Here is a 262,822-nt window from a genome sequence, read left to right on the forward strand (position 1 = left end):
AAATAGCCAGAGGAGCCCTATAAAACCACAGAACCTAGGTGGCAGAGCTTAAACAAATATAGATACAGAAGGGCAGACTCTGAGAAGCCAGTATAGAAAGCAGCTCCCTATCAAAGGTACTCATCCCTGTGACTACCAGCTCAGAAAGCCCAAGCCCTCTAACCAGATGCCTAAAGGAAAGAATAAGAGGTCTAATAACAAAAATCAAGACATTATGGCTCCACCAGAAAGCCCAGAAACCAACAAATACCGTATTATAGCAGAGTCACAGGAAAATGATCTCAAAACCATGCTTATACAGCTATTTGAGAACTATAAAGAGGAAATGAATAGATCCTTCCAAGAATTCCAGGATAATACAAACAAATGAATAGAAGCCATCCAGGAGAAACAAGAAACCAGAAGCAAACAGGTGAAAGAATTAAATAAAAACAGTTCAAGACACGAACACAGAATTAGACAATATTAAAAAATCACAAACTGAGAAAAACCGTAAAATGGAACAATTAAAAAAGGAAGCAGGAATCCAACAGACAAGTATAACTAACAGAACTCAACACATGGAAGAGAGAATCTCAGGTGCTGAAGATACAATAGAAGAAATTGATATATCTCTCGTAGAAAATCTTAAGACAGAAAAATTGGTGACATAAAGCATCCAAGAAATCAGGGACGCCATGAGAAGGCTTATAGGAGTAGATGAAAAGGAAGATGCAAAGGACCAAGGACCAGAAAATGTCTTCAAGAAAATCATAGAAGAAAACTTCCCCAGTCTACAGCAAGAGATACCCTTGAACATACAAGAGGCCTACAGAACAACAAATACGCTAGACCATAATAATCAAAACACTAAATCTGCAGAATAAAGAAAGGATATTAAAGGCTGTAAGAGAGAAAGGCAAAATAACATATAATGGCAGACCCATCAGAATTACACCTGACCTTTCAACAGAGACTATGAAAGCCAGAAGAGCCTGGACTGAGGTTATGCATACTCTTAAGAGACCACAGATGCAAACCCAGGCTACTATATCCAGCAAAACTTTCAATCAACATAGATGGAGAAAACAAGATATTCCATGACAAAACCACATTTAAACAGTATCTAAACACCACCCTAGCTCTACAGAAAATAGTAGAAGGAAAACGTCATCACAACGAGGTCAGCCACACCCAAGAAAATGTAGCATACAGATAATCACATATCAGCAAAACCAAACAGACACTGCCACACAGAATCACCACTCACTCCACAATAAAAGGATCCAATAACCATTGGTCAATAGTATCTCTCAACATCAATGGCCTCAATTCCCCAATAAAAAGGCACAGGCTAACAAAATGGATGCAAAAACAAGATCCATCAATATGTTGCTTTCAAGAAACACCTCATTAACAAAGATAGACATTACGTGAGAGTAAAGGGCTGGAAAAAAATCTTTTCAAGCAAATGGTGTGTGGGAGTAGCCATTTTAATATCTGATAAAATAGAGTTTCAATTAAAATTGATCAAGAAAGATCGAGAAGGACACTTTGTCCTAATCAAAGGAAAAATACACCAAGAGGACATCACCATCCTAAATATCTATGCCCCAAATATTAGGGCACCTGCATTTGTAAAAGAAACACTTTTAAAGTTTAAATCACTCCGTGATCCCAACACAATAATAATGGGAGATCTCAACACCCCACTATCACCAATGGACAGATCCTCAAGGAAGAAATTAAATAGAGAAATAATCAAGTTAACAGAGGTCATGAATCAAATGGGCCTAATAGACATTCTCAGACCTTTTTACCCAAATAGAAAAGAATATACTTTCTTCTCTGCGCCACATGGAACCTTCTCCAAAATAGACCATATAATTGGTCACAAAACAAGCCTCAATAGATAGAAAGAAATTCAAGTAATCTCCTGCATCCTATCAGACCACCATGCCCTAAAGTTGAGCATCAACAACAATAGAATTGATAAAAAGCCTACAAACACATAGAAACTGAACAGTCTTCTACTCAGTGACAACTGGGTCAGGGATGAAATAAAGAAATCAAAGACTTCCTAGAGTTCAATGAAAATGAAGGCATGACATATCAAAACCTTTGGGACACAATGAAAGCAGTGCTGAGAGGAAAATTCATAGCACTAGGTGCCTTCATAAAGAAACTAGAGACAACGCATATAAGTAACGTAATGGAACACCTGAAAACTCTAGGGAAAAAAAAGAAGCAGACACACCCAACAGGAGTAGACGGCTGGAAATGATCGAACTTAGGGCTAAAATCAATAAGTTGAAACAAAACAATTCAAAGAATCAACAAAACCAAGAGCTGGTTCTTTGAGAAAATCAACAAGATAGACAAACCCTTAGCCAAACTGACTAAAAGGCAAAGGGAGAGTACCCAAATTAACAAAATCAGAAATGAAAAGGGAGAAATAACAATGGATACCGAGGAAATCCAAAGAATCATTAGGTCTTACTTCAAAAGCCTATATGCCACAAAATTTGAAAATCTAAAGGATATGGACAATTTCCTTGATAAATTCCACTTTCCAAAGTTGAATCAAGATCAGGCAAACAAATCAAACAGTCCTATATCCCCTAAGGAAACCTGTCAACTTGACAGAATCTAGAATGTTTAGGAGAAATAACTCAGGGCACATCTGATGTGGAGTTTTCAGACTGATAATTGAGGTAGGAAGAGCCACTCTAAAAGTGAGGACCACCATGTCATGGCTTAGTGCTGGAGACTTTGTATAAAGGGGAAGTGAGATGAGCACCAGCATTCATCTGGGTTTCTTGACTGAAGATTCAGTGTGAACAGCTATTTCACGGTTTAGCTGTCATTACTTTCCTACCATGATGAATTGAAGCCTGGAATTGTGTGTCAAAATAAATTTGTTCACACTTGCAAAAAAAAAAAGAAAAGAAAAAAGAAAGAAAGAAAGAAAACAGTGAACCCCAGAAAAGCAAATCCCAAAAAAGCACAGTGGGATTTCACTGAGATTAAGAGGCCCAATGTAGGTAAAGCAGACACTAGAAGTACAGTCACAGGTAGAAGGAGTACAGTCACAGGTAGAAGGAGTACAGTCACAGGTAGAACGAGTGCAGTCACAGGTAGAAGGAGTACAGTCATAGGAGCCAAAAACTATGGAGAAAAACCTGGACTCTCATGCCTCACCCATGTGACAAGGCTGTGTTTAACAACACTGATTACGGGAAACTATTTTCTTCTCAGTTCTACACAAAAGAAAAACTAGCTTAGAATTATTGTTGCTAATCTTCTTTTTCTTTTCTTTTGCAGCAAGATGAGAAGATGAAGTAGATCCAGATCCTGGCTTTTCTGCTCTGAAAGCATGAGTCAGAGCAGAAACAGGACAAGGTGAAGACAACACAAGGAAGGTCCTGTTGTTGTGGACATGTTCTCTACCTGAAGAAGGTTCTGTTGTTGTGGACATGTTCTCTACCTGAAGAAGGTTCTGTTACTTGTTTCTTTTTCTTTTTGCCCTTTCATGGATTATTGCTTTGTCTTAAGTATTGGTCATCACATAACTTGTTAATTTAAATTTCTACCAAATATCAGTTAACCAAGCAACTATTTTTATTTTAACAAAATAAAAGTATTAATAGTTTTGCATTGTTTATCTTGTATACCAGAATATCTTGGTTTTTTGTTTTTTGTTTTGTTTTTTTGTTTTGTTTGCTTTTGAGCCCTTCAGTTATCAAAGAGGATTTGAAAAGTCATCTCTGGTCCTAGCCTGATTTCGTTTCCTCCCGCCATCCTGCCTATTGTAGAAACATTGGTTAAGCGACAGCCTCCTCATCAGTTCCATGGGATGTGATGACTGAGGCAGCCATAACTGTCATGGTTAATATCATCATCATCTCTGCAGAACCTAGGACCACCTAGGAGACAAGCTCCAGGCATGCTGTGAGTGGCCTTGTCTATGTGAATGAAAGCCACGGGGCAGAGGAGTGCTGCCTGTGTGGGTAAGAGGGAGCCACTGAAGCTTGAGTTACAGGCCATTGTCACCTGTGTGTTGGGAGTGGTGGGAACCAAACTCAGGTCCTCTGGAAGAGCACTAAATGCTCCTAACCATTGAGCTGTCCTGTCAGTCCCAGATCGGTAAGGGCGGCTGGGCTTACTGAATGGCCTGCTTTCTCTCTTAAATTTAGATTTGTTTTAAATTATGTGGCTCTATGCAGGAGTCTGAGGAGTCCAGAAAGGCGCACAGGATCCTCTAGAGCTAATTGTAAGAGGCTGTGAGCCATCTGACATAGGTGCTAGGAACTGAACTTAGGTCCTCTGTAAGCATGAACTGAGCTGTCTCTTCAGCCGATTTTCATTTTCTTTTTTATTATTTAAGGAATAGTCCTACTTGTGTCTGAGACCACTACACAGTTTAGCACAGTCACACAATGAGGCAAGCTTTATCTCTGACAATCTCTGGCTAATGAAAGGGTGGACCTACTGATCTGCTCATGAGCACTTGAAGTAGGCCTTGAGATGTCCTAGGACGGCAGGTTTGAGACACTACTCATTTGCAGAAGATCAAGGCACAGCATCCTTCTAACATTGAGATGCCATGTCTGCTGCTAACACGAGAGCATGGTCCAGGCTGTGCAGTGGAGGTTGGAGGCCTTCCTTGTTAAGTAGTATTTTACTCTGGGGAGGTCGCATCCCTGGCAATCTGCTCATTCTCCAGGAATGCTGTTCAAGATTTCTGACCTGGAATTCCTCCAGCAGTATGATTTTGTTTCTTTTTCCTTTCCTTCCCTTTATGAGATTTTCCTTTATTTTTCTCCCATGCAAATTACTTTGTATTTTCTAGCCAGTTTTGTTTGTTTTTCTTTTACTGTTGGTAGAATTTGGTCACACGAAAAACAAAAACAAAAAGCGAGAAAACAGTGTTTCCAAGTTATAAAGGTACCTACTTATCGTTTCAATTTTTCGTACATTTAATTTCTTAAAAATTATTACATTTGTGTGTGTGTGTGTGTGTGTGTGTACACATGTTATGGAATATGTGGAAGGTCAATTTTCTCTTTCCATCGTGTGGATCCCAGGGAACTCAGGTCATCAGCTTCGGTTTTTGTTCACTGAGCCATCTTTGTGGCCCCTACATTTAAATTTCAGACTGATACACAGTTTATTGTATGGTGTGAAGTATACCTGTAATATTTTGCTGTTTTCCAAATGATTTGTTGCTTTAAGAGCCCATATCTATTTACTGATTGGAAGTGCTACTTTTTAGTGTTCTGTTTCCATGTGAGTCATTTGTTGATTTTCTTGTCTTCACTTACATATATGTTATGGCTGAATCTCTTTAGAATTTTAATGCTTTCCTTACAGATTTTATATATCCTTTACGATTAGGCATCTTGTCCTTTTTGGAGGTTGACACAATCAAGGCTTTCTCCATACATGTTTGCATATATGGAGACTACTGGTTTTTGTATGTTGACTAATAAGCCCTGTTATGGCTTATAACAATATTTGCCAGGCATGTTTCTTGAACTAAGCTATCTGACCCTATTTTTGTGATTCTGTGACTAATGTAAGCTCATTGCTCAAAAGCCACTAGTTAGTGGGAAAGACATCAGGTTGCTCAAGGTCAGAAACTTTGGGAAGGCAGTAGAACAATAGTGTTCATCTTCCAAAACAAAGGCTGCTTTTGGGGATGCAGCTTTATGAGGGGAGGGCAAGAGGGCAGGACAGGAAGGGAGCAGAAGGGCCCTATGTTCTGGGGAGACTTCTTCATCCTTTGCTAGAAAATCTCAATAAAGCAACTAAATTTCATTTCTTAGGCCAGTCCCTGTATATGCTTTAAATGATGTATTCGTTTATTTTCCTCCATGAGTACCCAATTACCCGCTAAAGCACCTTAAAAGTAGAAAGAAGGTTCATCTGTGGTTGCTTGTGCCCCTCAGGCAGCTGGATGTAACAGTGGGGAAATGTGGCAGGAAGCAGGCATCTCAAACAGGAAGCAGGCAGATGAGGGTCCTGTGACCCACTTTCTCCAACTTGACCCCCCTCCCAAAATTGGGCCACTAGCTGTGGGAAGCAAATACTGACAAGAGACGCCTATGGGAGAGCGCTCAAATTCAAATTATCACAGGTAAACACTTGGACTGTGAGTTCATCGTTCCTCCTCCTGTAATTAACAAGACTGGCAAACACTTGGCCCTCAGATGTATCTGAAAATCAGATAACGTGGACTCTAAATTTAGAGAAAAGTTACTGATTAGTGGGCCTGAGATCCTTTTCCTAGTAGTTAACCTTGCAGTTAATCATTAACAAAGGCATCTTGCTGGAGAATGGGGAAATAACAAAAACATAGTTTTTAAACATCAGGCAGCTTCATCTACTGCTAAGCCCTATGACAAAATGCATGATTTTTAAAGTCAAACCAACTGAAACTGAAAGGGTTTTCCTTTTTCTTGATTGTAATTCTCCAACCGTTCTTAGCTTTTCTTATCTAATCACTTGCTCCTAATTACTTACACTTTTTGCTAGTTTCACCCTAGTAATGGCATTTTGCCCAGCGGTACCAGTCAGTTCCAGTTGCCAGCTGGATTCAGCACTCACAGAGTCAGCGCTCGCACAAGACTCCCATCTAGTGTTCCTCTTTAGAAATCTCAGGGCTCGCCCCTGAGAGCCCCTCTTCTGAGGTGTTGGCAAAGACTGAGCAGTGCCCTCCCTGAGAAGTTTCCAGATATCTAGGTTTTATTCCCCCAACCCCGCCCCTTTGTTGCCACAGGTGTTTCTTGCATGCAAAAAGAAGCTCATAAAGAAGATTCTAACACTCTCCAGCCATTTCACATATGCATCTGCTGTTTGTGTCTGTGCTTACTTCTGCCTCCGAGTGCTGGCATTAAAGCCACCACGCCAGTTTTATTGGTACTGTAATATTGGTGTTTTTGTTTTTAAATAGGTCTGTGGGCAAAATAAAGCAAATAGCTTGGTTTTTTTTTTAAAAAAAAATATTTATATGTATGAGTGTTTTGCCTGCATGTGTCTGTGTTCCTGTGTGTATGCACATATGTATGGGCATCTGTGTGCATGTATGTATATGCATTTGTGTGTGCATGTGTGTATTTGTGTGTCTGTGCCCCTGAGGCCCTGGACCATCAGAAGAAGGAAATCAGATTCCTTGGAACTGTAGTGATAGAAGACTGTGAGTGTTGGGAATTGAACCCTGGCCCTCTCTTAGAAACAAGTACTCAACCACTGAGCCATCTCTCCAGTTTTTAGTTACCTCTAAAGCTCTTGGAGCTGTGGAGCTGTGGGTTATTCTGTTCTGTGTACAAACTTGGTAACTTTCCACAATGGAAATGTTGTGTAGCAGGGGGTGGTGGCACACAGCTTTAGACCCAGCATTCAGGAGGCAGGAGGCAGGCAGAGATCTGTGAATTCAAGGCCAGCCTACAAAGAGTTCCAAGATAGCCAAGGCTGTTACACAGAGAAATCTTGGGAGGGTGGGGGGGAGAAGAAGAAAAAGTATTTGCGTGAATAAAATAATCTAGGGAGGTATACTAAGTGAAACGAGGTCTGAAAAACAATTGAGTATCATTTAAGACTTACCAAGTTTTATAATGGAGATTCTAAAATGTAAAGAGAGCCAAAAACAAAACAAAAAAAAAAAAAAAAAAAAAAAATCAGGGTTCTGGGGATAGATTTCAAGTATAGAGATAAGCATTTCCCAAGTAAACAAACGCTGTTGCTGTTTAAGGGTGCAGGACTCTCGGGACATGACTCAGCAGTAAAGCCAGCCTGCCCTCTCCCTAAACAAGCAATCAATTAAAATGAACTGGAAGCCACTTCCAATACGCAAGCATTGGCACCGGAGAACAAAGCAATGACTCAGGAACTCCTGCGTCTGCAGAGCTGTCCCATCGACGCCAAAAACAAATATCAGTTTGCCTCCCGCGCTGGCACTGGCTATAGTGTCAGGACTGTTTTCCTGTTAGGAACTTCGCAGCATTTGTTCTTCCAGAACTTTCTGGGAGGGTGGAGGCCTTGAGGCTCAGGCAAGCCCCGCCCCTCAGCCTCAGCCAATTTATTCTCTGCAAGGGCTGGTGCTGCATGGGACCTGCTAAAGAGCTCCTGAGACATGGAAGCCCCGCAGCTACTCTTCTTTGTGAACGGCAGGAAGGTGAGCGCCTGCAAGCTGTCTGGGTAGGGTGGGCAGACCCTTGCAAAAGTCACTGGCCTTTAGCGAGCCTGTGCCCAACTTTCCCTGAGACCTTGGCATGGCAGGCCTTTGCATCACTACTATGCACTAGAGACTAAGAGTTTCAGAATTGCCTGAAGCCAGGGGACTCAGCCTTCCCGACAGGCAGTGTCCAGACCCACCCTCCATCAGAACCCCAGCTCATAACATCTCCCGGCACATTCGGAATAAAGAGCCTCCATTCTCAACCTGACTAGGGGAGCAATACCCAGTCTTGACAGGACCACAAAGATGCTCTGATTCAAGCTATTCTGTGATTTCTCAGATGACGTTGTGACTTCCTGAAGTCAAAGCAAGTTCCTGGCATGGCAGAGCTTGCCAGAACCAGGCTCTAGAGCCCCCTGCTGAGTGTGGCACTTTGTTTTATTTGTGTGTAAGCTTTGGTCTTACAGTTGCTCCAGGCAAGGCCTGTTGCAAAGCCCCCAGCATCATTTAAAGCAACAGTCTGAGCCATAGCCCCGCTTATTTGGAGTGTTCTCAGTATAAGCTGATAGCACTTTGAGGGACTATCGGAGACTTGCTGTACTCAGTGTCGGGGGTGCTCAGTCTGTGTCCACCTGTGGTCCCTGAGTCTGGCTAGGGACAGCCAGAGGCCCTTGCCTGGCTGGCACTGGCTGACCCACAGGAAGCCAAGGAAGGTTTAGCACCAGGCTACTTCATCTACGAGGCCTGTTCTGCGGCCTTGACTTGATTCACACCATGTTTTTGTTAACGTGTTTTCCTGAAGAACAGGCTCTCCCCAATTATAGGATCCATTAAGGTCCCACAGGCACCCCATGAAGGTGAGCTAGGATGATGGGGTGAAATGGTTACCCCGCTCCTTTGTGCTTCCTCTTGCATTAACTGACAGTCTTCTGTCCTTACTAAACAAACAGGGAATCATGGGGATCTGCGCTCGCTCTCTGAGAAAACCTCTTGGAGGCTGGCTCCTTTACTAACAGGGGCGATGCTACCTACTGCACAAGGAGTGATCATGAATATTCAATGTGTATTTTCATTAACAGCCTAACATATGCTAAACTGTGTTTGGGCACACGGGAGACCACAGAAATGGTGAGGCCCCTGCTGGCATGGAGTTGGCTGGGGGAAACAGCCAACATGCATATAAATAAGTGGGGAGAGCATGGTGCCAGGCAGTGGCAGGTGCTGGCACGAAGACAAAGTGAGAAGAGCAGGATCTGACGGGGTGGGCAGGCGAAAGAGGACATTTTGGCCTTTCAGAGCAGGGGACACTGGAGCAGTGTCTGAAATGAAGTAGGACCCAGCCAAACATGCATATGGGGAAAAGGCGTTTCAGGCAGAGAAATCCAGATGCAAAGGCCCTGGGGTGGGCCTGCGTGCTCAGAGAATAGATTATAGGGCTGGAGGTGTGGCCAGGAGCCAGAGCACAGCTTTATAGGGGATGCTACGAGTTAAGAGTGAGGTAGCTGCCACGTTGAGTCTGAGGTCTCCCACTCTCTCCCTCCCATTCTCCCTTCCCCTCTGCTTCCAAAAAGGAGGCTGTTTACCAACTAGGGCAACTTCATGCTCTACCGATTTTTAAGAATAAATGAGCCCTTTCTCGTTTCGAAAGCTTATGTTATCTCTCCTAGTCCCGCCGCCGCTGGCACTGCTGGACCTCCAGGTGCCTTGGACCAGGTCCTGGGCTCCAGGTGCTGTGTGAGCATTTGTAAAGTATACTCTAGAAATACTGGTTTCATTTTCAAAAATATCTACCCACCCACCCCCACCCCACCCCACCACCGCCGCCGCCAAACAATAGCAACAAATCATGCGGGCTCCCCCAACCCTCACCCCCGCCTTTTTGCCCCTCCCGAGTTTTAGTTAAGCATGTCTTTCGACATGGGTAAGTACGCCTCTCTGCTACACGGGTAGAAGCAGACAGTGAGGGGCTGCTCGGAGAAGCTGCTGGAGAGAGAGGCCCCGTGAAAAGCCACACTTATGTGACTCCCAGCTGCCTTTGCCTGGACTCCTGGAAGACGTTCAGGCGATCTGGTGACCTGCAGACCAGGCCCTGGCTTTTGCTTTTTCCCTCTGCATGAGAGGAACCCTAACATAAGCAAACGTAATGACAGTTAAAAGTCCCTGCACTGTCTAAGTGACATAAGGCAGCTCACAGAGAACAAACTGGCAGGACATAAAAGGACATTTACCAATAAAGACATGCTGCCAAAGAGTTTTACGCTCTTAAACACTGGGACTCCGGAATTAATTCACCAAAGGCCCACTCTTTTTGGTTCCTCTCCGAGAAATCCTAATTCCAGGATGGAAGAAGAGGGTCATTTTAACAATTGCCTGGCTAGTTCAGAAATTCCCCCAGATGGCACGGCAGGTGCACACGATGGTCAGAGCCGTCACTCCTGCAGGCCAGGCTTGCAGATGGCAGAGTGGAGGCAGGAGGACCTGTGGGACAGCTGTTGTAATTGCGAAGGCCCCGGATAAAGGCTCCTGTTGGTGGCGACGATGCGGGGAGGGGCATTCAGCAAGTCATTTTCAGACACTCAAGGAGTAGACCTTGGTGACAGTGACTGCAGTGAGTGGAGAGAAAAGGTTAGAAACAGCCCATGAGGCGTGAGACCAGAGTAAGCTTGGTGACTTAGCATGAAGTTTGTCTGAGGGCTAAATTTGTCCTATGGAAGGTATGCGTGTGTGTGTGTGCGCGCGCGCGCACATGCGTGCATGCACACACAGTGCGTGTATGGCATGTATTGCATGTTCCTCTAGGGTTTGCTTTATCCCACAGTGCCTAAGGAGGGCTGGAGGGGAGTGTCAGCACTGGAGTGTATGTCTTCTCCTCCATTCCCACAGGGGCAAAGTACTACAGCATGGAGAAAGATACTAGGGCTTACGTGCATATATGAAGCAAGCCGTGTTTCTGTCTGTTCCGGGAATGCCAAAGGAATCTCAGTGCACGGGGCATGAAAGCAGAAGAGCAGAGGCACCAGCTGGGGACCCACAGTAGGGCAAGGGTTGAACAGAAACAAAAAATGGCCACAATCCATTACCCTATGTGCTAACGTAGAACATTACATTTAAATTTTATTATGTGTGTATGAGCGCTTTTCTTGCGTGTATGTCTGCGCAGCACAACGTGTGCTTAAAACATTAATTTAAAAAGAAAAAATTTTTAATCAAAATAGAGAAAACAGGATTCCAATGCCAGCCACCGGCTTTCAGTTCCTGCACCTGGCTGCACAGCCGTGCGTGGCTCAGCCCATGCATGCATTTGCTGCTGTAGTTTGGCTGTTTGGGGACTTGCTTGGCTGCCTGTCCTCTCCACTTACTTGGCAAACAAGCCTTTTAAGTTAGCTGCATCCATCTCTCAGATTCTGCACTCTGCCAGCGGGACTTCTCTCTGTTCCTGCTTTTCTCCCTCCCCGCCCCCCTGCCACACCCCCACTGTTCTGTTCCCTTCCAGTGTCTTCCTAGGAGAAGCTGGACAGAGTCACCAGTGTGCCTGAGTGGAAACAGCCACCACTTTAAGGAGCAGTGATGACTCAGGATGAGGGACAGTCCGGGTTGGAGGTTTCTACTTTCACTTGAATGTTGATGTTTGCGTGTCACAGGTGCATCTCCCTCTGATCAGCAGGGCCCTACAGGTGTGAACAGAACATCCCACCAGCTCGCATTTCTGTGTGCATAACTATGGTTCTCTTGCACAGGTGATAGAAAAAAATGTCGATCCTGAAATGATGCTGTTACCGTACCTGAGAAAGAATCGTATCCTTTGCTGTGTGTTGTGAGTGTGTGGGTTTGTGTGTGTTAAGTCTGTGAGCCTGTGGGAGGCTGTGACCGCATTTGTGTATGTGTTTGTATGTGAACATGTGCTATATCTGGAAGCCTGTAGCATGTCTGAGTATGTATTTGTGTGTTCTTATGTGTGAGCTTGGAAGAAATATGAGTGTGCGGATGCCTGTGAGTCTTTCTGTGTGAGCTTCTGGGAGGGTTTGTGTGTGTGTGTGTGTGTGTGTGTGTGTGTGTGTGTGTGTGTGTGTGTGTGTGTTTGAGATACAAGAAGTTTCCGTGTGTGTGTCTGTGCAGGTTGTGTGTGTGAGTGGGTCTGTAAGTGTTTGTGTGTTGCTGTGGAAGAATGTGTGTGTGTTTGAGTGAGAGTGTGTAATGTGTACATGCATGTAAATGTGAAATAAATGACGCCATAATGTGTTAGGTATGTGTCTGAGCCTCTCTCTCTGTGTGCTTGAGTATGCATTAGTGAGCCTCTGAGTGTGTGTGCAACAGTGTCTGCAAATGTGTTTGTGTGTGAGAGGTTGTGGGAGTGGTAATGTGTAAGAGTTTTTGAGTGTGTGAATGTGGGCCTGTAAGTGTGTGTGCAGCTGATTTGTGTGTGAGAGAGCATTTTAGTGAGAGTGTTAGTGAGTGCATGCATATGATTGTGCATTGTGTGTGAGACTACATGAGTCTGTCGTGTGAGAATGACTGTCCTTATGTGTGTGTGTGTGTGTGTGTGTGTGTGATGGGAGAGTGTTGGAGTGTGTATGTCTGTGTATGTCTGAGTGTATGAGGGATGTGTTTGAGCATGTGAGTGAATTTGTTTGAACGAGTGTGCTTTAACACTAATTGGATGGCATAAAATAGGGAAATGAGCAAGGGGAATTAAAGAGAAGGATGTTTAAAAGTATTAAATAAGCATCCTCTAGAATTAACAGACAATATTTATGCTTCATCTTCAATGACTGATGTTTATGCCATTGGAGAAAGAAAACAATGAAGTCATCTGAAAGCAAATGGAAAATCACACTTGAAAAAATGGCCCTAAGCACGTTTCCGAGTCCATTATTCATGAACCCCAGCAGCTTCCAGAGGCCGGCCTTCCCACTGCATTATATGCAAAGTGTGACCGTTGTAATTAGGTTATTTGTCCATTGGAGATGGAGAAATTCCAAGAAAGAGCCCAGAAGAAACATCAGTGGCACATGTTTGATCCAGACTTCCTGAATGCCCACAGTGCCTCTGTGTGGTAGTCCTTAAGAGTTTGGTTCAGTGTGAGTGCCAGAAAACCCGGTGTCCAAACAGGATAGAAGGAGGAATTTTTTCTCTCTCACTGTGTTGGTTCAGGAAGCAAACACCAGAAAAAACAGTGGCCTGTCAGAGTATTTTGTTAGGAGAGATGTCTGTGTGCAAGGAGGGTAAGGAGAGCCAAAGAAGGCTGGCTGGACCATTAGCGCACAGGGCAAGTGCAGCCTGGGAAAGGAATTCGATAAAAGGGTGAGGGGGACGATGCTAGCTAGACTTCTAGTCAGGCCAAAGCATGTACAACAAGGCTACTGGTGATGGCTAGCAAGGATGCCACTTCTTATATGTTACCTGAGTCACCAGCATGTGGCAGCCATGAAGACCCCACCCTTGTGAACACTCAGGTGAAGGAAGTCAAAGCCCAGCAGATAGGTCCCTTGGTTATTTGCATTTATTTCAGTCCACAGTTCAAGGGTGTAGTCCATGGTTATAAGGAAGTCACTCACGATGGAAGGAGCTTACATGCCCAGTAAAGAAGCAAAGAGCAACGGATGAAAGTGTGCGTGCTGCTGCCCAGTTCACTTCTTACACAGCCCAGAACCCCTCGCCCAGGCAATGACAGCCCCCTCCCTCGCAATCAAGACAGGCCTGCCTAGAAGTTAACATACTCAAGATAACCCTCCTCCGGAGGCATGCCCAGAGGCCCATCGCTCAGCTGGTTCTAGCGGTCCTTAGTGCGGCAACACCTATCTGCTGTAAATCCTGGCACCTTTGTGCCTTCTCCACCCTGCTCAGCATAGAGGCAAGGGAGGGAGGTCCACCCACTATATTGAATTTTGGCGAATAGAAGGAAATAAAGGAAAGACAAAGGGATCCTCTTTCCCCTAGAAGTCATAAATAGTATTTATATCAGCCTCCTACTGCCCAGCAGCATCCGTGACCCCATGAAGTGACAAAGGAAGCAGGAAGCTTTCATCTTCTACTCCGGTCAGGTCTGCGTGTGACCAAAACCAGAGGTTTATGCTACTGTAGAGTGACGAGGGGACAGAGGAAGCAGACAGATAAACGGCTCCCTGTGTTTCAGTGTGACACAGATACTTCGTAAACCATTTATAACATCGTTTTTGTACTGTGCGTCTCATCAGACACCTGCATAGTGATGAAGGCGAGTATACAGTGCACTCCCACCTGCAAATCCTTAAGTTCCTTCCTCTTCTGTCTGGCCCTCTTTTTGGCAGCCTGTGTGTCCCAGCTTCGTACAAAGGGTGGGTGCAAGCTGTAACATACCAAAGGAAGCAGGAGCTGAGGAGACTTAAATGGCAGCCACTGGTGACTCAGGACGAACTTTCCAGTACAAGTCTGTGATAGGGATGCTTCTTAATGCCAGAGCTATTCTAGAAAGAAAAAGCCAACATCATTAAACAAACAAAACAAAACAAAATTTTCTTTGACTCAGCCTTTTCCAGTCCGTCTCACAGGAACTAAGTATGGCTGTGGAGGTGGGGGCTGCGGTGCGTGCACAGTGATGGTCTCACGATACAACCCCAGCACCAAGACAGTCAGGTACGTTGCAGCGGAGTCCAGCTAAGAGTGACCTTCTCAGTCCTTACCTTGGTTTGATGCCCTCGTTTGGTGAATGTATAGGGACAGTCTACTATGTGGAAAGAACTGTGATAAGCCCTGACGATTCCCACGATAAGCAAGAATATGAATAGATTGGAAAGATTACCCGAAGCAGGGAGTTGAAAGACTGCCTGACTCTGTGCCTTCTGGGAAGGAAGGCTGTTTTGAAGTGGCAATGGAGGATAAAGGCAGGCTCGCACTCCTGTAGCTAGGACCTACTAACATCTCCTCGCTCCCATGTGTGCATTCTCTGTCTGAAAGCAGGAGAGCTCTGCTTCAAGGAAGAATTAGATGGTATCACTCTCCTACTCAAAACCACCCATGGGAAATAATAATAATAAAAATAAAATTAAAAACCACCTGTGGTTTCCTATTTAGTTTACAATCTGTATTTCTTTTCTCTTCAGCGCTTCATTGTTTCACATATTTATCTGCATATCTCTCTCTCTTTCTCTCTCTCTCTCTCTCCCCTCTTCTTTTGGTCTCCTTTCATACCTTCTGAGCTTCAAGAGATCTTTGGCAGCCATGTTGCTTTATTCTTAGCCCCTAAAATGATGACATTATACTCAATGAAAGCCAGGGTTGTTTCTGCTCATCCTGACCTTTGTTAAGGAGCCTGAGCACCCCAGGGGGTTTCTTTCAACTTCTAGGCCATCTTCTATCCCTAACCCCCCACTATCCATAAGCCCACTATCCCTAACCCCCACTATTCCTAACCCCCACTATCCCTAACCCCCACTATCCCTAAGCCCCACTATTCCTAACCCCCACTATCCCTAAGCCCCACTATTCCTAACCCCCACTATCCCTAACCCCCATTATCCCTAACCCCCCACTATTCCTAACCCCCACTATCCATAACCCCGCTATCCCTAACCCCCACTATCCCTAAGCCCCACTATCCCTAACCTCCCACTATTCCTAACCCCCACTATCCCTAAGCCCCACTATTCCTAACCCCCACTATCCCTAACCCCCACTATCCCTAACCCCCCACTATCCCTAACCCCCACTATCCATAACCCCGCTATCCCTAACCCCCACTATCCCTAACCCCCACTATCCCTAAGCCCCACTATTCCTAACCCCCACTATCCCTAACCCCCACTATCCCTAACCCCCCACTATCCCTAACCCCCACTATCCATAACCCCGCTATCCCTAACCCCCGCTATCCCTAACCCCCACTATCCCTAAGCCCCACTATTCCTAACCCCCACTATCCCTAAGCCCCACTATCCCTAACCTCCCACTATTCCTAACTCCCACTATCCCTAAGCCCACTATCCCTAAGCCCCGCTATCCCTAACCCCCAAGTGCCCAGTGCACATTGGTGGGGAGGGGTCCAGCTTTGTGTTCTGACCCAGTACATCCAACGTCACGTGACCATTCATGTCTGGCTTCTCCTTGCTCCTCTAGAAGGCAGACTCTTTATTGTCCTTACATTTCAGAAACATAGCAACTATACCTTAGGACTGAGAACAGTTGCTCATATATTTCTTCTCTCTTGTTAGGATTTGACACGTAACAGAGTATAGTATTTCTAAGCTTCTCCATGTAGTCAGTATGGGAGGAGTCTGTTCGTTTGTCTATATATAATGTTTTGGATGAACTCTTCCAGACTTTCATACATACATACATACATACATACATACATACATACATACATAATTTGTTTTCATCATGTTCACCCCCTCTTCTCCCTTAATTCCTGGATCTACCCCACTCCCAATCTATGTATTTTTTTTAAATAACGCACTGAATCCAGCATGTGCTGTCCATGCACTCATGAGTGTGAGGCCGTCCGCTGGAGCATGGATGGCCCTACGTGTACCACTTCCTAAAGCAGACTGGCTCACCTCACCCCAGCAGCCGTCAACTGTCGATAGCTCCTGAGGAGATGACTTTTTAAAAATGTGATTTTGCAGCTTTTCTGGTTTATTTTGGTTTTAAAGCAAGACGGTCTTAACATTTGCATTTAAGCCAATAAATGTTGGGTGCATTTAAGCCAATGTTCAAACTCACCGTCACTAGGAAGCCTTGTCACTTGCTACCTGGGATCTGCCTGGGTCTAGCCTTGGGAAGTAGCATGTTCCCACATTCTCTGAGCTTTACCTCTACTGACTTCCCTTCTGGCTCCTTCTCTTGGCCGACATGTGAGCTTCTTCCTGCTTCAGGGCCCACACATGCGCTAACTGTCTGCCATTCATGCTGAACTCCTTCAAATCATCCAGAGTTTAGTAGAAGCATAAATTCTCACCCCTCCCTGATGACCCACACAAGTCAATCCCCCTCCCCCTCCCTTCTCCCCCATCCCCCCCACTTATTTATCTGCAGCACTCCCGGCTGTCCCCCTTCTCTCTGCTGGGGTTGCTCTGTCTCCGTTCACTAAGGAGTACCAATAGCTGCCGCTCTGCCTGGCACAAGGCAGTCAGTCACCCAGTACATGTGCTTACACATCAATGAGTGGTATCCTTTCCATCTTTCTTTTGCTTGTATCCTATGGAAGCAACCTTTGCAGACTACATAAACATGCAAGTTTTCCCTTAAATCTTCACAAATACCTTTCAAATACATTTTAATGGCTTTGTGTGCTGTTATCATTTTAAACCATCAAAACCAACCCCCCACATAGGGAATTATTTCTAGCGTTCATCAGTGAACCTTCTTATAGGTAATGTTTACGTCCATGACCATTGAGCTATGATATATCTACAGAGGTGTAACTGCAGAGTTAAAGAGCATGTGAATATTAAAGCTATTTTCATGTCTTCCAAATGAACTGTCTCCCAGAAGAACTCCAAGAGGGTATATTTTCACTCTTACGAGTGGTAGGCGTCCCATTTCCCCAAGTCTTTATTAATAATGGACATTAGGATTTTTGAAAATGTTAATGATTTTATTTGATAAAACGGTGTTTCTCGTGGTTTGGTTCAACTCTTTGCTGATTATTATGGGCTTAGAACATTTTCCTCTGGGATCCATCACTCGTCTGCAGTTGTATTTAGTAAATGAGAAGCTTTGAAGTGTTGTTTTGAACTGGGTATTCTTAGCTCTTTACTTGACATCATTTCTTCATTTGAAGGAGAAACTCGCTTTATTGCCCAACCAGCCTTGGCCAGCTCCACCCACAGGATGGGAGCAGCTTTAGGTTCAAGGCTAGTTCCATGCAATTCGAGAGTGTCAGGCCCGGTGTAAAAGGAAAATAATTAAGTTGGTTGAAGCTGTTCAGGAATTGGAGTTATGAGGTCTACTTCTAATTCTATCACCGGCACTCCAGCTGTGACCCTGAATAAATCATGCTGATCCCCAGATTCTGTTTCTATAAAATGAAAACGTGCTGAGGATGAAGCATAGGGCCTAGGGCATCACCCCTAACCTTCCACCTGGGAGTACCCAGCCGGTGCTCGGTTCTCCTTTCCACTGACGTCATGCGATTTGTAATCCATGCTTCTCTTTTGCATTGGGAAGGCATCACCCAGTCAATGCCTGCCTGACCCCCATCTGCTCTCTGTATGGTACAGCCGTCACCACAGTGGAAGGCATCGGCAGTACCAGGACCAGACTTCATCCTATTCAGGTGAGGGTGCTCTGCTCCCCTAGGGCCCCTTTGGGTCTACTTTACAAAGAGTAGGATGCCTGGGCCACGTTGCTTGGTCACTGGTAACAGTTAAAGCCCAAGAAAGAGTAAAGCTGAGGTGCTGGGGTGTAGGAGTAACTGGCTTAGTGGGAGCAAACTATGGAAGACTGGAAGACCCCCTCCTTAAGGAAATGCTGACCCGACCAGCTGTGTCTCCTCTGTGTTTTAATTAAAGAGAATTATCCATCTTGTATCTGTATCTCCAAACCCAGAAACAAACACCAGCCATGTGCACTGGCGTATACAGTTTTTGGTTTGTCATTGTTGGATAGTGGAAAACAGCTCAGTTTGAAAAGCTGAATTGAAAACATCAGCCCCATCCCCCCACCCCACCCCCAAAAGATGTGCCAAGCTTGGACTTGTGGGAGGCCAGGCTCTGGCCATGGATGGAGTCTGCAGCTGTTTCTTAGAGCAGCGCCTTCTGAGGGCTGTTGCTCAGACCTAGCCCTCTTACATCAATGGATGTGCTCCTCCCGACCGGCCATCTTCTTGATCTAGTTGTTGAGGGCTGTCTATAGAGGAGTGGGCAGCAGAGGGACAAGACAGGAGCCACGTAGGACACAGGCAAACTTCACGATCTGTAGGTGTGATAAAAATCTTGGATTTAATGTTTGCTACTCTTGGGTTTAACATGAGAGCAGAGTTTAATGATTTGAAACCCATAAGCTAAAGAGGATACAACCTGGACATGCTGTGAGACTGGACCTCACACAGGCACAGGGGCCAGTTTCATTTTCAACTGATGCTAAGCTCTCATTTGTGCAATGATGCTGGGAGACGGCAGCCAGAATGTACTTCTCTTAACCTCAGACTCCAGAGAGAAAATGGTGGGGGTGGGAAAAAAAAAAAAAGTTTCTATCTTGATTGGATTCCGCTTCTGGTGTTTTGTAAACTCCTGTATGCTAGAGGAATGGAATAGCACAGGTATGGGAAGATCAAATCATTCATGAAATACTGAGTGTGCTTGGCTGGCTCGGTGAGTTCATTGGTCATTCAAAGACCCAGAACCACTGTCTTAAGTAAAGGCAAGCAGCTTATGGGGCTCAACAGTCATACTGACCAGAGGAAGCCACCACCAGAGATGACGGCTTTCGGGGTGGCGGGGGGAGTGGGTCCTCCCCTCCAAATTAAGTGAGCAAAAGAACGCCCCTGGGAAGTTGCTTTGAGTTTTTGGGCCTGGAAGAGAGTGCAAAGTCTGGATTTCTTACCTTGCTGCGCTCCCAGGAGAGGCTCGCCAAGTGTCACGGCACGCAGTGTGGATTCTGCAGTCCCGGGATGGTGATGTCCATGTACACGCTGCTCAGGAACCAGCCGGAGCCCACTCTAGAGCAGCTAACTGATGCCCTTGGTGGTAAGCATGTTTTTATTTTTAAGTGATGATGACAGTAATAACTGGACACCTACCATATGTCACATGCTAAGTTAAATGCCTTTTGGAAATTGGTTTCAGTAACTTTATAAGATAGTTGTAATTAGCATCTTCATTTCATAGGTGGACAAGCTGAGATCTAGAGAGAGTGATTTATTATAACTTATCCCACCTGTACAGAAGAGTTGATTTCTTGAAGTCAGCATGCAAACCAGATCTACACATTGTGTTTGACTGATGGATTGCCCAAGGCTCTTCCTCTCTCTCTCTCTCCCTGTATTGTTCACTTGTGTTCTGCAGTCATCAGGAGCTGGGTTGTCCATCCACCCTGGGAAAAACATGTTGCACCATTACTGCTGTTTCTTATTGGCCGTGTTAGTGGAGTCCTAGGCGAGAGGCCTGACTCTGGGGAACCCGCAGCAAACCAGGTCCCCGCCCTCACCCTGGAGATCCAGTGGAAAAGGTGATGATGAAGGCAGGAAAGGAATGACATTTTCTGTGGGATTATACCAGGGGAAGAAGGGAGATCGAATGTCCCATGACCCTGTCATCCGGAACACTGGCTTTAGAGGGCGCAGTGCAAAAGCCAGAGCAAAGGGGACTGCACAGCTGGACCTCAGTGTTGCCCCCCCCACCCCCCTGTGTGCTGCCAAGGATGCTGCTGTTGCTCGGGTGTGATCTCCGTTGATGTCACAGGAGGTTTATCTGTCAAGCCTGTGGTCCTCAGGAGATGGCTGCTTCTTTATGGAGCGCAATCAGCCTGGGCAATCTGTCTGCAGAGCTCCAATGTTCTTGGGAGTTACAGGGCAGTAACGGAAGACTCCTAGGTACCACTTCAAGAGTCTGGGCAGGACATTTGGAGCTGTCCCTGTATCTCTTAAAAGCACCTCAGTTATCTTGGTGTGCTCAGCCTTGAAGGGAGAGGATTAGGGAGCGTCTTTGGATAAACACACTGTAAAGGATGGTGTGCTGCCATCAGAGTGGACCAGGAATGTCACTTAAATATAAAGCAAAGGAGACAGGACAGAATGAAGGCAGAGGTGGCATGTGTCATCCTGGTTTTAGTTACCATCGACTCCCATAAGTCCGAGTGAAGAATCAGTGATCTTTAGCAAAAGCAGCTTCTGAGCCATGTTTCAGATGCCCTCACTACCTCGTGGCAAGGATCGGAGGGGTGTGGGTGAGTGGCAGAGTGCTGCTGGAAGTCGGACTGAAATCTGTGAGTGGGACTTATTTTAATGACCCCTTTGCATTCTGAGCTGTTCCTCCAAATTTCCACCCCCCCTTCCGTGTGTGTGTGTGTGTGTGTGCGCGCGCGCGCACGTTTGTGTGTGTGTGTGTAAGTAATCATCAACAAGGGTCTGAACAAGTTTGAAGCATTGACTCTGAGAATCCCCGTCCGCCTGCTGAAACACTCCCTGCATCTCTTTGCCTTTGTCTCTTCTTTTTTTTTTTTTTCTCTGCTCACAAAGTAGGAGCCTAAAGAGCATGCTTACTTCCTCTTTAAGGTGCTTCAGGGACTCTCAAAGCAAGTTCCGATACAAAGGAGTAACGTAGCACCTAACCGAGTCCTGCCTGGTTTCCTGGAGATCACATTGTTGCTTTATGGACGTTAGAGATGTAAACACTGACAAAGGGTTCTCAACTCGTAGGATGCTTAAGACGTGCCTGGGAAATGCATCAATAATGAAGATTTGAGGGAACCGACCGAGAGCATGGTCTTGTGCTGTTTCTAAAAGTAGACCTCAGGATCTAGGGAAATGGCTGCCAGTGCAGTGTCCTGAGGACCTGAGTTTTGATCCCTGCCACCCATGTTAAAGTCTGGGAGTGATGGCGTGTAACCTCTGTGCTGGTGACAGGAGGATGTACCAGACACAGGAGGATCCCCAAACTCATTGGCCAGCCTACCTAGGAGAATTGACGAATCCCAAGGTCTCAAAACAAGGTGGAGGGCAATTGAGCAAGATACCCAGAGTCCACCTGTGGCCTCAACATGTACTCATACGTGCTTGCACACACACACACCAACAGGAACACATACATAGACCACACACACAAGTAAAATATGGCCTCATATTGGGGGTGGAGTAAGAACACAGAGCCACTGTGAAACACTGACCAGACCATTTATTGTAAATCAATTGTCTTCTTAGTTGCCTCCCAAGTTCACAATCTTTTCTTTACTGTTACAGAGTAACTCAGAGCTATCAACGAACACGCCTCACTCTGTCTTTCTTTCTCCATCTTTCCTTTGCTCTGCCTCTGTCACAAATTGATAGCTGCCACAGTAAGTATTAATAATGAGAGAAACTTTTCTTTAAAGAAAAGTAACCACAGGCATGCGCCATAGCACAATTCGCTAAGCGAAACAAGCCACACCGAGGAGTGCAAACATTGTGCCATGCTACTCATACAAGGAACCTGAAATAGTCCCATATGTAGAAGCAAGGAATAGGATTGAGATCAAAAAGTGATTACCTGAGATGGGAGAAGGAGAAAATGAGGAATTATTGATCAAAGGTCACAAAGTTCATTACACAAAATAAATAAGTCCAATAAATTCAACTCGGTTCCCACAGCTACCAATACTATGTTATATGCGTAAACAGTTGCTGGGAGCAGTAGAGCTTTTGTTAAATGCCTTCTCTCTGGAGAATGATTAAATAAATAAATGGCACGAGGAAACTTAGAGCAGTGGGTATGCTCAGAGTATTGACTGTGAGGATAGACTCCCCAGATGCACACTTATCTCCAGATATATCATCACTGATCAGTTGATTAGACAAATACGGATTTTTTATGGCAGCAACATCTCAATAAAGTGTCTGTGGTTTTAAGTTTATCTCTTGATTGTAACTACTGACCAAGTTTCTGTCTTAAAATTATTGTGTCCTTTGACCATCTGTCACAAGAAGAAGGTATGAAATGTGTTTACAGAGAGTAAGTACAGATGGCTGAGATGTTAAAATATACTTCAGGACTCTTGACTGAATGTCCCAAGACGCTGATATAAGAAATGAAATAACAGACACAAGATTTCCAAAGTAGGGCATCAAACAAAGCTTTCTTCTAGGATGGGGTCCATCGTGCTGTTATTCGCTTGGCATTCCATGCTTCTGTTGGGGCATTTGAGTAACCAAGATGGCTCTGTCTTCTTCAGGAAACCTGTGCCGCTGTACTGGATACAGGCCCATAATTGATGCATGCAAGACCTTCTGTAAAGTAAGTAGAAAGGGACACACGGTTGAACGTATTTTCCCTAAAATAAAACCAAGGACTGTAGGAGTTGCCTGGTATGATTATGGCAGCAGTAATTTCTACTAACACAGGGTCACTTCCTCTCTCAAGGTCTACAATGCCTGTGTGTCACTCTCAGGCAGGAGGCTTAACCTTACTGCCTGAATAGTCAACTTGTGAGCATCCCAGCAGTTTGACATTGGCCATAAGTCATTCCTTACAGGAAGTTGCTCCTGATCTATTTGCCTAAAGTTAGGGACCCTGCCTGGGTGCCTATGTAGCCCTCTGTGAGCATGCTTATGTGTATGTGAGTGACACAATGTGACACTGGTCATAGCATGGCACAGATGTCCATGAGCCATTTCATGTTTTTTACTGGACTGGCTGCTTGACAGTAGAGGCTGTCAATCTCCAGGGCACAGTCACCACATAGTAATTAGTAGCTATTTAAGCATTAATATTAATAGAACTAATAAGATCTTATGAAAGACATTGCTTTCTTTGTCTTTGTTTTTAAATTATCATACAAAGTAACAGGCTTCCTTTGTGGCATTTTAAATTTTGCTTAGTTGGGGCTCAGAGGTTAAGAGCACTGGTGGATTTTCCAAAGGTCCATCTATAATGAGATCTGGTGCCCTCTTCTGGTGGGCAGGCCCCCATGCAGGCAAAACACTGTATACATAATAAATAAATAAATAAATCTTTTAAAAATTTTTGCTTAGTCATGTTTAATCCTCCCCTACCACCAGAAGATCATTTCTTCAAGCTGAACTGTGGCATCAATACCTCATCGATAGGATCAAAGCAATATGCCAATTTTTGTTATTATTATTAATGGTATTTATTGTTAATGTTAATAATTAACATGGTTACTATTTATTGCTATAAGGCAGGATTATCTATTAAGGCCTTTTTAAACTTTATTTAATAATTACCAGTATTCATAATTTCTTGTAAACTTAGTTTTTCAGTAGAGTTATCTTGGATATGTTAAAAACACAAATGGTTTTCTTCTACAACACCTTAGACTATCCGTTCTACAGCTTTGACTGTAGGCACCCGGTTAACAACAGAATTCTGACTGACTTGGGCTTTTTGTGTGGGTTCCCCCCCCCCAACTAGGTTTCTGGCTGCTGTCAAAGTACAGAAAATGGGGTGTGCTGTTTGGATAAAGGAATAAATGGACTGGCCGAATTTCAGGAAGCCGATGAGGTCAGTGAGTGGCAGGGTTGATCTATGGTCGTTAGCGACATGAGCAGCAGCGCCTAACGTAATCTTCAGGAGAATCGATGCTGCCCAGGCTGACTGATTTGGCTGTGCCAGCGTGTTCCCTCTCCCATTCTCACTGTCTCTTTATAGTCTAACAATCCAGCCTGGGAGGAAATTGGGGATGGAGAAAGCAGAGCAGTTGGATGGGGGAGTGGCTTCCAATCCTTCTGTAGCACAGTGGGGTGACTGGGCTTACAACTAGATGACTATTTCACAATAACTGCTAGAACACTGACCATTCTCAACACGAAGAAACGATTCACGTCTGCAATGCTGGATGCTAAACAATGAATCCTGCCCGTGCACTGCAGTATCACTCAGCCCCACACAAGTAGATGTAATTTTTTTTTTACCAGTTGAAAGCAAAAGAATCTATTTTACGTATCGGTCATCTTTAAACACTACTATCTGTAGGAGAGAGAAACCCTGATCTCTGGTGTTCTTAAACAACATTTAGTTTAGGAAAAGTTGATTTTAGTCAGTCGATCTTATTCACGGAGTTCCTCTAGGGGTTACTCTGTACAACCCCCTATCTTTAAACTACATTTTCAGAGAGCTCTAAGCGTATTCTAAAAGGGAGACCTTCAATCTTAACCTATTCTCCTGGCCAGTCAGGGTTTATCAGTTGTCTCTGTTTACCCTGCAGCATTGCACTGTTTGAGTTTGCTCAGGGACAGATACCCCAGGAAGATTCCTGGAGTGATGGCTCATCCAGCTATGTGTTTATCTGTGTTCATAATCTCTGGGGCATAAGGAAGACTTCCAAATAGTGGCCATATAAAGTTAATCTTAAGATTTTCCTAAAAAGACTCAGACATTATTTTTTCCCCCCTCAGGAAAAGATACAAATTGAATCATAGTGCAGAAAGTCCCCACTCAGAGACCAAAACTCAGAAGATGGACAGATGGACAGAGATTGTAGCAATGTGCTCAGCTCTGTTGGAACTGTGTAGAGAAGCTGTGCTGGCTTCATGACTCTCGCTGTTCCCAGTGGATATGGCTGTGCCACACACAGGTCACAGCAGAGCTCTCCCCTGAGAATAAGGGCCAATACGGTAACGTGTGTCGTTTTCTCTTTTTAAAGACAAATCCAGAACTGTTCTCAGAAGAGGAATTTCTGCCACTGGACCCAACCCAAGAGCTGATATTTCCTCCAGAGCTAATGGTAAGGCAGGCAATTGCTCACCTAGAAGAACTCACAGTGAAATGTCAAAAGAGGCCCTTTAAAGACTGATGGTGCCGCTCTCAGAGGTTAATGCTGGAATTCCAGCTTATCAAAGTGCAGAGAATAAGTACACATGGGGTGCTCGGCATGAAGGCGACCTCTGTATCACACCCCGACTCCCCTCCCAAGACTCAGGCACCATAGAGAAAGGGGGTGGAAGGGGCATTTTCTGAACGTGCCCATATCACTGCACTCAGGAACTCATTGCCTGCACAAGATCAAGCCAGCCAACACCCAGCATGGAGAGCCGAGAGGCCCATGAGCCCCCACCCTTAGCTGACACACTGTTGACAGTTAAAGGCTGCTGGAGGGTGGAAGGGTCAGTGTTCTTCAAGGGTATAACCTTGGTTGACCTTGACCCAGTAGATGGCCCCATGTGTTGTTTTTAATGAGTTCTCAATCATTCAATTTTACTAATAAAGATGGTGGAGCCAGACACTGGAGTGAGAGCCTGCTAGCTCAGAGAGGCAGAGAAAGCACCCAGTTTAATTTCCTCCTCAGCTGACATCCCAAAAGGAACATCCCCCTCCTCCAACCGCTCAAAGTGAATGTTCCTCCCTTCCACTTCCTGTGTGTCTCTCTATCTGTTCTCCTGACTTCCTCTTACTCTATGTTTTTTTCCCTATGTTCACTCCCTGTCACCTGGTTGCTTGCTCTGCCTCTTGACCTATGGTTGACTTTATTTAATCCTGTTCATGCAGAAAGCTCTTGGATTAAAGGTGTGTGCTAGGGCTGAGCCACACCACAACTAGAAAAGTTTTCTTTCCAGTAAACAACACAGCCTCGGGGTTCATAGTGTGGTCAAATATTCTGCAACACCCATGAAAGCATGGACAGCACACATTGTACTCAGTAGGTTTAAAAAAAGGGGGGGTGACATGAAGTTGGGGGAAGGGTGAAAGGGGAGAAGGTGACTCTTGGAGGAATTAGGGAAGAGTGGGAGTGAATATCATAACAGTATATTATATCCATCTGTAAAATTCTCAACAAATTAACAAAATATTTCAAAGAAAACAAAATTTATGGGCAAATAGGTAATGCTCATCTGTCATCCTCTCCTCAGAGTCTAGAAAGTGTTGGCCAAGGAAGAGGTGGAGGTTAGAGCTACCATGAAGGGTTGGAAGACGTAAAACACAATTGGTGATAACTGTTAAAAGTCACGAAGACGCAGTCAATGTGTTTCCATTTCGACTGGTTTGCTCCTTCCACTTAGGCTGAAGTCTGTTTTTCTATAGGGTGTTGCCGTCAGTGAACGTCAACATGAGCTACTGAGTGATATCAGAGAGCCAATGGGAGCTTCAGTCCCCAGGGATGAACTACATCAGACCTTAATCTTTAACTCTGACTCCTGGGAAAGCTCTACCTTTAGGTCACAAAATTTAGTTTTTAGAAGATCTAGAAAACAGATGGGAATTTTGGCCACATGCCCTCTCACATCCCTGTTGATTTTTCAACAGATAATGGCTGAGAAGCAGGCACCAAAGACTAGAGTGTTTTGTGGTGACAGAATGACATGGATTTCCCCAATGACCCTGAAGGAACTCCTGGAAGCTAAATTCAAGTATCCCCAGGCCCCTATTGTGATGGGGAACACCTCTGTGGGTATGTGAACACCCCCTGCGGCATCTTATGAGGGAACAAGCTTCATGTATTGATGTCAGGAAAATAGTCAGAAAACCCAGGGTTGTTCAAGAGAAGCTCCGGCAGAAGGTAGCTGCCTGCCCTGTGCCTCACTGGAGCGAAGGCTGGCTTGCTGGCCCCGTGGTAAGCCAGCAGCGGGGTTGCCAGTATCCTGGCTCCCATGGCTCTGTCTTTCCTCTCTGGGTGATGTCTCCATGGCTATAATATGTTTTTCTCAAACAGCAGTTTCAGCGCCTCCTCCTAGTGTGGCTGCCTGTCTCTTTGCAGATCTGCCAGGATCTTCTCCAAGTGAAATCTGACTGTGCCATATTGCATAAGTTTTAGGGCTAACAATTCCAAAAAGTCCTTAAGCTTTGTCAGCCACAGTCTCTGCTTGTGGTTTGCAATAAACAGCCCAATAAAAGGAAACAACTTTCGTGCGTCCAAAGACATTGGTTTAATCGTAACTCAAAATTAAGAGAGTCATTAGCGCCCTTTTGTTCTAATCTTGTGTCTCTCACACAATCCCTTAGGGCCTGAAGTAAAGTTTAAAGGTGTCTTCCACTCCATCGTAATTTCTCCTGACAGAATCGAAGAGCTGGGTGTCGTAAGCCAGGCCTGTGATGGTGAGTTCTTAAGGTCGTTGTTTCCTTGGAAACGCACTCATCAAGTCAGCTGCCTAGTGTGGCAGACAGACAGGTGAGAGACACAATTCACAGGTTCTCTTCAGACAGACCAGTGAGGATCAGGAGAGAGAGAGAGAGAGAGAGAGAGAGAGAGAGAGAGGGGCCAGGAAGAAGTCTCTGAAGTTGCACTAGATGCTGTCCGAGAAACTTTCCTATCTTCAATATCAGGGAGACTGACAGCCGTTCAAGAGGGAGTCTGTGCTGTGCATGCACAGCAAAAGATGGGGATGCTTCGTCAGGGTTGCCGCCCTGCAGAGCACAGCGGAGGGAAAGGCTTGTGCGCTGAGCAGCCACAGTCCAGCTCCTTCCTTCCTATGAAGGAAACTGGTTTAGTGGCCAGTGTGGGTTTGGAATAGAGCTCCTGAAATCCAATTCTTGGCTATGGCCTACAGTATCTCTCCGATCTTGGGGGAGTGACTGAACTGAATATATTCTGTCATCCATGGACTGAACCTATTACTGTCTCATGGTTGTCTTTTAATTTGTGAAGATTTTTTTTTTTTAAAGCTATCAGCAAGGGCTGGGGATTTAGCTCAGTGGTAGAGTGCTTGCCTAGTAAGCACAAGGAACTGGGTTCGGTCCTCAGCTCTGAAAAAAAAAAAAAAAAAAAAGCTGTCAGCAAAATGTGTGATAGAGTCAGTATTCAAGGAATTTAGCCTTCATGATCTGCGCCACAAACTCCACCATTAACCCTACCACACGTCACTGCCATCCCCACAACCACCTCCTTCACCTTCAGCATCTCCACCATGGTCATTTATCACCACAGGCAGCACCGTTTCACCACAGTCGGCACCACCGTTATTGATAGGCACAAGAGCATGGATCTGGTATAAAAATTCCGTGCCGTTGGTAGTCACACGGCATTCCTTACACGAGGCTTTACTTCAGGGCTGACCCTCGGTGCTGGCCTCAGCCTGGACCAGGTAAAGGACATCCTGGCGGATGTGGTCCAGAAGCTTCCAGAAGAGAAGACACAGACATACCGTGCTCTCCTGAAGCACCTGAGAACTCTGGCTGGCTCCCAGATCAGGAACATGGCTGTACGTATATAAGTGACCTCTGGCATTCATGTGTTGGGTGACTGTCACTGATGACTCCTGTGCGCGCGCTCTCTCTCTCTCTCTCTCTCTCTCTCTCTCTCTCTCTCTCTCTCTCTCTCTCTCTCTCTCTCTCTCTCTCCCTCTCCCTCTCCCTCTCCCTCTCCTCTCTCTCTCTCTCTCTCTCTCTCTCTCTCTCTCTCTCTCTCTCTCTCTCTCTCCCTCCCCCCCTCTCTCGGTTTTCGAGACAGGGTTTCTTTGTGTAGCCTTGGTTGTCCTCTAGTCACTTTGTAGACCAGGCTGGCCTTGAACTCACAGCCATCCACCTGCCTCTGCTTCCTGAGTGCTGGGATTAAAGGTGTGCACCACCACCACCTGGCTGACTCCTGTTCTTTAAAACAAACAAAGAGAACGGCTCTTTTTGGTTTTGGTTTTTGGTTTTGGTTCTTCAAGACAGGGTTTCTCTGTGTAGCCTTGGCTGTCCTGGATTCGCTTTGAAGACCAGGCTGGCATCGAACTCACATTGATCTGCCTGCCTCTGCCTCCCAAGAAGAGAACTGCTCTTTAAAGCACCACTTCATTCCTTAATTTTAGTGTTTGTGCTTAATTATGTAACAGAAGTAAAAGTAACTACTTTTAAAAGTCTTTAGGAGGCCACATCGTGAGCAGACATCTGGACTCAGATCTGAATCCTCTACTGGCTGTGGGCAACTGTACCCTCAACTTACTATCCAAAGGTAAACAGTTTCTGCTTGGGAAGTTGTTAACTTTGATTTGTTCCTCTCACCTCTGGGGAGGCAGCAAGCCCAGTTTGAAAAACGACTATTCTCTGTAACATTAGTACTTTCCTTTGCCTTTTTGAGGCTGATGACTCCTGCGCTCTCTCTCTGTCTCTCTCTGTCTCTCTGTCTCTGTCTCTGTCTCTGTCTCTGTGTCTCTGTGTCTCTGTCTCTGTCTCTGTCTCTCTCTCTCTCTCTCTCTCTCTCTCTCTCTGTTTCGAGACAGGGTTTCAAAAAGCTCTGTCCATTTTAAACCTATCTACCAGTCTCCCCACCTGTTGCTTCTTGAGACCTTGCGCTATCAGGGGACTAAACTATTTGACCTTGAGACCTGATGCTGTCCTTACAGATGTGTTCGACTGCATGTATACCCATCCTGGGAGTCATGTAGCCTATTGGCTGCAGGTTAGACAAGTCTGCTAGGTGTTTTCTTACCCTACATTGGACATGTTTGTGCTGGTTGGTGTCTAGATATGAGCTGATTATTGTCAAAAACAATAAGTTCTGAGAGCCACTGAGCTCCTTTCTTTGTTAGAGCCCCCTCCCCCGCCCCCGGGCATCAGGGCGTTTGACCCCCATGCCATGCTTTGGGCTTCTATGCAGCTTATCTTCACCCACAGATACTTTCCAGCCCAGTAATTACTTGAGCTTGTGCTTTATTTATGTACTTGACTATTATTTTTTAAATTCGGTGCAGGAATTTTTTTCTCTTATTCTATTAAGAAATTATTTTTAAGACTTATATATTTATTTATTTGTATATGAGAGCTCTATCTGAATGTGCACCTGCATTCTAGAAGAGGGCACAAGATCTCATTATAAGTGGTTGTGAGCCAGTATGTATCTGCTGGGAATTGAACTTAGGACCTCTGGAAGAGCAGACAGTGCTCTTAACCACTGAGCCATCTCTCCAGCCCCCTAGGAAATTCTTATAAGTAACCTTCTACAAATATATGAAGGTTTCATTTCAAAAAATATGTGCTAGCTTTCTGTTACATATGTTGTGAAACATCCACTCCTCATAGCATCTAAACTGCTAAATAATCTTGAGGAGAAAGAAGATTTAAATTCGGGATTCGTAAAAACTCTTGCCGTGAGAAGTAAGGTTGGATGAGAGAATACAAGCACAGAAAGCTTTTTAGATTTTTACCCCCTAGTTGTATTTTGCTATGGCTTTAAACTGTCTCTACCCCGAGTCCATTGATTAAAGGACTGAGATTCTTTACGTTCTGGGGGTTGGTGGGGACAACCATATAAAATAGCATTCAGTGGCACAGATTCACTGAAGGGATTTTTCTATTCACCTCTATAGATAATTGGGCTCCCGATTTGATCAAATAGCAAGAGGGTTATTAATATCCACTCTCTTGTAGCGAAGCTTTAAGCCAACTGTGCCACTGGGAAGAGGAAGGCTAAGGTCTCCTTGTTTTTTATCTGCAAGCAAGTAGATAAGACAAAAGGAGGGAGGACGCTAGGCTGGAAGATACATTGCAAGACACTGCCAGAGAACACACACACAAGCACTCACACATACAAGCTCACAGACACACACGCAGGCACACGAGCACTCAGGGGGTTTGTTCAAGAGATTGAAGATTCCAGGGGAGGTGTCATTTTCCCCCCACAGATGGAGCACGGCAGATCCCGTTAAGCGAGCAGTTTCTCTGCAAGTGTCCTGATGCAGATCTTCAGCCCCAGGAAATCTTGGTCTCAGTGAACATCCCCTGTTCCAGGAAGGTGAGGATGGCCCTTCCTCTCCGCTTCCCAGGTCCCCAGCAGTCTGTGGCTTGAGTGGGCTCAAGAGAGAAGTGTGTTTGCAGAGATGAAAACTCACACAGGAAGTGATGGAGGTCATAGCTCCAGGGGGACATGTGCAGCATTGTCACCCTGCTGCGAAGTCCACTGCCATTCCTAGAGCTAGGGGATCTTCTTCTCTCTTCCTGTGCCCCAGACGCTGAAGCTACTTTTGAACAGATTTTTAATATGCCCTCTGTCCTGCAGACTTACTCCTAAGTAGGACAAGTCTACCTAGATCCTGGGGCCTGAAAGAAAGAAAGAAAGAAAGTAGGAAGGAAGGAAGATAGGTAGGAAGGTAGGAAGGAAGGTAGGTAGGAAAGAAGGAAGGAAGGAAGGTAGGTAGGAAGGAAGGTAGAAAAGAAGGAAGGAAGGTAGGAAAGAAGGAAGTGGGTAGGAAGGAAGAAGGTAGGAAGGAAGGAAGGTAGGAAGGAAGGAAGTGGGTAGGAAGGAAGGAAGGTAAGAAGGAAGGAAGGTAGGAAGGAAAGAAGGTAGGAAGGAAGGTAGGAAGGAAGGAAGTGGGTGGGAAGGAAGGAAGGTAGGAAGGAAGGAAGGTAGGAAGGAAGGTAGGTAGGAAAGAAGGAAAGAAGGAAGGTAGGTAGGAAGGAAGGTATAAAAGAAGGAAGGAAGGGAGGAAGGAAGGGAGGGAGGGAGAGAGGGAGGAAGGGAGGGAGGAAGGAAGGGAGGGAGGAATTTGCAGTGTAACTTAGAGGGGAAAGCCTGGGTTTGGGAGTCAGATAGACTGAGGTTAGGGTCTTGGTTTCAAGACCCAAGCTAATTACTGAATCACCTCAAATCCAAGGCTCCTCATTTGTACAGTGGGAGAGTCAAGCCTTCCTCAGATATGGTGCTTTAGGGGGTCTGTAGACCTGAAGAGCCACACACCCAGTAGTAGCTCAGATGATGGAGATTTACTTCTGGGAAGTCTGACACTAGAACTCTCATATTGAGGTGACAGCAGGGTTGGTGGCTTCCTTTGAGGCCTTGGACCTTGGCCATAGATGCCCGTCTTCTGCCTATTCGTGGTCTTTTTCATGTCCATGTCCAGGACTTCTTTTCTTAAAGCGACACCAGGCAATTTGGACTAGGGCTGTGCCTAATAATCTCCCTTTCACTCCAGCACTTTGAACACCTTGTTCCCCAGTGCTGACATCTTGGGGTTTACAACTCCAGCATCTGAACTTGGGGGACATACAACAGAGCCCCTAACAGAAGATCTACTGAAGTCAAATCACCCTTCTGGCACGGCCTTGTCTCTCAGAGGAGCTCTTTCTGTGCCTCTTTTCTTCAGTGGGAGTTTGTGTCAGCCTTTCGACAGGCCCAGCGCCAACAGAACGCACTAGCGATTGTCAACTCAGGAATGAGAGTCCTTTTTAGAGAAGGGGGTGGCATCATAAAAGAGTTATCCATCTTGTATGGCGGTGTTGGCCCAACCACCATCAGCGCTAAGAACGCCTGCCAAAGACTGATCGGAAGGTAAGACATTGGCTTCCAGGGACAGAGCAATCTGGCCTGTGAGAAGCACTAATGAAAAGAAGGGGAAAAAAAAACGCTAAGGAGCTCACAGTTTGATGGACGGGAATCCCAACAAGATTTCATAATCATTTAATCATTTCCACATGTTGCTTTTAGCAAACTCAGAAGCGAGCAATACGGAACCTGTGTATACACTGTGTGTAAGCACACAAGTATATGTGTGTGTATGCACATGTATGTTTGTATATGAGAAAAAGAGAGACGGAGGGGGATGAGATGCCCATTCTATGTAGTATACATTTGCCTTCTTTTGTGTGTCTGTAGTGTGGGGGCAATAATTCACTCTGATGAAAAATAGACCACGTGCTAGCTGGGTGCTGCTGTCTCTTTTGCTTCCCCGCGTTGTTTCGTCTGTGGGCTATACTAATAGCTATTCTTTCTTGGGAACTTAATAGATAAATTAATAGCATTGATTCAGTATATGTGCTTTAATGAAGTGGTTTTCAACCATCCTAATGCTGTGACCCTTTGATACAGTTCCTTATGTTGCGGTGACCCCCAACCACAAAATTATTTTCATTGCTACTTTATAACTGTAATTTTGCTACTGTTATGAATCATAATGTAAACATCTGAGTTTTCTCATGGTCTTAGGTGACCCCTGTGAAAGGTCATTTGACTCCTGTCCCCTCCCCCCCCCCAACCCCCCGAGGGTCACAGCCCATAGGTTGAGAACCACTGTTCAGGCTGCCTGATGTGCACCTTAGTTCAGTCTTTTAACTCCATGAACTCGCTGGGCATGGTGGCGCACGCCTTTAATCCCAGCACTCCAGAGGCAGAGGCAGGCAGATCGCTGTGAGTTCGAGGCCAGCCTGGTCTACAAAGGGAGTCCAGGATAGCCAAGGCTACACAGAGAAACCCTGTCTCGAAAAACCAAACCAAACCAAACCAAAACGAAAAACCTCCATGAACTCAGGCAGTCTGTTTAACCGCATGCAGCCTCAGTTTCCTCATCTGTCAAAGGAGAGACTCCCACCTGCCCTACAGAGTGGTTGAGAGGGTTATATAAGTGAGTAAAGCATGCAGTGCCAAAGTGGGACCTGCCAAATAGAAATGCCCGAGGAGCAGATGAGGGATTGGGGTCTGAGCTAAGAACCGATGGGTGAGGGTGTGGTGAGACCCAGTCCAGACACTTGGAGACTAGCTGACCAACCTGAACTTGGCTTGCCTGGCTGTAGAGCCTGCCCTCCTGATTCCTGTAGAGACTGCAGCCATTTGCCTTATCTGTCAGTTGAACCCGTGAGGTGAGTCCCACCAAGCTGAGTCACCTCCTCTACCTCTCACAGGCCCTGGGATGAGGAGATGCTGGATACAGCATGCAGGCTGGTTTTGGATGAAGTCACTCTTCTAGGCTCAGCTCCCGGTGGCAAGGTGGAGTTCAAGAGGGCCCTCATCATCAGCTTCCTCTTCAAGTTCTATCTGGAGGTGTCCCAGAGTTTGAAGAGGCTGGTAAGTGGAACTGGCCATGTGAACTGTGATGCCCAAAGCGAAAGTGCCAGCCCCTGATGAGGAGCTATAGAATCTGAAAGAGGAAAAAGCTAGAATTTCATCACAATGGGGTCCCACTGGCCTATCTTGTGGATGTTTGGCTTTGAGCTTGAGGGAGAATTGCAAGGAGGGTACAAGGTTTGGAGTTAACAGCATTCCATTTTACGACTTCCTGTCTGTCTGGATAATCATGAGAAAACATGTTAATGAGTTCAATGCATTTCTTCCACTTACTGAAGCTTACTTTCTTATGCTTGGTTTTCTTGTCTGGGTTTCCCTCATTCCTAAGCTGGTGGCAGCCATTGTAGTGCAGTAAAGCGAGTCATCATAGAGAAAAGGCTTAGCATAGTTCCCAGTGCTTCAGAGGAATGCTGAGTAGAAATGGTATCACTTATTAATGCTAGTGATGCACTCCTCGTCAAAGGGCCACATGATTGTTGTCTAGAGAAAACAGTGGGAAAAACATTCTCTGGAAAGCGTTTTCTAGCTCGAAGGAATGTATTGTCCTCACGAGCCTCACGCCACCAACACCCCAGCTAGACTAGAAGTCATGACCCCCTTGCCTTATGTAGAAATGAACACAGTAACTTTCAATAGGAAGAGTTGGGAGAGGGGGTAAATTTGATCAAGACAAATTATACAGAGCTACCAAAGGATTTCAAGAAGCTAATATGCAAACAAATAAACAGAAGACAGAAAGTCCTCTCTTATGGAGATCTTTAGAGGTATCTTCTCAGTATAGATGAGACTAAGTAGGAACCAATGGGTTGTGTCAAATTGTTGACATGAGGAGCTTGAAGTTATATGTAAGCATGTGACATATTTCTACCAAATAATCAAAAGTAAAAGAAAAGAAAAAGAAAAAGAAGAAAAAGAAAAAAGCTAATTGTAGACAGTCCTAATGAATAGCAAATAGTACAATTTCTTGGTGAATCAGCTGATAACGCTTAAAATTCCTGCCCTCCATTTGGCTTCCTCTTTTTGAAGACAATAGCTATTGTTCACTTTTTTCTATAAACATTAAGTTATAAAAACAATCATAAACCATATTGTTTAATGTCTTGTCTAAAGTAGCCTGTGGAGCATTTCCTCTGTTTTCAGGCACTCCCCTGTGGGTGACAGTGGCTCTGCCACCTCTGCATGCCTCTCTGAGCCTGGCCAGATGCAGTGTTAGGAAGCTTTGCAACAACAGGCATTGCCTCTGAGGCTTCCTGCCTTAAGTTTTGTTTTCTCTGTTTCGTTTGACTTCTGTTTTGTTGGTTTATATGTCCCCCAAGCTGCTCGGTAAAGCAAGACTGTCTATCTAGACAAGGCTGAGAAAATAGTGATTGGAAAATTGGAAAATTGCTAGCGATTGGAAAATAATCTTATAAAACAGAGATGGTGACAGTCAGTGACATTCTAATTTTGTGTGGTTTATCCTGTCATGTAGGAAGATAAGTACCTTTCAGGATTCATATCCTGGGGTCAGGAAGTCCTTTAGATTTCCAGGATAATGGAAGGGTGAGTGCATAATCAACACCAGACTTCAGAGTTGCAGTATCTTTTGAGAATTTGTACCAGCATCCTCTTCCAGAACATTGTGGTAGATTTTACATTATTTACTCTTATTGTCCTTTGCAGGACCCAGGTCACTATCCTAGCCTGGCAGACCGGTATGAGAGTGCTTTAGAAGATCTTCATTCAAAACATCACTGGAGAACTTTAACCCACCAGGTTAGTGTGTGTGTGTGTGTGTGTGTGTGTGTGTGTGTGTGTGTGTGTGTGTGTGTGTCTATTTGTGTGTGTGTGTGCGCTAGTGCAGGTTAGCGCATGAGTATGCATGCATGTGTGTCTGTGTGTGTCTGTGCAGGTTAGTATGTGTGCACGCATGTATTTAAATTCAAAGACAGGGCTTTAGTGCCCTTGCCTGCTGGTGACACGTTGCTTTCTTCAGGGTTCATTAAATCTTCAAAACCAGGTTGAGACTGCAGTTCAGCGGCAGAACACGAGCAAGGCCCCGAGTTTAATCCCCCTTACCTCAAAAAGAAAAAAAGAAATCAAAACCAATTAGGAATCATGGCTAAAAAGAAACCTGGAAAATGTTAAAGAAATATGCCTGTTTTCATCTTAAAGGCCTTTTTTCTTTCTTTCTTTCTTTCTTTTTTTTTTTTTTTTTTTTACTATGGCTTTAGGCCAAGGATATAAACAAGCTAGCTGTTGCTACATTTTCTACCCTAGCTTTGTGTCTATTGAAGTTCTGAGTTGGGCCAAGCGCTGTTTTGGTGCATTTCAAAGGACCAAGGACACATCCCTGCCCCGTGGGAGCCATGGAACTGCTGCAGTGCAGAAATCGCACCAGCTGCTGGTTTATTTTGTTCCAGTATTGGGATGCTTTCCAAGTTCTTTTTGTCCATGTGGTTTTTTTCAAATTGCATTTTATTGTGAAATCAAACATGAACACTAAGAGCTATTTTCTAGATTTTCTGATGAGGGCTGGCTGTCAGAGCATAGAGCCAGCTCCCCATAGCTTAAAAATGGCGGTCTCTGTCATACTGTCATAAAGGTATAACATGGAGCCGTCCTGTTGGCAAACTGGGTAAGATTCAAGGTGTGTTTTCATGAAATAATTGCCAAGAAACTGGACTGAGAGTTTTGTTGTGTTGGGAACGGGAAAATATCTTAAAACAGGAGTGCGTCAGTCCTGCTGATGGATTTACTTATAAAAACTTTCATCGTGTCACCGTGAGCACTACATTTGCTGTAGGTCCCTTGAGGGTTTGAGTTCAATATGTTCGAAAACTTTAAATATGCCAACCTACTTTGGAAGCGAACATTTTGAAAGTTAAAAACACCTGCCTTATTCCCTGGTGTTCTGTAAAATACCACATTCGTGGTCTGTGACTTACGCAGCCACTAACATCACCTTGGCAATGGATTGTGTTTCTGGGAGGAACTGAAACCGAGTCATGAACATTCAATTCGTTTAAGGAAAACTGAAAATCTCTGTGCTTCATCTTGAAATGGATTTGTCATATTGATTTCCAAGACAATGCTTGGGGTGCAAGGTGTCTTCCACATAGATACATTTTGTTTTGTATTTCCCCTGTGGTTCCTTACACACACACACACACATACACACTCATGCACGCACGCGCACACACACACACTTGCATGCACATGCATGCACACACACACAAATGCACACACACGTACACATACACACACAAGCACGCATACACACACATACATACACACACACGCACACACACTTGCATGCACATGCATGCACACACACACACATGCACACACACACATGCACACACACATACACGCACGTACATATACACACACAAGCACGCATACACATACACACACACACACACACACACACACACACACACACACGCACGCACACAGAAGCATTCAAACTTCCAGAGCAACTTCAACTTTCACAGCCAACACTTTCCCCAAATCACTTCCTTGTTGGGAAGTTCACTTTTGTCATCCTCAGAAACACTGAGGTCATCAACTGACCTGGCTGTTTGACCTTGCCTTTAAGCTCCTTCGGTGAGGGATAGATAGATGGCAGGGTCAGGAAAGCATGGTTGAGCAAACTGTGAAACCTCACACCAGGAAATAAGAAAGAGACAGGCACTACACTCCCCCAATGACTTAACACCTCTCCTTCCACACCCTCCCAGTAGCTGAGAACCACGCCTTTGGGAGACATTCCGATTCCTGACTGTCCCGTGTGGCTTCAGGAGGTCACCTGACTGAGGGGTATCCGCTTTCATCCACTGTGTCTTTAGCCATGTAACAAACAGGAGGAGGTAGCCAAGTGTGCGCAATTGCCCATAGGCCATTGCAGCTGGCGGGCCAATACTTTGATAAATCAGTTTTGCATTCGCCTATCCCAGCCTTGAGAATGTCTCCAGTCTTTTGGCAGACCTAACAGAGTAAAGTTTTAAAAGATTTTCTTTGCAGATGTGAAATGTCCCATTATTTACAGTAAAAGCAGTTAGCATTAGTAACAGAAAACATCAGGGGCCTTATAGATCCCTGCTAACACGTTTGCTCAGTGTCCAAGCCTAAAAGTTACCTAGGATTTTGCTTTTTCAGGATGGAAACAGAAAATCTCTGAGAGTATTTTATAAAAACAAGAAAGAAATGTGGATCATTTTTCACTCAAATACTGTGCAAGCTGAGAGGCTAGTGTGATATTTCTCAGTATGTTGGAGCAGGGGGAGGGGGGATGATTTTTTTTTTCAGAGAAATAATTTCTACCTTCAGCGACACTTGAGAAAACATACCAGATAGATGGATAGCATTTGCCTTTCTTTTCTTCGCCATCTCAGCTCTCTAAAGAGGGAGAGGAGGGAGAGCTGTGGAGCCATTTGTTAGGGGAGCAGAGCAGCGACTTACATTCATTGATCTTGAGATGATGGGGAGGCTTCAGATCCCTGTTCACACCTGAGTCTTCGTGTGTAAACAAGACGAGAGGCCGGAATCCATGTGCATAGACAAATGGAGTTTCCATTAGAGATACTTGGCATCTATAGTCCAAAAACTAAGAAAAATTACAATGCATAATATTTATACATTCCAATCTGACTGCCAAATTGTTCTAATAAGCTGTTTGGAACAGTGGAAAATGGTGACTTTTTTCCACACTGAAAAGTATTCTGGCTTAAGCATAGATTTACATAGCCACACTCTCATGGGAGACACTCATTCTGTGATTATTCCTACTGTCTCTGTAAACATATGAGTTATATGTTGGTTCTTTACTCAACAGAATGTGGACCCAGTGCAGCTTCCTCAAGACCCAATTGGACGCCCCGTCATGCACCTTTCTGGCATTAAGCATGCCACTGGTGAGGCCATCTACTGTGACGACATGCCTGCCGTAGACCGGGAGCTTTTCCTGACGTTTGTAACAAGTTCAAGAGCACACGCCAAGATTGTGTAAGTGTCCTCACCCCATGGGTAGGAAGAGTCTCCTTGCTGTCTAACTCTGTCCCGTTAGTGAAAAGCATGGTAAACGGAGGCTTGCTGGCACCCAGACTAGAGGTGAAATGGGGCTGAAACATAGGATCCCCCCACAAATTTCCTGCACAGAGTAACTTTACGGAGCCCCAGCTTCTCCCACCGCCCGGCAGAGAGCTGTCAAAGCAATGAATTCTTTTGACAATCCTTGCTTTCCCACGGCCACATTCTCCATGTCTTTGGGCCGCGTGGCTGCTCTGAGAAGCCATCTGATGTGTTTCCATAGGTCCATCGATCTCTCAGAAGCTCTCAGCCTGCCGGGGGTGGTGGACATCATTACTGCGGATCACCTTCAGGAAGCAAACACCTTTGCCACGGAGACATTTCTGGCCACAGATGAGGTACTGCCTTTTTGTTGTCCGTTTGAACAACTTTCCTAGCTAATGGCACCTCTTATTTCTATAGAGACAGTGTCTACTTTTTCATACCATGAGGAGTGCGGCATTCTTTGAACAGTAATTATGAACCACAAATATTCCAATAGATAGGAACTCAAGTTTACTAATTTCCCATTTGAGTAAAGCTGCTTGGTTATGTACGCTGCTTTCGGGGCTAGGATTGTAAGTCTGTGGTTGGAGTGCTTGCTTAGTGTGCAAGAAGCTCCCCTCCCCCACAAACCACATAAATTGGACATGGTTGTGTGTACCTGTAAATCCAGTGTTCGGGAGGTGGAGGCAGAAGGATCAGAACTTTAGGGGCATCCTCAGATACATAATGAGTCTGAGGCTAGCCTGGGATACACAAAAGCTTGTCTTTAAAAATAGATACTTTGATATATTATTAATATATATTGTAACATTATGCTGCCAAGAACTGTGAAAAAATGAGCAGAGAATTACAAATTTGATTTGTAATGCGCCCCCCCCCACATCTCTAGCTATTAACCCAGTCCCAGTGTGTCCAGAGTTCAAGTCTCTTGATCTGAAAGTTCTCCCTCCTTCCCTAAGTCAAATTCATTCGTTTGCACTGTCATATAGCTCATGACATTTTAAAATTAGCTCAGTGAAGGTGTGTGGATCCTGTCCTTACAACAGCTTCCACTCCAGAGAAGGCCTAACGGGCCCCTTCTTAGTATGCTAAATTCATTTACATGTTGTAGATGCTCCCCTACCTACTGTAATTCCTGAAGTGAAGGCTCACCTTAATTTATGTACATATTTCATGCACTTCTTCCCATATGGGCAGTGAAGCCAAGAGGAGCTCTACCAACATAGGCCAGCTCAAAGTTTCAAGTGATTAACTTTGGCTACTGGAGCTCAGGCTACTGCGATACAACAAAGAAGTATTCTTCAGATTCTCCATGTGTCTCAATCCGCTGTCTACCCCTATCTCTAGCTCTCCTTGGCAGAAAACTTGGCCCTCCCAAATCTGAAGTCAAAGTTGAAGCTCCTTGTGGCGAGGCTGTGGATGCTTTCATGTGAACTGTGACCTTTAAATGTTAACTAGACAAGCTAGGGTTCCAGGCTGCACATGGTACCTGTCCTCTGAAGTCTACCTCACACAAGCAGGGTTATGTCGCTCTTGGAATGGGAAGGAGGACCACAGTAAAGGGCAGGAGTGATTTGTTGTGCGCACCCTTCTCTGTGACGCAGGTGCACTGTGTGGGCCACCTTGTCTGTGCTGTGATCGCAGAGTCTGAGACGCAGGCCAGACAAGCAGCGAAGCGAGTCAGGGTTGTCTATCAAGACTTGGAGCCGCTGATCCTAACTATTGAGGTATGAGCTTCCAGGGCACCCGGTAATCAATTGCCTCAAAATCTGAGCCTTAGCAGTTTCTCCAGGAACCTGGTTTCTCCATGCTCTCACAGAGTCTCGCCTTCTCTGTTCATGTTTGTGTTAAGTGGTACACTATTGTCCCAGTGCTCCAAACACAGGGCCTGAAATCCAGGCTCCTTTGGCCCCTCCCAGTCCCATGTCTCTCTCGGGATTAGTGACTGACCAAGTGAACCAAAGAGCCATTGTCACATGGAGGTGGGGGTGCGCAGATTTCTCTGAAGTACTTGGGCTATCTAGGGTATAAAGACCTCGACACAGACATTAGCTTGGTTTGGAAGGGGAAAGGTGAGAATGCTGCTTTGGCAGGTCCACAGTGGGTATTTCCATGAAGCAAATACCACAGACAGATACTACTTTAATATTTTTTAATGCAAATCTTTATCTATTTATTTATTTATCTATTTTGGTTTTTTTGAGACAGGATCTCTCTGTGTAGCCTTGGCTGTCCTGGACTCACTTTGTAGACCAGGCTGGCCTTGAATTCACAGCAATCTTCCTGCCTCTGCCTCCTGAATGCTGGGATTAAAGGCATGCGCCACCATGCCCAGCTTTTTTGTTCGTTTTTTTTGTTTTTTGCAAATACTAAATATCCATGAGACGTGAATCATATGATGCCTACAGAATTTTGGCAACTAAAAGACAAAAAACAAAACAAAACGAAACTGGAGCTTTACATTTCTATCCTAATTTTCATACAGGAGTTGAGAAGCTATAGAGGTTCTAAGGCTCACCCCATGAAACGATAGTTCACCAGTATACATTCCCTTGGTTCTTGAATAAACAAATGCCTTTGCATGAATGTTAACTAAACAAGTATGACTTCTAGGCTGGACAGGGTAGCCATGCTCTGACGTGTGCCCCTCTCAAAACGGAAGAGAGAGCCACAGTACATGAGCAGATCTGTTGGGTGCCGTCCTTGACAGCAGAGGCCTTTCTTTGCATGGGTACAGTGTGTGGTCATCCTATCTAAGATGAGAGAACTATTAGCCAAGATTGGTGACTCCAGGAGAACTTGGCCTTGAGTATGTTTCCTGTTGTGCTTTATTCCTAGGAACATGGCCCTTGGGTTCTGGGAATTTCCCTTAGTATTTTCAAATTAAAATAAAATCATGTCAAGAGGACAAAAATAAAGGTTTTTTTTGTTTTTGTTTTTGTTTGTTTGTTTGTTTGTTTGTTTTTTGTTTGTTTGTTTTCTAGCCAGTTTCAAATCCAAACCTCCTTTTTCTTTTCTGGGTTCTCTGATTTGTTTTGTGCTGTTCTTGATTACTTTGTATTTTCTCTCCCCGAAAATTCCGCAATTGAGTTGTAATTACTTTTTAAAAGAAATTATTTGAGTAATGCATCATCAAAATGGTGTCTGTACTCTTCACCAGTAGCTTTTTGCTTCACAGGCAAATAAAAGTTGCACATCGGCACTTCCTCCTTCCTATCTCAACCTCAACCAACAGACCCCAATTGTTTGTCAGAAAACATCAAACATTGGCGTTATGTAAGAGAGTCCCCTTTCATTTTGTTCAGAGATCAAGCTATGCAAGGTCACTCACCTGACAATTCATGGCAGGGCACTCTGCCCAATTCTTAGCATATCGCAGTCCTGTTACCACTTTCCTGCTAAGGAATATTCAGGAAATTGGCTCAAAGTTACCCAGAGAACAATCAGCAAGTGATATTGAAGAAGAAGGAGAAGGGGGAGGAGGAGGAGAAAGAAGAAGAAGAAGAAGAAGAAGAAGAAGAAGAAGAAGAAGAAGAAGAAGAAGAAGAAGAAGAAGAAGAAGAAGAAGAAGAAGAAGGGAGGAGGAGAAGAAGAAAGAAAGAAAGAAGATTAAAAAGATAGAGTAGATAAGTCACTGTGAAAACAAAATAAACAACAACAAAACAAAACAAAACCTGTCATATCTGAATTTTGGGTTAATTAAAAGAAAGTATATGAGTTGCTTTCAGTATGAAGAATGTTCCCAGCAAAAGGGGCTGAAAACAAATAATGTGAGTCAGTAACTCAAGGCTTCACCAGCTTATGCTTTTTAGAACTCTGAATGGAGAAAGTCGACCACAGCCCTGGAAACAGGTATAAAAAGGCGAATGTGCACTTCTCAGATGTGCTCCATAACCACCATCAGCAATTGATCTGTGATCAGTGGCCAATATGGGACAGTGAGCTACATGCGTGGTTGGCTTGGTGCTAAGTTGGGTTCATCCTATTAGGGTCCTGAATATGCTGAAGAAAAGACTTTGGCAAGCAGCAAAAAGTGTTTATTCTTCAGAAATCCAGCTTGCTGGGGTCACCACTTAGACAAAATGGCGACTCCAAGGTGAGCTCACAGGCTCTTTTTTAAGAGACCCTGGGAATTCCACAGGGTTTTAGGCAATCTTTAACACAATTGGAGCATTCAAACTGAAAAGGTTCAGGCAAACTTAGGTTATGAGTTAATCATAATGTAAGAGATTTCCAGACCGGAGATAAAACAACCTTACTCAATCTTATCTTCCTCTGGCCAGGTGGCTAGACTGTCTCTGATTGGCTGCCCATTTTTTGCAGTATTTCCAGTGACTGCTGAGATCATCACTGAGGAATGGAGGGTCAGGCCTATTCTGAACTAACAAGAAACTGAAGTCTGTCATGGAATCAGCTAGGCTTATTTAACCAGGCCTCCTCAATACCTCCGCAATAAGTGCTTACAGTAACCTTATGAGTTCAAACAACTATTATCCCCACCAGAAACTAATGGGTTCCCCACAGGCAATGGGCAAACATTCCACCGAAGATCATAACCCTCAAGTTCTGAAAACAAAGCAACCTGCATTTCCAGTAAGAGAAATGACACACTCACAGCAGAGCATCTGTGAGATGCCTGGAGAGGAAGGATCGGTACGGTTTCTGGTGGCCAAAGGATCCAGAAATGGGAGAATCCTCAACTGCCAGCAGCCTCGCATTTCACAGATGGGCAATAACCTGTGGCAGACAATGCTGGGAGGAGATGGCATGTCAGTCACTCTGATTGTCATAGTATAGATTCCCAGAGCTACGTAAAGGACCCAACATTTGTGATTGTAGCTGCAGCCCTGACTGTGTCTACTGAAGTGCTTCTCAGCTGAGCACCAGGGAAGCCAGTGTATAAATGGACTTGTGGTACCCAGGCAAGCCATGCACGAACCATCAAGCCAGGGTGGGTGGCTCCTGACACTCCACTGCCCTGTGCAAATGAAACACTCAAGCCCTGAAGGAGGAGCATGAGTCCGCCACGCAGAGTCTGCTAAACCCCCAGACATCAGTGGTTCTAGCAAGTGTTTCCATGGCATTTATGCCATGGAGCCCTCTACTGTCTCATTTCACAGTAAGCTGTGTACGTGCCTACCCCATGATGCTCTGAGAAGCCTACAGTCAAACACCAGGAAGTGGGGGAAGCGACCATGGATAGATAATTCTGTCTGGGTCTGAGTCAGCTAAGTGACCTTGGCTACGTAAATTGGATTGTTAATCCCAGAGACGCATCAGCCTGGACAGCAAATGGTTCCAATCCACATGCCCTAGGTATTAGGTAGCTTCTGAGCAGGCTTGGACTCACTGGGACCATTTGATTTGGCTCCTCGGAGAATCTCTGAAGCTCAGCTTTCAGCTTAGCGTCTCAGCACCAGGGGGAGAGTGCTTGGATCCCAGGAGAGGAATGCTGCTGCCCAGGACCTGGGACTCCCGAGGGAGGCCTTCTGACTGAGGCTGCCTCACTTTTCCATTCTCTTTCCAGGAAGCTATCCAACACAAGTCCTTCTTCGAGTCCAATAGGAAGCTGGAGTGTGGGAATGTTGAGGAAGCGTTCAAAACGGTTGATCAAATTCTTGAAGGTAAAAGTTTCATAAAAAACTGAGCCGCAGGGATGCTTTCTGGGCATGCCTAGTTTACGACTTCCCTTGCCTTCTAGAAACCATCAGTGGATGCTGCTCACAGAGAGCAGGTACCTTATCCTCAGTGTCTCTCCCTGTGTCTCTGGCAGACTTACAAGTGGTGTCAGGAGCCCAGAAACTGTTCTTCTTTTCATCCATTCCCAGCCTGTCCTGCTGTTGAGATTTCCTTCTCAGTGCGGAAGGGTATTTTCGCCAAATACAGAATTCTGAGTTGACTACACTGGAAATGTTTTGTGCCACAGCCTCTGGTCACCATGGTTACTGGGAGTGTGCTCTTAGAAGTGCTTTTTCCCTGCAAAGCAGGCGCCGACCTCTCCTCTAGATGCTTTCAGAATGGGATTTAGTTCTGTCTTCAGTGTTCTGAAATTCAACTGTGCTGTGTGATGCCAAGGAGTTCTTTGGATTCATCCAGTGTGGGTTCTTAGATTTTTGGTTGTGAGCCTAGCCTTTACTTTCTGAGCCATCTCTCCAGCCCTGGTTTGGGTTCTTTGTTTTATTTTTGTTTTTTCGAGACAAGATTTCTCTGTCTGCCTTGGCTGTCCTGGACTTGCTTTGTAGACCAGCCTGGCCTCGAACTCACAGCAATCCACCTGCCTCTGCCTCCCAAGTGCTGGGATTAAAGGCGTGCACCACCACACCTGGCCCTGATTTGGGTTCTTAAATCTGGTTCTATATCTTCTGCCAAGTTTGAGAACTATTCAGTCATTACTTCTCAAACACTTGATTTCAGTAACACAAACGTCATGTAGCTCAGGAGAATTTCTTCATATTTTTCTATTTTATTCTTTATATTCTTCAGGTTCTTCATCATCATCATCATCATTGGGTTTTTTTGTTTGTTTGTTTGTTTGTTTGTTTTTGAGATAAGGTTTCTCTGTGTGCCTCTGGCTGTCCTGGAACTCACTATGTAGATGAGGCTGGCCTAGAATTCAGAGACCTGCCTGCCTCTGTCTTCTGAGTGCTGGGATTAACGTGGTGTACCATCACACCTGGATGTTTTTTAGGGTTCTTTTGCTGTTGTTGTTCTTACTCTTGTTCATTAATCATTTCTGCCCTTGATTCTAGCATTATTGAGCCCATCCATTGAGCTTTTAAAAGTTTTGCTCGTCGTATTTCTCTGAGGCAGAATTTCCTTTTGATATCTGAACATCTTTCTCTGGTTAAGATTCCTCATTTTGATTATTTTTCAGTTGACCATTTTTAAAATAGTTGCTTTCACATATCAGGTGATGCAAAAATGTGTGTCATTTTGGTGTTGGTCTTTTTTCATTGAAGCTGAGGTTTTCTATGTGCTCGAGCTTCGAAGGGTCCTTCTATAGACTCTGGGCTACTTGAACACTATCTGCTAATCGTGTGGCTCTTAGTAACATCTTCTACACTGGGATTGACCGGGTGCAGGTGAGCAAGAAGGAGAAAGGATGATGCCTTGTTACAGACACATGAGGGAAAAGGTACAGATTTCTCACTGGGATCACTGACACGGCCCCACAAGGAGTTTGGGAGTGTTTGTGTGGCAGCCTGACTTCGCTGGGAATCTGAGGTTCCCTATTCAATCCCTGTGGGTAGCAGTTGGGCTACGGGCCCTTCTGTGGTATCTGTTGGTGTCAACTGCTTCTTGTCTAAAAGGATTCTGTCTTCCTATGCTTCTGTCCTTCTGGTCCTGTGCCTTTGTCTTTCCATAGCTTTCCAATCAATTGTGCAGCCAGCAGGCATCTTTTGTTGTCCGCTGGCTGTTGAGAAACAAAGGGGAAATGAGGAAGGCCTGTCCTCTCAGGGCGATAGACCCTCATTTACAAGAAGCAGTTAGGAAATAGTATTGCAAAGACACAGCAAGGCACGAGATCAGCTAATTCAAAAATAATATAAGTGGAGGAATTAAGAAAAAGGAGAGTATGTGAGGGGCAGAATCACCCAGGAGATCCTATCCCTTACTTTGCCTTTGTAGTGAGAGTGATGTTTACTTACTCTGCTTGTGGGTATTTTGAGATTTCTGGCTTCAATAAAACCAAGACTGGCACACATGAGGTGCATGGTAGCAGAAACTCTGAAAGGCAACCACTATTGGGGTTCCCTTATTTGTATCTTGAAGTCCCTATTCACCCTGCTTTTTTTCTCTGCCTTTCAGGGACTTCTGTGAGGTTTTGTGCAATTTGTTTGTTTGTTTGTTTGTTTGTTTGTTTTTTAAGACAGAGTTTCTCTGTGTAGCCTTGGCTGTCCTAGGCTCACTTTGTAGACCAGGCTGGCCTCGAACTCATAGCGATCCGCCTGCCTCTGCCTCCTGAGTGCTGGGATTACGGGCATGTGCCACCACACTTGGCTCTTCTGTGAGTTTTTAATATGAATACTGAAGGGACTTATTTGGGAATAATACACAATAAATAGAGATGCGTATGGGAGATTCATATACAGAAGAACTACCCTATTATCTAGAGAATAAAGTAAAGGGGTAGCAGGGTTTACTGGGGAAGAAAAGTTTATCCAAGTTCTGTTTTAAGAAAGTCCAGTGTTGTTGATCGCATCGCTGGCAGAACACAGGCACTTACTGACTGGCATGTGTCAACATTAGTAGGTAACACTTATAAATCTGAGAGTTACACTTAGGCCCCCCTCACTTTGGACTGGGCTTGGGAGACAGCTTTGGAACAGGTGTACACAGTCAGTGCTTTGCCCCATGTCCTTTTGACGCCATTTTTGTTGGATATGGCATGAATGACTCCATCTTCCACAGTTAACACTCTCGTACTTCTGGGTCTGTTTATATTGAAGGTCCAGGTGATTAGATGTACTTCATGGCGGATTGGGGAGGCACATGGTGTCCCATCTCATCTGGGAACTAGCAGTCTCCTTATCACAGAATTTTGACTCTAGAAACTCAGATATCTTTCCTTAGGGGTGCAGATGCACACATTGACAGGGTCAAGATTCCTTTCTACAACTCTCTTTCCACCTAAAAGGTGAACATGGGTGTTTGCCACCCTTCACTGTGTGGCTTAGGGCGCAGACCGTGAGTTTCTGTGTCATGAGATCATGGGAGGGACTACTGTTCTTTCTGTCAGCTTTTGACTTTTAAGGATTTTTCTGTTACAGGTGAAATACACCTAGGAGGCCAAGAACACTTTTATATGGAAACTCAAAGCATGCTTGTCGTACCCAAAGGAGAGGATGAAGAAATTGACATCTATGTGTCCACACAGTTTCCCAAATATATACAGGTATCATGGGGTCATGGGCGGGGAGTGGCTAAATGGTTTCTGACAGAAAAATGTACCAAGAACAATTACAGGCAAAACAACATTTTAAGTACTAATATCCATATTCAATTGGATATTAACAACCCTGTAGTTTCCTAACTTAGAAGTTTGTGTTTTTGTTTTTTGTTTGAATAATAGAGAAACATCCATAGCTTTCCAATCAACTGTGCAGCCAGCAGGCATCTTCTGTTGTCCTCTTGGCTGTTGAGAAACAAAGGGAAACTGCGAAAGGCCTGTCCTCTCAAGTTGATAGAACCTCATTTACAAGAAGCACTTAGGAAATAGTATTAAAAAAGACATGGTGGCGGGGGGTGAGGTGGTATATGTGTGGGGAGCAGGAGAGCAGTTAAGAGAACTTCACTGATTTTCCAGAGGTCCTCAGTTCAATTCCCAGCGACTACACAGTATGGTGGCTCACAGCCATCAGAATCGGGATCTGATTCCTTCTTCTGGTGTGCATGAAAACCATGTACATAAAATATACATATAAAGAAAAAGACATGGCAAGGCACTAAATCAGTTAAGTCAAAAACAACATGAATGGAAGAAACAGAAGCAGCAGCAGCCACCGCCGCCGCCGCCTTAATTTGCCTCTGTACTGGGAGTGAGGTTTGCCAGACAGCGGAAGAGAGGCTCTCCCTGGCAGCTCCAAAGCACAAACACCCCTCATTCATTCACCCACCTGTCTCTCCTGAATATACCTGTTGCCTATGTCCCATGTCCCAGGCAACGGAGACGATGCCTGCCGTAACTGGGTCTAACCACCGAGAGAAAAGGTCAGGGAGGCAAGCGAAGGGAGCTGGATGCAGTGGGTACCAAAGAGCCAGCCAGAAGAGGAGTGTGAGGCTGTGGCCATCGGCACTGGGGAAGATGGAGCACCAAGAGGGACCAGATAACTGCTGCCCCACAGCTGTTCTGCTCCATTCCCAGTGTGACAATGGGCCGTTTAGCTTGGGCTCCCTCTCAATAAAAACCAGTTGTTAAGACAGGAACCCACACCCTGGGAAGACCAATGCGTCAGTACTCGCAGTAACCCAGTAAGGGTGTGAAAAGTGGGGACAGGCCAATAGAGAAGCTTCCAGCCATGGCATCTTAACACGGCAGGAAACATTCCCCGAGGGGTTAGTGTGGAAAAATGACTCTGGCTGTCACTCTAAAGGCATAGAATTGTCTCACAGCGGTTTTGGCAATGTCATTCTAGTCAAATATCCATCAGAATGGTTGTGGGTAATGTTAAGGATACTGTACATTTTTCTTTTCTGTCAATTATCATAAGCACATGAGGCGCATGGCTTGTGTTTCACGTACAACATGATGGAAACAAAATGTGTCATGATTATGACACTCGGGACAGGCTTCCTGTTAAGGTTGTGGGTATGACAGTGATGGCTTTAAGTCTTGCTGGAGTTTGGCCACAGCGATGAAAACTGTTCTTGTCAACAGGATGTAGTTGCCTCGACCTTGAAGCTCTCAGCCAATAAGGTCATGTGTCATGTAAGGCGCGTTGGTGGGGCGTTCGGAGGGAAGGTGGGCAAGACCAGCATCATGGCAGCCATCACTGCCTTCGCCGCGAGCAGGTAAGTGGAAGGCATCTGTTAAACTCAAAGTAAGATGAAATCTCAACAGGACACATGTAATTAGGAAGAATCTATACTATGGTTATTTAAAGCCATACATTACAAACCAACACTCAACTGAGCCGTCGGCTTATTAAACTCCTTTGTCTTTTGTTGTCAGGTTATGTAAGAAACAAAATCAGTACCAATTACTGAAAAATAGGATGAAAACTGTTGTAAAGATATTAGAATAAGTGGGCTGGACGGTGGTGGCACAAGCCATTAAACTCGGTGCTTGGGAGGCAGAGGCAGGAGGATCTCTGTGAGTTTGACAGGCCAGCCTGGTCTACAGAGTAAGTTCTGGGACAGCCAAGGCTACATAGAGAAATCCTGTCTCAAATAACCTAGATAGATAGATAGATTGATACATACATACATACATACATACATACATATACATACATACATACATACACACATACATGCATATAGATACATAGATAGATAGACTGATACATACATACATACGTATATAGATATACATACATACACACATACATACACACATACATACATACATACACATACATACATACATACACACATACATACATACATACACACATACATACACACATACATACACACATACATACATACATACACATACATGCATACATACACACATGCGTACATACATACATATACATACATACATACATACATACATACTATAGATAGACAGACAGACAGACAGAAGCAAGCAAATAAATAAACTATGGCAATAGTTGGAAAGTCAACAGAAACAGGTCCTGCATGGGTGTGGTCCTTAGCATCGAAATGCTTATTGGTCATATATGTAACCCACTTAATCTCCCCAAATCAGCCAGCCTTCCTCTCTCTCCCTCTGCCTCCCTGACCATGTGTGTTCGTCGCTTTCTTTCCTCTCTCTTGAATTAAATAGATGCTTTGGGGGGTTACACTTAACACTCATTTATCTTACTGTTTTTCAGTGAGGACCCCAAAGCCACACCGTAGGAAAGTGCCTTTGGAGCCCACACACCTAGAAGGCATTTTTTTTTTTTTTAACATCACTGCGGAATAGCAGCTAGCTCGTTTGTTTGTTCGTTTGTCTGTTTCATTCCTTTTTCTTTTCTGTTTCAGACATGGCCGCGCAGTCCGCTGCATTCTGGAAAGAGGAGAAGACATGTTAATAACTGGAGGCCGCCATCCTTACCTCGGAAAGTATAAAGTGAGCAGAAGAACAAGCCTGGGGAGGGGCTCTGTTGCAAATAGAACATTCTGTAAATGCAAATGGAAGCATTTGGCTGCTCTGATGGGGGGGGGTGGGCGGCAGTGGGGGGGTGGGCGGCGGGGGGGGGGCGGCAGTGGGGGGGTGGGCGGCAGTGGGGGGGTGGCAGTGGGGAGGGTGGGCGGCAGTGGGGGGGTGTTTTGGATAGGGGAGGCGGGCGCAGACAACAAGCACATCAACAAACTTGTCTCGGTCAGTCTTTCTAGTGCTGTGATGACATACCATAACAAAAGCAACTTCCGGTGGGAAGGGTCTGCTTCACCAACATTCGCATATTGGATAGTTCTTCACTGAAAGCAGTCAGGGCAGGCCTCAGGAGGCAGGAGCTGATGCAGAGGTCTTGGAGGAATGGTTCGCTCCCTTGGCTTGCTCTACCTGCCTTTTTATAGCATCCAAGGCCACCAGCCCAGGATGGCACCACTCACATTGGGCTGGGCCATCCCATGTCACTCACTAATTAAGACAATGCCCTACAAGCTAGACCCTAGGGCCAATCTTATAGTGGCATTTTCTCAGTTGACGGTCCCTTCTCTCAGATGACTGACTCTAGCCTGTGTCAAATCGGCATTAGAACTAGCCAGAACGAATGGTAGTCTGTTTTTCTACTTCTTGTGCTCCTGTTTAGTTGCTGCCTGATTCAATGAGATCTCCTGCTTTGCTTGGAGATGCCAATCTGAGAGAAAGTACTAGCTTGAATGGTGCATTACAGAGTGAATAATTGGAAAACCTGTGACTGTGTATGTCCACGGAGGTAGATCTGATAACCATTCTTTTCACACATAAAAGGTAAAAGTAGAATAATTCCTATAACAATAGTGCTATATGAAATTGCAATTATTTGCAAATGGTCCCTCATTTTTTTAAAAAAAAAATAATATATCAAGCGTATCTTGAAAACCTGTGACCCAGAAATTTCTAGAAAAGTTTCTATAACTAGAAAATAATTACTTTTTTCCTTTTAGGAGACTATTTTACATTTTAAAGTTGGCTGACGGCTTTAACAAACAGCCAAAATCTCTCAGGATCTTAAACATTTATTATGTTGTTTTTTCATTCAGGTAACAGCCTTGTAGTTTGCATGGGTTTAGGGAGGGGAGGACGTGCTCCAATCATTCGGGGACCTGTTCTTCTAATAGCACCCATACCCTCTTACAGCACTAACATTGTGACCACAATTATTTAAATTTACATTTAAATTAACAAAGTAAAATTAGACTAAGATTATGCTCTACAGTTGCAGTAACAGTAGTTCAAGTACACAGTGGCCACCTGTAGCTGTTGACTATTTCATCACATGTGTAGACACAGAATGTTGCTATCATCCACAAAAGTTCTAGTAGAGCTCTGTGCAGGGACTCAAGTCCTCAGCAGAGCCTTCCACAGCAGGCAAAGGACAAAGGAACCCTGATGCAGATGACCTATCAGGCGTCGAACCTGTAAATGGTAGACCTTGCTTCTGCCCAGACATCTTTGGGACTGATTACGCCACCTCGCTGTGGGGATGGCTAAGAAATGTAGTCTTGTGTGCCCAGATGCCAGCCTGAGGGAGGCCTAGAGCCCCAGAATGAGGAGTTTAAACTTGACCTCATATGCAAGAGTGAGACTGAGTAGACTGTTGGCAAGCTACATGGCTTGAGCACTTACAGGAGGATGATGTGACTGCTGTGGGCAGGATGACCTGAGAAGTGTGAGGATGGAGCAGGTGGTCCTCAGGAGGCAGGATGGCCTGAGCAGTGTGAGGATGGAGTAGGTGGTCTCCAGGAGACAGGATGCCTGAGCAGTGTGAGGATGGAGCAGGTGGTCCCCAGGAGACAGGATGCCTGAGCAGTGTGAGGATGGAGCAGGTGGTCCCCAGGAGACAGGATGCCTGAGCAGTGTGAGGATGGAGCAGGTGGTGCCCAGGAGACAGGATGCCTGAGCAGTGTGAGGATGGAGCAGGTGGTCCCCAGGAGACAGGATGCCTGAGCAGTGTGAGGATGGAGCAGGTGGTCTCCAGGAGACAGGATGCCTGAGCAGTGTGAGGATGGAGCAGGTGGTCCCCAGGAGACAGGATGCCTGAGCAGTGTGAGGATGGAGCAGGTGGTCCCCAGGAGACAGGATGCCTGAGCAGTGTGAGGATGGAGCAGGTGGTGCCCAGGAGACAGGATGCCTGAGCAGTAGTATGATGGAGCAGGTGGTCCCCAGGAGACAGGATGCCTGAGCAGTGTGAGGATGGAGCAGGTGGTCCCCAGGAGACAGGATGCCTGAGCAGTGTGAGGATGGAGCAGGTGGTCCCCAGGAGACAGGATGCCTGAGCAGTGTGAGGATGGAGCAGGTGGTCCCAGGAGAACAGGATGCTGAGCAGTGTGAGGATGGAGCAGGTGGTCCCAGGAGACAGGATGCCGAGCAGTGTGAGGATGGAGCAGGTGGTCCCAGAGCGGTGCCTGAGAAGTGCTGAGGAGGAGGCAGGTGGTCCTCAGGAGGCAGGATGCTGAGCAGTGTGGAGGATGGAGCAGGTGGTCCCCAGGAGACAGGATGCCTGAGCAGGTGTGAGGATGGAGCAGGTGTCCCCAGGAGACAGATGCCTGAGCAGTGTGAGGATGGAGCAAGGTGGTCCCCAGGAGACAGGATGCTGAGCAGTGTGAGGATGGAGCAGGTGGTCCCCAGGAGACCGGATGCCTGAGCAGTGTGAGGATGGAGCAGGTGGTCCCCAGGAGACAGGATGCCTGAGCAGTGTGAGGATGGAGCAGGTGGTCCCCAGGAGACAGGATGCCTGAGCAGTGTGAGGGATGGAGCAGGTGGTCCCCAGGAGACAGGATGCCTGAGCAGTGTGAGGATGAGCAGGTGGTCCTCAGGAGACAGGATGCCTGAGCAGTGTGAGAATGGAGCAGGTGGTCCCCAGGAGGCAGGATGCCTGAGCAGTGTGAGGATGGAGCAGGTGGTCCCCAGGAGGCAGGATGAATGCACACAGGAAGCAGCTGAGGCTGAGATGTGGTTGTGAGGTATGGAACAGACAAGCTCCAGAGCTTATGTTGTATAAAATAGTTACTGTTGGAAAACTTAGCACCCCATGATGACTCCAGCCACAGAACACAGCCTGGAGATTTCTAAAACTAAGAATCTGGAAGCAGTGAGGATTCTGGAAGGAAAATGATGCTTTTATTTGTGTAAGTGTTGCGGGAGAGATGAGAACGACATTAAAACAGAGATGCCCTTCACCTGAGTGAGCCTCATTCAAAAGAATGGCCTGTAGTTACAGAGGGCATCACCATGGCAACGATGATCAGCGATGGGGAGTGCTGTGAGGGCAAGAAATGAGATTAATATTTATATAGTACTACTGATCATTTCTCTAAAGCACACGTGCTGTGAAAGCTGTGCTCCGCCACTGCTCTCCTTTGATGCAGTCTAGGCCCTAAGCCAAGGGACTGGTGCCACCCACTGTTAACGGTTGCTCTTCCCATGTCAGCTCACCCCATCAAGATAATCCCTCCCAGGGATGTCCAGAAACTTGTCTCCTAGGCAATTTTAGATCTGTCAAGCTTCTAATTAACACTGACTTGTCTCACACAGAGTTTTCCCAATATCCCAGAGCCAGCTCTGTATCCAAGAAACAGCTGTCAAACTTCGCCCCATGTGGCTCTCCCAAAGCACGAGGAAGCAAACTTTATATAGACTTGACCCTGTGAACCAGGCTCAGCAGTCAGTTCTCTCCCCACAGGCTGGATTCATGAAGGACGGCAGGATCTTGGCCCTGGATGTGGAGCACTATTGCAATGCAGGGAGCACCCTGGATGAGTCGCTATGGGTAAGTTGTCATCCTTCCAAGAGTATTATATAGAAGGACACAGCTCAGGAAATAGTCACTCTTTACATAACATTTGACAAAGGACTCACCGCAGAATAATAGCAAAGAGTTAGTCACCAAAAACCACAAGGGGAGAGAGCTCAGAGACCTTGACCATGGCTGTGCCTTGGTGTGTCCTCCCTTGGCTTCCTGTGCCCAGATGCTAGCACTAGACCGAGCATTGAAATTTAAAGATAATAATTGAGGATAATTCAAATCCTTTAAAATGATCTTATGGCAAAATATATTAACTGGGCTGTGAGGTCTTTTAGTGGTTTTTGCTGAGCCATGAAGAAGGGCATGGTTTCCAGGCTGGCATGATTCTGAGGTGTCTGCATGTGACGTCAGGAAATGCACAGAAGGCCAAAGTTTTCTCACATCAATTCTGGGTTTCTTTCAGGTGATAGAAATGGGACTTCTGAAGATGGACAACGCTTACAAGTTTCCCAACCTACGCTGCCGGGGCTGGGCCTGCAGAACCAACCTGCCCTCCAACACTGCTTTGCGTGGGTTTGGCTTTCCTCAGGCAGGGCTGGTCACCGAGGCCTGTATCACAGAAGTGGCAGTCAAATGTGGCCTGTCCCCTGAGCAGGTAACCCTTCTCTAGGCTCGTGTATAAAAGACACCGAGTAGCTGACGTGGGACGGCTTTGGGGACCTTTTAGGTTGAAGAATCAGAGAGGAGATCCAGAAAGTAAATTATTTGCTTGAATTTATTCAGCCAACTAGTTAATAGAGTTTAACGGTCTTTGTCTTACCCATATTCCATCTGAAAATAAATCTGGGAAACACGATTTTGAAGAGCATGAATTGCAAGGGCTGGAGAGATGGCTTAGCGGTTAAGGACACTTGCTGCTCTTCCAAAGGACGTGGGTTCAATTCCCAGCACCCACATGGTGGCTTACAACTGTCTGTATCCATTTCCGGGGAATCTGACACCCTCACACAGGTAAACATGCAGGCAAAGCGCCAGTGCACGTAAAGTAAAAGTAAATTGAAAAGTCATGAATTGGATTTTCACCTGTTTAGGGAGAAGCTTTCATTAGTGAGGGTTGTGTTACCATTGTGTATTGCTATAACAATAAGTTTATATATAGTATACATATTTTTAAGAGGTCTGTTTCATGCAGAGTTCAGCTGGCATTGTAAGATCTTACACAAGAGGGGTCACATGACAAGACAAGAATTTGGAGAAAGATTTGGCAACCAAGCTCACTTTTTTTTTTTTTTTTTTTTTTTTTTTTTTTTTTTTTTACCGTGCATTTTGACTTCATGTGTGTCAGTGTGAAGGTGTCAGGTCCCCTGGAACTGGATTTACAGACAGTTGAGAGCCACCCTGTAGGCATTGGGATTTGAACCCTGGTCCTCTGGAAGAGCAGTCAATGATCTTAAGCACTGAGCCTTCTTTCCAGCTCCCAAGCTTTGCCAGTAACTCAGTCTCGTGGGAAGTAACCAGAGTCTCATGCGAAGACGCCGCTTCCCAGCTGGCCTTGCCTCTAAAAATGCTCACCATCCTAACACCGCTATACTGAGCCTCTTACGTCAGATGTCCCGGTCCTTGGGAGAGAAACCATATCCAAACCACAGCTGCAGCAGCGTAGCTACCACTGAAGCTCACCAAACCCCTTTCCTTACTTCCCGAACATCGTAGGTGGCTGTCACAAGGTTTGTCATTTCAGATATTAAGTCGTCGTCATCACCTGTCAGTTCTTTAAGTCTCAGCATCAACTTCATTCATTAGCAAAGATACTTTCCCTCCCTGGTGCCTCTTCCACTCCAGATTCTAGTGTGGACGTTAGGTCTCTCCTTCTCCTCCTCCACACTGGGCCTGAGAGGACAAAGGACGAAAAGCAGTACCCGAGAAAACGCAGGCTCATGCACACGCACGCGTGCACTCACGCATGCGCACCCCTGACCGACTATTTCCAACCAGCTTACAGTCCTCTCTCTAGCATCTTACACAGACACACTTCATGCAGCACTCCCTCTGGCAGGCACACCTGTTTGCCTCCTGCACCAGGAGGCCTTGGAGAGCCCAGGCCCCTAGTTCATCTCCATTTTCCCCCTTAACATGACACCCTAGGACCAGAAGTAGGGGCCATCTAGGTAGGAGCCATCTTCTTTATGTCTCTTAAATCTGGAGGGGACCTTGTCTCTCCCTTCCTGGCTACCTGACCACAGCCTCTGTCCTTGTGTTTGGCAGCAGAAGGGAGAGGGGAATTAGGCAAGGACATTCATTCCGGTTCCAGAATAGTCTCTTGAATGGCACGTTGCATTAAATTCCACTTTTCCTCTTACAAGGATTTGAGCGATTACAAGAGGCATGGGTGTTTAAGATGGCCTCTATCTGCTTGTGGAGGGAGCTGGCCATAACTGTGAGAGGTTTCTCAACTAAGAATACAAGGCACTTGGTATCTTTTGCTCTCAGCTGTCGCCAGCTGAGAGCCTACTCAGGATGTCAGACATTTGGGGATAAAATCTTCTCATTTGTAGTTACCTGCGTAAGCCCTCCCCAAGACTGAGCCAGTCACCACGGCATCCTGGATAGAGGAAGGAGCCCATGAGGTGCCACCCTGCCTTGAGGGATTAATGTTAGTGCTTGCTGGCAGCAGAGCAGGTCACTTTCATCAGTGGTATAACCACTAGTCAGTCACCAATGCTTCAGAAAATAACCTCCCACCCACATCTGTGCAGAGGATGCTAATTAGATATAATTGGTTATATACACATCTTGTCAGGAATAAGAGGGTTTTAGTGTGATAGGGAGGGGGGTAGACAGAGGGGAATAGATAAAGAAAACAACTAATATTATCTACATGCATGAAACTCTCGAAGAATTTTTTAAAAAGTAATCTAATTTCTCCTAGCCACTGATTATATTTAAACAAATACTCCTGTCAGTTTGCTTTGGGAGTGAGTAGTCCCATCTTGCCATAGCATCTGCATCGCCCTGGTTTCCTAGCCCTGGCACCTTCCGACCGATGCTCACAAATACAAGAGCGGGGAGTCAGGAATGTAACTGGACCATCCTGAGATACATGGAAATAGAGGTTAAGGCTTCCATGCTATCAGCTGGCACAGGAGCAGCGTAGGAACAAGTGAGTCTAGCAGAGTGGAGGATGAAAAGGATGCCGTGCTTTCAAGGGCTCTATCAGTGGTCGGCCGAAGTGGAGGAAGAGGGCAGTGGTGGACAAGGCTGTGTCTTCTGAGCTTCTCCTCATTAAAAAAAAAAAAAAAAATCTTCTCTTCTATAGGTTCGAGCTGTAAATATGTACAAGCAAATTGATAGATCCCACTACAAGCAAGAGCTCAGCGCCAAGCCCCTCATTGAGTGCTGGACAGAATGCATAGCCAGGAGTTCCTACTCCACAAGGAAGGCAGCTGTGGGAAAATTCAACGCAGAGAATTTCTGGAAGAAGAGGGGGCTGGCCGTGATTCCCCTGAAGTATCCTGTGGGCCTTGGCTCAGTAGCCCTGGGACAGGTCAGTTCTTGAAACACACATGGGGATGTCACCTAGCACAGGTCCCGGGGGAAACAAAGGTGCTCGGAGGAAGCATCCCCATGTGTTGAATTAGCCATGTGACAGCACTGCCCAACTGTTAATCCCCAACCCCATGGCCAGGTTGTGCTTAGCAAAGCCTATATACTCTGGGGCACACGAGCTCCTCTGCTCCACAGCGGGGAGGGGAAAAGTGTTCTTGGTGGAAAATGGGGAGGAGGTGTGATTTATCCCTGGGCCTGGTACTAAGTGGCTGTGATAACTACTCTGAGTCCCGGATGTTCATGTGAGAGACTGGGACGGAAGGCCTCGGAGACTCCTCTTCCAGTCACAGTGACTCAGTATTTCTAGACATGACACAGAATTGGGAAGTTGTGAGGTGTCGGGTGCCTGACTTCCTTCCTAGGTGGTGGAGTAGACTTAACCTGGAAAAGCAAGTTAGTTAACTTCTTGGACACAATTTTTGGAGTTTGTTCTCCTCGTGGCTGTTAAGAGGGAAGACAGGGAACTGTTGCTATGGTTTCTTTCGCTGACCAAATAAGTCAATGTGTAGCTACTAAATCCTACTCGCTGTTTCTGCCTCTGGTGTTAAGTGAAACTCGGGTGTAATCCCTGGTGAAGGGCTGCTTACTGTGTTCTAGCTTCCAGTTGAGCAGCCATGTGGACTCCCTATGTAATTTATTACGTACACGTGCGCACATTGTACATCTACAGAGAGGGACAGCAGAGCCCTCACATTGGTTGTTCCCCCTCTTTTGGATGAGTCTCATAGAGGAATAACCAGGACGGGGTGGAGCTGGGCGATGGGCGTCATGGGTGCCTGTGCGGTGTGTAGGGAGGTCCTCCCTCCCTCCCGGCTTTATCCTTTCACCTAACCGACCCAGCTGACCTTGGCGCCATCCTTAGAGCCTGCAGCTTTAAGTAGGCACCAGGAATCGCAGGGTGGTGGTGGCGCACGCCTTTAGGCCCAGCACTTGGGAGGCAGAGTCAAGTGGACCGCTGTGAGTTCGAGGCCAGCCTGGTCTACAAAGCAAGGCGAGGACAACCAAGACTACACAGAGAAACCCTGTCTCCAAAACAAAACAAAACAAAACAAGTAGGCACCCGGAGGCCTGTCTTGTTGAAGCCTCTCACTCCTTGCCTGTTTGCACTCATGAAATTGAACCGAGGACACAGAGCCACTTAGCCACCTGAGATTTACTCAGATGAGGGAGATAGTTGAGAATGCTTGGCTAGAGAAGAAAGGCACAGTTATTGAAAAGGGAGGGAGGGAGGAAAAAGCTCCCACTGGGAAAATGGTTTGTGTGCAGTGACTCCTTGGGGGTTAATATATTGCTTCCTAGCTGGCAGCTATCAGAGAGATCAGCCAGGCCATCTGTCCTTGAGCAGCCACGAGCAGTGAGTTGAAGGTCATGGGTAACTTGTCAGGCTGCCTGTAAGGTAATGGTGGCATTGTGTAGTATCTCCTCCACCACAAAGCAGGGCAACCTCACTCCCTCACTAGAACACTCTCAAAAGGTAGTTGGAAGACTAATTTTCAGTTACCCACTGGGCTAAAAGTCTGTCTAGATTTCCAGTCAAGGCTAAGAGCTGACTGAGCAGTGAGGACCACTTGCTGCCCTTACAGAGGACGGGGTTTGAGTCCCAGAACCTAGGCTGCTCAGTGCCCAGCTGCCTGTAACTTGGTTCCAGGGGACCCAGCAACCTCTTCTGTCCTCTGAGTGTGAGTGTGTGTGGGTGTGTGTGTGTGTGTGTGTGTGTATGTGTGTGTGTCACACAAATAAAAATAAAACAAACTTTACATTTTTTTTAAATCTCACTATACTCGCAGGAAGACCTACAAAATCTGGGTTTTCATTTTCATGCTGAGAGCACTGAAGTTCAGGGTCTTTCAAAGCCCTGTGCACAGCTCCATGGCTGGGAGAATCTAGGCCAAGGCTGACCCTTGTGTCCAGGTAGCTCTGGAGATTGTCTCCTCAAAGCACGCTCTGACTGAAGTGAGGTGAGGAGTCAGCTGACCTGAGGAGAGAGGAGACGAGGGCCACCACTGCAGCTTCATTGTCAGAGCTGTCTAAGAAGCCTCCATGTGGAGCCTCTGTGCTTAAAGCTTTGCTTAGGGCTGAGTGGAGGCAGTGGGATCTGTCACACACAGAAGGCTTGCTGGAAGGCTCATTCTGAAGGGCTGTGCTCTGCAGCAAAGCAAATAGAGGAAGGAACCAGAGACCCGAGGCCCTTCTCCATGGAAGGCCTGGACGGTTGGGTTTGTCTGCCTGCTCGTTGTGATTCCAACTCCCTTCTGGAAGAAGACACAGGAGGCCATAGCAATCTGTCTCTTAAGTGTTGTTCGCTAAGTAAGGGCATTTACGGGCATGGATATCTCCAGGGATCTCTCTCTCCCCGTCCCCGGGGGAGAGCAACATTTCAGGTTTATGTGCAAAGACCCTTTGTTTAAAATGCAAATGCATGCATAAGTGTGTTGAAAGGGAGGGGAACAGCTGTCTCTGCAGACATTCCCATAGTTACTGGTCACCCGGCTAGTGAGCCTCGCAGAACACAGGTTTGCCCTCAGCATGCCTGACCCCAGATCCGTGTCTTCATTGTCTCTGGGTGCCTTTCTGAGTGGACACCGTTCTCACCCCGCTGCTCAAGGGTTCAAATGCACCCTCACCCACAGGTTCTTTCGTCGTGGGACTGTGAACCCTGAAGGATGTAGGTGGATGACATTTAGTTAACTTCTGCATGCCCAGGGCTTATCACAGTATGTAGAGGAGAGCCCCAGACACTGCATGGCTGAGGAGGCATTTGGGGACTCTTGAGATTACAGCTAACTTATCAGCAATCCAACAAAGTCTTCCCTTTATATTTGAAGACCATTTGGCTTATTGGGCCAGTTGTGCCAGTTTTTCAGCTAGACCTTTGTGAAACTATCTTTTGTGATGCTAAGCGCAGAGCCTGCGGTGGTGCCCACTTAACGGGAACCAAATTTGACGTTTTCAATGGCTGGAGAAGTTTGCAACACCACATGGAACAAATTACTCAGCAACCTCTGATACAAATGCTGCCCTCAACCCACAGGCAGAGTGTTGTCACCAGCAGGGTCGTACAATGGAGAACACATGAAATCCAGGGTAATCATAGCTTAGTCACACATAGCAAGCCCACCTGTGTATTCCCCTCACATCCACCAGAGCCAAGGAGCCAAGATGCAGAACCTATAAACTTACGAAACAAGTTGAGTCTCTGTGCTCTTGCAAGTTCATGCCAAGAACCTAGTACATCTCAGAGATTATGTCCAATTCGAAGGGATGGCTTAGGATATATCCCTTCTGAATACTGTGAAATGTAATAGACCAAAGCCCAGAAGTGACTGCCACATCTGGCACCATAGTGCAGGGCAGCCAGCTCTGGGCTCTCTGAAGAGGACACCACTTCTTATCTTGCATTTGGGAAGAAGTGCCAGGAACACAGAACAGTTTCTCCTAGAGTCACGTAAATACAGTCTGCCATATCTCTACAGGGCCCTTAAGTATACTTGATATTCTAAGACTGTCTGCTTGGGCACTGAGCCTTTGCCTTCCGATACAGGCTATCTTTATTTTGTCAAGACATCGATAGTCTATATCTGTTGGCCAGGAAAACGGAGATTGCGTTCACTGTCCAAAGTGTCTTCCTTGGAATGGTGGCGACTTCAGCTTATTCACTGGGGTAAGGCACACCTTAGGATGCAGATAAAGAGGCAGTTTCCAGGGGTGGTCCACGGGCCACAGGTTAATATGAAAGTCCTTCTGGTGGGCAAAGAGTTAATCTAGGAAAACAGTCCTTACCTGACAACTTACCTGACAAACAGGCTTACCTGACAACTGCATGCAGTTCCCGAACTTTGCTTACAAATCTGAGTAATAACATCTTGGTAGACTCTTAGGTTTATGGAGTGGAAATTACCTTGTTACCAGAATGTTCTATAGATCTTACTTGCCTTTCTAAATCCCAGATTAAGACAGACACTGTGAAGGGAAGGAAGGGTGGGCAGAAACTTGAGGCAGCCGGTCACTCAGCATCCTCATTCAGGAAGCAGGCACCAATGAAGGGTAGCACTCGGCTTACGGCACGCCTTTTATGTAGTCTAGACCGCAGCCTTTGGAATGGCACCACCCACGTTAGGCTGAATTTTCTCACATCACGCAACCCGAACTCCTGAGTCTTTGGTTGGAATGTTCAGATGTTCCTCTCCTAAGTGAGTCTAGGTCCCTGCAAGGTGGCAATCAGTACAGACACTCATAGGTGACGCGGTGAGTTAGACTGTCTAGCCCAGGGAGACTTGGGAGAAGCCACGTGCTAGTCAGCGGCAAGCCTTCCACTCAGTGAGCAGCTCCTTGCTCCTGCGCCCTTATGAGGAACTACACAGTCAAACAGTTGCTCCAGAAGTCCACGGTTCTGTGCCAAGATGGTTTGCAGTGGTTCTCAGCCTGGGGGTCATGACCCCTCTGGGTCTGGCGTCACATGATGCCTTCACATGGATCAAATATCAGATATCCTGCATCTCAGATATTTACATTGCTATCCATAACTGTAGCAAAAATTATAATTATGAAGTAGCAAATAATTTTATGGTTGCAGGCAACCACAACATGCAGAACCATATTAAAGGGTCACAGCATTAGGAAGGTTGAGAGCCACTGTTCTAGGGTAATCTGAGGTCACTTTGCAGCCAAATAGTGATTATGTCTCAGTGCACTTTGTTTGGAGTTGCATTTTGGGGTCTCTATAATATACATTCAGCTATGGAAATATGTGTGTGCCCAGCTGTCCCCCTCCCCCGCTGCCCAGTCCCCTCAACCTATGTATGCATACATTTGCATTTTAAAATGGAGAGAGCCCTCCCCTAAGTAAAGAAACCTAAAATGTTGTTCCTCCCTTGTTGTGGGGGGACAATCCTTGTAGATACCTGTATTCTTACAAACCCTAATTAGGGAGCAGCCCCTTAGGGTCACAGTCCTACAAAAGACACAAAACCACCAAAGATGGTGGGGTGATTGCTATGCAGCACTTGCCCTGCCATTGCCCTATGACTGGGATGTGTGTGTCTGTTTGTGTGTGTGTGTGTGTGTGTGTGTGTGTGTGTGTGTGTGTGTGTGTGTGTGTGTGTATGTGTGTGCGCGTGCGCGTAATATATGATATATCATATATACATATATATATATGATACACAAACATACACACACACACACACACACACACACACACACTAGCAGAGCCTGGACAGAAAGTGTTTCAGTTGCAGCAACATGTTCCAACACGAGTCAGAGCACCTCTTGTGAGTCATCTCTTTTCATCCCCTCCCCAGGCAGCTGCTCTGGTTCACGTTTATCTTGATGGCTCTGTGCTGGTCACTCACGGTGGGATTGAGATGGGCCAGGGTGTCCACACTAAAATGATTCAGGTAAGAGTACAAGCCCTGGCTCCCGTTGTGTGTGTCCTCACAGATGTGTTTGTGACAGAAGTCCATGAGTACATTTCTCTGTCCCAAAATAAATGGGTAGGAGGCTGTCAGTTTGACAGCTTAGGCATTAAGCTATTAGCAGAAACTGGGTAAACAAGTCGGCTTTATTACTGAACACCAGAAAAGCATGTGCCAAAAGAGCTGAAGAAGATCTGTGTTTGTTTTCGGCTCCCATTTGGATAGACTGACAACAGGATTGTTCTTTTCTGAGTCTTTACTGGGCGGTGAAAAGATGCGTAAATTCTGATGGGTGACAATGTTTCTTGCCCTTTTTATATTAAGGGCTGTGGACAATCAATAACATAAATCAGACTTGATATCTCTTGCCAGTGTTTATTAGCGATTCTACTACTGAGGCAGGAGGATCAAGCTCAGGTCAAACTTGGTCACATAGTGACATCCTGTCTCAAAGATAAAGCAGACAGGCAAAAAGGACATTCTTAACAATCATGTTTAATGGCTGTATGGGGAAGGGACGTGTATTTGTAATTAACTCTACCCCAGCTATTGAATTAGTCAATGAATATTTCTCAAAATAAACCCATGACCCTCCCAGTGATTGTTACTGAATGGAATTCCTGGATCATGAGAATGAGTATTTGGAATTACTTGACACATTACTAAATTATTTTCCATAAGTATCTGTAGCATTTCACCCTTAACTAACACTAAATTTGATGAATAGTTGAAAAAATTAGACAATTTTTCAGCTGAATGAAAGCAACTCAAGTGATGTCATTTAGTTTGTTTGTTTGTTTATTTTAATTATAGAGACTTGGGGTGTATAGGATTTGTTTGGGTTTTGGGTTTCATTCTGCTAGTAGTTGAGAACTGTCTAGTTCTACTTTTCAGTGAGAGTTCAGTGTTTTCTTTCTTGGGCCAAAGACCGTATGTTGAGAATCTGTGCACTATCTAGATGCTTCTCTGGGAGCCATCCATAGCGGAAGAGTCCAGGATGCCTGTGCCCTTGGGCAGGATGTGCACAAACTCTATCAAGCGTGCTACTAGCCAGAGAGAGAGAGATGAATTTCAAATCGACTAAAATGATTTTCCCTGACACGAAAAATATAGACTCAAGAAACCTTTGAGTCCTATATTGGTCCTCCACCCAAGCACCACTCTCTCCTCCAGTGAGGCACCTGTTCGTGAGGGCAATGCCCTTCTCAAGAGGCGCTCTGTTCCTGCAGCACGTCCAGAACTGTGCAGAGAAGGCAGGCAGCTCCTGGTAAAGTGATGTCCACTTTGCTAGAATTTTGCAAAGTGCGGTGAGGAGAATAGCATTGATTTCTTTTTTTTTTTTTTTTTTTTTTTTGGCTTTTCAATACAGGGTTTCTCTGTGTACCCTTGGCTGTCCTGGAACTCTCTTTGTAGACCAGGCTGGCCTCAAACTCACAGAGATCCACCTGCCTCTGCCTCCCGAGTGCTGGCATTAAAGGCATGCGCCACCACGCCTGGCTCAACATTGATCTCTTTAATGCAGAGACTTGATGAAGCTTTTCCCCTGCTCTAGCTTGGAGCCTTGCCGCCTTTTCCTGATGTTTCACATGAGAAAAACTCAAAGAAAAAGAAAATGTGTTTAAAACTTGGAGTCCAGACTAGCAACCAGGATTTTAGAAAAGAGGGGTTTTTGTACCCAAAGAAATTCATGGCTCTGTTCCGTCATCCCTGGCGTGCATATAAGGGTTGCACACACACACACACACACACACACACACACACACACACACACACACACACACACAGACACTGTGCCATCCAGGCATGCACTGCAACTGACCAAAGTGTTTGAAAATAAACTACCTTTAAAACTCTAGGTGGTCAGCCGTGAATTAAGGATGCCGATGTCTAGTGTCCACCTGCGTGGGACAAGCACAGAAACTGTCCCCAACACAAATGCCTCTGGAGGATCTGTGGTGGCTGATCTCAATGGGTTGGCAGTTAAGGTAAAACCTGCTGCAGTGTTGTCATTCATTAACTCTTGAGGGTCAAATCCACAGCTAGCGATCAGAAGAGAAAAGTTGTTTGTCTCTTACCATCTCCTCTATCCAGGGTAGGGCAGGCACACAGACCCAACATGTGACATAACAATCAGCGGTTGTGCCTCCTGCTCCACTGGTCAGCAAGTTCTTTCCATTCCATCCCCAAACCCCAATATCTTCCCCCTTCTGTGTTCAGTCAGCTCCTACCTCTTGCCATCACCTTTGGGTGATGTCCTCTCTCCATCGCCTTTCACTCTGGCTTCTTAAAACCTGAACAGAGGTGCCCAGAAAACTAATGTTTTGCAACCGGTGGTTAGTGGTTTGCAATGGTCCTTCTGCTAAGTCTTAACCTAGGGTAGTGTGTAAGGCTTTCATACTAGCACCTGTCGGACAGGCACACACGTCGCTGCATGAAGCCTTTCATTTCATCCTCTACTGTATCGACACCCTGTGTCTCCTTGCACCCATGTACTTCCCGAGATGACTCTGTGGGATGATGTCCCATGCTGTTCTGACATTGATGGTCTATTGGAATTATTAAAAACTTTAATTTAAAATCGCTTACAGGATGCTTGCCAGACTCTTCTAAAACGCCTTGAACCCATCATTAGCAACAACCCGCATGGAACTTGGAAGGATTGGGTAAGACTCGTTGGTTCTCTGTGTTTTATCATGGAAACTAACAAGGTATAGAAGGAGGGAGAGAAACGTGTGCAAATTATGCTTATGGAAAGGGCAAATCAGAGACACCATTGTTGCATGTGGCAAAGTCCCCACGTGCATGGCACGTGGCAATCCATGTACAGTGGGAGAAGTGCCCAGGAAGGTTTGCACTGCAAAGAAGGAAGGTGTCCACACTACTGCTCCTGCCGTAACCTATGCCTAATAACGCTTCTTCCTGTGAAACCTAGGTGCTTTTTCAATAACAGTTGTGTGTTCTTTTCTTTTGGACTTACTGTTCCTAAAGTAGAAAAACAGTGCTGGGGCCATTTTGTGACATTCACGTAGACACTCCTTTAGAGCCGAGGAATCAGAGGGTGGCGAGATGGCTGAGAGCTGGAGAAGACTTGTTGCTCTTTCAAAGGGTCCAGGTTCAATTCTCAGCACCTACACAGCTGCTCACAACTGTCTCTAACTCCAGTCCCTAGCCCTTTCTCCATCCTCTGCAGGCACTGCACACGCCATAGTGCACGGACGTATCCACAGGCAAAACAGCATACACATGGAAATAAAATGAAATAATTTATAAAACTCAAATAAGAAACCAAGCCATGGGGTAGGATCTATATAGATCACAAACAGCCAGTAGACTGGAGATATCCACCTGCTCCCGGATACACTTGCCATAAGGTTGGAGGAGAAGGCACACATTCTATTGTCAGCTAACTTTCCAAAGTGGCAGATTATTAGGTGTTAGATGCTATGGGCCATACATTCTTACAACCCTGGCAAAGCTGCCATGCCGACTGCTCTAGATTTTTAGTTGTGCAACCTCAGAGCGGGCGCTTGACAATGATTCTGCTTGGGAAGATTCCAGGGCTGAGCTTGCTCAGTGTGAGCATGCATGATTAGAATGCTGCTGGCTTGTTCCGCCACTCGCATCTCACCCAAAAGCTCCAGCTATTTCATAAAGGCTCATTATGTAATTAATAATTATGTAATATGAAACTTTACAGTCTGTTCTTGGCATCCTTGTTTTTTCCCTGCCTAGTGTTTCCTGAGCCCAGAAAGATTGAAAATGGCTGTCTGGAGAAAGTGGTACCCTGTGATATGTAATTCAGACACACGTCCTTTGCCATCCATTACAAAGCACTACCATGAAACCCACGTCTTCTGTATGCTGCACCTCTCACCATTTCTCTTAGAGCTAAGAATGTGGAGCTGACCTTTGTTTTTCTGTTTTGTAAGCACCCATACGTACTTGCAGAACCAGGAGAGCGTTTGATGTAATTGGTACGACTTTAGCAAAATCACTCCCCTCAATTGAAACTGTAATGGGTGCATAATATAAAGCTAAACGTCAAGCCATTGTTTCCAGAAATTGGCCATGTTAATAGTCCGAGTCGTTCCGGATGACTGAGTGGGTCTTTTCATAAGCAGGACGTGGGTGGCCATTAAAGTTCAGCTTATGAGCCTAACATATCATGGCAGACATTTATTACAGCCGTATGCATTGAGCAAATGCCGCCCCTCCACACAGCAAGCCGCAAATGCTTGTGGAGACAGAGACTGGATGATGAGAACGGGTCATCTCGGGCCTTCCTCGTTATTGCTTTACTTAGCACATGGTACAGATAATGCTAAACCGCTGAGCGGTTCCCTTGGGAGCCCTTGTTATGTCTTGTTCTGCTCACCTCTTCCAGGCCCAAGCTGCTTTTGACCAGAGCATCAGCCTCTCAGCTGTTGGATATTTCAGGTAAAAATGTCCCTTCAATCATAGTCCTGGAAAAGGACAGTGTGAGCTTGAGGAAGAATTTCAGTTCCAGATGCAACTCTGTCCCCCTAAAATGACTCTTTAGCTTTCGTTAGCCTGGTTTTAGAGGGAGTATTTGTCTGCTAGTTAATCCGGGTACCTAGAAAGACCTTTTCTGGAGAAATGGTTCACATGGGTGAGCTTGAATTGAGAGCTGATTCAGATCACACGGCGGCTTATGATATGTCCTTCTGGGAAGTAGCACTTGGAATCCACAGTGGTGGCTTTTTGATAAATGAAAATGTCATTTATCCCTCAAGTTAAGAAACAAGAGTCATGGGTGAAAAAATAAGCCAAAAATAAGATAGACACCTCCCAGAGGGAGGGAAGGGGGAGGGAGGGAGAGAGGGACAGGGAGGGAGAGAGGGAGGGAGGGAGGAAGGGGCAGGGAGGGGGGAGGGAGGGAAAGACGGAGGGAGGGAGAGAGGGAGGAGAGGGAGGGAAGGAGGAAGGGGGGTATCTTACTGTAACTGTGGAGCCCCACCACCCCAATTCTAAGAAACCATTTGGAGACAGGTCCAAGCTCATATTCTCACTTTGCCTGGGACCCCGCTGCCTTATCAGGAAAAGACACTGGAAGTGTTTCCATAGCCACCTCCAGGCTGAGGAGCCAGGAGAGACATGGGAGGGGACCTAGCAAGCTGCTGGTCTGGGTTTCTTTTATCATTGACATTCACCTGGTGTCCTTATAGGGCCATGAGGGGTGGAGCCAGCATAGAACCTGGTGGTGAGCCTGAGCCCTTACATAGCGCTGGAGAGATGGGGGGAGGGGAGACACACACCCCCTTGGAAACAGTGTTTGGCTTAAGATGCAGGTTGAATCCCCCAATCTGAATGACAGAACCCAATGTCCTCTAAGGAGATAATCCTTAAGTCAGAAGCTGACCTCAGGAGTAACCTTCTTCGCCAGTCAGGGTTAAGTGCATGTTTTAACCAGGCAGTTAAAAGTGAACAAGCCGCATGTATTGAGCACATTTTTGAGCATGTGTTATGTAGTGGCGTATCCCTGTACACATGCGTGCTTCTGACTGGCACAGCTCCCTTTAGGCTGGTGTGAACATCACTGTCTGGGACTTGGTCAGTTCACAGTGCTCCTCAACACTTCTGTTTCTTTTAGGGGTTATGAGTCAGACATGAACTGGGAGAAGGGGGAAGGCCATCCCTTCGAATATTTTGTCTTTGGAGCCGCCTGCTCAGAGGTTGAAATAGACTGCCTGACTGGGGACCATAAGGTTAGTCCCACCTGGGAGAGTCTTCTGACTGTACTTGCTGAGGAGCTTAAACCCCACACGTGCTGCCTCCCGGAGGGAGGTCGGGTGTGTGGCGGTAGCTCTCTGTATTTACCCAAAGGATGATTTCTCTGTATTACTGGAGAAAAAACAAACTCATCGATTGCCTTAGTGGTATAATACCTTCCACAGGAAACAATTGTCCTCCTCCTTACGTGTTTCATTTTTCACATTTAACTGGAACTAGGAAAGAAACCACTTCAAAACAGCCTGGCAGAGGCATGCATGTAGGCTGTTGTCCCAGCTGGCAATCCTGGCCTCTTATGAGGAGTGTCTCATGTGATATTCTTAAAGGACACCATAAGCATGCATAGCCTGCTAGCAAACACCAAAGGCCACCTCAGGCCAGGCAGTGGCCAGCCAGGCCCTCTCCTTCCATAGATGAAGGGTCATCTTATACTTTTAAGGGGGGCTGTAGATTCACACCCGTGAACGCACATGCGTACCAGCATCGGGGACTCAGCTTCCTTGCTCTACTTGGCCTCTAGTGGTAAAGAAAACACTCATTGGTCATTATATGAATATATATATATGTACACATACACATATATTCATATATGTATATATACATATATATTCATATATATGACCACAGATACATCAAATGGGATTGCAATAGCCTTCACAAATGTCATGTGACTAAGCAACTAGTTTAGTTTAGTGATAATGTGCCCTAAAATCTGCCTGGAAGCAAGCTCCAGCTTTTGATATTTCCAAATACCCTTTGTGCCTATCTTCTTAGATGGTTTTACTATGTATAATTTTTCACTTAATATGTTCTTAGCATATTTTTAATCTTTTAATTTTCATGAGTTTGAAATTATATATACCTTTCTTGGACCTCTCATTGGAGTATTTAGTTTGTCGGGATTCTAAGTCCGACTGATTCTCGTTGGGGGAACTCGGGACTGGGTCAAGGGACTGGTTACTGCAAGCGTGCCTGGCACTGGAGTAGCTGTCCCACTCTGTGCTGAGTGCTGTCCCACTCTGGTGCTGAGTTCTCTCATGCTGACTACTTTCTGAATACCTTTTCCCTCAGACAAAAAGTTATTGGAAACATTAGATTTTCTTTCTTATGCTTTGGCCTTGTTAAGAACAGTAAAAGTTAACCTGGTATCGGTTCGGGCTTGTGTTGTGTTATTTGTTTGTTTACTTGTTTTGGTATGACTGAATCTGTCTTGGTCCACTAACACTTTTGATGCAAGGGACCTAGGTTGCTAGACACCCATAGTCACTATAGACAGGCCTGGGACAGTGGTTCTGAGTTTGTTGTGTCACACTAGTGGAAATTAAAGGCGTGGACTCTCGTGGGAATATGCAAAGTAGAAGCTCTACAAAGCGAATACAGAACAGTGGGAATTAAGGGAAAGTGAGAGGCTCTTCAGAGAAGAGGCAGTTCCCAAAGGGAAAAAGCCACTGGACTTCTTAGGCTAGTGGTCACTACAAGGCCGTGGTGGAGACTAAAGGCCGTCTGAGTAACTGCCATGAGATTGGTTAGTTCTCTGGGAGTATCATAAGCGGAGCCAATGGAATCTCCCCACGTGATATGAATGTCCCTCTAGCCCAACCGGGGGGGAGGGGGTGGGGGGAGATGTTCATGTGCTACCCACCCAGTTAGGATGGTGGAAGGCCCCATCCACCTCTGTCCATCCCTGACCTCTGCTCTTTAGCTTCTGCCCTTGTATCCTTGACTGGCATCGCCATGGTCAACTTTGCAGGTGTCTTGCTGGGGGGTTAAATAGACTGTGTTTCCTGCTTCCAGCTTTACCACAACAGAGAACTAACTCTCTTCCTGCCACCAAGAGGTAGCTGCAGTCTTTCTTGGTGACCTCATGTTTAGCTCCCAGTCTATGGAGTGGCCTGGGATGTTCTCCGAGGTAGAGGTCTCTTGTGAGGAGCCGCCCTTGATTACAGTGTGGTGTGTTACGACGGGCTGCATTAGGCATAAGGATATAGGAAAGGACAGGGATGCTTTATCCCTATGTCCCCCATGGGCGAAAGGCTCTGGAGTAGCCAGTGTCCTGTCCCTCCTCTGTCTACTTAGCTTAGTTGTCTCATCCGCAAATATAAGCCCTCTTACTCAGCATCCTCAGAGCGCTAGACATTGATGTTTTTATTCCTTCATCTTCCTTTTAGCCTCTCTTCTCACAGCACCAACATGGCTCCCTGTCCTTCTCCCCACAGATATAGGTCTTGTATCAGTATGCACTTTCAATATATGTCTTGTAGTGTATTCAAACCATCTTAAGAGGTGTGCAATACTGGTTTTCAGGGTAGGCACCACCCACAGACAAAAGGCGAGTATATGACAGACTACCCAAAGGCCTCCCTGTTTCTCAGCCATTGTCATGTTGGGAAAACTGCCTTCCGGAAACACTTACCCGAGTTTGAACCTACACCTATACATTAGATGTATCTAGGTAGCTATTTACTGCTATATAATAAATTGCCACTGAAGGAGGCCCCCAAACAATGGGGTGTCCTCCCAGACCCCAGATTAGGCACAAACCACACGCAAACACCTGTCTTCACAGAGACATCCTTTATTAAGCAGGGAAGAAAAGTTAGTGTCTACTTTCTGACTCAGGCAGAAGACAGCAGCCAATGACCTTGCAGGTGTTGTTTTTAGAAGAAAAAAAGAGGAGGGCTGCGTTAGGGTGTGCTAGGATGTGGTGGTATATTAATCGTGTGAGCCAAAGGGGGCTTTTGATTGTTGGACTATAATATTTTGACAGCTGGACCTTGATAGTCAACCTCAGGAGGAGAAAATGGCCCAATAATTGGCTAGATCTTGGTGGCTAGCTTTAGGAATTTAATCTAACTGTTTTTAGCAAGGCAGAGGGGAATGGGAGAGAAGCACAGGGTTTGCCAGAACAATGCTCACCATGCTCAAGTTGGCCAGAGTCCCACAGCCCGCAAAATTAGCCACTTAAAATAAGGTTTCTTGGCTCTCACAACCTCTGAGGACTACGCATCTGGATCCCATGGTCTGTCTAGGTAACCCTAGTTCCGGGTTTCTCCTGAGGCTATGGTCAGGCATTTGGTGGGGGGCTACAGTCATCTCAAGGTGAGGGCCAGAGAATCCTCCTGTAAGCTGTATCACATTGTTAGCGGGAGGCTGTGGTTTGTGCATGGCTGTTAGCCAATATCCTTTCCTTGAACGACCTGTTTGTCCACTTAGTATCCTGAGCATGTAGCAGCTGGCTTCGTCAAGAGGTACCGGTCACAGAGAAAGTTGAAAACACAAACATGTGAGAGCACACCTAAGATAGGAGCCATAGTCTTTTCTAACCTCATTTCATAATGATATGCCACTGTCTGTGCTGTGTCCCAGTGTCACAATAACCAGATTTGACAGAGATTGGTGGGAGGGGCACGCACAGGCTGTGAACACCAAATGGAAGAGTTTGTTAAGTGTCCCTGTGGAGACAGACCACCACACAGCCCAGACCTACAGAATACAGTGACAGGGAGCCATATACCCCAGCCTTTGAAAGCAGAACCCTCACTAACATTACACTTCAGAGACCATCGTCACTCACACCAAAGAATCTACTGGCTTGTTGGAGGACAGGAGTGTTACTAGCAACCCCAGGGAAGGCCTTCTCATCTCTGCCATTTTAGGGTATCAGAAAGCAAGTCAGGAAGGCAGATTGATTCTTTCCCCACCCCCACATGAACAACAGTTTAAATGCTTTTTTTTGCTGATGCTTCGTAACTCCGCGTTTTGGGAAATAACTCAGAGTGGGGTGGACTCTGTATCGGCTTGGATAGCAGCTGTAGAGTTTTTGCAACAGAGCCTTTGAAGGCCAAAGATATTGGCTTTTGCTGTTTCACTGTTTGTTGTGGGAGATTAAATTTAGTCTCTTGCATCACCCAGCTTGAAGCCAAACAAAGGCAAATGAATACTTTATTCTTTTCTTTCCAAAGAAAACATGGTGCTTAATCTGGTTAGGAGTATTTGTGTGAGGGCTGGAGAGATGGCTCAGTGGTTAAGAGCGCTTGCTGTTCTTGCAGAGGACCTGGGTTTGGTTCCTAGTGACCTCGGGTGGCCTACAACCATCTATAACTCCAGTTTCAAGTGATATGACCTCTTCTAGCCTCCCCAAACACACACGGAGTGCTTGTACAGACATATAGGCAAACACTAATCCACATAAGAAAAAAAATAAAGAAAACTTAAAAAAAAAAAAAAAGAAAGAAATTCAGAATAGGGTGTGGGGATGGAGCTCAGTGATTGGGTGTTTGCCTGTGATGCCTGAGGCCCTGGGTTCAGTTCTCAACACTATATAAGCCAGCAGGGTGGGACGTACCTCTAATCAGTGGGGAGGTGGAGGCAGGAGAAGCAGACACTAAAGGTCATTCTTAGCTACATATCACACAAAGCCAAAAAATGTTTTTAGATAATAAACTGTGTCACATAATAAAATCTTTTTGCTTCTTTTTAAAAATTATATATATATAATTATATATATATATATATATATATATATATATATATATATATATATATATTATATAGTATGTATGTGTGTGTGTGTGTGTGTGTGTTATTCTTCCCAGGTATACACCTGCAGGCCAGAAGAGGGCACCAGATCTCATTATAGATGGTTGTGAGCCACCACGTGGTTACTGGGAATTGAACTCAGGACCTTTGGAAGAACAGCCAGTGCTCTTACCCTCTCAGCCATCTCTCTGGCCTTCTCTGCTGCTTCTTTATCACGAAATAATGTGATCCAAAGAAAGGCTTTATCCCATACCTACCAGGATGTGTTTCTCAGCTTCTCTGTGACTTATCTGCATTAAAATATGTATTTTTTTTTTTACTAGAATATCAGAACAGACATCGTGATGGATGTTGGTCACAGCATAAACCCAGCCATTGACATGGGCCAGGTAAATGTAACCGCTCTGCCTTGTTTCCTGTTTGTGGGGCAGAAACCGCTGTGAGGTCTGAGGAGGAAGTGCACACTCGCTGGTAACCTGATTCTTCTGCCCCTTTAGTCAAAGCCTTTCTATTTAGACTCCGCTGCAGAACCTGGATTTCCTAACATCTACAAAAAGGGAAGAAACGGTACTTTGCATAGTTTTTAAAAGACACGTGAAGTCTGACTGGAGGGCTTGAGACAAGCAAGGGGAAACCTAGAAGTGGGTGCCAAGCCTGGGGGATGCAGAGGAGACAACACCAAGTACTGAGCCTGGGCGCACAGTGGGCTCTGACAGACATGGGAGCCACACGGGCTCTTCACACGCTTGTTTACTCACACGTGTAGGTGAATCGGCCCACTACCTCTAAGTTACAGCGTCCTGTGGCATCTCTCCACTTGTGCCAAGTCACTGGGAAATGGGGGAGGAATGTGTGGAGTGGAGACATGACAGGCCCACTTCAGGGTTAGGAAGATGACCTTGTGGATAAAGTGCTTACCTGAGCGTGAGAACCTGAGCTTGGATCCCCAGTGCTCTGTAAAAGCCAGGTACCGCAGCACACATCTGTGATCTCAGCACCAGGCTAGGACGGAGACAGACTTATTCCTGGAACTCATCTTGGGGCATCAGGGAGCTACGAGTTCAGTGAGAGACCCTGTCTCAAACAAACAAACAAATTGGAGGGCAATACTTGAAGGTACCAGACATTTAATCTCTGGCCTCCATGTGAATGTACACAAGCATGGACATACATACCCCATATGTATGCACACTTGCATGTACACACACACACACACACACACACACACACACACACACACACACACACAGGATTTGGGGTATTTAGTATGGACCAGGTAGGTAGGCTAGAATGAGCAAAGATATTCAAGTGAAAGAAGAGTAGAGGAAATCGCCCTAAATACATAGAGAATACTGTGGTTTTGGCTGGTATGATACTTGGCCAAGACCCCTGGTACCTTTATCAGAGGACCCAGCCATAGGGCTTGGGGAAGAGAAGAGGCTGTGGTTGATAGGGGCTTGACAAAAAGCAAGCACTTAGCTCAGTGGTTGGAGGTGACATGGTCTGGGAGATCATTTGGCACTTGAGCGTGATTTATTGAACTTGATGATCCATCCCCGGTGCTTTCGGTCACTTGACTGTGTGTAGGAAGCTGGGCATTTCAAAGCTGTAGAGAAGACTTGGAGAACACACGGGTCACACCCTTCCCGTTACAGGGGACTAAATGGGCCTAGACAGGAAGCCCAGGCAGCCTATGAACTTGTGTATGGTGAGAGGGTGGACTTCCCCAGCGCTGAGGACCTTTCCCTGGTCAGCTGGGTCTGTTCAAAGTCAGTCAGTGAAGATTTCCATTGGTTGTCTCGTTGTTTGAAAAAAATGAAGGTAGGTGGACAGGCCCCATGAGAACTCATCTTGATTGTCATCTCAGTGGCTAAGCCAAGACTTGGAATTCAGCACTGGGTGGGATACATAGACAGATTTTCAGATATACTTCCTGTGACATTCTCCAAGATGCCTTGGAAGACCCCTTGAACTGTAGCTCTAAAGGTCAGAGAAGCAGCGTGCAGTTGAGATGCTCTGGGCTATAGTGCCTCACAGGCAGTAACTCCTCCTTTCCTGTCAGATCGAAGGTGCATTTATTCAAGGAATGGGACTTTACACCATAGAGGAGCTGAGTTACTCTCCTCAGGGCGTTCTGTACAGTCGCGGTCCAAACCAGTACAAAATCCCTGCCATCTGTGACATCCCCACGGAGATGCACATCTCTTTCCTGCCGCCACGTGAGCACTCAAATACCCTGTATTCATCTAAGGTAAGTGACGCGCTATGAGCAAGCCAGTGTTTACTTGGTATCTGTAGGGTGGTCAGACATTGGTCAGCTTGGTTGTTTGACATTTTTCCTGCGATTACAGAAGCATCCTTATTGAGTATTCTAACTATAAAATGCCCTAGCAACATGGTAGAATGCCTCAAATATTCCCAGTCTCAGAGCCTACTATGAGCTATCAGATTCCATTCGATTTTTTTACATTACATAATTACCTTCATGCTTGCTCCATTTGGAATCATTTTTTCAGCTAGAATTCTAAGTAGGAGAATATTAAGATCCACGGTTAAGTTACTGTTTCAACAACAATGTACTTATGGTGGCCTATAGGCTATGTATGTACATAATTAATATGCACTGTGTGTATACATATGCACATCTGTTCAGAGACGGGGGGAGGTGTCCAGTTTGTGTCATAATCTACATGGCTCATTTCTCTCAAGGGTCTGGGAGAGTCTGGCGTGTTCCTGGGATGTTCAGTGTTTTTTGCCATCCACGATGCCGTGAGTGCGGCGCGGCAGGAGAGAGGCATCTCTGGTCCACTGAGGCTTGATAGTCCACTGACTCCAGAGAGGATCAGAATGGCCTGTGAAGATAAGTTCACAAAAATGGTATGTCCCACCCAAGTGGGAAAAAAAACCTCATAAAATTCTTCATTTCTGTCCCTTGGCCTCATGGCCAAGTTTTTTTTTGTTTTTTTTTTTGTTGTTGTTGTTTTTTTTTTTTTTTTTTTTTTTAACCCACTACTGTGGTTTTTTCCATGGGGAAAAAAGAAAGCAGGAGCTCCTCAGGCCGTGTGAGCGGGGCAGAATGGCTCTTGAACTTGCCGTGTCGTTCCGACAGCCTGGCCACGCTTGGTCTCCCATGTGCTCAGTTCCGTATCGCCTGAAGGGAACAGAAGGTTCATTCTCTCAGCTTGATGTTTCCCCTTGTTTCACTCCTTTTCAAGGATATCTGAGTCAGGCCTGGGAGTTCCGGGGCTGTGGCCTGATCCTGGGACACCGCCCCCCCCCCCCCACCCCGCCAAGAATGAAGGCCACGCTGCTGTATCCCATTCCCACTGTCGCCCAAACAGGCACTGGCAATGTGTGATGGAGAGCACCTTCCCCTGGGTGACGTCCCTGCTGAGCGCACACCCCAGCATGATATCTGATCTTTGATTGTAAAGGAAGCCGGGCCACTCCGTTGCCCCTCTGGCTACAAGCTCAGTCTCCCTCTCTTACGAAGTGTCCTTTCTACCCTCCTTCCATGCAGGCTCTGCCTGGTCTGCACTAACTCACACTGGAGAAACAGACACTGGCTCCCTCAGCACATGGAGTTGAAATCTCTCCATGTCCCCACAAGATCCCCTCCAGGATGCCTCTATACATCGCATGACAGTACCCTCTGAGCTCCCATTGGCCTCGTTGACTGTGGTCGTTTTCACCTTCTTTATTTTCTGGTGTTATTTTTAACCCACGTCACAAACATTTTTCTAAGTTATAAGCATCCAAATTTGTTCTTTCCTTTCAGATTCCAAGAGATGAACCTGGATCCTATGTTCCTTGGAATGTGCCTGTGTGAGTCAAATGCAAACTTCTGGAGGAACTGGCCCAATGCCTCTGCAGAATGCGCACGTGTGCCCCCCTGTCTCTCTGCTCTAAGATGCTGAATTGAAAGCTGATTGCACAGCCCAGAATCATCCGCTACACTGCTTTACATGAAGCTGATTTGAAAGTTTCTCCTCAGGATAGTCCAGACATTACCTGAGCAATTATAAATAAAATTCCAAATTGCACAAATATTACATTGTTTGCCCTGGGGTGGCTTCATTCATTATTCTCTCTCTGCATCCATCCAGCTAACTAGACTATATGACAGCTTGTCTAAGGTTCACTTTTAGTTTGTAGGCACCATCAAAAGTTATAACTATCTAACAAATGATGATTTTTTTATAAATAATGTCTTTCCTGTTGTGAATTTTTAATTTAGTTTCTTCATTTGTCCCTGAGAGCCATTACCCCACTTTTCTTTATCGTAACAGATACAGGACCCATATCTAAACAGTCTCTGGGGCCAAAGGAATCAGGAGGAGATGGATAAATGACAAAGGCGGCAGCAACATTTACCTACTCAGGAGGGTGAGGCAGGAGGGTCTAGAATCCAAGGCCAAGCTGGGCTACATAGCAAGACCCTGTCCCAACAAAATAAGGGCTAAAGATACAGTTGGCAGTAGAGTGCTTGTCTCGTGTGGACAAGGCCCTTGGTTCATTTGCAGCACAGGAACAACGAAAACAAGGAGAAACCCATAAAAGAGAAGAAGATATTTGCAAATATATGACAACAGTCTCATGTTAATAAAGGTGTTTATGTGGCCAATCAGCACACAAGAAAATGCTCAGCCTTGTTTGCCCTTGAGAAATGTAGGCCAAAGCCACAGTGAGGCGCGGTTCACATGCACTGTGATGGCTGTAACTAAAACGATGGACAATGGATGTGGAAGGATGTGGAGAAACTAGTGTCCCTATCCACTGCTGGAAGGATGAGCACGGTCCAGCCACGGGGGAACAGCTGGACAGGTAAGAAGTTAAGCAGACTTTCCACATGACTGTTGAAACGTCTTCACAGAAAAAAATCTACACTCAAACACTCAGAGCATTTTTCACAATGCCTAAAAGATGGGAAAATGTTCTGCCAACCAATAACAGTTGATAAATAATATGCGGCACATTCATAAAACTGAATTCACTTGGTCCTTCATGGACTAAACACCGGGATTTCAAGTGCTTCAAGAACACGCACTGATAGGCACTACAGCACATGTGAACGTTGAAAACATTATGCGACTGAGTGAAAACACACAGAAAGAACATACATATTCTATCTCCACAAAAGGTCTCAAGTTGACCATCTCAAAGATGAAGTGGATAAGTGGTTGCCAGGGGCTGAGGGGACAGAGGGACTGGGGAGTGCCTGCTCATCGCATGGAGTCTCCATTGATGGTGGTTTATACATGAAAAGCGGCTGGACCATGTGCTTCCTCTCTCTATTTCTTTGGCTGCTGTTACTGCAAGCCACCTTCATTTGCACACACACACACACACCCACTATTGCTATAATATCTTCTTGGCTTTCTTGCATTCATTTTTGCTTCCCTTCCACATCATTCTCCACATTGAAGCCAAAGATTTGTATGAACTTATGGATACACATCTTCCTGTATACTGCACACATACATAGGCATGCATGCGCACGCAATGCCCTCGCCTAACAACCTTCAAAGGAGTCCCACTCACCTCATCAGAGTCTTAGCCTGAATCCTTAAGGGGCATGTGTACATCGTTTGAGTTAGCCCCTGTCTAACTGTCCAACCTTGTCTCAGGGTCCCTCTTCTGTCACGGGTCACCCCCAGCCCACCCCTTACTCACCCTTTACTTGGGGCGGGCGCTGACTCTATCTTAGAAAATACTCTCATTTCCAGCTCTTCCTGTGTCTGACCGACTGCCACTCTGCAGTGTTTCTTGCCAGGATGCAAGTCATAAGACGTGGAAGCCCCACGAGGCAGCCAGGCAGGGCAGAAGTAGAGCACCCAGAGTGAAGGACAGGTGGGAGGGAAAGGAGGAGGCAAACACAGAAACAAGCACCCAGACCCCAGCTTCACCTCAAACCTGCCTTCCACATCGGCACCTCTCCCTCAGCTCACCCCTAGAGCTGTGGAGTGGAGTGGGACCTCTCTGGTGACAGGCTGAGCTTGGTTCACAGGCTGGTTGGCAGCAGATGTGGGTACAGATGGGAGAGCATGCATGTGCCACAGTCTCTAGCAGTTGGAAGGGACACATTTCCCCAGTGGACACAGTTTTAGACACTGCATCTGCTTATCCCCTTCTTCTGGAAAAGGCAAGTGTCCCGAGACTAGAATAATCATGGAGTAACAGATGTTTTGGCCAGATGTTCAGAGCATAAGAAGAGACAGATAGGGGAGGGCAGACAAGAGGTGTGTAAGCGGGTGAGAGTGAGCCTGATGTGTGAAGACTTTTATATCACTGGTGCCTTAGTTGTGTTTCTATTGCCGTGATAAAAAACATCATGATCAAGGCAACTTAGAAAAGAAAGCTTTTAATTTGGAGCTCATGGCTTCCGAGGACAGCAGAGCCCATGGCCATCATGGCAGATTGCATGGCAACAGCCAGAGAGACACAGCCTTGGAGCAGTAACTGAGAGTATACATGTTGAGACAACAGCCGAGAGGCAGAGAGAGAGCTAACTGGGAATGGTGTGGTCTTCTTAATCCTCAACACCCACTCCCAGTGATGGCCCACCTCCTCCAACGAGGCCACACCTCCTCCAACGAGGCCACGCCTCCTCCAACAAGGCCACACCTCCTCCAACAAGGCCACACCTCCTCCAACAAGGCCACACCTCCTAATCCTTCCCAAACAGTTCTGCCAACTGAAAACAAGCATTAAAATATATGAGTCTAGGGAGGCCATTTTCATTCAAACCACCACAACAGGTTGACACCCAGACGAAAGCTTCCATGATGGAAAAGTTACCAAGGAAAAAATAAAAGAAACGACATGGCCTCTCTCCTCCTCCGTTATGCCCCTGCTGGCACAGGGTGACACAGGTTGTGACACCTGTCACTATTCCAAGCACTCACATTTACATACTTCATCCTATGGTCCCATGAAACGCCGTGTCGGACAGAATCTACCTCAGAGTGTGAGTGTGGAGCTCACACAAATCACTCCTGCTCTGTGCTGGAATGCCTGGCCGAAGTGCCGGGTAGGAAGTCCCACCTCCCGGGATGCAGATGTGTGATATGAAAGACTCTATGCAGCTTTCTGCTTCGCTGACAGTAGGCTAGCTGAAAAGAGTTAGGTATTTACGGATTAACAACCAGCCGTCGTGGGTTGTAAATTTCTCCAGATAAGATGATAGAAATCAAAGGTCACAAAAACAAATAGGAAATATTCACTACCTATATCGCAAGTGGATAACCTCACGTTAGAAGAGAAAAGCCAGCTGACTATGAACTGCCCTCAGATGCGGGAGAAAGGGACATTTGGTGACAGTGTGGTGGAGATGGGAAAGGCACACCCTGTCAGATGTTGGGGATCTGGTTTATGAAGGAATTAGTTGCCTCCAGAAAATACGTACTTCCAGCTGTGAGAGTCTGCTCAACAGAAACTCTTACCCAATACCTTTCCCACTGTCACGTGACCTATTCTAGTACCAACCCCAAACCCCCTTCCTTAAAACTTTGTTTTCTCCTGTTGTTCCTTTTCTGGCCTCTACTCTCTCTCTCTCTCTCTCTTTCTCTCTCTCCCCTTCTCTCTCTCTCTCTCTCTCTCTCTCTCTCTCTCTCTCTCTCTCTCTCTCCCCTTTCTCTCTCTCTCTCTCTCTCTCTCTCTCTCTCTCTCTCTCACACACACACACACACACACACACGTGTATGAAGATTAGATGCAAGCCAACATGAGAGAAAACACCTGTTAGACAAATGAGGGATTGGTCAGCCAAAGCAAGATATGCAGGAAATGCCATAGGGAAACCTTTTACTCTGTATCCTAATTTTAAAATAAAAATTGACAAGAATTAAAAACCAGAAACAAACAAAAAACCAAAAGCAGAATTAAACAACAAAAACCTTGCTCAAAATAAAAGGAAGGTGAAAAGAGAGAGAGAGAGAGAGAGAGAGAGAGGAAACGGGGAGGTGGGGAGGTAGAAGGCTGGCTCTAAATATGCAAAAATAAAGCTCAAAAAAAATCAAAATAGATAAATAAATAAATAAATAAAGCTCAATTTCCACTGCAGCAGATTTTATTTTTGAGCTGGAGTTGCAGGAGTTGTATGTTGCCTGTGAAAGCAGCTAGTGTTCTAGACTGCTGAGCTCTCTCCCTCCTGCCCTGTAGGATAGCTGTAATTGGAAAGCTGAAAACAATTCACAATGTAAATAGACAGATAGCTGCCAAATGTGGTTGACAGTAACATTAACTGGGTGCTCACCAGCTGAAGCTGCTGTTTTAAGCACTTACCCCGCACTGGCTCCTTTAATCCTAACAAGGAACACCTTGAGGAACACAGCATAATTTTGCCCAACTGAGGCACAGAAAGCCAAAGTAAGTTGGGAAGGAAAAAAAAAGCAACTTTTTGAAGTCACGTTAACAGTCCATTTTTACCTTTTAGAAACTAACAGAAATATTAAGAAAGTAACAAAAATCATGCCTGTAGGCATTTCTATGTGTTCATAAGTCCCTTCTAAAATTTCCGCAGCACACAAGAGTCTGGTTGGTAACCATCAGCCCAGAGGCATTTTACTTTGTTGCTTCTCACATTTGTATCATTTCTCAAAGCGTTCTTTTCATAGCTTAAAAGCAGCATCGGCTAACAAATACACTTAGTGCCAAGACACGGAGCTGAGAGCAGCGATAGCAGCTTTGGCATCGGCTCCATTTCAACTACTGCTTGTTCTTGTTGGAAAAAAAATAAAATTCTTTGCAGGGGCTTTCACCTGGGGCAAGGAGGAGTGTGCCCTGAGTATGTGCTGGGCCAGGAAGGAACTTTCCAGAGTGGTTTAAGGAAAGAGGAAAAAGGAAATAGCAGAGGACAGTAGTGAAGAAAGCTTGGGGGCGTTGATGGGGCCGGGCTGGGTGGGAGGAGTCCCCTGACAAAACCCCGGAGCAGACCCAGTCCTATGGGGCTCTTCATTCTCCTGCTGAGCACAACGGTTCTCCTGAGAGGTGGACTTGGGGACAGGAGCTTTAGGCACAACTGCCCAGAGTCGCATAGGCGACTGTCGTCAAGTAATGTCTCATTCCAAGGAGTCAGATGAACTTATTTTCTTTGTGAATGGAAAAAAAGTAAGTGCTCTATGCTGTAATTAATAAATGTACAAAAGAAACGCTGGTAGAGGCAATCTGTTATTAGCTTTGCCAAAAAGAAGGGCTGGGGGTGGGGGAACCATGCTTCTTAGGGGACAAAGAAGGGAGGAAGAGAGGGGCTAATGATGTGTTGGGGCTCATGGGGAAAGTGCAGTTTTGTGTGTCCAGATCAAGCCTCATCAGTTTGCATTAGGCACCCAGCTTCCCTGCAAGGAACCCTGTAACTCTTTCTTCCTCCTCACTTCCTCTTCCAGCTCAGACTCAAACTTCTGTGCCACCCAAGCACTGCTTTTACAAGTATGCACACACACACACACACACACACACACACACACACACACACACACACACGTGCGCGCGCACATCCAGAGTCCAAGGTCTTTAGGCCATTTGCAAATGATTGTAAAACCTTTGGACGAGACAGCCAGAAGTGAACTGCTAAGTTAACACTTTACTCCTTTAAGAGTCTTGAGATTGGATTCACGCCTGTAATCCCAGAACTGGAGGAGGTTGGAGGCCCACTTAGTCTGCAGAGTGAGTTTTGGGACATAAAGGGCTATATAATGAGGCTCCTGTCTCAAAGGTAAATAAGTAAATAAGCAAGCAAATAGGCAAATGAGGGAGGGGTCTTGACTCACTTAAGAGAACGAGCTGAGACCATCTTCTCATCTCTCTGTCTTGGGCTCTGGAGACAAGACCTAAAATGGCTGCAGCACACTCTTTGCATGTATACCTAATGTCTCTGACAGTTGTGTGTGGTGCAAAATCCAGCACCCTATGTTTTCAGCACTGTTGGCACAAAGGGAAAGGGCAGTCAAAGTTCAAGCTGGGCTTATGGTATTGTGTGCTCTGTGTTGTGTGCACTGTGGAGGCTCAGGGTGATTACACAATGTACCCAAGATCATCGCTTGGCTAAGGAATACTGCGGAGACCTTGGCTTTCACCTCTGGGCTCCTTTCACGGCTCTGTGACTGCTTCCTGTGGGGGGAGGAGGTAGCCGTTCTTCTAGAACACCAGTGCTAAAGGGAGTGGTTGGGGTTTTGCCCGAATGTTTTCCTGGGTCTGCTGAAGGAATGCTGTTTGTCGCTGCTGCCAACGTTCCTTGTTTACGTAACTTTTCAAAGTCAGGTGGAGAACTCAGATCAAAGGGGGAAAACCGTAGGTGGTAATAAGAATTAGAACTCTGTTTATTATAATTTAGGAATGTAAGGCTTTTTTAAACTATGGCTCTTCCATTTTTAATGATTTTTTTTTAATTATTTTCTTGGACCCATATTGTATTAGGATTCAAATATATCCTTGCTGTTGCTCTGAAACAGAGTTAAACATGTTCCTGCCAAATGTGACCAACTACAGTAGAGGATTATATAATTTCAAAATTGCAAAGAGTTCTATTTAATTGAGTCAGGCGAAGCAAGATCAACAAATATGTTCTAAATCATTCTTACTACTTAGAAGGCAAAACGGAAACTGCCTCAACTTGTGTCATTCTTTCCTCTGTACAGGTCATTGAGAGGAATGCAGACCCTGAGGTTAACTTACTGTTCTACTTGAGAAAAGTCAGTATCCTTTTGCTTGCTTGTGAAAAATGAAACAAAATGCCCAGCTCTGGGGACCTTGATGTCTCCCCTGCATTCACCAGGGTGTCTCCCCTGTATTCCCAGAGCTTTTTCTACCACGTTTCGTTGAGAATGTTTTCCTTGTGTGTAGCAACGGAGCTACTTTAGGTCGCCTGCCTTGTACATGGCACTGGACATGCCAGTCGTTCTGAAGCTGTGCCAGCTCCAGGAGCCCCTGGGGGTTACTGATTACAATGTGAAGTTCAGAAGCAGGAAAGAGGGCTCAGTGGGGACAGTGCTGGTGCAAGAGTGAGAACCAGAAATCGCAAGAAGCCTGGCATGGCAGTGCATATCCGTTAACACAATGCTCTTCCAGCAAGGTGGGCAGGGGAGGGGAGTTAAAGGAGTAGAGTCTCTGAAAGTTCACAGGCTAGCTGGGTTTAGTAGTCCTGCAGTGAACAAGAGACCGGTTCAAGATAAGGTGAATGCTCACAGCTTACGTGTCCCTCTGACCTTCCTACATATATACCAAGGCACTTGCGTTCTCCTGCACACATACATATTACACAGAGAGAAATTTGTTGTTTTGTTTTGTTTTGGAGACAGGGTTTCTCTGTGTAGCCCTGGCTGTCCTGGAACTCACTCTGTAAACCAGGCTGGCCTCGAACTCACAGAGATCCACCTGCCTCTGCCTGCCAACTGCTGGGATTAAAGATGTGCACCACCACCACCTAGCCAGAGAGAAAAATGTAAGAGTATGGATTTCTCTAGCCCTGCTTCCAAGAACCCAGAACTATTCTGAGGGAGGGGGGGGTCCTCTCTTATTTGGCTAGTCTGTCCTTTGGAGGTGAATTTGACTGGGTCCCAGACTTCGATCTCTAGGTAACTACAAGTATTCATCTCCTTGTCTTGGGCAAGTTTAGAAACTTTCTCATCTCTACCTGTCCCCAAGGAGTATGGGAACATCCAAGTAGAAACTGACATACTTTGATGAAATTTGCTGTGAGATTGTATGCTTTAATTGCCAAGAAATTTTGAAAAATGTTCTTAGAAACCAAATGAAAGGGGCTATGCATGTGCACCCTAACTAGCAGGGCACTCTTACGAATGACAGTGGCGAATGCCCAAAGAGATCAGTGCCGAGGACAGCACTCTCAAGAGTGATGGTGGACACTGTGACAACCCAAGTGTTTAAGTTATGTTCTATTCCTTATGTCTCTGGAGCACACAGTTTTCTGAGGAGCATTTCCCAGTCCAGGTGATTGACAGGCCCATTTGGATTAACCATTGAGGGAGATATGCCTTTGTTCCTTATCAGAAAGCTACAGAAGATTCTTATAGTCTTCCTGTTAGTTCACAAAAATCACATTTTTCCCAAATGGGCCAGAGCTACAACACAAATTGATTTATTATTGATTTATTGATTTATTTGCCAGAAATCATACAACAGAGCAGGTTAAAATTGCCTGGCTTATACTAGGGATGCAGGTCAATAGGTATAATTCAGACAGAGTGGAGTCAAAGCCTTGGGTTCAGTTGCTAGTACCACATATAAACGAACATGCCGGTAACACCTGCACTCACGACGTGGAGGCAGGAGAATCAGAAGTTGAACATTACCTGAGACCCTTTCTAAAAACAAGAAAGAAAAAGCCTGCACTTTGCCAGGAGGAAGTAGCCTTCCGTGGATGGACCTCAACAAAGCCTGCTCTCTCCTCCCACCTGGCCTTCATCTGCTCTCTCCTCCCACCTGGCCTTCATCTGCTCTGTCCTCCCACCTGGCCTTCGTCTGCTCTGTCCTCCCACCTGGTCTTCATCTGCTCTGTCCTCCCACCTGGTCTTCATCTGCTCTGTCCTTCCACCTGGCCTTCGTCTGCTCTGTCCTCCCACTTGGCTTTCGTCTACTCTGTCCTCCCACCTGGTCTTCATCTGCTCTGTCCTCCCATCTGGCCTTCATCTGCTCTGTCCTCCCACCTGGCCTTCATCTGCTCTGTCCTCCCACCTGGCCTTCATCTGCTCTCTCCTCCCACCTGGTCTACATCTGTTCTCTCCTCCCACCTGGTCTTCATCTGCTCTGTCCTCCCACCTGGCCTTCATCTGCTCTGTCCTCCCACCTGGCCTTCGTCTGCTCTCTCCTCCCACCTGGTCTTCATCTGCTCTGTCCTCCCATCTGGCTTCATCTGCTCTGTCCTCCCACCTGGCCTTCATCTGCTCTGTCCTCCCACCTGGTCTTCATCTGCTCTGTCCTCCCACCTGGCCTTCATCTGCTCTGTCCTCCCACCTGGCCTTCGTCTGCTCTGTCCTCCCACCTGGCCTTCATCTGCTCTGTCCTCCCACCTGGCCTTCGTCTGCTCTGTCCTCCCACCTGGCCTTCATCTGCTCTGTCCTCCCACCTGGCCTTCATCTGCTCTGTCCTCCCACCTGGTCTTCATCTGCTCTGTCCTCCCATCTGACCTTTATCTGCTCTGTCCTCCCACCTGGCCTTCATCTGCTCTGTCCTCCCACCTGGTCTTCATCTGCTCTGTCCTCCCATCTGGCCTTTATCTGCTCTGTCCTCCCACCTGGCCTTCGTCTGCTCTGTCCTCCCACCTGGTCTTCATCTGCTCTGTCCTCCCATCTGGCCTTCATCTGCTCTGTCCTCCCACCTGGCCTTCATCTGCTCTGTCCTCCCCCTGGCCTTCATCTGCTCTCTCCTCCCACCTGGTCTACATCTGTTCTCTCCTCTCACCTGGTCTTCATCTGCTCTGTCCTCCCACCTGGCCTTCATCTGCCCTCTCCTCCCACCTGGCTTTCATCTGCTCTGTCCTCCCACCTGGTCTACATCTGTTCTCTCCTCCCACCTGGTCTTCATCTGCTCTGTCCTCCCACCTGGCCTTCATCTGCTCTCTCCTCCCACCTGGCCTTCATCTGCTCTCTCCTCCCACCTGGTCTACATCTGTTCTCTCCTCCCACCTGGTCTTCATCTGCTCTGTCCTCCCACCTGGCCTTCATCTGCTCTCTCCTCCCACCTGGCCTTCATCTGCTCTGTCCTCCCACCTGGTCTTCATCTGCTCTGTCCTCCCACCTGGTCTTCATCTGCTCTGTCCTCCCATCTGGCCTTCATCTGCTCTGTCCTCCCACCTGGCCTTCATCTGCTCTCTCCTCCCACCTGGCCTTCATCTGCTCTCTCCTCCCACCTGGCCTTCATCTGCTCTCTCCTCCCACCTGGCCTTCATCTGCTCTCTTCTTCTCCAGTTCCCCTTTCCTGTGCTATTTTACATCTTAAAGAAGAGTTGTAAGGCTTTCCTCGTTTTTTACACAGAATGCATCAAACCTAAGGTGGGGCAATCGAGACACTTCCCCTTCCTGAAAAATTGCTGTGCTAGCAGGGCTGTAGTAAATGAGTCCAAACTTGCTCATGAGAGGTGAATCTTTCCTTGACGACCTTGAAGCATGCTTATTTTTGTTGGCATATATTCATTATATGTAAAAATGGGTTTATGATATCTTCACACATATATAACATATTTGAGTCACCCATTACCCTCTCTTCTGCTCCTCCCATTCTTTTTTTTTTTTTTTTAAGGATTTTATTTATTTATTATGTATACAATGCTCTGCCTGCATGTACACCTGCAGGCCAGAAGAGGGCACCAGATCTCATTTATAGATGGCTGTGAGCCACCATGTGGTTGCTGGGAATTGAACTCAGGACCTCTGGAAGAGCAGGCAGTGCTCTTAACCTCTGAGCCATCTCTCCAGCCCCACTCCTCCCACTTGTATGACCCTGGGAGTTTTAATAAGGTTGCTTACAGAACCATGGGTGTGAGTATTCTACCCAAACTTGGACACTATACTAGTTGTTTCGCTCTTGAAGAAAATACCACTTCCTCTCTTATCAACCATTAACTATCTATAAATACTCAGAAGTATGGTGCCTCATGAGGCATCCCTCCCCCAATTATAGAATATTGATGCAATCGTCCCACTCTAGTACAGGTCTTAGCAGGCAGACACAGCTGCTCTGACTTCAAGAGTTCAATGACCACATTATGCCCAGAAGACAGGCTCTTCCATAATATTCCCTGAGTCTAGGGGGCAGGAGGTGATATAGATGTCCAACTTGTGGCTGAGTATTCAACAGTCAGTTATTTTCATTACTTTGACCAAGCATAAGTCTCTACAGTTACTGCTGCCCACTGGAGGGGGAAAAAAAAAGAAGCAGCAGCATTTTGGACCAAATCAGACAACAATATTAATCTAGGAGCAGGAGCAAAGTTATTTAGAAGGCAATTTGACAAGTACATCAAATCCATTTGGCAAAACAACAGTAACTTCCGTACTGTAGCCTGTGGCCTTCACTGTCACAAACTTTTGACAGTGGGCCTCGTAAGCAGTTCGTTACTCCTAGAACAGCCTTGCCACTTTTGGACAAGTGGACACATCTTGCCTGATAAGTTCATAGTGTTGTAGGAAAAAAAAAAAGTTCACAGCTGAATCAAAATATAAATGACGGTTCTCCCCACGTACCCTGCCCAGCAGCAACCAGGACTATGAAAGGCTTGGTGGTTTCTAACTCATTGCTGTGACAGCAATGAGACTCCACTCTCTGCCCTCCCCAGGGTCAACTCGAGTGAGATGAAAGCTTTAAGTACCCTGTGTCAGATAACTCCAAATGTATGTGCCCTCCCCGGTTGCGCTGGAGATGCTCCTCCATTCTCAAGGACTGGGATGCTTTTTTAGTTGTTTGCCCCTCCTGACTTGGTGCAATTAAAGGGATAGCACTGACGTAACACCGAAGATGGAGTATTTCAAAGTGGGACTGATCAGGACATCAAAGTGCTGGAGTGGGGGCAGAGGACTCGGCCTTGCTGATCTGGAGGCCCATGAATGTGACTCCTTGCCCCGCAGCAGTGACTGCTGTCTCGTGAGATGTTGCGTTCTGATTTACACTGAGCACTAGTCATTTCTTGGGTGAGCGAGGTACTTCAAGACCTAGATATACTGTAGTGACTGATTCTCCAGAAGCACTTAAGAGATCTCTGGTGTGGGTATGTCTGTGGGTGTGGGTGTGGGTGGGACCCTTCTCTGGTGTCCAGGCCCGCCGGACAATCAACCGAGACCCACGGACCCCTAGGGAGAGAATGGGGGACAAGAGACGCAAGGAACGGACAGCAAGTCAAAAAGATCTGATCAAGCTGAAAAAATTTTATTTTTCTTAAGCTTCTTATAAGCACAAGGCAGGATATTGGGTGGGGGCAGAGGGGGAACTAGGGTGAAAGCAAGGTCAGCCCCCTGCTGCTGCATACCGCACAATGTTCCCTTCATGGTCAGGTGGCCCTGCGCTGGCAGTTTCCTAGAAGCGTGGGACAGCGAGACTGGGCGCTAACTTAGGTGAAACAGATCTATGTCTGGTTATTGAGGAAGCTAAAGACAGGAGGTCTCCTGGAGAGTTCTCCAAGAGGTCACCGAAAGGGAGGGAGCAGGAGAGGTTTTGTCAAGCAGAACACAGGAGGTCCAAATGGCCATATTTGCTGAAAGCACCCTCATCACTCTGGAAGTGGGGATCCTTGTCTGTATGAAATAGGGAAAGCCAATGCAAGCACGCCTGCATTCAGTTCTCTGCTTCCCAACTGTGACTATCACATGAGTGTCTTCCTCAAGTTCCTGATGTCCTGACTTCCCCACCGTAGCGGTTGTACCTTAAACTATGGGGCAAAATAAACCTTTCTTGCCCTTAAGTTGTTTTTGTCCGAGTATTTTTTTTTTTTAATCCCTGCAACGGGAAGAGAAAGCATATATATCCATCCTGACGTCATTCTTGCCATTTGTGAAAATTTTATGATAAGAACTGAACGTTCAAGTTCGTCTTTCTTCCTTAAGCATAACACTTCCAGTCCGACTCACAGGGACAAAGTATAGCTGTGGAGGAGGTGACTGCGGTGCCTGTACCGTGATGATCTCAAGATACCACCCCGTCTCCGAAAAGATCAGGTACCTTTCCTCTACTAGTAGGCCTGTGGCTGACTCCCACGCTGACTCCCCATGGGATTTGTTGCTACCGTTGCATTTCACTCCACAAAGGAATCTGGGGTATCCTCAGTTATATGAGCTGGAGCTCAAGCAAACAACCTATAGGTTACCGTTTGGAGAATGTGGCACCGAGTCGGTCCGGTCCCAGCAACACTGGCGCTGCACTTTACAAGTGATGGAAACTGAGGGTCTCAGGGACTTTGTACTTTCACCATAGCCATTGAACTAATGGGCATTAGATCATGAGCCCCGAGTCTACTGGTCTGTAAAGCCAAGGTTCTTCAGATAAGTGCCACCTAGGAGTGCTGTGAAAGCCTGCTTTCTTCTACCTATTAAGTTACTTTTCCCCTAAGCACAGAGGAGCAGGTAAGGCTAATTGCATGCACAGGACTTCCACTGTGGTGGAAATACTACATGTCTCACCTTACAGGTCACCTCACTTAACTTCCTTCCAAGCCTTTCAGGCTTTTTCTAGAACTACACACAACCCATATTGTTCAAAGGAGAAACAGGCCCTTATAAAATTGCTTTCACAACTGACAGAATGAAATGAGTACATCAACCAAGACTATTTCAACCCCTGCTCTTAATAAGATAATTTGGGGGGGGGAGATAATAACTTTATCAGTTACAACATTTATTTTTAGGCAGATACATAAATCTGAAATTACTTATTTTGATGATTTAATTTTAACATGTACTCAATTACCTGCATGTCAAAGTAATTATAATCCTGTGAATGCAATTTTTCCCTCAGTACTTACTGTTGTTTCTATGAATTCTTTCTGACCTCACTACATAAACTTTGAAGTCATTTCTCTGTCGCTGCCTGCCTGGTCCCCATCTGCTCTCTCCATGGGGCTGCTGTCACTACAGTTGAAGGCATTGGAAGCACCAAAACCCGGATTCACCCTGTCCAGGTAAGGGCGTGTCCGAGTTATTATTATCTTTAACCATAACTTGACACAAACTAGAACTATCTGGCTAGAGAATCTCAGCTGAGGAGTTGTCCAGATCAGGTTAGTCTGAGTGTGCCTGAAGGGGATAGCCTTTATAAATGATGTAGGAAGGCTTAGCCCTCAGTGGGCAGCACCATTCCTTAAGCAGCGGCTTCTGAACTGGGTAAGGAAGCTAGCTAAGGCTTGAGCCTGCGGGACAGGCAGCAAGCAGGACCCTCCACAGGTCTTACCACACTTCTTTGGTTGCAATTCTTTGAATTGAGTTCCCTGGTCAGAAGTGATAAATCCTACATAGAAGAGCAAATAGGCCTCCTTCAGTGATAAGCTGTGACCTAGAATTGTAATAACTCCCTTTCCTCTCAAAAGCTGCTTTTTGTCAGGTATTTGACATAGGGACAGAAATGAAGCTGGGACGCAGGATTACGTGGCTTCTCTGGTTGTTCAGACCTTGGCTCGTGGCTTTAGAGAACAGAAGTGGTAACGGGAAGGCTCTGTCCCCTTTACTGAGAGAAACACTACTTTTTTTCTTCTGAATTTCTTTTTCCTTCCAAGGCTTTCTTTATTGCCACTTGAAGTTTATTTTGTTTCCATAAACATGTGGAGGGGAGCCTGAAGTAAGTGATTGGTAGACTGAGTGGCTTTCTCCATCTCACAGCCTGAGAGACCCTACCCCCAGCCCCACCCCCTTGTTTTCTGGGAATATTTGGGTTCTACCTCAAAGACTACAAAGAAAAAGACTCTTAAATTTTTCTTGTTTTGGATGAGAAAAAATGAGATAAGCTGGAATGTATATTCTGTGTTTGGTTGTGTGGGTAGCCAGCCATGTCGCTAATTCTAGCCAGAAAAAAAAATTTTGTGTGTGTGTGTCCAACACGTTTGCATTTAGCATGTGTGACATAGTAGTCTTCTGTCAAGATTGTGTAGCCCCAAAATTAAGTTATAAAATCTTCGAGGACAAAGATTTTGTCTTTAGCCTTTAAAAAGTACCTTCCTGCACCACAAGAAATTGTAAGCGATAAAGGCTATCTATGAGCAGGGTTGAGGAAATGGTTCAACCAATAAAGTGCTTGCCTCCCAGGCTTGAGGACCTGGGTTCTAGCCCCAGCACTCCTGTAAAAAAGCTAGATACATTGGTATTCACGTGTAATCCCAGAACTAGGGAGGTGGAGACAGGAAGATCCCTGGAGCTGCCTGGACTGCTACTCTAGCTAACTTCATGAGATCTGGCTTCAGTGAGAAAGCCTAAGTCAAATAATAACATGGTGGACAATTGAGGATGACATGTTCATCTCTGTCCTCCACACACACATATGCATCTGCACACATGCACGCTCACACACACACACTTCTTTTTCAAGAGATGGTAAGTAGGTAAGATGGTAAGGTGAAATGGGAATTAGGCCAAGTCACAGCCTAATTGTCCCTCTGCCTCAAAAAAAACCTTCCCATGCACAGATGGACATGTCAGTCTCAGGGCCAAGTTTTTATAGGGTCTTTTAAGTCATGTACCAAACCTTTCTTAGTAAAAATATCCGAATGTGAACAAAACTTCAGGTAATTACCAAAGCTATACCAAAAGGAAAAAAGTAGAAAAGATAGATTTCCTTTCACCAAGATAGTCCTTGACAGTAAATTTCCAGTTTAAATTACTTTGTGTGGTTGAGGGTAGACAGGTTGCCTGTGTGGTAGCAGAATGAGGAGATAATAAAATAAACCAGCCCGATGCCTGTGGTCTTGCTGCCTCTGAACTGTGCCTTGATGTGAGGCACTGAGTTCACACACAGAACTCCCTTTCCCAGTTCCATCCCCCCAACCCCTCCCCCAGCATTGTAAATATGAACAATCTCAGCATTGTTGGTTGCTGTGTGACAGCCGCAAACCTGCCTGTGGTTGGACCAAAGAAAAGACTTTACTTCACTTCTGAGGACTTCGCACCCTGGAGTCCTTGTGCGCTTCATTTTTAGGAACGGATCGCCAAAGGCCATGGTACCCAGTGCGGGTTCTGCACCCCGGGCATGGTGATGAGCATCTACACGCTCCTGAGGAGCCACCCAGAACCCTCCATGGAACAGATCATGGAAACCTTGAGCGGTAAGTCTCTAGTTGGCTTCTTAAAACATAGGATAACAAGGCATCCGGCAGCAGGGATGCTGGAGCCTTCCCGGGCCCAGAATGCCAAAGCACTTGGCATAGGTGTGTGTGTGCTGATCCTTATGAGCTCTGCTTCTTAATCAGTGTAGGTAGAACCAAACCGTTCATCCCCATTGAGCAGGAGAGCAGACTGAGGCCACTAGGAGAAGAAAGTCAGGTACATCCTCCATGGTACCATTGCATGCCCAGTGACATATCATCTTGTGACTTTAATGTGCTCCATATCAGCATGCCATGTGCTCGCTGACATAGTCACTGTGTGGGAGTCACTGATGTAACTTCAAAGCTATTGAGAGACGGTGTTTGGAAATGTAAAGGCGCTGAGGTCTTTTAACTATGCAGTTGGAGCTAATCAAGAAGTGGCGACCTTGTGGCTTGATTTTGCTTTTTTGCTGAGGCGGTCTTGCTGTCGCACTTGTTATTCGAGTATAACTGGTGCTCTTGAAATCACGGACTCTCAGGAACCGAGGAGGAAAATGCAGTGACTCAGAAACGCGCTTGCCATTGAAGTGTCTTGAGACTTCAAAGTGTAATTTCTCCTTCTTTGTCCTCTTGGGAAATTTGATTCTTCTCAAGTCTTATATGCTCATCCCATCCTGTCAAGACAGTTTAATTTCTCTACTTTTGCAAACCTGGTGCACACTGCCTTCTGTCCTTATGCAAGTCATGGGCTAAGCTATTGAATAGAATAAGCCAAGCAGGGCTTTATGGTGAGATTAATCAACATCATTAACACTGAACTGTTGTTTAATTGTGTCTTGTGCATTTACATTTTCTGTCCTTGCTACAGAGCAGCCCAAACTTGTCAAATGCCCTGTGAAAATTCTATGCGCTGTGTTTGTGGCATTAAGCAGATCAACCCTAGAATCCCTGCGCCCCCCCCCCCCTCCACACACACACACAGAGAGAAGACAGGGTTTCTCTGTGTAGCCTTGGCAGTCCTGGACTCAATTTGTAGACCAGGCTGGCCTCAAACTCACAGCAATCCTCCTGCCTCTGCCACCCAAGTGCTGGGATTACAGGTGTGGGCCACTGAGCCCAGCCCCACCCTAGAATTCTTATTTCAAAAGAGAAGGCTGCCTTTCTTAAGTCCCTGGTCTGCTTTTAGAGACCGCTGCTCCTAGGCTCTGTTATCACACATACCCCTTTCAGAACAGATCTAGAGAACTGACCTAGAGTCCACCTCATCTCAGACCCATCTAAAAACAAACAAACAAACACAGGTCAAGGTCAAGAACCTGTGTGCAGTGTTCTAGAACCACTTTAGTTTATTGTTACATCTCACGGAGATGACTGCTTATTCTGTCACAAGCTCACCTCGCCATGAGACACACTTCACTGATCCACCTGACATCTTGAACAAATGTAAATGGGACCACAAGCCCTCTTACATCTCGTGTGTTTCGGGCTTCAAGGCTTTTCGAACAACATTCAATTGATGCTTAGGTACCAGGTATTTCTGTTGGGAGAAATTTGTGAGTGATTCTGAGAGCGGGTCTCCTGTGGCTTCTCTCTGACATCTCTTAGCATTACTCTGTCTTCACAGTGCAACGTGTGGTGGTCTCTTTGATAGGTGGTTGTTGGCGATACTATTTCCTCCAAAATCTATCTCAGCCTCATGTCTCGTCAACAAGACACTGCTTGGTACCACATTTTTTTCGTTTTCTTCTTTGCCTTACGACTTTTGGCTTCTCTTATCTCATTTCTGGTTTTGCTGAGGAGAAGGAGAATCTGATCACAGCCCTCCTTCCTCGCTTCTTGTCACATCCAATTACACCCTCTAAACCCCACAGCAGAACTCTTCCTCTGCTTTTATCCCACGCTTCCATCTGTGGTTTTTTGACCAGTGAGGAGGCTCTGGCATTGTGCTATACTTTTTTTTTATTTAATTAATTTATTCAGATTACAACTCAATTGCCGTCCCATCACTTGTATCTTCCCATTTCTTCCTCCCTCCTGCTTTCACCCTATTCCCCTCCCCTAGGTCTATGACCACGGGGGACCTCCTCCCCCACTGGTCATATGTGCTGTACTTTTTAAAATAACCTTTCCACAACTACTGCCCTGAAGAACAGCAAGCACCCTTCACCTTCAGAGACCCTGTCCCCAATACCTGCTGTTGTCATGTCATAGTCTTTATGGTTAGCTTGACAGCCTTGCCTGGTACTGGTTCCACTGACTCTTAGGACCCTCAAGGTGTCTTTCTCCCTGTGCCCCCATTTAGCAGAGGTAGGCCCTCCCAAACTTAGGTCTCTAAAGGATGCTTTCTCAGCGGTGGCTTCCCCTGTTCCAATTTCTCCGAAGAGTGTTCTGTCCATACCTTGCATTGGGCCCATGTGGTCCACCCACTCCAGTAGTCAGATGCTGGCCCAACTGGAAGGAAGATTTTGATGGTATGAAGGGTTTCCACATGAGAGCTCCAGGGGATGCTGAAAGAAAATGTTCAGGCAGAGCCCCGAGTTAAAGGGGAAGGGGGGTTCATCAAGAAAGAAGTCTTGGCTTTTTGCTAATACTGATGGATTATAAGCAGAGTTTAAAAGTCTCGGACAGCTAAGAATCAGAGAGTTAAAACAGCAAGTTAGGAAAGGGGCCAGTCAGTCAGGACAGTTCTCTTCAGGAGGCAACATGGGGCGTGTGGGGTACAAAACCAAGAGGCCATCTCTCGCTAAGTTCTCACTCTAATGCTCTGGATCCCCTTGCATTCTGTGACTTCTTAGATGTCCACTCAAATATGTAGTTGGCGGTCCTAGGGCCCCTGCTTCCTTGGCTAGTTTTTATTTTGTAATGTTGCCACATATTTTACTGAGTGCCATCTCTCAAGGTGTTGGAGGTTCCTGCTAGAGCTCCAAAGTTCTTTGTGTCAAAACTGAAAGTCGTCTTCTGTAGGCCTACTGTCCATGCTCCGACATCTAGAGCCCACCACAACAGCTAACTTCTTGAATATTTTCTGTGCACTATACACTATTCCACAATAAGTACTACGTTGCCAATTATGGGGGCAGGAGAGGGGAAGGAACCTGAAGTACAAAGATCTTAAACCTAGTGAGGGGAGGAGGACAGAGTTGGACCTTGTGACTGCTGAACTGCTGATGAAGCCATGCCTTTACCACTTTGTCTGAATTTGCTTACAAGTCTTTTTATTATTATTATTATTATTATTATTATTATTATTATTATTATTATTATTATTATTATTATTATTATTATTATTTTCTCCTTCAAAAATTACAAAGACTCTCTTTACCATCATTCTCCCCGCTGGCATTATCAGTACCCTCATTGGCTTCACTTGCTTGAGGGAAGTTTATGTGTGTTTCGAGTCATCTTTCTTCTTCTGATTTCATCGCCTGCCCTTCTGTAAGCCTTAACAACCACCTGCTGTGTGATGTGCAGTGCATCTGTGGGCCTCAGCCTTGGGGGGTGGGGGTGGGGGGGATCAGTGCATGAGTGCTTCCAGCGGAGAGATTCGTTCTAATGAAGGAGTCAGTGTGAAAAACAGAACAGAGCAGAAAGGCCATCATAGTCTGCACCTATGAGTTCATCTGATAACATCAAGAGCCAATGTTCTAAAGAGACTCGGGAATACTGACGGTGCAGGGACATCCTGCTAAGATGCGGGCGCCATGCCTTTAGACATGCCTTTCCCATCTCTGTGCGAGATGATCCCTCTGCATCTGGCCCAGTCCCTCTGATAGTATGAGATAGGTTAACGCCATCTACTGGTCCTCGAGAACTTGCAAAGCTCCGTGATCTCACCTGCTCAACCATCTGACAAGTTATTCCGCCACTGTTGTGGAACGCTGGTGGGACATGGGCTGTTTGGCTGGGCCAAGGACTCACAGAACAAGTAAGCCTGGAGCAGCAGCATCCACAGCAGGTCTCTGGCTTCCTGATCCCACAAGACAATTTGGAGAGAGGCAATGACGCCTGTGTGTGGGATAGGTTATGTTCAAGGAAGAACTCAAGTCTTATCTAATGGGTGCTAAGCACCCTAGAAAGTGGTGTTTCTTTGTTTTACTAGAAGCTCTCTTTTCTATAATGAGCCCATTTTTCCTTTCTTTATATAAATATCCTAGAAAACACTGTGGGCCCGCGAGTGCAAGTTCACAAGCTGTGCATATGTCTCTGTCACATTTCTCGTAGTGGTTTTCTCTGACTGTGTCCTTTCTTGTCACTGAGTTTCTGCTCTGTGCCTCTCTTCAAAGTGTGGACCCCACAAATAGATCCAGAATAATGTCCAAGAATATGTGTGAAATCTAGAAAGACTCCCAGGAGTTTCAAACAATTGGCGGGAGAGGTGTCATGGGTGCAGAGAGGCTCGGTATAAATGAGAGAGATACAGCCAGCCCAGAGAAACGGCCTTGGAGTTGAAACTGTATTTCATTCACCCAGGTAACTTATGCCGCTGCACTGGATACAGAGCCATTGTGGAGAGTGTGAAAAGTTTCGGCCCTGTGAGTGTGAAATGATAGACGGCTGCTGAGCCATCACTATCCCCCCCTGCACCCGCCCCTTCCTAGCCACCCCCCTCACACGCACACCAGATGGGCTCCCAGGAAAGTAAAATACTGTGTTTTAAAGAAAAATGATTTTCTGGTTTTGCCCATCTCAGTAAGCATAACTGGATTTTTTTTTTTTTTTTTTCAGAAATACAGACAGGTAGGACCATAACGGCTCTTTTCTGAAGCCGAACTTTGGAAATGGCATATTCTTAGTGAAAATGGATTAGGCCATTCTAACATCCTGCTTCATGCTGAAGAAAAACTGATAAAAGTCTGTTGCTCAGGCTGTCGCTTCCACAGCACTTTTGGCTGAGACATGGCCAGAGTGAAACATTTCCATCAAGTGAATGTCCCTCTTTCCTCTGAATGTGAGTCCATCTGGGATTAATACTGATGGGAGATGGGAAAGAGAGGAGGAGCAGGTCCCATCCTTCACATTAGGTGCCATCAATTGGAAGTAGGACCTGCAACATTCACAGAGCATCAGCTCCAGATACCCTCTGTAGCAGCCGCTGCTCCACGGACCAATCCCGATGCAGAGAGGCAGGGCCTTCCACACCAAGCAACCGTCCAACCCTCCAGACAGCTGCTGGATGCTCTGTGCTTTAACCCAGTTAGTTCTGACACTAACTATTCAGAGTTACTGTCACAATCTACATGACTGACTTCTCACTAAGTGCTGGTCTGGGCCTTTGGCATTTCTGACCCACTGACTAAAAGTCAGTAGTTCCTATGACCTCACCTCCTCAGCTGCAATAATTTGCCAGGATAGTCAGCATAACTTAGGAAACACTGCTTATGCTTATTATAAAGGCTGTTATAAAGGGAACAGGTGACGGCTGGATGAATTGGCACGTTGGGGAGCATTCAGAAAGAGCTCCCTGTCTGTGGACTTGAGGTCTATCATTCTCTTAGCACAGGGGTGCTCCACCAGGCCAAAGGCTCAGAAATTCTCAGGTTCAAAGAGTTCTTGTATACTTTCAACTTATATAGTGTGTGAGTACATGTGTATGGCACGTGTGTGGAGGTCAGAGAACAGCTTGTGACGTTGGGCCTCTCTTTCCTCCTCTACCCAAGTTCCAGGGATTGAATTCAGGTTGCCTGGGTTGCCCAGAAAGAACTTTACCCGCTGCCTCATCTCACCAGCCCCCAGAAGTTCTTATAACTGCATTTGTTGCACATATGTGCAAACCTAGCACGCAAGAGGTGGGCCAAGGCAGAATAACTGCCAGTTCAAAACCAGTCTGGCTACACACTGAGTTCGGGGGTTGTGTAAGCTACAAGTAAGACCTTGTCTCGTCTTTAAAAGATCTTTAAAGCACCCGCTACCCAGTCCTTCACACCCAGCCCATCCTCCCACTGAGCCAGGTTAACAGGCTGCACGTTGAAACCCACGTGGATTGTTGGCCCATTGGCCCCATTCCGAGACTCTACAGGAGTGGGTGTAGGTTCAGCAATATAGAGGATTCGTCAGTGGAATCCAGTCCCTGCATCTCGGTGACAACCCCAAGGATATCAGAAGCGTTAGGTCCCCCAGGTGTCTCACTCCTCTCTGGGACAACCTGCCTCCCACTCTTCTCTCTGGAGAGGTTCTTGGAAGATTAACAGTTTCTCTGGGCACAACATCTGGGCAAGGACAGATAAATCAGAAAATTGCAGTTACTATTAATAATTAGAGAGAATATGACGTTACATTGAGTGAAACGTAAGCGAACGTCACATCAGAATGCATAGCCTCAAATTCTGATCCCACAATGCTCTAGCTGTATAATTTGGTAAATGACGTAACTTTCCTGAGCCCTTGTTTCCGTGTCTGTGAGGTAGAACAGTGACTAAAATAATTAAAACAACAGGTCTACAAAGCGTCATGCTGAGCACACACTCTTGGCTCAGCCATACCTAGACCACAACTAATAGAGTCCACCGCTACTGCGTCTTCATCTGTTTTCTGCCACTGTAGCAGAATGCTACACACTAGACAAGTTCCTGTGGACAGACATCTATTGAGTCCCAGTCCTGGAGGCAAGGGCATTCAAGATCCAGGCATTCCATGCAGCAAGGGCTCTCTTGCTGTGTTCTAGCTTGGCAGAAGTTACTGAGATGGTAGAAGAGGTTTGAGGTTGAAAGGGAAGCAAAGGGGGGGAGGCGGTCCTAACTTGTCCTTTAACTGGGAATCTTCTCTGGCTACACTGCCATGAATCCATCCTTGGGTGAAAACTCCTAACACACTCGCAGTCGGGATGAGTTCTGGAGCAACGCACCCCATATGATCATTAGAACCACCCTCATGCCCTCTGGATTTTTACAGCTCTGAGCCTCTCTGATTTCACCGTTCATGGTCTTCACAGAGTTCGTCTTGCTGCCAGATGAATGGGAGATGGAAATGTTGCTTGGATGAAGACAAAAATGAGCCGAAGAAAAGAGCCAGTGTGAGTTTTCCTTTTCTCCCCTCATTTCCTTCCGTCTTCTTATCAGTGCATCCCACCCAAGTAAGTCAGAGGTTCTTTGTGTCTCAGGAAAGAGCAGAGGGTCTAAACCAACTGTCTCTCTTCTGCGCTTTCCACCTTTCTTTCCTTCCACCGACCTTGGTCGCTGCCAAAAGGAGTCCACCCTGGAAAGCGGCCTTGCAATTGGGCTGCACTGAGTAGTCAAGATAGAACAAAAGTGAGAGGCTGTCTTTGGAAAGAAAGGGGCTGCCTCAAGCCCAGCCTGGTGCCCTCCTCACTCCAGTCCAGCATCTTCTTCCACATAAGTGGATAAGCACTGAAGGAACTGAGGAGTGTATTGTTCGTGGAGTCCCAAGTGGACCGATGAACACACACAGTTGCTTATTAAATGTCTGATTTTCTTAAGGACTAAGGTTCAGAATTACCCTGTTAGCCGACTGTAGCAAGCAATGGGATTTGTGTGTTGAGGGCATTCGATTTCTATTTTCATACTTTCTGACTGAGCGCTTTCACTGTCAGAAATCCACTCTAGAGATAGATCAAATATGTGTTATGGACAAAGATATGCACCACAGTGTGATTTCTAGCCAGGATTAGAGCTAACCTGAATGCCTAGCAACTGGGGATCACTTAAGACTATCTTAACATAACCATTGCATTGGAGCTTATACTAACTTGGAGTCTATTCTGTAACCTTTAAAGAATTTCAAAATAAAAATGAATTGTTTCGAGTGAAGCAATTTAAAAATTGAGATTTTTGACGCCATTAAATATTCTCAGCATATGCAAGATAAGTACATATACACAGAGTGAAATTACAAGTGGAAAAATGGACATACTAGCAGTTGCTTCTGCACCAGGCTATTATGAAGCTGCTTTGTTTCTGTAGACTTTTCAATGGTTCAACATGAGTTTATTATAATTTGCACATGCACACACACACATATATACACACACGCGCGTTTAAACAAAAAGAAATCCCCATGGATGTCAGAGTAGTTCCATTAAAAACACAATTTCCTCTAAAAGTCAACTTCACTTGATTTCTAGGCTAGAGAGAGGGGAGAGAAAGAAATCTGAGAGAGTAATGTAGGCTCTTTACCCAACAGCCACCAAATGTTCCTGCACACCCGTGACAGAGGTCGGGCCTGCCACTGACGTCTGTGGGCCCAAAGCAGAAACATGACATGAACAGCCGGGTTCTCATCCCTCTGTGGCCAACTCTGTCCCCACACCGCTGGCATGCCAGACTGCATGCCTGCCCCGCTCCCCCAGTGACACTCCCTTAGCCACTACCCAGCTGTCTCTCCTTCGATGAGAAAGTCCTGGAGCAGAGGCCTATGTGGATCCTGGAAGTGGATTTGGGGCTTCTGGGTAGGAGAATCCTGAGGTTCTGGTGCCAAAAGCCTGTGGCTAACACACAAGCAGGCTGCTGGCTGTGACTGGGAGGTCCCCACTCTGCAATCTCCTTGCACCCCTGTTGAGGGACTTGGTGAGAGAGGACCAGATCAGGGACTCATCTGTAGACCGAGGATAGGTGGGAATGAGCTTCTTGAAGCCACATTTGGTGGCTTCCCATACCAGTAAAAGACAAATGAGGGCACACTGCAGGGTGTCAGCTCTGATGGCTGGCAACTCACCAAGGAATCCCAGTCTCTCTTGGTAGTGTGACTCCTGACACCATCAACTTCTTTTAGTCCAACCTTAACTACTCATGTTAACTCTCAGCCACAATTCCACACGGTAAGATATGCAAGCTATAGGCTGGCTACAAAGGAGGTCATTAAAGAGGCTACAGATCCGGGAGGGTGGGCTTATCGATAGCAGCAGCTACAGGTGCAGAGCACCATTGCAGAAGGTTGGGTCAGCTAGTAAGAACCCAATTAGGGAGCAGCTGGAGGTGGATCCAAGCCAGGTTCAAGATAAGTAGAGGCCAGGTGGAGGGACTGACAGCAAAGTTGGGAGTCCAAGGAGAAGGCCAGTCAAGCCATGGGGACTATGCTGAACTAGAGCTCTGGGGACAGTCAAGAGCTCTCTACATGTCCAGTCTCTTGATGCACACACACACTGGTCCAATAACAGACCAGTCGCAGAGCCCTCATTTTAAGTGACCCCAGAGAGGGGGCTGTGTTGTTTGCTGGTCTAGTGTGTTTGATGAGTTCTTCTTAGGCCTGGCTTTCCTGACATGGTTTTAATATTGTGTGCTCTCAATCTTCTCCAATAGGCATTTTTGTCGTGCCTAAATAAGTTATCCTGGCTTGTTGCTGCCCGGGTGGTGGTGTCTGCATGCACAAACAAGATACAGGGTCGCCCTGCCTCTGTGCTTGCACTCAAAATGCAGTCACTCAGGGCGAGGCACAGTCTGAAAGCCCCTGTCCTACACACCGTAGAGGAAACTGCAATGGTACAACCTAATCTCCACAACTCCTTGTAAATGGAAAAGCACAGCACCTACTCCAAGAGGAATAAGAGATAGCTTATTCTCAGCCCTGTGTAAGCGGTCACGATCTGGGGAGAGAGATTCGCATGGTCCTGAATGTCACGGTCTACCATGGAAACAGTCACATGAATTCTCTAGTCACATTAAAAACACAAAAAAAAAAATATCATAGCCAGGTATGCTGCTTTGCGTCTTCAATGCTAGCACTTGGGAGGCAGAGGCAGGTGGGTCTCTGTGAGTTCAAGTCCAGACTGGTCTACATAGTGAATTGCCTGTTTCAAAAACAAAACAAAGCAAAAACAGAGAAAGAGAGGAAGAAAAGAAGGAAGGACGGAAGGACAGACGGAAGGACGGACGGAAGGAAGGGAGCCATTGCTCATTGTATTGTACATTAGTAGGAGTGTGTGAGGGGCTCAGTAAAGAAGCCACCAAAATGGCCGCTCCATGCTTGTAGGTGGGGCGGTTATTGTGGGTAAGAAGGAGAAAATATCCAGAGGCACCTGGGAGAGTCCAGAACAGAGAAAAAGAAGCAGACTGGACTCGGCCAGGGTTGTCTACTGGAGACGGGAGAATGGCAGGGCAGGGGCAAAGCTGTTATTAAGAGAGTGGGATCTGAGGTGACGAGGGTCAGGATGGAAGATTTGAAATGCAGAACTGGGACTTGAGAACAAGGATTGTAGGAGCCTGGAGGCCAGAAGACTTTGACGGGCAGCCACAGGTCAGGGAGATGCTCCTGAGAAATGCTGGCTCTTAACTAACCACCGGAAATCCTTCCACGGCCCAGCTCAGGTCATTTCTAGACATATGCAATTGCTGAGACCTAGCAGTAGAGACGCTGGGTAGTTAAGCAGGGACATTTCTCCTGCGGATCTTAGTTGACAGACATAGCTTTGGGGATGGATGGGGGGAGCTGGTAGACTCCTTACTGCGTTACAGAGTTGAACCTAGTGGTCAGCAGATCAGGCACGAAGGTGGACAACAGATGGCTAGCAAAAAGACCAAAGTCCTAAAGTAATTTTGGCCCAGGCTCTGCAAAAGTCCAACTCTCTACGGTCACAAACTCCTAATGAATCAGCCCGGGCCCAGGGCCAGACACAAAGCCTCTAAGTAGCTTGCTCCCTGCTTCTTTCTGCTACCCCACCTTGCCTCTCCTGTCTTTTCTAGTTCTTTCTCACCCCTCCTCCCCTCGCCAGCTCTCTGCAGCCCCATCTGTCTTGTCCTCTTGTTTCTCTGGCTTTCTCTAGCCCTCTCTCACCCTCTCTGCCCTCTCCTACGCCCTAGTCCAGATTTTTCATACAGGAGATAGATATTCAATACTTGGCTGCTAAGAACCACGGTGCTTTACCAACCTTTGCCACAAACACTAAAGTGGGTTTTTTTTTCCTCCTTTAGCTTTGCACCAAATTGTATGAAAAAGAAGAATTTCAGCCGTTGGACCCAACTCAGGAGCTTATATTTCCACCTGAACTAATGGTTTGTTCTCCTGTTGCTCTATTTGGTTTTATGACGCTTGTGAGAGGATGGACGGTTGTCCTGTTAGCTCGTGCCCAGTTGTGCCTCTGCCCCTATTTGCTCCTTGGGATGACTTTGTTGTTATACAGCCCTCCAGAGCTGTGAAAATATGTTTTTTTTTTTTGGTTTTTTGTTTTTTGTTTTGCTTGTTTCAGACTTTTCCCATGGAAGGGCTCATCTTGTCCTGGTCTTTCTCACATTCTATGTCCAGGGCACATATGTTCTCGTACCCAACACCCATAAAGACCCCTAGAGAATTCAGGATAAGACGAGGACCAGGCAGCGGCAGATCCAAGCTCCCTGTTTCAGCAGCTAACCGCTCTGCATGGGGACGAGGCACCAAGATGCCCCTCCCCTACGTTGTTTCAAACCATTTCTCCAGGCACCCCTTGGCCGCCTTTGTATTTGTTTCTATTAGCAGAGCCTCAAGGCCCCAAGCTAGAAATGTTGGATGCAGAAAAGACAAAGTGCTTTCCCTGAGGGCAGTCCTTCCCGGTTTAGCAGTGTCCCCCGAGGTTATTCTCCTGCAGTGGTGGATTTGCCCCTTTGCTACCTTGGTTGTGAGCCCAGGCACCATCACTCCGCACAGTTCTTGGCTTTTTAAAACTTTTTTAGTTTTGGTTTGGTTTGATTTGAGTTAGTCTCAGAGCCACTTACATCTTTAAAACTTGCTGACAACCCGAAGAGTTTTTGCTATGTAGGCTATAGCAATTGATGAGTGTACTGTGTGAAGTTAAAATGGAAAATAGTTTAATTATTCATTTATTTATTTGCTTATAAGTAACCACAGAAAACTTTTAAAAGATAAATATTTATTTTTATGTGTATGGGTATTTACCTGAAACATGTCTGTACACTACATATGTGCAGTACCCGAGGAGACAAGAAGAGGGCTCCAGACCTTCTAGAACTTGGAATTATGGGTAATTGCTAGCTTCTATGTGGGTGCTGGGAATCAAACCCAGGGCCTGTGCAAGAGCAACACATGAGATTAACCACGGAGACATCCTTCCGGCCTCCAGGGTAAACTCTTTAGGATAAATAAAATATGACTCACGAGAAACACCTTTTCCTCCCAAGGAAAAATTCAGTAACAATGGAGTGATATTGTTTGGGGGATTTTGTACATCTCTTTAACTCTTGCTTAAGAGAAAAAAAGTTGGGTTTACATAGGGCTTCGGGCTGCAGACAAGAGCGAGAACACACACCATGGAGCATTTTAACACTCACCACACACTCCTGAGTCACTGTGAAGGAAGAAGGCAGGCCATAATCATTGTATGTCATTATAAAATGGTTTTGATTTGGGAACCCCAGAAGTGTGTCCTGGGGGCACTTCCAGAGGTGCTTGGACTGTACCTTAAGAAGTGCTGGCTTCCCCTGGTGAGAACATATCAAACATTGAGCAATCAGAGTTTTGCTTACATTTCCCGGAAGCTCTCCTGTCCATCACCCTCTCCCACCCGGCACACAGACACATAACATACCGCAACATTTACAGTGAGAAAGAAGTCTTCCCTCAGCCAATCTGCCTTTAGTGACAGCTTGTTTCCAGCAGCCTTTTGCCAGGATTTCTGTGTGACAAAATTATTCAGTGAGATGGTCTACAAAGACACGGAAATTATACCAAACGATCTGCCCCGTGCATGCTCCCGCAAAGAGCAACAGTGTTTTCATAAAATATTTTTTGCAAAGATATCACCAAAGTTCATTTGAAACGAATTAAGCAATTCTGTTCCTGTTTGAGAAATGGTTGCCGTGTTTAATATTCACTGGCCGCGACTGTTAAAACCCTGCTTCTTTTAAATGCCCACGACTTCAGTTTCACAGGGCACCAGGGGAGGATCCCGGTGCCTCGCGGTTCATGACTGCTTCTCACTGAACCACCTGTGTCACGCTGACCAAGTCTTGTCTCTGATTTGCCCCTCGCTGTATTCTTCTCTTTGGCAAAACTAGATGAGTAGTTACCGAATTCGTTCATTCTTTCACTGCATACTACAAAATAATGCCAAGTGTGATTTAATTCAGTAGGATAGGAACGACTCTAGACAGAAAACATGAGCATATTAAATGACTCCTGCATCAAATCAAAACAGAGGGCACAGAAAGTCCACTAGGAGAAGAGGGGAGAAAGGAAGTAAAATTAAACATCGGCTTGACAAGGCATGAACTTATCCTCATGAATGTTTATTTCATGCTCGTTCGTGTTAATGTATTGCTACCTGTCGCAGCCATTTGTTCTAGAAAAATTGATGGGAGGAAAAACCTAAAGAGATCCTGCCCATTAGCCCGTTAACAACTGAGACAAACCCTCCAGTAGTTGTGACACACTCAGTCTTGCTTAGGAAACCACAAACTTCACTCAGGGAATGGTCCCGCTGGCTGGTGTGAGCTTGACAGTCTATGTTTTTAACTGGTGTGTGGTTGCTTGGGGTCGGGGTGGGGGGTTGCTGTTCGGCCAGACAGCCAGTTTGATCCCATATCTCAGTGACCACCGAGAGCCAAATGTCATTCATTTATCATCCTTAATCTTCACACACATCAAGCCGGATGGAGACAGGGTCCAAAGATTTCCCACATTGATCCGGCTGCTTAGTAGCCAGGCTGGGATTAGAACCTGGGTCTCCTGCCTCCTTGTATATTCAGCGTGCCTGGCAATCTCACGTAGCCCTTCAGGCCGCACATACTTAATTTTCTGTTGGTATTCTATCGCTGTTGGTAGTTCAGCCTGCTGTTATGTCTTTGGTTGGAAATTTGACATCAGATACCTCAACCCTTGTCTTTGTATGTAAGAGTTTTGTTTGTTTTTAAGTTAAGACTTCGTTAAAATCCACTTCATTTGCTTAATCTGTAAAAGATGAGGAAAATATTCAAATGGATTAATTTAATTATGAATTAAGACGTAAAAATAGTTGTCTTTATTTGTTACCCATGATTTCCTGCCTGTTCGGTTGGGAGCTGTGAGGGAGTCTATGTGCGTTTGTTTTTTGTTTTTTGTTTGTTTGTTTGTTTGTTTGTTTGGTCTCTGATGTCATCGTTGTCTGGATTTGAATACTGCAGAGGATGGCAAAGGATCCCCAAAAGAGAGCTCTGACTTTTCGTGGGGAGAGGACTACTTGGATTGCCCCAGGAACCCTAAAGGACCTTTTGGAGCTGAAAATGAAGCACCCCAGCGCTCCACTTGTGATAGGCAACACCTCTCTCGGTGGGTGGCGCAACCAAGTTCCTCCTTCCTGTACTGAGACCTAGAGAGGAGGAGAAGGTGGTAGAGCTGGCTCGCAGAGCGGGTCCACCCGGTGGCGGGCGGCTTCCTTTTGCTTAGCACATGGCCAGCTTGTTGCACAGCTTCCTTCCCTGGTGTTCACACTGTACTTTGGTCTTTCAACCCTACTATAGAAAGTGACTAGATTTGGGGGAGGTTAAGATGTCATTCCACCCACCCCACCCCACCCCACCCCACGCCACCCCCCTGCACCAATAAAGAGTAAAACAGACCTTTCTTTTAGTGAGTTCCAAAGGATAAAATCTATAGGCGGTCAGACTCAGGCAGAGTAAGGGCCACGGAGAAGGGAAATGGGCTTCCTTTGCTGTGATTTCCATGAGTTGTATGTATGTTTGTATGTATGTATGTATGTATGTATGTATGTATGTATGTATGTATGTACTTAGTTAGTGTGCATTGGCATTTGGTCTCCGTGTAGGTCTATGTGAGACTGTTAGATCTCCTGAATCTGGAGTTACAGACAGTTGTGAGCTGCCGTGTGGGTGCTGGGAATTGAACCCTGGCCCTTTGGGAGAGCAGCCAGTGCTCTTAACTGCCGGGCATCTATCTCTCCAGCCCTTCGATGAGTTCTAGGTCAGAGTTTTATTTGCAAAATAAAATCTAGCTGGTATATTCCTCCCCCTCCTCCTCCTCCTCCTCCTCCTCTCCTTCTCCTCCTCCTCTTCCTCCTCCTCTTCCTCCTCCTCCTCTTCTTCCACCATCCTTGGGATAGGACCTGAGATAGCACCCCTGTAGACAAGTGTTCCACTACTACTGTGCTGCATCCTCAACCCCTCTTCACTTGTTACAAGTCCAACCTCCCGAGCCACTGTGGTTATAGGCCACCAGGACCAGCATACCGGGTATTATTCCCACTTAGGATAATTCTTCTTTCTTTTAGGGCTTGCTATGAAGTTCAAAGATGTTTCTTATCCAATTATTATCTCTCCTGCAAGGATCTTGGAATTATTTGCAGTGACCAATACAAAGGAAGGTATGTTCTCCTTTATTCTAGCAAGGTCCGTGTGCTGCAGCTGGCTGAATATTTAACCCTAAGGAAATCACAGGCTCACAAAATGAGGCACTTGGCACTACAGCGCTGAACCATGACTGATTTACAAAATTCTGAAACAGTTTGCTCATCCTGTCTGGAGATTCAACTTTTTCTGCAGAGAACTGGGTCGCAAGTGTTTGTTGATTCCCTCACATTCACCCGGCTGTGTCTAAGGTCCCCAGCGCCTTAAAGAGCACCTTCCCTCTTGTCTTCTGAGGACACGGCTAGCCTGGATCCTGTTAGGTAGCACACAGCATTTCCCCAGGCAGGCACCCTCAGCTCTCCTTCCTTCATCACCACAGAGCCGAGTCCAGTGAACGCCCAACAGTTCCCCAACAAGGAGAAGCTCGCTGTTTCTTTCTCACAAGATAGCACTCAACTCTGAGGGTAGATGCTTGTCTGTGAAAAGTACAAATAGAAGAAGATCATTTCCAAACATGCGCTTTTCAAGTTATCGGGTCTCTCCCACGTGCCAGGCGCAGAGCTGCGAGCTGGCAAATCACGTGTCCCCGAGAAAGGCGCGGGTTCTTCTGTAGGCATTGATCACGTGCGCAGAGGACGTGACGTCAAGGGTGACGTCATCCCTGTGCCAGTCGTCATTCATATTTGATCGTCGGCAGAATCCTCCTCCACAGCTAAGAGATGCCTTTAAAATGGTGCTATTTTCGGGTTATGACAGTTTCAGTGTTTTTTAAACTTTAATTTATAAAGAATCTTGGGAGTTTGTTTTTTTTTTTTTTTTTTTTGGTTGTTGTTTAAGAAGGAAAAATACAATGGTAAATAAGCATTTAAGTGCTCCCACCAGTTAGTGCGAAGCCAGATGCAAAGTTACAAGCACTAGGTTGAGAATCCTATGTGTTCGTGCACTTCTCAACACCTTGTATATTTTCTAGTAACAAATACGTTTAGTGCGGGAAAGGTGGTGGTTTGTTTTCTTCTTTTTTCATGTTGCTTTTTGAGCCAGGTTTGGTAGCTGACATCTGTAATCTCAGTGTCTAAGAGACTGAAGTGGGAGGGTTCCCATGAATTCGAGGCCAGTCTAGGCTATTATATAGTGGATTCCAGGACAGCCTGGGCTACAGAGTGAGTCAGAGTCTCTCTCTCTCTCTCTCTCTCTCTCTCTCCCCCCCCCCTTTCACACACACACACACACACACACACACACACACACACACACACACACACGTTGTAGAAGCAGCTAGTTCAGACAAGCCTATGTTGTGCTGGAGGAACCCCTAGCTAACTGACTCGTTCTTGGCAGGCCTCGTCCTTGGAGTAGTTGGGAAACTGTGGGCATTACACGGGCACACACACAGTGTCTGTCAGTGTTGTGGTCCTCGCTTATGGTTTCAGCACTGCTGAGTCACATCACAGCTCTGACTCTGAGGACTTAACTTCTTTGTCAGTCTTCATCTTGCCAATGAACGGATCCTGGTGTAATGAGGGCTCTTTCAACATCCATGAAGTTGTAATCTCCAGGGGCAGAGAGCTCTATTGGTTGGATGGGAGATCAAAGCAAGATGAAAGCAGGTCAAGTAAACTGATACCCCGAGTTCAGTGTGGCATGAAAAGCAGAGAGCAGAGAGGTGGACAGGTAAACAGGTGCCGTCTCTCTAGATGAATCTTTGGACTGTTTGACCAGGAGAGACTAGATAAATTTTTGACTGTTTGAGTTGGGCTGTTTGTTCTACATTAACTGATTGGACAGACAAAATAAAATCTTACTGAAGGGAATCCTGTCCTGAGATGACTCTTCGGCCACACCCATTGACACCAAGGGAAGCAAGCCTTGGCAGGCAGGAGCCTGCTTCCTGCAGATTCCTCGCTCCCTCAGCAGCACCTTGCCAAAAGTTAAATCATGAGCTCCCCCTGCTGAGCGTATGCTGATAAAACAAAGCCTAAAGCATCCGCGTTCTTGGAAGTATAAGCAGTCATAAATTTTTTTTTTTTTCTACAGAAAGTCCATGACTCTAGAGTGAAACAGGATGTACTGTACAAAATAGAGACATGTGAGCTGAATGGCTGTTTCCTGACAAGATTTTCTAAGGTGCTGGTAGGGTGATGCCTCACGTAGACCAAAAGCATCACCAGGAACTGCTTGCAAAAACCTGCTCCCACATTTTCCTAGCACTTACATAGCTGAAATCACAGTTTATTATGTGTCTAGTCATCTTTTTCCATATCCAACATTGACTTAAGCAAAGATCTTATTTATATTCTTTTTGCCCTAGGATACTGCACACAGTAGGTGCTCAGTAACAATAACTTAATGGGTGAGGCAGGTCAGAATTCATTCATAGTGTCTTTTAGGATAGTGGTTCAACTAGAGAATAACAGATCACTGGTCACATAAAAGCAGACACAGGCTCAGTCGTAGATGACAGAAATGAGAGAAGCAGGCCTGGGGAGACGGCTCAGTGGTTGAAACGCTTGCCACGCAAGCCTGAGGCAAACGTTTGGATTCCCAGAAACATAAATGCTGAGTGGATGTGATGGCCTGCCTGAAATTCCAGTTTTGGAAGGCAGAGACAGGGGATCCCCCAGAACAAGCTGGTTATCAAGAATATCCATAGCAGCAAGCTCTAGGTTTGATTGAGAGACCCTGACTTCAAGGAATAAGAAGGAAGATTGACGGAAGACATTCCTAAAATCCACCTGGGCCTCTATATGTGTGCACACATGTGCACATATGCCAGCATAGATGCAAACATACACACACACACACACACACACACACACACACACACACACACACCACGAAAATGGGAGGGAAAAAGGGGACAAAGGGGGATATGTTGACAAAGGAATGGAATTCAAATTCAACTGTTAGATGGGGAGGGATCAAAGTTAACCAAGGAAACATGTGTTATGCAAGGCATCAGAGATACAGTGGTCTGAAGCAGGTCTTCACCCTGCCCTGCAGAAGCTTGTCCTCAGATGCTGAAGGCAGATGTCACTCGAAGTACATGAAAAATTACAGCTATGACCTGTGCTGCACAAGAGAAACGCTTGATGTTCTAGAGGCAGGTAGCAGGGCAGACTGGCCAAACTGCAACTTAGGAAGTCAGATCTGAGGTCAAAAGGTAGGTGGAAGGCAACTGGTTGAGAAGGTGGGAACTGCACCTACAAAATACCAGCGGCAGAAAATGGTGCCTGATGCTGTGGCAGAGAGTCAGGGAGAAGGCAGCAGAAAGTCACTTAGCCCCAGGGGAGGTCGGGGGGATCATGGGCTGTCCTTACAGCCCAGAACAGTGAGCTGCCCTGGTGGGTTTGGTTGCTTTTCAGGGATCCTGTATTTTTTTTTCTCATGTTTCTCCTTTGTATTTATGAGATGGCCCAGTGTGCATGTGGAATACTTGTGAGGGAGAAAGACGCCATCATAATCAACTCTGGCTATCTTTTCTCCACTTTTCCCCTCATGTCCAGGCGTACAGAATATTAACAAAGCTGCTTCACTTTCAGGCCTGACACTGGGCGCAGGCCTCAGCCTGACCCAGGTAAAGGACATCTTGGCCGATGTGGTCTCCAGGCTCCCCAAGGAGAGGACACAGATGTACTGTGCTCTCCTCAAGCATCTGAGGACCCTGGCTGGGCAGCAGATCAGGAACATGGCTGTAGGTTCTCTGCACATTCCTCTGGGTGGGGATTTTTTGTTTTGTTTTGTTTTTCGAGACAGGGTTTCTCTGTGTAGCCTTGGCTTTCCTGGACTCGCTTTGTAGACCAGGCTGGCCTTGAACTCACAGTGATCTGCCTGCCTCTGCCTCTCGAGTGCTGGGATTAAAGGTGTGCACTACAGGGACTCTTTAAGTAGGAAAAGGCATTGCTCCTCATTTCTGTTTCGGGCTGTATCTATCTGTTTCCCACATGACCTGAATGAAAGGCCACCCTCCTCCTAGATCCCTGTGGAGTAAGCCACTTACATGACCAGTGTGGTGTACAGGGGTGATATCTTCCTGGGTTATTATCAGGACTTGGATACTGTCTGCAGTTACCTGTGGAGGATTGTCCGTCCATCCAGTTCAGACACTCCTTTCTGTCTTTAAGAGCCCCCCAAAGAGCCCAGCAACTTCACCCCAAAACACACCATGCCCCCTTCTCTGGCCCAACACTTATAACCTCACCCCATTACTCGTAAGCAATCAGCGTAGCTTTGTTTAACCATTTCTTGTCCGCTGTCATGCAAGCTACGTGTGCATACCCGCAGTATAATGGCCGTACCCATAAATCACAGCCTGACCTCTTCCCTCATTCAAGTCGTTTTCACTGTTTTCCCACTTTGGGTATATAATGAAAATAAAAGGATAAATCATTGCTGCAAACACCTCAGACTTTGCAAGAAAACCCTGGAGCTGCCACGTTTTATTCTAACTACTGAATCATCCTGAAAAGAAATGCCATACTCAGTGTAGTTCAGCACTCACAATAAAAGCCCTGGGTTGCTCATTAAAATCTTCCTTCTAGTCCATAGGTGGTCACATTATCAGCAGACAGCCGACCTCTGACCTCAACCCTGTTCTGGGTGTAGGCAATTGCATCCTCAATGTTGCTTCAACAGGTGAGTTCCTGGGGTCCCTCTTTGTGCAGGTGATGGCTTCCCAGCCAGTGAGCGTAGAGATGTGGGGTGGCTGGAACTCATTGTTCACAGCCATCTGACACGGTGCTGATGTTTCATTTTGTCATGGAAAGACCTAGAAGCGCACACGTCATCGGGAAGATAGTAAGCAAAATGGCATCCTTCAAGAAGTGTTAAGAGTCGTCAATAAGCCCGTCTTGACCTGATTTATCCTCTTCTCTGAGTCTGTTAGGTGTTTACACTAATTGGCGGCCTGATGGGCTCTGTAACCAGTAAGAGACAACCCTTTAGGAAAACCCTTAAGGAATTATCAAGAGCAGGTTAGCTGTTGGGTGCGCCTGAGATTTACATCTCTGTTACGTTAACTGGCATGGGAGGCTCCACCCTGACAGAGGGCCACAGCATCCCTCAGGTGTGGGTCCCGCTGCAGGAGGGGGACACTCCTAGCTGGGAAGATGCACACTGCTCTCTGCTGACTGACGACAGATACAGTGCAATCAGCTGTTTCAGCCTCCTGCCACCTTGGCATTCCCACCCGACATAACGGACTGGACCTTTGAACTGCAAACCAAAATAACCCCTCTTTTTTGGTCTGGACATTTTGTCACAGACAAAGAAAATGTCATCAGGACACAGATCATCACCACAGGCACTGCGGGTGGCTCACATTACAGACATTGCAGAGTCTTGTTGTCATGGCTGCTCTCTCAGCTGATTCTGTAGCTGGTGGTATGGCTTGCCTTGTGCTTATTTATTTAGGTTCTAATGCAATCATTTACTTCTTCTAAAGCCAAACTTTAGTACTTTAAAGAAAAAAAACCAAACATTTTTTTTTAATTCTCACATGCCACTAAACACAGAACACTTTCAACTCCAGACACGGGCAGGGACCACACACCACACAGTTCCCCAGCCAACGTCAGCTGGCGTTAGCTTGATCCTGACTGACTCCGCCATGACATAGCATCGCACTGTGCAGGCTGAGGACTCGGGTCACAAGACTGCCCCACTTCAGATCCCAGCCACGAATTGGGTCTCAGGAACTTCTGACGAAAGCCAGAGTTCTCTCAGTCCTACCTCTTGGTTCTATTATTTTGCTACACAGGCTCCCAAAACTCAGGCAGGCACTTTGCTGTGTTAGCCCATGTACTATAAGGGATATTGCAAAGGTTACTAGGGAGCACTAGTGTGTCTAAGTCTTCTCCAAGCCGCCTGCCCTGCAGTCACCTCCACTTGTTCCATCAGCTGGATGCCCATCTTCAGAACCTCACAGTAGATGTGGTTGAGGACGCCACTGGGGTTTGCTAAAGTACCAATCCTCTGATAGCATGGTTGGTTCCCCAGGTAACTAGCTTCCATTCTAAGGCCATTCAAGTGCCCACTAAGAATCACTTCATTAATAAAAAAAGATGCTTCTCTCATGCAGGAAATCCCAGAGAGTTTAGAAGATGTGTCAGGTGCTCTTACCTCTCAGAAAAATCACACAGGTTTAAGAGTCCTGTATCAACAAACAGCATCAAAACCCAAACACCAAGGGCTCTTGAGCTCAATGTCAGGGACTAAGGAGAAACTAAATATGTATTTCTTACTAGTTCACAATATTGCAGGTACTGTGGACATGTGCGCAGAGGTATGTGTGTGTGTGTGTGTTGGATCAAACTCAGGGCCTTGACTATGCTAGGCAAATATTCTACTACTGAGTTGGACCGCCAGCCCCTGATGGATCTTGTCACAGAAAATTCTATAGCAGAATCCACAGGGGAGGAGCCATCATGATCACATGCCAACCCTTTATGATGTCAAGGGCTACTAAGCAAACCATCACTTATGCTGACCTTGTCAAATAAACTTATTTGAAAGGGAGGTTCCAGCAGGTCAGGGCAGGGAACTAGTGCCCACCCCCCACCTCTGTGTGGCAAGGGAAAAAGCCAAAGAAAACTCTTTCTTGTTTACAAATTGCACAAGAAAATCAATCTATTGCCACTCGACTTTTGATTTAAAAGTGTATTTGTTAATTTGACCCAACATTCTTTCCATCAATCTGGCTCCTGAGTGACTGGCACTTCTAAGCACAGAGCAAACCCACGCTCAGAGGACAAAGGCTCATCCTCACCCAGGTTCAGAAAGAAGGCCTCCCCAAAGAGTTCCCAAAATGTCACAAGGAAATAAATATGTTCCCTTCCCTAGGTGACTTTCTGTAAGAAGTATAATATTTACTTTATGGTGGTTTCATGTGTTGACGGTCACGGCTGCCATCATCCATGTCTGTTGGGGACAATAGGCCATATGGCCAATGTTCAGCTATCTTGTCAGAGCCTGCACCTTTAAGTTTCTATTTTTCCCAGAGCTTGCCTTTCACTAGAAACTAGCTGACCCTGTTGTGGGTCGGCAGTTAGACTAAAGACAGATAGAAATGGAGCAACCTGTTGTGGTTTGGCAGTTAGACTAGACAAAGAGGGAGCCAGATACTCTGTGTGACAGGACGTTATGACCCTGCCTGGAATTCCCTGTGTTTTGAGAAAAGCCTGCAGCTGGGTTGCTATAACAATATGCTCCCCTGCCTTCTGACTTATAAATACTGCTGCCTGACTAATAAAGTTTGAGAGCTTGATCAATCAGACTTGTTCTCCTTCTTTGTGTCTTGTATTTTATTTTCATACAGGTGAATCTCCTCCCGAGCTTCAGTCGAACCCCGGCTGGCCGGGACACGTGTCTCCTCTGTCAATGTCACTGTCCTCACAAGTAATGTCCCCATGCTTGCTACAGCCAGTCAGACACTTGAGGTCCTCACCGTCTCTCACTCATGCGTTCCCTGCCCACCCCACACACATACACACTGACTCAGGCTGTTTGGCTCCGTGGGCCATACACTGTAAGAGAGTTTCCTACACAGCGGATGGCACTGCTGCTACAGGGAGAATGCCATCCTTCTAATATGAGACTCAGGTCGTGGGGTAGTCTCCATGTTATGGGTAGCTATTTGTTTGTTTAATTTCCATTCTGGAACTTTTTAGAATGAGAATACCACTGGATTCAATAAAAAAGTTGCAACGGTATAGGCCTCTCATAAAAATGTGTTTCCCTTGACAGAAGGAACACAGCAAATTCCTCTGAATGATCGTTTTCTTGCCAGACTACCAGGTGCAAGCCTGAAGCCAAACCAAGTGCTCGTCTCAGTTTTTGTGCCCCTCTCCAAGAAGGTATGCGGTCACAAGGTTTACAGTATCCTGTGGCATCTTCAAGGTTTTTGTTTGTTTGTGTTGTTGTTTTTTGTTTCTTAAGCCTGAATTAGCCGTGGCATAGAGAAACATAGAATTTGTAGCAAATACTTTATGCATACAGAGGTGCAAGTAAATGTAGCCAGCTCCTTCAGCATTGTCTTGCGGCATCAGGACGTTGTATTATTCCCCACACTTCTTCACCAGCGTCATGGTTCAGGACACTTGGATCCTCAAAGCAGTTCAGTGAAAAGAACCAATAGCCTTACCGTGTAGTTGAGGAGATTGCACTTCAAGGAAGTTTTACCTATCAACCAAATTTTGTGGTGGAAGGTTGGTGAAGCCAGGACCCCAAGCCACCACCAACCTCAGAAGGGCTAACTAGAATAAAGAATCATTTTAACATCATTTTGGCCTTACTGTGCCAGACTAATGTCTTCTTTAAAGTAATGATAATTACAGAGACGTGCACAAGGCACCAGGGAGCTTTGGTTATAGAAAGATGCTCTCAAGTACCAGGCTTACATGTGGCCACTGATGGAGGAGCACAGCGTTTGCTCACTTTTTTGTTCAATGACAGTATCTGCTTGCCATCTAGAAACTTGGGCAAATGTGGTTGTTATGGTTGTGTCTCATGTTTTGTTTTTGAGATCAGTTCAAATGAAAAATAAAAACCAGTCGTCACTGCCAAGCAAACTCGGGTGGGGGCAGGCAGGGGTAGGGAGAGGAGACTCTGGGAGTTTGTCTTAAGCTTAAGGGTGGGAATACGTGACAAGTCACTGGTGGTCCCGGGAGTCTACATAAAGGTTATATATTTATTTATGGTTCTGTGCTTAAGACAGCTATAGATTTGAAACATTTCCAAATAAAGTCGCTCTTCTCATTTTCCAGTGGGAGTTTGTATCAGCTTTTAGACAGGCCCCGCGTCATCAAAACGCCCTTGCAGTGGTGAATGCCGGGATGCGAGTCGTTTTCAAAGAAAACACAAGCACTGTTACAGACCTGAGCATCTTATACGGAGGAATCGGCACCACTGTAGTCAGCGCAAATAAATCCTGCCAGCAGCTGATCGGAAGGTGATTTGCAAACATTTACTTTTGTCCTTTGGGTAGTGGCAACTGATATTAGTGTCAAAGGGGAGAGAGGGGCTGTGCCTTCTCGCTACAGTACATAGCATTTCGGAGTAAACACAAGAAACACGCAAGCACGAAGACATCTGTGCGTGCTAGGATACTCCTGTGTGAAAAAAGAAGTGCGAACGACTTACCTTGCTTGGCCCTGCCCACACTGAACGGGTTGTGGTCCTTCCTGTGTGCTTAGGTGCTGGGATGAAGAGCTGTTGAATGAAGCCTGCAGGATGGTTCTAGAAGAAATCTCCCTGCCGCCGTCAGCCCCTGGAGGAATGGTGAACTACCGAAAAACTCTTACCACCAGCTTCCTCTACAAATTTTACCTGGATGTGTTGAGGCAGTTAAAGATGAGGGTAAAGTTTGTCTTTAGGATGCTCTGGGGAAGGGAGTTTGTTCTAGATGCTTCTCCCACCTCTGGGGAGCTTAAGGGCATTACCACATGCTGACTTCACTGTGGTCCCGCTTGTGAGCTACGGGTCTGAGGGCCATGCTGAATGAAATCCAAAGTTCTCCCAGAGTTTACCCGAACCTTCCCAAAGCAGCAACAACAAATCAGTAGACCACAGAGCGGCTGACATTTAAATTCCATTAAATAAACTTCACACCTTTGTTCCAGGACCCCTGTAGATACCCTGACATCTCCAAGAATCTCTTACGCATCCTGGAAGACTTCCCTTTGACCATGCCTCACGGGATGCAGTCCTTTAAGGTCAGTACATTTTCGGAATAGACATGGCAGACAAAAGTTGCTGCTGCGGTCTCAGCTTTTAAGAAAGGCTTGCCTAGCCGGGGTGGGGGATGGGGGTGGGGGGGGGGTGGCTCACGCCTTTAATCGCAGCACTCGGGAGGCAGAGGCAGGCGAATTGCTGTGAGTTCGAGGCCAGCCTGGTCTACAAAGTGAGTCTAGGACAGCCAAGGCTACACAGAGAAACCCTGTGTCGAAAAACCAAAAAAAAAAAAAAAAAAAAAAAAAAAAGGCTCGCCTGTGGAATAGTGTTCCTACACCATGGTCAGCTACAAAATGAGGTACAATAGTAGGTTCTACCAACGATAGCAAACAAACAAAACAGACATTCCTAGAAGTGAAACCAGGAAAAAATTATAAACCGCCTATGTAACATAGACATTTAAATTACTGGTCATCTTTCAAAGAAAGCATATTTGAATGAAAAGAAACATAGTTCACAGCTAGGAAGACATAGCATATAAAGACAGCAATTTCTCCAAAGTAATGTGTATATTAAATATATTCCCAGTCAGTATACTGACAAGGGTTCTGGAAAGTTTGGCTTTAAGGTTTATCTAGAAATGTGGACGTAGGCATTTATAAAACCGGTGATGAGGAGCGCCTCCACCCCGACTCAGAGCTGAGATGGGGTCTGCAGCTCTCACAGCCAAACATGTGGCCATCATATGATTATAAGCATCACAACCATCACAGGACTCAGCAACAGACCAAAAGAGAGAAAGTATCACAGAGTCCGGCAAGTGGGTCATCAGGAAAAGCAAAAGTGCACCTCAGATAAACCATAAAGAGGCAGTTTAAGCCTGGTCTACAAAGTGAGTCCAGGATGGCCAAGGCTACACAGAGAAACCCTGTCTCGGAAAAAAAAAAAAAAAAAAAGAGGCAGTTTAAGTAGGGCGATCTGTGCACATCACTGTAAAACCAAGAAACAAAGCCACATTTCCCACCTCACCATGAATGTAAATTCCAGATTTATTAGTACATTAAAACCAGCAGCATGAAATTACTAGGTTAAAATATGTGCAGATTCTTTTGAAGTCTGAGTCCTCCAAACATGACCTGAAACCCAGAAAGGAAAAAGCTTGGCAGATCCAACCACGTAAAAGAGAATGCGTGGATCATAAGAAACATTCCCAGGGAAAACGTTTATAAATTAATAGACCTAATGTCGTGTCCCAGCCCACAGGAAAAATCGAATCAGGGTTCACCTGAAAGAGAGAGTGGGGATTGAAAGGAGGATACAGAGACGCGAGAAATAACGAATCAAATCAGGAAATTTCTGATCAAGATTCACTTTAATGTCCTACTAGTAAGAATATAGAGAGCGCAAAGTCAATAGGATCTATTCTGATCTCACTCACCCTAGCCCCCAGGCAAGAATACAATAGCCTGAATTGCTCCCTGTAGAACTTCCTAGTTCTCTGAGTAACTCCCTGTAAGAACTTCCTTGATCCTCTGGGTGGTTCCCAGTTGGGACTTCCCTACTTCTTTCAAAGGTAAATAGTCCAAGGATAGCCCAGAACACAAGACCTCATGAGGCAAAGGTCAACAACTCGAAGGTCACAGCATGCAACCTAAGCACAGGATTTCTGACATGGCAGAATTTGGCATGGCTCCCCACATATCCCCCTTCTTAAAATAAAATTATGAAGAGCCAGTCTTAGGTCAGCAAGTAGGCACTTATGGTTGCCCGCCATTGGCATATGAAGTCCATCATTCATAGCCTGTCTTAGGACCGACAAGGCTTAGGCTCACTGTTGCCTGTCTCTGCTTACCTCCATATCAGCACATGAAGAAGGGCAGTGTCTTTGAGCTCTATGCCATGTACTTGTGCTAGTATCAGCTGCGATTGTTGAGACATGAGCTGTGTTAGAAAGGACAGAAGGCACAGGCTATAATCTTGAGCCCTGCCATCCCCGCCAAGGATAATCCATGCGGTTGATTACTGTTAACTCTAAGGAGACTATATTGAAGGAATCTGGCTGCATCCTACTCACAGAGAGTCTAGGGAAGTCTAGCATGACATTGTAACTTGCTCAGTCATCTTCAATCACTAACCGCTTAGTTCAGGCATAAACAATATTAGTAAAGCAATAGCAACGGCAAAAACAATAGTAGATATGAGAGTAATAACAGAATTATAACAGAGATTTTATCACTCAACAGCACACCACAAATCCCTTTTCAGCTCTCCACAGTCCTGTAGATGAAACTGATCCTAACAATTAGGGTGGAAAAGTACTTATAAAGCTTAAAATCTGGGTTTCTGGAAGGAAAATATTGCGGAGGAGTCCCTGCAAAGCACCGACTCCAAATTTCAGTCAGGTCCGTAAGGAGGATGCCTCATTGGTACCAGAACACTTGAGTCCTCCTTTCCTCCTCAAACACAAGAAAACCAGGCAGTGAGTGTTGTTGAACATACGTTGTCCCAAGAAGCAGGTTGAAGAAGAGAAGGATCAGGGATAAGTGTCCAATGAAGCTTCACCTCCGACCTCAGGATCATCAGCAAACTCATCCATGTCAGCATCTACTTGACGCACAAGCCTCTCAGGTAGCCAGCATGCAGAGCCATGTTTCTGTGAGAAAACACCAAGCCTCAACCCCATATTAATATAGGGTCAGGTCCATTCCACTGTCCAGTTAAGGGATCCTTCCATTTCACTCTAGCGAAGGGTGACTGAGTATCAGTGTGTCAGAATCAATTGGCTGCAGAATTTCCTTTGGCATCAAGCAGTAAAAAATTTAAAATAAAGAGAACATGACTCAAAGCATTTTTAGGTGATAGGGGGTAAAGTTCCCCCTTCTTTACTTTTTGTAAATAGGTTTTTATGGTAGAATGAGCTCGTTCCACCACACCTTGTCCTTGAGGATTATAAGGAGTACCTGTAATATGCTTTATGGAAAAAGAGTCACAAAATTTTTGAAAAGCTTTGTTGACATACGCTGAGCCATTATCTGTCTCTAGATTAAATGAACAAAAGGCATAATGTTGGAAAACAGTAGCTACTGCCTGTAGCTCAGCAATTTGAGCAGACTTAGCAGTAGTAGGAATAATATATGTCTGTCCTTTTACCATGTAACTAGCTCTTTTATTAGAAAACCCATCAGTAAAAATCAGCAAACAGTCTCTCACAGGCTGAAATTGAGTTATCTTGGGGAAAAATAACTGGATGTTTATTTAAAAAGTGGAGAAGCCTGTTAGAGTGAAAATGGTTATTTATATACTCACAAAAGTGTGCACAAGCCAATGGCCAATCGTCTGTGTTAGCAGACAGCCAATTCTGTTGTTCCTTAGAATATGGTTGAATAATAAAATCAGGTTATTTACCAAAATACTTTTTTTTTTTTAATTCGACCTATATGAATCAACTTTGTAACAGCCAAATAATAAGGTACTATTACTTTATTGGGAGAAGATGGCAAATGTTCCCACAAGTTTCAAGTCTCAAGTAAATTAAAAAATTTACATCTCTGTAAGTAATTTAGCTTATCAGTAGAGTACACCCTGTGGAGATCAGGTTGGAACTCAAGAGTTCCCGCCTGTGTTAATCCCCAAGTTCTGGGATTAAAGGTGTGCACCATCACGTCTTGTTTAATTATTTCATCTCAACTCTAGTAAAAAGAATCTTTAAATATCTCAAACAAAAATTAATCAAGGAAACAAGAAAATTTTAATTTCTAGGCAGTTAACTATATTTTCTAGGCTGTTCGGAGCCAGCCCAGGGTCATTCAAGGCTAAAAGAGTCTACTGGCTATGGAAAGATACTGATGCCCCATTCCAAAGCTAACTTCCTCCTTTCAGCCTCTGCATAACTTCCTCCCTTTACCCCCTGCAGATGTTGTTTAGCAGGTTAGCTCGGGACTTTCCGAGAGATAGTTAGCTAAGATAAGATAGAAATTGCTCCAAGAAAAACCACAGGATGTTCCCCTGATGGTACCATCTGGAGACATTCTCGCCCCCCCTCCCCCACTGCTTAGTTCCTGCCTCCACCCCATATAAGCTTTTGCTTTTGATTCAATAAACGGACCTTGATAGGAACGCTGCTTGGTCTCGCCTCTTTCTTTCCCGTCCCATCTCTCAGGTATGGCTCCCCTTGCGACTCCGTAATTACTGGTCCTGCTGGACGGGACACTAGGCTACTTTAGAAAACTATCAGCCTCTTAGTTCTGTCTCTTTAATTGGCCACGTGTCTGTAGTCATCTCTGCTCTGAAAGAGTCAAGCCCACAGATAACTAGGAGCAGTGTCTGTAAAATTATCTGGCTCAAGGACATTGTAGCTCTAGGCTTGTTTAACTAGTTTGATCTAAGCTGGAAACTCCCAGATGTAAATGTCTAGTTTCAAGGACAAAACTAGTTTATCTTTCCTTTTTGAGAATCTAAAATTTTTTAGAAATATCTCTCAAGTAAAAATTAAGCAAAGAAACAAGAAAATTATAAACACCTTGTAGCTAAGGAGTTTGGAGTTAACTCCATTCCCTAGACCAACTTGGAAAATTGTTAAGTTTCCTACAAGCAAAATTAAACACAAAAATTCTAAGTTTAAGGCAATAAACTCTATTTTTAAGGCCATACTTTTTTAACCAGACACGTTTTTTTACAGCCATCTCTGTTCCGTAAGAATTGAGCCCTACAGGCAGTATCCAGGAGCAATGCCTTTGAAACATTTCGGACCATGGACACTCCAGTCCTAGGCTTGTTTCCCATGGGCGGCCGCTGTGTCTAGGTCCAGGCCCCACGAAGGGCGGGTGGGCCTGCTCCTGTCACAGAGGCACTACTCTTACTGCCTCATGGGCTGTACATGTCATATTGGGCTGCACTATTTTGGAAAATTGGCCAGCGAGTAAAGCTTGGCCCTCTTTCAAGATATAGAAAAATGGAATAATATTTAAACAATCAAACAAATTTACCTAGACATAAAATTTGACATGACGATCATAAAGCAAACAGTCTGATAGGCAAGACAAAGAGCAGTTTTGAAACCTTGACAATAAACGTCATATCTAGGGTCTACGCTATCTTTAACTAAAGCCAACAAACAAACAAACAAAATATATAGGAACCTTTATAGGTCTAAAAGCATAATGTTGCATTTCTATAAATTTTTTTTACCAACTCTATCTCACATTTTAAAATTATCCACTTTCTCAATCTAAACATGCTTTGTTTAAGGTATTTCAATTGGCAGGGGCAAGGTTGGCATCCATTAATGTATCAACCATTGCTATGGTAAATGGAGCCTTGGGTCCATACTGAGCACAAGCAGTCTTTAATTATTTGAGTTCTATTTCATTCTATAGGGGCATATTATTTGACTCGGCTGTTTTGAAAATCTAGTGCTCCTGCAACTGGAGAAGTGAGCTCACTGCTCATCTCTTGTCCCTTGTTTCTTGTTCTTCCAGTCTCTAATGGGGACATACGCTGAGGACTATTTACTAGACTGGAAGCCTATCTCTGCCCACAATGACTTTTCTCAACATCATCAATTCTTCTTTTTTTTTAAATTCTCTCTCTAATTGTTTCCATCTCTTAGCTAAGTTAACTTCTTTTTCCAGAGCCTGAACCTGTCCCCAAAGTTTTTTAATGGGATCCTGTTGCTCTGGGGGTGCTGTAGACGAGGCTGCCCAGTCATGCTCCTGAGAGCGAGGAGCTTCCCTTTCCAGATCTTCCTTATTGCTATTCCTGGATTCTCTTGTATCTCTTTCCAAGACATCTTTAGCTTGTGAAAATAAACCTCTCAGGCTGGGCGTGGTGGTGCACGCCTTTAATCCCAGCACTCGGGAAGCAGAGGCAGGCGGATCACTGTGAGTTCGAGGCCAGCCTGGTCTACAAAGCGAGTCCCAAACAGCCAAGACTACACAGAGAAACCCTGTTTCAAAAAAAACCTAAATAAATAAATAAATAAACCTCTCATTTTGCCACATTCATGTCAGGGATCAAGAACATCCCTGATCAAAACCCAAAGGGGAAAAAACACGGCAGATATCTCTTCAGATCCATTAGTAACATAGTGACCTTGTAATCTTTTACCAATTTTATCCCAAGTTTTTAAACTAACCACTTCTTCCTCAAGAAACCATGGACATACTCTACTGACAAAATCTAAAAATTCATCCAATTGTCCTTTATTTACCCTTCCCTACTTCTTTCAAAGGTAAATAGTCCAAGGATAGCCTAGAACACAAGACCTCGTGAGGCAAAGGTCAACAACTCGAAGGTCACAGCATGCAGCCTAAGCACAGGATTTCTGACATGGCAGAATTTGGCATGGCTCCCCACACCTAAAGAATTGGCAGGACGCTGTGGAAAAAAAAATGGGCTTAAAACATTAAAATACGCAGCCTAACTCCGAGGTTTTTTTTGTTTTGTTTTTTTTAAGCCTCTGAGATTTTTTTAATGCATTTTAAAGACAACAGTGAAATAAGGTTTCAATCTATCATATATGAATAATTTAAAATTTTTATAGTGTCCAGGTCTCATTGGACTTGAAGGTTTTTTTGTTTCGTTTTGTTTTGTTTTCCTTCTGCAAACAGTCTCCCCCATAATAAATTTACTGAAATAGAACAGCCCATTTGTAAAGGTAGTGGGGTGCTGTCTGGAAGTCTAACAGCAGGGGGCAGCAGAGACCTCCTGTATTGTACCTACTCATTTAATACCCTGGTTTTAGGAGAGTGGCAGTTGTTTGTTTGTGTCGCCCCCAAACAACTGTATCACTAAAAGGCCCCACCCAGCATAGAGACTAACCCTCCTGATTCTTCTAGTCATTCAGTTAGAACAGTAAAAATAGAGTTTTGTTTCCATCAATAAAGGTGTTGGAGCCCCAGCCTCTGCCCCTCTGCTCCCATTAAAGAAATCCGCTCTGGGCCCAGACTGTCATGATGGACAGCTCTGTACTTAACTAATACTGTAGACTCGCTTTCAGGAATGTGTTAGCTTTGTAGCCTAGCTATGACAAAATACCCAAGATAAATCAACCGTAAAACACCAAGGGCTTATTTGGCTCACAGTTTCAGGTATTTGTGCCTTGTTGGCTCCAGTTTGGGGGAGACTGGTGAGGCAGAAGGCCACAGAAAACAGTGCACTGCAGAGCCAAGATGCTTACCTCACGGCAGGCATGCAGTACATATGAAGCAGACAAAGAGCCCTGGTCCTGACACTTTATCCAAGGGAATTGTCCCCCAGGAACCCAAGTCCTTTCTGCTAGTTTATACTGCTGTCCAGTGTCGCTCCAGGCTGGTCCCCAGGCCTTCAACACGGGAGCCTTTGGGACACTGATTCAGGGCCAAGCTACAGAAAGGAGCCTGATAAAACTTTATACCTGTGCTTGTCCTGCCAACTTCAAAGAGCCGTTAAAAGTCTTGATGTGCCCTTTGCTGGGTAGAGGGCTGGGGAACGTGTGTGGACTGAGAGATGAGGGCTGCACACACACACACACACACCCACGCGCGCGCGCGCGCATTATTTTTGGCTTCTTTTTAGAGAAGCAAAATGTGTCCTCTAATGAAGATTTGACAAGCACAAAAGAATATAAAGAAGAAAATCAAACCATCCTCCAGGCCAATCATGGGATGCACTGTGAAAGCGTCCTAAAAGATTCAAAGCAGATGTCAGACATTTCTTCAACTCATTAATGAGGAAGCCAGTAAAAATAATCAGTGAATAAAAGTGAGAGAGACTGAGTGTAGAGACCCCGGAGTATGGTGAAATGTGCAAAACCAGAAAAATACCTTGCGGAGAAAAGCCTGTAACCTCTAAGATTGTTTTTTTTTCCCTACAGGGAACAATGATTTGGTTCTCTCCTGGGAAACGAAATCAAACCCTGAGTGACCGCATGTAACTGTGCAGTCTCCACCCTCATCAGTATTAGAGCAAACAGAATGAACCCTCCGTGCTCCCACATAACTGTGCAGGGTGCACCCCAGAGGCCTGCTGGCCAGCCAAGTCCAGCCAAAACAGCAAGCTCCGGGTTCAGTGAGAAAGATCTTGTCTCAAAAAACAAAATGGAGAATAGTAAAGCAAGACACTAGATGTCAATTTCCACCCTCCATAGGCACAAACACAGGTACACACACACACACACACACACACACACACACACACACACACACACACGAACATACGCGTATATACCACACACATCATTTCAAAACGTCCATCTTAGTTCTCAAGCTCAAACTGTTGTTTTGCCTCAAAAATCATAGCTCTAATTTCACATTTTGAAGATTAGAAGCTACAACCCAAAGAACGTAAGCGTTTAAAAACAAACCAACCAACCTCCTGGCTAAGGCTTGCTAGAACTCCTGCCTCCAGATTCCCACACATTAGATGACATGAACCTGGCCAGTAATTGCCGACGCTACCTCCCATGCTCTCCCACTGAGGTCTGTTTTATAAAACATACAAGTTTCCTCAGAAAAGAGCTCTCCTAGATGCTAGCTATCACAAAAATCTATCTTTGTTCAAGCCAAGCCCTAATGCGTCTCATCTTTGTCACATGTGAGTATCTTTTCTGTCTCCTACAGAGAAGCAACAGGAAAAAAGAAAAACGCACTTTAAGCTACTTTAGAAAGCATGCCTCAAGAGAATGGGAAAGGGGTCCTCTTCCAGGTGGATCCTCCTGAGCTGTCAGTAGTCTTGCTTAATTATTTCACTCTGTGCTCTGCCCTTTTAACCCAGGCTGTAGATTCCCAGCAGCCTCTGCGAGACCCAGTCGGACGCCCCATCATGCATCAGTCTGGCATTAAACACGCCACAGGGGAGGCAGGGTTTTGCGATGATATGTCTGCCTTGGCGGAGGAACTCTTCCTGGCTGTGGTGACCAGCAGCAAGCCGCATGCAAGAATCATGTGAGCATCGATGGTGGGTGTCGGGAGGCTCGGAATACCCAGTGGGGACGCTGCCACTCGGTTGCCCATTAGCTACCAATCCTACTCAACATTCTGAGAACACAGTCTGAGCATGCCTCTTGAAAAACACAAGATGATAAGAGACTGTGGGCTTGGGAGCATAGAAGAGGAACCCCCGTTGAATGAACAGCTTTGATGTGAAGAGCTGGTCATTGCTCTCTGTGAATTGAACGGGGCAAGAACAACTTCCCTGCCTCCTGTGGTCCCCAAAGCTGTGATTCTCTCCGCCTTTTGCGAATGCCCATCTTCAAAGAAGCCCCAAGCTTCTCAAAGGGCCCTCACCTGAGCACCGGCCTAGGGAAGTGAATATTGGAAGCCTGACGGAGTTCATGCGGCCCACAGGACGTTTCTGATGTGGATGAGGTCCTCACCATGGGGTGACACGCTGTGGTTTTTGTTTCCTTCCTAGCTCCCTTGATGCTTCTGAGGCCTTGGCATCCCCTGGTGTGGTTGATGTGATCACAGCTCAAGATGTTCCTGGTGACAATGGCAGAGAAGAAGAAAGCCTGTATGCGCAGGATGAGGTAGTGTGATCACGGCGCGTGACTCTTGTGGCACATTAATGGTAAAGGCACCAGACGCGGGGGCTTTATACACATGACCACGGATACTCTTCCTGACGGCCTGTGACTAACTACCCATCTGTACCAAGCCTTGTTTTGTTACTGACTTGAGGCTAAGCTGGCTCACCCCTCTTTTAAGACAAAGACATCAAGGCTTTTGTTTGTTTGTTTTTCGAGAAGGGATTTATATGAAGCTCTGGCTGTTCTGGACTCGATTTGTAGACCAGGCTGGCCTTGAACTCATAGAGATCCTCCAGCTTCTTCCTCCTCCGTGCTGGGATTACAGGTGTGCGCCACCACTCCTGGCTGAGGCTTAGAGGCTTTCCGAGGCACATTGCTAGTGGTGGCTGAGGCGCTGTTCACACCAGCCCGTGCTCTGTGCTACCCTCCCCCACCACCGGGAGATCAGCCCTTCGTCTTCTGCTGCTGACAGGGACAGGTCCAGCTTTCAGTCCCTGCATCGTCTGCTCTGCTTCCTCCCTCTCAGGTCATCTGCGTGGGTCAGATCGTCTGCGCTGTGGCTGCTGACTCCTACGCTCATGCCAAGCAGGCCACAAAAAGGGTGAAGGTCCTGTATAAAGATGTGGAGCCCGTGATCGTGACGGTTCAGGTAACTTCAGCATCTGCTCGGTCTTTGGGCAACTTGGCAATGGGTCTGTGCCAAGAGCTTGAAAGAGTGTTGTTAGGTGTCGCGATGCAGGCGATAGTGGAACACCAAATGCTCACCTGGATCATGGCGTAATGGAACTGGGATTTGATTTGTTGTTCCGTGGTTGAATGCTTGCCTAGCACACAGGAGGCCCTGAGTTCAACCTTGTTGGAGAGAGAGAGAGAGAGAGAGAGAGAGAGAGAGAGAGAGAGAGAGATGAGATGAAATTCTTTGAAGGTACATGTGCTTTTTTATGAACACATTCTCTATTCATGACTATGCAAAGACTTCTAAATTGTACTGATAAATGAAATAGAGAGACAGACAGACAGACAGACAGAGGAGAGAGAAATTCTGTGAAGGTACATGTGCTTTTTTATGAACACATTCTCTACTCGTGACTATGGAAAGACCTCTAAATTGTACTGACAAATGAAAAGCACAAATGTACATAATGAGGGGTAAGCACATCAGCTTGCATGTGTTTGTTTCACGTACACCTAGAAGGATACATTAAAAGCTAACAGTAATGCTCACCTTGAGGTGTGCACCCACAGTTCCACTCTATAAAGGTGCTGTCTTAGTCTGAAAACACTGGAATGTGTTGGTTGGGTTTTTTTTTTGTTTTGTTTTGTTTTTTTTAAGTTTTAAATATAGCTTTGAAAAAAACAAAACAGTAAGCCATTCACAAAATAAAGAATTAAGAATGCAAGCCGGTAAGATTTTGAGAAGAACTTGGGGTAGTTCAGGAGCAGGGGTTACGTGTCTGTGTGATTCCAGCTGTGGGGCTCACTCACTGTATTCATCGACACATCCGGCTGTGAGCAGAGGGCGGGGGGTGAAGTCCAAAGCCAGTGTCAGGGTTTAGGTTAATCCGGCACAAGCCTCCATACTGGGTTTCTTCTGAGGATTAAAGGACACCGGTGTCCTGACTTCAGGGAAGACTGGCACGCAGAGTTACGTAATGGGTTCATTGTACCATGGTCATGTCTACCAAAACGTGCCAGCTCGGAAGATGAGATCTAAGATGCCCTACCCCAGGCTCGCCGAGGCATTAAGAGGCCATGTTGAACACGCGCTGTCCTAAGGAATTTTGAAATGGATAATTATCTCTTGTTTGGGTTTTGGTGTACAGCATAAGTGGAGAAACTGCACAATAACACCTCTCACTGGTTGCCTTCACAGGATGCGCTGAGGTATGAGTCATTTATTGGACCGGAGAAAAAGCTAGAACAAGGAAATCTTCAGTCAGCGTTCCAGTGTGTTGACCAAATCCTCGAAGGTGATTTGGGCGGGCCGGCGGGGGGGGGGGGGCGGACGAGGGGAGGGGGGAGAGAGTTTACAGGGAAAAATACTTGAGACGGGGTCTCACTATGTAGCTATAGCCAGCCTCGAACTCACAAAGCTCTGCCTGCCTCTGCTGGCATTAAAAGCAAGAGCTGCCACCACCACCACCCAGCCCTTCAAAGGTGAATTCTTAAGTCTTTTTCTATCACGGGAGGTTTTTTTTATATATATATTGATGCTGTGGCTTCTTTAAAAGATAAAGTGAAGCTTGGTGGTACATCCCAGAATTCTGGAGGTTGTGGCAGGAGGAACATGAGACTGAGGGCAGCCTAGGCTCAGGCACAGTTAAAGCTGCCTCACACACTAAGAGCAGGAGAGCACAGCTCAGTGGCAGTGCTTGCCTTGTGTGCCCAAGGCCTGGATGAACTTCGTGAATCTCAACTTTTCTCAGGAAGTGAGCAAGGAGGGGACAACCCAGAATATGAGGCTCAGAAAAGACTAGAAAATACATGCAAGAGTTTGATTTATAAAGGGGGGGGGGGGAAGTCTGTACTTTTACAGACAATTAAAAACAAAAACAAACAAAACAAAACAAAACAAAAAACCTAGTCTTTTGAATAGGAAAGCCACAGTGTCTCAGTTGCCATTTAGAGCACCAGGCAGGAGAATCTGGATTGAAATGGGAAGAAAGGGCCCATCAGAGGGCAGATCAAAGGTCATTAAGATGCCCCAGGTGAGAGACAACTGAGGGACTAGGGCAGGAGGATGTAAGTGAAAATTCAGGCACTGACTAGGGATGGCCAGCAAAGAAGAACCTAAGAAGTCTCTGAAATTAAAGATGTGTTGTTCAGGGGGAAAGTGATGCTAATAGCTACATTGCAACACGGTAGACATGTCTGTGGTCAGATGGATGAGGGATCCAAGACCCCAGCAGGCATTGATGGGCACTGTCTGAGAAAATGAGGGGGAATTCATTAGTAGTTAAACTCAGATGCTTGGGAAGAGTGGAGCCAGAGAGCAGCTTTTGGAGAGCCCATAAAAATGAGCTCAAAAAATCCACTTAAAATCCATTTTCAACCCATTTCCACGGGGCTTGGCATGCCATCTAGGCAAACAAACCAAAACCCGATGTGAACGTGGAAACTGACACTGGGAAAAGAAAAACTTCAGACAAACTAAAATTAAGGGTTTTAACTGAGTGAAAATCGACTCTCGGGTTAGGCATCTGAGTTGTTGAGAGCATGCTGCTCCCACAGTGTGGACAGGAAGATCCACAGGGAAGCGAGGTGCTGGACCGATAGCTGAAATTGACCTATTAAAAAAAAAAAACAAAACCAAAAAACAATGCACGCCTATTTAGGCTTGCAGTTCATTTACATCATTAACTGGGGTAAAGTTCGTTATTGCAGGTATGGCAGCATCCTGGGGCCAAATTTATTTTAATGTAACAGTATTACAGTGTAAGTCACCAGGCATGTGACAAAGGGGGCGGGGAGCAAACAGGGACAGAGAATATGAGGACAGTCTTCAGCAAGGATCTGCTGAAGTCATTACAGTTTCAAACTCGTTTCCCAGCGGAGTGAAGTCAGATGAACGTGGGGAGTCCAGAACATTCACCCGAGACTCTAAGCCATGAAAGTCAACAAAGCCGGAAAAGGAGTAAAACTCAGCCAAGAAATCCAGACCAGTTTAAAACTTCTGTCTGTGGACTGACCACAAACACTCCACCAAGTCTTTTAACTACCCCTCCACACACCTCCACCTTCTGCAAACCAAACTGTTTTTTTAATCTTTTCTACATTTATTTACTCTGTGTGTGTGTGTGTTGCACGCACTAAGTACACACATGTACACATGTGGCAGTCAGTGGACAACTTTCAGGACTTGGCTCTCTCCCACTGAGCCATCTTAGTGATCCTCATATTTATTTATTTATTTATTTATTTATTTTGGGGTTTTTTTTTGGAGACAGGGTTTCTCTGTGTAGCCTTGGCTGTCCTAGACTTGCTTTGTAGACCAGGCTGGCCTCAAACTCACAGAGATCTGCCTGCCTCTGCCTCCCGAGTGCTGGGATTAAAGGCGTGCGCTACCACATCCGGCTCTCATCTTTATTTTTTAATACCTAGGATTGATCATAGGTTTCTAAAACTTTTACTTGCTGCTTGGGTGAAGTTTGTAAAAAGGAGGGAGAGGGGGGAGGGGAGGGAGAGGGGGAGGGGGAGGGGAGGGGAGGGGGAGAGGGGCAAGACAGACATTTATCATGCACACCTCCCCTCCCTCGTCAATATACCATTTATTCCTTGTACCTGAGGTCTCTGCTTTGGGTTGGTTTGGAGGGGGTGCTGTTTACAGCATTGAGAATACAGCCAGCATCTTCATATTCGCTGGCTAGGCAGGCACTTTACCACTGTGGGTCTGAGGGAGGTCTCTTCCAGCTAGGTGGGTAACTGAGGTGCCGTTTGCGGTTTAATACCCCCAGCAAACGCACAGAAAGGCCTCTGGTATGAGATCATTGCCTACCCTGGTCAGCCTCGTTATAGAAATGAACTTCCCCTGAGGTAAGAACATCTCATTTCGCACTCTTACCTGATTTCCCGGCTGTTGCTCAAGCCAACAAAACTTCCTTTCTAGTTCTTAAGAACATGCTGACATGAGTAGGTAAGGAAATGGAGCCAAATGCATAGGAGATTGTAAATTGTGTGTAATTGCACGATTATGCGTATTGGTGGCAGCTGCTTTTGGAAACTTTGTCAAATTGCAATGTTCTTTGAAAGCAAGACAGGAAACTAAGAAAGAAGGCCGTGACACTTAGCAAAGCATGCCGTACTCTGCTTCCGGTATATTTAAATAATAAATCTCTAAAGCTGTGTGTGTTTTCCATGTCTAAAAGGGGAAGTACACTTTGGAGGCCAGGAACATTTTTACATGGAGACTCAAAGCGTACGTGTGGTACCCAAGGCAGAGGATAAACAGATGGACATATACGTGTCAAGCCAGGATGCCGCATTTACACAGGTGGGTTCTGTAGCCCTCACAGGTAGTCAGCCATCTGGGTTATAGGATAGAAGGTAGCATTTAACAAAAGTTGAATATCAAGTCAGAGGCAAAACCAAGCCCTAATTTTCACCAGTTTCCTTTAGTCATCTCCAGAAGTCTGTCCCTTCCTGTCAAAAGATGACAGCCTCCTGTCTCATTAGGAAATGAACCGAGGCTGCAGGGTATGGCTGCTCCTAGTCTTCATCCTCCTGCGGCCCCTTCTGCCTCTAGCAGGTGGCAAGAGGCCCTCCCTCCTCCCAGCCCAAAGCTTTACATCTGCACTTTTAGCCCCGTAGGCTCCCCCACATTTGCCTCTGCTGTGTCTATAACGTTAATCTCTATTTACTACCTGTTTGGATCAGTAGTTTAAAAGAAATCTGCTTTATTTGTGTGAGTGTGTATATATGTGTGTGTGTGTGCGCGTGCATGTGTGTATGTGTGCGTGGCACGTGTTCATGCATGTTCATGTGGGTGCGCATGCATGTGTAAAAGAATGTGTGCAGGCCAGGGGTCAGTCAACCTCAGGCACTGTCCACCTTGTTTTTGAAACAGTCTCTCACTGTCCTGGAACTTTCCCAAATGTGCTAGGCTAGCTGGCCAGCAAGCATCAGTGACCCCTCTGTTTCTCCCTCAGGAGTGGGGTTACAGTCAGACACTACCTCACCCAGCTTTTCCTGGGGCTTGACATTGAGTCTGCACACTTGTGCCTGAAGTACTTCCCCAATGGAACGATCTCCTCAGCCCAAATAATCCCCGTTCTTAAAAATACCCCCCACCCCAGCTGGACTCTGTTGTGAGTTCAAGGCTAACCTAAATCTTGAGACTTTTTGTCTCAGAAAATGAAACAGAGAGCTAGAGAGCTGGCTCGGCATTGAGATCACACGCTGCTCTTCCAGAGGACCCAAGTTCAATTCCCAGCGCCCGCATCAGGCAGCTCACAAGCACTCGTAACTCCACTCTGGGGGGGGGGCAGGGGGGATCCCACGTCTCTTGCTTCTTCCAACACTTGCATACTCACATGCACCCACATGTACACGTGCATGTGTGGGTACACATAACACACACACACATGCACACACACACACAAGCACTCACGCACGTAAAATGATTCAAATGAACTAGAAGTGTTCCTCTGGTGCATCTTGCTGCCATCTCTCCTTCCTTGTTGTAAGGCAACTGTTTGCATTGCCCACTTAGGCGCCAGCTCACAAGCCCCATTGCTGCTGCTCCTCCAGTCTAAACCACGCAGTTCTCTCCTTTTCTCTGGGAGTCCTCCCTGCTTCCCCTGCACATCATCTGTTTCTTATCACTCTCCATGTACCTTGCTGTGCTCTCACATCTCTCCGTTTTGCCAAATGACTGCAATTTGTCAGAATAAAAATTTACATGGTAAACTATAAGAAGGAAATGACATATGTGTGTTTATACCAACACACATATAGCCATGTGTTGCTGCAATATGCTCCTTTATAGTTATAACACAGCCATTCTTGGCAAATTTAACATTGATGATCGCTGCCTTGTAGATGAGTCATCGCCACATCTCCCCAGGAGGCTCGCTCACAGCTAAAGACTGCCCCTGCCTCACCTTTCTTACACCCACAGAGCTCTACAGACATTATATCTTTGCTCTCAGGCTCTTCAGAAACTACATGGATTATCCTGAGTATACAGACACTAACTCTGTTTACCATCAGGCTTGCACAGCTGTCTCTGCCATCACTACCCAAGATGCTTTGCGCGCGCGCGCGCGTGTGTGTGTGTGTGTGTGTGTGTGTGTGTGTGTGTGTGTGTGTGTGTGTTTCTACCCATCTTCCTGCTTTCTTGTGTGAACTCTCTGCAGCACACTATGCTGGCGACCACCCTCTTCTATCCACTGAGTCAGAAGCAACTGTTCCCTCGTTGATGGCTGAGCTAAGCATATGTCCTCTAATAAGCAGAAGTATACATCCTTTTTTAAAATGGGCGTTGTCATTCTCTAAACTCCTCCCACCATGTTGCTGCATGGTCCCCCTGCAGCCACCTCTCACCTGGCTGGGAAGGGTTGTTACCATCCTCCCTCTGGTCCACTAGACCATCCCCTGAGTCACAGCAGGCTCAGATTTGCCTTCATGCCTCATGGTCAGCCCTGCCAGCCAGACTTGGAATCGGGTAATAGTTCCCTTTGCCCAGTGCATAGCTCCCTCTGTCTCTTCTGTCAGCTCATTTAGTTAAGATATTAATGCCCAGAGCTAAGGGAACCTTTGCAGGATATAGGGACTGCTCACAGAGGGGACTGAGGAGCTCCATGTGGCTCTTTGTAATGTGAGCTCTCATTCATTGATTTTGAAAAGCAATACCAATGCAGCCTTTCAGCTGGCATGGTGCAGTCATCCTGAGCATCTTCTACATCTGGCACTCAAAATAGATAAAGAAATGTATTCTTAGCTGGGCGTGGTGGCACACGCCTTTAATCCCAGCACTCAGGAGGCAGAGGCAGGCAGACTACTGTGAGTTCAAGGCCAGCCTAGTCTACAAAGTGAGTCCAGGACAGCCAAGGCTACACAGAGAGACCCTGTCTCGAAGAAAATAAAAGAAAGAAAGAAATGTATTCTCTCTTTTTTTTTTTAAAGATCTATCTATTTATTATGTATACAAATCTCGTTATAGATGGTTGTGAGCCACCATGTGGTTGCTAGGAATTGAACTCAGGACCTTTGGAAGAACAGACAGTGCTCTTAACCTCTGAGCCATCTCTCCAGCCCAAGAAATGTATTCTTATTATAGGCAATGAGAAAATACTAAGGAAGCTCTCTGGTAAATGGACTTTTTACTAACCATGTGTGCTCTGTTTCACCTTCTTGGGGGCCGTGTGGCCAACCTCTCACAGGAAATGGTGGCTCGCACCTTGGGCATCCCAAAGAATAGGATCAACTGCCATGTGAAAAGGGTTGGTGGCGCCTTCGGAGGGAAATCAAGCAAGCCCGGGCTCCTGGCAGGTGTGGCAGCCGTGGCTGCACATAAGTGAGTGGATCTGTGAGCTGCATTCACAGGGACGTGGCTCCTCCCTGTCCCAGTTCTTACCCTCTGGTCCCACAATTCCAAGGGGCTTTCTTTGAGACACTCCCAACATATGCCAAGGGATTGCTGGCCTGTCCAGCCTTGTCATGCATAGTACTGGAAACAGGTTGATTCACCTGTCTTACTGCTTTCCCACAGAGTCAGCAGTTTGGGTGGGTTCCGCCTCACACACCTGCACCTGATGAGTTTCAGCTCAACAGCCACAGAAACGAGGAGGGAAACAGGCAATTTGATTAGTCCACAGCATTCGTTGAAACATAGGCCAAAGCCCACAGAGATAGAACATAGGATAGAAGGGAAATGAATATTTGAATGCTAGCCACATAGGTGGTTTACTACTCCTTAAGGAAGAAGATGCCTGGTAGCACCTTAAAAATTGAGTGTGTTTAGAAGGACAAACAAACAAACAAACAAACTGCTGACAATCACACTTCCTGGAAGAGCTATGCGGCTGAGGTCTGCAGCAGGAAGCATGCTTTTCACTGAGCCCCCTTTGAATTTTTTAAATTGTCTTACGTGCATGGATAGCCTTTTTAAAAAAAAAAAAATTAAATAATGTATCTATTGCTGAGGCACAAGGCTAAAAAAGAGTGCTGGTATAACGGTGGAAGGGCTATGTCGCACGTCCTGATTCTGTAAGGCAGACCTGGTGTGCTCTCAGATAACCTAGAATCAGAGAAAGTACCAAGGATTCCCAAGCCAGCTCTCTCTCTCCTCTCTCTCTCTCTCTCTCTCTCTCTCTCTCTCTCTCTCTCTCTCTCTCCCCTCCCTCCCTCCCTCCCTCCCTCTCCCTCTCTCTCTCTCTCTCTCTCTCTCTCTCTCACACACACACACACACACACACACACACACTACATCCTAGGAAAGGACACATTTACAATTTTAGTAATCCCAACTACACTTAAGCAGACTGTGCTGGTAGGAGCTTTATAAATAGAGGGAGTTCTTAAGTGAATTACTGAAGGAAGGGAAGGTTGGGTTGATGTTACGGAGGCATGCCCCCAGATGTCTGTGCTATGTTGTTGTTGTTGTTAGCACCATTTTACTAAGTGCCCATGATACATATGTGAGACATGTGTGCTGCACCACGTATGTGGCACTCAGGACAACTTTTCGGAGTCTCTTCTTTCCTTCCACTTTTATGTGGGTTCTGGGATCAAACCCAGGTTCCCAGGCTTACATACAAGCACCTTGCTTCACTGAGCCGCCTCCCCAGCCCCATGACGGGTCCTTAGAAGGTGATGCCGGATGCTCACCTGCAGGGCTTCTGACATACAGACTGAAGTTGGAAATGGCCAGAGAAGACTCTGGAATTCCACCTGCAGTCCTATGGATATAAGAAGGTTAAGACTCGGCCAAAGGAGCATGTACCAAAAGAGGCAAATTAGAACCTAGACTTTTTCTAGGAGAAGAAGTCAGTGGTGTGATTTAATATGAATTGGTATTTGGATAAAGAATGCAAAGAATCAAGATATAAAACTGGGCTTGCATATTAATTAGACACAGAGTGTGGCTACAAAGGGGAATAACACAGGATTCATAAAAAGCCTCTGCTTTCAGAGGGTTTTAAACTCCCCAAATTACTCTGCAGGCAGGAATCTAATTCATAGCCGTTGCCTTTTTCTAAAAATGTGGCGTCAGGTCCGTAGCAGCCACAGACAGGCTTGACTGTGACTAAGTGAGGTCCTGCAAAGGACCTTCCAAAGCCCAGCTGCACCATTTACCAGGAGGTAGCAAGACCCTCAAGGTTCCCTTCTTTCTGCTGGGAGTGGCTGCACTCTGACTCTCTCTCCCTTGGTAGATGGAATGCTACGTGTGGCTGGCGCAGTCTGCTAACTTGAACTCAAACCTCGGATCTGCTAAGATTGTGATTCCACGCCTCTCTCTCTCTCTCTCTCTCTAGGACTGGCCGCCCAATCCGTTTTATTCTGGAACGTGGAGATGACATGTTGATAACCGGAGGCCGCCACCCACTCCTAGGGAAATACAAGGTGAGTGCGGAGCAAAGGCACCACACACGTGCCGCTTTAGGGCCGTGGCTTGCAGCTCCAGGCTGGCAGAGCTCTCTGCTCATGCACACAGTGCAGGCCTTTTTGCCAGGCCTCGGTTTTGCCAGTGTGACCCTTGAGTCACTGCACATAAAAGGAAAAGAGATGTTAGTTCGGAGAATGGGAGCAAGAGAAAAACGTGTAGAAACTGGCATTTGTGGGATCCCCCAGCTCTGGGACCTCTGGAATACAGATGTCTCAGGATTTGACACTTGTCAGAGTTTGACTCATCTGTACGGTCATGGATCTAGTTTGAAATACGTCCTCCTCACTGGAAAATCGTTTTCTAGCAACTTCTGCCAGGTGAAGTTTCTGCTAAGAACAAACAACAGAACTGGCCTCCCCTGGCTCCGACTGTAGCCCCCAGAGACCTCAGCCCATAGGAGAGGAGACTTGTGAACTCTAGCCTGGGCGGTCTCTCCACTGTGGTCAGATACAGATTCGTGCTCAGCGAGGACTTTCCCTAGGAGACCGTTGCAGCTGAACCCCCAAGCCCCATAGTGTGTTTCCCCTGACTACAGAGTGCTTCCTGTGTGCCAGGTACCATCCTGCTTGCTCCCCCTGAGTAACTTGCTCATAGTTCTCCTCAACCACATGGCTGCTGGAAAGTCCATTTCTGAACCAGACCACTGACTTCCTGTGCAGGAGGCAGGCCCCTGTCTTTACGTATCTGCTTTCTTAGTATCTCCCACATAAACAAAGCAGATGTTGAAATGAAGTGTGCAAGGACAATGCTCTGTAAAGGAATCAGAGGTCAAACAAATAAGCCTGTTTTCCTTGCAGTGGCCATTGCAAATTGGACAAATATCCAATTTCATAGGGCCTACCAGAGACAACCAGTTGAGCCAGGCAAAACAGGGGGAAACTGAGAACTCAGTCCTCTGGAATGTTCCTTTTTAGTTTCCAACCTTCTCTTTCCAACTAAGTATATTGTAAACTGTTGCCAAAGTCGACGGTATTTTTGTAATACCGTGATAAAAGCTACTACTTGCTTTGAGGGAAACAATAGTAGGAGAAGCTCTGCATGTTTGGGCTGAAGAAAAGAACTAAGACATGAATGTCCCGAGGGGACAGGAAGCAGGCCAAGGAGAGAGGGCTGGATGTACAGGGAGGTGCCTATAGCAAACCACAGAGGCTCAGTTCCGTGCGAGTCCCTGCCCCTCCTGACCTCTTCATGCAGCCCTCACTGGATACTGGATTTCTCCCTCCTACAGCAGCTGTGACCACCTCAGGCCTAGCCTGAACCCTGACCAACATGCCACCTTCCATCTCCCAATGCCTGATGGAGTAACCTAGATTCAGCCTAGATAGGATGCTGGCATTACTCAAATTGCTGGAAACTTGTGCAAGAAGGGAGAGGAGCCATTCGGCATTCTAATGGGAGATGCCACCAAAGAGTGATGAAAACAAAGCAATGTTCCCCCCATCCCACCCCACCCCCACCCCACCCCACCCCCCGCCAATCTCTTTCTCTTAGGGTTTTGAGGCAGAGTCTTACTCTGTGGTTCTGGATAGCCTGAATGCTGGAACTGCAGCAGCAATGTCACCTGGGAATTTGCTAGAAGCAGAGATTTCCAGGCCCAGGTCTACTGAATCAAATACTCTGAAGTGGGATTCAAGCTTTCTGGACAGTGGTGGTACATATGAACCCTTGGCATGGGTGACAGTTTTGTCCCTGTTGTCATGCCTGAGGGTACTGAGGCATAGAAAGGAGCAGCAGGTATCCCACAGCAGGAGAAGGCAGAAGCTGGGTTTGAACCTAGGCAGGCCCACTCCCCAGCCCATCCTCTCAGCATTCACTGAACTACCACTTGCTCTGTTCAAATGCTCAGGAAACAGTATCCATACCACAAAACTCACAGGGGCAAATAAATGGTGCTTAACTGTTCACAGATTGGCTTTATGAACAATGGGAAAATCAAGGCAGCCGACATTCAGTTTTACATCAACGGAGGCTGCACTCCAGACGACTCTGAACTGGTAGGTGACTTGCGAGAACCCCTGGGTGGGGTCCCCGATCTTGGTGACAAGAGATTCAGTGTAAGCCTGGGGTCTTAGAGGGTCAGCTTAGAAGGCCTGTTATGTTCGCTGACCTACTTGGCATGGATGATAAACCGTGAGCAAGGATAACTGAGGATGCTTCCAGATCTCTACCACATGAGGAGTCAGGAAATGCTAAGATGCTCCAGCTCTGAGGTACCCTGTCCAGGAGAGTGCCCAAGGCTTGCTTTCCACTGTGACCCTTTGTTGAGTATCTTATGTTGAACTCCAGAGCTTCCCTAACAAAGAGCTGAGTCTCCCATTTCTCCTTCTCCCATTCTTTCTTTTGGGCAGAACTGGGGCAAGGGGGGATGGGGTGGGGAAGCTGTCAGGGAAAGAACATGCTAATATGGAGAAAGGGATTTGGGGTTTGTCTCAGGCAGATCTCTTTATGCAGGGAAACTCTTTCCTACACCTCCCAGCCTCTGCCCTCTGCTTAGTGACTAGGCCTATCTAGGCTCTCGTCTAGACCCAACAGCCTCTGCAGTGCCCCGTCTCCAAAACTCACACAGCGCCTTCCTGTGCCTGCCACAGCAGATGTGAGGACACCACTGGCCCAGTTGGCCCTTTCCCCCTTGTTAAGTCTTCCCATTGATTCTAAAGGTATAAAGTAGGACCCCAAAAGTACGTTAAAACTCTCCCCCTTCTTTGGAGAGAAAAAAAAAACTCTTAATTTTTAAGAATTAAAAACAAGGGGGCTGGAGAGATGGCTCAGTGGTTTAGAGCACCGCCTGCTCTTCCAGAGGTCCTGAGTTCAATTCCCGGCAACCACATGGTGGCTCACAACCATCTATAATGTGATCTGATGCCCTCTTCTGCAGATAAAGCACTCATATACAATAAATAATAAATAAATCTTTAAAAAAAAAAAAAAACAAGCAATGAAACCATAAAGTTAAGTACACAGCCAGAAGAGTGGATGGCCAGGAAACTCGTCTGGGATTCCTTTTAGGCTGTGCCAAAAATGGAGTCAAGAAATAGAGCTCAGAAGGGCGTGTCTTTTGTCCTGCCTGGCCAAGGAACTTGACTGATCTTTTGCCTTGGGATTTCTTTCAGGTGATAGAATATGCTTTGCTCAAACTGGAAAATGCGTACAAGATCCCCAACCTCCGCGTTCGAGGTCGCGTCTGTAAGACCAACTTGCCGTCTAACACAGCATTCCGGGGATTCGGCTTTCCCCAGGGGGCGTTTGTAACGGAAACCTGGGTGTCTGCCGTGGCAGCCAAATGTCACCTGCCACCAGAGAAGGTAAGAGGAGCTGACAGTCGTTTCAAAGTCTGTAAATAGACAAAGGGGCCATTTTCAACCCTCTGCACCACAGGGTTGAAAGTTCTTCACTTGAGGAGGCCGCACTAGCTCCGCAATGGGCTACAGCTCATCTCTATTAGGGCTCGCTCTCTCTGGAGATCTTCTTAGGAAATTTCCCATTTTCCTCCACCAGGTCCGAGAGTTAAACATGTACAAAACCATCGATAGGACAATTCACAAGCAAGAATTTGACCCGAAGAATCTGATAAGGTGCTGGGAGACGTGTATGGAAAATTCTTCCTACTACTGCAGGAAAAAGGCAGTGGATGAGTTTAACCAGCAGAGTTTTTGGAAGAAGAGAGGCATTGCCATCATTCCCATGAAATTCTCGGTTGGATTTCCAAAGACATTTTATTACCAGGTGATTTTCAGAAATGCTTTAAGTAAAGCATATTTTTTTTCCACATGCTCTATTGAGACTAGTTCTTACAGCAACGGTTCTCAACCTTCCTAATGCTGCGACCCTTTAATACAGTTCCTCACGACCCTCCAATTATAAAACCATTTCCATTGCTACTCCATAAACTGTAATTTTGCTACTGTTACAAATCATAATGTAAATATCTGTTATGCAAGCCCTGTACAAAGTTGTTCAAACCCCCCCCCCCGGAAGGGGTTGCGACCCCCAGGCTGAGAACCACTGTTGTAGAAGCTAATTCCTGAGGCAGGTGGTTATTTGGCACGTTGGTTTCTTTTGCACTCATAGCTGCAATATTGATGGTTGAGCAACCACTGATAACAAGATCTCCAGTTCTGAGTACCTCCTTACACCCAGTGTCGTCGCACACCTGCTGTGCTCTTGGGTAAGCTCTGAGTGTTACCGCTGCGAGCTTGGCTCACCCTGCCCTGCTCCACCACCCTGATGCTTAACTCTTACAGTCAAACAATGCCAGAATTTGACTTCTGTAAGGGTTCCTCATTCCAGACTACTCCGTAAGCCTGTGTCCCTGCCATCTGCCTGTCCCCTAGCCTAGCAGGGGGCGTGCGTGACGGCATGGACAAATGGGTAGACATAGCATACCGGTGAATACACTGTTACATCAGTAAGAAAACGAAAGGATTTTTAAAATGAGTATTCAGTCATTCTTTATGACTTCTTGAGTTTTAGAACGTATGAGCTAGGGTTTTGTGGTCATCCCTACACAAGGAAAAGCAGGCTCACTGGATCATACACAGAAAACCCAACACCTCTGTCAGGGACTTGTTGTCAGTGTCTGTAGGTTTCTCATAGAGATACCCTTCACCTTGGGAGTGTAGTAACAGGCAGAAGCTAATAATGAGTCTTTTTAAAAACTGGTGCTCTACAAAGTGAGTCCAGGATGGCCAAGGCTACACAAAGAAACCCTGCCTCGAAAAACCAAAAAAAAAAAACTGGTGCCATTAAGACCAAACAAAGGCAGAGCACCCGCCCCCCACTCCCACTCCCAAAGGCAGAGTCAGCGGAATTTTAGAACGATGTTTTATGAGAACTGCATGAGAGCGCCTGCAGGTTCTTTGCTCAGTATTCACAGGCTCCTTGTCTACAGGATGACATGTCGGGATGAGACCTGAGCTGCACTCCAGCTCCGGGAGTTGCTCTCCCTTCCCATGGATGGCCCTGGGGACAGAGCAACCCTGCCTTGCACGGCCAGCAGCTATGTCATGTGTTACCAGAACTCCTCTGCTCTCTTGGCAGTCTGCCAGTAAATCCTTTGGAACCACAGCATCGCTGGGCTGTCTCTTTAACCACACCCCAGAATAAGGATGGGAGGCATTTGTTAACTTGAGGGAAGACAGGGACTGGCTATTCAAAATCTGTCTTGCTAGACACTAGCCACATTGGTAACATGTCCACGGCTGCTGGACTCCAATTGGCCCTGCCTCTCAGAACAACTCTCTCTACCCCTCTCAAAACTAAGAAGTTTATCTGCCCAGGATTCTACCTGCTCAAAACATTCTATGCTCCTCTCTTGAAAGAGGATAACAGGAGACCACAAATTATACCCATTTGTAGAATCTGTATTCTAACGAGGGGTTTTTGGAGGCAATGCTTAAATCCCTTCATTTCTCTAGTAAGTTAAGTGAGTGTTCTACCCTATACCATAGGAGAAGGGGCTCCTAGTATCATTTTCCCACAATACACAATGGCTGTTTAGTTGTGGGGGGAAATGCTACAGTATATTTTGATAGTTGATATTTTTATCAATGAAAACACGCCATTGATTGTTGAACAGTATACATAATATGTACTTACTACTTTTGTACAAATTTAAAAGACACCAAGTTTCAAAAAGGAAAAAAAAAAAAAAGAAATCACTTGGAAGTCTACCATATGGAGAAAACTGCTATTCATTCTTGACGGTGTAGTTTTCTATACCTCCGTGTGTGTATATGTATGTCTATGTAATTAGATGTAATCGTGATCGCTTTCCACATGGTGTGCTCAGCTGTACACACAGTTCCAATTTTAGTGGGAGAGGGAATGCTGTCCCCTCCTGTCTGTTCATCTCCCCTTCACCTCCAGCTACAACATAATCAGTGTTATTACTTTCAAGTACATGCGTCTACATATTTCCACATGTGCATATAATCATAATGAAACATTCACACAGATATGGAAGTGTGCCATGATGTCACATCTCTGAGTGAGAACGCACTTCTCACCTACTTTCTTCCTCACCTAGTGAAGATCACCTTGGAGCTAACAGCATTAAGCTAACTGGGAAAACAAGAGGGGGGTTGGGGGTTGGGGGGTTGGGGGGGGTATGGGGAGAGCTAGCAGTGTAAAACTTCACCGCCTCCCTTGGGATCCCATATCCACTCTGAAGCCACCTTAGTCACCTGCTCTGAGCCACAAAGATAGAACTCAGAGCATGGTCAACTCCACACACCTCCTCCAGCACCTCCTGGGTGATTGATGACTTTATTCAAGTAAAGTGCCCTGACAGGGAGAGCTGCTGCTGGAAGGCCTGGGTGTGTGGCTGATGTGAATGTTTAATGGCCCTGTAGCCTCGACATGTCTCTGGCTCCCATTGGCGTCTCCTGGAAAGTGGAGATGGTATAAGAGCAAACATTTCATTCCTGGCCCAGCTGATAGCCCTAAGGCTGGGGTGTATGACAGAGCAAAATTCCCTCCTGCCCAAGGGCAGACTCCATGGATGAGACACATACCCCGCACAGACACACAGACAGCTCAGCCTCACTCTACCAGTGGGATAGCAGCTGCTCTCCTCTGACTCAGGAAAACTCTGGGTGAGTCCCATGGAATAATAATGTCTTCGCCAACAGGTGTGGTGCAGACTTAACGCTGTCAGAGCCAAAGTAGCCTTCGGAAGCTGTTCCAAGGCCGGCCAGGGGACAGGACTGGGGAGGGAGGAGGGGAGCCCTATAAGGACATCCATCAAAGAAGAGTGCTGGTACAGATATGCTAAATGGGAGCTGGAAAGATGTACATGGTATGTGTGCAAACAGGCAAGATTCATGCGCACATAAAATGAAAACAATTATTGTCAAAGGTTATGTTAAATGTGCGAATGAGAAAAATTACTCTAAATATTTTCATATATTTGCACTAAGACAAACCACTTTCACGGCTAGAAACTTTTTCAAACAACCTCACTGAGATACAATTTATATGCTGTAAAATTCACCCATTTAACATGTACAATTAATTCAGCCAGGCATGGTGGTGTAATCCTGGGATTCTGAAGCAGGAGGATTATAAAATCACGGCCTGCAGAGGTTGTATATAGCACAATTTGGTCTCCACAACTGCAAAAAAGAGAGAAAGGACATGTTGGGGCGCCGGGGAGGAAAGAAAGCCCACAAAGTGGATAATCCTTTGGCTGGCAATCTTGCCACAGATGCTACCACAGCCTGAGTTAAGTAGTCTCTCCCCTCACACATCGTGCCCATTACAGCTGCTGGAAATTTACCTCATGAGTCCTTTTGAGACATTGTTTATAGGGGCTGGAGAGACGGCTCAGCAGTTAAGAGCACCTGCTGCTCTTCCAGAGGACTCAGGTTCAAGTCCCAGCACCCACGTGGAGGCTCAAAGCCATCTGTAACTCTTCCTTCTAGGGGCTCCAACCCCCTCTTCTGGTCTCCACACGTGCGCAGACACACATGCAAGCAAAACACCCATACACATGAAATAGTAAGATAATAATACATTTAGAAACAGTGTTTGCTGAGATATATATGCCAGGATACTCATGATCTGAAGATGTAACCACAGCAACCTGTGCAAAATAAGTCTTCGTTTTGCAAACATTTTAAATATACAAATTGCATCCACATATAAAATGAAATATAGATACTAAGATCACAATCCCCACATTGGTTCTTATACAAAGTCCTCACTGGCTTCCAACATGCTCTGCTCAAGCATTGGAGTACCTGTAGTAAAGTGTACAAAATCCACACTAAGTGACATTTCCAAAACCACGATTAATCTCACCTCGTTGGGTGAGGGTAAGCTAAGTTTCCACCAGCCAAGCTGGGGTTCAGCACAGTCTGAGAACAGATTTCTAATTTTTGTTTCAGGCTGCCGCTTTGGTCCAAATCTACACTGATGGGTCTGTACTGGTTGCTCATGGCGGTGTTGAACTGGGACAAGGAATAAACACCAAAATGATACAGGTGAGAGTGGTCATTTCAGCATCACCTTAGAGAGAGCTTATAGAATGCCCTGGACTCTTAACTGGACCATAATTTGGCTTTGTGATATAGTACCAAGGTATCTATAGTGTCCCTACTTTATTTGTTTTTCGTGGATCAGCCGGAATAGGACCAGCTGGGATGTGGAAAGATCTTCTGGCATGAAAAGGGCATCGCTAAAACTCAGCTTCACAAGGGACCAGTGGCCCCCAAGCCCTGACTGCAGCATCCCGAATGCTCATGGGCCTCAAAGCTCTGGGCAGCCATGAGCATGTCCAGACAGCTCACGATCATGCTTAGCACACCAAGTTCAGGCTCCCTGATGCGCAGACGGCCTGTTTCTTCCCCCAGAGACAAGTCCCTTTGCTGGTGGTCATTTTGTAAAAGGAAATCCATGGCTGGGCTTCTGCTAGCCATTGGCTCATTCTACAAGTAACTGACCTCGGAGGTAACCAAAGGACGGAGGATCTGTGCTTTGTCTTCGCAGGGTCCTGTCCCCTGTGGCACTGGGGAGATTCTTCTTGGCTCCTGGAATCTAACAGGTTTAGAATTGAAAAGAATGCCTTACTGTTTTAAAGATATTTATGAGCTTTGATCTGTATATATCCGTTCAAAACATCTTTCTCACTTTTTCTTTTTTTTTCTATTTAAACACATTTTTATTGAAAAATAAAATAATTCATATTACATCTCATTTGCTATCTCATCCCGTGCATCCTCCCATTCCTCCCTCCCTCCGCTTTCACCCCATTCCCCTTCCCTATGACTGTGACTGAGGGGGACCTCCTCCCCCTGAATATGATGCTAGGGTATCAAGTTTCTTCTTGGTAGTCTGCTATCCTTCCTCCAAGTGCCACCTTTCTCACTTTTTCAAACAGTTAAGACAATAACAAAACTTCCTGAAAGGGCTAAGTTGTTGTCCCAATTACATTTGGACTGGTACAATCTGTCTATTCCTCCGGACAGGTGGCCAGCCGTGAGTTAAAGATACCAATGTCGTACATACACCTGGATGAAATGAACACCATGACCGTCCCCAACACAGTCGCCACTGCAGGCTCCGTCGGTGCTGACGTCAATGGGAGAGCTGTTCAGGTGAGGAGCTCATGGACGGCCAGCCTCTCTGCATGTCTCAGGGCCCTGTCAGAGAGGAGCTGGGTTTTCAGTATGCTCTTAGGAGCGGTCCCATCCCACCTAACATAAGCATAAGGACTTGTGTCCTGTTTTTTGAGGGGACTCAGCCCGTGAGTGCTTGGCCTCAGGGATGGGCAGAAGACCATCACGGTAGTGAGAAGACATGACAGAGAAGGTTCTTAACCTCACAGGAATGAGCAAAGACAATGGACCAGGGGCCAGGTGTAACTTCCAAAATCACACCCGCAGGGACACACTACCCATAATAACACCACCAACTAGGGCCTAAACATGAACCAGTGGGGGTTATCTCATGTGCAAACCCTAACATTTGCAAAATGTCTCCTGATGCTTTTTTAAAATAGAAGTTTGGAAGGAAAGGGGTAGAATGCCAACTCTCTCCCCCTCTCTTTTTTTTTTTTTTTTTCTGGTTTTTTGAGACAGGGTTTCTCTGTGTAACTTTGGCTGTCCTGGACTCACTTTGTAGACCAGGCTGGCCTCGAACTCACAGCGATCCGCCTGTCTCTGCCTCCCCGAGTGCTGGGATTAAAGGTGTGCGCCACCACACCCAGCTCAGAGTGCCAACTCTTGTTGTCTTTCTGCACCACACAAAATAGTGGGCACCAGAGTATTATCTGGTGGCATAAATTCTACATTTGCTTGTTATATTTCAAGAACACCCTAAGACACTGAGGTCACAAAGGAAAATTACAAAGGCTCTTTTGCCTGAAGTGTCATCTGGAGTACAGAACAGAATATGACCCACTGTTCCCAGCCTGCTGTGGGCCTCTGCAGAAGGCAGGGACTCAGGGCGCAGCCTTACATGAGACTGCAGTCTTGAGTTCTATATTTGTCTCCTTGAATGTTTCAAATGTAAACTGACTCCATTCCTCCACTTTCAGCTCACTTTGCACACAAAGGAATACAAAGTTCCAAAATGCTGCGCATGCAGGCGCACGCGCAGGGACACACACACACACACACACACACACACACACACACACACACACACACGAGAACAAAAGACACCATAGACTTCCCTCTAGCTAGGACAGAGAGGCCTTGTTGAGACAATGACCCTTGTGTCTGGTTTAGTCAGCTGAACTTGGTAACCACGACTCTGTAGCCACTTGGCTCTGAGTTCCGTGTCCACATACTTTGGCGAGCATTTCTGGACTAAAGAGGCTGAGATAACAGCCGTGGCTATGGCCACCTAATCTGAACCAACCCTCTGAGGCGGATAGAATTATCAACACTATCCAAGCCAAGGCACTTTGGTGGCAAAGGGAGCCAGTGATAGTGGTATAGGTCGGGGAGCCAGGGAAAACGGGAGGAAATGGCCACTCATTGCTGATACTGCCACGTTATAGCTGAGGTCCTCAAGGCAGGGACAGAAAAAGACACACTCTAAACACATTTCACTGCATCTCACATTGCCTTCCTGTGTGACCCAACACCTGGTGGGTAGTGGTTCTCATAGCTTTGCTTGGATATTCAGCAAGCCTCAAATGAGACACTGACATAGTAGCAAATTAAAATATAGTTGATGTGGCTACACTGAGAGAGAAGGGATTTGCACTCTGTCTGGTATCCCTCTGAGCCCCCCTCTCATCTTCTGTGGTATCCCCCAAAACTCCACATCAGCAAGCAGCATTACCACAGAAAATGGCCAAGGCCTGACCCCTGCCCAGAACTGGAGACAACTGGCATAAGAACATCTGAGGGAGGCAGGGGATGCTGTGACAAGTGCCGGGTGAGAGCAGTTGCTTTCCTGTCCTCTCCAACCCGCAGAATGCCTGTCAGATCCTCATGGAGCGCCTGGAGCCCATCATGAGCCGGAACCCTAATGGTACCTGGGAGGAGTGGGTGAGTATGTGGTCTGACTGAGTCCTGCAGAGCCGCTTGAGGCCCCAAGGTAGAAACCGCTGACCCAAAAGGGTCCCTTCTCCCCTGGGCAGCATAGCACTGGGAATACCCCGGACCATCCACGAACACACATCACCTGGTCCACTTGTTAAAATGTGGCTTCTTATTCAGTAAGCTTTGAGTGGAAGCCGAGAGCTACACTTCTGTGGTAGATAGCGAGCTGAAATACACAGGATCTTACTGGATTGGTCATCTTGGCTCACTTAGCAAAGTAGCTCTAAGTTGTTAGATGTTATGCTTAAGATCAGCTTCCTAGACGATGATCCTCCAAGGACGGAAGAAGCCACATCATCTAGGCCAGTCTCAAAACTTCGCACTTAAGGAGAGGCCTTGCAGGAGAAGCTGTTGGGTGGGTCCAATCCAGAAGGGCCCGCGTGAAGGTGACAGCCGCATGTTACTTTGCACATACACGGGTGGGTGTTCTCTGAGTGCTGACTCTGGTTCTTCCCTCAGATTAAACACTTCCTGTGAGAACATGGCCCAGCTAAGAAAACTACCAACCCCACAGCGTTTAGTCAGCGTCACTGACAAAAGGAACCCCTTAGGGAGCAGCGACAGAACATATTGAGTGACAGGATCATGTGACTTGCAATCTATCAAAGTTACCTCATTTTCACTGGGTTTCTTTGAAACTCATGTGGTGGTGGTGGTGGTGGTGCTGTGCGTGCGTGCGTGCGTGCTGTGCGTGCGTGCGTGCGTGCGTGTGTGTGTGTGTGTGCGCGCGCGCGCGCGCGCGCGCGCGCGCATACATATTTTTCTGACCATAGTTGTAGCTCCGTTCTCAGAGCTATTCCAGTTCTCCAGGGGTGGGGACAGAAGGTGGCAAGCCTTCATCAGGGTTTGCTTGGGAATCCTACATTTTAAGATCCCACCTAAATTTACCTCTCACCCCTTTTCCATTGGTCTGTAAATGGATTCGCCAAACCAGCAACTTCATCTCTTAGAGGAAGTCAGACAAGCTAGTCAGATTTCCCGAGCAGGCAGTGAGGCCCCGCCTAGCAGGATGCTCCACCTGACAGGATGCCCCATGTTCATCTCACAAAGACAGATTCCCAAGAGTAAGAAAGAGTACAACAGCCACTCAGTTCTTGCTTTCTTCTTTTGTCCAGCCGTATGTTGTCCTTTGAAAACAGTGTTCCTCTTTTCCAGGTTAATGAAGCTTTCATTCAAAGCATTAGCCTCTCCACCACTGGATATTTTAGGTAAGAGGTAGATGATGTCATTCTAAAGCTGATCTCTTTATAGTGCAAAGAGCTTAGGGATGTGTATGCTGTTGTTTAGGTGACTATTGTGAAGTATTCTGTTGACTTTCACCCAAAGGTTTTCATTACAGTGGGGTACTATGTCACCATAAAGGTTGATAACTTTAAGGTGAATCTCATAGTTTCCTATATGTAATTTCTTAGTGACATTTACACATGTTATATATATTGTATAATAGACACACACACACATATATATAACATATATATGTGTTCTATACATTATACCCACATTACTATTATAGGTTTCAAGGTTTCCTGTTAGTGGTCCTGTGTGTAGAGTGGGCAGCCCAAGGTACAGGGACCTGTGCAAGCTTTCAGCATCACCTAGCACATAGTTAATACTTAATGCTTTGGGGTCTGGCATTTAATATTGCCTGGGATTTAGTGCTTCTAAATACTACTCCTTCAGAAATCTTACCCTGCAGACAGTCTCTTGTGCCTGACCCTCTTCTTTTGTCATAAGGGGTTTTGGTTATAGAAGCTGTGAGTCAAGCCAGCAGCCAGAATAGTTCCATACAAATAGTACGGGAAGTTGTTCAAAGTAAGTTAACAGTTTTCTCAGACAGGGATGCTTGCCCAAATAGGCAATGGAAATTTCACTAGAAGCAATAGAAAACTAACCCTGATCTTATCGTGTGAGCACACATGGACACATCTTTACGATTTGAGGGAGAGTGTGGCGTATTCTGGTGGTGTCTGGCTATGGTGTGTTTGTCTGGTGAGACGCAGGCCATATGAAGATGATCTCCAAGTGCCAGTCACTCAGAGAGAGGGCGAACTTTAGAAAGCAGAGTGAGAACGCTCATGCAAGACCGTGGAAGGCAGAGGCACTCCTGAGTGGTGGGTTTAAAGGGTGGCAGCCATCCTGAAATGGTACACCAGGAGCTAGAGAGGTGTGGGTTATAACTGTGGTTATGGTTATGGTTGGTTATGGTTGTGGCTAGCCATGTATATGCCCGACAATTAAATAAAATCAAGCTGAGTTCTGAGCACGGCTGATGGAATAATCTTCTTTTGTAGACTTTCTTATCATGTTTCACTTATCCCAGTCTGACATGGACATTCTAACTTTGTATAGCTGGGTTGAGGAGCATCACCCCAAGAATCCTAATGATGTGTCGCTGTCAGCATATGCCCCACAACAGACACGATACTAAGGAGAGAGTGTATTTACTCAAATGACAGCAACAAATAACACCTTTCTCGTATATCAGTGGATGTACCAAATGACACTGTGGAAGAAGCACTTCAGACAGCAGTTCAGCAGTTCACTTAGCTGCACCGACTAAAGCCCACCCCCTTTCACATGGTGACACGTCAGTACAGATGTGCTCACTAACAAAGTGCTGAGGGCTTGTGAGCTTTTCCAGCAGATAGAAAGGTGAATTTCATATGCGTGGCTGAAGCCAAGGCCAGGTGCAGGACTCCTCAGAGCAATGGCTGGTGTTAGGGCAAGCAGCCTTTCAAAGACAACATTTATTTCTGCATCACGCACTAGGTGACACTTAGCCCTAAAGACTTTACAATGGCAGAGACCACAAAATTGTAAGTTCACCAGATGCAGTAATATACATCTGTAATCCTCACATTTCACACTTACAGGGTGACCAAGAGATTTAAGATAGGGCTGGGAGTCACGATACACACTTTTAATCCCGGCTCTTGGGAGAGAGAAGCAGGCGAATCTCTATGGGTTTGAAGCCAGCCTGGTCTACATCTACAGAGTGAGTTCCGGGATGGCCAGAGCTACACAGAGAAACCCTGTCTTGAGAGAGAGAGAGAGAGAGAGAGAGAGAGAGAGAGAGAGAGAGAGAGAGAGAGAGAGAGAGAGAGAGGAGAGAGCGAGGAGAGAGAGAGAGAGGAGAGAGAGATTTAATAGGCTAGGCTAGGCTACAAAATTTAGGTCAGCTTGTGCTACTTAGCAAGACCTGATATTGAAAAAGACCAGACACACTTATTCTAACCTGTAAAAACAATGATTCGGGTGCATGATAAATTTAGAGCAATTTGCAATGGGATAGAAAAAAAAAAACACTGTCGAGAAATGTTTCAGACTCAAGATTAAATTGTGTGGCTTCTTCATGGAGTAAGGGTAGAAAAGGGGATAAAAAATAATAAAGAATTCACATGGAGGCCAGGTGTGGCGGCGCACGCCGTTAATCCAAGCACTCAGGAGGCAGAGGCAGGCAGATCGCTCTGAGTTTGAGGCCAGCCTGGTCTACAAAGCGAGTCTAGGACAGCCAAGGCTACACAGAGAAACCCTGTCTTAAAACAAAACAAAACAAAACAAAAGTTCACGTGGATTTCAGACAGGCTTTAAAAAGTTGTCATATTGTGGCTTGGGACATAGTCCAGTAATAGAATCCTGTCTAGTGTGCACAAGGCTCTGGACCCACTCTTTAATAACACATACACACACACACACACACACACACACCACTTACAGAACAAATATCAGATGACTACAGTTACATGAGATTCCTAGAGGTCAATTTCTGAGGCTGAAAACAGTGGTAGCTGTAACAGAGAGGGAGGGAGGTTGGGGTTGTCAGTGTTTTGTAGATACAGTATCACTGGGAAGAGAAGAAAGTTCTGGAAGGGATGCTGGCTATGGTTGTTTATGAGGACTTATCCAAGGTCGTGAACCACACAATGGCTGAAACAGTGATAAATGTCAAAAATAAGGACTCTGTGGTTGTGAATCAGTGTTTGGAGTTGGCTAGTTTAGCAGACTGTGAGACAATTACCCCAAACGCTTTGGTCTCAGGTGAAAACTTGGCTACAAAGAAAATATTTCAAAGTTGGAGATGCTTGATCATAGAACCTCTATGTCTATCTATGCCCATCTTTGTGAGATAAGAACAGCATAAACAGTCAGTGTCCTTCATGAAAGAGAGCTGATCCAGCCATACAAAAAGGTTTATTGAAATTTTCACCCCAAGTCTTCCAGCTACCACAGTTCTTTGGTGGGGTTCTGGGCTTTTCAACCCATGAATGCTCAACACAATTTGCAAAGCAACAATAAATCAAAAATGTATTTGGAGCCGAGCATGGTGGCACACACTTATAATCCCAGCACTTGGGAGGCAGAGGCAGGCAGATCTCTGTGAGCTTGAGGCCAGCCTGGTCTACAAAATGAGTCCAGGACAGCTGAAGCTACACAAAGATACTCTGTCTTGGGGGAAAAAAATGTATTTCGATAAGGTCTCCAGTAATATCACAGCATTAATTCAAAGCAGAGAGATTGCCACTGGCCTTGGAGCCGAGAGATGCTATTATTTGAATTCACGTTAGCTTTACTTCTGGCAAAAAGCACACACCACACCACAACTCATGAGCAACCCAGGAATAGTTTTTCAAAAAGAAAACTGTGCATATTCTTTTTTTTTTTTTTCTCACTATTTTGATCACTTAGAATGGTACAGGGCATTAACAAGTATAGCAAGTGTAGATCTTAAAGGTTTTACACATGCTTAGGTTAAAAGTGAAGTCTCTTATTGAAACCTCATATGAAGTACATGGCTCTTTCTCCTCCACTCCGAGTACTTGGGAGATTTCCAGGAGCTCTGCATTCTGTGAATGACGTAGTCCTGAAGCCAAGACAGTTTCTCCCATCTGCACAGTCTTAGAGACTGTCTTGCTGACAAGCCTTTGCCCTGACCACAGGCTGTGTCTTGTCTTCTCAGGGGCTACAAAGCCGACATGGACTGGGAGAAGGGAGAAGGTGACATTTATCCCTATTTTGTTTTTGGAGCTGCTTGTTCCGAGGTTGAAATCGACTGTCTGACAGGCGCTCACAAGGTTAGTGGTGAACATGGGCTGCCAGCATAGCAAATGTGTTATGAGTAGCTGTAGTGTTGCTATAGTGGTCCAAGGCTTCCTGATCATTCTGGGGTCTCAGGAAAGCTGCAGTAGCCACCGGGGAACCAGAAAAATGGTCAATCAGGACTACTGTCCCCTTGGGCTCAGAGCCCAAAGCTGCTAATGGAGGCCTGGTCTAACCAAGGAAGCAGGGGACAACTATAAGCCCACTATCTAACCAAGGGACAAGATGGCAGCCATAAACCCACCGTCTAACCAAGGGACAAGATGGCAGCCATAAACCCACCGTCTAACCAAGGGACAAGATGGCAGCCATAAACCCACTGTCTAACCAAGGGACAAGATAGCAGCCATAAACCCACCATCTATCCAAGGGACAAGATGGCAGCCATAAACCCACCATCTAACCAAGGAACAAAATGGCAGCCATAAACCCATCCTCTATCCAAGGGACAAGATGGCAGCCATAAACCCACCATCTAACCAAGGAACAAGATGGCAGCCATAAACCCATCAGAGTGGAATGACTGGGAAGAAATGAGAGGCCCCTTGGTGATGAACTTGATACTCAAAAGTGAAAACCCCACAAGGAAAAAAATGAATGCTATAAAATCTACCAAATGGACATCTTGTCCCTAAAAGGTGGATTCTGCAGTGATGGTTCTCAGGTGAATGTTTAAGATCCTCAAAGAAATGTATCTAGTTGGGTTTTTTCCCCAAAAGAGGTGAACATAAAAAAAGTTAGTTACTAGGAGCCAAGAAGAAGTATATGTGGAAAAAAAATTGAAATATTGTTGTAGAAATATTTTAGAATACAGATCTCAATAACCTTTTCTGGAAAAAGTTACAAGAGGCTCTCAATTACCAGTCTTCCTAGAGGAAAAAACTAGGAAGAAAGAATGGGGCTCAAGAAGCAAAGTTGTAGAAGAAAAATTTGCCTTAAAACACACCAGTAAGGCCATTCGTGCTATTTCAATATGACACTATACCTAACATTAACCACACATCTCATACACAGTAAATAAAAAGCAGCTAGGCACAAAACTGTGTCCCTTTCTCTGCCTTGAAGCTAGAATAGGAAGATTGTGGGTTTGAGGCCAGCCTGCGCTACATAGAGTTTCGGGCAAGCCTGAGCTACACAGTCAAAAACTGTCTCAAAAAAACAAACAATACATGGGATAGCTTATTAATCCTAAAAACAACCCCTGCTACAAATTTTCAGCACATAAAAAGCTGCCTTTAAAATCTTTCTTCCATAATATTACTATATTTAAAATAGCACCTTATGTATTTTTAAATATTTCATTTAATTTTTTCTTTGCAATTGTATATGAATGCTCTCGACTGTGTATATAATTGTATAGCCTGGTTTCCTTCACTTTGTTGGTTGTCATAATCACTTTACACATGATTGCCCATTGTTTCAAGTGGCTACATAATACTAGGGTTGATGAAGGTAAATTTCACAGCCTCAGTTTTGTAGGAGGATGGGCTAATATCAAGTACTTGGGAATTTTAAAAATTCTAGGAGACGCTGTGTCAACAACTCTTTCGCCATCACCCAATCAATAATCCCTGATTTGTATTTACCCCAAGAAGCACATCTTAATGACGTTTGGTATTTTTATGACCTTTAGCAACAGCAGAACTTTGTCGTGGCATTTTATAATCACCTTGTATGCCCTAATCAAAGAAAACATTTATTACTTACAAAATGGAGTATACTACAAGCATGTTTTTTTCTTCTCCACAGAACATTAGAACAGACATTGTTATGGATGGATCTTTCAGTATAAACCCTGCTGTGGACATAGGCCAGGTAGGCAATGCCTTGTAGGTGAGACGATGTCCAAATACTTGAACCACTAACCATATTCTCACCTCTTGACAGAGGTTGAAGGGAGCAACTCTGTTTTCTGGGTATCACTAGATTGGTTTCCTAGTCTCTACCATTGTTTCGCTGTCTTCTCTTTTCATTGGTTTACATGTAATGATGTGTCAAGGATGGGAATGCAAATAAAAGAGCACACACTTCAAAGAGAGAAGCACAGGCTCCACTGGGTGTGTTGACCACGTTACCTGTGAGAAAGCCAGATGCACCTGCCAAGAACTCGGCTCCAAGCGTCAGAGCCTGAGCAGAAGGCATTTATTTGGAAGTGGTCGGTGGGGGAGCCGTCGTTGAAACCACATGAGAATCAGGATCCCAATAGGAAGAGAGGGGAGAGCAAGGGAGGAGGAAGGTTGGGTGCTCTAACTCCCCAGGGAAGAACGACACAAGGGTGTTCACTGTGGTTTCTAAAGTGACCCCAGTATTCAATGTATTACAATATGAACAGACACAGTGTTTGGACGTCTCTTTGAGCATACCATCTGTAGACAATTAAAGTTCCTAACATTGATTGTTTCTCTTTTTAAATTGTACATGCATGGGTGTTTTGCCTATATGCATGTCTGTGCATCACATGTGTGCCAGGAGCCCACTGTGGCCAAAAGAAGGCTTTAGATCCCCTATAAGTGACATTATAGACAGCTGTGAGCTACCATCCCTGTACTGGAAATCAAATTCAGGTCCTCTGGAAAACACTGTGTTGTGTTTGTTTGTTTGTTTGTTTGTTTGTTTGTTTGAGACAGGGTTTCTCTGTGTAGCCTTGACTGTCCTGGACTCACTTTGTAGACCAGACTGGCCTTGAACTCATAGCAATCCGCCTGCCTCTGCCTCCCAAGTGCTGGGATTAAAGGCATGTGCCACCATGCCCGGCTATTTTTTGTTTTTCTTTTTTGACTCATTTTTATGGAGGTAGACTCAATTCAAGTAGTTATTGACCTGAGAAACACTAATCAGATGATGTTAGAATTTAGACCCTGGAGCAAGGCAAAGGGGGGCACAGATGGTGGGGTACAAAAACCTATTGTTAAAGGTACGTGCTGAGAAACACTCCTGGGAAAGATCAGATCCAAAGCCTTGCTGCCGTCCTCCAGTAACTCGAATAAGAGCTGTCTTTCCATTCATTGAGGGAACAGGTAAGGTGTTAGAAGTGATGGACTGCAGGGACATCAGACATCTTTTTCTAAAGTCAGCTATGCAAATGACTCATCCAACCATTAAAGAGAAGCATTATTAGTTTTGCAACAAATCCCGTGAGTGTTCTGAAATCTGCCCAGGGGTTTCAGAAGCCGCTGTTCACACCTGCAGGTAAAACACAGGGAGCTAAGAGACCTATACTCCAGAGGCAATCAGTCATGTAAAAAAAAAAATGGCATTCTTTACTGATGTCTCGCAAGTCAGCACATCATTCAAAAAGTGACTCATTCCTTTCTGTGTCTCAGATTGAAGGGGCATTTGTTCAAGGTCTTGGGCTTTACACGCTAGAGGAACTGAGATATTCACCTGAAGGAGTCCTTCATACCCGTGGTCCAAACCAGTACAAAATACCTTCAGTTACTGATGTCCCAGAAGAGTTCCATGTGTCACTGCTGACGCCAACCGAAAACCCAAAAGCCATCTACTCTTCCAAGGTAAGCATATGTGGCCGGGCTTTGTTCAGTTTGTCATCTGCACATGCTCCAAATAGTTAGCCAGAGAAGATAGATTGAGGGGTAGCTCAGTGATGGAGTGCTTGGTTGGCATGCGCAGGCTCCTACACTCCATCCCCAGTACCACGGAAGAAAAGGGATGGATTGACATCGTCTGAATAGTAATGAGAGTGATGCTGATGCTTTCCACCTTCAGAACTAGAGAACTGCTCACTGTAATGTGCAGCAGCCCTGAGAGGATGGGAGGGATGAAAAAGAAATGCAAATGAGGCCAAGGCGTAGTGCTGAACTAGTCAGTTTCACAGTGCTGGCCCTAGATCATGTTACATTTAAGCATGTTAACATAGTGGATAACCTACTCGCCTCTCGACTCTGTAATCTGCCCTCTACTCTTACTGTGCTATTTAAACAACTGTCCCCGGAGTACCCAGAGACCTCAGTGCTGCTGGGTACAGTGAAGGACCTCTTTAGCCCTTAACTTCATTGACTTACCATCGGATGTCTCCTACTGACCTCTCCCTCAGTCTCCTCGGGTTGGTCCTACACTTCCCAGCTGTGTGTGCCTCCTCCTGCTTTCGTTCTTAGTGATGATTCCCGCTACTCTGAACGGCTTTAAATGCCACTCTATAGGTGTTCCCTGCATAACCTTGTCCATTAGTAAGTAACTTAGCTGTAAGCGTTTTGCAAACAATGCTTGTCAGACCCCAAATCTTTCAGTCCCAAAGCAGTGGCTTAACACATGAGACATCTAGTAGGCATTAGATGGATTGAATTGATTTTCGTCTTTCTCTGTCCAAACCACACCTATGACTGTGCCTAAGAATTATGCCATCCATCAGCCTCTGTATTTTCTCTCTCTCTCTCTCTCTCTCTCTCTCTCTCTCTCTCTCTCTCTCTCTCTCTCTCTCTCTCTCACACACACACACACACACACACACACACACACACGTGCCTGCAATACTGTGAACAGCCTGGGAGAAAATTGTAAAATTAATGTATCAAATCACAACCCACCAATTTAATGAAGTTTAATAAAAACAGAAAATGTCAAAATGATCTACACATCCTGTGTGTATATGCATATCACATTCTGATGTATACTAGAAAAATATGACCAGTAGATATTACTATGGTTTACAATAAAAAGAAAGTTGGTGAGACACTGCCCCGAATAGTGCATATACTATGTCTGAAGTACTCTCAATGTAATTTGTCTTGTAAGCAACATGGAGTGAGGTGTAGCCTCATCTTTCAGCCTTAACAGGTGTCACAAGTTTAAGTCTACTCCAGAGTAAGTCTCAGACTAAACAACTTTTAATTTCAGTGGCTTCATAAGAAGCTACTGAAAAACTAGGAGGCTTGTATCATCACATGAGGTTTTCCTCTTTAAACTAGACTTCATTAAGTAAAAACTAAGTAGATCACAATATATTTTTGCCGGAATTCATTTTTCATAACATTGAGATAATCTGCTTTAGGAAAAGCCAGTTCTCTGTGAAATAAATGGCAGGAAGCAGAGGCAAGGCAGCGTCTTGCGGAAGTCTGGGTGCCTTATATACTAGGTTGAGCTGCTGAAGACCCTGCTCAGGGTCCTGAACAGGACCTGTGATCCTTACACTTATGTCTTCCCAGGAGGATGCACTTATTCTGTCCCCTCATAAGGATATTAGTGGCGGTACACTGCCCTCCTAAGTAGCGATAGTCTTTTGTAACCCTGAATAATCCATTTGTTGCCAAACTTGAGAAACTGTCACCTTGTGCAACTTCACAGCCACCAGGGGAAGGCCACAGGACACTGCACAGTCCTATCATCCACCTGTTTCAGGTGTTTATTTCCAACCAAGACACGTGTCACTTAGAAGGCACTTCCTGACACACAACACTATTCTTGTCTCCTAACTTCCTCCTACTCTCCTTGCCTTATACTGTTGCCACTGGGGCCATGTCACAGGACAGAAGAGAGAATCTCTTTGGAAAGGCCCGGCTTCTCAAGCTGTTCTTTAGCCACGGTGCTTGGCTCCGAGCTTTTATAACTTCATTCACATATGTGGATAAACTGGACTTCAGCATGTGTCTTGGGCATGTCCCTGTAGTCCAGAAACAACTGCACATTGCTTCTCAATGTAGGTACGCTCCAAATGTTTGTGTTAGGTGATTCAAAATGAATATCATAGCGTATATTACATAAACTTAAATGATATGTGCCAATCACTTAACATGCCCCCTCTATATACCTGAGACACACAGTAAACACGAACTACATGAGGCTGCTGCCAGTGCGGCATGGCATTCATGGTTGTACAGTCAGCTTTTTAAAATAAATGCGTGTATCCTAAAATGTCAACCAAAAAATGGCAAACATAAACCAAAGCCCAGTTGTTTGTTACCAAGCATTACGCACTGTGTGCACTTGTACTATTGTACGTTTTTACAACTGGCAGGGCAGTGTTCTGTCTGGACCACATACAGTGCAATGACATCACACTGTCATGATGTCACCAAACAGTAAAATTCTTGCACTTCCTTATAAATATGTGGGAACCACTGCTGCATGTCCTGCCCATCATTGATCAAAGTATCAATATGAGTGTAGGACTGTACTCAGAAGTGTGCAGACCTGAGTCGTAGGTGCATATGCCTTATGCCAACCAGAAGAAAGGAGAAAAGTCTTCCAAAGCAACAAGGAAACACTGCATAATAAGGGCAGGTAGACACTTGTAATGTTGCTTAATGCAAAATAGCAGGACAAGAGGTTGGGGAATTCACCCTGTAACCTGAACAGCAGGAAAGGCCAGGTGTTGGAGGCTTAATCTGGTTTGCATTGCTATAACAGAATACTAGAGACTGGGTAACATATAAGAAACGTATCTGCATCTCAGAGCTTCCAAAGTCCAAAATTAAGAAGCCACGCCTGTGGGTGACTTCTTGCTGCACGATACCAACAGAAGTCTGGTATTATATGGCAGAAGATGCAGAGTGTTAATTCAGAGAAAAAGGCCAAGCTCACCTCTATAACATATTCACTCCTGCAATAACACTGACTCATTCGTGAAGGTGGATCCTGATAACCTAGCAATCTCTTAAATGTCCCACCTCGAGATATAGAGAAAATACGTTGTCAGCACATGAGCTTAGGCAGGCATGTTCAAACAACAGTAATCAGTAGACACGACCATTGTGCAGGAGAAACTGATACTAAATTCAGTAGGGCAGGGTAGCAAATCTGGGAATGTGACCCAATTCTATCCTTTTAAGTCACCTGCACTCCGGTTTCCATATCTAAAATGTGACATCATAAGTGTGGGCTTTGTAGAAATACTTACTACCTATGCAGAAAGTCTTGCAGTGGCCTGCTTCAAGTCAACTGAGGATGATGTCAGCTGCTAATGTCACTTATACTTGCTGGTCACCTTTGCACGTCTATGACAGTAACACCTGACACAAAGGACTGACCAAAAGCAAGATTGGTTTTTGAATCGTGGCTTCAGAAGATCCACTCCATCATGGTAGGGAGAGAAGTTCACATCATGGTAGCCAGGGAGCAGAAAATTGGGGGTTCTGAACCTCAGGTTGCTTTCTCCTTTGTCCCTCTTGTTTCGTTTGAGCCTCCAGCCCACAGGATGGTGCAACACCTCTTCCCCCCCCCCCCCCCCATAGATCTGATCCTGAGTTAATCCTGTCTGGGAAAGCATTCATAAACATAGCCAAAGATATGCATCACCAGTTTTCTAGGTGATTCTAAGTCTAGTTAGGTTGACAATGAAGATTGTGCAATTACCCTGTATCATTGTCTTAACTCGATTTTTCATTTATTCATCATGTACTTGTAAACACCTGAATATAACAGTTAAGCCTTAATCGTGAAAGACCCAATTTCTGTTTTGGGTCATGACGTGACATCATTCATCATGGCTTTCCTAGTGGCCATAGTGGACAATCACTTATATATTTCTGGCTGGTGTAAGCCCATTAAGGAGCCTTTGATCATCAACTGCTTCCCCTATGGAGTTGATACCAGCTCAACACTGTGGGTATAGTCTAGTTTCTCCTCAACAATTCAGGACATTGGTCTAGCTCACACTGCTAGCCTCTGGGAGTTTAAATAGTTTCCCAGCATCCAATTAACTCTAGAGCCTGGTATACTTAGATTTCTGGAGGATTGTGTAGACTCTTGGTTGGTTATAATGTCAATCTCTCTGCCTCAGGCAGACATTCTGCTGTTATAGAAGGATGAATTATTCTTTGTATATTAATTCAGTAAATTATTAAGGCAATAGTTTCTTTAACCAGCTAGTTCCCCAACAACTGATGCAGAGAGACTATGATTTACTTTTAAGCTGTAAGCACTATGCTGGGCAGATTCTGTGCTTTTCTAATCCTAGTACCTTTAAACCCCACATAAAAACCAATCACGTGCCAATCAGATGACTCCCTGGGCAGCTTCTAGTCCTTAGGTCTGTTCCTACAGTCACATGCTCAGCTATCCTCCCAGCGTCCACAAATATCTCTATCTTCCTCCATGTCTCCTCATGAAAAGTTTTCTTTCTGACCTTCCCAAGATTCCTTTCTCCCTACCAGAATGTCCCACCTTCCACTTCCTGTCCTTCTGCCCAGCTGATTGGCCAATCAGCTCTTTATTGACAGCTCCTTCATGCACACAAGACTTGTCTCCACACACTGCTTTCTCAGGAGCATCCTGCTGAGGTTGGGGCTGGGGGCCAAGCCAGGTTATCAAATCATTACATGTCACGACTGTACAGAAACACAGCCACAAGGTCCCTTTTGCTTATCTCCATCACCCTGTCCCATCAAGGGCAAAGGCTATAACATGAGCACTTGTTGGCTTCTACTGGTAAGGAGACCCAATTGCTCTTGAAGGCAGGCCTGAAGACCTGACTGGACCAGAATAGGTGGAGCAGTGGGCAACCCTCTATCAAGATACCTCTCCACCAGCTAGTTTTCAGCACTAGTCACTGCTTGAAGGATTTCCTTGGCATATTATGTGAGTTAAGGCATACTTGATCTGTTAAGACAACCACAGAGTACAAGATTAGGAAGAAAGTTACATGATTCATAGTAAAAATCCTTTGATGGCTTCCCTTGAGTTGTTAACAACATGGTTTCCAGAGCCCTGCACTCTTTCCCAAGGCTTCCTGTACCATCCTGTGTTCAGCCACTTGTACAAAGCCAGCTCTTCTCTCTTCCTGACATCTTTGCAATGTTGCCTGTATCCATCAGAACTCTTAGACAAGCAGAACCAATGGGCTCCTCCTGGGTACCGTAGGCATATGCATGTTATACGTGTGTGTTATGTACATACACATGCATGTCTGTGTGTATATTTGCATGTGATTCTACACATAGGTGTGTATATACATCAGTACACATATGGACAGATTTATTTTAAGGAATTGGCTCACGGAGTTGTAGAGCTGACAGCTTCAAGATCTGTAGGGCAGTAGGGCAGCGGGCTAGAAAGTCAGGCATGGGTTCTGTGCTGACGCCCAGAGGCCAGAGCGCCTCCCTCTTCTCAGAAGACACTTGTTTTGCTCTTAGGGGCTTCACACATATTACCAAAGCTAGCCATTTCTTAAAGTCAGTGTTAATCATATCCTCCATACACTTTCCCAACAACGCCTACACCAGCATTTAACTAAATACATGGTTAAACACATGCTGCGCCTGAGCAGCCCGTCAAGCCCCTGCCCTTCTGCTGGGGACCTCCACTTCCTCCTTCACCCAGCAAGCACCCTCTCACCTCACACATCAGTGTGCCTGTCACTTCTTCAGGAAAAGCCCCCTCCACCTTCTCATTTCATGCATAGGACCATGACTGTCCCTGTCTCACAGCTCTTTCTTTGTTGTGGTCACTCACCTCCTCGGGTATTTTACTCCTCCTTGGACATATGTTCAGTCAGAGCAAGCCACACAGGCTCTGGTCCCCTCATCAGAGCTCCTCTAGCTCACTGAGACATCAGAGGAGGGCTGCCTACACCCCTCAGAGTTCATTCACCCCCTGGCTTGGCAGCCTGGTGCAGGAATTAGCCTGCACAGGCTGACAGAAGAACACCTCACAGCATATGAAACAACGGCTTCCATTCAGGACAGGATATGTGAGTGTCACGTCAGCACAGTGGTAAAGGATGCCTCGGTTTTACCCCCAGGAGACCTCTAACTCAACAGACTTTCAATGGCAGGCACCATCCTCTTTGGGACACATCAGAGTCTACTGGTGTGCCTTGACAACGCATTGACTCATGGTAGCATTCTCTGTGTCTTGGGAAAGCTCTTGAACCCCTGTCATTAATTTAATTCGGACTAAGAAGAACTAATCCTTGGCATGGGCCCCACCAAGAGCGTCACCCATTACCGAGGTATTTCTATGCCATCCTCGTCCCTTAAAAGCCCCATTGGCATGGTGGTAGCTTCGGCTGCAACCACACGGTCCCCTCAGGCACGGGCATGCCAGGCCTTGGCCAGGTCCTCATGGTTTGGCAAGTGTAACCAGTATTAGGATTACCACCAGAATGGGGCTCCTCTGAGGCCCAACCAGCTTCCTAAACAAACAGAAACTGGCCCTGTAGCCAAGCTCAGGCTGCTCTGGGATGGGTCCTAAGGGCGGTGGGAAAGGCCACTCTCTTGAGAAAAGAATGATCCCAAGTAGGGTATGATTTGGAAAAAAAAAAAAAAAATACATGCTGAGTCTTTGGTGGGCTTGTGGAGCAAGCATTAGCTGTACCCCACTGTGTTGTTGAATATTTTTTAATTCTAGCAGGCTTCTCTGCGGCTGGGGTAGTTCCTTGATAATGGAGGCAGAGACCTATTGATTTACTTAACAAGCTTTAAGGATAATAACTGGGCAGGTACAATTTAAAGTAGTTTTCTAAGCTGGTCTGGCTACATCCAAGCTGCACTCCCCAAGTTATTTGACAATCTTCATCCTGTCTGGGCTGGATTTGCTCAGGCCATGTCCTCTCTCTCCCCGTGCTTTTCCTTCCTCCTTTCCTCTTTGCCCTCACGCCTCTCCCTAACTTTGTGGTCCCTACCTGAGACCCCCCCCCCAAACCTGGGAATCAAAGCTCCACCTACTTTTCTTCTGCCCAGTTACAGGCTGGCCGGCCTCTTTTTATTTAACCAATCAGAGAATACTGGGGAACAAAGTTCGTGCAACCCCATTTGATGTATGTGAGAATTGCACTCACTCGTTTGGACCAGATCTTGGGGTTCAAAATTTAGCCTTTGTACGCATTGTACCAGACCCAACCCCCAACGCCCCTGCACGCTCAGGCGCTGGGCGTAGCTAAGCAAACAAGCCCAGAATCTGTCAGAGGACCTACCTGCCTACCGGCAAGATCGCTGCAAGGCCACACGGACCGAAAAAAAAAAGGGGACCCCTTTAGAAGCATTGGGTCAGCTGAGGCCAGCTCCCCTATCCTCATGTCCCTGTCCCTTGTCTGAGGCCAGGTTTTTAAAAGTCTTCTCATGCTGTCTCCGACCCCCCCCCCCCCCAGGGCCTCGGCGAAGCGGCAATGTTCCTGGGCTCTTCCGTGTTCTTCGCTATTGCTGATGCTGTGGCTGCAGCTCGAAAGGAGAGAGGTTTGCCCCCGATTTGGGCTATGAACAGCCCTGCGACAGCAGAACTAATTCGAATGGCCTGCGAGGATCAGTTCACCAACCTGGTATGGAATCACCTCCACCTGGTCTGTGAATGTCTGTGACTCCTTCCGTCACACTCAGTGCAGGGACAGAGAACTTGTGCCAGTTCCTCCTCTTGTGGAAAACGGAAGGCACTGGTGCCAACACTCAAGTAGGAAGTTATGGGGTCTTTATATTTATAGAAGGGAATGTGGGTTTTAAAAGGTTAAGAAACAGTCGTTCCCACCTGGGTCTGGAAAGCACCACAGTAGACCTTTGCCCTTTCCTCAGTGAGGCCCCGCCCCCTACAGCAGCTGCTCACGGGGCGGGCGGTTACACCCGCGAATCCACACCACCATTCAAAGATGGCTTGCTGGAATGTAAGGTGCTTGATTAATAATTTTGTATTAATATGATGGGGATGGGAGAATCTTGCTATATTGGGTTGAGGTTAACTATAATTAAAATTAACTTTACATATTTAGCCTCCAGTGACCGAAAGGCCTCTACTCAAGACCCCCCCTCCAAGGCTTCACCACACCCTACACCCACACTGGGGGCCAAGCTTCCAATATATGAAAAGTTGGGGGACAGCTACATGTAAAATCATAGCAGCCAATTTTGCTTTTGGAAATATGAGTACTAGAAATGTTTTACCTGTTGGAATTGGGGGGTTGGAGGGTTGGGGGGAGACTGGGCCTCTCCACATAGCCTTGGCTGTACTGGAACTCACTCTGTAGACCAAGCTGCCTTCAAACTCAGGTCCAACTGCCTCTGCCCTCCTCCCCCCATACTGGGATGGAAGGTGTGTGCCTCCACACGTGGCCCAGTACTAGAAATATTAAGGACATGTGTGGCTTCCACTTGTGGCTTTCTGTGGGGCTGCTGCTGCTGCTGCTGCTGCTGCTGCTGCTGCTGCTGCTGCTGCTGCTGCTGCTGCTGCTTCCGTGGGTAATCCCTTTTGCATCTTGCCTCGAGGAGCAAAAGACAAGACTGAGAGATGGTGGCAAGTACAGTGATCTGGAGGCTGTAGGGACTGAGGGAAGGAGCTCAAACACTAACTGTTTAAAGAAAGAAACTGGAGCCGGGCATGGTGGCGCATGCCTTTAATCCCAGCACTGGGAGGCAGAGCACTGGGGAGGCAGAGGCTGGTGGATCTCGGTGAGTGCAAGGCCAGCCTGGTCTACAAAGTGAGTCCAGGATAGCCAAGGCTACACAGAGAAACCCTGTCTCAAAAAACCAAAATGATAATATTAGTAGTAGTAAAATAAATAAGCTTTCACAAGGTCCAAAATTTAAGGAGAAGGAAATAGACAGAGAAGAAGAGCCCTGCAGCCTCCTGCATCCCTCAAGCCTTCTTTCTCCCTGCGCCCTTCCAGCGGCCCAGCCCACACCTGCCTTGTCTTCTGGGAAAGCCCCAATCCAGCCACCACCACCCAACCCCATTTCCCTGTCTGGCTCAGCTCAACAGCTACATTTCCATGCTCTCACTACTTACCCCCTGAGAGGCCAAAGTCTAACAAGAGATAGGCACAGAAACAGATGACTACTACACAAACCCTTCCCGCCCCCCCCCGCCCCCCCCCATCCCTGGAGACTACACACTGAGGTGGTCCAAACGACTGTGAGCTGTATTCTCATCCACGGTGCTGTCTAACCCTTTGTGCCCGAGAGGATGGCAGACCCCACTAGAGCAGGTGGCATGCTCTGTTTCTCTTGCTTCTAACACTGAGCTTTACAAAATGACAAAAGTTAGAAAAGACTGGAGTTACTGGCTTTGAAAACAGATGATGATGGGGTTCAAATCCCAGCTCAACCACTCACTGTGTCTTTAATAAAAGAGAGGGAGCACCTACTTACTTGTGTCCCTACGAGTAGGAACTGAACTTGGGTTTAGAAATGTTTGGCACTGGACCAGCTTGTACTGAGCAAACGTTGGCGAGGACCATCACACAGCTGAGCTTATTATGCGCCCATGTAGGCTCTAGTTTCTAGCTTTTTGATTTATGGTTTTCTTAACTTCAACATTGTAACTGATTAAAGGGGGAATTTTGACCGAGTCACAGGACAATCAGGGACAGGTGTGTGGGTTTAGCAAGGACATTATCTGAGCACTGACCGATTATCCAAATACGGTGTCGGCTGAAAGATCCCTATGCTGCCAGACTTGAACACACCTGAGCTGTTGAAGACAGAGCCTAAAATGTGCCTGAGAGATGTTTTAGTTCACTCTCTACTAAAGGTGCACCAAGCCAATCACAGTTGGAGTGTGTGTGTGTGTGTGTGAGTGTGTGTGTGAGTGTGTGTGTGTGTGAGTGTGTGTGTAGCTGTGTGTGTCAGTGTGTGTGTGTAGCTGTGTGTGTGAGTGTGTGTGTGTAGCTGTGTGTGTGTGTAGCTGTGTGTGTGTGTGTGTGTGTGTGTGTGTGTGTGTGTGAGTGTGTGTGTGTGTGTAGCTGTGTATGCACATATTTAAACTATCAGACTCATTCCTCTCCAAGAATAAGGATAAAAGAGAACAGGGCACAGTGCGCCGCGCATTCACGTTTTATTTAACAATTGTGACCAGGCACTGACAAAAAAATAATAATAATAAGTATAACAAAAACTCCACTTCATGGGACTTAGAACGTAACGACACACAGCTAAAATGAGAACGGTGCAAGAAGCAAGTACCAGACCAGTCACAGCTCGACGGAGAAAACATCCAGTTAACGGGTGAGATCCAGAGGTACAGACAAAAGGAAAGGGAATTCCAGGTGGAGAGGGAATTAGAGCAGATACAAGACAGAGGAGAAAAGCATTGGTGTGCCTTAGAACACAGACACTGCGGTTGCCAGATAGGAGACTGAGCAAGAGGAGATCTGGACAGTAAAGGAGGACACAAGTCTGAGCTAGAACACAGAGGAGAGTCATAAATGTAAATCGGGTTCTACCCCGAGAGCAGGCGGGCCTTTGAAGCGAATGTGACCAGGCGGGCCTTTGAAGGGAAGAGTGTGACCGCAGGAATGGCATTCTCACGCAAGTAACCTGCTAGATGCTATAGCATGAATTAGCTTGCGAGAGAACAGTTGTCAAGAGGTGGCAAAGGCTCTCGCGTGATAAAGCTAAGGGCATTTGAAGGGCCAGCAGTACAGTCCCGAGGTTGCACTCCTCGGTGAGTGGGAGGACCACAGTGCCTCTCACATCAATAGGCAGGAGGTGAAATCCTTCAAAGGAGAGTGGCAAATTCACTTTTAATCTTGCAGCTGGGTACTCATTCAGTCAAAGGACTCTGCCAACAAGCAATTAGCTCAGAACTGAGAAGAGGGCAGGATTCCAGACATTCGTATGACTCATTAGGGCAAATTGGTAGTTAGAGTCAAAAAAAGTACATAAAATCCACCAGAGTGACCTTGCAAAGAGGGAAGAAAGAAAAATGGAGAAGAGAAGAAAAAGGGAAGGAGAGGGGATGACGAAAGAGAGAAAGAATGAGCCAGCTTCATGAAGGCACCAGATGGGCCGGCAAATCTGAGGGAGCAGTGAGAAATGGCAGGCCCTGTGCACACTAGACATGAGCACACCTCCAGGGAGCCAACAACCTTCCCCAACACAGCTTAGAACAGAATATAAGCCCTGAAAACCACACCCTCATAATCCATCACAGATGAAGGTGCTCCAGACCCCGAGAGGCATTTGGTACCCTGCCTCCCAAACTCATCAGTGCCCAGGGCTGAGTGGAAATAGACAGACCTCTCTCTCTCCTGCCTCTTTCTATCCCTGCCCCATGCCCACGTCTACAATGTTACATCAAGGATGGGTGCGGAGGCCTTTATGGACAGAGAAAGTCACGAGACATCATTGTACCCAACACTCAGGAGACTGAGGCAAGAGGATGCTTATAAGTTAAACGACAATTTAAACCACAAAATGAGGTCCAGGCTATCCTGGGCTACAATGACAAACCCTTGTCAAAGGTGGGGGAGGGGGAGAAGAGAATGGGGAAGGAGGCGGGGAGATGGAATACGGGGTGGGGGGAGAACACAAGGAAAGGATGATGGGTGGATGGGCCTCAAGGACATCTTGGTGCCGTGGAAGAAAAGACTCAGAGATTCGAACTGCCTGCCCGGAAGGCCACCGTGAATCTGATGGGCCACAGCTAACGGGCCCTGGTCTGAAGCAGTTAGTGGATTTGACCCACGAGCCCTTGTGCCCAGGCTCCGCCTCCAGCCAGTAAATCTTCGCTTGTGAGACTGGCGCACCCTAGCACCCCAGACAGGTTTGTGGGAATGCTCCCACTTCACAGCCTGCACGCTGGGCTCCCAGCCATGAAACTGTGTCGTTATCTTTGAAATAGAGCAGCCAAAACCCTGCCAGGATTTGCCGAGGACTGGGTCACCCATAGCCGGCCCTCCACGGCATAGGACAGCGGATTTGCTACTTACTACAAACAGACTGTGTTGCTGTCAAGATGTTGGTTCTTAGTGAACAAAGGCTGAACCTAGGGGCAGACAAGGAACCTAGGAGATGCCCAAGACCTGGGTAGTACTGTGCCTGGACACATTGCTAGAATTATTTAGGGTCCCCCACAACACACACATACACACACACACACATGCCAAAACTGAATGAGCCGTATAGCAGATCTGTGTGTTTCACAGCCTTAAGAATCAGCTTCCCTCCCTTCTCTCCACCCCGCCCCCGAACCCCCACCCCCATCACTTTCCAAAGTGGGTGAGTTTGTAAAATTAGAACTCAACCCCCGACCTTGAAAGTATCAAGTGGTGTGAAGCAGACATCAAAATTCTGCTGCTACACATGGAAAGTTCTGCCCTTTGTGGTTCTGCCACAAGGTCACTGTCACCTTTCACTCCTTCCTTTTGTCCATCGCGGGTCTGCCAGCACTATCCACACGGCAGCAGTGTCCATCACCTACAGTGCTCACCTCTCTCCCACCTCTCTCTCTCGATCAGTCACCCCAAGCCGCTGGGTGTTCGTTCTCCTCCCTTACTCCTTGGAGTGACATATGAAGGAGACACTTAAAGAAACAAAATGGCTCTTTAATTAATTATGCCACATCAGCTCATGCTTTTGAAAGAATGTGTGTGAGAAACTCTATTTTGTGGAATAAGTGTGAATTCACTTCTCGGATCAGTTTCGATCCTACTGAATTTAGTGAAGTCTGTTTACCCACCTCTAAATTTTCTCTTATTTGGGTAAAAGATTGTTTAGGAAAACACCTGGCCATCTAAGTAGAAGTTCTCTTTCTCTCTGTATAGTCAGCCTTTTCTCTCTAATTGCATATTTAATGTTGTTTTCCTTCCACTTCCACTTGACAGTAGGTGCTTATTTTTAAAGAGTACATCTTTTTTTAAAACCAAAATATGTGTCTTTTTAAACATAAGATTACTTTGTACTAATTTAGTCTTATTTAAGCTTCCTTTAGCAAAAAACCACCACACACACACACACACACACACACACACACACACACACACACACAGAGGCAGTTTTAAACTTGTAAAAATCTTTCTGGGGGGGATGTCACTAAATTCTATGAGCAAGTCCATTTTTGCCTAACATTTTTGCACAAGCCCAAGACATTTCCAATAATGATTTTGCACAAGTGTGATGAGTATAAGACACCTAGGGAGTTCTCTCTGCTTCCCAGTTTCTTTTCTGTTTCAAGTCTGATGAGCATTTACTACTCTTGCTTCTGACTAGTTTGAATTTACCGGAGTTAATAAGACATCCTATCATTGACATCAAAAGACCCGATAGAAGATTACCACGGAGAAATTTCTCCGTTATTTGAACATGTGGATGCTCTGTGTTTACTGTTGTATTTAAAAACACTTCAATAGTTCTTTTCAGCTGAGCCAGATTTGGGTACATTTTGTCTCCTCTTAATATGTCAAAAAATTAGATTTTTTTTTTTATCCAAAAATTACTTAATTCCCATTGGGAGACAACAAATATATGCTTATACAAGTTAAGCAAATAAATTGTGATGAGTTGAATACTTTAAGTGTCTTTTTTGAAAAAGAAACCATTTTGCCATCAATTAGTTATATGAGTTGTTTTAGATGAGTTTTTAATCTTTTTTTTTTTTTCAACTTTTTATTCTTAGGTTCCACAAACAGATTCTAAATGCTGTAAGCCGTGGTCCGTCCCAGTTGCCTGATTCTTGGGGTTCAAGCATGGAAGCAGATATCCGAATGGATTTAAAGCTTCAAGTCACCTGTATAAGCCTCTTTATCTAAAACACATAGAAAATTAGGGGCAATTCTTGAAGTCTCATATTTATAAAATATCTTGTAATCTTTAATCATGCGCACTGTAAGCAATGACGTTTGTGGAACTTCAGCCGAAGGTGATGTCTAATAAACAATTTCCACTGTGTGAAGAATCTCTATGGTGAGTCTGCAGAGAAAATTAATGTCCACTCTAGGCCATATATTCCTATTCTTAAAACAAAAGAAAAAACACAGAAGCAAATAGGACTATGTGGTTATCTACCTGTAGTTTATGTTCCGGCCTTAAGACGCTGTGTGTAAAATGACTTGGTTTTATTTATCATTCTATTAAATATAGAGTTTAGGAACTGACAGTTTGCAGTAACTATGAGTGTTCACTTGCTTGATTTCATGCACAAGTTTGTTAGAAAGTCATCTGACTTTTTTTGTAATTTTTATTTTGTTTTATTTTATGTGCATTGGTATGTAGGTGTCAGATGCCTTGGAACTAGAATTACAGACAGTTGTGAGCTGCCATGTGGGTGCTAGGAATTGAACTCAGGTCCTTCGGAAGAGCAGACAGTGCTCTTAACCACTGAGCCATCTCTCCAGCCCCCTCCCCTGACTTTTTTTCTAGACTCTCAGTTCCTGACAATTCCCTAAGATGCTGCACATGGCAGAGTTGCCTCTAAGATGGTCCACAGGAGGACAGCGTAGGGAAACTGAGGAAGTAGCTTTAGGATGTCAAACAGTGGTGGCATCTGGCTTCGCAAAACAAGTGTGCTTTGAGGTGCCGGTGGCAGCCAATGTGCCTGCGGTTAGGTGCAGAAGCCACAAGTACGTAATACTTGGATATTCAGAGCATAGTCAAGAGTCTTCCAGTCTGGAACGTTCTAGCTTGTGAATAATACTCAGCAGTAGACTTCACTTTGTACAGTTTTTACTGATACGAAAGCTTTAGTGGCCATGACTTTCAATGAACTAATTTTGCACAACATTGCCTTAAGTCCAAGCCAGTTACTCCTATCTGCGTCCCCGCTCATTCCTTCTTTTCATTTCAGGATGCTTCTCCTCCTTACATACACCACCTCCAACACAGGGGCAGCCTGTGTGAGGGTCAGGTGAAAAGACCAAAGGATGGCAGGCAGTTTGTGTATACTGTAGAGGCTCTCAGAACATCCTGTTAGAAACTCAGTAATAAAAACCACATGGCCGTAACAATATGACCACATTACTTCCCATTTGAGAAGCATTTCGCATCCTCCACTCTCCTGGAATCTCACCACAGCCTGCGTGTTTGCCTCTGTGTTTGTAATCGTGAGTTGTAATTTGTACTGAATCATTAATTGCGGGTCAATTTCTCAAAGGCAAGAATTGTGCCTTGTAGCCGGGCACATGGTGCAAGCCTTTAATCCCAGCACTCAGGGAGGCAGAAGCAGGCAAATAGCTGTGAGTTCGAGGCCAGCGTGGTCTATAGAGTGAGTTCCAGCACAGCTAAGGCTACACAGAAAAGCCCTCTCTTGAAAAACAGAAACACAAAAAGAGCTGTGCCTTGTATTTCCTGAGCATTCACAGCACAGTAGACAAACAGCACAGAAATAAACACCATCCAGCTGATTGCCAGGAAGTTAAGAGCTCCAAGAGCTCTTACATTAATGACAGAGGAGCTCTTAGGCAGGAAGTTCTGGGACAGTAGGCTCCAGGAAGGGGCTTATACTGGAGCCCAGGTATGGTGGTCTGCATGTAAACAACCCCTATAGGCTCATAGGGAGTGGCACTATTAGGGGGTGTGGCCTTGTTGAAGGAAGTGTGCCACTGGGGGGTGGGCTTTGAGGTTTCAGATGCTCAAGCCAAGCCCAATGTCACTTTCTCTCCTTGATGCCCCTGGATCCAGATGTAGAACTCTCAGCTCCTCCTCTAACCCCGTGTCTGCCTGTGTGCCCACCATGCTTCCTGCCATGGTGATAACGGACTAAACTTCTGAACTGTAAGCCAGCCCCAGTTAAATGTCTCCCTTTAGAAGAGTTGCCGTGGTCATGGTGTGTCCTCATGGCAACAGAACACATAACTAAGACACTAGGCAAAGACATTATCCGCGCATTAGGCCTTCACTTACGAATCTTACGTGCAGTCCTTACATGCCTTCATTATTTTTAAAGTTTTGTTTTGCTTTTGATTGTGTGTGTGTGTGTGTGTGTGTGTGTGTGTGTAATATGTGCCTGTGAGTACAGGTGGCTATGGAAGCCCAATGTATCAAATCTTGTAATTTATAATTACAGGAGCTGTAATTACAAACCAATGTTGGCTCCCCAAAGCAGATTCTAGGAAGTGAACCTGGGTCCTCTGCAAATGTCTTCATGACTTTTAATGGCCCTATTGTTTCTCATTGTTATCTGTACATGGCACTGAACAACTCTTTGCATCACAATGTGTTTGTCCACTGCAGATTTGCTAATTCCTAGGATACCATTCTTTAGGAAGAGAGTTGGACACTGTCTTAGTTAGAGTTTTATTGCTGTGTAGAGACACCACGACCACAGCATCTTATTAAGGAAAACTGGGGCTGGCTTACAGTTCAGAGGGTTAGTCCGTTATTGTCATCATGGGAAACACGGCAGTGCACAGGCAGACATGGTGCTGGAGAAGGAGCTGGACGCTCTACATCTGAATCTGAAGACAGCAAAAGGAGACTGTGCCACACGGGCCAGTTTCCCTGGGAACACAGTCCACATGCCCCACAACAAACTCACTCCAACAAGGTCACACCTCCTAATTGTGCCACTTCCTGTGACTAAGCGTTCAAACACATGAGTCTAGGGACTTGTTAATCAGTATTTTATCTACATTTCGACATGAATGTTTTTTTTTAACCATTATGAAATTTGCAGGCAAATGGATGGATCTGGAAAAGATCATCCAGAGTGAGGTAACCGAGACCCAGAAAGACACACATGGTGTGTACTCACTTATAAACAGATATTAGCCACATAATACAGGATAACCATACTACAACAGACAGACCTAAAGAAGCTAATTAACAAGGAGGACTCTAGGGAGGATGCTTAATTCTCATTCAGAAGGGCAAATAGAACAGACACCGGAAGTGGTAGAAGAGGAGAAACAGGACAAGAGCCTACCATAGTATCCTCTGAAAGACTCCACCCAGCAGGGGAATTGAAGCAGACACTGAGACTCACAGCCAAACTTTGGGCAGAGTGCAGGGATTCCAATGGAAGAGTGGGTGCATAGAAGGACCTGGAGGGGACAGGAGCCCCAAAAGGAGACCAACAGAGCCAACAAATCTGAGCCCGGGGGGGGGGGGGGGGGGGGGGGTGGGACGGCATGCAGAAACTGATGCCCCAACCAAAGTCCATGCATGGAGGGGACTTGGACCCCCACTCTGATGTTGCTGATAGGCAGCTCAGTCTCCATGTGGGTCCCCTAGTAAGGGGAGCAGGGGCTGTCCCCGCCATGGACTCTGTTGTCTCTTCTTCAGTCACTTCCCCCTGGGAGGGTGTCCTTACCAGGCCACAGAGGAAGAGGATTCAGGTAGTCCTGATGAGACTTAATAGGCTGGGGTCAGTTGGTAGGAGCAGGGGAGGGGGATAATGGGGAAGAAGAGATGCTGTGACTGGGAGGAGACAAAGGAAGGGGCTATGATCTAGATGTAGAGTGAATAAATTTTAAAAATTTAAAAATATCTAAAGCTGTTACATTTCAGGGGCAGAGATAAAAACAGTGCTCCTCTGGCAGAGGACCCAGATTTGGTCCTCAACACCCAAATGGTGCTTTACAGCCACTTGTGACTTCAGTCCCAGTGTATCTAGTCTCTCCTTCTGGACTCTGGGGGTGATGTGCACACATGCTACAAATATATACATGCAGATGCAACACTTACATGTAATATAAAAATAATCAGAAATTAATTTTTAAGAAATTGTTTAATTCACTCAGAATATGACAGTGGTTGCATCTTACAGATTTCTGCAACAGGCTTCTTGTTGTCTTTTATTTGGTTTTGGACACAGGATCTTACTGTGTAGCCCAAACAAGGGTTGAATTCAAAATCACTCTTCCTTAGCTTCTTGAGTGCTGCGATTACAGGCATGCACCATCAAACGTAATTGTGTTGTTTATTTCTCTATAAACTTTATTTTCTGGTTTTTTTTCTTTTTTGAGCCTAAATACAATTTTTTAATTCTAAAACACATCTGCAGTTACATGTCTATGTGTTTGTTTTACATTAATTTCTAGTGTGCTTACATTAATTGCTTTAAAATATTTAAATTGTTTAAAAGGGAAAATGGGGGAATAAGAAACTAGGGTGGAGGAAAAAAAATCGAAGTATAAGCTATAACAGGAAAGAGTAAAGGAAAATGAATAAATGAAGCTGCCCAGAAGTTTCAAGGCATTAATCAAGCTCAAGGAGGCCCTGATACATAATGATTATCAGCCAAGATTCTGCAGCCAGAGAGAATGTAAGCAAAAGCTTGTGTAAGCAATAGCTTATATGAGGTTCCTAACCTGCTGTAGATGAGGAATAAACTCGAAACTCTGCTCCCCAACTGTCCCCGTCTATGCCAATAAAGCAGCTTCCAGCCAATCACTGAGCAGGAAAGAGAATAGGGCTGGACTTCCTGCCAGCGAGGAGAGGAGGAGTTAGAAAAGGAAGTCGGGGATTCACCCACAGGCAGAGGTGCGGGAGAGATGTAAAAGATTCGGCAGGAACAAAGAACTAGAAAGCAAGTAACGTGGGGATTTGGGCAAAGATGGAGTCAGAGTAACGTAGAGGGTTAAGAACAGACTTAAACTGCTCGAGTTTTTGTTGTAAAGCCCTATAAATATAAAAGTGGCTCAATTATTTGTGTGATAGCTGAGTTAAGACAGAGCCTAACGCTATCTGGGCGCGGAGAGCAGTTACTACTATAGCTATAGCGTTGCTCCACTTTCTCTGATCGGCCCCGGCCCCAGCCCCGGAGTCAGAATTAACTCCGCCATGGAGGAGGCTGACCGAATCCTCATCCATTCCTTACGCCAGGCGGGCACGGCAGTCCCTCCAGAAGTGCAGACTTTACGAGCCTTCACCGCCGAGCTGGCCATAGAGGCTGTGGTCCGATGCCTTCGAGTGATCAGGCCGGCAGTGGGCTCTGGCCTCAGTCACTTGCTACCACCAGCCGTGTCTGCCCGGTTCCGCCTGGCCATGAGCCTGGCTCGGACCTGCATGAATCTGGGATATCCCCTGGAGCTTGGCTATCAGGACTTCCTCTATCCCAGTGAGCCCGACCTCCGAGATCTGCTTCTGTTCTTAGCTGAGCGGCTACCCTCCGATGCCTCTGAGGATGCAGACCAGCCTGCAGGTGGTGACTCGGCTGTTTTCCTTCGGGCCGTTGGGAGCCAAATCCGGAACCAGCTGGCCCTGCCCTGGGTCCCACCTCTCCTTCGAACTCCCAAGCTGCAGCACCTCCAGGGCTCCGTCCTCCCGCAGCCATTCCACTCCAGCAGGTTGCTTCTGCCTGAGTTGAGTACCGGAGGAGAGCCAAGGGAGTTCCAGGCGAGTCCCCTGCTGCTACCAGCCCCGACACAGGTGCCCCAGCTTGTGGGCAGGGTGGCCTCCCTCCTCGAACATCATGCCCTCCAGCTGTGCCAGCGTGTGAACAGAGACTGGCCAGGAGATGAAGACGGGGTGCGCTGGGCATCCCACCTCCCACTCCAGGAGGATCCTCGGGCTCCACAGCAACGGCTGCGCAAGCAGCTGGCCGAACATCTGCTTCAAAGCTGGGGCCCACTTGGAGCCCCAATAAAAGTCCGAGACCTAGGAGAGGTGCTACAGGACTGGGGTGCTAAGGCTAGGACTGGCACCCCCAAAGGCTCCCGCTTCACCCATTCTGAGAAGTTTACTTTCCATCTGGAGCCCCAGGCCCAGGCAGCCCAAGCGGCAGATGTAGCGGCTACCTCCCAGAGGCCTGAACAGGACACACGGGCAGCTCAAGAGCGGGAGTTAGAGTCCCTCCGGGAGCAGCTGGCGAGTGTGGACAGCAACACTGAAGAGGTTGAAGCTGACATGAAGACCCTGAGAATCAACCTTGCGCGGGTGGAAACCGAGCGTCGACAAAGTGAACTCAGTGTGGCCGAGCAGGAGCGGTTGCTGCGCCTGAAGAGCAGGGCGGTGGAATTGCTGCCCGATGCGGCCGCCAACCTCGCCAAGCTGCAGCTCGTAGTGGAGAGTACAGCCCAGGGGGTCATCCACCTAGCAAGTCAGTGGGAGAAACACCGGGCCCCGCTTCTCGCTGAGTACCGCCACCTCAGGAAACTCCAGGACTGTAGGGACTTAGAATCGTCTCGACGGCTGGCAGACCTCCAGGAGCTGCACCACAGTGTTCGAGCAGCCGCGGATGACGTCCGCAGGAAGGACGAGGTCTATAAGCAGCTGGTGATGGAGCTGGAGACTCTGCCAAAAGATGTGTCCCGGCTGGCCTATACCCAGCGCATCCTGGAGATGGTGGGCAACATCCGGAAGCAGAAGGAAGAGGTCACTAAGATCCTGTCGGACACAAAGGAACTCCGGAAGGAAATCAACGCTCTGTCTGAGAAGCTGGAGCGGACGTTTGCGGTGACTGACGGGCTTGTGTTCAAGGACGCGAAGAAGGACCATGCTGTTCGGAAAGCCTACGTGTGTCTGGCTGCCCTGCGTGAGAACTGCAGCCAGCTCATCCAGACCGCTGAGGATGCAGGCACCACCATGAGGGAAGTTCGAGATCTTGAGGACCAGATCGAGACAGAGATGAGCAAGAAGACCCTGAGCAACCTGGAGAGGATCTGTGTGGACTACCGAGTCCTTCGCCAGGAGAACGCTGGCCTCTTGGGTCGGGTGATGGAGGTCTAACCACAGGCAGGAATTTGGAGGGTGCTGGAGACAGGGCCCAAACAGTTGATCTTATCACTCCCTTCCACTTGGCATCCACTTTCTCCTCCTGGGACCTTAAACCCAGATGTCTGCATATCTGGTGCCATATTTGATTAGGGCGACTCTACAGCTTGACCACGGTTTATTGGATGGGCATTGGGGGCCGGGGGCCTTAGATCCCAAATGAAAGAGAAATTCTTCCATGGAAGGACAGAGAGACAGAGAGAGAACCTGACACAGTTATGTAAAAATAAAAGTAACAGGAGTTACTCTGAAGAGGATGGCCGGAGACTTTCAGATCTGGCTGTCTCTGAGAAGATAACTTTTGTGGGGGGAAATATAAATGAATGGTTAAACCTCACAAAATAGTCTGGAGGTGCAATCCTGAAACTACTAAGCAGTTAATGGAGCAGAGGGTGGAAAGGAAGTCAGGACAATTGGGAAATTAAAAATTGGGCAAATGGCCAATCAGTGCAGCAATTTTTGTTTCAGGTAAAGCAGAGGATTTGGGCTTAAGCCTATGGATAAGTAATGGTGCAAAGATTTCACCACCAAATCCAGCCTATCCTAATTGTGAATGGCTCTGCAGCTGAGCAGGGCAGCAGGATTTGGCCTACTTAGAAGACAACATGGCAGAAGATGGAGGGATGTGCTGTGAGCTTCTTGGACTCTCAGCATTCTGGGTTTTGTAGGTCCCTAACTCTTCCATCACCCACAAAGTAAAACCCTAAAAAACTCCTGTGGCTTTACTGCTAACAAAGTGAGTGTAACCCAAGAAAGTCTACGCCATGATGTTAAAAGACCAAAAACCATTTTCATGGGCCCTTAAAGTGGGCACGTCACTGCTGCCGACGGCTAACAGGAATAGAGGGTGGGGACCTGGAGAGAAGAGAGGGGGAGCTCAGCTTCCTGTGACATGTCACGGGTGGCCCTCAGACACGCACCCAGAGAAGTATCCTAACCTCAGGTGAGATTCAGGAGCCCACAGATTCTTGCTCAATTCCTGTCTCATTATGGAGCCCAGAAAATAGTCTGGAAACCCAAACTAATGTCACCTGTTTTCCAATTTCTGCGTCTCTTGAAGAACACTCACTGAAACCCAAGGGCAACACTCCCAACACCACCTGCTCCCTCCTAATCTCCAGGCCCTACAGCTGCTCTCTCTCAAAGCCCCGCCAGCCCATCTTATCTCGGCTCCCTCTGGTTTTCTTGAGGTTCCTCTCCATCCCACCCTAGGTTGCTCCCAACAAAGGAAGCCAATAGCCAGCGACCCAGGAGGACCAGTTACCTCCCTGAGCGAGTTGACAGGAGGGCAGCTGAAGGCATGCCCAGCCCCTTCGTCTGCCCTTAACAACTGCGGAAGCTAAGACTTTAAAAGAACAGCCTATTTCTGCTGCAGAGATTCACAACTAGCCAAAGAGCTGAAACTAAGGAAGCCTCCCCTACACACTCTCCCAGGTTTGTAACACCGAGGAAGAGAGAGCAAAGCTGGAGAATGGGGGGGGGGGGGGGATGGATGTTTCACTCGAAAATAATCACATTAGCGGTGATTGTATGCACCAAACCTGCACAAGATTGGGCCATCAGCATTCCATCATGGAGAGACGGGAGTTCGTAAGGCTCTGGTCCTTCCCTGAGCATCTATAAGCAGTTAATGGTTTCTAAGGAAGGAGAAAGATTTTCTTTAGTGATGTAGCCCCTGGTAATTGCCTATGCTTCTGTAAATAGCCCCTCATTTATGCTCCTGTAACTAACTCTAATTAAACTCAATGAGGGGCCGTGGGTGGTGAGAGAGAACCATTTGTTTCAAGGTACAAGAAGCAACCTTTGCTAATAAGCCAGGCAGTGTGAGGAGCCAGCAGGGGCAGAACCGTAAGTGAGCTATTGAAAGGCAAAGGACATCCACACTGCTGTTAGGGCCACACACACCTAGGAGAGTGAGTGGAGCCCACACTAGCATGGAGGAGAAAAGGTCCTTTCACCCAGCTTCCCATACAAGGATCACCCTGCTCCGCAGGTAGATGACTTCCTGGCGGGAGAATGGAAGAGAATTCTCCAGCCAGTTGCTTGCAGAACTGAAGGTTCCATCCTTATAGAGGAACTAGACTAGAGAAGCCCCCCAAATCTATTACATATTGTAAGGTATATATGAAAGCTATAAACATAGTATTTAAGGAAAGCAACCTCAGACATCGTCTCACTGTGTAATAGCCAGGCGTCTGCCCTACATTGTACTCATCACACATGGACGGGTATTAAATGCTTAAATACCTATTGATTTCAGACTCGGCCTAGGCTGAGGTCCCCACACTATAAAACTCTCATCACAAGCTCTGTGACTTTCCCACCAGGACAGGGAAACAAGAGTCAACCCTACCGACAATAGAGGAGCTCAGGAAACCCTCCAAGCTCAAGGTGTTGCTGCAGGCCTCACATCCTAGCAGTAAGCAGAGCACAAAGACGCCTAGGGCTCAGGCAGGTGCTGCACTGTCCAGTCTGCAGAGCAGCTCGTGTCCTGCATGAACGGATTTCTGGTCCTTGGGGAAGCACCGCCATTCTGTCTGCTTAAAACAAGCATTGCAGTTGTCAGCACATGTTGGCTCTGTTTCTTAACAATTAAACTTTATTATACAACCCAACTAGCTTACACAAGAGGGAAAAAAGGTTAAAGGGAAAAAAGAGTGAACCTTCTGATGTCCGTTCCACGGGACGGGTCCCTAGGTGTCTTTGGCCTGCGCACTGGTCCAGCCTGTTCGCTGATCCTCTTCCTGATCCACTTGCACTCAAGCCCAGTCTGACCCTGCTGCTCCTCTCTCTGTCCCCTCGGCTTGCCTGTCTGTCACATGCAAGGGGTGGTCTCCCTCTCCCTTTGAGGGTCTATTAGAAACGCAATAGTCCAGGTGGAGTCCCCAGGTCTGCTTCCTGAATTCCAAGCCCAGGATGGCTCCACCCAGTCTATCTCAAGGTTAATCTCAGGGAGTATCCGTGGTGTGTCCAAGGGCAAAGCCCGCCAAGACTGCTTTCATCTGTGACAAAGCTTAACAATTCTTCCCACAAGCACATCTCAACAGGGCCATGTGGTGCCCTCCCACAAATTTATGCTCCGTCAGCCGCACGTCTGAGGCAACCCAGCCAGGGACTGGGGAGTTTCCAAGCTCAGACTCTCTGGTTTTAGAAAACACAACAGATAAAAGCTAGGAAGTGCACTACCCTGACATGTAAAATGCTTCAACAGTTTCTGTTTCACGTGCCTTGGAAACCTTATTACTCTGTTAGAGTAGGACAATGCTAGAGCTGCAAGGAAACTGAGCCTCGTTCTCTGTGTCACTGAGCAGATAAGGAGGCAGGCTGTGCGAAATTATAAGGAATTTCAGAGGTCGTGGGTGTCGGCATGCAACAACAGAGGTAACTCACTCTCTGGGTGCCTCTGATCCTCTACAACGTGAGGGTGCTAATCCCATTTCAAAAGTGGCCATAAAGATTAAATGCAGCAGCACAGAAGACATCTGCCCTGGCATGTGCTTGAATACTGAATAGAGGTTAGTTTCTGTGCAGTTTACACACACACACACACACACACACACACACACACACACACACACACACACACACACTTAAATCCCATCCCATGCCTCACCCGTTCTGCTATGCACAGAGCCCCAGTTCTGTACAACTGGAAGGAAAACCAACAGAACAAAAATTTCATGGTAGGCTCGGGATGGTGGTGGTAGGGAGGATGTTTGCCTGCGACACACTATCGGGGATCCTGACTGACTGCTCTGGTGTCACTGCCAAAGGCATCAAAGGCATGTTTGGCCTGGGCCTGCCTATACTGAGCTCTCCTCTGGAAACAGGAGGGGCAGCGTGCCCTCCTGACCTCACAGAGTAAGCAAGGCAGTTTCTAGAAGAGCACACCTAGCCATCTCCAGCATTCTCTTGCCACAATGGAAGCAGGGCTTTTCCTTAGGACATTACAATCCCCAAGGAGTTTGTGCTAATGCCATTGATAAGCTGGCGATTAGCTACATTGGCGTCTTCAGTCCAGAGCCTCTGCTGTCCTTAGATTCCTGCGTTCCGCTGACATACGCTCCTGGGATGCAGAGAGGCAACTTGGAGTGTATAGATCCAGGAAAGGATTTTGATTCCTTTCCCTTAGCCCCAGTGCCATCCATCACCCCCAACTCATGGCTTCCCATCTCAGCAGCTGATGCCACGTCACCCAGCTTGTTCATGCCTGAGTCCTCTCATCTACTTTTTACCCCCATTCTTATCTAATCTGTCCATTGGTCCAGTTGGATATGTCCCCAGATTTCATACAAAAAGAATGTCTTCTTCTCCCTAGCCTTATCTCTCTGTCTTCCGCTTCACACCCTTGCCTAGGCATCACCTCTTGCCTCAGGGATGCGGAAATTCTCTGTACAATAGAATAATAGAATTTTCACTTTCAAGCTTATTTTATATATGTGTATGAATATGTCTCTGTGTGTGTCATATATGTGTGGGAGCCCACAGAGGACAGAAGAAGACATCAGATCTGGAGCTCCTCTGGAGTTGAAGTGGTAATGAGCCTCCTCATAGAGGATCCAATATATTGGGTCTTCCTGAAGCACAGCAAGCACTGTTAATCTCTGAGTCAGTTCTCCAGCATCACTCTTTAAAGACAGGGTCTCCTGTATCCCAGGCTTACCTTGAATTCACCGTGTAGTAGAGGATGACCTTGAACTCCTGATCTTCCTGCCTCCCTACCTTCTGAGTGCTGGCATCGCAGGGAATCTGTCACCACGCCTAGTTTACACAGTGCTGGAGACCAAACTCAAGGCTCCAGTCGGGCTAGGCAAGCACTCTATGAAGTGAGCTGCCGCCCTAGCCCCAACCCAAGAATGGCTGAATTCAAATCACACTATGTTGTAGCCTACCTGGAAACTTTCTGGGGCTTTCCTTTCCACTTGAACCTTTGTCTCAGCCCTACATCTCTGCCTCAGTCCTGCATATCTGTCTCACCCCTGTATCTCCAACTCACCCCTACATCTCCACCTCACCCCTGCATCTCTGTCTTGCCCCGATATCTCTGCCTCACCCCTGCGTCTCTGTCTCACCCGTGTTACCATCTCGCCTCACCCCTGCATCCATCTCACCCTTGCTCTCCTCACTCAGCTATGCTGTCCTTTTTCAGCTCTAACATGCCAAGTTCACATCCTCTTTGGAGGCCTCTATACTTGCTCTTGCCTCATGCGTCCATCCTCTTGGTAGGCGTCTCCTTTGTGGCTGCTCAGACAAGAAACACACTACCCCTAACTGTGTCAGCATACCCCCATGACTGCATTACTGTCCATTTTCTGGGGTCATGCCGTTTCTTCTTTTTCAAATCCCTGGACAGGCAAGGAGCACTGAGCAGAAGATGAGGGAACCACTGAGGCAGCAGACAGACGTGTCCAGATGTGAGGTCAGAACTGTGAACTTGACAGAGACTGGACTGGAATCTGGCCCCACACTTAAAACCCTTGCTCTGCTCAAGACAAAGAAAACAAGGTAGGCTTGAATATCCAACAGCCATTCACAGCCCCATTTGCAGTGTGTGTGTGTGTGTGTGAGAGTGTTGTGGTGTGTGTGTGTTAGAGTGGTATATGTGTATATGTGTGTTGTATGGTGTGTGTGTGAGAGACTATTGTATGGTGTGTGTTTGTATGAGAGAGAGAGAGAGAGAGAGAGAGAGAGAGAGAGAGAGAGAGAGAGAGAGAGAGAGAATATCTCAAACAACCTGTGCGGATAGGACTTGGAAATGTCATTATTCAGCTGCGGGATTCTGTAGCTGAGCTCCCTCCCTCACATGCCTATATCACACCCAATGGGCCATCTGCTCCCCAGCCATACTCACTAAGTCTGTATCTACATCTCTTGACTGTGCCACTGTCATAACTTGTAGCTCTGGCTCACCCTCTTACCGAGCTCTTCATTCTCAATGGCAGCCTTGTGAATCCTGAAATGAGGTCCACGATGACTTCCTCCTATTAGCATCCTCAGGGCACCTCTCCAGGTGGCACCAAGGCTCAGAAATTAGCACAACTGTTCCTTGGCTTCACTTTCCACCAGGCTTCCACTAACTACATCACAGAAAAAGTTAACCACAGACTCCAAGGCAGCCCTGCGTTTTGGGAAGTCACTTAAAATCTTGACATCTCACTCTTCTCACTTATAAAGTAATGGTGTTAGTGATGGTGGTGCTGGTGATTGTGGTGGTGGTGGTAGTGATGGTGGTTGTGATGATGGTGATGATGGTGGTGATGATGATAGTGGTGATGATGGTGGTGGTGATAGTGATGGTGGTGGTGATGGTGATGATGGTGGTGGTGGTGGTGATGATGGTGATGATGGCGATGATGGTGGTGATGATGATAGTGGTGATGATGGTGGTGGTGATAGTGATGATGGTTGTGATGATGGTGATGATGGTGGTGGTGATAGTGATGATGGTGGTGATGGTGGTGATGATGGTGGTGATGATGATAGTGGTGATGATGGTGGTAGTGATAGTGATGATGGTGGTGATGGTGGTGATTATGGTGCTGGTGCTGGTGATAATGGTAGTGATGATGGTGACAATGATGCTCTCCTGAGATGATTCAGAATTCCCAGCCAATGAGAACAGCCTCACCCCACAGAAAACCTATGTAAATGTTAATGATTTCAAATAAATTTGTACCTAGGATACTGCTGAACATGAGAATCTTAAAATAATTTAATATCTTAAACCCTCAAGTATGGGGAGGTAGGGACACAAGTAAGTACAAAAAAGATCACGAACAGAGAATGTCCATGCAGGTTGTTATAATCAAGCTTTAAAGACACAGTTGTGGGCACTGGAGAGATGGCTCAGTGGTTGAGAACACTGGTTGCTCTTCCAGAAGACCCAGGTTTGAGTCCCAGCACCCACATGTTGGCTCACAACCATCTGTAACTGCAGTTCCAGAGGATCCAATGCCCTCTCTAGCCTGCATGGACACCAGACACACCTGTGGTGCACAGACATACATGCAGACAAAATACCCGCACACACGAAATTAATTAATTTTTTAAAAAATCAAAGATGCATTGAGGTGTTTCATTCATGAGAGACTCTTTTGTAGTGGCTATAAGCATGTTTTTGTTTTGATCCCAAGTGTGGGATGAGGAATGGAGTTGTGAGCGATCAGGTGATGTTTATCCACTAGGAGATGAACCACCTCGAGTGGGGGCTTGTCTTTTGCCAGCTGAAATGCATCTTAATGCAGCTCTGAAAGTATGATACATACATATGTGTATATATATATGTGTGTGTGTATATATATGTGTGTGTGTGTATAAACACACACACACACACACACACACAAAACAGGAGGCTGGGCTTTTTGGGTCTTGGTATTGTTTGGCTGTTCATCGCTCCACTTTGAGACTCTCCTAGGGAGAACCCGCCAGATAATGCTTCAGGGCTCCAGGTTCCAGCTGCAGTTTCAGGTTCTAGCCACAACTTTGGCAAAATTGCTGGGCTGCTGAAATTCTGCCGACTGTGCCAGAGGAATTACTCCCAGGAACTGAGTCCAAAAAGGTCCACTTCTGTTCCTATAAACCTCCTTTCTCTCCTACCTAGGGTAAGGTGTAAGCATTAAAGAACCCCCAAAAAAAAGTAGGTTTGGAAAAAGTCGAAGCCTACACTTTCCCTTTGCAGTTAAACACAAGAACAGCTGGGGAAGGGGTCCAGGATCAGCCTCACCAGTGCGGACAACAAGGTATTGACTTATGGACTGGTTGCTTTTTAAAGCATAATCATAACCATCCATTTGAAACTCACTTTCCATATATTAGCCACTGAGTCTAAACCCAACAGGGAGAAACCAGTTTTAGACTTCAAAAAGCCACGTGAATTCTTGACTCACCCATGCCAGAAAGAGAAGCAGGTGATGCCAAGCCTCTGTGGGCAGGGCTGACGGCGTGATGATAAATCTCCAGTGTCGGGCTGTGCCACTGGCTTTGGCTTCCCAGAGACGTGTGGGCGCCCCCGTTGCCCCATAGCTGCAATAGATAAGCAGATACATCTGCCAGGGGAGCGCTGCTGTCATTCTTGTGTTCTGGGCATTCCATTGACACGATGCCTTCTGCTGCTGATTCTGACACGCTGATTTTTTTTGTGAATGGAAGAAAGGTAAGTTTCTGGCATGACCAATGTGGCTTTTCACGCATGCGTGGTAAAATCAGGGTGATTCTTCACTGTGGTGCGCCTTTTTTTTTTTTTAACTTAAACGTGGATCATTAGCTCCATTTTTTGTCATCAAATTATGACAGCATGAAGTGTCTGCTTGCTTTTCATTCTCAGAACCAGTAGGAAGAAGAACATTTTATTTGTTGTATGGTGACAGGCATGAATCTGACAGGGCTGCAGGGATGACCAGGTGACATACCTTCTGTGTTTGTTGGATATGAGCTCCACCTGAGTTCACCCATGCCCTTTTAACCAGAGAGGGGCAGGACACGTAGGGCAATGATAGCAAACAACTCTCAAATGATAGTGATTCCCTCAGCCTCACTTGGCTGGACGCAGAGGCACCTGGGCCGGAGGGGCAGGAGGAAGGCAGTCTCCACAGAGGACAGGGCCAAAAGATGTTCTCAACTCTCTTCCGGAGTAAAACAAGTGTGTGGGAAGTTTGGAATGCTCTGTAGTCAGAATGCGTATTTACTTGCTTGTGGCAATTAGCAAGAAAAAAAAAAAAAAAAAAAAACAAGTAAAACTAAATACTATTTTAGTAAGTTCATGTGGTTCTTGCTTTCCATACCGTGGTGATCCTGTATTGCTGGATGGTTTTTTAATGGAAGAAACAAAACATCGAAAAAGGCAAACTTCTTAGCAATTTTTCCAGTCAAATAGGCAAGGAAAGGCTGTGTCTGAGAACCCTGTGAACTTGTAAACACAGAGTGGGAGACAGACAGACAGACACACAGACAGACAGAAGAGGGAAAAAAAGAGCAGGGCAGGAAGATGTAGCAACCTGGAATGGGCTGAAAGAACGTAAGACGTCAAAAGGGAAACTGCCAAATGGCCGTCTACGGATTGCAAAGCCGAGGGCTGCTCTGTGTGGGGAAACGGTCTGTGCTGGTTTACCTGTGCTCACACACACACACACACACACACACACACACACACACACACACACACACACACGCTTCCCAAAGACCAGTCTCCAGTCTTTTGAATTCATAACTGATGGGTAGGTGCTTTCAGCCCATTTTATCTTACCTATTTCTAGGACAGATCATACAACTGTCAAAAGAGGGGAAGGGCCGATCTACACATCCCTGAGGATGATGTGGTGGTCACGACTGGTTCTTTGCTTTAGACCCAGGGCTCAAGTTGACTGAGGCATAGCATCCACTAGGGCCCATCCCCCACAGGCTCCCCCAAGGTGCCGTTCCTATTTTATCTGCTAGGACTCTTCTTTCCTGCCCCCTCCATATGACTTCATGACCATTCCAGACCTGTGTCTTTCCCATCTACTTTTCACGCGCCCACTTAGAAGTGCAGGTGTATCCTTGAGATAGATGCGATGTCCGCGTGCGCCTGAACATCTGGATTCTAACTCCGTGAAAGCAGTGGTTTGCGATGCAAGTCTCTTTTTGTTTATTTTGTTTCTGTGACTCAGCACAGGTCTTAGATCTGCACACGCTCCTGTGTGAAACTTGCCTCAGCAGTGCATGGCTTCCAGGCCGTGCTTATCTGTCCCGGGCGTACCCTGGTGATGGCACACAGGCACCATTCACTTGCCCCAAGCCCTCCCTCCCTTCCATCTGACCAGAGCTAGTAGGAGGCTGTGAAGTCACAGCAGGGCTAGTCCATAGGTCCCCTATGGTGTCTTTCCCAAAAGACAGTACAGACTGCAGCCAGATGCTTTCTCCGTGAAAACATCTGATTCGTCGCTATCTGGCTGGCGTTCAGGTGCGCGCTACAGTCTGACTTCCTGTATGTTACTACTCTCCAGCTGTTGTCTCTGTTTGTTTTCCACGCGGCTCCTGAGTTGTTCTTCACGAGGCTGGAAGTCCTGGCTCCTCACCCTCGGGCTATAATCTCTCCAAGTCAAATCTCCCCCCTTCTTTTGGAACCCCATTATAATATGCCGTGCTCTTTGGACCCAAGGCCGGTACAACTGAAGGAGGAGGCAGCAGTGTGCCTGTGTGGCGATCACAGACCTGCTGATGGGAGGGGTCAAAGTTTAGTGTTTACCAGGAATGCTGTAGCAGGAAATTCAAGCCTTGATCTGGGAATAAGGACAGAAGGAGGAAGGAGCTGCAGGGCCTCCCATCCTTGTCCCCTGCAGCCATCGTGTCCCCAGCTTGTGAACCATCTCCGTGTTCTCACAATTGGGGTACTAAAGAACTTGAGACTCGGATTCTCTGCCTCTGAGGCACTCTTCTCTGATTCTCTGAGGCACTCTTCTCTTAGTGCCCCGCCCCCCACAGAGAGAGAGAGAGAGAGAGAGAGGGAGGGAGAGGGAGAGCTCCTGGAGCGTGGGTGTTGGGCTGATTTCTTCATTGGCTTATCTTATAAGGACTTTAAAAGGAGACCTGCCTTGCTCAAGGGAGGTGGCAATACAGAGCACTGCGGAGGACAGGGTTGGGGAGGGGGGAGGTATGTCTGCATTCCCTGCTGTTCCACTTCCAGGTCAGCTGCAGCCTGACTTGCTTTCCTCATCTTGCCTGGCTGGCCTGGCAAAGATGCTGGCTGGGTTCCTCCAGGGCCTGGGGGGAAGCTGCCCTTCCTATGTGCCAAGTCCAGTAGCAGCTGGCGCTCAGGTTAGGGTGGAGCCATGACGGGGGTCCACATGGTCTGGGCACCACCTTTTCTGGCTAGCATATTTTTATAACGTTCTGTGACTGTGAGTTATCAGAGTCATTTCTGTGTGTCTGTCTCCCATCTGATTTGTAAAGGGAAGGCAGGGAAACTTCAGACATCGAAATAAAATGTCACTGTTTCTTCAAACTTTGGGTTCCAAGAATCACTAAGAGATTTCTGTAAAGCCACCCACATTATAAACATGTCCTCCAAACAAAGGGTCGGGTTGCCATAACCAAGAACAGTGTCTTCCTCTAACCTCTGCCCTTGTTTCCCAATGTAGGTCACAGAGGAGAATGCTGATCCTGAAATGACTCTACTGTCCTACCTAAGGAAAGTTAATATCCTTTGACTGTAATGGGCAGCAAACTGCTAAAACTTGTCAGAAGGGCTGCTGAGGTGGCTCAGTGGTGAAGAACCCTTACTGTCATCCCAGAAGAACTGAGTCCAGTTCCAAGCAGCCACATCAGACAGCTCACAACCACCTGGCAGGCAACTCACAACTCCAGCTCCAGGGGGCGCCAATGCCCTCTGTTGGTCTCAGCGGGTGTACACACACACACACACACACACACACACACACACACACACACACACACACACACACACACACACACACACACCCCACACAGAGGCAGGGAGACAGAGAGACACAGAGACAGAGATGCAGAGACAGAGACACAGAGCTAGCACATTTATATAGATACATACACATAAATAAAAATAAATGTTTTTAAGAGAATGAAAGAAAATCCACCTGCATTCACTTTAGGTAAGTGACTCTGTTTTCCCTTTATGGAGTCTAGTTGGAATACAGTGAATGGATATATGGATTCGTGTTTTATTTATTATATTTTTAGCTGAGCAAAACTAAACGAACTCTCCACCTGGACCATGAGTGCTCACTCTGGAAACAACCTCACGGCTTCTGAGCCCCATATTCATCCCAGTGATTAGTCCAGACTTGGGAGTGTTAGCATAAACATCTGAGTATAGTTGGTATAAACTTGTCCGAGTGCAATGCTGAGAGGTGAGTGTTAACAAGTAATGGTACTGTGGTTACACCATGTCTAATGAGTGTGTGCAGAACTGCACAGCCAGGCATATAAATGCACATAACTTCTGTACTGTAGTTACCAATGCAGTGCCAATGCTAAGTTCTTGGGTTTTATCTTTTTTTCACATCTGTTGAGGGGGGGCGGGAGAAGGGGGGAGAGCCACACATGTGGAGGAAAGATGACAACTTGAAGAAATCGGTTCTCTCCTTCTAGCACATGAGCTCTGAACATTGAAATCAGACTCAGACTCAAGAGCAGTTCATTACCCACTGCGCATCTCTCTAGCCCAAGTCCTGATTTTGCCACCCTACTGTGGCCATGTGGATGTCATCAGCTGAGGAGAGCTGGGTAATGAAAATACAGGGTTGTCTGTCCTGCTCCATAACTTCCCGTCAAACTATAATATTTTTCAAGTTAAAAATATGTGCTCCCTGGGGCTAGGGAGACAGCTCTGTCAGGAATATATCCAAACACACAGACATGAATTCACCGCCAGGCCCTGCATTTTAAAAAGCCAGGTGTGGTATACTAGGGAGACAGAGACAAGCAGACACCTAGTGCACACTGACTAGACAGCTTAGCCTCCTTGTCCAATTCCAGACCAGCAAGAGATCAACTCTTTCTCCAGAAAAAAAAAAAAAAAAAAAAAAAAACCTGTTGACAGTACCTGAGGGATGGCCCTGAAGTTGGCTCCTCGGAGCTCTGTTGCATGGCACTAGGAACCCAGCAGTTAGTGGATAAGATTATCCTGTCTCTGCCTGTCTCTCCACCTCCCAATTAACACTTCTAAAACAACACTTCACCACTCCCTGAGTCTTACCTTTACAAAAGTGTTCTAAAGTTAGCCCATGCCTGATGCCTAATTTTTCTCTCTGGACCTGCCTCTCCCTACTTACGCCTTTAGAGCCTGCTCTCCTGTGTGATCGCTCTGCTGCCCTCACCTGACAAGAACCCACTGTTCTGCTCACAGTCCACACAGCCTAGATCTTCCCACTGCCCCTCCCCCCTAGCCCCCTCCCCCCCCCAGTCTCCCCTACACTGCCACTGCAAAGCTCACCCTCAGTAAACCCTGTCCCTGCCTTCCCTTTACAAATCAGCTCTAAAACACACACACACACACACACACACACACACACACACACACACACACACACACACACCTTGTGCTCTGTCTTTTCTAGACTCTCTAAAATGAAATGAAAGCCGAAAACGCAGATTCTCAGTTGAGCATGGCCAGAACCAACACTAGGGTGAAACACCTTCGCCCCCAGTTTCTCAACACCCTCTCTGCACAATGACCTTCTGCATAAACGAGTCTCCGTGGGGTTCGAGGCCCCAATGTTTGCTTAGAGTCCAGAGTCCTAGAGGAGGGGGAGGGTGTAACTCTCACCTGTTCCCTGGTGGTGATGGCTACAGGCAGGAAGGACTGCCTGGCTCTGCCGGAGACAGTGCCAACCTATAGCACTTCCACAAGGCTCCGCTAGGCCCTCCACGGGGCCTGGTCCTGTTTGCATACACACTTCGTCTTTCTTTCTATTGTGCCCTTCATATTGCAGAAGTGTAAGGCCCCCACTTGACTGCTGACTTGAGCCCCGGCTTAGGTGTCAGGCCCACACTACTTTTGCGCCTCCTCCATGCACAGTCAGGAGCCAGCTGAGGAGGCCTTAGTCTCCCTCTGAGGCGCCACACCCATCCCCCCACCAGTTGGCGAGGATCTGCAGAGGGTGAGGGTGCAGAAAGCTACAGTGAGCTCCTCTCTGTGAGGTCTTAGCTCTGGGATAAAAGCATGCACGTGGATCTCTCAGCGCATTCCGGAACACAGTCCTTCACACACCCAGCACCCAGCCCTGGAATTTTCTTTCTTTCTTTCTTTCTTTTTCTTTTCTTTTCTTTTTTTCTTTTTTCTTTTTTCTTTTTTTTTTTTTAGATTTATTTGTTTACTATGTATACAGTGCTTTTACCTTGCATGCCAGAAGATGGTTGTGATCCATCACGTGGTTGCTGGGAATTGAACTCAGGACCTCTGGAAGCACAAGCAGACAGTGCTCTTAACCTCTGAGCCATCTCCCCAGCCCTGGAATTTTCAAAATAAGTCTTACTCGTTAAGGAGGCTGGGGATGGTTGGTAGACTACTTACCGAGCATTCGCGACGCCCTGGGTCCAAGCCCTGGCATAACAGGAACCATATGTGGTAGCGTACAGCATACTGCCCACACTCTGAAGGGTAAATCAGAAGTTCCAGATCATCCTCACCCGCATGGTGAATTTGAGGCCAGCCTGGACCACAGGAGACCCTATCTTAAGAATGAACAAATAGGGGCTGGAGAGATGGCTCAGCAGTTAAGAGCACTGGCTGTTCTTCTGGAGGACCTGGGTTCGATTCCTGGCACCCACATGACAGTTCACAGCTCTCTAACTCCAAGATTAGACATAGACATGCAGGTAGGCACATAAAATTAAAACTTTTAAAGTCATTTTTAAAAGGACAAGCAAATAGCACAGTTTGTATTTATTCAAACAGCACGTTTTATCAAGCACTAAGCATTAAGAAACTAGAGAGGTGCTGCCTTTGGCCCATCACAGAGAAGGAAACAGGCCCGGCACACAGAGGAAGCGATGGGAGCCACGTTGTGGAGCACAGAAAAGGATGCCCTGCCAGACGTGGAGAGGGAGGGAGGGAGGGAGGGAGGGAGGGAGGGAGGGAGGGAGGGAGGGAGGATGAGATGATAGGATGAGATGAGGGTTGAGTATAACTGCTCAGCAAAAACTGAAGTGTTGGAGCCAAGGTGTTGCTCAGCAGCACAGGGCCAGAGGCAAAGGAAGATCATGTTTGAAGAGAAAGAAACAAGGATTTTGCTGGCATATGTAAAGAGCTGAAGGTGAGAATGGACAGATGTGATGGGAAATGACTAGTGGATAAACACTGAGAACAGTAAATGAAAGGGCCAGGTCTGGCTTTGGTGGCATGTTCCCTGTATGTGTTATCTGCCCGTGAACGTAGGGCAACTTCTAGTATATAGCAGGACTGTCCATTTTGGGGACAGTGAAAAATCTCTTCTATGCAAAGGACCAAAAAAACAAACTTACAGCCTATTGTTTCTGTTCAGCTCGAGTGATAGTTCTGTATTTAGCATTTATAAAAATAAAACATAGCTAGTTACATTTGGGATTGTGTAGGGCACACTCATCCTGTACCGTTATCGGCTGTTTATCTGAAGTGCAGATTCAACCGAGCCTCCTACTTTTATCTGGACACACTGTCTAATGAGGAGCTCCCAAATGAGCCACTAGAATGCAGAAGGGACCAACCAGGACTTTCTGTGAGAGCAAGATGGGAAATCTTGAAACTAGCTCATGGATGTGTCCAGAGGACAAAGCAGTTAGAGAAGCCAGTGGGTCCACGGCTCGCTCGGTACAGCTTTAAAATTCACAGCACCACTCTCTGAAGATTCAGCTCCATCTTTGAGCCACATAGCACTTGGATTTCTTGACTTGACATTTTCCGGACCCCAGAAGCAGAAACGAATGACTCCTTACCTTTTGGGCCATACTCACTGGAGTGCTTTAAATAAGGTCTGACCTATACCGCCTTCAGCCCTCTGCCTAAAGAACTGTAGTAAGCCCCAAGCTGCCAGCTGCCATAACTGACTCAGAATTAAAGAACAGAGTCCGGCATGCAAAGCCTTCTGGGAAAGGCTGCAAAGAACTCCTCAGCCAGTTATCCTAACAACTAGAAGTGCCCTGACTGCAGCACCTCACCAAGGGCAGCAATTTACAGGAAGAAAGTGAGTCTTAACCTCCACCCAAGCCAGTTATGGGCTCCCCATGCCCCCCCCCCTTGCCATGAAATCCTTTAAAACTGCACCCAGAAAAGGTCCTGAGCCAACACTGGTAGATTCCTGGATGCACCTTAAGAAGAAGAATTGCATCCGTCCTTTGTTCTCTCCCTGAGAAAATGTGCAAGTGCACAGGATTACCTAGTAATCCTGATAGCATTCAAGATTTATTGTTATTTGTTGACCTGGAGATTGAATCCAGGGCTGCGCTTATGCTAGGCAAATGGTCCTCTGCTGTACGGTAGCCCCAGCTCTTAAACTGATGCTTTCTAAGTCCATAACAAAGTGAAAGCATATATTGCTGTGCTGGAGAAAGTTAAGCATCCCAGGAGGGTTTTCATGAATTTCACACAAACCGCCCTCTGTCGCATCCACAGAAGTGACAGTGCGTGGATTCATGTTCCGTTGCCTGCAATTCTGAGTTCTACAAAAGCCCATGAGCTTTTCCACATTGCGGTTGAGTGCAACCGTGAAGCTGCCAGCAGGAGGCCTGCTCGGGCAGCCTGTGTGTCTTCCTCGGGAAGACTGTACACACAATTCCCTGCAGAAATGTCTGTACGTTGACTGCCTGTCCCTACTAGGAATGCCATGTCATCACCTTGCTTGGTTTTGTTCCTGGGAAACGGTCTCCCTGTGTAGTCCAGGCTACCCTAGACTTCCCTATGTCACCCAGGCCGTCATCAAATTCCCAGCCATCCTCCTGCCTCAGCCTCCCAGACCCTTATAATAGTAAGCACAAACCACAAGAGCCAGCACTTGCTAGGTCTTTCTGATTGCTTAGTGCTGTTTTGGATGCTGAAGGTAGAGCCGAAGCATCAGGACCTCCACCACTGTGATCGCTCCCCAAGTGGGAAATCCTTATGTTCAGAAATGCCCTGGGACCCAGTTTTCAGAAAGCTGGCGTGCCTCTCGAATGGGCCCTCCTCAGCTCTCATCAGTGAGTGAGAGCACATGAAAGTAGCAACTCGAACCAAACCTTTCTGCAAGAATCTGTGACCAGGACTTCCAGAAAACACGCTGCCTGTTATCGGCATCCAAGGAGGTAACAACAACCTGAATTCCTTTTCCTTGACCCTCCTCTTTCCAGTCCGTATGACAGGCACTAAATACGGCTGTGGGAGCGGAGGCTGCGGTGCCTGTACAGTGATGGTGTCGAGATATGATCCCAAGAAAAAGAAGGTCCAGTATCCTTTCCACTGGCCTGGCTATGTTGTGGGCTCCCTGGAAAGGACCAGGAACCTTCCCTGTGATGCTTTACTTTCCCCGTAACCATGCATCCCTCCCTCCTGTCTCCAAGTCTCTAACATGCTCACTCGCCTCCATCTCTTCTCCACACCGTCCTGTGTTCTGAACTCTCCCGGCTCTGTTCTCTGCTGCTGTTAAACAGTTCTTTTTGCTTTTGAACTTTTCAACGCTGTGACCAAGATACATAGCAGGGATAACTTAAAGAAAAAAAAAATTTATTTGGTCCCAGGGTTCCAGGAAATCTCAGTGCCCAGAGTGAGGGAGCTGGAGCTCAGCACCTCCGTCTGTGGCAGAGGGAACAAGTGGCAGTGTCCGTTTCACGGTGGGTCAGGAAGCAGGGGCCACAGATGGAGCTAGGTGCCAGGCTGTCACCTTCAGAGGCACACTGCCCAGACCTGCTTCCGCCACCCAGCCACCATCATCTAAAGATTCCGCAGCCCCCACAGAGTAACACAGGCAGCTGGGGACAAGTGCTCCAAACATGAGCCTATGGGGGAAATTTTCTCATTTTATTTTTGAGATTACAATATAATTACTCCATGTTCTTCCGTTTCCTCCCTTGAAACCTTCCTATATGCCGCTCTTTGCTTTCTTTTAAATGTGTGGGGACACACACACACACACACACACACACACACACACACACACACAGGGGGGGGGGGAGCTGTGGGGGAGAAGAGAGGCAGGAAGGAAAGATACACACATGAAATCCTAAATATAGCCTGCTCAGGCTAAGTAATGTTACTTGTGTGTATGTTTTCAGGGCCAGTCACTTGGTGTTGGATAACTAATTGGTGTACTCCTCCCTGAGGAAGACTATTTCTCCCACTCTCAGCATTCCTTATTTGCCTGGAGTTCTGTATGTAGGGTTAAGGGCTTTGGGGAACATTGATCATCCAAGGAGGGAACACTTCCTTACTTGCCCTAAAGGAGAAAAAAATAAAATAAGGTGACGAAGGAAGGTCACATAGGAGTCCGACATGGAAGTGTCCCCCTTTTGCTCCCATCACTTGTCATATACAAGGCCTGTCTTAGATCCATCCAGAAGACCGTGGTTATACAGGTCCTCTTCTCTATGGCTGGGGAAATGCAGCCCTGTCATCCTCCTGGACTGAAATAACTCACCAAGTTTTGTCACCCATTTCCTCATGACTTCAGTGTGTTCTCTTTACATAAGCCCATCACAGCCACTCCCCAGCAACAGCGTGCCTGGTACCCATCTGCTCTCTCCATGGGGCAGCCATTACCACAGTGGAAGGTGTGGGAAGCATCAAAAAGAGGATTCACCCTGTGCAGGTAAGATCATGATATGATGGGGACCAGATGCTGGCACAGGCATGGTCCATAGTCTGGTGTGGATGTGCTGGGGATGGGATACTGGCACAGGCATGGTCCATAATCTGGTGTGGATGTGCTGGGGATGGGATGCTGGCACAGGCATGGTCCATAATCTGGTGTGGATGTGCTGGGGATGGGATACCGGCACAGGCATGGTCAATAGTCTGGTGTGGATGTGATGGGGACCAGATGCTGGCACAGGCATGGTCCATAGTCCGGTGCGTTCTCTGAGGTCTCCAAGCTTGAACCCTTTATGCTTTTGCACTCTTTTTTTTTTTTTTTTTTTTTTTTTTTTTTGCTTTTGCACTCTTGTTTTTTAAGAGTCTATGCTTTATAGCCAGGAATCTTTTTCAGAGATCTCTTCAAAATGCTGTCATTGACTGCAAGACAAGAGACCTTCATTCTTACCAGGAACTAAAAGACAGTGGCAGTCTGACTAAAGAAGAAAATGAAGCAGAAAGCCAAAGTTTATTTTAAAAAAAATAGACTTTCTCATTTCTCACTGTTCCAAAGAATGGGATGCTGAGGAGAGTTCAGTTGTGTGTGAAAGACTTCAGAAATATCACCCAAATACCTGCTACAGTTAAAATGTTGGAGAGTGGTTGCTCAGGGTTAGAGGGCTAATCCAAGAAAGGGCAGCACTGTTTTCTTATGCCTGAGTAGGAACTTCTGCTGAGTGTAGATGGAGAAAGGGAAAGAGTCTCTGCCTTAGGACCCTGCTTGAAAGGCCGTAGCTGGAACGCCGAGGCTTCATTGACTGCGCGCTACCCTCGACAGAGACAAGTCCATGTCTATCAACCATGAGCTCAAATAGTAGTGTTCTGTAGCTGGTACCCAGCACCTGCCTCTCATCGCTCTACATAGTGTTTCCTTGCGCACTGAGTAGATTTAACTCTCCCAGGTCTTGGTGGAAGACCTGTTCAGTGGTTGCCCTGGAGCAGGCCTGACTCTGCTTGTGAAAGCCTTTTGTTAAATTTGCAGGGGCTCTGCTGGTTGTCTTTAAACATATCCACAGCTGAGTTCAACTAGATGCACTTAAAATGCCTCGGTTTGTATATACTACTTTGCAATGGTAGCGGAGGTATTTGTGCAATGAAAATTGCAAAGGGAAATGCATATGAAGGTCTGTCTCCCCAAGGAAGCCACGTGTTAAACACACCAGCAGGTTCTACAGCCTAGACTATCTGCCGCGGCAGAGACGACTGCCAATGCAGCAATAAACCCGACAGAGCCATGTTCCCAGCACTAACATGTCTGTCCTTTCACGTGAACCACGGATGGAGTATTCGGCTCGCACTACAGAAGGCATGGAGTTTGGGAGGAAATGTTTATCTGAGAACACTAGAATCATACCCAAGCCAGCCAGCTGAGTGTGAAGTGACAGGCAGCTCAACCCCATTTGCAGCTTCGTGGCTTAGGGTTTTGCACAGAGCAAAGAAATCAGCATTTCCTCACTGTTTTCACTGTGTAAGATTGAATGTGCGTGATTTAGATGTGTGACTAGCCCCATAACATGAAATGGCTGTTCCTTTTTTGGCTTTTTATTTGTTTGTTTGTTTGTTTGTTTGTTTTTCAAGACAGAGTTTCTGTGTGTAGCCATGGCTGTGCTGAACTCTTGTTGTAGACAAGGTTGGCCTTGAACTCATAGCGATCTGCCTGCCTCTGCCTCTACCTCATCCCACCTAGCTATAGGCATTCATTTCTAAAACAGAGATTATAACATTTGGTGCCTCAAAAATTCTCTAGTCTAAAAGGGAAAGAGCATGGAGGTGCCCCCTCCCAGACTTCTGAGTGAGTCACACAATTCATTGTCCTTTCACGTGAACCACGGATGGAGTATTCGGCTCGCACTACAGAAGGCATGAAGTTTGGGAGGAAATGTTTATCTGAGAACACTAGAATCATACCCAAGCCAGCCAGCTGAGTGTGAAGTGACAGGCAGCCATAAAGTACATTATCGCCCTAATTTTAAAGATGAAGAAAAGTTGAATAAATCTCCTGGTATGACAGAGTACCTGGAAGAAACAAAGAAATCAAGCACAAGAATAAATCTAGCTCATTTTATTTCTCAAATTACCCTTCTTGTTCCACAGGTAGAAAACCTGGATCTACAGAAAAGGTCTTAGGAATACCTGCTACTAGGCCTTTAGCAAAAAAAAAAAAAAGCATGCACCTGACCCCAAGAGATTAATCCTCTTCTTTCAGGGGCAAGCATTCTCCTGTAGTTATTTTCAGAAAGCTTGGTCTATACTCGGTGCTGCCGGCTAGCATGTAAGGCAAGAAGGCCCAACAGTCTGATGTGTGGATGGTGTGTCTCTGTCTCTCAGGAACGGCTTGCCAAGTGTCATGGCACGCAGTGTGGATTCTGCAGCCCCGGGATGGTGATGTCCATCTACACGCTGCTCAGGAACCACCCGGAGCCGACACCTGATCAGATCACAGAGGCTCTTGGAGGTGAGGTTCTGGGAGGCAATGCTTAGGGAACTGAAGATGGAGGACCCCACTCCTCGGAAACACACTGACACCATCCTCCTTCTTCGGCCCTAGGCTGGTGGTTGAAGCAATACTAGCTTCATGGTTTTTCCTTTACTCACGTTTTAAAGGTATTTCAATGCCTGCTACTAATGCTAGCATGGCCTTTTCCAAACACAGAAATGTGGGTAGGGAGGGCCAACAAGTTTGTTAACCAGTCTAAAGGAAGGACTGAGAGCTTTGAGAATCAGAGGTCTTCACTCTGGCATTTGGGTTGGCTTGTTTACCTGGGTACAGGAAGTCTGGCCACATCCAGAGATAAATTATTGCCTCCCAGAGTCTGTGCCTATGATTCACACGACAGCCAACATGAAAGTGGTGGAAATATGCGCTGAGGGTGTCTGGAGTACACCTGCCTACCCCTGCGTGCTGTCCTCAGCACTGAGGCCAGAGAGAACAGACACTAAGTGTTTAGGTGCATAATCTTACTCTGGACAGACAGCTTGAAGAGTGTATCTGTTGCAAGTATTCTGGGCAATTTTTTTTACCTATTTAAATGCATATGCAACCTGTTGGCTGTATATTATTACAAAATATAGACATGCCAGTTTTTAAAATATTTTCTATTATGTAAAAATTTCATGTTTATACAATGTGTATTGAGCCTATCCATCCACCACTGCCTCCTTTCAACCCTCCTAGGGCCCTCGCCCCTTCTCTTTCCTAACTTTATGTCCTCTTTTTATTGTTATGAATAACCCCCCAATATAATTAGTGCCAGATGTGCACAGGTGTGGGGCCCTCTGCTGAAGCATAAGCAGCCAACCAGCAGTTATGTCCTCCTTGGGGGCTCCTTGTGGTATTGCAGGCTTAGGACTGAGTATGCCGCCCAAAACAAACGCCCTGATCCTGGCTCATGCTAGGTCTTTTGGTGGTGGTGGTGGTTGTAGTGGTGGTGGTGGTTTTGTTCAGGACAGGGTTTCTCTGTGTGTAGCCTTGGCTGTCCTGGACACGCTTTGTAGACTAGGCTGGCCTCGAACTCACAGAGATCCACCTGCCTCTGCCTCCCAAGTGCTGGGATTAAAGGCGTGCGCCACCGTGCCTGGCCTCATGCTAGATCTTAGTATTTGTTCTATGTCTCTTCATGAAGGAAGATATTTATTGCCTCCCCAAACTTTCTAACTCAAGCCTCCTAACTATGTTCTTAGGATCTGTCTCAGTTCCACAATAAAAATTCTAACTTTACATCCTAGCCAAAAAGGATGGTCTTAGCATATGACGTGAGTCTTCCTGAGCAAGCCCCGTGCTCTAAGCAGGAAGGCACTCACCCACAGCCCACACTTCCATGTATCTCACTAGCATTGCTCTGCACACTTTTCTGCTGGGTATTTAAGCCTGCCCAGTCTCCACACACATTGCCCCAAACACTGTAGTGAGCATTAATAATTTAAGTGTATTTTTGAGATTAAAAAGTAGTGTTCTGTTAAGAAAATGCTCCCCAAAAATTAAAAGGCAAAGAAAAACACATGCATAATTCTCCCACTAACAGACAACTACTGCCAAAGACGTCCCTGCTTTGTCCATCTTTTAAGCACAGACATGGTTTTTTTCATTTTAGTACTTAACATCTGTTTGATGTTTGACTTTCTATGTACAATTTCAACAGTCTGGGAATTTCCCTGTATTATCAGGATCTCCTCATAGTCATCAGTCAAACTGGTTGTAAAATTTGCACAGTACATTTGCAAAATCTTGAGACAGGACGTCACTATATAGGCCCTGGTGGGCCTGAAACTCGTGTAGAGCAGGCTGGCCTAGAATGCACAGACCTGCCTGCCTCTGCCTCCTCAGTGCTTCGATCAAAGGCATGCACTACCACACCCACGTGCACATGGTACTTTAAAAATAGCTGTTTCCCTCATACTTCCAACCATATGTTGGAAGTGTTGAGTGACAGAACAAGGTCAGCTGTTTATCGAATACAGACACTGCTTTCATAAAAGGTTCAAGAACATCCTGGAACTTACAATCCAACAAGTAAACTACTGTGAATTTGTAAGTGACCCAATACACCTATTGCAGGATTCAGGCAATTTGGTGGAACAGATCTGCCTGAAGTATTCCCCAGGAGAACAGAGCCAGGGACCTTGACGAACAGTCCCTGTGTTGGTCAGCTTTCCGTTACTATGAAAAAGACCTGGGATAATTAACTTGGGGAGAAGAAAGGTTTGTTTCGGCTCACAGTTTTGGAGGTTCCAGTTCATGATCTCCTGACTCCATTGCTCTGGGTCTGTAGTGAGGCTGCTCATCATGGTGGAAAAGAAAAACTGCTCATCCCATGGTTGTGATAAGATAACGGGCATTCTTTTTAGGATGTGGCCATGAGATGAGGCAGGAAGCATTGGTTGGAGAATGTGATGGCTTCTCTGGTGTTTCAGAAAAAGGGAAAAAAAAAAAACTGTGATCACATGACCTGGTTTTGAAGAACATTGCCAAGGGAAGCATTTTGTTTGGTTGGTTGGTTTGCTTTGGTGGGTTTTTTTTGTTTTTTGTTTTTTGTTTTTTGTTTTTTTTTTCAAAGAATCTTGCTAGGTTTCAGAGGGGAGAAAAAAGCTATTTTGCTGAAAACGCTAAGCATAGGTGTACAGTCTATTTTTATCAGATCTTAAGACCCAATTCCTTACTCACCAGGTAATTTGTGCCGATGCACCGGCTACCGACCGATTGTAGAGAGCGGGAAGACATTTTCTTCGGTAAGTTAAAATGTGGTGGGCTGATATGCTGCTGTTGACTTGATGTGTGGATGTGACCTTTTCACATAAAATCACCTGTTTTACTCACTGTCTCTAAAGCAACTCTGTTATCACCCTCCCTGGCCCCTGGAGGTTGCTAGATGCCTACTGTGCGCATTTACTCTTCCACAATTTTGTGCCTGTGTGCAATGTACTCTGAGAGTGGTCTCCTCCATTACCCTCTCTGTCCCCCCACTCTGCCAAACCCCTTCTTCTTCTTCTTCTTCTTCTTCTTCTTCTTCTTCTTCTTCTTCTTCTTCTTCTTCTTCTTCTTCTTCCCAACAAGTCTCTCTTTTTTGTCCCCACCCTGCATTGTTAACTAGGGTTGCTTACATGACCCTGGGGCGGGGGCAGGAGGGGTATTTATTCCAGTAAGGGGAGCTTGCCTGTGGCTACACCACTGAGGAATATGACTCCCCCCTCCCAGCAAACATAATGGCCTGTGGCTCCTCGGGAAGGCTGGGGTGTCATGAGCCCCTGCCCCACCCACAGTGCTGTGTCGATGGACTCAGTTTTGCGCTGCAGCCGCTCTGAGCTCTTGAGTATAATAGCACACAGCTGCCTTTTTATAAGTAAGCCCTTAGCACACCTTGCTTATTTCTTTAAGTTTGATACTTCCTTGAGGTTTATAGAATGTATTCGGCTGCTCCAATACATGAATAATCTATTGAAAAAAATAAAGTGTAGAAACAGCAGATGCAGCCAGCTTTGTGGCCCGGAACTGAGCTGAATCCTGAGACTGGAGACTCTCAGGATGTGCTGCTGGGGTACAGAGGGAGTCCAAGAGCAGCCTGGGGCACTTTGTGAGGCCCTACCTCAAGTCAAAAAGCAGACTGGGATGTACCCAGAGATAGAGATAGAGTGCTTAACCAGCATACACGAGGCCCATGGTTCAGTCCCCAGTAGAAGAAAGAAAGGGCCGGGGGGGGGGGGGGGGGGGGGGGGAAGAAAGCCAGGTATTAAACACTTAACATATCCAATAGGCATGCATATTGAAGGCACGCAGACTGAAGCGAATGGAGGAAAGGGAAGAGAAAAACAGAGAACCTATCAGAGAAAGGGGGCATTGAGCTGTATTACAAAATACAGAATTAAAGAAATGGATTGCTGAAGAAAGATCAGTAGAAAAGCTGCCAAGAAAGATATGTCCAATGTCCAAGGCTCTGATTACAAGCGAAAAGGAACAAAGAGAGAAGTTGGTGTGACTGGGGCTTTAAAACCAAAAGAAAAGGATACTGTTTGGAGCTAAAAAGTTTAGGTTTAAAGCCGATGGCCAATATAGAGACACAGTTCCTGAACCAGGAGTAACCCGGAGCAGGGAACTTCTCATCACCTGCCTGGGGCGGGGGGGGGGGGGGGGGAGGGTAGTGAAAGCATGAATTTCCGCAGTATCCCATGAAGAAGAAAATGTTAGCAATGGCCGATGTGGCATAGTGGGGACAGAAAGACAGCTTCCAAGATAGAGCTTGCCAGTCATTACCAGATCTCACCACCAGGCAGCAAAGACTGCAGTAAGCCAAGAACCCAAGTCATTTTCAAAGCTAAGAAAGACCAGAGGAACCCCAGAAGCCAGAGAACATTGGGAAATATGATTAGCACGCACAGATGCAGACAGTCTTGAAACACATGGTTTTCAGGACCCACTTTTCATGATAAAAGTTATTTTTATATCATTTTTGTTGAACAAAAATAATGCAAAGTATAGCAGTTCATTTCAAATATTATACATTCTTTTGAGGAACAAGGGTGTCTGTAGTTTAGTTGATAGAGTGCTTGTGCAGTGTGCATGAAGCCTTAGCAGCACATGAACCAGGCACTAACGTGCACGCTTGCGATTCAAGCATTGAAGTACAGCACTAACATGCACGCTTGCAATACAAGCATTGAAGTACTGCACTAACATGCACGCTTGTAATGCAAGCATTGAAGTACTGCACTAACATGCACGCTTGCAATGCAAGCATTGAAGTACTGCACTAACGTGCATGCTTGCAATGCAAGCATTGAAGTAATGCACTAATGTGCATGCTTGTAATGCAAGCATTGAAGTACTGCACTCAGGAGGATCAGAAGTCTCAGGTCATCCTTGGCTACACAGCCAGTTCCAGGTCATTCCGAGATACTTAAGAGAGACTTTAACTAAATATAAAAATTTTAAAAAAAATAAAGCAACATTAAAGACATATTTTTACACTATTACAAAAAAATTTTCAGGAAGACTTACAAATTATGGCTAGTTCATTTTAATTCCTAAGATACTATTTATAGTAAATCATAATAGTGACCAGTGTTTTGCCATTTTTTCACCTACAGAAACAGCACTTTCTTCACATCATCCAGCCTAAAACTATATGGTCTTCTTTGTAGATTAAAAAAAATCTACATAAAGATGCAGACAGAGATACAAAGAACCGGTCCCTTCGCTGTGCACAGCTCACAGTATCCAAGCCCCTAGTTAATTCAGTAGAATTGGTCTTGGAGTTAAAAATACCAGCTCTCACCTTCACAGTGGGTCTGTGTGCCAGACACTATGTGGAATTTTCTCATCGTCAACTTTAACAAGATTGTTTGAGACAGGCTTTATTATCCCAGCTTAACAAGCCAGCCTAGCTAGTACGTGAGAAGCCAGGAACTAGACTCTTGATTTTAAATATGGCATTCATTGTCTCCAAATTACCACATGCCCTTTGACCTTGCCTATACCTTGACAAGAAAAGATGGGAATAATAAATGAAAGTGGATATTGTGGTACCATTTGCAATCCCAGCACTTGGGAGGCTAAGACATGAGGCTTGCCAAAAGTCCAAGAAAAGTGAGTTACTACGGGCCAGCCTGAGCTACCATGTGAGACCTTCTCTCACTAAAAGCATTAGAAAAAATAGAAAAGGATGAAGAGGAATAGGGGGAAAAGGAAGAGAAAGTGGGAGGAGAAAGAGGAATTGATAATTGCAACAACTGATGAATTCAGGCCCAGAAGGTTACCTTTTGGTTCCATAGGAAATGTCCTGGAATTATAATTAAACGATTCACAGTTTGATTCCTCCAAATAATTCATAATGATTTCAAGAGTATGCAAATAAACTCAAAGCTTTACTTCATTTTTATTTTAATATAGAAAACTTTAACGGCGTTTTGTCTTTCCAAGACATCACTAACAGTTCATGATCTGTCACTGTGAAGATAAGAGCAAGCTGCTTGGGTTGACCACCACAGCACTCTTCTCAATGTTCCTCACCTCCCATGGGAGCCCCAGTGGCTGATGCCATGGACTCTGAGCCCCTCTATCTTCTCCTGGGCCCAGAGTGACAGCATGCAAATCCCCACCTTGAGCAAAGTTGCATGCCTTCTTTATTTTTCTCTAATTGTTGGATGGTGGGATAGCTTGTTACCCGGCCTCCCATACTCAAGTAGAGGCTTAAGCATATTTATTGTCATCTGTGGTACTAAGGATGCAGACAAGGGTCTTATACATGTGAGCTAGTCCGTTGAGCTGCATACATCCCTGGCCCCTCCTTTTTTTGTTTTTGCTCATTTGTTTTGATTTGTTTGTTTGTTTGTTTGTTTTTTCTTTTTGAGCCAGGGTTTTCTACAGCCCAGGCTGGCATCAAACTTACTATGTATCTAAGGACATCTAAGGATGGCCTTGAACTCCCTATTATCTTGCCCCTCCTTCCCAAGTGCTAAGACCACAAGCATGTACCTGACATTCCCAGGGCTCATTACCTATGTTTTACTGGGAGTTGGAGACTCAGTAGCAAGATGACACAGATACTCCAGGGACCTCCTTCCATTCAGCCAAAAGCAGAAGTGGGGAATCCACAGGTCACTTTCTCAAGCCCTTTCGGGGGAGGGCAGTTACAGATATGGAGACTTTGGGCAGCGTGTTCAGAGAACTGACTATGAAGTTGACTTAAACTGCATTCCTTCCCAAGGAGGCTACTGTTTGCCAAATGAAGGGGTCTGGGAAGTGCTGCTTGGATTCAGATGACAGGTCTTTAGTGAGCAGAGAGGAAAAAGTAAGTAGCTGGTTTTCCTAATGGTGCCGTGGGGTAGTGTTGTGCGTGCGTGGGCTGATGCTGTGGGGTGGTGCCATTGGATGATGTCACTCACACTCAGGGCAGATCCTTCCATCCAAATTAACCCAGTTTAGACTCTCCCTTGCCGGCATGCCTAGAGGATTCTAGAGTTGGCAATCAATATTAACCACCTCTGGCACCTCTGTGCTCATAAAATGCCCATAATAATACCGGAGACCCAGTGCAGAAGTCTGATGCTTGCCCCTGGGAGTGAGGGGAGAAGTGCCCTGGGATTCTGGCACCTTGCTTCCTGTCAGTGTGTCAGGCGGGATTCCACACGTGAAGATTGCCATGTGGCCCTCAGTAACACCGAAGCTCCATAGTGTTGTTTGTGTTTTGTTGAGATGTGTACCAAACTGTACAATGAAGATGAGTTCCAGCCCTTGGACCCATCGCAGGAACCTATATTTCCTCCTGAGCTGATCGTAAGTTGCTTTACTTTTGTTGTTTCCTAATAACGATGAGGCACGTGCCTTTTTTTTTTTTTTTTTTTTTTTTTTTTTTTAATGCCATAGACCCACTGAGCTCTGGTTATTAAAAGGCGGGAGTGTGTCAGTCGTGACGACATCATTTCCAGGGACTTGTTCGATTCTTCCAATAGATAATCCCATCAGAAAGCATGAAAGAGTGGTGCAGCCAGGACCTCAGCATCCCAGTGGTTGAATCCCAACTGCTCAAGATCCTTGGGTCAGAGTGTAAATGAGTCACTGAAGGTCACACAAACAGTAAAGTGACAATAAAATGATACATCGGACAGTGGGCTAGTACTGTTCTTACCGTTAACAACCAGCTCAAGCTAGTAAAGAAAAAAGGGAAAGGAAAATAATGTCAACTTATGGTTCGCCTGTACTCCTGTTCCAAGACTACGCTCTGAAGAAAGCATGATAGGAGAGAGGAAATTCCCCTGGCTTCTCAGAACCCAGTGCCACGTGTCCCTCAGAGTGTGAGAACTTGGACACCTTGGTATGAGTCCATATTTTAAAGTTGTATACCTAAATATCGATATATTAGATAGATATAGGCAGGGTTGTAGAAAAAAAACCAGTTTCCCTTATATACACACAGCACACACAGAGAGACACAAAATGCACACATAGACACACAACACACACAAATAAACAGATAATAGGTGGTTTTTTTTTTTTTTTAATGTTTAAGGGAATAGCGTTCAGTAACAATTTTTCCTGTAGTCAGTGTTTGAGCCGGAAGATGGAGAGCCACTACACTCCAAGGTGCAGCGGACAGTCTCCATTGCTCAGTGCTTTACCAAAGAGCCAAGAGGCGGGGACAAAGAAAGAGATTTACCTGAAGTTTTCACCAGAACTGAGAACTCAGTTCTCAGCTTCTCTCCAACTCACCTGTAGCAATGTTGCCATTTATACAAAGGATGACACAAAAGCCAGGGCATGTGCACATGTAGATTAGCAGTGAGCTAAGTTGTCGGCCGTGCAGTATGTCTTCCGAGAGCGCAGTTCTTCCTCAGAGGCTGGATCCTGTGCAAATTCTAATTCTCCAATGGTGGGGCAGAACTGCAACAGACCAAGGCACTTCCGCTACCCCAAGTGTCCCTACAGATGCCCAACAGGATGTGATCTCATGGAGTTGGAAGTTTCGCTCCACCCCTTCCTGATCCCTAGAAGTTAGGTCTCCTGAGAAAGCTAAAGTGGCCCAGGTGGTCCGTAGGGATGATGGGAAATGCGGCGCCTTTGCTTCTCTGCAGAGAATGGCAGAGGACCCAAACAAGCGGAGGCTGACGTTCCGAGGGCCGAGGGCCACCTGGATCATGCCCGTGACCTTGAAGGGCCTCCTGGAACTGAAAGCCAGCTACCCCAAAGCCCCACTGGTCATGGGGTACACTGCAGTAGGTATGTGTTACCTCATATGTTTTAGCTTAAACACGTAAACTAAGCATCCATGCTCCTCCCACCTCGTGGTGACACAGTCCACTTCTACCCGGGGGACTCAGGGTCCTTTAGAATTATTTTTTTGTTGTTTTGTTTTGCAAATAAGTTCTACAGATGATAATTTTTGCTCTGTCTTACCACTGGCCCACTGTTCTCTCCTTCTAACTGCTTCCTGGTTTCCTCCTTCAGGACTCCGTATTAAATTTAATGATGAATTCTACCCAGTTTTTATATCCCCACTTGGGCTTCCAGAACTGCATTTTGTGAGCACCTCAGATAACGGTGAGCATCTTCTATTTCAAATAAGGTACCAACCTCAGCCCAGGGGAGCTAATAGTGATCAATGACACTTCATAGAATGCCTGATGTCATGTATTCATTCAAAGCAACTTACTGGGCACTAACTGTGTATTCTCTATAAGCGTCGTTAAGATGTCTCACTCAACTATGTCACTGAGTGTCACATTGCCATCAAAGCCATAACAGCAAGAAGATGACAGAGTCAAAGAGCTCAGCTAAGTTCAGAAAGATTTCTGAAACAAACCCTTAAGATATTTTTTTTCCTTGAGACACATCACACACACATACACACGTGCACACTAATGTACATGCATGCACACACACACAAACACATACACACACATACACAATATCTTGGCCACAAGATTTAAAATGCAACTATGAGCAGCTTTATTTTTTTTTTCTTTCATTCTTTTCACAAGCTGCCAAGCGTGTTCACATATCCTGTCTCTTTGCTCGTTATGACAACCCAAGGGGACAGACCTAGGTCATAACTCGGAGTTTCAAATATCCTATGGAAGATTCAGAATCAAAGGACCTAAATAATTTTCAAAGCTCCCAAGTCAAGGGGTTTCTTTGTTGCTTCTAATGTACAAACAAAGCTGTCTGAGTCATCCCACCACCAATACCCAAACAACACAGTTGAATAGATAATTAGTAGGTGCTAGGAGCTAAAACTACTAGGTACTTTCCTGCTGTTCCTTTAACATGCCAGTCTTTTATTTAAAGATTTAAATTTTTTATTATGTATACAGAGTTCTGCCCACATGTATGTCTGCACAGAAGAGGGCAAAAGATCTCATCGTAGATGGTTGTGAGCCACCATGTGGTTGCTGGGAATTGAACTCAGGACCTCTGGAAGAGCAATCAGTGCTCTTATCCTCTGGGCCATCTCTCCAGCCTTAACATTCCAGTCTTAAGTGAGCTGTCCCACTCGTTTTTTTCTAACTGTTGGTATGTCTATATCAACGGCTATAGATGTAGGGCATGTGTAAGGAAGGTTATCCAGGCATGTGGGTGCGGGGAGGTCCCTGGATAAGGAGCGGTGACAATGTAGAGATGAGGAAGCAGAGCCCATAAGAACCACATCTGTTGCTCCACCCTTTCTTCGTTGTCATCCTTCCTAGGAGCAATAGGCACTGTTTCCCTGGTCATCCCTCTGTGAAACTTTAACACCGTAGATTAAAGGCACAATTTTTTTATGTGCAGTGTGTGAGTTGGTGTTTGGTGTATAGTGAGACTGTCTTTAGTCACTCTATGAGCCCTGGTACGACAACACTACTGAAGCCATGCCCTGTTAGCATGCCTGCAAAGAAAACCAACCTCCTCCGAGCAGCTGGCCTCCTCCTGTTCACTTTTTGAAGGGAGGAGGGGCAATGGGAAGACATGGCCGTGGAGGAAGAGCAAATGGACAGTGGAAAGTTTGCAACTCAGTTTTCTAGTTTCATGATCTTTGAAAAGAGTTTTGAAGTCCTAATGCTTACATTATGATCTGGTATCCACGAAGCTGAAACTGAGGACTATGGGTTTAAAGCCAGCCTGGGGAGGGGGGAGGGGATGTTTAGAATTTCCATGTTTGATCATTTACTCAAGGAAAGCAAATGAAGTTTTGAATTTTGATTATCTGTGGTTCATATGTACTAACGTCCAAAGCAAACGTGACTGTCTATCACCAAAAAAAAAAAAAAAGAAAAAAGATTCGGTACTTAGCATTTGAGAACTCTATTAGTTTTTCACCACTATGACAAAATCCCTGAGGGAAGTAAATTAAAAAGAGGAAAGATCTGTGTTAGATCATAGTTTCAAACATTTCATTTCCTCACGGCAGGACGGGCACGGCTGAGCAAGGCAGCCACATCATGGAATTTAAGGGGCAGATGGAGAAAGAATTCCCGCACTCAGCGGCTCTCCTTCTGTATTAGTCACTTCTCTCATTGCTGTGGCAAACTCCCCGACAGGAAGCAAATGTGAGGGAGGAAGGATAATTTGGGATCTCTATTCAAGGACACAGTCATGTGACAGGGAAGCCATGGGAACAGGTGCTGGAGGCAGCTGCTCACCTCGTGTCCCCAGGCAGGAAGCAGAGAGTGTCACGTGCTCCGCTCTCTTGTTTATGCTTTAATGTTAACCCCACGCTCTTTTATATTACGAGACAAACCTGCCCATACTGAGGGAGGCTCCCCATAAGCTGGTCTTCTCTGGACACGCCCTCAGATGCACCCAAAGGTGCGCTTTACTAACCTCCCAGGTTTTTCTCCGTCCACTCAAGCTGGCTGCTGGTTAATGTTGACCATCACATCATGTTAATGCAAACTGTCACAAGTATCCTTAATTATCACTGGTTGTTGTCTTCCCAGCTAAACAGACGCAGAGCAGACCTACTTAGAAGCAAGCCTGTTTCCATGCACCCCCAGCGTGGATGCTCACTGTGCACTTGTGTTCTGTTCTCCTGTTCCCAGGGGCAACCATAGGGGCAGGATACAGCCTGGCACAGCTGAGCGATGCCTTGGATTTTCTGGTTTCGGAGCAACCGGAGGAGAAGACCAAGACCTACCGGGCCCTTTTGAAGCATCTGAGGACACTTGCAGGGCCCCAGATTAGGAATATGGCTGTATGTTCTCGATTGTTCTATAAAATAAGCCACAGTGTGGTATGGGCGGGCGAGAGGGGGCCTGGGAGGAGGGGATGCGCATGCGTGCGTAAGATGACGTAACAGACTACGATATAGAGTCAGAAGAGGCACGAATTCTTGTCCCAGGCACCTGTGTATTATAGGACCCTAGGAAGCCGCTGGAAGTCCTTAAACTGTTGTCATTTGAGCTTGGAAACTAAATAGGACCGTGTGTAGGGTTCCACCCAGCTTAGACCACCCATGGAGCACTTCTTATGTAGGACATAGATAATAAGATTCCTACCATCCAGGGTGCTCTCCTGGTTGGCCCTCAGGCCTTTACTCTGGTGTCCCATTTCTGATATGTATGTCCCCCATACCTCCTTGGGCCCCTGGTTGTCTAGATAGCTCCCTGGGGTTACTTTTGATTTTAGGGTAATTGGCTGAAACCACTCCCCATTGCATGCATGATGGGCAAGCCGTCAGGAAGTGGGGACCAGGCAGAAATAGTTTTCCTGTGGTTGTCTACTGATCTGCCACATGTTCTTACCTCTGTATTTTATCTTCTTCTTCTTTTTTTTTTTTTTTTTTTTTAATGGTATTGCTCCTCTCAGTGAACTTGCTCCCATAAGTTCCCTAAAGATCCCTGCTCAAGCCTGTCCTAAGCTGACTTTACAGATGGTTTAAGGCCACATTGGGTTTCTCCACCACATGGCGGCCATCCCATCAATACGCCACAGGTCTCCTAACCTGAGCTTCAGGCGCTCCACCATCCCCATGTAGGCGACTCTTCCTCTTCCTGTGTCATACCCTTACTTCCCCCCCTAACCTGCTGGCATCACTCCTCGCACCCCCATGCACTTCCCTTCCTTGCACAAGCATGCATGTCAAGGAATGCTTCTGAACAAGCAGAAGTGCATTTTAGGACCCCTTCTCCAAGACGCTGTTTCTCCTCACTGCGCATGGGTGCCTTCTCAGCCTGCGCCATTTAGGAGGGTCAAAGGTGAGCACACAAGGTTGAGCACAGCATCGTGCCTGGATTACTTAGCTGCTTCCAAAGGCTCCCAGAGCTTACTGTGGCACAAAGAGGAGAATTTAAAACTTATACAATATCTCTGTGTACATGACAGATAACTGAGTGAAACTTTTTTTTTATGTCATCTTTTTATTAGACTTTAGGAGGGCATGTGGTGAGCCGGCCTAATTTTTCTGACCTCAACCCCATTTTAGCAGCTGGAGACGCTACCATCAATGTCATATCTAAAGGTAGGAAGCCAAGCTTTCGGCATTTGATTTTACACTCTCTCTATTACATATGCCCTGCTGTATGCTATACACTGGGGACTCAAGAATGTCTTGCTTGGGCCCCTGAGCCTCAAACATCACCTCAAACCTGAAACAGAAGCTGTGTCGGCCTCCCTGACTTCCAGCTCGCCTGTGCTTATAGACGGGGCTTAATGTCTCTGATGCTTTTCTTAAATATTTGAACCATTCATATGCAGTCCAAATTATAGTGTCAGAGAAATTCAAGCAAAGGGGCCGGGGCTGGTGTGATGACTCAGTGGGCTATGCACTTGCTTGTTGTGGAATATTTATTAGACCCTGCAGGGCTTCTCTGCCCCCTAGCTAGTTCCCAAATAATTGAGGCGGAGACCTTTTAGATTTATGATAAGCTTTAAAGCACAATAACTGGGCGGATTTCAATGTTCTAAGCTGTTTTGCTGTTTCTCAGCTACACAGCCCAAGTTACTTGCCTCAACTGCTCCTGCCTGGGCTGTTTCCGTTGCATCAGCCCCGTGCTCGTGGCCACATGCTCATGGTCCTTACTGCCCCATGGCGACTCCCTGCTTCTCTCTCCCCCGTCATGGTCCCCATCTGAGACCCCCAAGCCTGAGAGCCTAAAAGCTCCACCTTCTTCTCTTCTGCCCAGCTACAGGCTTCTGGCTACTTTTATCAACCAATGGAGTTTAAATTGGGGAGCAAGGTTTACACAACAGAGGCCAGTGCGTGAGAGTATGCGCTCAACCAGATCTTAGGGGCCAATAATTAGCATTAGAATACATAGCAACCAGCCCAACCCCCAGCACTTGGGGCCAAGCCTGGCAACCTGAGTTTGATACCTGGGACCCAGAGGGTTGAATGAAAGAACTGAGTCCTATACGTGCTGTCCTCTGACCTTCACACAAGAAGGCAGTTTTTATATACTATTTATTACTCCTCTTTTTTTATCCAAATATGAGCTTTGTGGAAATAAAACAATCTAAACTTAGGGGAATAAAAGCAAATAGATGTTATAGTGCTACTAATGGAAAAAAACCTCTTCCTTTCATTTAAAATTGTATTTTTAAAATTGTGGTTCAAACGATTCACCTTAGACTTCACTATCTAAGGAAAAGTGCACGTGCTTATAATTTTAATTTAAGAAAAGAAGATAGGGCTAAAGCAGCCACCCAGTGCTAAAACACACGAGTTCAGTCCCCAGAACCTACGGGAAAAAGCCAAGCATGGTGGCTCTCTTGTAATCCCAGAAGCTGTCAAGGGAGAGCAAGCCAGTCAGTCTCCCTAACTGCCACGTTCAAGGCTGAGTGAGGGACCCTGTCTGAGAAAAAGCCAAGACAGAACCTGGGGGAACAACATCCGAGGTTGATATCTGACTGTCACACCGCATGCTCACACAGACGGGTGCACCCACACCCACATAAACACGCCCCCAAAAGAAACTATACACACACACACACACACACACGCGCGCGCGCACACATTCACTCACTCCACTGTGCCGCCTCAGAAAAGTAACTTAACTTCCCCGGATCTCTCTTTTCTCGTTTGTGAAATGTCCATTGTAGCAGGTTGTTTCCCAGTTACATTAAAGATCTGTGATCCCAGTGTTTGTGAGTGGCAGGCAAACGGGCGATGGAGACTTTCCGCGCATCTGGTTCAAGCCTGCATTCTGAAGTCTGGACCCCAGTGTTCTCATGTCTTGCCTCAAGCAGCCCAGGGGTGTCCGAGGCTAGAACTCAGTGCCTCGCTCCCAGCCCACACCAGTTCGATCCAGCCAATGCCCTAAGAGCTTGTTGTGTAGTCCCGCCCCCCCCCCCCCATTGGTAGGCGTGTCTTAACCCCAATCCTTTTCTCTATCAGAAGGAGAACGGCAGATCCCTTTAAATGGCCCTTTCCTTGAGGGGGCGCCTGAGGCCGACTTGAAACCAGAAGAGGTTGTGGTGTCTGTTTCCATTCCTTACTGTACCAAGGTGAGGAGGCTCCCATACCGCAGCCCAGAACTATGGGTGTCCACCCAGCACTATGGGTGTCCACCTGCCTGCGGGCCACTGCTTCTGAGAGAGCTGGAGTCACTCACAGTGAGGGGTCGATTTTCTAGCTGACCACTGGAGTTGCTTCCACAGAAGGGCTACGCTATAACTTGCGTGCCTAAAGGGACGCTGGCCTTGCAGACGGTGGGACCTTCCAAGTGAGTGGAAACTGGTTACAGATGAATGTGCGTCTTCGCCCAGAGCATGTAAACTTATTATAGTCAGGATCTATCAGCCTCAGAAGTCTCTAATGAACTGAAAATTTATTATGAAGTTATTTGCCAATCGCCAATAGTTACGAACTATGTAGTTTTGGAATCATTAGGTACTAAGTCCAGCCCACTCTCCACCACAGTGCTTATCCTGGAAGACGGCGCAAAGGCGCAAGAGTTTATTTAAAAGGTCTCCTTGTCTTTCCTCCAAGCTCCTTAACAATAGTGGGAAGACTTCTTGCAGCAAATAAACCCAAACTCTTGAGTCACTTCCTCATGGTCTCCAGGGATGCTGTGGAAAGCAGAGAGCCCTGGAGCTTAAGCACAATCTGACCCCTTGCAGAAGTTACTACCTGTATCCTCCTCACTGGAAATGAGCAAAGCCACTGAGGATTAAACACTGCCCCACATGAAACACTTAGGACAATAGTCACATGAATTACCATCACAACAGTGTCTGTGTGATAAGCCATTTGTAGAATCTTTATTGTAAATGTGCTTGCCATGGCAAGCATGAGAATCTAAGTTCAAGCCCCAGCATCCCCATGATAGAAAGAAAGAAAGAAAGAAAGAAAGGAAGGAAGGAAGGAAGGAAGGAAGAACCAGATGTGATGGTGATGCTTGTGTCTGTGGTCCTAGATCTGGGGGTTGAGCAGTGGCACACAGAGACAGGCAGATCCTTGAAGCTCACTGGGCGGCCACCCTAACCAACTGGTGAGCCCCAAGTTCAGTGAGAGATGCTGTGTCCAAAATGCAAGATGGAAAACAGCTGAAGAAGGCATTTTGATATTAACCTCTGACTCCACCTTAACATACATGTGCCCATTCACACAAACACCTACACGCACGCACGCACGCCATGGGAGGAGTTGCTGTGTGGCATGCACTAACCATTTGGAGTGCTTCCATCTCTAGTGGCACTTTGTGTCAGGACTCCGGCTGGCCCAACGTCAGGAAAATGCCTTTGCCATTGTCAACGCCGGCATGAGTGTGAAGTTTGAGGAAGGTACGGACACAATCAAGGATCTGCAGATGTTCTTCGGCAGTGTTGCCCCCACTGTGGTCTCTGCGAGCCGAACCTGCAAGCAGCTTGTTGGGCGGTAGGTCACAGCCTGCTGGCACACCATGTACAGACAGACCTTTCTGCTTGAGGTTTTTGTTTTGTTTTGTTTTGTTTTTTCATTAAAACTGTACTTGGGGAAATTTTTCTGAGATTTTGTGTGTGTGTGTGTGTGTGTGTGTGTGTGTGTGTGTGTGTGTTTGGTTTTTGAGACAAGGTGTCTCTATGTAGCCTTGGCTATCCTGGAACTCATTCCATAGACTGGAGCTGGTCTCAAACTCAGAGATCCACCTGTCTCTGCCTCCTGAGTGCTGGAATTAAAGGCATGCACTGCCACCACCTGGCAACATGTTTTTTTTTTTATTTTATTATATATATATGGAAATTTTAAGAAAACCAGTCAAAAGTCCATCCCTTCAAAGCACACATTCTTCTGTTGTTGCAGGTTTCTGTACAATTATTACAGAAATTACATAGTTTAAGTAGATATTATTTTTAAGTAATTGATCTGCAAAATAAGTAAACACTGAACCCTGGAAGTGAAAAAGTGTCCAAACTACATCAAGAAGATGGGCTCTTCAGAATGTCAGAGCACTTTGCCCCAGGCATCCTCACCACGCCTAGCTTCTAGGAAGTTCTTAAAAAAATTTTCTAAGCGGGGTGCAGTGGCACACGCCTGTTATACCAGTACTGGGGAGGCAGAGGCAGATGGGTCACTGTGAGTTCGAGGCCAGCCTGGTCTACAAAGTGAGTCCAGAACAGCCAAGGCTACACAGAGAAACCCTGTGTCTAAAAGCAAAAAATTAAAATTAAAAAAAAAATCCAAATGTGGTTTTCCTCAGATACTGAATTAAACTCTCACTTCTAAGACAACCATGTAAGCTTTCCACTTGTGAAATAGCTCAGTCCTTATCTGTTGTTCACTGTGTATGTGTGCCAGGCTGCTGTCCAGGGACACACAGCAGAACCTCAGATTCCAGAATCCTTTGATTTTTAGCAGGGTTGGTTTCTTTTTAATTTAAGTAAATCCATACTATCAGTTTATGAAGTTGGAAGAAGAATAAGAAGAAGATGAAGATGAAGAAGAAGAAGAAGAAGAAGAAGAAGAAGAAGAAGAAGAAGAAGAAGAAGAAGAAGAAGAAGAAGAAAGACTTGGCAAGGGACACGTGGCAACTGTTAAGTCAGATGCTGAGGAAAGCTAAGGGACCTGGTGTGGCCATTCAGGGAGTGAGGGCAGAGGGGTCGCATGCTAGAAGTCACTCTTAGCTATGTAAGATCCTACTTCAAAATACTAACACAAAAAAGAAGGCTAATGACATATCTTAAGGATAAGACAACTACAGGTTCACGCCATTTTTCTTAGCCCCAGTAGTTAGGTGCCTGCTTGTTGTAACACGCTGTCTGTTACTGTAACAAAATACTAGAGACTGTGTAATTTACAAAGGGAAAAGGTTTATTTGGGTCTGTGGGTGGAGAGGCTGAAGTCCAAGAGCAAGGCTCTCTTGCTGCTTTAGTTCTGGGTAGAAAGTGGAAGGGCATTTGCAGAAGACAGAAGACAAATAGACAACTTTGCTGTGTAATGACCTGTGCCCTGGTGAGGTCATACATCCCTTTTAAAGACTACAGGGCCGGGTCCCCCATCTGCACCACCTCTCAACTGCACCACAACAGTGATCAAATTTCAGCCTGAGTTTGCCAGAGAACAAACCTCCAAATCGTCTTTGCCTGACCTGGGAAATATCCATCTTCTGTTCTGCCAGGCAATGGGACGACCAGATGCTGAGCGATGCGTGCCAGTGGGTCCTGGAGGAGATCCGCATCCCACCGGCGGCTGAGGGCGGCATGGTGGAGTACCGACGCACCCTCATCATCAGCCTGCTCTTCAAATTCTACCTCAAAGTGCGGAGGTGGCTGAATAGAATGGTAACGGTTTCTCTGGGCCCCTGGGTGCCTAGGTCTGTGCACGAGGACCCGTCCCCTGCTACTGAGATTAGCATTAGTGGGCCCAGGGTGGGGCCCTGCGGCATCTCAGAAGGGAGCGGCCAAACTATTCCGTGGGTGGGATAAATGCTAAAGTGCCACACGAGGTTGACCAGCAATAATAAAAGGTCATTAGTAAGCAAACTGCATTTTTTTCCTCTTTAAAAAAGATTTTGTTATTGAAATAATAAAGAAATCAGATTTTAATACTTAGAAATAGATCCAAAAGAGTGGGGAAATCACACGCAATACTATCACCCGTATTCAACCATTACCAATATTTTAGTGTGTGTCCTTCTAAACCCTTCCGAATAAGTGTGTGTGTGTTTGTGTGTGTGTGTGTGTGCATGCGTGCGCATGTGCATGAAACTGCTTCGTATAGCTTGGTTATGTCACTCTTTTCAATGTTGTTAAGTATTTTTTAACAGTGACCATGAGTAGATAGATGTACAATTATCGAATCTGTTCTTTATTTTTAGACATATCTGCACTGGTGGTTCAGTGGTGAAATTTTTTCAACTGCCTTATTTGTAGGCATACAAATCATTTTTGTACATCTGTCAGTTACTCCTTATCACCCAGCTTACTTTAAAACTGTGTCCACAGTAGTGGCTTAGAATTTACCTCGTGTATGTGGGGTGTCCCTTTGATGAGTCTAAGCCACAAACTGACACAAATATAGCAGAAAAATTACCTCCTCCATATTTCTTTAATGGCCAGAAGCTTTGCTCTCTTGGTTCATCTTTTCCATTAACGTTTCGTATATATCCTTGTTATTGTGTATTGTTTAACACATTCAGTATACATATATAATCAGATACATAATATATAATCTGCTCAATATTTTTATTTCACATGTTACATAACCTAGGGCCTCACATATTGGTCAAGTACACTGTCACTAAGCTACAGCTTCAACCATCATTTTCTCCTGCATATTGCATGAATGCTATCATTATAGAAACAAAGTTCCAAAAATCAACCATAATGTAATAGGCCTACTCTAACCACTGTTAACATTTTATAATATATACAATTATTCAGTTATATAAGTATATTTTACATATTTTATAATTTTTGCCAAGTTGAAAATATACTGTGCATAAATTTTGTAACCCATCTTTTTCACTTATATTCCCTAAACTGTTTTTTTTTTTTAAGTCATGTTTTAAAATATCCTTATTTATCACAGTGTTTTGGCAGGTGTGAAACTTGTCAGTTAAGAGAAAGGTATCTTTTTTCTTCTACTAAAAGTTACCATGACTTCCCTAGTGTTACATATTATATTTAATTCTGCTTTCTTCACCGTCATCAAGACATACTTCCTTCAGTCATTCAAAAGGAGGCCTTGTAATGCTGACTGAAGCTAGCCATCCTTCTCTGAGTGCCTGAGTGGATGTGCTGGTTCCTCTGCTCGCTTAGGGAATGTGAAGTTCTAGGCCCTTTTAGCAAAACTGAAGGCGAATATCTTTTTTTTTTTTTTCAGTAAGCTATGATCCCATTGTATTTTTTTTATTAATTTATTCTTGTTACATCTCAATGTTTATCCCATCCCTTGTATCCTCCCATTCCTCCCCCCGCCCCATTTTCCCATTATTCCCCTCCCCTATGACTGTTCCTGAGGGGGGATTACCTCCCCCTATATATTCTCATAGGGTATCAAGTCTCTTCTTGGCTACCTGCTGTCCTTCCTCTGAGTGCCACCAGGTCTCCCCCTCCAGGGGACATGGTCAAATGTGAGGCACCAGAGTACGTGAGAAAGTCATATCCCACTCTCCACTCAACTGTGGAGAATATTCTGACCATTGGCTAGATCTGGGAAGGGGTTTAAAGTTTACCTCCTGTATTGTCCTTGGCTGGTGCTGAAGGCGAATATCTTAAACACTGGATTGGATAATTCTATTTCTTTCTGTTCTCTCTCTCTCTCTCTCTCTCTCTCTCTCTCTCTCTCTCTCTCTCTCTCTCTCTCTCCCCCCCCCCCCCCCTCCTTGCCCCTCCTCCTCCTCTCTCCTCCCCTCCCTCCCTCTCTCCCCCCCTCCTCTCCCTCTCTCTGTCTCTCCGTCTCTCCCTTTCTCCCTCTCCCTCCTCACCCCCCCCCCCCGCTTGTGTGTGTGTGTGTGTGTGTGTTTGGGGGAGGGCAGTCAGTTCTCTCCATTCGCTGTGCAGGTTCTGGGGACTGAACTCAGATGATCAGGTTTAATGGCAGACATTTTTACCTGCTGAAAACCATCTCATGAGCCTGGATCGTTCTGTCTCTAAACTTGTTTCTCAAGTCAGTAGCTCATCTTATATAATTTTATAATGCAAAGTAATTTTTTTTTCAGGATCCCCAGAAGTTTCCTGACATCCCAGAAAAGTTTGTGAGTGCTCTAGATGACTTCCCCATAGAAACACCCCAAGGAATCCAGATGTTCCAGGTGGGTAGGGCTTTTTTTTTTTTTTTTTTTAATTTATGCATCCAGACATGTGTTATGTGCATGCACCTCTCTTTTCAATGATTTTATTATGAGTAAATATATAGTCTTATAAAAGCCAGCCAACATCACATGCAGTCACACGTGTACAATTCACACGGTTTGCTAAGGCTGTTGGAGGGATTCGAGTCTGAATCTTCCTTCTCTGCTTTTTTCAGGTTCGTTGCCTGAAGTGTCTCCTCTGCAAATTTTGACCTTTCTTTAAAGCCTTACCCAGCATTAAACGCCTTTCTGGGCATTTCCTCGCTTTGCTACTGTGGCCCCAAATGTCCCAGGCGTGTGGGGTACCTTCATCACCCTTTATCAGTTGTGTAAATTGTGCTTTACTGCAAGCTGGAGTAGAACAAATTATGCTGTGGGACTTGGATAGTAGGCCCTAGTGGGCTTCTCTACCGCAGCTGGTCCCCAAGTAACCAAGACAGGGGCCTTTTAAGATTAAAAAGCTTTAAAGCACATTAACTGGGCAGATGTCAACCCTCTAAGCTACACACCCCAAGTTACTTGCCGCCACTGTTCCTGCCTGGGCTGTTTCTGTTCCTTCAGGCCAGCCCTCATGGCCACCTGCCTGTGGTCCCTCCCACCCATGGCCACTTCCTCCTGTCTTGGCTTCCTCTCCTCCTTCTATGTCTCTTTTCCTCTCCCTTTTCCTCCCAGCTGTAGGGTCCCTCTCAGACCCCAAGCCTGGGAACCTAAGCTCCGCCTACATCTCTTCTGCCCAGTGATAGGCTTCTTAACTTGGGATGTGTAACTGGGAAAATGCAAATTAGCTTGGGGGGTCGTTATCTACTCAGATACTGTGCTTTAAAGCTTTTTCATTCTAAAAGGACTCTGTCACTGTTATTTGGGAACTAACTGGGGTAAAGAAGCCCAAAAAGGGGCTGGAGAGATGGCTCAGAGGTTAAGAGCACTGACTGCTCTTCCAGAGGTCCTGAGTTCAATTCCCAGCAACCATATGATGGCTTACAACCATCTACTTTGTGATCTGATGCTCTCTTCTGGCCTGCAGGTGTGCATACAAGCAGAACATTGTATACATAATAAATAAATCTTTAAAAAAAAAAAAAGAAGCCCAAAAAAATCTACCATCCAAGTTCCACAACCATATTATTTTGATGTGGGGTGTGTGTGTGTGTGTGTGTGTGTGTATGCGTGTGTGTGTGTGTGTGTGTGTTTTCCAATTCCTTAGTTAAACTAACGAGTCCTCGAGGACATTAATGAAAACTTCTTTGCAGAAGGGTATTGCAAACAGAATACATCCCTTACCATATACTCAAGAGAGACATCTGCAGACTTGGTGGCCCAGTCACCTACAGTTACTCTTCATTGTAAATAAGCCAAATACCACAGGCCCAACTTTCAGGTCTAGTGTCAAATATCCTGTCTTATTTCTTCACAGTGTGTGGATCCCAACCAACCCAAGCAAGATCCAGTTGGGCACCCAGTCATGCACCAGTCGGCCATTAAACATGCCACAGGGGAAGCTATATTTGTTGATGACTTGCCTCCCATTGACCAAGAACTTTTCCTTGCCGTAGTCACCAGTACCAGGGCCCATGCAAAGATCACGTAAGAGAATGCATAGTGATCACGTAAGAGAATGCATAGTGATCACGTAAGAGAATGCATAGTGCTCCCGTAAGAGAATGCATAGTGCTCCCGTCTGCTACTCAAATGTGTTCGCTATTTCATTTTCACCTTGAGAGCTTTTTCAAACTTAAGTAAATTTAAAACAGTCAGGGCTGGAGAGATGACACAGCAGTTAAGAGCACAGTCTGCTTGTCCCAAAAGTCCTGAGTTCCATTCCCAGCAACCGGATGATGGCTCACAGCCATCTATAATGTGATCTGATGCCCTCTTCTGGCCTGTAGGTGTACATGCAGATAGAGCACTCATATACATAAAATAAATAAATAAAATAGTCATCTCTTCTGGGTGAGAATTGGCCATTTTTATCTTTTTAAAAAATATTTTTATTTTATGTGTGTTGGTATGTAGGTGTCAGATCCCTCAGAACTGGAGTTACAGGCAGTTGTGAGCTGCCATGTGGATGCTGGGGGTTGAACCCAGGTCCTCTGGAAGAGCAGACAGTGCTCTTAACCACTGAGCCATCTCTCCAGCCCCAAGAATTGCTCACTTTTAAAAAGCATAGTTATAAATGAATCTGTGGCCTAAAGTTAGAACAGATGCTAATGTTTGTCAACATGCACTATGATGCTCACCACAGATTTCTCTGTCTGAGGAATCATCTGTGCTGTGCTTTGCTGTGCTGTGCTGTGAGTGTTGGTCTGCAACCTTAACCCCTGCCTTCCTGTTTCTTCTCCCAGATCACTCGATGTGTCGGAAGCCCTGGCGTGTCCAGGCGTAGTGGATGTGATTACAGCCGAGGATGTCCCGGGAGATAATAACCACAGTGGAGAGGTTCTCTACGCGCATGATGAGGTGTGGGGTTTGTGTGTAGGTTGCAGTTCTAATGCTGTGCTCCAGGGTCAAAAATCACTGTTGGTTGTGGCTCCAACATCCACAGCTGCTGTCTACATCATAAATAGCGCTAGAATCCAGGGCCTGCCTCACTCACTCTAACATCCCCTCTGAAATCTTAAATCACTTTGAGATCCTGACAAAAAGCCTTCAGTCCTCTCAAGGAAGGCTTTTAGCTGTTGGGAATGTCGCCTGAGCAATATAAAGTGTAAGACATCAAAAGGGAGAACCTTAGCATGACTGGATCGCTCTGTGTGCTAGGGGTACAGTGAGGAGTGCAGGCAAAAACAACAGAAGGCAAGTGATTAAACTCAAGTGACTAAGTTCTAGACACAACTTTGATTGGTCCCATTCAAGCCACTGTTTGAAACTGGAATTTTTGGTTTGGTTTGTTTTTTGGTTTGTTTGTTTTTGTTTTTTTCAAGACAGGGTTTCTCTGTGTAGCCTTGGCTGTTCTGGACTTGCTTTGTAGACCAGGCTGGCCTTGAACTCACAGCGATCCGCCTGCCTCTGCCTCCCGAATGCTGTGATTAAAGGCGTGCGCCACCACCACGCCGAGATTGAAACTGGATTTTCACGGGTAGAAAATGGTCTTCCTAAGCCGGGTGTGGTGGCACATGTCTTTGATCCCAGCACTCAGGAGGCAGAGATAAGTGGATCTCTGAGTTCGAGGCCAGCCTGGTGTACAGAGGACAGCTGCAGGACAGCGAAGGCTACACAGAGAAACCCTGTCTTGAAAAACCAAAAGAAAAGAAAGAAAACTGTCTTCCTTTTGTTCACCAACACATCAGTAGGTGATAGAAGACTCCAAGAGCATTAATTCTTCTTGGAAGATTCTGTTTTATTTTTGCCTTTGTTTTGGAGCGGAATGTAGTGTATTCCAGGCTGGCCTTGAGCTTTTTATGTACCTGTATGCACCACACGCTCAGACTACAGATTACGTCATGCTGAAGAGCTAACCCAGGGCTCCCTTCGTGCTAGGCAAGCACTTTACCAACTGAGCCACACCCCAACCATGATAGACAAGCACTCTACCAACTGAGCCACGCCCACCCCCCCCCCCAACCTACCCTCCCCCCCTCCCCGCCCCCCCCCCCCGCCTGAGTCTGTTTTAACTAGCAACACGTGGCTTTTCCGCAGGTCATTTGCGTGGGTCAGATCGTCTGCACTGTGGCTGCTGACACCTATGCCCACGCAAAAGAAGCAGCTAAACGCGTGAAACTTGCTTACAATGACATCGATCCAGAGATCATCACAATAGAGGTAGAACACGGTCCACCTTCCACAGTGCCCAGGGGAGCATAGTTTGAACAGAATTCAACCAGAGGGTCATGGAATAAAGTCATCTGTGCTTTGGCTACACTTTAGCCGGCATTACCTGTAGGTTTAGAGTACAGGCTCGAGTCATCTCTCTGCACCTTGAGCCGGAACCCTGGGACTCTCCTGTCTAAATCCCCGTACTTCTGAGGGGATCTGTAAAAATGAAGCACCCTGTACCCACTTCTCCCATAGCCTCTGACCATGGCCTAGCTTAAGGATACAGAAAATTAACACCAGGGAGGGCGAAAAATGACCTTCAACCCACAAGCAGTGGGTGGGACAGTCTAGAGCATTGTGGGATTCATAAGTGTCAGTACTCATCAGCTCCTGGCACTCTGTCTGTCTGCCTGTCTGCCTGCCTTCCTCTCCCTCTCCCTCTTTCTCTCTCTTTCTCTCTCTCTCTCTCTCTCTCTCTCTCTCTCTCTCTCTCTCTCTCTCTCTCTCCCTCCCTCCCTCCCTCCCTCCCTCCCGTTCTCTCTCTCTGAAGACAGACTACCTGAGTTTATGACGTGAGTCTGCCTTTTGCAGCCTCTGAACAGAAATACAGACTTTGGCAAGTTAAGCTCCTCACAACTTAGTTCATTCAGGTATAAAGTGGAAACTTTTAGGTACCTACACCAAACTGTTATTGGGAAATCTAAACATGGCAATCCAAGAAAACGTTGAGAATAGCACCTAGGAAGGGGAGTGTGCCCAGCGGACGCCAGCTGCCATTTTGGTCTTGCTGTTGTTAACGAAGGCAAGGATATGTTGTATTTTGTTTTATGTCGTTGGTTTCTACTAAAGTGCTAACCACATAGCAGATGCTCAGCAATTCATGTTGGATGGTGGAAGTGTGGAAAGTTGGGTGGAGGATGCAGCCTTGAACATCCTCAGACTTACCTCGTTTTCCTTAACCGTTGTCAGATCAGCTTTACCTATTACTTACGCTTTAGTTATCCTTTAAGCCTGTTAACTCCCTTTCCAGCCCCAGCCTCAATAACTTATTGTCACAGTTGCCACATTGTCAAAAGGTTCCTGTCTTCCATGTCAGCCCATTTACCCAGGACATTAATTCTCCAACCCTCGGTGTTCATCAGTTAACCTTTCCTGTTCTGCAGTGTCCCCTCAGGCAGTGTCAAAGCTCCCTAGGTGTAGGATCAAGGCCTTTCATCAGCCTGCCCCAATCCTTCTTCCAAACTCATCATCCGCTGTCACTGTTCCATTGTTTCTTCATAAAGAACTCACATCTGACTTTGGCCCTTCACTTACCTTATGAAATACCATAAACTTAAGACAATTTGGGATCCAGTTCAAGCCATCAATTCCAGGCCATTCCAGAATATTCCTCTTAACCTTTCTTTACTCCATGTACATTCCTTGCCCCAGGGCTGACACCTGAGTGGCAGGCCACCTCAGCTAGTCAATCAGCAACTTGGAAGTGGGGCTATATTGATATTACACCCTTGTATTCCTCCAACGCTTACAAATACATCTAAATCAATTTCTGCTGACTCAACTCCATGCCATGACTCAGCTCCAATTGTCAGGCTCCAGTTGTCTCCATGTGTAGGCATCTGAGAGAGCAGAGGTGAAGGATCCAGGTAGGGACAAATGGCTTCTTAGAATAAACAAACAAACAAGGAAGACAACACTGTTTTATTTTGTTTGGCTTTCCACTGCAGGAAGCCCTAGAACACGATTCTTTTCTTTCTTCTGAGAAAAAAATTGAACAAGGAAATGTAGACAGTGCCTTCAAACAAGTGGACCAAATCATTGAAGGTATGTACCGCCATCACCAGGCACAACAGAGGCAGCTTCTGATGCTGCGTGCTCCTCTGGCTTGAGAAAACTGAGATTCTGTCATAAGATGTGTGTCACACAGAACCAAAAATGCACAGTAAGTTCCTAACTTGATGGACTTTGTAAATACTGCATGCATCAAAATATAGAGCATTTCCTGTGCCCAGAAATACACACACACACACACACACACACACACACACACATGCACGCACACACATACCACATAAATTTAATAAAAACTAAATGAAAATGTTTAGAATGTGCTATGCTAACATTATTTTGAACTGAAGGCAACTAAGAGAAAAAAAATAGATCCAGGAAAAAGCTACGTTTTCTCTGCATATCCAAAAGAAGGGTGTAAGTTCCCCTCTGCCCAGGGGTCCCCTTCTCCTCTCTCATACCAGGAAGGGAAGACTAGGAGACAGTGCCAGACTCTTAGCACTCCACGCCCTGTCTGGAGTCTGCACAGCAAACCTCACTAACATAAGCTTCCTCTGCAGGTACTTTCCCCATATAGTTCTCTCCCCATAGTTCACCACTCCTGGATGCTCAGAACTCTTTTCATGCATTTGTATACTTCTCCAGACATCTGTTTTTATTGGTTAAGATGGCAAACAAGCCTGCAGGCCTGCCTGAGCACCTCTTGAGACTTTTCGTTTGCATTTCTGGGAGTGCCCCACTCCCACACCATTATGTGCACAGGAATAAAACTCCTGTGGGGGGAAAAAAGTCAGCAAAATACATGTTTAAATTTAAATTAGATTGAGCATGTGCATTCTGGAAGTGAACTCAGGGAAGAGAGCTGCCTTTAACAGGAAAGAGAGCTTTTTTAAAATCGTTTTTTAGTTAGCATGTAAAATAACGGATTTGGTTATGCTGTTTCGTCCCTGTGTCTCACTGTCCTCTGTTTATGTTCTTATTCATGGCCCCAGCACTACTCCCCCCATCCATCCCTCCCTCCTCTCTGCCTTCCTGTCTCCCACAAATAGTCCCTCTTTCTGGTGTGTGTGTCTGTGTGTGTGGTGTGTGTTATTAAATCTAAATTCTGCATATGAGAGGCCACATGCTGTACTTTGTATCTCTTCAGAGGGGCATTGCAGGACCCACTCTCCATTGTCCTGACAAACAATTCTAAGTAATCTTTGACTTGTGACAATGCAGTTGACTTATTTTAGCCCAGAGGTCTCCCGGTTAGTTAGAAAGCACTATCTTCAATTATTTACACTGAGGACAGATGCCGCTCCTAATGTGGGGCGTATCCCGATAAAACGGGCTTGAACAAGCCAGAACTTGGCACCAGCGCTTCACAGGAGTGCAACAGAGTGCAACCTCAGCTCCGTCTTTTTCTTCCTTTGTTTGTTGTTGTTGTTGTTGTTGTTTGGTTTGGCTTTTGAGTGTGTGTGTGTGTGTGTGTGTGTGTGTGTGTGTGTGTGTGTGTGTTCATTTGTTTGCTTTGAGACAGGGTATTTCTGCATGGCTTTGGCTGTTCTGCAACTCCCTATATAGGCCAGCCTAGCCCCAGACTCACAGAGATCCACCTGCCTCTGCCTCCTGCATGCTGGGATGAAAGGTATGTGTCTCCACACCTGGCCAGCTCTGCCATTTTAAACTTACAAGTTCATTGACAAATTACTTTACCATTCTTTGTCTTACTGGTTACTGATGTCACCTAACTCAGGCTTTGACTCTACTGGACCTGGTAATGTCACCCAGCTCAGGTGACACACACGTCTATTGTTTCACCTACTTTTGCAGCTGAAAGCATCATGTTTAACAACTTGGCCAAATTCACCTACCAGGTTGCCAGTTGAACCTGCATATGTGGCCAGACTAGTCACAAATCTAGTACATGACAGATCTAATCACCTCACTAAAGAGATGGGGAACCCAAGACCAAGGGAGGCAAAGTGAATAACCCAGGCCACTCACCCAGCTGGGCACAGACATCATTTGCCAAGGTCTTTTAACCAAATGATATGAAGACCAGCTCCACAGACTAGTGCAAATTACTCCTTTTTTCCCCTTCTTCATTTTACCTGGGTGTTTACCTGCATGTATGCCTGAGCACCGTGTGAGTGCTGGGAATTGAACCAGGGTCCTCTGGAAGATCAGCCAGCCCTCTTAACCATCTCTCCAGTCTCATAATGCAAATCACGGTTTGCAACAAAACACCCGAGAAGAGCCCCGACACACTGAAACTTGTGTCTAAACATTGTGCATCTGCTTTGCAGGTGAGATCCACGTGGAAGGCCAGGAACATTTTTACATGGAGACGCAAAGTATCGTGGCTATCCCACAAACGGAAGACAAAGAGATGGTGTTACATGTAGGGACACAGTTTCCAACCCACGTGCAGGTAACAGGAGCTCTCTGGAAAGGGTACACCAAGACCCAATGGTAAGGTTCCCATGAGGTCAGGTGCATGAAGGCAGTGGTGGTGCACACCTTTAATCCCAGAACTCAGGAGGCAGAGGCAGGTGGATCACAGTGAGTTCAAGGCCAGCCTGGTCTACAGAGTGAATTCCAGGACAGCCAGGGCTACACAGAGAAACCCTGCCTTGGGAGAGAAAAAGAAAAAAGATTACCTCCACTCTTGTACCTTAAACTCCCTGGCTGAAGTCTCGCATAATATAATGGAACAGATGCCTTTAAAAGAACCAGGAAATCTTGTGACATGCCAGGGTATAAGACAAGGTCCAATTGTTTTCCCTGGAGAACAATTAACAGTATGAAATCTGAAGGAAGCCAAGGCCTCTGTGTCGTACTGTAATTTCCCTGCGTGGTACATTTGTGTCGCTGTCCCATGTGAACGTCCTCGGGGACCACAGTTTGGTTCTTGTGTGAAGCGATTGCATTCTCTCAAGACCACGTGAGCCTGGCTCAAGAAGAAATGGCTGAGGCAGACACAATGGCACTAACCTAGGGGATGAAGAGAATCCTCTGGTTTCCTTTTCTCAAAACAGAGCCGTTGACCCTAGAATAGTGCCAAGCACAAGGGGGATAGTTTAAAAATTCTATGAGCGAAAAGAGCCACGAGAAGCTTAGCTGCAGCAGAAAGCTGAGGACGCTCTGGTAGAGTACAAAGGAGCTGACTGATGTCCTGCTGTCCTGAAGAGGCGGCAGTTCATGAGAAGGAAGCTATCAGCTGCCATTCAAGGCAAAACGGAAAGCTGATGTCTTCGCCTCTGAGCACAGATGAGCCTGTGGTACAGCCTCCGGTTTTGAAGTGGACAGAGGCGGGTTGGGGAAATAAAAGCTTTTCCCTCAAGCTCTTGAAGGCTGCTGGGCATCCATATCCCTTCTTGTAAATGGGAGGGAGTGATCAAGGTCACCTCTGATGTCCCTGGTAGGAGAGCTGTAGCTCAGGGCCACAATGGACAGGATCACCATTGTCATCACCACCAACATCTCCTGGTTACAATCTGTCATTCCCCAGCAGTAAGCACGCTCCTAGGCACTGGGCACACACAGGCTGCCAGAGTCCAGAGTCCAATGTCCATTGGCATCAGTCACCAGGGAAACCAAAACCAAATCCACCCACCAAGATGGCTATAATTAAAAAAAAAAAAAAAATGTTGGTAAGAATGAAGAGAAATTAGAACCTCTATAAATTGCCGACATGAAAAAAAAAAAAATGCCACATCAGCTGTGGCACATTTTGTCAGTTTCTCGGGATGTTGGAAAGAGAGTGCCCGCGAAACCCAGCAATCTCATGGCAGCCAAGAGAAATAGAAGCACTCCTGTCAGGACTCAGACATATCCAACACCTTATGCGCTGATTTAAATATTTTTAATTTCTATAAATGTAGGCACATGTCCATAACAACATTACTTATAAGAGTATAAAGTAAAAACAGCCCACTGCCCGTTAATGGATGATTGGGAAAGAAGAAAAGAGATTGGTATATTCTGGTATATTCCATACAGTGGACTAATATTTAGCCATGAGAAGCAAGATGTATTCATGCATGCTACAGACAGAGGGCACTTGAAAGCATTATGCTGGGTGAAAGAAACAAAGACTGCAGATTGTACGGTTCTGCTGTGTGGCAAACCCATAGGTAGGACACAGACTCAGGCTGCTAAGGACTGAGAAGTTACCTGAGACCGAACTAAGGAAAGTAGCCCGATGGAGTCAGTGTTTCTTTGGCAATGCTGAAGTTTCTAAACTAGATGATGATGGAAGCATTGGTTGGACTAGTGCATTTCACACAGGCAGGAAGGTAAGCTGTGGAATTGCACTTATGCGGCTTGGGGCCTTTCTCTTGCAGGAGTTTGTGTCTGCAGCCTTAAAGGTCCCGAGGAGTAGAATTGCCTGCCACATGAAAAGGGCTGGAGGAGCCTTTGGGGGCAAAGTGACCAAGCCCGCTCTACTGGGAGCTGTCTGTGCTGTGGCCGCCAACAAGTAAGGGGTCCAGCGACCGCTGCAGGGTCAGCAGCCTGGCCTGCTGTGAGTCCTTCCAACCCCACACCCTACCTGTCATCTCAACCTACAGCCTAGTGGAAGCTGGCTGGCTGGAAGGCCAGCCAGAACCTCAGCCTTACAACAGCTCGTCCTGAAGCAAGCCGCTCATTGCTGCTGCCAGGCAATGTTCTCTTAGCCCGAAGATGCCTGGCAAACCCTAACTGCCAAAGCTTACAATGATAACACCCACCCAGGCTTACTCATGCCCTACTGGTGCAGAAGGAGACTCTGTGGGCATCTTAGCTCATTTGCACTCTCCAGCGGTGGAAAAAAGGCTGCACCAAGTGAACAGACCAGCTCTACAGGGGCTGGAAGCCAGAGTCCTGAATGGATGCTCTACGGGAGGGGTCTGCATATGGGGAGACTGGCGTCCACAGAACATTAGGACTCAGCAAGCCCCTCACAGCAATACGTGAATGCCCCTCTTACTGTCTGAAAGTGAAATTTAGAGCAAAACCTTTTTATGCTTACAGCTGCAAAGTGATCAAGAAACTCATTTATATAATATAAAAAAGAGCCAGGCAATTTAATTCCAGAAGTCAAGAGGCAGAGGCAGGTGGTCAGGTGTATCTCTTAAGAGTTCCAGGCCAGCCTAGGTTATATAATAAAACCCTGTCTCAAAAAAGAAAAGGGAAGGAAGGTAGGAAAGAAAACAATAATTTATAACCAAATACCGTATCATCACAATATGCAAATATTCAGTTGACTAAACCGGAATAACTATTTTAATTTCAAGGCCCCACTGCTTCTGAGATGTGCTCTAAGGCATGTTACTATCCATGTAAAACCACTGAGCTAGTTACTTCGAGACCCCTCCCTATCTTATGCCCCTACAACTTTATGGAGACTGCAGCTTTTTTAACTGAGTCATTTCCCACAGGACTGGCCGCCCAGTCCGCTTTGTCCTAGAGCGAGGTGATGACATGCTGATAACCGCGGGCCGCCACCCACTCCTGGGAAAATACAAAGTGAGTACAATCCAGGAGTTCAGCAAACTGCCCAAGATACTGTCCTCTGTCAGCCAATCAACAGTAAAGACCTCGGCTGCCTTCCACGCCCCTTGGAAGGGATATTTGAGTGCTGTTTAAAACTAAGCAGAACCTCCAGGATCGTGTTGCCCCAACCAAGCATGCGCATAGCCTACGCGTGGGTTGACCATATGATCAGGTGGGTTTGCGCACAGCACAGTTTGGCTGCGGGGAGAGGCAACATCGTCTTTCTTGTTATCACTCTGTAGATTGGGTTCATGAATAATGGAGAGATCAAGGCAGCTGACGTAGAGTATTACATCAATGGAGGATGCACCCCCGATGAGTCTGAGTTGGTAAATGCGTGTTCTCCCGTCCTTATTTTATCTGCACAAATATCTGTTCAAACCAATTCCTCAAAAGGTTTGAGTTAAAGGTAAAACTTAAGCACCAGGCTTGAAGCATTGAGTGGATGAGACGTTTCATTTTTGTTTTAATTCAGGTGATAGAATTTATTGTGCTGAAATCTGAAAATGCATATAATATTCCAAATTTCCGGTGCCGGGGCAGGGCTTGCAAGACAAACTTGCCGTCCAACACAGCCTTCCGAGGGTTTGGCTTCCCCCAAGCTACAGTGGTCGTGGAGGCGTACATAACTGCGGTGGCAGCTAAGTGTAACTTACTCCCTGAAGAGGTAAGCAGTTAACAGCCTGCTAGAAAAACACTGGCACCACTGGCTGGGATGTATCTCCAGCGCCTATAATCTGTATATATAGATTAAAGAAAATAAAATGCATTGCCCTGGTACCAGCAACATTTTCTATTGTGGTAAGCAAATCACAAAACCTGGTAGCTTCAAGTAAATATACTGTTTCTTAAGATTCTGTGGGTTGCCTGGGAGCTTCTTGTGGTCTCTCTGGCCAGCTTGTGGGAGACTCTGTGGTTCAAGACAGCTTTATCGACATTTTTAATGAGTATTTTGCTGGCTTATCTGACTATGCCTCAGCTGAGAAGTCTGTTCGGCAGTGGCTCACCCTGCAGTAACCTAACCCAGATTCGTTCTCATGGGGGAAGGGCATCACAGAATTCCCAAGGGCAGCAGGCAGGCGGCATGCCCTAAAGCACAAACACTTTTCCAGTCTCTATCTGTGTCACTGTGTATGGTCCTGTCATACAAAGCAAGTCACAAGCTCAATCCAGGGTCAGTGTGACACTATGCCAGGACAGAAATTGGGCAGACTGATGGCAGCCTTTTGTGCAAACATCTTGTCACAGTTTAAGGCTCTGAAGAGAGATGGAGACATAACTAGGTGGACGAGCACTTGCCCAGCATGTGCAAGGCTGAAGAGGTGAAGTGAGAATAATTGGGAGTAATTAAGAATTTGAAGCAGGTCGGGTGGTGGTGGCGCACACCTTTAATCCCAGCACTCGAGAGGCAGAGGCAGGCGGATCTCTGCGAGTTCGAGGCCAGCCTGGTCTACAAAGCAAGTCCAGGACCAGGACAGCCAAGGCTACACAGAGAAACCCTGTCTCAAAAAAAAAAAAAATTGAATCAGGAGAGTTTTACCTTGCCAACAAGTTGATAACAGGATTAGTAATAATAGTCTCAGGGTTATTGTGAAGTTTGCTGATATACTTAATCTAGAGCCTGGAGCACATGAAGTGTTCATTAGGAGTTCCTATTGGTTTTTGTTCTTCTCATTTTTAACATATATTTGCATAGTTGAGGGTTGTTTTGCTTTGTTTTTTTAGACAAACTCTCCTCATGTCAGACACGTAACAAAAACGCATGCATGCTCTCACCTTCTAGGTTAAAGAAATAAATATGTATAAGCGAACTAGCAAGACAGCCTATAAGCAGACATTTAACCCAGAGCCCCTGCGAAGATGCTGGAAAGAATGTCTGGAGAAGGCGTCGTTCTACGCTAGGAAGCAGGCTGCAGAGGAGTTTAACAAAAAGAATTATTGGAAGAAGAGGGGGCTTGTTGTCACCCCCATGAAGTACAGCATTGGGATCCCCATAGCCTTCTACCACCAGGTGAGGTGAAAAGGGTGTGGCCTCCACACCCTTCTCCAGAAGGCTGCCTCTCTGGAAAGGGCTTCTGCTCAAGGGAGGGAGTGCTAGGCAGTCAGGTTGTCCTCTCCGGAGACAGAGACAGGAAGGACAGGAGAGAGCGTCGACCACAGCCAGCAGGACAGTCCTTCTGTATGTAGTATTTAGGATCTTGGAAAACATCAACTGCAAGGCCCTAGTCAGAGGGAAACATTTGCGTGGGTCTAGGCTAACATGAGTACTGGAATGCCAGGCCAAGTTTCAAAAGCAAACTGACACAAACCGGAAAGCTCTCTTTCTTGCCTCCTCTCAGATTTCACCATAACTTGCTTTTCAGAGCTCAACCTCTGGCTTTGTCCTTTTCTTTCCACCCCCACGAAAACTTTGCCACAGGCTAGGTACCTGGGTGTGGCCAGCCAGCCCCTTCTGTAAGCTTCTAGTACTTCGTGCACAATGCGAAGATTATAGACTAAGTTAACAGGTCCCAAGTTTGACCATCACCAACATCCTGTGGGAGCTTCTTAACCCTGGGTATCCAGGCTCCAGCACCAGCCTGCTGCCGAGCAGGGTTATCTACGGTGGGGCCCATCCTCCTCCCCAGCATCACTCTCAAGGACAGCCTTTGGAAACCACAAAACACCTCCTCCAGTGTCCAGGAGAAAGTGTGCCTGGGAATTTACTCTTGTGGGGTTATAATCATGTTAAGTCAATGTCCACACTTGGTGAGAAAAGAAAAAAATGAATGAAGCATTGTCCAAGTTGAGGCCCTGAAGAGACAGATGCCAGCAACAGAGGGAGGGGCAATACCCACACTCACACAAGGCGGTTGATGGTTTCAGGTCCAGGGTGTCTCGCAAAGGGTTGTCTGTGGCTCTCTAATCCACAATGAAAGATGAGAGGTGGGCTAAATGGAAGGAAGTGGCTCACCTGGCAACCTTGGGGGAATTCACAGCAACATTTGCTTCTCTCAGTTTCCTAACTGGCCTGATGGTTGTCTCTCCCAGGCAGCCGCTCTGGTGAACATCTACTTAGATGGTTCCGTCCTGCTGACTCATGGTGGCTGTGAGCTGGGACAAGGCCTACACACCAAAATGATTCAGGTGAGGAAAGCGGTCCTGTTCTCCACTGTGAAGTGAATGGATCACACAGGCAACAGGCCACTTACTCCCACATTGAGACAGAGACGTCCCGCACACCAAACACACAAGCCAACTGGAAGACTCAGTTCTGATTTCAGGAATGCAAAAATGCCAGGGGATGAGGGAAGGGGAACCAGAAGGGAGAGGTCCTACACCAGTCCTCCTTCATCAGAAGAAGTCAGTCCTTGGGTCTTTTGTGGTGGGGAGGGGGTATTCCAGTTTCCAAAGATAAAACACTTTTAAAATTCATGGTAATGACTCAAAGCAAGAATGTGTCCACTCAGATCCTCGGTTAGAAATGAATGCTGCACATGACGAGACTTGAGTTCTTGAGGGTTCACACTCGTGTGGAGTGGAAACGTGAGCTCACTACAGGCCCAGCTGCAACCTGCTTAGAGGGTTGGGCAAACCAAGCACCCTTCTATTCTGAAGGGAGTGGTAAGGAAAGGGGGCAAAAAGCATACACTCTATTTAAGGGGCCCGTTCACATGGCTGGCCGCTGTTGTGTACCCTAATTCAAAACATCACTCTCCTACTCCACAAGATCATTGCAATAGAAAACCTTCATTTCTTTTTGTTAGTGTGAAATAAAAACTGTTGAATATGACATTTGAATGAAAAGTGTTATGGGAGGTGGGGGGCCAGATGAGAACGTGGGTGTGGAGACACATGACAAAACCCACTATTTTGTGTTAACCCAAAACACTGATTTTCTCACATTTATTCATGTGTGTATGTGCACGTGTGCACACGCACGCACGCATGTGTTTGCATGGACACCATTACGGTGTGCATGCAGAGATCAGAAGGCAGCGGGCGGGAATACTGTGGGTTTCAGGGAACATGGCTACCTATTTTGGCAGCCGCACTCTTACCCACTGAGACATCTTGCTGCCCTAAAACATGGTTGGTTGGTTGGTTGGTTGGTTGGTTGGTTGGTTGGTTGGTTGGTTGGTTGGTTTTAAATGTGTATGAAAAAATGCTTATCAATAAGAAACAGCCTCTCATTGAGAAACAAGGAAAAGACCAATTCTTTTCAAATAAACATCATTTGATAAGGTTCTTAGCACAGAAGGCCATACCGAGCTCCAGGACCCTCTCTGACAGTGCCTTACTTCTTTACAACCCTGACCCTGGAAAGCGTCCCTGAGGAAAGCACTGTTGAACAGTCTGTAGACCCGGAGGTGAAGGAGCAACTGAAACAGTAGGCCCAGAGCTTTGAGCTGGCCTCCATGTGCCCTCTAAACCCTGTGCGCAGAGTGGCCATGCCAGCGCATGGCTGCCATGAGACAGGTTTAAAAGAAAACACAGATAGGCTGTTTAGTTAGCCATCTGTCTCCAAAAAGAAACATGTCCCTCACAGAGCCATCTAAAACCCACTGAGCATCTGGCCTGTATCAGGACAGACAGGCTTCGTGCTCAACTCTAAAAAGAATGTAAGGTTGTTTGAGTTGTTGTTGTTGTTTGGTTTTTGTTTTTTCACTTGGAAGAGGGCTTAGCCAATGAAGTGAACGCTGCTTTTCTTCTGCCTCTGGCAGGTGGCCAGTCGAGAACTCAACATCCCACAGTCATACGTGCACCTGTCGGAAACCAGCACCGTCACTGTGCCCAACGCTGTCTTCACCGCAGGCTCCATGGGGACGGACGTCAATGGAAAGGCCGTACAGGTGATTTCCAGTTCCTGTCCCAGGGCCCTGAGGATGGTGGTGAGGGGTTCTTGTCACACTTGTTCTTTTATGGAGGATGAGACGTTCTAGTCCACTCAGCAAGTTCTGGCAGAGCCATTTGGTGCCCCCGCTGTTGACCATAACCTGTGTCTGGTGCAGCAACTTCCCTTCATCCGGGGTCGGAGTCTCTCCCTGTCACCCAGCACAGCAAAGCAGTCCCAGAAGTGCCACCTTGGCTTTGTGAAGAGTTGGGACCAAACAATTCTCCAGGCTCCCAGGAACCCATTTCCTTGTCTGGAAAACTGAGGATACAAATACCATCTCTATCAGAGAACTGTTAGCAAACTGCAGCTGTCACCTCCTTCCTCTCTACTCCCAAACTCTAGGAAAAGCACCGACGGGCAATTGGTCTCCCACAAAAACCATCTCCACAAAATAACCATACTTGGACAAAAAGGGACATTTCCGAACAGCCAAATGTCTCCATGTATCATAGGGAGCTCGCTTCCCAGAATGTGTTCCCCGGGACAGGGGCTCCATAAAGTGCTGGGTGGAAGCTGAGCATTCTTCATCCCACTCAAAGACGCCTGTGATGCATACGAGTCTTACAGTAAAATGTTCCTGTTTAACATCATCTTGCTGCTCTTCCTAAGCTTATTTAACCATAACCATAGCAACATTTTAATTAATATCATCCTTCTTAAAAGCTATGGGACCAATGCCCAAGGAAATGCCCTGGGAAATCCCAATTTTGCTAAGACACGTAAGTGGCCACATTTCATTCTATACATTTCATTTGGAAATAAATGTAGGCACAGTGTGGCTATTGCTAGGGCACCTTTGACCCCAAATTAAGTTCTCCCTCTGGAGCCCAAAACTACAGAGAAACTGTAACTGAAGTCCCTTCGCACATTGTCTGACTCCTGCTGACGTAGGCAGAAGTGCATCCAGCAGGAATGGAGGGTGCTGTGAGCTAGAAGGGCTAGCAGCTGCCCCCCACTAGAAGAAGAGGACAAAGATGAAGAAAAAAGAAGAGGAGAGGGGGAGGGAGGAGGAAGAAGACGAGGAGGAGAGAGAGAAAGAAGAAAATGAGGAGGAAGAGAAAGAAGAAAAGGATGAGGAAGAGAAAGAAGAGGAGGAAAACAAGTGTTGAAAAATATTAAACACAAGCCAGGCGTGGTGGCGCATGTCTTTAATCCCAGCACTCAGGAGGCAGAGGTAGGCAGATCACTGTGAGTTCAAGGCCAGCCTGGTCTACAAAGCAAGTTTGGGACAGCCAAGGCTACACAGAGAAACCTTGTCTCAAAAAACCAAAAAAAAGAAAGAAAGAAAGAAAAGAAAAAATAATAAACATGGCAAAGTAAAGGCACTGGCAAGTAAGGGTAGTCATCCATCCCACGGTGGCTTTGTCGCCCTGACTTTACCTTTAACTAGGATGACTAACAATAAAATTGGGAAAGAATTTAGCTGCCATAGTTGCCATCCTTAGCATGAGTTCCTTCTCAGGAATCTGAGAGGGCTACAAGGTTAACATGACACAAAGCAACTTGAAAGTCGGGAATGCAGCGCCTGTCCCCAGTCTGACCCTCCATGACACTAGACTGCTGTGTCGGCCACACACCAGCAGCCTTGTTTTGTGTGGTGCTGCGGGGTCAAACTCGGGCCTTCCTGTGTGCTAAGTAAGTACCCTACCAACTAAGCCCAGTCCACTCAACCGAAATATTTTAAAATTGAAACAATCATATCCTGGGTCATCAACATAACCACCTTGTGATAGAATGTTATCATGAGATCTTTCTCTCTCTCTCTCTCTCCACATTTAGGGCCAAAACACACTGTGAGACAAGACAATTAAAAAAAAGTGTAGGAGCTAGAAGTGGTATTTAATCTCAGCACTTAGGGTGCAGGGGCAGGCAGACCCTTGAGTTCAAGGCCAGCCTGGTCTACAGAGCAAGTGCTGGGACTGCCAAGGCTACACAGAGAAAGCTTGTCAAAAAAAAGTCTGCATGATGGAGCTGGAGAGAGCACTCAGTGGCTCTCCTAGGGGGCCCAGTGCTGTTCTTTGGACCCTGGGCATGCTCAGGGTGTGCAGACACAAATACAAACACCCATACACAAAAATAAAATGCAATGTTTTTTTTTTAAAACATGTAGGAGCCTCTTATAGCAGCTTACTTCTATAATCCCAGCACCCCAGAGGTTGAGACTAAGCCGGGCGTAGTGGCGCACGCCTTTAATCCCAGCACTCGGGAGGCGGAGGCAGAGGCAGGCGGATCGCTGTGAGTTCGAGGCCAGCCTGGCCTACAAAGTGAGTCCAGGACAGCCAAGGCTACACAGAGAAACCCTGTCTCGAAAAAAAAAAAAACAGAGGTTGAGACTAAAGTATTGCCATTCATTCAAGGCCAGCCTGGTCTGCAGTGTAAGACACTGTCTCAAAAATAAAAGAAAATAAGATAAAAAGCTTCCAGAGAGAGTAAAGAGAGAACATTAAAGGTGCTATGACACATCCCTTTAATCTCAGCACTGGGGAGGCAGAGGCAGGCAGATGTCTATGAGTTCTAGGCCAGCCTCGTCTACACAGTACATGGCAAGACACCGTCTCAAAAAAGTTGTTTTTTTGATTGATATATCTAATTAATCTGGTATCCAGTTTTACTTTTTTTCTTTTTTAATTAATTTATTTTTATTTCATGCATATTGGTATTTTGCCTACATGTATGTCTGTGTGAGGATGTCGGATCCCCTAGAACTAGAGCTACAAACAGCTGTGAGCTGCCAAGTGGTTGCTGGGAACTGAACCCCTGACCACTGGAAGAATAGCCAGTGCTCTTTACATCTGAGCCATCGTTCCAGCCCCTCCCCCACCCCATTTTTGTTTTGTTTTGTTTTTTTTCTTTTCATCAAAGTTTTTTTTCCTCTGATCTTGGCACTGGGAAATCTTTATTGTGAAGCCAATCCCAACTTAGAAACCACTAGAAATAAAAAGAGGTAGATAAGTTTGACTTAATAAAAAACATAAACTTGGGAGCTAGAGACAAGGCTCACTGGTTAGGGCTGCTCCCTGCTCCTTCAGAAGACCGAGTTCAGTTACTAATCTGGACATTGGGAGGCTCACGACTACCTGTAACTTCAGCTCCATGGTGTCTGTGCCCTCTTCTGACCCTGGTAGGCACCCACAGATATGTGTACAGACACACAGACATACAGACACATTTACATAAATAAAATAAGTCTTTTAAGAAAAACACAAACTATATACAGTAAGATACCATAAATAAAAATTACAACACACTAAAAAAAATATTCACAACATATATGAGACAAGAAAATTTAAAATAAGCCCAGCCATGATAACTTGCATTTATAGTCCCAGTAGTTAGGAACTGAAATAGGAGGATTGCCATGTGTTTAAAGCCAGCAGGGCTATAGAATGAGATCCTGGGAGAGACAGAGAAGACAGAGATGTGGGGGGGGGGGGGGAGAAAGAGGGAGAAAGAAAAAGAGGGAGAGACAGGTGAGAGGGGGAGGAAGGAGTGGGGGGAATAGTGGGGTGTAGATGGGCAGCATGTGTGGCGGATATTTTCTTGCCTGTTAAGTAGATGTAATGAGATGTAAAATGCATTTAAACAAGAAAAGTGGGAAGGAAACTGACCCGTCCACTGGCAACTGGCACAGAGTCGGCATGCCCAGCTCAGAAGTAGCTGTGCTCAGGGTCCACATCTCCCCACGGTCTACCATGTACTTTAGCTCCAGAAAAACAGTATCAGCTCTCAAATTATTGTTGCTATTTTGAATTGTATTAGTGTGTAGACTGGCGCACATCATTTCAGTTGTGTAAATAGTGTGCATCATCTCATCTTCAGTTGTGTACATAGACATAGAGGAGTTATAACAATTTCAGGGAGCCTCCTACTTAGTGCACATTTAATAACACTGCTGACCTCGAGTCAATGCGGCAGGACGTCACTCCAATTTAAGAATCCCTACAAGAGACAGAAACAAGTCTACAAAAGAGCCGCCATGAAAATCCTCCTGAATCATTAACATTTTGCTGATCTCTGTGCTTTTTAGTCCTAATGTCACTGTAAACATTTGATTTTCAGAATGCCTGCCAAATTCTTCTGGACCGTCTCCGTCCCATCATCAGGAAAAACCCTAAAGGAAAGTGGGAAGAATGGGTGAGTGTTCTCTTTACTACCCCAGCCAGAAAAAAGTAATACTATTCAATTATGCCCATGTATACAAGATCAATTACTGTAAATCACCCAAATTCAAAAATCCTACAGAATTTGAATCTTTAGCTTTATCATACAGGATAGAATAGTATACTCTCTTTGCATAAACCTTTGCATTATTTACCTACTTGAAATAATAAAATTATCTCCCCCCAAAAAATGTAATACCACACCACACACACACACACACACACACACACACACACACACACACACACACCACACACATGGAGACACACACACGCACATGCATACATACTCACAGAGACACACACACACACCACACACACACAGATACACACACCACACACACACTACACACACACCAACCACACACAGAGACACGCAGACATACACATACACAGACATACACACATATACATATAGACACAGACACACACACAGAGATAGACAGACAGACAGACACACACACACACACACACACACACGAGTAAAGTCCTAAATGCATTCACTGGTGGCCAGCACCTATCCAAGAGCTTAGTGTTTTCTTCTTAGCATTTTCTTCTATGTTTTCAAAGGTGTATGTGTTCACTGAGCTGTGACTTCAGTTCTGAGCCGGGCCTTCACAGAGCATAAGAGCAGGGCGAGTTCTGAAGCATAGCCTGCCTGGGCTGCTCCCTGTGCTGACTGCCTACAGGGCAAGTCCTGGGTAAGGGAGAGTAGAGTCCCTTTACTAATTTGAAAGACTAAAAATGGAAAAGTCAGAAAGTAGCTACGTAGTGAGAGAAGCCCAGAGCGCAGCCAGCAGTCACCTCAAGGCCCTCACCACAAAGCATGTGCTGTATCCCGCACACCGGCCTAAGTCTCTCAGGGAGGAAATATGAATATGGACCTTGGTTCAGGCAAGAAAAGAGCCCAGCACAGAAGGTGCTCTTCTTCCTGGGAACGTCTATTTTTTTTTTTTAAACAAATCATGTTTTTCAGGTCGCAAAAGCCTTTGAAGAATCCATCAGCCTCTCGGCCACGGGGTATTTCAAGTACGTGCCGTGTTTCTTTTGGCTTGTATTGTACCTGGGCAGTGACGTGTGTGTGTGTGTGTGTGTGTGTGTGTGTGTGTGTGTGTGTGTGTGTGTGTGTGTGTGTGTCTGGGATTAGTTTTGTGGTCATGGGAGCCTCTCCTGAGAGGGGAGAACGGGGAGTGGAACAAGCAGAAGCTCCTGCGCTGGCAGTCATTACCAGCCAAGACACTTCATAATTACGGAGCTCCATCCTACACACAGCCAGCTCAGCTCTGTCCCTGCACACTGCAGGGCAGGATCAGGCACCAGGCCATCCATGTCCTCCCAAGTCTGCCGAGGTCTCCCTGAGGCCCTGAGCGTACAGTCCCTCAAGGGAGAAGGACAACAGGCCCCCACCTACAGGGGCCCATCTGCCCAGTCACCTCGGGACCCTACAGCCATGTCCTGACTAGCCGCCTGAAGGAAAGGTGGCTTTCTCTCCACTCCTCTCTTCTCAGAGGCTACCAGACAAACATGGACTGGAAGAAGGGAGAAGGCGATGCCTACCCGTACTACGTCTACGGCGCAGCCTGCTCTGAAGTTGAAGTCGACTGTCTGACTGGGGCACACAAGGTAGACTGATGCTTGCAATCCCCCCTTCACAGGGTGCAAACACTGATGTGTTTTCTGTAAATAGCAGCCAATATGACCTGTCAGTAAATCTTTGTTCTGTTTTGTTTTGAGATCCCTTTTAAGTAAAAAAAAAAAAAAAAAAAAAAAAAAATTGTCCATTTTCTATTTCCTCCCTCTGGGCAGCTCCTGAGAACTGACATCTTCATGGACGCCGCCTTCAGCATAAACCCCGCCCTGGATATCGGGCAGGTATGTGACTCCAGGCCACACCCAATGTCACATCCAAAAGGGACTTTAGTGGGTCACATTTGTAGGAAGATTGTGAGCTTGAGTTCAGCCTGGGCTACATAGCAAAATTGTATCTGAAAAATAGAAAGAAAAAGGAGAAGGAGAGAGGAAGAAGAGAGGGAGGGAGGGAGGAGAGAGGGAGGGAGAGAGAGAGAGAGAAACAAAGGAACCAGCTTTAGAGAGATGGACACTGCTCATGAGGAACTTGAAAGGTGAATAAGAGTTTCCAGGTGGACAGTCTGGGGTGAGCAAGTAGGCAGGGGTGAGGGTAATCAAGAGAAAACACATGTACCGACTTAGAGACGAGAAGGTACATGCTAGACCTGGAGCACTGCCGAGGCAAATGTTAGCTATGTGCGGTCCCAGAAATCAAACCAGGCAAGACGACAGCACCAGCATCTCAAACCTGCCGCTTCCGAGAGTGGCTTACTGTGACTCAGAGCTCCACTTTCATTCCCACTAGAGTTATCTATTCAGCCAGTATGACAGACTTCTCACCCACAAAACTGTGCCCACAGATTGAGGGAGCGTTTATCCAAGGCATGGGATTCTACACCATAGAGGAGCTGAAGTACTCCCCAGGGGGTATGCTCCGCTCTCGGGGCCCAGAGGACTACAAAATCCCCACCGTCACTGAGATACCACTGGAGTTCTACGTCACTCTGGTGCGCTCTCGGAATCCCATAGCCATCTATTCGTCCAAGGTGAGCATTTACAACCTCTCTATTCATTGGTAGATAACAAAGTAGTTGATCCTTAACGAAAAGCACCATGACTGGACAGCTTGAGCAGAGATTCATTTCCCACGTGGCTCTGGTTCCTGGGAATCCCCAGATGAAACACTTGCAGGGTTGGTTTCTTTGACTTACTAATGTTACCTGTATCCATCTATGTCCCAGTCTCCTCTGTGCCCTTGTCACACTGGCCAAGGGCCTAACTGAATCACCTCATTTTAGCCTAGTCACCTCTTAAGAGACTTGATCTCTGAATGCAGCCCCATTCCTAGGCATTGAGAGGTTGAGCCTTCAACATGTGTTTAAAGAGAGACCGAATTCAGCCCATAACAGCCTCCTCTGTCAAGAGATCGTGAGACATGAATTTGCTTTCTCCTTTGAACTGTCAATCCCCAAAGGCAGAGAAGTGCTGCTTCACAGGCTCCAGAAACCCAAGGAAAGATGAAACAAATCAAAATCCAGTGAAGACTGTGGAGGGGTCTCTGGGCATCTCGTTCCACTAGGCTGGGGTTGCTAGGACATTGTCGGCAAAGTGTAGCAGCTCAGAGCTCCCTTTCTCCAGCCTTCACACCTTCCGGTAAATTCTCTCTCTCTCCTGCAGCCTCTCCCACACCCTGTCCAAATCAGGGTCCGGTTTCAGCAAGCTCCACTCAAGCTCTTTGTTCTGTATGTCCTTGGGTCACTGATTGTTGGGGGTGTTGGCTCTGTGCTTTCTGGAGCACACAGCCTTTAACTAGCCAGTGTCTCCAACTCCAGGCCTTCTGAGTCCCCCTTCTTCCATTGACATCCTCATACGTGTGGCGTACCCGCACACAGGCACATGTATGCATGGCATGTGCATGCTTGCATGGAGTGTACCTGTGTGTATACATGTGTGCCTGTTCATACGCGCGTGTGGTGTGTGCACATGCGTGCATGTCATTAATTCTAAAGAACCTTGCGTCTCTAACAGCCTTCTACACTTTTCTCAGGGATTAGGTGAGGCTGGCATGTTCATGGGGTCCTCGGTTTTGTTTGCCATATACGATGCAGTGACTGCTGCCCGCAGGGAGAGAGGACTGAGTGACATCTTCCCCTTGAATAGCCCAGCAACACCTGAAGTGATTCGCATGGCTTGTACAGACCAATTTACTGACATGGTAAGGGAAGTCCCTACTGTCATCACCCCATATATAGACTTTAATGTTCTTGATATGGCTATTATGACCGTGACAAAAAAATCTCTTTTTGCCTTCACTCACCACTACCTACATGCCTCCAAATGTCTTCAAGTGTCGGCTTGATTCTTTCAGACGTTAAAGAAAAAAGCACACAAAATCGCAAAAGGAGCCACCATGTGGTAGTGGCTCACGCCTTTAATTGCAGCACTCCAGTGGCCAAGGCAGGTGGATCTCTGTGAGTTTGAGGCTAGCCTGGTCTACAGATCGCGTTCCAGGGTAACCAGAGATACCCAGAAAAACACTGTCTGGAAAAAAAAAAAAAAAAAGCAAAAGGGCATGGCAGATTGCCTCCTTAAATATTTTATCGAAATGCAACTGATGTGGACTTTTGATTGCCTCATTTACAAGACTCTGGCCTGCTCGATTATGCAGAAAATAACTGTTAACCAAACTAATAGAAGTAATTGAAATGAAATGGTCAGGTTTCTGGGCACACCTTTCCATGCCTTGCTGTCATGCACGATATAGGATGCTGTTCTATTTGACAGCTGCAAAAATTACACCCAGAACTGTCACGGAAAACATCGCTGTGTGGCACAGCCTCCTGCAGCCCACATGAGTCAATGGGCAGAGAGTCCATTAGCATGGTGTGCCCTTGAGATTACAGGGCTGCTGGGTAGGTGATAGGTCATCCACATTGGGGTGTAGCTCAGTGGCAGAGCACATGCTTAGCATTCAAAAGGCCCTCAACTCCATCCCTGACACCAAAACAGGAAAAAAAAAAAAAAAACCCACAATCCAGACATGAAGGCATACACCTGTAATCCCACCACTTTGAAAGTTGAGACAGGGGGATCACAAATGGAAGGCCAACCTAGGACATGCAGAAATACCCTATCTCAAAGAATGTGAGCACATCCGTAGGACATGTGTGTCACAAAGATAAGTTTGTGACTAAATGGGAATAAATATGGAAATTATATAACTGATGAAAAGAAAAATTGATGCCAACTTCCTCTGGTGTTTTGGCTAGATTTGGTTTTGGTTTTTTGGCTCATTGGTTGGTTTGGTTTGGTTTTTTGAAACAAGGTTTCTCTGTGTAGCCTTGACTATCTTGGACTCTCTTTGTAGACCAGGCTGACCTTGAACTCACAGAGATCCTCCTGCCTCTGCCTCCCAGGTGCTGGGATTAAAGGTGTGCACCACCACGCCCGGCTCTTGTTCTGTTTCTAAATGCCTTCGCATTATAGCATTTTTGGTGGACTAACACTTTGTTAACAAGAGTCTAATATCTTTTGATCTTTTTTAGATTCCCAGAGACGACCCTTCAACATTCACACCTTGGTCCATCCATGTGTCTTAATCTAGTGTCTTTGAGAAAAAGAAAGAGCATACAACTGATTCAGATGAGCCTCAAATCAGAGCAGCATACAGGTTGACTACAATTTGCCAAGCACGATTTTACTGTTATTCTCTGTGATTAGTTGATTGTGTGATTACATATTATTAAGATGTAGATTTTTACCAAGTAGTGTGACAAATCTTAGAATCAGACATTCTGATTTAGCTTTTATTAGCCTGGAAATATGCATCATGGTGGCTTTTAAACCTGGCGATGTTCTATTGACCTGGGGTAGCACAGGGGGGACCTCCTCATGTTTTGTTCCAAGCAGCTGTGCTTGAACTGTCATCCCAAAACTCTCTCTAGACTAGAGTCTCCCAAAACCAGCACACCTTGGAAAATCCACTTTACAGTGCCTTTCACTTCCTGTGGTATAAACACTATCACAAGGGCAAACAGTAAGCCCCTGTGGAGTCTGGATGTGATGCTGGAGAGGGGCTATCACTCTGGGCTCCTGGCGTGGCTGAGGGCTGCTTGTGCATACAAGTCCCCACAGTGTGGAGACTCCTGCCTCCCCCGTCAGTTCCGGTTTGAATACTGCTTTTCTCCAAAGGTGTGTGCTGGAAGTTTGGTCCCCCAAGGTGGTAGCGTTGAAAGTGTAGGAGGTGGAGCCTAGCAAGAGGTCACTGGTGAGGGGATCAGTGCTGATGGTCCCCACAAGCCTGGCCCCACCTCATCTCTTGCTTCCTCTCTGCCTGTGTGAGCTCTTGCACTTCTAGTATGTGACACCATCTGCTGTGACAGAGAGGGGGTCCTCACCAGATGGGCACTCTTGTGGCCTAGCCTCTGAAACTATGAGCCAAAATAAACCTCTTCTCTTTATGAAGTATCAAGCCTGTAGTGGTTTTTTTTATAACAACACAGAACAGATTTGAAGCACCATCCGAAGCTTCCAAATGACAACCCTCATCTAGAAAAACCAAAAAAAAAAAAAAAGGTAACCCTCACCCACCATGAACTATGTACACAACACACCTTCCTCTCCGAGAAGACCACACAGAGTGAAGCCTCAGTCCATGTCCCTCATGTATGTGTGTGTGTGTGTGTGTACATGTGTATATATGTGTGTACATGTGTATATGTGTGCGTGTACATGTGTATATGTGTGTATGTGAGTGTGTGCATGTATATGTGTGTGTGCGCACGCGTGCGTGCGTGCGTGCGTGCGTGCGTGCGTGTGTGTGTGTGTGTGTGTTGGCTTTGGTTTAATGGCTAAAAGATAAAATTAGAACCACTTCCTTCTACCACCAAAGTGACACAAAATCCACAAAATTCCTTTACCTTTTGTTTGTTTGTTTGTTTGTTCCTTTCAACCTATCTTACATTGCATTTTCCCAAGGAAATACATCCTAGGGCCTCTCTTAGGAAGTTTAAAAGCAGAGATAAGCAAAGTGAATCAGTTGCCAAGGATCTGTGTCCTCAGGACTAAGGCTCTCCTTTATCTAAACTCTGTAGACATAAAGGACTGTAGCTATGTGATTGGAAAACAAAGTCACAGCAGTTATTAAGGTGTTTAAAACCAGATTAAAGGCCGGGCGTGGTGGCGCATACCTGTAATCCCAGCACTTGAGAGGCAGAGGCAGAGGCAGGCAGATCGCTGTGAGTTCAAGGCCAGCCTGGTCCACAAAGCTAGTCCAGGACAGCCAAGGCAGAGACAGAGAAACTCTTGTCTCGAAAAAATAAACAAACAAACAACAACAACAACAAAAACAGATTAAAAGAACAGGCTGGGGGCTGGAGAGGGGGCTTGGTCCACAAGAGTATTTGCTGTGTGAACATAAAAACCTGAGATCCTGGCACCCAGGAAGAAAGCCGGCCAGGGCTCATGCCCCCGTGACTCTAGCGGTGTGGAAGGCAGAGAATTGTTGGGCGTGCTGGCTGCAGCCTAGCTGTAGGTTCAGTGAAAGGGTAGAGAGGAATAGAACGGGGCACCCAGTACACTCCTCTGGCCTCCATGAATGTTTGTGTGCACACACACACACACACACACACACACACACACACACACACACAAACATGGGGAGAATGGGGAGAATGGGGAGAAGAGACTAGCAGGAGAAAGCCCACCCATTACTGTCCTACTCTAGAGTGAAAGTGACTGTGTCACGCTGGGCTAGAATGGAAGTCTCCTCCTCCATAACCGGCTAGCCCTCAGAGGGGCTAAGCAGGCTACTGGAGGAAGATTACCATGGTCCGAGTCCGCTGTGGACCCAGGGCACAGCATCACTGACAGGCCCCAGGAGGCATGCCCACCGGTGCAATAGTGGCAGGTCTTTTATAAGGGTAACTACCTGGTTAGATCTGAGGCCCAGTCCACCTTGGCGGCTTCACGGATGGTTCTGTAAACCTGGCCAAAAGCCTGTAGCTGGGGATGGCATCTGCGTAGCAGGGAAGCCCCTGCTTCTGTTTTACCTGGACACGATATGCCAATCACTTTGCCTTCTAAATGGTTGTGTCTGTGCCAGTGTATGTGGGTGCTGCTCGTAGAAGCCTCTTTTTGCAGTTGGGTGGGCAGAAACTAAGCAATCAAACTGAAAATGCAGATAAGTGGGACAATTCTGTCACTTCGCCCCACCTCAGGTAGTGTTCTAGGAGAAGGCGTACAAAGAACGGAGCAGCTGGAGGAATCGCGAAACGAAACGCACCACTGTCTTCCGGGTAGTGCACCAGTGGGCACGCCCGCCCCATGGCAGCCTGTCAGTAATGCCACTCTCAGGGTGCACGGTGGAGTGGGATTGTTGATAACCCTCCCCCAGCAGCCTGCACAGCCCCTACTGAGGGCTAGCCACTAGGGAGGAGGCTTCCAGGCCAGCCCACAAGGTCAGCCCTCAGCATCCTCCCAAGAGAGGGCTTACAAGGTGCCACTCCTCCCCGGGAATTTTATATATACAAATATGTCATGAAACCCATAGCTAATATATAGTGAATCTGCTAATGATGATTTGTAAGTGGCAGAATCGATGTCACTTATTTCTTATAGTGATTACAATTTTCCAATTGTTCATTCATGTATGCTATACTATTTTATATGTAACACACATTATTAAATTTGATGTTCTATAGATGACACATTTTATGCTGTTTCCCTTTTTCCTCTTATTTTTGCCTGTTAGTCCAAGCTATAACTAATTCCATTTCTTCTCTTGTTAATTTGGAAATTCAGTTATATCTTCATATATCTTCACATAACTCTTCATTTCCGTGTCCCTGTAAGCAAATACATATTTTTTACTGATGTTTGGAAACAGGCTACCAAATATTGCCGCCACAAAAAAAAAATTTTTTTTTTAATGTCTTTCCTAAGGGCTAGAGAGGTGGCTCAGTGGCTAAGGGCACTGGCTGTTCTTCCGGAGAACCCAGGTTCAATTCCCAGCACCCACATGGTCATCTGTAACTCCAGTTCCAGGGCATCTGACACCCTCATAGACATACAAGCAGGCAGAACACCAATGCACATAAAATAAAAGTGAATAAATCTTTTTTTAAAAAATGTCTTTTCTGGCCTCGCGCTATGTCTGTCCCCGTATTTCCACCTGTGGCCTCAATAAAACAATACTTCAGTACCTCATTTACTCCCTCTCTCCCCGCAGAAATCACCACCCCTTACACTGCTACAGTTGTTTTCCTTCTAGACTATTCACTGATTTTTTTTTTTTCTTACTACATAGCTCTTGGTAGAACTGTACTGCAGTCTTCCCCCCCCCCCCCCCCCGAGACAGAGTTTCTCTGTGTAGCCTTGACTGTCCTATACTCATTTTGTAGATTAGGCTGGCCTCAAACTCACAGTGATCCACCTGCCTCTGCCTCCCGAGTACTGGGATTAAAGGCATGCGCCACCACCGCTCAGCCTGCACAGTCTTAAAAATTCGGCTTTCTTATCCTTTTAGGCTTGCTCTTCAATTTTTTTAAAATGGGGTTTCTTTTTGCTTGATGAGAGAGGGAGAGGGAGAGGGAGAGGGAGAGGGAGAGGGAGAGAGAGAGAGAGAGAGAGAGAGAGAGAGAGAGAGAGAGAGAGAGAGAGAGAGAGAGAGAGAGAGAGAGAGAGAGAGAGAGACTAGAGGATGCTTTTACTCCTGTAATGTTGCTCTGGCCTCTCAATCCCAGAAGATGCAGCTCTACCGCCCTCTAGTGTTCAGTGTTAGCCAAGCTCTTGGTGCCAAGATGATTTTGTCTCCTTCCCTTCACAAGGAAAACCTACCTTGCTAGGGGTGTCCACCGTGGCCAGGGTCTTATTAGCTTGCAACTCTCGTTTAATCTGTGCTCCTAGAAGATCAGCTCTCCCTTCCCCCTTCTTTATCACATCTCACTGTCCACAGCTGCTTGCTACATCAGTCAGGACCTATAAACACGTGACACTTGTAATCCAGATTCACAGGAGGTTTGAGCAAAGGCGAGGGGAAAACAGGAGAGAGATCAGAGACAGGGTGTGGCGATGTTTCAAATCTAAGTAGTAACTAAGTACTAGCAAGTTTATCCTAGAGCAGAGGCAGCCTGGAATAGGATTGGGGGTGCGGGGGGGGGGGTCAAGGGGCGTTTAGATTGGTACGTCTCACTTCGGCACTGAATTTATTCCCCTGGTTAGGATTGTACTCCAAGCCCCTGCTAGGACAACACCTGTTCCCTCCCCCTCCCTCTCTTGGAGCTCTCTGCTCTCCATCAGGGAGGTGAAACAACCCCTTCATTTTTCTAATATGTCAGCTCACTGGTCTTTGGCTCATTTGCTGAGATACCTTAAAAGGTACTAGCCACAGACACAGAAGGCAAACCCATCTCACCCACCCCCACACAATAGACACTGGAAGGCTGTCAGAGGCCTGCAGAGGCTGGTGGAGGAGACCTCCCAGAGCCTTACAGAACTTGCAACTCCTCACACCCAGACTCGGGGGCAAGAAGGGGTCAGTCTAACCTGTGGTGCTCCTGACCTCTTATTTTACACTAACCTTGAACTTTCTCTCTCCATGCCCCAAGGACCAAGATTTTCTCCAGATCCATAGTGCTGCTATGTAGGCGTCTCCCCTTCCTGCCCCCCACCCCTACCCAGCTTCCCATAGACTCAGAAGCCACCTGAGATAGAAGTTCAGACAGGTAGAAGAAAGGAAGGAACCTCCTAGTCATAAAGGTTGGGACCAAAAGCTTTTGCCCAAGGACATTTGGTGACCAACCTAAGGTCTCAAGGGTCTAAAAGCATATACTATCAGTGTGTTTGTCTGCGTCCCATTTCTGGGTTTTACGTTTGACTTCTTGTTTTGGTTTCGTTATGAAGCAATCTTGGGGGTTGAACCTAGAGCCTCAAGCATGTGGGCAGGTGCTCTACCACTGACCTAAATTCCCTAGGCCTATATCTGGGTTTTAGAGAGTTCAAAACACAAGAAATCCAGGACTTTTCCATTTGTAAGCAAGCAAGGTCTGTTACTCTCTGCCCCCAAATGGAAGGTTCATTTAGTGATTTCCAACATTAATTTTGTTATTGGCTGACAAGATGTGTCGGTCAGCGTTCCGTTACAATGACAAAATACCTAAGAAAAACAACCAGGAGAAGTACGGATTTATCTTGATTCCATTTCAGATCTTTCAATTGTTTGGCCTAGTTACTTCCAGGCTAGTGAGGCAGGGCATCGTGGAAAAGAAACACAAGGAATAATTTTATGGTTGGGGCGGTGGGTAATACAACATAAGGAACTATATCACAGGTTCACAGCATTAGGAAGGTTTAGAATAACTGCTTTAGAGAATCACAGTACATATTACTGAAGACACAACATACATTTGTTATAAGACACAGAGAAGTCAAATTCACACCAATTTGAAAACTTCCCGCTGCTGGCTACTTTCCATAGTACCAGAAGGTGCTATGCAGGCCCCTGGGCAAAAGTCATCAATGGTATGACATATCAGTGAACCTTGAACAATGAAATACTGACCTGCCAGGCAAGACATGTCATGAGTGTAATAGTGGCATGAAGGTTATAATGGTAACCAACTGCTTTCTCATTATATCCTAGTCCTGTTCCATAGGAGAAAATTCATACCTGGTACTGCAAGTAAACCTGGTCAAAAGCCCATGGCTCTGTATGCCATAGGCCATAGTAGGGAATCTACCACTGTTACATTGCTAAATTAATATGTTACCAAATTGCCTTCTAAATATTTATGATTGTCAATGTAAGTAGATGTATAACCCCTAAGCACATAGAAACAGTCATTAAAAGTCTCCCAACAAAAAAGGCCAGGGCCAGATGGTTTTAGTGCAGAATTCTACCAGACTTTCAAAGATTAGCTAATGCCAATACTCCTCAAGTTATCCCACAAAATAGTAAAAGAAGGAACATTTTATGGGGCCACAGTCACCCTGATACCTAGACCACACAGAGACTCAACAAAAAAGGGAGGGATTACAGATCAGTTTCTCTCATGAACACCAATACAAAAATACTCAATAAGAGCACATCAAAAGAAAAAATCATCCATCCTGATCAAGTAGGCTTCATCCCAGAGATGCAGCAATGGTTCAACAAACAAAAATCTATCAATGTAACCTACCATATAAACAACCTGAAAGAAAAACCCTACATTAGATGCTGAAGAAATATTGACAAAATCCAACACCCCTTCATGATAAAAAGTCTTAGAGAGATCACAGACACAAGGCACATACCTAAACACAATAAAGGCAATATACAGCAAGGCAATAGCCCACATCAAATTAAATGGAGAGAAACTTAAAGCGATTCCATTAAAATCAGTGACATGACAAGGTTGTCCTCTCCCTCTGCATCTATTCAATAAAGTACTTGAAGTTTTAGCTAAAGAAATAAGACAACTGAAGGAGATCAAGGGGATACAAACTGCAAAGGAAGAAGTCAAAGTATCGCTATTTGCAGATGATATGATGGCATACATAAATGACCCCCAAAATTCCACCAGAGAACGCCTACAGCTGGTGAACACCTTCAGTGAAGTGGCTGGATACAAAATTAACTAAAAAAACAAAAAACAAAATCAGTAGCCATCCTACATACTAACAATAAATGGACTAAGAAAGAAATTAGCGAAGCAACAGCCTTCACTATAGCCACAAATAATACAAGATATGTTGGTGTAACTCTAACCAAGCAAGTAAAAGATGTGTGTGACAAGAACTTCAAGTCTTTGAGGAAAGAAATTGAAGGAGATATCAGAAGATGGAAAGATCTCTGATTAACATAGTAAAAATGGCCATCTTACCAAAAGCAATCTACAGATTCAATGCAATACCCTTCAAAATTCCAACACAATTCTTTATATACATTGAAAGAACAGCATTCAATTTCATATGGAAAAACAAAAACCCAGGATGTCTAAAACAATTCTGTACAATAAAAGAACTTCTAGAATTATCCCCATTCCTGATTTCAAGTTGTATTACAGAGCAACAGTATTTTAAAAAACTGTATGTTAATGGCATAAAAACAGACAAGTTGATCAATGGAATCAAATCCAAGACCCAAAAGTAAATCCACACACCTGTGGACACTTGATTTTTGACAAAGCCAAAGTTATACAATGGAAAAAAGAAAGCATCTTCAGAAAATGCTGCTGGTCTAACTGGGTGTCTGTGTATAAAAGAAGGCAAATAGATCCTTATCCATCACCCTGCACAAAACCCAAATCCAAGTAGATCAAAGACTTCAACTTAAAACTGGATACACTAAACCTTATAGAAGAGAAAGTGAGGAATATCCCCAAAGGCATTGGCACAGGAGACAGCTTCCCAAACAGAACACCAATACCTTAGGCACTAAGAACAATTAATAAATGGGATCTCATGAAACTGAAAAACTTCTGTAAGGAACAGAACACTATCAATAGAACAAACCCGCAGCCTACAGATGAGAAAAGACCTTCACCAACTCCACATCTGACAGAGGGCTAATATTCAAAAAATATAAAGAATTCAAGAAACCTAGACATCAACAAATCAAATAACCCAATTAAAAAATGGAGCACAGAGCTAAACAGAGAATTCTAGACAGAGGAATCTCTAATGGCCAAGAAGCACTTAAAGAAATGTTCAACAGTCTTAGCCATCAGGGAAATTCAAATCAAAATGACTCTGAGATTCCATCTTATACCCATCAGAATGATTAAGATCAAAAACTCGAGTGACAGCTCATTGTGGCAAGGATGTGGAGCAAGAGGAATGCTCCTTCATTGCTGATGGGAATGCAAACTTGTACAACCACTTTGGGAATCGATCTGGCGCTTTCTCAGAAAATTGGGAATAGTTCTGCCTCAAGACCCAGCTATACCACTATTGGGCATATACCCAAAAGATGCTCCACCATGCTACAAGGACATTTGCTCAACTACGTTCATAGCAGCTTTATTAGTAATTGCCATAAACTGGAGCAAACTTAGATGTCCCTCAACCAAAGAACGGGTAAAGAAAATACGATACATTTACACAATGGAGTATTACTCAGCTATCAAAAAAACAATGACATTATGACATTTACAGGCAAATGGATGGAACTAGAAAAGATCATCCTGAGTGCAGTAACCCAGACCCAGAAAGACACACATCACTTATAAGTGGACATTAGCCATAAAGCACCAGATAACCATTCTGCAACCCATAGACCCAAAGAACCTAAGTAATAAGTGGGGTTCAAGAGGGAACACATGAATCTCACTGAGAAGGGGAAAGAGAATAGATATCATGGGTAGATGAGAGGAAGTGACTGGACCAGGGAGGGGTGGAGATGGGAATAGAGGAGATCATGTAGGGGGAGAGTAGAGGGAGAGAGTACTGGGAGATACAACTGGAAATGGGGGGGGGGGGCAATCTTTGGAAGCAGCTAGAAACCTAAAGCAATGGAAAAGTCCCAGGAATCTCTGAGGCTGACCCTAGCTAAGACTCCTAGCAATGGGGGATATGGAGCCTGAACCAGCCATCTCCTGAAACCAGGCAAGACTTCCAATGGGCGGATTGGGATGCCAACCCAGCCACAAAATCTTCAACTTACAATTCATCCTGCTTACAAGATGTTGCAGGGATAAAGATGGAGCAGAAATCGAGGGAATGCCAAACCAAAATGACTGGTCCATCTTGAGACCCAGGCCATGAGAGGGAGCCCACCCCTGACACTGTTCATGATACCCTGCCATACTTGCAGACAGGAGCCTAGCATAACCATCACCAGAGAGGCTTCATCAGGCAACTGAGGGACACAGAGGCAAAGACCCACAGCCAAACATTAGGCAGAGCTTGAGAAATCCTGAGGAAGAGAGAGAGGAGGGATTGTAAGAGGCATGGGGGTCAGGGACACTACAAAAAAACTTACAGAATCAATTAACCTGGGCCCATTGGGGCACACAGAGACTGAAGACCAACCAGGGAGCCCGCCTGGGACTGACCTAGGCCCTCTACACATATCTAACACTTGTGTGGCTTGGTGTTTGTGTGGGACTCCTCACAGCAGGAGCAAGGGGTGTCTCTGACTCTGTTGCCTGTTTCTGGGACCCTTTCCCCCTACTGGGCTGTTTTGTCTAGGCTCAATAGGAGAGCATGCCTCTACTGCGGACTTGATATGCCAAGGCTGGCTGGTGTCCAACGGGAGGCCTCCCCTTCTCTGAAGAGGAAGGGAGAAGTGTATGGAAGCGGAGGGGAGGGGGAAGGACTGGAAAGAGAGAAAGGAGGTGAAACTTCAGTCAGGATGTAAAGTGGGTTAATTAATTGATGGATTAATTAATTTAAAACTATTTAAAGCTGGGCGTGGTGGCGCACGCCTTTAATCCCAGCACTTGGGGAGGCAGAGGCAGGCAGATCGCTGTGAGTTCGAGGCCAGCCTGGTCTACAAAGCGAGTCCAGGACGACAGCCAAGACTACACAGAGAAACTCTGTCTCGAAAAACCAGAAGAAAAAAAAAACTATCAAGTTTGAACTCACAGAGTAACACTGACTTCCTGCATCAGTCAGCAGGGCTGAGAATAAGTGACTTTTTGGTGCTTGGTCCTAAGTGGGACATCTATATCAAAGCCCTCCCACAAGACTCAGGGAACATCTCAGAAACAGGCGTAGAGTGCTATAAGCTGCTGTCTTCTGAACATGGCATGGGCGTTATGTTCATGAACTTGCAGCAGCCATGGTCATATGCACAAGGCCTGTATAAGATCAAGCCAACAAGACCGCCCAACATTCCAGCACCTCTGATTAGAATCAATGGTTTACAAAAAAAAAATTTGGTTTGTTTTTGGGGTTAGGGGTTGGGGTGGGGGTTTAGACAGGGTTTCTCAGTGTAGCCTTCCTGGAGTCACTTTGTAGACCAAACTGTCCTCGAACTCACAGAGATCCCCCTGCCTCTGCCTACCCGAGTGCTGGGATTACAGGTGTGCACCACCAGGCCCAGCTGGGTTACAGAATGTTTTGAAATTAAGGACACGTAGGCGGGAAGGGTGCGTGTTAAGGGCATAGGTGTGGGGAGTAGAGCAGGACTGGGGTAGAGATGATCAAGATACATTGCATACGTGGATAAAATTGTTGAAGAATAAAAGATTAAAGAATTTTTTTTTTTAAGTACAGAAAACAAAAGTGGCAGCTTTGTCCCATTGTCTAAGAGTGATGAAAAATCTGGCAAAAATTCGTATCTCGCTCTCTCACCACAGAGCCTTTTTCTCATTCTAAAGTGGACAGTTTCCAAACTGTCCACCACCAATCCGAGCACCAAGGGGGCTTGTGGCAGCGATGAAAACCAGAGGCTCATGGGCCTCATCGGGATCTCCTGGCTACAGCAGCACTGGTTCCTCCGATCTGCTTACACCCCAGGGGTTCATGCAAACCAAGTGTTCTTTGCTTGAAAAACACTTCTCTGGAGAATTCAGGTCGGGTTTCAGTTTCCCAGAAATTAATACGTTTGTTTATCTGATCCAGAATTCTTCCGTCTCACCTGACTCTAATACCTTAATCCAACCTCAGTACACAAAACTGGTTTTCTCCTCCGAATGCCTGTCCTTGGAGGATTTCATCACAATAAATATTTTTTTGGGAGCACCAGAATACATGTGTTTCTATCACCGGCAGCTTGGGAGCTCCCGTGTGTGGCAACGCTGTGTTCTTTATAGATACAAGTTGCCTTCACCCAAAAGGGAGAATAAGATGCTGAACAGCACACGAACCCTTAAAAGCAACCCCTGCATTGCTTCCGCTTAAGTGGAAGCGGCCATAGGAAGGGCTCCTGTCACCAGAGCTCCTCTTCCCCAGCCTGCCGCCTCCATCTCAGCTCTCAGGGATCATTGTCCATTCGCCTTTCAGGCTTACAGTGCCTTTCTTCCTCGGGAGGGGGAGCAACCAAGTAGGGGGAGGGGAAAGTCTGTTGTCATTGCCGACAGACATAGGAGATCCTTCTCCGGTCATCTAATCCTTTTATAAGTCCTAGGGACACAATGGAAAACTGAATACTGCATCCCTCCCTTCCTGGAACTTACTTTCTAGTGGAAAAAGCAAAAAAGAAATGGAGCACCATAGCCAGGTTAAGAAGCAATGAGAGGGCCAACATGGTAACCATACTTTAATCCCAGCACTCTGGAGGAGAGGCCCGCATCTCTCTGTGAGTTTGAGGTCAGTCTGTTCTACATAGAGAGTTCCAGGCTGGCCAAGAGCTACACCGTGAGATGGTGGTGGTGGTGGTGGTAGTGACGATGATGGTGATGATGATGGTGATGATGGTGATGATGAAGAAGATGGGGTGGGGGATGCGGGGTGAGTGCTGTCCATGAACCTAAGCAGGTTGGCTAGTGACAAGGGTGCTACTTGAGACTAGAGGATCAGGAAAGATTCAATACCAGGTAACAAGAAGACATCAGCCATGCCAACCAAACTCTGAGAGAAGAGTTGAGCCAAAGGGAATAACATACACCAAGGCCCTGGGCCAGAAAAGGGTTCAGCACACTCCATAGGCAGGGAAAGTGCAAACACGGCAAAGGACAGGAGCAAGGGAGAGTGGGTAAAGAGACATTCCAAGAGATGCATGGGGCCAATGCCAGCTCACAGCAGGCACACAGAGTTTTGCTGAATGCAATGGGAAGCCACTGGAAGATCTGAAGTAGAGAAATACCAGCTTTCAACAGAAAGGGTGTGGTGAATACTTGGATTGGATCCGGAGGATTTTTCCCAAAAACAAGAGCATCTGTGACCAGAAACAGAAGCAGCCTGTAGAAGGCCTAGCACACTGGGCTGAGTTTGGATCTTTCATCCCAGACCTCAGAGAGCTATCGGGGGCTTTTGAACAGCAGAACATGACCAAACGGGGAAGGTAGAGGGCCTGTCGAATTCACAGAGATCTCCAACTTCTTCCAAAACAACTTACCCCAAGTTGTTCAATAATTTCTTTTTTCCCCCAAAGTTTTATTTATTTACTTACTTACTTACTTACTTATTTATTTATTATAGTGCTCTGCCTGCTTATATGCCTGCAGGCCAGAAGAGGGCTCCAGATCTCATTATAGATGGTTGTGAAGCACAGTGCGGTTTCTTGGATCTCTGGAAAAACAGACAGTGTTCTTAACCTCTGAGCCATCTCTCCAGCCCCGCAGCAATTTCTTAATACGCGTGATTAATACGCATATATATACACACACATCCATGGATCTCCATAGACTGGGAGGCCTGAAGTCTTTAGAAGTCAAGAAATGTGAGTGCTGACAGCCACATTTGATGGAGTGTGCTCTCTGGACTCTGTGACAGCAGGAAGCCACGTGTGGACAGACTGAAAGAGAGAAAGTTCTGGCTTGAAGCCATGTCACACATTGGACGTTTATGATTCACTCTAACAACACAGCCGGAGCGTATGACCTCATGAAGGACGTCCTAGAAAAGAGAGGGCCCGTCGACTCTCTCAAAACTAGAACACAGAAGCACCTACCTGCTTTACCCTACCCTCAGCAAGCCTTGGACGTCACTGTAGCTAAACAGTGAAGACGGCATGGTTTTATCTGTAGATAGAGTTAGAGAGTTTTCACGCAAGTGTTGCAACTTCTTGTTATGGGCCTCGGTGTACACTTAGCTTTGTCTCAACCCAGGAGGCCTTGGCTTGGTTGTGGGTTTCTTCTGAGACACAAACTACCAGTCTTGCCTCTGCTAGCCTCAGTATATCTTGAACAGGCGACGCTTTACCAACAAAATGATCTTGAGCATAGAGAAGAAGTCCGAAGGACACAGAAAGGCCAGGTGGTGTAACACCCCACACCTTCACCTCAACTAGAACACAGCCTGGACTCTGTAGTGGATATAAACATGGTTTTGTTTTGATCCCGAGTGTGGGATGGGGAACAGACTTGTGAGAGAGCAGGTGATGTTTATCCACTAGAAGATGAACCACCTCGTGAGGGGGCTTGGTTTTTACTGCCTAAAACACATCTTAGTGCAGACTCTGAGAGGAGATATATATGTGAGCCCACAACAGGAGGTGTGGTTTTGGGGGGGGTCTTGGTATTGTTTGGCTGTTCATCGCTCCACTTCGAGACGCTCCTAGAGAGAACCGCTCCGGAGAACGTTTCAAGGCTCTGGGTTCTGGCTGCTGTTCCAGGTTCCAACAGCAACTTTTGGTGGAATTGCTGGTCTGCTGAAATCCTGCTGACTACACCAGGGGAATCGCACCCAGGATCTGAGTCCAAAAATGTCTACTTCTTCTGTTCCCATTAACCTCTTTTCTCTCCTATCCAGGGTAGGGGGGTTGGAAGGGAGGTGTAAGCATTAAAGACCCCCAAATAAAGAAGGTTTGGAAAAGCTCGAAGCCTACAGGACTCTTCTGTATATTTCCCTGGTCGGCATCATTTTCCCAGAAAGAATGAGAAACAAACTGAGTAAAAGTGAGTGTGGGGGGTCTTGGGAAGCTTACCTCTAGTTTTCTGAGAAGAATGAAATCCCTCCAGAGTTGGGCAAGGTGCTGCTTTGAGGAAGTGCACAGAGCAGGTTTAAGCCTGAGTTGCTGTTTATGGATTTCACATGATACTCTCAGATTTCAGAAAAGGCCAGAAGAGGTATAGGCTGCACCCCTAAGCCAGCTTCGGAGCCAGGCTTGGTAGTAGGTGAGGCATGGGATTAGGAGGTCACACGGGGGGGGGGGGGGGGGGGGGGGGGACTAGACTTTAAAAAGCCACTAAGCAAGGAACTCTCGGCCTCCAGTTGTCCCTGCTGAGGCTCTGGGCTGCCTGCTTCCACTCAGGGAGAGACACTGTTGCTTCCGCCTCAATCCTCTCTGTTCACGTCTGTAGCTGCTGTCAGAAAGGGTTCTGCCTAGAGCCAGGAGGCCAACCTTACCAGAGCCATGCCTTGCTCACCCCAGAGCTCGGATGAGCTGGTATTCTTTGTGAATGGAAGGAAGGTAAGTAAGTGACAAGTGATCGGTAGAGTTAGCACTATGTCTTGCAGGAGGAAACCCCTAGCTCCCAGGCACTTTGAGGAATCTGGACTGAGCCTCTCCAGTCTGGAGCAAGAGCCCCAGGCTTAGGAAGCCACCCTAGCCTGCCTTTTCTCTTCTCAGTCAACCCTTGGGTCTTGGCAACAGCGGGAGGCAGGAAAGCCTTGGGGTTCTTTGGATAGCCCTGGCTGCTGTCAATCAACTCAATCTAGCTCTGCACTTCTGTGTATAACCTGAGGGAAATTACTTCACCTCCCTAAACCTCAGAGGCCTCCTGCGGCACCTGCTTCCCACAGCTGTTGTGAAAATGGAAAGAAAGTTGCTTCTGTCACCAGGCAGGGTCCTCTAAGACACAAGACACAGAAGCAGCCCATCCCATAACACGGTTTGCCGTTCAGATTCCGGAAGTTGTTTTTGTTTTTGTTTGTTTGATCTTTTTTTTTTTTTTTTTTTTTTTTTTTTTGAGACAGGGTTTCCCTGTGTAGTCTTGGCTGTCCTGGAATTGCTTTGTAGACCAGGCTAGCCTCGAACTCACAGAGATCCACCTGCCTCCACCTCCAGAAGTCATTAAATGCATCCATCTTTGTATTTCTATTTATCAAATTAATTTCTCTATAGCCGTGGTTCTCAACTCTCCTAATGCTGTGGCCCTTTAATATAGTTCCTTATGTGATGGTTACCTCCAAGCTGTAATTTTGCTACTGTTGTGAATCATAATGTGTGTATGTGTTTTCCTACTGTCCTGGGCAACCTCTGTGAAGGGAGTTGCGACCCACAGGTTGAGAACCACTGCTCTATGGCGTGTCCACCATACGGAATTGTTGAAATTTAAGTGCGGTCAGCCTGGAAAGCCTCTTTCCCTGGGTTGCAGCCTGTTCTGGGGATATATAAGGACAAGAGCAGAGCTCTCAGTTGCTACTTTCCCGCAGCATCCTTCCCGGCCTCACCACCACCTCACGCAGGACACTGGCTACTGTTAGTGCCCAGGCCCTTCTTATCACAAGCCCCTTTCTGCCTTCCGAGGGCACACAGCTTCCCTGGAGCCTTGCCACCTCCCTTCCAAGAGCCTCTCAAACCTCTGACCCCACATACCTAACCAGGACTCAGTCATGTCTACCCCACCTCAGGAGTTAGCCCAAGGAAGCAGCCAGAGCCCACAGAGCCCATAGGGCTCCCCATTTGCCTGCAGTGCTCTCTCCAGAATGCGGCCTCCCCAGGTAGTCATCCTTCTATGACCATCATCCGTGAGCTATTAATGGCTTTTCCACTGACCAGGCTTTGGAGACCCAAAAGCCTGACAGGATCTTTCCTCTCTCAGCTCCAGATCAAATGATTTACTTATTCATAGATTTTATGTACGTAAGTGCTCTGTCTTCATGCACAGCAGAAGAAGGAATCATCCCATTCTAGATGGTTGTGAGCCACCATGTGGTTGCTGGGAATTGAACTCAGGATCTCTGAAAGAGCAGCCTAGTGCTCTTAACTGCTGAACCCCCTCCAGATTAAATTATGAGCCCAGAATGACCCAGCTGAAGTCAGACCAGAGAATAAGTCACATGATAGAGGTGAGGAAAGGGAGGGAGGGGGAGGGGGAGGAGAGGGGAGAAAAGTTAGGGGACCAGCAGGCCCTAAAGCCTCTCCAGGACAACAATAACTTCCCCGTCCCCCAACCAGGCAGTCCATCCAGCTTCCCTCCCTGTGCAACGCCCCCTAACAAACACAAGCCAAGTTTAAATACTTCCAAAGATTCATTTGGAAGTACCAGGAGACCAGATGACAGCACAAATGTGGAAAATGCGGACAGAGTGCAAGCCCAGAGGTGTCACCACACCACAGTGGCTCCCGGCTCCTGCCACACAGGAGAGCATGGGCCTACACTGGCCTTGGGAGGCTCCTGCCCAGTAAATGCGTGTGAACACTGTTTCCCCTCAGAGCATGTCTGGTCTCCTACCGCCCACCTCCTACCACTAACCAATCGAGCAAACCGCCACAGACATTCTGCTGAGCTATCCACCCAACCCCGTGATCTCTCCTGTTTCCAACGCAGGTGACAGAGAAAAATGTGGACCCAGAAGTCACCCTGCTGGCCTTCCTGAGAAAGAACTGGACCCTTTTGATCAAAGTCTCAGCCATGTCTTTGCATGCCTTGTAGAACTTACAGAGCTTAAGTTGCTGCTGTGGTTGTGAGGGGTGAACGGTCTCCAGCCAGCTCTTTGGCCTTGCTTGCTATTTGCTTTGGGCAGTGAGTTTAAGAATATCAGGTTAATTGGGCTGGTGTGTAAAGAGGAGAAAGTTTCCCAGCATTGCTTATAAGTGATTGAATAGGAGGAAATAGAAGCTAAGCAATTCGCTTGGGCTCAGCCAAGCCACCTGAGTGTTATGTAACAGAGGCTCCGGTTCCCTTTACAAAACCAAAGTGTCAGATTCAGGGATTGGATGTGACAAGGGGAAAGATTTCTTTACCTTATATCTACTGTCTTACACTAGACTTGCACCAGACTCTCCCACCACTTTATATGCTGGAACATAGATCTTCATAATGATAAACGTATT

At 46.1% G+C, this 262,822-nt stretch overlaps 4 protein-coding genes across 4 annotated transcripts; all 4 read left to right on the forward strand.

Annotated features, from left to right (window-relative positions):
* Positions 1-7,949: 7,949 nt before the first annotated feature.
* Aox1 (aldehyde oxidase 1) lies at positions 7,950-78,298 on the forward strand. Its single transcript, XM_051153853.1, has 35 exons — positions 7,950-8,155; positions 11,896-11,953; positions 14,674-14,770; positions 18,302-18,410; positions 19,695-19,821; positions 23,000-23,061; positions 24,199-24,288; positions 25,430-25,510; positions 27,028-27,172; positions 27,724-27,816; positions 28,768-28,919; positions 29,560-29,653; positions 31,323-31,432; positions 32,781-32,965; positions 34,312-34,474; positions 36,137-36,229; positions 39,291-39,460; positions 39,768-39,882; positions 41,134-41,256; positions 45,057-45,153; positions 48,301-48,425; positions 49,908-50,041; positions 51,185-51,272; positions 55,033-55,119; positions 55,559-55,750; positions 58,412-58,639; positions 64,002-64,097; positions 65,972-66,100; positions 66,704-66,778; positions 68,500-68,552; positions 69,727-69,841; positions 74,729-74,794; positions 76,468-76,656; positions 77,115-77,282; positions 78,184-78,298. Exons 1-35 carry the CDS (start codon positions 8,114-8,116, stop codon positions 78,232-78,234), a joined length of 4,002 nt encoding a protein of 1,333 aa, XP_051009810.1. The 5' UTR covers positions 7,950-8,113; the 3' UTR covers positions 78,235-78,298.
* A 5,101-nt stretch (positions 78,299-83,399) lies between these two features.
* LOC127196295 (aldehyde oxidase 3) lies at positions 83,400-172,124 on the forward strand. Its single transcript, XM_051153854.1, has 35 exons — positions 83,400-83,513; positions 85,040-85,097; positions 90,970-91,066; positions 91,917-92,025; positions 94,029-94,155; positions 98,608-98,669; positions 101,066-101,146; positions 104,997-105,077; positions 108,177-108,321; positions 109,280-109,372; positions 112,895-113,046; positions 113,894-113,987; positions 117,096-117,205; positions 118,115-118,299; positions 118,544-118,706; positions 118,970-119,062; positions 127,773-127,942; positions 128,412-128,526; positions 129,053-129,175; positions 130,400-130,496; positions 133,392-133,516; positions 136,407-136,540; positions 138,501-138,588; positions 140,539-140,625; positions 141,742-141,933; positions 142,127-142,354; positions 146,518-146,613; positions 147,598-147,726; positions 149,557-149,631; positions 150,841-150,893; positions 154,643-154,757; positions 156,532-156,597; positions 158,106-158,294; positions 165,824-165,991; positions 172,054-172,124. Exons 1-35 carry the CDS (start codon positions 83,460-83,462, stop codon positions 172,105-172,107), a joined length of 4,008 nt encoding a protein of 1,335 aa, XP_051009811.1. The 5' UTR covers positions 83,400-83,459; the 3' UTR covers positions 172,108-172,124.
* A 4,660-nt stretch (positions 172,125-176,784) lies between these two features.
* LOC127196288 (coiled-coil domain-containing protein 22-like) lies at positions 176,785-179,320 on the forward strand. Its single transcript, XM_051153845.1, has one exon. The coding sequence runs from the start codon at positions 177,156-177,158 to the stop codon at positions 179,040-179,042; it is 1,887 nt and encodes a 628-aa protein (XP_051009802.1). The 5' UTR covers positions 176,785-177,155; the 3' UTR covers positions 179,043-179,320.
* Positions 179,321-187,107: 7,787 nt separating this feature from the next.
* Positions 187,108-246,099, forward strand: LOC127196296 (aldehyde oxidase 4). Its single transcript, XM_051153855.1, has 35 exons — positions 187,108-187,239; positions 190,202-190,259; positions 195,900-195,996; positions 197,245-197,353; positions 199,723-199,849; positions 202,559-202,620; positions 206,592-206,675; positions 207,080-207,160; positions 208,456-208,600; positions 208,829-208,921; positions 211,399-211,550; positions 212,723-212,816; positions 214,692-214,801; positions 215,989-216,173; positions 217,894-218,056; positions 220,438-220,530; positions 221,984-222,153; positions 222,912-223,026; positions 224,206-224,328; positions 226,050-226,146; positions 228,402-228,526; positions 230,442-230,575; positions 231,516-231,603; positions 231,873-231,959; positions 232,106-232,297; positions 233,414-233,641; positions 234,661-234,756; positions 236,334-236,462; positions 240,566-240,640; positions 241,643-241,695; positions 242,175-242,289; positions 242,473-242,538; positions 243,096-243,281; positions 244,283-244,450; positions 245,781-246,099. Exons 1-35 carry the CDS (start codon positions 187,186-187,188, stop codon positions 245,832-245,834), a joined length of 4,008 nt encoding a protein of 1,335 aa, XP_051009812.1. The 5' UTR covers positions 187,108-187,185; the 3' UTR covers positions 245,835-246,099.
* The last annotated feature ends 16,723 nt before the right edge of the window (positions 246,100-262,822 follow it).

This window comes from Acomys russatus, chromosome 12 (genome assembly GCF_903995435.1).
Source record: "Acomys russatus chromosome 12, mAcoRus1.1, whole genome shotgun sequence".
Taxonomy (NCBI): Eukaryota; Metazoa; Chordata; class Mammalia; order Rodentia; family Muridae; genus Acomys; species Acomys russatus.

Excerpts from the sequence above, each read along its gene's own strand:
- LOC127196295 (XM_051153854.1), top strand. The coding sequence starts at position 83,460 with ATGTCTCATTCCAAGGAGTCAGATGAACTTATTTTCTTTGTGAATGGA. Across the intron at positions 92,026-94,028 it reads CCCGGATTCACCCTGTCCAG|GAACGGATCGCCAAAGGCCA; the intron begins GTAAGGGCGTGT and ends CTTCATTTTTAG. Across the intron at positions 128,527-129,052 it reads GCCTGTATGCGCAGGATGAG|GTCATCTGCGTGGGTCAGAT; the intron begins GTAGTGTGATCA and ends CCTCCCTCTCAG.
- LOC127196296 (XM_051153855.1), top strand. The coding sequence starts at position 187,186 with ATGCCTTCTGCTGCTGATTCTGACACGCTGATTTTTTTTGTGAATGGA. Across the intron at positions 195,997-197,244 it reads CCCAAGAAAAAGAAGGTCCA|CCACTCCCCAGCAACAGCGT; the intron begins GTATCCTTTCCA and ends AGCCCATCACAG. Across the intron at positions 232,298-233,413 it reads GTAACTTACTCCCTGAAGAG|GTTAAAGAAATAAATATGTA; the intron begins GTAAGCAGTTAA and ends CTCACCTTCTAG.
- LOC127196288 (XM_051153845.1), top strand. The coding sequence starts at position 177,156 with ATGGAGGAGGCTGACCGAATCCTCATCCATTCCTTACGCCAGGCGGGC.
- Aox1 (XM_051153853.1), top strand. The coding sequence starts at position 8,114 with ATGGAAGCCCCGCAGCTACTCTTCTTTGTGAACGGCAGGAAG. Across the intron at positions 28,920-29,559 it reads CCCAGATCAGGAACATGGCT|TCTTTAGGAGGCCACATCGT; the intron begins GTACGTATATAA and ends TACTTTTAAAAG. Across the intron at positions 64,098-65,971 it reads TCCACACTAAAATGATTCAG|GTGGTCAGCCGTGAATTAAG; the intron begins GTAAGAGTACAA and ends TTAAAACTCTAG.